The 288,358-nt window shown below is 33.8% G+C and overlaps 18 protein-coding genes, 3 long non-coding RNA genes and 2 pseudogenes across 48 annotated transcripts; 9 read left to right on the top strand and 14 right to left on the bottom strand.

Annotated features, from left to right (window-relative positions):
* Window positions 1-5,367: 5,367 nt before the first annotated feature.
* Window positions 5,368-11,025, bottom strand: LOC123895103 (tRNA dimethylallyltransferase 9). The gene is made up of 11 exons (XM_045945311.1): window positions 10,733-11,025; window positions 9,905-9,958; window positions 9,648-9,690; window positions 9,396-9,504; window positions 8,493-8,691; window positions 7,846-8,080; window positions 7,649-7,743; window positions 7,262-7,356; window positions 6,395-6,470; window positions 5,745-5,884; window positions 5,368-5,651 (listed from the first exon to the last, which is right to left on the bottom strand). Exons 1-11 carry the CDS (start codon window positions 10,973-10,975, stop codon window positions 5,588-5,590), a joined length of 1,353 nt encoding a protein of 450 aa, XP_045801267.1. The 5' UTR covers window positions 10,976-11,025; the 3' UTR covers window positions 5,368-5,587.
* Window positions 11,026-16,295: 5,270 nt separating this feature from the next.
* Window positions 16,296-16,934, bottom strand: LOC123896460 (uncharacterized N-acetyltransferase p20-like). Its single transcript, XM_045946841.1, has one exon. It carries the CDS (start codon window positions 16,932-16,934, stop codon window positions 16,296-16,298), a length of 639 nt encoding a protein of 212 aa, XP_045802797.1.
* A 12,857-nt stretch (window positions 16,935-29,791) lies between these two features.
* On the bottom strand, window positions 29,792-32,618 carry LOC123895102 (multiple organellar RNA editing factor 8, chloroplastic/mitochondrial). The gene is made up of 4 exons (XM_045945310.1): window positions 32,083-32,618; window positions 31,226-31,323; window positions 31,072-31,137; window positions 29,792-30,512 (listed from the first exon to the last, which is right to left on the bottom strand). The coding sequence occupies exons 1-4, from the start codon at window positions 32,466-32,468 to the stop codon at window positions 29,908-29,910; spliced, it is 1,155 nt and encodes a 384-aa protein (XP_045801266.1). The 5' UTR covers window positions 32,469-32,618; the 3' UTR covers window positions 29,792-29,907.
* Window positions 32,619-37,281: 4,663 nt separating this feature from the next.
* Window positions 37,282-44,862, bottom strand: LOC123895100 (ubiquitin carboxyl-terminal hydrolase 26-like). 5 transcript variants are annotated; one of them, XM_045945307.1, is made up of 13 exons: window positions 44,378-44,862; window positions 44,092-44,200; window positions 43,498-43,676; window positions 42,691-42,963; window positions 42,452-42,614; window positions 41,958-42,029; window positions 41,694-41,849; window positions 41,264-41,461; window positions 40,401-40,524; window positions 40,242-40,327; window positions 39,784-39,846; window positions 37,396-37,462; window positions 37,282-37,361 (listed from the first exon to the last, which is right to left on the bottom strand). In XM_045945307.1, exons 1-12 carry the CDS (start codon window positions 44,860-44,862, stop codon window positions 37,433-37,435), a joined length of 1,938 nt encoding a protein of 645 aa, XP_045801263.1. In that variant the 3' UTR covers window positions 37,282-37,361; window positions 37,396-37,432. The 5 variants fall into 5 exon arrangements, with proteins under 5 accessions (XP_045801263.1, XP_045801262.1, XP_045801259.1 ...); XM_045945306.1 differs by having other exon boundaries at window positions 37,282-37,462; XM_045945303.1 differs by lacking the exons at window positions 37,282-37,361; window positions 37,396-37,462 and having other exon boundaries at window positions 37,722-39,846.
* Window positions 44,863-45,649: 787 nt separating this feature from the next.
* LOC123895101 lies at window positions 45,650-49,302 on the bottom strand. Of its 2 annotated transcripts, none has more exons than XM_045945308.1 (5): window positions 49,230-49,302; window positions 49,071-49,134; window positions 46,452-46,555; window positions 46,190-46,373; window positions 45,650-45,840 (listed from the first exon to the last, which is right to left on the bottom strand). In XM_045945308.1, the coding sequence occupies exons 1-5, from the start codon at window positions 49,235-49,237 to the stop codon at window positions 45,760-45,762; spliced, it is 441 nt and encodes a 146-aa protein (XP_045801264.1). In that variant the 5' UTR covers window positions 49,238-49,302; the 3' UTR covers window positions 45,650-45,759. The 2 variants fall into 2 exon arrangements, with proteins under 2 accessions (XP_045801264.1, XP_045801265.1); XM_045945309.1 differs by lacking the exons at window positions 49,071-49,134; window positions 49,230-49,302 and adding exons at window positions 46,949-46,974; window positions 47,075-47,333.
* A 25,638-nt stretch (window positions 49,303-74,940) lies between these two features.
* On the bottom strand, window positions 74,941-75,828 carry LOC123896458 (dof zinc finger protein DOF2.1-like). The gene has a single exon (XM_045946840.1). The coding sequence runs from the start codon at window positions 75,745-75,747 to the stop codon at window positions 74,941-74,943; it is 807 nt and encodes a 268-aa protein (XP_045802796.1). The 5' UTR covers window positions 75,748-75,828.
* Window positions 75,829-79,743: 3,915 nt separating this feature from the next.
* On the bottom strand, window positions 79,744-81,783 carry LOC123895099. Its single transcript, XR_006804100.1, has 3 exons — window positions 81,537-81,783; window positions 80,061-81,445; window positions 79,744-79,945 (listed from the first exon to the last, which is right to left on the bottom strand). It is a non-coding gene; the product is annotated as an uncharacterized LOC123895099 (long non-coding RNA).
* Window positions 81,784-91,790: 10,007 nt separating this feature from the next.
* LOC123895098 (protein virilizer homolog) lies at window positions 91,791-96,688 on the bottom strand. Of its 4 annotated transcripts, none has more exons than XM_045945302.1 (6): window positions 96,424-96,672; window positions 95,460-95,542; window positions 94,077-95,239; window positions 93,182-93,943; window positions 93,006-93,077; window positions 91,791-92,376 (listed from the first exon to the last, which is right to left on the bottom strand). In XM_045945302.1, exons 3-6 carry the CDS (start codon window positions 95,157-95,159, stop codon window positions 92,356-92,358), a joined length of 1,938 nt encoding a protein of 645 aa, XP_045801258.1. In that variant the 5' UTR covers window positions 95,160-95,239; window positions 95,460-95,542; window positions 96,424-96,672; the 3' UTR covers window positions 91,791-92,355. The 4 variants fall into 4 exon arrangements, with proteins under 4 accessions (XP_045801258.1, XP_045801257.1, XP_045801256.1 ...); XM_045945301.1 differs by having other exon boundaries at window positions 91,934-92,376; window positions 96,589-96,688; XM_045945300.1 differs by lacking the exon at window positions 91,791-92,376 and adding an exon at window positions 92,491-92,707 and having other exon boundaries at window positions 96,589-96,679.
* Window positions 96,689-109,824: 13,136 nt separating this feature from the next.
* Window positions 109,825-119,907, top strand: LOC123895096 (ABC transporter C family member 3-like). Of its 5 annotated transcripts, none has more exons than XM_045945298.1 (13): window positions 109,825-110,107; window positions 110,890-112,232; window positions 112,393-112,476; window positions 112,942-114,749; window positions 115,211-115,297; window positions 115,400-116,050; window positions 116,775-116,939; window positions 117,376-117,670; window positions 117,756-117,970; window positions 118,659-118,964; window positions 119,051-119,114; window positions 119,277-119,516; window positions 119,610-119,907. In XM_045945298.1, the coding sequence occupies exons 4-13, from the start codon at window positions 112,980-112,982 to the stop codon at window positions 119,720-119,722; spliced, it is 3,906 nt and encodes a 1,301-aa protein (XP_045801254.1). In that variant the 5' UTR covers window positions 109,825-110,107; window positions 110,890-112,232; window positions 112,393-112,476; window positions 112,942-112,979; the 3' UTR covers window positions 119,723-119,907. The 5 variants fall into 5 exon arrangements, with proteins under 5 accessions (XP_045801254.1, XP_045801250.1, XP_045801252.1 ...); XM_045945294.1 differs by having other exon boundaries at window positions 110,816-112,232; XM_045945296.1 differs by having other exon boundaries at window positions 110,816-112,232; window positions 112,393-112,614.
* Window positions 119,908-120,044: 137 nt separating this feature from the next.
* On the top strand, window positions 120,045-127,932 carry LOC123895097 (annotated as a pseudogene).
* A 1,760-nt stretch (window positions 127,933-129,692) lies between these two features.
* On the top strand, window positions 129,693-135,014 carry LOC123895094 (putative disease resistance protein RGA1). Its single transcript, XM_045945291.1, has 2 exons — window positions 129,693-133,828; window positions 134,448-135,014. The coding sequence occupies exon 1, from the start codon at window positions 131,377-131,379 to the stop codon at window positions 133,816-133,818; it is 2,442 nt and encodes an 813-aa protein (XP_045801247.1). The 5' UTR covers window positions 129,693-131,376; the 3' UTR covers window positions 133,819-133,828; window positions 134,448-135,014.
* On the bottom strand, window positions 134,996-136,855 carry LOC123895095 (ABC transporter G family member 10). The gene has a single exon (XM_045945293.1). It carries the CDS (start codon window positions 136,853-136,855, stop codon window positions 134,996-134,998), a length of 1,860 nt encoding a protein of 619 aa, XP_045801249.1.
* Window positions 136,856-138,940: 2,085 nt separating this feature from the next.
* Window positions 138,941-142,955, bottom strand: LOC123895093 (protein DJ-1 homolog B-like). Its single transcript, XM_045945290.1, has 7 exons — window positions 142,444-142,955; window positions 141,181-141,330; window positions 140,906-141,088; window positions 140,179-140,259; window positions 139,838-140,038; window positions 139,613-139,753; window positions 138,941-139,327 (listed from the first exon to the last, which is right to left on the bottom strand). The coding sequence occupies exons 1-7, from the start codon at window positions 142,801-142,803 to the stop codon at window positions 139,121-139,123; spliced, it is 1,323 nt and encodes a 440-aa protein (XP_045801246.1). The 5' UTR covers window positions 142,804-142,955; the 3' UTR covers window positions 138,941-139,120.
* Window positions 142,956-145,072: 2,117 nt separating this feature from the next.
* Window positions 145,073-148,128, bottom strand: LOC123895092 (nucleolar GTP-binding protein 1-like). Its single transcript, XM_045945289.1, has 3 exons — window positions 148,029-148,128; window positions 145,904-147,947; window positions 145,073-145,362 (listed from the first exon to the last, which is right to left on the bottom strand). Exon 2 carries the CDS (start codon window positions 147,928-147,930, stop codon window positions 145,909-145,911), a length of 2,022 nt encoding a protein of 673 aa, XP_045801245.1. The 5' UTR covers window positions 147,931-147,947; window positions 148,029-148,128; the 3' UTR covers window positions 145,073-145,362; window positions 145,904-145,908.
* A 15,195-nt stretch (window positions 148,129-163,323) lies between these two features.
* LOC123895089 lies at window positions 163,324-174,462 on the top strand (annotated as a pseudogene).
* A 2,987-nt stretch (window positions 174,463-177,449) lies between these two features.
* LOC123895090 (vacuolar protein sorting-associated protein 32 homolog 2) lies at window positions 177,450-182,318 on the top strand. 7 transcript variants are annotated; one of them, XM_045945287.1, is made up of 8 exons: window positions 177,450-177,591; window positions 178,324-178,453; window positions 178,689-178,788; window positions 178,952-179,037; window positions 181,015-181,106; window positions 181,247-181,361; window positions 181,543-181,738; window positions 181,997-182,318. In XM_045945287.1, the coding sequence occupies exons 2-7, from the start codon at window positions 178,382-178,384 to the stop codon at window positions 181,732-181,734; spliced, it is 657 nt and encodes a 218-aa protein (XP_045801243.1). In that variant the 5' UTR covers window positions 177,450-177,591; window positions 178,324-178,381; the 3' UTR covers window positions 181,735-181,738; window positions 181,997-182,318. The 7 variants fall into 7 exon arrangements, with proteins under 7 accessions (XP_045801243.1, XP_045801244.1, XP_045801238.1 ...); XM_045945288.1 differs by having other exon boundaries at window positions 177,572-177,591; window positions 178,329-178,453; XM_045945282.1 differs by lacking the exon at window positions 177,450-177,591 and adding an exon at window positions 177,983-178,186.
* A 2,327-nt stretch (window positions 182,319-184,645) lies between these two features.
* LOC123895088 lies at window positions 184,646-190,130 on the top strand. 7 transcript variants are annotated; one of them, XR_006804096.1, is made up of 11 exons: window positions 184,646-184,856; window positions 186,075-186,135; window positions 186,283-186,363; window positions 187,047-187,096; window positions 187,202-187,276; window positions 187,801-187,971; window positions 188,187-188,290; window positions 188,500-188,572; window positions 188,761-188,877; window positions 189,565-189,638; window positions 189,940-190,130. It is a non-coding gene; the product is annotated as an uncharacterized LOC123895088 (long non-coding RNA). The 7 variants fall into 7 exon arrangements; XR_006804094.1 differs by adding exons at window positions 184,922-185,035; window positions 186,648-186,965 and having other exon boundaries at window positions 187,911-188,572; XR_006804095.1 differs by having other exon boundaries at window positions 184,649-184,856; window positions 187,801-188,290.
* A 2,365-nt stretch (window positions 190,131-192,495) lies between these two features.
* Window positions 192,496-194,870, bottom strand: LOC123895087 (vacuolar protein sorting-associated protein 32 homolog 2-like). Its single transcript, XM_045945280.1, has 6 exons — window positions 194,744-194,870; window positions 194,020-194,105; window positions 193,648-193,745; window positions 193,322-193,433; window positions 192,979-193,174; window positions 192,496-192,777 (listed from the first exon to the last, which is right to left on the bottom strand). The coding sequence occupies exons 1-5, from the start codon at window positions 194,868-194,870 to the stop codon at window positions 192,983-192,985; spliced, it is 615 nt and encodes a 204-aa protein (XP_045801236.1). The 3' UTR covers window positions 192,496-192,777; window positions 192,979-192,982.
* A 10,468-nt stretch (window positions 194,871-205,338) lies between these two features.
* On the bottom strand, window positions 205,339-207,664 carry LOC123895084. Its single transcript, XR_006804092.1, has 3 exons — window positions 207,188-207,664; window positions 207,058-207,093; window positions 205,339-206,620 (listed from the first exon to the last, which is right to left on the bottom strand). It is a non-coding gene; the product is annotated as an uncharacterized LOC123895084 (long non-coding RNA).
* Window positions 207,665-212,285: 4,621 nt separating this feature from the next.
* LOC123895083 (increased DNA methylation 1) lies at window positions 212,286-222,600 on the top strand. Of its 4 annotated transcripts, none has more exons than XM_045945277.1 (9): window positions 212,286-213,008; window positions 213,794-216,606; window positions 217,331-217,454; window positions 218,983-219,065; window positions 220,187-220,428; window positions 220,605-220,691; window positions 221,105-221,204; window positions 221,646-221,835; window positions 221,980-222,600. In XM_045945277.1, exons 2-9 carry the CDS (start codon window positions 213,946-213,948, stop codon window positions 222,534-222,536), a joined length of 4,044 nt encoding a protein of 1,347 aa, XP_045801233.1. In that variant the 5' UTR covers window positions 212,286-213,008; window positions 213,794-213,945; the 3' UTR covers window positions 222,537-222,600. The 4 variants fall into 4 exon arrangements, with proteins under 4 accessions (XP_045801233.1, XP_045801235.1, XP_045801234.1 ...); XM_045945279.1 differs by having other exon boundaries at window positions 212,337-213,008; window positions 222,004-222,600; XM_045945278.1 differs by having other exon boundaries at window positions 212,340-213,008; window positions 213,794-216,621; window positions 222,004-222,600.
* A 1,989-nt stretch (window positions 222,601-224,589) lies between these two features.
* On the top strand, window positions 224,590-232,710 carry LOC123895082 (probable beta-1,3-galactosyltransferase 14). Its single transcript, XM_045945275.1, has 7 exons — window positions 224,590-225,162; window positions 225,726-225,878; window positions 225,958-226,040; window positions 226,141-226,240; window positions 227,973-228,086; window positions 228,343-228,485; window positions 232,345-232,710. Exons 1-7 carry the CDS (start codon window positions 224,831-224,833, stop codon window positions 232,428-232,430), a joined length of 1,011 nt encoding a protein of 336 aa, XP_045801231.1. The 5' UTR covers window positions 224,590-224,830; the 3' UTR covers window positions 232,431-232,710.
* A 14,616-nt stretch (window positions 232,711-247,326) lies between these two features.
* Window positions 247,327-252,845, bottom strand: LOC123896457. The gene is made up of 2 exons (XM_045946839.1): window positions 251,889-252,845; window positions 247,327-247,413 (listed from the first exon to the last, which is right to left on the bottom strand). The coding sequence occupies exons 1-2, from the start codon at window positions 252,843-252,845 to the stop codon at window positions 247,327-247,329; spliced, it is 1,044 nt and encodes a 347-aa protein (XP_045802795.1).
* A 24,143-nt stretch (window positions 252,846-276,988) lies between these two features.
* On the top strand, window positions 276,989-281,136 carry LOC123895081 (TPR repeat-containing thioredoxin TTL1-like). Its single transcript, XM_045945274.1, has 7 exons — window positions 276,989-278,364; window positions 278,614-278,809; window positions 278,928-279,121; window positions 279,237-279,570; window positions 279,661-279,865; window positions 279,955-280,061; window positions 280,300-281,136. Exons 1-7 carry the CDS (start codon window positions 277,451-277,453, stop codon window positions 280,450-280,452), a joined length of 2,103 nt encoding a protein of 700 aa, XP_045801230.1. The 5' UTR covers window positions 276,989-277,450; the 3' UTR covers window positions 280,453-281,136.
* The last annotated feature ends 7,222 nt before the right edge of the window (window positions 281,137-288,358 follow it).

Raw genomic sequence — 288,358 nt, 5'->3', positions numbered from 1 at the left:
ACCTAACGAGATACCTTTAACATAGGGCAAAGCTGGAAAGATTTAAGAGAACAATGGCATGAGGTCCAATCATAAAAAGCTTGAATATTTGACCTTTATATATTAGTATATCCCACATCCGCTTTCAACAAGACATCACCATCAACTACAAGATTATTCCTTTGTATTTTTTTTTTTTGGCATTAACCCTCTAGTTTTTAGCGGAAAGAGACTCGATAATCCAGAGTTGGTCACGAGGTTAGAAAAGTCTGGCCTAGAATTGTTTTCACCAGAAATCAAACTCGAGTTCTCCCAAACAATTCGTCCTAGAAAGAGCTCATTAGTCACTTGAGCCCAAAGGCGTAAACAGGTTGTGTGTATTGTGCACAACTTAAGTGACTTGTGCATGAATTCCTTGTATCTTTTTGTCATGCTAACGAGTGTGCCTTAGAACACCTCCAATGGTGCAACCATCACAAAGGTATTTTGTGGATCCCGTCAGAGCCACATCACTTTGACGCAACTCATACATTTTTTACTCCAATGATACAACTTAGAAGAACTTATATTGGGTCTCATATATTTGTTCTACTCCAATGGTGCAACTTTGAAGAACTTATTAAGTATTCCTTGTGCATGATTTTTTTTTTTTTACTTCTTCTTTTATTAATTAATGAAAAAGATATCAATTAGATATTGAATAATAGTTTTAAACCTGTGTTTAATGACAACCTATGATATTGTCACGTAAGACAGGCTGCATACAATACATTTTACACTGCCTTATATCTGAGATTAAGAGTAATTTATAAATAACATTTACATTAATCTATTCAACGAAGATGCCTTTAAAAAATGACAAGATTGTGAAAACTACAAAAAAAAATTCCAGAGAAATCAATACCGCAAAAATCTGAATTCGAGATCAGAACGTTATCACGTCAAGTAGGGGGGTCGAAACTCGAAACTTATTTTCAAGTAAAATTTTTGGTTGTGGGGGGCAACCATCTTTTCTTCATAAAGACCACTATACATGCATCTGTCACTTGCATTGCATATCTCCTTTTTCACATACGTCAACCTATGGATAATGAATTAAATAAAGGAGGCTACTTTTTCATCTCAACATTAGTTTAGAAAACATTTAAAAAAAAAAAACTCTAATTTTATGTTTGGAGTGTGTTGGGTTTCTAGTATAAGTGATTAAATCTCACATCTATTATAAACAGGGTCCTCCCCATACATTTAAAGGCCCCGGGCAAATTAGAGAAAGAGGCCCTTAATTAAAAGATAAAATATTTTTAAAAAAATTAATATGTTTTTTAATTAAAATTTTATTTTTTAAAAAATTGTTATATTCAAATTAATAATAACAAAATACACTTTCAAGCTGATATCACTAAAAATTGAAACTTAAGATGTGAGTATCTGAATTCTAGAATCATTAACAAATTCACGTAAACTGTCGCACCATTTCACTTCTTGTGAAACAATATCATAGCAAAAGTACTTGACCAAATACTTAGTGTGTTGGGCATGAAAAAAATATTGAGACCCTCAAATTTTTGAGGCTTTGGACTATGGGCTTGGTTGCCCTGTCTCTAGACCGACCCTGGTTATAAATGGTAAGAATGCTGGGTTTATAAGAGATGTGACATATTAACCTAATGCCTTAAGATTTTGAGTGGAGATGTGACGTCTCCCTCTCTTATAGTCGTAGAGCATTTAACTTGTTTGTCTCAAGTTTCCCCAGACTCCCCAACATCATGTTTCTATTGGAGGGATTTTTAGAGATCATTTTGGTATCATGAAATGTGGTTTTAATAGGTCTTACATTGATATTTAGTGATCCTTATTTGCTACAAAGGAGAAAAATTGGGGTTTTATTTAGTTAGAGTGTAATTCTAAACTTGTTGTAGATGCTTTTACTTATATTCTTATTCTTCCTTGAGGGTTTCACAATTGTTTGGCTAATTGTCTTTAACATTTGTTCTCACAATTTATGGAGGACAGTCATTGTGTAGATAAGTTACCTAATTATAGATTGTCTCACGTTGACGATCATTGGTGGATTCATGTTTCCTAGTTCTATCTCTGATGATTTATTCATAAATAAAATGTTTTTATCTTATTATAAATTTGCTTGATATTTCCTTGGATTTTGTACCATATTTTCTCTGTTTCTATTATTCAATAATATTTTTTGAGAGGTGCTGAAAATCATTGCATATAATGTCTTTACAACTTGCTAGCCTATATCACACCAAAAAAAAATACACAATTTATGTTGTTTACAAGTAAGCACATTAAACAAAGGTAACTATTGAGGTATTTGTGATTTTTTTTTAATGTTTATTTAATGGGTTTAGGATAACTTTTCAATTCATTACTACTCTTTATAATATTTTCAAAATAAAAATATATAAATAAAAAACATTATTCATAAGTATTTTCATCTCACACCATTAAAAAAAAATACTCTCCCAAAAGTGATAGATTCACCCTTCTTCCCCTTCACTCCAAATGCCTCCCACCCTTTCTCTCATAATCCCCCAAACAAAGCCTTAAGGCCTAGCCAAACAAATAGCATGTTAGTTAGAGTCATTTCTTGCGTGGCCATGTGATTTTCTTCTTTGTTTTTCTTTTTGGAAATATATATAGTTGTTGTCATGTGCTTATATAACCCAAACAATTTCATTCATGTTATGTAAATTGATGCAAATTTCATGTGGGTTAGAGGATAATATATGTCTTTACTTTTTTCCTTTACTCTATCTAATTAATATGAGGTCTAGCGTGGAAAGGACAATTTATGAATAGGTTTGGTCGGCTTAAACATTTATTCATGTTTAATGAGAGAAAAAAACAAACCAAAACTAGCCTAATCCAATGAGATTAAAGGTACATTTGTCACTTATACAAAACATAATATATATGAAGAGGAATCCAAAAAGAGATATAAGACATATAACTGATATAAGTGTGTATATAAAGAGGTTACCCTTGCTATGCTACCTTATAAGATACTTCACAAACAAACACACAACATATAGCATTTTAGTCATTTGAAATTTTATTGTCAATTGAGTTTGTAAACTTATGGCTACTACAATGATGTCTAGAGCATTGATTCTCTTTTTAATTATTGTTCCATTATTTGTGAGTTCAGAGGCTAGAGATTTTCCTAAGTTCTCATCCATGATGAGTACTAAAAAGGTTAGCAGTGAACTACTTTTACAATACATGATCAAAAATATTGTAAATAGTAGTGAGTATATCCACAAGAGGTCAATGCTTGGTAAACAACTGGAGAGAATGGCACCTGCTGGACCAGATGCTCAGCATCACTAGTGTTAATCACGATTACTGGTCTTCTCCTCCCGTGTTGCTCAAAACAGACAAAATATACTACCGAATTTCGGTAGGGTATTTATCGAGAAAAAAAAAAGAAGAAAAAGAAACTATCATAAGCTAGTTTCCAATTAAGGTTGAGAGGATTATGAGCAACATGGAGAAAAGAAGATTGGTCATCATTAATCAGTATTGACTGAGTGGAGAAAACTTTGATTGAAGTGATTAATCTTTACGGTTTTTTCTTTATTCTGCGTGTTTTTCCATGTAAAATAAACCTTGTGAGCATAAACAAAAAGTTATTTTTGTGTGAGCACACACAAAAAGTTACTTCAATAACAAAGTTTTGCCTATTTTATCTGAATATTTACCTTTTTTTAATGTATCTCAATATTTACTTTAATCTGTTTTTTGGGATGCAAACTCGTGTCATTTCAGAATAAATAAGGTCTTCGATATAAGATTGAATGAAATCAAAGACTAGTAGACTATCGTAAAATTTTGACCCTTAAGCTTGATTAAGAGCAACAAAATTTGTCTCTTTATGAAATTAATCATATACTTTAATCCTATACTAAGATGTGCCAATCTCCTTAAAAAAATTATTCCTTAACATGTGTCATATGTGTACATGTTAACATTCTCCTTATAAATATACATACATTAACGTACCACTTCACAGTGGTTTCCTAAATTCATTTTTATTTATCTCATCACGGTAAGCATTTAATGTCCATCAAATTAGTAATTGAAGTATCGTCAAATTATTCTTAAAAGAAACAAGACAGACATCCTTTACTTAAATGTATGATTAAATTAAATAACCATTATGATGTTATCATATTCAAAAGAAAATAAATTGATCTAAAGTATATCAATAGAGGACTAAAATGTACATTTACTCTTTTGCTAAACTTATCGCCATGTCAAAGCCTTAGAGCATCCACAATAGAGCTTTTGTTGTGCATAGCCGCCACCGCACAGCAAATGTATGTTGCCACGAAACAGTACACAAAAACTCTTAGCAGTACTGTGGTCAGACTCAGGGATACAATCATCCTAACAACGGTTTTTGACCATCATTCCTTAAAAAATGCATCCGCCTATTGTGCATAGCCGCCACCGCACAGCAAGCTTACACCTTCTGCTTCATGCAAACCAGCTCACCATTATGGTCTCCTTCACAGCAAGCAACCCCCTGCACGCTAGAAACACAATTGTGCCTCTTCTCGCTCTCACCATAGCAATGACCTCCCTACCACACATTGTCGCGAGATTATGTGGTTACGCCTCAATGTCGTACCTCTATGAGGTCCTTCCTCCCTCTAGCAAATGCCACCCCTCATGGCCCCTTTATTAGTGACCAATCACAGCAAAGCCAATTTCTGTTTCTTTTCACACCCTACAATGCGCAGCTTTTGGACGTTTCGGCCTCTTAAAACCTTAAACCTCTACATCCATCTCAAACCCCTCTTTCTCATTTCCCTACTTTGTTTCTACATTTACAAAACCATGTTCATGGAATTGGTTATATCCGGTGCCCATTCATCCCCTGCATCATGTTCCTACCAATTTATGTGTAAGCTAGAGACCTGTTGCTCTGTCTACCTAACATTTACTCTTTTTTCGCTACAGTGGTTGGAAGAGACTAGAGACTGTGGTAAGGAGCAGGTAATGTACAGGGACAACCAGGCAGTCGACAAAGGGATGAGGAAGAGCACCGCTGCAGAGTTGCAGCAACAGGACAGTAGTGCCGCAACAGGTTTGTGTATAAAGGCCACAAAATAACTAAACATTGAGCAACACAATGTAAACATGAAGTTAAAGCAACAAACATAAAAAAATAAAAAAATAAAAATGCTATTTCGTCACTTTCATAAGCAGTCCATGCTACAAAAAAGGGGAAGCAAGAATATACAGATATGGTGGGAAGGTAAAGCAAAAATGGATAAATATAAAAATTCAATTCTTAATACCTAATTGAGTCCAATTTGCTTTAGAATTCAATCAACATAATGAAAACAGCAAGGAACCTGGTTTGCGTAAAAGAAGGGAAAATAAATTAACTTACAAATTCAGTTGTCATTACATTGTTCTATCAATCAATAATATGCTACATAAAGTCAAGAAAACCATGTTAACAAGCAAGGACAACAAAAACAAAACTTTCTATGTAACCTGTAAAGTTAACTATGCTCCTCTATGATTCCAAATATACGACCAGTTCAAGGGAATGTAACATAAAATCTCCATCCCTTCACTTTTGGGTCTTCTTTATCCATTCCAAAATAGGATAACAATCTTCCCCGTTCACAAAATGCCTTCATAAAGAAACAACTGTTAATATTTGCAGCAAGGAATATAATCAACACTGCATGTTCATAAATATATACCAAATACTAAAATCAAAGTACCTATTTCTGGTGCGGTAAGCCTTTAGTTTTGCAGCTATTCGGGAATTTGAAATATCTCTTGGCATTCTAAGGTGTTCAGGCACAAATAGTCTTCCATTCCGATCATGGTATGCGTCATGAATGAAGTTCAGAATAGTTTCCTAGAAATAGTAGTTCATCATAAATCAGCATTGAGTCAAAAAAAATTATAAAATCAGCATAAGCTTTAAAAAAAATTAAGGATTGGGTAAATAACAGCAAATGTCTTCCTCCAAATACATACAAGCACGTGCACATAGACATACACATACATGCATAAGATAACCACTACTTCGGTTTAATAAAAGGACTTCAATACAATTGTCAACAAAAATAAAGGACTTCAATAAAGCATCTTAAAGCTCTTTAAAATAGATACTATGACATCCACAATGCAGCAAAAATCCTTTAAAATAGTTCTAAAAAATTCTTATAAATAAAAAGCTAGGTAGAATTGTTAGTATCTAGGGATGTAGGATACAATTTTATTTCCATTTCATTATTATTTCTAAAATTGGGTGAGAGGCCATGACAGTTGTTTGCATTATAGTAGTACCAGTATACATAAGAAATTACATGAACTCATATACACACGTAGTAACAGCTAGTGGCAAAAGATTCAATCGTTATACCAGAGGTTTAGAAGCATCAAGCCAATGGTATATACGCTCATTGCGAAACCAAGTCAACTGCCGTTTCGCAAAATTCCTGTAAAAACCGAATCAAGTAAGAGCATCGCCGGCTAATTTAGTTTCTTCAACAAAAAAAAAAGTAAGAGCATCGCCAAATAACCCAATCAGCTAAATATCTGTTCAGTTCAGAACCAGCAAAACACGGAAGCCTCTAACATCCTGATGCATAGTTGGGAGATAGCACTTCAGAGTTCAGAGGCTGTAGTTTTTTTCTTTACAAATAAGTTTAACATCCTAGCATGTATTTTCTAATGAGTTGTATTAATTGAACATCAAAAACAGACATTGTATGTGACATTATAAAAACTATAGTGACATTATCTCTCTCTTACTTTTTATCTTCTACAACTTACATGCATTTTAAAAATACGCATAAAACCAAACGACACCATGTCTGACATCAAAATTTTGATGTCAAAATATAATTTCTCTTTTCTAATTACAACGATGGTAAGAATCCAATGTAACTAAGTTGAGAAAGTTGCAGAAAATTATGCATTCCCTACAAACACTATAGTGAAGCACAAGCGGTCATCCTTGACCTAAAATATATTAAGGTTGACCATGAAAAGCTTTTTTAAGTAACAGCACGTGCAGAATACACGGTATTTAAAACAGGACAAACAAATAAATATATGTAAGAGAAATAACTAACCAACTTGCCAAAGAAATGTTGTCAGAATACTAGGATAGCGTTTTTCTAATGTTCATGAATCATAATTATCTTTTATCGCATAGCATACTTTTTGTACATAATTTAGCTAATGTCAAGGGTACTTTTATCTTATGTAAAACAAAATGTATTACCGTGATGCTTTTTGAAATTCAGACAAAAATCTGTAAAACTGTCCAGCTGAACTCTGACCCCCTTGTTCTCTGCATCCTAGTAAGTACTCTGTGGCCTGAAATTGGTGAATCACAAGCAAAATGTATGTCAGGCCATTCCTACTATTTATTTATATTGAAAATACAATCATTAAATAAGGTATATGTACATCATATAGGCCAACAACAATATTAGATGGATAACATTATTATCCGAATTACAATATTGACCCAAATTTCAGTATGTGGACGGTGGTACAGTGTGCAGAACTTTCAACCATATCTATTTCCTTATTTTAGTTTCGCAGATAGCAATAGTGAAATTTGAATGTAAATGTATAAATAGAACATATAAGTGTGGAACAGTACTTGTCTGTAACCAATTGCTTTTGTTGCAGAGTTGGTGTTTGGATGAAGACCGGTATCAAGAAGCCACTGAGCCTCAAATAAAAGGCTATCTTCTCCTGCAGTCAAAGAGAACAAAGAGATATATTGTGATTAGGTAATCACAAAATGTAGATATATAAAATAAAAAACAATGTACAGAAATAGATTCATATGCGAACCTAATAGCATATCTTCACAACGATAATCAATTGATTTATAGAGGTCAAGTCTGTCGCTAGAAAGGAAAAAACACATGAACTCGTAGTCTAACTTTACTGAATCGGCGGTTTCTTTGATTGCATCATTATAAGTATTCGTATCAGCTGAATCAGAACTATCAGCAATTCTACAATCACCCTGTTTCCTGAAAGAATCATACGGTACCCGAAAAGCTGAAGGAGGTGATCCACTAGACTGCCATTTCAAAAGATATAGGTGAATTGATAATAGATCTCAAATAACTTCATAATCAAAGAAACCATACGTTCCACATATACATCATTACATCCACACAAATAAAATACAGGTACAGACAGATAATTCACTAAGATGTAAGCAGTTGGTTACAACTAAGCACATCTGAAAGAGATAAGAGCACTTACGTTGAGAAAAATAAATAAATTTATGGCAATGTAATTGAGCTTGTTATCATATTTGCAGTATTGCACCCATGTATAACAAATGAAAGAGAGAAAGACAGGTAAGAAAGGATATTAAAAGGTGAACATTGAGAGTTTAATCCATTTTTTTTGTAAAGGTAAAAGGTTGGTAGCCAGCAAAGAATCTAGAGGTGCTTATGTGTAACTTTATAAAGTTGCAAGCTTGCCTTAATAATCTCTAGACTACGCCGTAATCGGTACCAATCATTCACTGCTATATGTTGGACCTTTGGATCACCTGCCTTTACCACCAACTGCACAGCAGCTTCCCAGTCGTCATTTCTCTGTAGTTCAGCTAACTCCATACAAACTTGAGATGTTATCTCGACAGAGGATTTAGGCACATCTGGCTTTCCATATATGAACCTTGTATTTTAAAGATCAAATAACAAAACTCATAGGTATACACCACATAAGCTGGTCTACAAGTACTTACATAAAAGAAACACAATAATGATGAAGAAGACAAAAAACAGTGATAATTCACTAAAACAGTGGATTTCCATACGGTAGCCTTTGGCTAAAGTTTGTTTATATTGTACAAAAGACAAACCAATAAGACCTCTAGCTTCATATCATACTGTTTACTCGACATTAATAAAGACTAGTGAATTATTACTTACAAAGTATATACACATCCATCAAGAACTTAAGTTATGCAACACTCAGAACCCAAATCTGCATTACTTTTTTCCTGTTAATATATATTAATGTAAAATCATGAAACTATATAAATATCTATTATCTGAGAGATTGCTAATGAAATGAATGACTTCATCAGCAGACTGGAAAAAAGAAAAGTGGATTCCATTTAATATTGATGCTCTCTTATTAAGACGTTACAGATACATGATACAACCCCTATGCCACAATTAAGAAACTCCATTGAAAGAATAAGTAGATAACAAAGTCAGAACAGGTAATTGACTATGCCACAATTAAGAAACTCCATTGAAAGAATAAGTAGATAACAAATTCAGAACAGGTAATTGACTATGCCACAGTTAAGAAACTCCATTGAAAGAATAAGTAGATAACAAAGTCAGAACAGGTAACTAAAAAAGGCATACCATCTTAAATACAGTCCAGTTCCCCCAACAACTATTGGAACACGGCCGTTGTCAAGAATAGATCTTGTCGCTTGCCTTGCATCCTCAAAAAACTGTCCAACAGAATAATCTGATAAATAATAATTAATTTCAAATTTCAATCGGGGAAAATAAAAGACCTCCAGAAATCCAATGACTGAGAAATGAATATGAGGATAATCGTATACGAATCTTCGCTTAACCAAATATAGCTTAGTCTAAAAGAAAACAGACCTTCAGATGGGTGACGTATATCAACCAGATGATGCGGCACTTCCTAACATGAAAAGCAAACAAAACAAAATTGAAAGAACTTCAAACTATAATTCAAAACCCATTTCTATGCTACAACTAAATAATATATCCAAAAGTTTACAACATACAATCCAAGTTGCAATTGTAAGGAACAAAGTCTATATGTTTCTAACAGACACAAATGTATAGCAAACAAATAAATAAATAAATAAATATCAATGCACAACTATACACACCTTTCTATCATTTAAGGAAGGCTTGGCAGATCCAATATCAAGACCCTTATACACCTGTAATAAAAGCCAAGGAACGAATCTTGAATAAAGAAAACATGAAAAACTTGTTCCATTCTAATGTATACTTCTTCTTTTTTTGGTAACATAACATTGTAATGTATATAATTCAAAGAGAAGTATCATTTCCATATCCATACTAATTTAATTTCACAACAAAAGAATAATCAATCACATATCATTCTCAACCAATTTCAACCATAAAAAAATAAATTTCCTAATGAAAATGAAAAATCTGTCATCATATAAACAAACTTCAGTATCTAGATGAATGTTAATGTTATCAATCACGGATACCGGTAAATAGCTATTTGTTCAAATTCCGCTACACTAAACTGTTGCTTCTATTTGGCAACACTATATTAAATCTCACAGATACGAGTAAATAGTTGTTTGTTCAAATTCCGCTACATTACACTGTTGCTGCTATTTGGCAACACTATATTAAATCTCATTCTCATATCGCAAATTCTCAGGCAGAGTTTGTCATCAATTTGGATCCCACCAGACTCGAAGGATTAGTCTGTGCATTGCGCGGATATATCTGGTTTACACAAAAAGGAACAATAGCTGTTTGTTATAATTCTACTACACTGTAGTGTTAATTTTCACCGAGAACGAACATTCGAGTTTTAAACCCTAAACCTAACAGAGTACCACTACCACCTGATACATAGCAAAGCAGCAACAATACAATAAAAAAGTAATGAATGCAAATAGAGTAATCAAAATGAATGTTAATTTTTCTATATTTGATTGCAACTGTTATACCTGAACAGAATCGGCGCTAACGATTTCACCATTGAGGCGTTTTGCGAGTTCCATTGCGAGACGACTCTTGCCGGAACCGGTAGGTCCAGAAATAACTATCACCTTCTCTTTCTTTTTCTCAGTTAGTGATGCGGTTACGAGAAACCGGCGCCGGAAACGGAAGGAGAACGGAGCTGCACGAAAAATTGGACGCTCCGGGAGGCGGAGGCACGTGCGGAGAGTGGACACTCCGTTGTTCATCATCTTCGGCGTTTTCAGGCCAAACTGCACAAAGCAAGTGTTTTAAAATTCAAAGTTTGATATATGAATATAGAAAAAAATAAATTTGTTAAATAAATAAAGTTTACATTTATTTTTGTTAAAAAGTAAATAAATTTGTCTTATAAAAAAAATAATAATAATAATTAATGTGCAAGAGGTAAGTAAGGTAAAAAAATTGGTATGTGCTCCCCGTGAGCTAAGCTTAGCTCAATTGATAGGGACATCGCACTATATGTGCCGAGTCTGGGTTTGAACCCAGGACACTCCAATTATTCATTTTAAGGTGAATTTTTTAGCCACCAGGCTATTTGACAAAAAAAAAAAATCGGTAGGTGGTAGGGTAAAATGTAATATAGATGTTTTTTTTCCTTGAATAATAAAGTTGACATTTGCATTTGAGATAAAGATCGTGTTTATGTCTCGGTTAAATATGTACGATTTAGTTCCATAACTGTAGCTCAAATGGTAGCTATCAGAGACTTTATTGGAGTGGCCGGAGTTCGAATCCCAGATTTCACATTTCTCCACATTTAAATGTGTGAGTATTGTCATTAGGCTACTTTACAAAAAAAATAAAAAATAAGTATGTACGATTTAGTATTTATACATTTATATAATGTTAAGATTGGTGAAGCGCTAAAAATATCCATAGGCGAGAAGATACTTGAATCAAATCATTATATTCTATACTATTATTTTATATTATTTCACACTTTATTACTAGTGTTATTTATAAAATTATTAATATTATATTTTTCTTGTAGTTTTTTTTCATAATATAGAGGGTCGTAGCCCAAAAGATGATATTACATACTAATTAATCTTGGAACACTAGTTCTCATAGCGTCAGCATGAAGTAAAAAACTAATATGAGTCGGACACGACTCATAAAACATCATAGTGGAACCTAAATCACGTCCTATATGAACAAGTGCATCCTCACACATGTTCACTTCTCGTTAGATATGGCAAACAATTTTGTCCCACTCAATTTGTAGAAGCCTCTTTATCTTCATATAAATGCTCTCGTTGTCATTCAACATATTAACCATCCTCAAGGAATCGACCTGTTGCTCCACACGTTAAAAACTCATCTGCCATGCATATGCAGACCTTCACACACTCCCCACAACTCTGCCACTAAGACATTACACTCCCCTAGTCCCAGGGCCCGCCCAAAGGCAGGGCAAGCAGGCCCATGGCCTAGGGCCTCCAAATTTTAGGGAAATTTTCTCATCCCACCCATTCACTTTCTCCCCTACCCCCCTAGCAATTCGAAAAACGTTTTCCGGATTTTTTATAATGTAAATTTTACACTAGAAAAACAGTTCGGAACGTATTTTCCGAATTTTTTTTGCACGCTAGGGGAGTAGGCAAGAAAGTGAGTGGGTGGTATGAGAAAATTTCAATTTTGGGGACTCAATATTATTTTTTTTGGGCCCAACATGTTAAAACTAATTAAGTATTTGTGGTGCGTTTTTATTTCAATGAGATTCCAATAGTGGTGCGGGTGTTTGTGTTATAAATAGATGAGGTTTCAACATATGACCATCACTACCACCATAAAAATTATGAATCAAACTATTTCAAAAATTATTTTCTTTTATAAAATAATAAATTTTTGTACAAATAAAATCACTTTATAACTGTGTCAAAAAAAAATTACTTTCTAACTCATAAAAGATATTCTTTTAAAAAAAAATTGCATTTTTTATTAGGGTTTCCATTGTTATTATTTGCCCTGGACCTCCAAAATTTCGGGACCCCGGCCCTACCTAGTCCACGAGCAAAACCACCAAGCCACTCACCAGTCACCACTTCCTCCACTATCAAGACCACCACAGCCATACCGGATTAGTCCCTTTCGCTCCATCCGTATTAAGCACAACCCCATTACTGGTAGTAGATTTCCAGCGCACATGAATAGTGTTTCGCAATACGGGATGCACGGCCTGTTCCACGCTAACAGCGGCAGTATAGTCACGCAAGAAAAATGTGATATGCTGGTTCGGATCACTTTGGCCAGATGAAATTATCAACATGTTCTTATTGATTATATATGTAAGTTTAAGAGTGCAACCTAATAGGTGGGTAAATTAGGTTTTATGATTTTTTTGGTTATTTTAGAGATGTTTTGGATTCCTTTTATTTTTCTTGAAAGTTATGATGAAGGTAATAAAAATATGCTGAAAAATAAAAGAGAGAAGGGAAAGAGAAAATCGACACAAGAGAATTATAGTGGTTCCCCTATTGGTACGTCCACTCCCTTCACAGCCCGCGAAGGAATTCATTATGTTAGAATCTTTGTTACAAGCAATCTTACCCCAAGACCCCCTAACAATCTTTCTAACATACACAAGATAGCACCCCACTATCTTTAACCACAAGAATCTTCACCAAACCCTATGGTGAAATTCTCATACAACACAAGATAGCACTCCACTATCTTAAACAACACTTGTTTCCACAACCTTGGAAAACAAGCAACAATACAAAGTTACAATGAAGAAAACTATGTATGGCTGTTATCAAATCAATATCACTTTAATAATGTATATATCTTAGTGCTCAGAAACTTTTATGGATGTGAAAATACAGACAAAGTTTCACAAGATATATGTTTAAAAGTTTATGAGAGAAAAGTGATATTGTTTTACTTATAACTTTTGAGAATGTGAAAGTTGTTGTCCACAATTGCAATGATCACAAATATATTTATAAAGGCTTTATAAAATGTCCATGAAGCAAGACAACTCTTCAAAAATATCTTATAATAAAAAGTTATGTTTAAAAATCACAATGGTTCACAAAAGGTGTATTCTGTCCAGGATATATTAAATCGGTTGTTACGGACAGGCGATTTAAAAAGTTCTGTTTTCAAAATTCAATCGGTTGTTATGGGATTACAAACAGCAACAGATCTTTTTAACTCGGTTAACGACCGGACAGATTTAAAAGGTCCTGACACTTATTTTTCAAAATCAGCTTTTTATAATTTTAAAGGCTTGCTTCATAAAGACTTTTATATTTAACTTAGAAACTTTATTTTTAATTAATTTATAAAATAATTTCTGAGCATTCTAAGTTATATAATTATTGAAAATGATAAATCAAAGATAAGGACCATACTTACAATTAATTTAAATTAAAAATTCTAAGACTTGGTCTTCATCTTGTTTCATCTTGTTAAGCCTCCATAACATTTCTTCTTTTGTGATGAGAGTTTGTTATCATCAAAACCCAGCCAAGTTCAAGAAGGAAATCTTCTTCACAATATATGCCATTGCCAAAGGAAATAGCAAGTTAGAGCCCAAAAATTATGCCAATTGTCGACAACAACTCCTGCTCTATTACCACTCATATTTTTATTGTAGTTTATATTAGGGATGTCAACAGGGCGGGAATGTGCGGAGGAAGCTTACCCGTTCTCCGTCCCAAAGTGTCTGCGGGGCAGGTTTTGCCTCCATCTCCGTTTCCACGGGGAATATTTGTCCCCATCTCCACAGATTCCACGGTACTCGCGGAGATCCACGGATATTGAATATTAACAAAAAAATTTACATTTTTTGTTTAAAATTATGACAATAGGATGACGTTATATTTCCTGTTTTATTTTTTAAAACAAATATTTTGTATCTTTCTTTTTTAAAAAATAAAAACAATACATAGGGCATTCATAACCGATAAAAAAATTGTAAAAGTATTTGGCTACTAATAATCATACAAAACCTAATAGTCAAAATATTCCATAATGTATAGCAAAGTATGCATAATCATACAAAAACTCATAACCAAAGTATCGCAAAACTATTGGAGAAAATAATGCATGTATACAGTTAAGTATATATGGGCGGATTCGGGGAATCCGCGGGGACGGATGCGTCTTCACTTATCCCCGCCCTGAAGTCCCCGCGGGGAATTTTTACCTCCATCCCCGTCCCCACGGGGAAAACGGGGCAATCCCCACGGGAATCCGCTCTGACGGATGCAAATTGACATCCCTAGTTTATATACTTGTTTTACTAGTATAAAAAAAAACTAATAACGTTGTCTCGTTAGCTTAGCTCATTTGGCAGGGACGTGGACATTGCATTATATATACATGGGACAGGGTTCGAATCCGGTCATCCCACTTATCCAGTGAAATTTCTAGCTACTAGATTACTTGAAGAAAAAAAACTATTAACGTTGAAAAAAATTAACTTGCAACATGGGTTCATAATAATATTTAAGATACAAACACTCGCAACGAATGTTGACTAATTGGAGTGTTAAACTGATAATACCGTTACTATCAACAAACAAGAGATAGCATAAGTCATTGAAACTGAAAATAACATGAAAATATATCAATGCTATTTGATAAGCTATAGTTGGAGTCTTGTAGAAATATCCTAATTGAGCATAGTACGTATAACCTTACCAGAAATTGAACTTGAGTTCTACGAAACAATTCGTCCTAAGAGAAATTTATTAACCATTTTAACTCAATGTCTTTGTTGAAGTATGTTGGATTTAGAGTTATGCAATTTTAATATTTGGTGAGAAGGTTAGAATTAATATGGCTGAAATCGGTCATACATATGATTTAAGATCACCTGCAATTGTAGTGCAATGCAGTTGCAAAGGCTACAACGTCAATAATATTGGGGTGGAAATCAATATGACTGGGATTTAGGAGTCTCACATTGAGTAGATAAAAATGCTTAATGTGATACTTGAGTCATGAGACTCTTTCACATATTGGATTAGTCTTTTGGAATGAACATTCCTCATGTGGTAAAGTCATAATATTTGGTGCTTTCATTGAGAGTCTAATAGGTGGAAGAGTCTCATGATTTAAATACCAATTGAGAATGTTTATCTACTTTAGATATATTTTATACCAAGAAAAATCAGCCTATCATGTTAAGATCGGATCATCTACTATTTATATTCGCACACCAAGCCCAATAGTGGGGGCGTGAGGGTGTGTGTTAAGAAGTCTCACATTAGATGTGAGTTGGTATATGCATGGGTTTAATAAGTAAGAGGCAATCTTCACCCTACAAGCCGGTTTTATTTACTCTTCTTTATAAACACATATTCAGGTCATCTCACAACCTATGTGAAACTTTTTACCATATCATACTAAACATAGTTTAGAGGTAAATTGTAATACAAAATATATTTCTAAATCATAGATTTAAATAAAAAAAACAAATATTAAAATCTAAAATCTTAACCATACCATCTTGCAACCGTCTTTACCCGCCCGACAGACTTATGATGTATTCGGATTGTGCGGGTTGCGGGTGGGGCATTATTTTTTTATCAGCCCTACCATATTATTCCATGGTATTGAACTTGGAATTTGCCTAAAAAATGAATCTATGCTGAAGATATCAGTAGAAAGAAGACTGAACATGATCATATCTCTGCTTTTTCCCTTCATGAAGCAATACTTCCTTAGAACTCCTTCCTTTTGGAAACCAGCTTTCTCCAACACTCTTTGAGAAGCAACATTTTCAACATCAACAAGAGCTTCAAGTCTTTTCAAGTGTGAGAATTCACTGAATGCAACCTTAACAACTTGTTTCACTGCACATGTTGTAATCCCTTTACCCCAATATTTAGAACCAAGAACATAACCAAGTTCTGCAGATTTTTTCCTACTTTTATCATAAGGTGAACTCGGGCAGATAGTAATATACCCAATAGCACGATCATTGAGGCATATTGCTTTGCACAATTGAAACTTTGGTGCTATGTTTTCAATGAAGTTGATGCCCTCATCTTTGCTGGTGTAACGTTTCCCGCCGAAATTGGCCACTTTTTCATCGGTTTCCCATACCATGAGATCATCAAGGTCTGAAAGATTAAGGGGTCGAAGTGTGATTTGGGCTAAATCAATGCCCTCATCTTCGGCAGATGTTTTCGAAGAAATACATGTTTCTCCCATCAAGCACTTGCGTTTATTTTCTGTGTTAATATTCACCTACTTATTTATATTGTTATGCGAAGAATGCTCTCAAAATTGTTGTTTTTCTTTCTCCCATCAATGCCTTCAGGCTTTGTCTAAAATGAAATAGCAAGACAAGTCTTGCATGGTGCACAACATTTCTTAACCATTTGATTTATAGGTGTACCAACTCTTATAGTAGGTCATCAACACTAAATCTTTTTCCCTTCTTCACTACCTCAATGTCTGCTTGCACACTTTATCCCTCAGATCTGTTGCGGAAGTCGTGGGAAGGAAATTATCGGTCTGGTTTCCCATACATCACCCACGGCGGCCGGAAAATAAGAGAGAAATTGGCGGTGGAGGTTTCAAAATCTCTCAGATCTGGATTTAATTTGAGTGGGTTGAGAGGAGGAAGAAAGAAATTAAGTGTTGATGATTTCACGGCCAAACAACGGTGGTGGGAGGCAGGCGGTCTGAGGCATAAAGGTAGCTTGCCGTCGTCAATGGTGAAAAGAGAAGAGAGAGAACTAATTTATTTTTTGATTTTTTATTTTCTAAAAATTTGATAACAATAAATTAATTATAAAGTACAGACTGTGCATTGTAGAGTATCTTTAATCTAATGGATGAAAGAAGTGTTGCATGGTGCAATACTTAGATGCCTTGTGCATCGTAGACACCGCCTATTATTCATGGTTGTAACAAATCATATAAATTCTAAATAAATCTTAAAATTCTAAACTAAAATATATATAGAATGATATAAAAACAAATCATATCTTTTAAATAACAAATTAATCATATAAATTCTAAATAAATCTTAAAATTCTAAACTAAAATATAAATATAGATCTTAAATTCTAAATATTATCATATTTTAAATATAAATCTAAAGTGAGGAAATCAATGGTTATGGTTGTAACAACCGCATTTGTTATAATATACCTATAATATCTCACTTTAATATCTATACATATATCTATTATATACTATATATAAATAGAATACATGAGTTTGATGTGCACTTTTCATAATATCAATAACACCCTTGATTTTTTTTTTGTGGACTTTTCATAATACCAACAATACCCTTGATTTTTTTAGTAGCAACAAAAAACATTTATTAACAAACTCACTGTAACATAAGACACATTTTTTTTTTAACAGCAAAAATCTTGTATTGGTCAGGCCATAACATAAGGCAAGTTTTTTGAGATAAGTTAGACACGGCGCGGAACGTGTCTGTCTGGCCCGCTAGTATATATAAAGAGGATACAAAATCTTTTTGCGTGGACTTTTCATAATACCAACAATACCCTTGACTTTTTTTAAGCAACACAAAACTTTTATTAACAAACTCATCATAACATAAGGCATGTCTTCTTTTTTTTTTTGCAAAAATCTTTTATTATCAAACTCACCATAATATAAGTTTTTTTACATAAGTTTACATAATAGACACAGACAGGCGTGGAACGCCCCCTATCTAACCACTATTATTAATTAATTAATTATAACAAATTACTCACTTTATACTCTAAAGGAAACTCGCTTATTTTGACAAATAAGTAGGGATGGCAACGGGCGCCCATGGGTGCGGGTTTGACACTTACCAAACTCACACCCATAATCATCACCCAAACCCAAAGGTTGTTCGGGTGGCAAAACAACACCCACGCACACACTCGGGTTTTTTCCATCCAAACCCGCAACACATTTAAAAATAATTTGCAAATTTAAGAAATTAAATTCCAACATAGACCTTGAATTAAATTACAACTAAAATTAAGGTCTTCCAAGGAAATTCAAACATAGACTTTCAAGAAATTACAACATAGACTTTCAAGAAATTAAATTACAACTAAAATTTAAGGTCTTCCAAGGAAATTGGGGGAGACTATGGGAGTAATTATGTAATTATAAAATATTTTGGGTGGGTGTATGGGTTTCGGGTGTGGGTTTGACTGATACCAAACTCACACTCATATTATCGGGTGTCACCCAAACTCAAACTCAAACTCAGTCAAATTGAGTTTCGCCCGTTGACTTGGGTTTGAGTTCGGGTGGGTATCTCGGATTTGAGTTTTTTTGTCATCCCTACAAATAAGGAATTGATTTGTTCTCATTAATTATTAGTTGTAAGTTGTAACCTACCATGACGACACAAGGTTGTCGTACAATCTCGGATTTTCCTAATATATATTCAATTGAGATACCGACAGATTATTTGGTTTTTGACTCAAGTGGTTTAACCAGTTGGTTTGGAAAAAATTTAAAATATTGAGTCAATGAATCTGAATATCTAATTCAAACCAATTAAATTTAGGGATGGCAATGGGTAGGATACTATAATACTCATTTCCATATTCGCAGATTGAAAAAATACTCGTACCTAGAGCTATAAAAAAGGGTCGGGCTATCAGACCGGCCCATTAGCCCTACATTTTTACACGGACCGAGCTTCACAAAAGGGGGTCGTGCCTTATTGGGCCAAACCTTATCGGGTCAGGCTTTTTCAAGGGCCGGCCCACGGACTTTTGGGCCGGCACCTTAAAGAATTAAAAAAATATTTTTAAAAAAAATCTATAATCTTTTTATTGTTATATTTTGGTCCTATTTTTATGCATAAATTCATATATAATCTTTTTTATTATTTTTGTCGTTTTATTGTTATTATTTGTGTTTTGTTCCTATCTATAATCTGTTTTATTCCTATTTTTAAGCATATCATCTTTTTATTGTATTTATCTTATATTCTTTCTATATTTTTTTTATTTTTTTTGTGAAATTACAATGAAAGATATAAAACTTGGAATATGGTTATTTTAAGCATATCATCTTTTTATTGTATTTATTTTATATTCTTTTTTTTACTTAAATTACAATGAAAGATATAAAACTTGGAATATTTTGTGTTTTTGTTTTCACCACCAGTTTAATCTGGTTCGGAGGTCAGTTCTGGCATCAAGTGGTTTCAGCCTCCTCCCGGTTGCAGTTACGGTGGATCGAACCGTGGTCCTCCCTACCAAGTTCAACGCCACAACTGAACCAACTAACGATTGGTATAAAACTTGGAATATGGTTAAACCTACTAAGGATAAATTAGTAACTTTGGTAGTAATTAATTTTATTATATTAAAAGTAGATATAAAATACCGAGATACGAGGTGGAAATCTATACCTATATATAAAGAGGATAAAAAAAATTGCTGTGAAGTTTTCATAATAGCAACAATATCTTATTAACAAACTCACCATGATATAAGACATTTTTTAGCTGTAAAAATCTTTTATTAACAAACTCACCATAACATAAGACAAAATAGAAAACGCGGATCACACAAAAACCTTATTGGATTAGAATGAGAATATTTGTTAGAGATTTGTTTGTTTGTTTGATGAGGATAAAGAGGAAGATATTGTTGTTTGGGAGATTATGTGAGAAAATATAGGTATACGAATTACCTTCTTGGAGATTTAGTTGAGAAGTATAATATAAATTTAGTAGAATTTTTTTTAAAAAAAAAAAAATACTATGAAAATTAGTGGGCCAGCCCATCGGGCCATGCAAGCTTTTGCTTATCGGGCCGGGCCATGAAGTTAACGGGCCGGACCCCTTTATATGACCAGGCCCCCCGGGCCAGGCCGGACCATCCCCATACCCACACGGGTAACAACTTTTGTCCCCATCCCCATACCCTATGGATACCTAAGTACTCGTACCCGTACCTGTTACCCGCATTTTTTACTAAAAATAAATTGATCAATTATAAAATATCATATCATTTTAACATAATTAAAAAATTTTAAAGATTTTAATATTGATCAATGAAAATTATAAACAAAATTATTACCCAACTTATGTTAAAGTTGATAAAGGGATGAGGAAGAGCACTGCTGCAGAGTTGCTGCAACAGGTTTGTGTAAAAAGGCCACAAAACTAAAAATTGAGCAAGACAATGTAAACATGTTAAAGCAACAAAGAAAAAACCGCTATTTCATCACTTTCATAAGCAATCCATTCTACAAAAGGGGGAAGCAAGAATATACAGATATGGTTTAGAATTCAATCAACATAATGAAGACAGCAAGGAACCTGATTTGCGTAAAAGGAGGGAAAGAAAGAAATTAAATTACAAATTCAATTGTCATTACATTGTTCTATCAATCAATAATATGCTACATAAAGTCGAGAAAACGATGTTAACAAGCAAGAACAACAAAAACAAAACTTTCTATGTAACCTGTAAAGTTAACTATGCTCCTTTATGATTCCAAATATACGAACAGTTCTAAGGGAATGTAACATAAAATCTCCATCCCTTCACTTTTGGGTAACAATCATTTGAAGGATTCTGATGCTTATGTGTGTTTTGTGGGGCTTTGGTGAAATTAGAGGGTTAGATACATAGTGTGCGCCGGCAAAGAATTTACCAAGTTGTTCATGATTGTGTTGGAAGTGCAGAAGATTACTATGATTATTACTTCTTGTTTTCCAAGTTGACGTTAGTCCTTGCCATCAATCCTACTAGATGGATAACTTGGGATCCTAAGTGTGTGTGTGTGATGAAGGTGTTAGAATTAAACTTAATATTAATCATAAAACATGCTCTCAATAACAAAGATTAAAACCATAATCTTACTTTAGTGCGGAAGCCAAATAAACATATGAGCATGTATCTTTAAACAGGATCTACGACATGTTGATTTATCAAGATTATAGTAATAGGAATACCTGGGTGATGAATCCATTAGACGAACTAACCGCAGAGTCTCTTGGTAGTAATCCTGAAACACAAAGAGAGACGGACGACGAGCATCCGTTGGCTTGTATGGTTCTTCCTCAACCGGTACCCTAATGCCTTGAGTTCTCTTCAGATGGGGAGAAGAGATTATTTGCTCATGTCCGGTATATTGGGGACCATAGCCTATATATAAGGTGATGACCAATTAGGGTTCCCATTATTCCGAAATGGGTCATCCTGACATCCACTCACATTGAGCCCATATCCAATTAATTAATTAATTCTAAATAGAAATCTAATTAGCCTTTTACTTTATTTGATCACTTAATCAATTAAGGCTCCTAATTGATAAATAGCTAATATAATTATATAAAGATATTTGCCCACATAATATTATTGGAATATTATAAAATATTCCAACAATCTCCCACTTGGGCTACATATCGTAATAATTATATCATTATTCCTTAGGCGCGCATCCGAATGCTATTCATCTTTAGATTTCAACCTTACAATCTGGTCCATCTCATACACCAATAATGGGACCACCGCGGCTGTCGTCACTGACGTATAACGTGACGGAACCCCGACGACCACCACATCAATGTACTTGACGACATAGATCTGATATGGATGAGTGGCATGGAAATTTCATGCAATGTGATCTCTAAATCATGCCTATTTCCAACTGGTCCAACTGAAAACTTTAGTGAGATCAAACTGAAGTTTGCAAATTCAATATTTGCACAAAAGATACAGAACCAGTTATAATAATAATAACCTCAAACTTTATTTCTGCAGAAAACCTTAACAAAACATGTATCTTTATCAATACCAAAGTTAGAACATAACAAATTAGAGACTCCCACTAATCCAAGACATCCTTAGTGACAAAAATAATATGAAAGACCTTAGGTGTCACGTCTTTGATTAGTGAGTCAGCTAGCATAAACTTTATCTTTATATAATCATTCAATAACAACATTGTCCGACTAATTTATGTCACAATATAACTTAATTTGTCTTTCAAAACCTTTTACTTTATGCAACCAAGTGACATAAATACCAATAGTCATTTCTTGAGTTAGAATGTCCATTAAATATAGACATTCTAAAAGGATCGGAGTCGAACATCCTAATGATCTCCAAATTATTCAATCTCCGATATGTGAGCACAAATTATTGTTCTCTATAACAATCCTTATGGTTGCCACATTTCAACAATTCAAATTTAGAATTGCTCAAGTATCTGCCAAATGATCTTATTATATACACTATTTCCGAATGCGTATAAGTAAGATCGTACATAAGTTTCTCAAAGCTGAAGCATATATGAAAATACTTTATTTTCTAAATTTCCAGATTTTTCTTTTGAACAATGATTGAGACTAGATAGTCTCCCTTTATAATTAAGGCAATTCCTTAGTTTATTGACTTTCATGTCGAATTTACTTTCAACTTTATTGATACAACTCTTTTGTGATAACCGAATGATACATTGAGAAATCTAAGTATCAAAATGCCTAATACAAAAGAGATGTGCCCAAGATCTTTTGTCACTAAACTTTTGTTAGTGATTTCTTGGTTTCACACAATATATCAATGTTGACTAAATAAAATAAATTCGACACATTAAATTTAGAATATAAACATACTCCCACTGAACCTGTATAATCCACAACTCTCCATAATATATATCTCAAAACCAAATGAGACAATCACCTTATGAGACTTTTGTGGTACCAATAATGAGACAACTTTCTTAACAAATAAATGGTTTTCTTTTGTTTGCACGTTATCTACTTTGTGCCTATTGACATAAAGTTTCATCTGATTGCACTTTATTGTGTTTCTTAATGTTGCCATTAAAAACACTATCTTGATATCCATATTATTTAGCTACAAAAAAAACTATAATAAGTAACAAGTGTCGTGACCGTCCTAATAGAGTTTTCAAAACAAAACGAACATGAATTCTCTTTTCAGTCAATACTTTATGACACTTGATGCGTTAATTCTTGAAGGTATTGAGTTTGATCTTCATGAATCAATCTCTTAACTTAATTGAGAGAAAGAACACTAATATCCTTATGAGAACCCAAAGTTACTATATAAATAAAGTAACTACATGAATTGATTTAGAACCAATCCTTCCTCACTCAATTTTGTTCTTTTACCATATCTCTCCCCCAAACTCAATATCTTCAAGAGACTTTGCAATTTTCGTCTCATAATGTTCATTAGCATGGGACCGAAGTTTATATTTCTCAAAATTTTCAACAATTCTAGATTGTCACAAGTCATAACTGAATTGACTATAATAATATTTGTATTTAAAAGACAAATTGAATCTCTCGATTTAAAATAATAATCAAGAATTTATAACAATAAAACAAAACTTAATTCAATTAATGATTCACCAAATTGTCTTTTAAATACAAATATAAGTTAGTAGCAACAATCTAACAAATAGTTGAAAAACCATCAATCTTCACCGACTTATTTCCTCGCCAGATTGATGTGTCTTTCAACATCATTGGAAATTTGTCAGTTTAGATCAAATTTATTATTCTTTATTTGCCTTTATCCTTTGAGGTATTTACATAATGAGCACTATTTTATTTTCTCTTGCTTCAACTGTTTCTTTATTGCACACTTTATGAAATGATTCTATTAAAAAATCATTTCTAACTTTAATAGTTATAAGACTAATTGTGCAAATAGAACACTATATGCTAAATTTTCGACAAGATAACTTGATTGTCAAAATTATATCGCTTTATCAAGATTAAATAGTTACCTAATGTGCTCTTGAGATTTTCTTTGCTTAATAATCCGAATGAAATATTATCTCTCCGACGAGAGCTTATTTTTCGCTTTATTGCTTTAGAAGCACTTTAATTTAAGCAAAGAAAACATGACAAAAAATTATGTCATCTTAAATAATACCTCAAATGTCTCTGAAATTCAAAACTTTATGATCATGAACTATGTCATTCGGAGTATACTCGCATTTTATACTTGAGTCTCACTTTAAAGTTACCGAATAGTGAGAGAATTTGAGTTTTTTCCATCTTGACATAAGTTTAGATCCAAGAACACAATGCTCTTCCTTTATTTCTAAGCGCTAGAATTTTAAGAATTATAATTCTAACATGATTTTGCAGATACATAAACTATATTAGTTTATAGAGAACTAAAAAATTACTCACCAAAATACCTAATGCACCATTGATGTCAAGCCCTTCAAAAATAACATCAATTGCTAGTGGTATTTCATGACAATGATCAAACACTGACGATCAATATTAAAAAATAATAAATCCTTATAATCGTCACATGTTTATCATTATAAGTGTGAATGCAATCCACTAAATACTTGTATGGATCTACACTAACACGACTTTATTAGGCACGTCAATTAATTAATATAGATACGTACACTTCTTTATTTGTAAATTACAAGACAAACAAGATACCAAGCGCACCATTAATCCCCAATCTTTGATTGTAAAAATTAACTGCAAGCAGTACTCTCAATGTAATGATCAAATGTTGGTAATAAGTCCTGTCAGATAATGTGCGCCTTTGACACCAACCATTACCCACATGGATAAACTTAATAATTACCACACATTTACCATCACAGGTATGTATATTATTCGGCCAAACTGCACATCTTCCTTTTGGCCGACTGTAACAGCTCGCATGAATAATCTCATACTAAATCTTTTATAATTTCAATTGAATATAGTCTACGCACCGAAGGTTGCTTTATGCAACTTTTTGTTTCGACAAATTCAATCAAAATTACTAGACAATTTAATAAATTGAATATATATGCATGTAATTATTCGGCCGAACTGTGTCTACCTTTTGGTAGACCAAAATAGTTTGCATGAATAATTTTATACATCCTTATGTGATTCTAACTGAATCAAATCTACGCAACAGAGGTTACTTTTGCAACTTGTTGTTTCAACCAAGACAGTCAAAATCACCTAACAATTTATTAAATCAAATGGGAAGAGTCTTAAATTTACAAGGCACTACTCACAAAATGTAGGCCATTTTCCTTATGATGTCACCTGGTAATCACAAGATTAAAAGACATCCCTTAATGTGAGGATAAACTCACAAGCAAAAATTAAATTAGCATGAAATATGTCCGAAGAGCATGATAAAAGAAAACTATTGTAGAAACTTAATAATAATTAACTCAAACATCATAATCATGCTACAAACCAAATATTTAATTTAAAATAAAATTAAATCTTTATATATACCAAAGAATATTCATGCTATAACTGATTCACATATACTCAATGATTCTTTAAATAAATAAATGAAATTCTATACTTGTATTTTCCAAAAACAGAAGGAACCCAAAACTTTATATTCTATAAATAAACAAATAATTATAGAATCTATATTTTTCCAAAATTTAAAGAATCAACCTTTAATTTCTACACATACCAAATTGTATCAAAATATTTTGAGAATCCTTATAATTGCTATTTAATGGCAATTAATCTTTTACAAAAAATATATACAATAACCAAATATATATATTTATCAAATCTTCATATACCTTATTTCTGAAAATAATCTTTTAAGTACAAAATTCATGAGAATCAAAACGTTAAACCAATTTATCTCGTAACCTCATATCTGAATCAATGAACAATTTCAGACCGTATGAAAGAGTAACTCTAACAATCCGAAGAGATGAAAACATTGTCCACAAAAAAGAAAAAAAAAATCTTTAAATACGATAGACAATCAAAAATCCATCTTTTAATTTTCAATTTTAAACTCAATGTTACTCTGGCCTTAATTTTCTTAATTTTCTTAATGGTCTTAATTATGTGACTCTCACAATTCAAGTTCACATACCAAGCAAAATGTCTTTTACCGGTTCAAATTCCATATTACCTCTGTAACTTATATACCGAATCAAATTCTTGATACATTCTTATCTTTGAAAGAACAATAATTTGAAATTAGACTAAATTAAAACTGAAGCTTTATTTGTTACCGACCTTATTCAATCTAATCATAAATTGACAGTAACACACAATAGTGCAAAATATGAATTTGAATCGGAATCGCAAAGTTAACACAAATTATGAATAAAGCAAATAACTTTAGCCAAATAATCTCGGTTGACCATCAATTTAAAAAATTAACCAAAAAACCATTCTTTGAAGAACTAACTTTCGTACTTATAAAAGCTAGCAAAGTCAAAATTCCTGTATATATACAAAATCAACTCTTTATTTACTAGACACATTGATTTCATATAACAACCGATAATTATTTACCTTCGCAATCTTTGTGAATTAATATATTATATCGCAAAATATATATCGATCCAGAGAGAAAAGAAATTGTTGAACGCTAAATAACCCCAATAAATTAAACATGAAGACCTGCTCTGATACCAATTGTTAGAATTAAACTTAATATTAATCATAAAACATGCTCTCAATAACAAAGATTAAAACCATAATCTTACTTTAGTGCGGAAGCCAAATAAACATATGAGCATGTATCTTTAAACAGGATCTACGACATGTTGATTTATCAAGATTATAGTAATAGGAATACCTGGGTGATGAATCCATTAGACGAACTAACCGCAGAGTCTCTTGGTAGTAATCCTGAAACACAAAGAGAGACGGACGACGAGCATCCGTTGGCTTGTATGGTTCTTCCTCAACCGGTACCCTAATGCCTTGAGTTCTCTTCAGATGGGGAGAAGAGATTATTTGCTCATGTCCGGTATATTGGGGACCATAGCCTATATATAAGGTGATGACCAATTAGGGTTCCCATTATTCCGAAATGGGCCATCCTGACATCCACTCACATTGAGCCCATATCCAATTAATTAATTAATTCTAAATAGAAATCTAATTAGCCTTTTACTTTATTTGATCACTTAATCAATTAAGGCTCCTAATTGATAAATAGCTAATATAATTATATAAAGATATTTGCCCACATAATATTATTGGAATATTATAAAATATTCCAACAGAAGGTTGTATTTTTTTTTAATGTGGGTGAGAGCTATTTAATTAAGTGTATTTGGTAGAATTGGGTTTGGTGCCATATTCTGACCAGGAGACGATTGTTGGATCATTGGTTTTAGTGAGTATTTGAGTAGTATGAATAATACTTTCATCGATCTTATGATGATTTACCATTGGTTGAACGAACCTTGCTAAAGAAATGGGATATGCGATAATTTTGTGCTATTTATGTTATCAAACTATTATCAACCTCATTTTGAAGGACTATTAACACTTTTCACTGTTATGCAATTGTAATTGCACATATCCAAGATATGACGAAGATGCATTGAGGGTGTTTCACCCTAGAGCCTAGTTTCTTTTTTTTGTTGTTTTCTTTTTCTTTGCCAATTACCCAAAAAAAGCAATACAGGAATCATATCACATAGTTTCAAATTAGTCGTTACAAGTTTATTGAAAGATTAAGTTGTCAGAAGTCATTCAAAATCAATGTTGTTTTTGCCTGTTTACAATGGAAAGGGGTAAAAAATAATAATAATAATAATAATTTAAATATTCACTGAAAATATACACAGTGTTAAACATTTTCTGGCAATTTAAAAAACGGCTTGACAATGCATGGTAATGATAGTCTTCAAAAAACAAAAATGTATGGTAATGGTATATATAGTTTTAACTCTTCCTTAACAAAGTATGTTCCCTTTATTAAGGAATGTACGTAGGTCCATTTCAGTTTTCTCTAATGAAAACAAATAAAAATTTAATCCCTGATTAAACAGTTTTATTCAGTGGTTTGCCATTTTATGAATTGACCATATGCTTATATAGAAATATCAAGGCTTAATTAGTTAAATGGTCAGGTTTCACAATGGTCCTTAAAGAGAAAAAAAGATTTGAATTGGTCCCTTAAAGATTCACCTTTTGTCATATAAGTCCTTTCCGTTAATTTTTTAATTCTAAATGTATTAGGTGGACCAACATTGTAGGTAGTCCACCATATACCTCAATACATTTTTTAATCTTAACCATTTGATTCTTTTGTCAAAAAAATAACCATTGGATTTTGTATGTCTACCACATCTAGCAATACACCATCAACAAATAATTCTTTCTTCCATTTCTTCATCTTCTTCCCTCCCCTCCTTGTTCATCTTCATCAACATTGAAACAAACTCAGAAAAAGAAAGAAGAAAAAAAATCTCAAAATTGCAAAATTCAGAACAAAAATAGATCCCAATGAGAGATATAAAACAAACCCAGAAAAATATTGAAATAAGCCCAGAAAAAGAAAAAGGAAAAAAAAATTCAGGTTTGTTTTAGAATGTCATTTATTTTGGATCGTTGCAAGTATTTTAACTAAGTATCATTTAACATGGTTTTCAATTATCTTTGAGTTCTTAGAATCTAGAAACTTTGTGTTCTTCATTTCTCAAAACTTACGAGGCATAAATTATTTGTTCAATTAGTATAACTCAATCTCCGGCACCACTACTTTCATTAAAACCACTCCCACAATCACCGTTCATGAACTCATTTTCGCAACCGCCGCCGGAACCAACGGATCTAAACGCACCGTCGAAAATAGTCTCAGTTCCGTCTCCGATGATGAGGCCGGCGTTCAAACCACTGGATCTTAGGACAACACAACGGTACAACCAAATCAACAACAACACAATGGGATTAGATTGTTGTTTGGTTTTTTTGGTCAAATTGTTTGTTCTGGGTGAGATTTTGGTCAGTTGTTTGTTCTGGTGAGAGAAAGAGAGAGAGGAAGATGAAGATATCTTCATTTTTTTTTTAAGTTAACGTTTTTTGTCTAAACACTAACAGAAGGACCTATGTGGCTAACAATTACATCAATAAAGGATCAATTTGAACCTTTTTTTCTGTAAGGGACCATTGTAAAACCTAAAATATCTTTAAGGGACCATTTAATCAATTAAGCCAAATATCAAATATGCTTTATAAAGAAATTTACAATATTGTGAATTTCACATTGGATAAATATTCAATTCACCAGAAAAAGTATGTTCTTTAGTTTATTTTCATAAAGAATTCGAACTAGAAAAACTTCTTCCAAGTACCACACTTATAAATAGAAAATAGAAAAAGATCAAGTCAGTCGCTTGTACAAAATGTCAAGGACCATTCATTACATATTCACCTAAACTATTTTGGCTTCTTTAGCTACTGATTATTTCCCCATCCTCCAACATTTGGAGGCACCCCTCCAATGTTCTGGTTTTGTTGCACACCACCCGGGTGGGCGTATCCACTATTAGGAGGGGCATATCCACTATTAGGAGGAGGGGCTCTATTCATGTTAGGATTGGGAGGGTAACCACCATTGTTATTAGGAGGATATCCGCCTGAATTTGGAGGACCATACGCACCTGGATTTTGTGGGCCATATCCACTTGGATTTGGTGGACCACGGTATCCGCTTGGATTTGGTGGACCGTATCCAGGTTGGTTGCTAGGAGGGGCAGGAGCATATCCAGGACCATTGTTAGGAGGGTACCCACCGCCATTATTGGGAGGGAACCCACCGCCATTGTTGGAAGGGAACCCACCGCCAGGAGTCTGTGCATTAGGAGGAGGAGGAGGAGGCCTAGTCTGCATATCTCTGTTCACCACATTTTCCCTTCTCCTATCAAAGTTTCTTGACCTGTCATTATTACGAGGTCTGTCATTGCGCCTGTTCCTTTCATTTGCACGGGCATTGTTCCTTACCCATTCTTCATGATACTTTGGATCATAAGGAACTGCTTCCCCATTTATAAAGGGCTCACCTGGTGAAAAGGAAACAAAAAAGTCCACCAACTATCAAACTTTGGGTGTTCTAAGAAATAAGATATGCTAAGGTAAGTGTTTACATTATGCGTATTGTACCACCTATAATAATATACTATAACAAAGATATATGACTCAAGTTAATCACGATATAAATCAATAGTCAATAGATTAATAAGCAAGCTAAAGGTTAATATCAGACGACTATTGGTAGAAATTAGAATGAATAGTTTTTGCTGAACAAACTTCAGCCCTTAATCTACACAAAGGTTAAAAAAACACATTCATATCCTCTATAACACTTCAACAGGTTGAACACTTATTAATTGAGTGAACAATTATGATTTCTTACAAGGTAATGCCTCAAGAATGCCCACAGCAAAGTCTTAAATATTTTTTAATGGAACATTAAATCTTTCTACGTTTATTTATACTTGATCCTAGGAGTCTTGTACGTGTTATTCCCTATACTCACACAGACACACAGTTGGAGGTATTCATACACCTTAGATTGAATGAATATAATTAAAAGCCATGAGACAGGACAACAGAATTTACCTCCATAATCCTTCTCCCTCACATTCAAATACGAATCAGGAAGAACCCATCGAACGCCGGCCAATTCTGCAATTTGAAAAACAATATTTAAATAGTTAATAGTATAAAAATGAAAAGTCAAAAGAATTTAGGAAGTTGGAACCATATACGATACCTTTAAGCTTGTAGGAAAGCTCTTCAGACACAAGAGCTCCAAATGCAAAGTAGTGTCTAGTTGAAACAGAATATATCTTCATCCTCGCTTCTTCTTCACTGTTAACAAACAAATACAAACCAACCACACTAAATGATCTAACAAAAAACACAAATAACCATTCACACGCATCCTATCCATTATTTGTTCTATACAACAAAACATAACATTATTACATAATCCTCTACATCATAATTTTTCGACCATCCATTCTCACTCTCACATATTAGTATATTATTTCAAAATTGATTTTTCTATACACCAAAACACAAGTTATCAAAGATATTACTAGAACCGTTTTCCAAAAACACTTTTTTATAATCTGCAACAAAGGGAGCAGAAAACCCCAAAGATGATTATTTTGAAAGAAAAAAGAGTGATTATTGAAAAAATACTATTACCAACCATTATTACATAATCTGCAACATATTTTTTCAACCATCCATTCTCACATACATTATTTATTCAAAACCATCTATTCATTCTTACAAAACAGCATTATTTTTCCGAAAAATGATTTTTTTTTTATACAGCAAAACACAACTTATCAAAGATAATATCACTGGTCCCGTTTACCAAAATCATTTTTTATAATCAGAAGCAAATAAAGCAGAAAACCCTAAAAATTAATTTTTTTAAAAAAAAATATTTTTTTTATAAAGTATACTCTAACAAACCAAGGCTGAATTATATTGGGATTAACACTATAAACCTAAAAATACATCAAATTGAACAAAACACACAAGAAAAATTAATGATTTCAGAATGATATATAAAAGTGAATAAAAATTGAGAAAAATTATAATCATGATAATAACCTTCCAATAACTTGCGCGAGTGTTTTGATGTAACCATTAATAATCTCATCTCTTGTAAGATCACCTTCAGGCTTCTCCATAACAACAAGCCAGTGTTCAAAATCGCATCCATCGAGCAAGATAGTTTCTTTAGGTGGACGATTAGACCAGTTAGGGTTAGGGTCGTTGAGAGAGGAAGTGGTAGCGCGAGTTGAGAGAGCGCGGTGGGAATTAGGGAGGAGGATGCGGCCGGAGGCGAGGGAAAGAGTGGAGAGAGGACGGAGACGGCGAAGGAAAGAGATGGCGGAGGAAGGGACGGTGGTGGTGGTGGTGGTGGTGGTGAGGGAGCGAGAGAAAAGGGAGGTTAGGGTTTTGGGAATGACGCGAGAGAAGATCTGGTTCGCCATCGTTTGAGTGGTTGAGATTGGGAATGAGATTTTAGGGTTTAGGGTTTTCAGTTATCTTATAAGGTGATGCTACTTATACTGTAGAGACTAGAGTAAAAAACGCAAGTACACAACAATATAAAATAGTGGAGTATCTTAAAAGTAAGACAAAATATTATGATGAAAAATATTTTAGAACTAAAATTTATTTTCACCTTGTATTGAAAAGTCTTATTTGGGCACAAAGCATATATATATATATATAGGCATATATAAATAAATAAAATATCTTCCTTCAAAAAAAAAAATATATATCTTGTAACCAAAAAAAAATATATATCAATCGATGTTGGTATGGTGATACAATGTGTTTTAAATTAATTTTATGAAGGATTTTTTTTACAATTTCATCGATGTTGATATTTTCTCATCACCAAATCATATTTCATGTCGTTTAAAACATATCACATCGTCAATTTATAGTTAAAAATTATAATAGGGGGACAAAAACTGTCGAATTTTAAAATAGGGGGGAAGGAGAGACCAAAATTGCAATTAAGCCTTATTTTTTTTATTATTGTGTGTGTGTGTGCGCTTAACACCTCAAATTTGTAGTTGTGCCTAAGTAATTGCAATTAAGCCTTATTTTTTTTATTATTGTGTGTGTGTGTGCGCTTAACACCTCAAATTTGTAGTTGTGCCTAAGTAAGTATTTCCCATTGAAACTATTATTATGAATTATTATTTTTTAAGACAACTATTATTATGAATGAAATGCATTAAGTTTGCTTGTTTAAAAAAAAAATTAAGAGACCGTTTGTTGCAATTTTTTTATATTTTAAATTGTATAAAAATTATCACTTTTAAAAATATTACTTATGTTTGTTAGAGTGTTTTTTTTTAATTGGAATTAAAAAATTATCACTTTTAAAAATATGACATATGTTTGTTACACTTTTTTAGGCAAAATGCATTTATAGATAATTTAAGATTTACATTGTAATCATATAGATCCTTTAAATCTTTTAAGTAATAAATAGGTCGTTAAATTTTACGTTTATTACAAATAAATTTTTAAGTTTCAATTCTGACATCAAGTAATTTCAGTCTCCCTCCCGATCGCAGTTGCGGGGGATCGAACCGTGATCCTCCCTATCAAGTTCAGTGTCAATCAACACCGAACCAACAAACAATTGATATTTCTTATTGATAATTGATTAGAGGAAAAAGAAACAGATAGTAAATTAAATGCAATTTGTATTAAATTTCATAGGAATAAGTAAAAGTAAATATTAAAAATGATAAAGTTAATTGTTTTTTCTTATGATTTAGGATAAAATATTTCGTCAAAAAAAAATTAGGATAAAATAAAAATATTTTTTTGCTTGAGACAAAAGGACCATTAATCTACATAATTCCCGGACACATTCAGAGTTTCTAGTAAAACTCACACACATTAAGACATACTATTATTCTATGAGGAAATAATATCATTTAGAATACTTGCACTAAAACACATAATTAATCATATGAACTCTAATCCCTCTACACTCCCTTTCTAAACTTCAAACTCCCTGTTACACTTTATGATCACTACTTTTAGTATATTTGCTTTTATTGATCAAACAATTGAAGCAGAACTCTTCTCCACATTCAACAATGCAGCTCAATTTTAATGCAATCACAAAAGAAAGTTGCCTCCAGCAGCACTAACAGAAGCAGAGCTCCATGATAGCTGAAATTAATTACTATAACAGTTTCATGTGGCACAATTTATTTGTAAACCTTTTTCTTTCATTTCTTGTTGCAGTATTTCTGCTCTTTCCCAATCCAAACAAAGACTTCAAGTAGAGAGACTGGATGAGCTTCTCATATTCATCGGCAGACCAAAATCCTTCATCTCAGTCAACAACTCCAAAGCCTCATCAAATGGTTCCAATTTGCAATATCCGCGGATTATAGTGTGATACATTACAGGGCTTAACTTTAAATGATTCTTTTTAGCTTCTTACAATCATTTTCAAAAAGAATCAAAGGCAAGAAAAACAAAGTTTCCTCATTCAGAGCACCCCACCACCACCGAGTCTAACACCTTTCAACCCCATTCAATTCATGGATAATGTGTTGCAGCATTGTTATGAACAGATTTCAGATCGACTTTGGGGAAGAAGATGGATCTGATCAATAAGCCATTGTATTTGATTTTGAAGTCAAAATTGATTTTTTCTTTGTTGGAATAAAAAAGGTGTTTATGAAATTCAGTTTTGAAGAGGTTCGGTTTCAAAAAGAGGAGGAATCTTGGGCAGGTTTCTAAATCTAGGAAAGATTGAGTATGAATTTTCTTTTGTTTTACTATGAATTTATTTTAATTTGTTATATTTAATTATTCTTTCTGTTTTAAATTAATGTTAAATAAAATAAATTTAAAGTGGAAATAAAAAAATTATTAAAATATTATAATCAATCTGCCACATCATCATAGTTAACAGAAAGATAACGTTTTGGACTAAATTGACTAACAGAACAAATAATGGAGGACTTTTTAATCATTTTAATACTTTCAAGGACTTGTTTGACAGCGGTTGACACTTTCAGGGACGGTTGAGTGGACGGTTGAGTGGAAGCCTTCCACTCAGCGGTTGACTTGTTTGACAGCGGTTGACACTTTTATTAATAAGTATATCATTCAATAATTTTTTACACATATTAAAAAAGTTAAAACGTGCTAACAAGTGTCATAATTGTTAAACTAATTAAAATGGTTTTGAGAAAATAAATCTCTACAGTTTTGATGATAATTAACACTGTGTATAAGAATAATTGAATACTCTGAAGTTTGATGCGTGTTTTGAGTATGTAGAAAAATAGACTATTTAATCTACTTTTGATAGAAAAATTTACATATACTGAACATAAAATTAAAGAGTTTGAAAGTTAACTCTAATGGTCGACAAACTATGATGGATAGTTTGGTTTTGACCATAGTCATCAAGAAGACAAATTCTAGTCAAAGACTCTTCAAGAATTTCTAAAACAAGATTCTAGTTCTAAAGTCAACTCTGATCAAGTCACTTCAAGAATTTCGAGACTAAGTTACGGTTCTGAAGACAACTCTATGGAGCAAGTTCTAGTGAAGACTAAACACTATGTATAAGAATAATGAATACTCTGAAGTCTGATGCGTATTTTAAGTGTGTAGAAAAAAAGAGTTTATACGGTACATTTGAATAATTCAAGTGTTCTGGTACTTGAAGTCGTAAATTAATAAATTAACAATTATTTTTATGAATTAAAAATACTATTAGTTGATTATTGTATTTTAGATATAATAATAGTACAAGAAAAAATACAATTTCATTGTTTATAATGATTACACTAATATTTTAACATTTTTTCAATAAAAAATTGAATATTGACTATTATGAAGAATAAAAATTCAAAAAATATCAAAATTTATATTTTTTACAATTTTGGTTAATGATATTTGGTTATTATAATGTTTTTAATGATAGAAAAATAATTTTTTTTGAAAAAATATTCATTTTATTTATTAATTTGATACCCCATGTACCGATACATTAGAAATTGTCTAATGTACCATAGAACTTGCCGTAGAAAAATAGACAAATTAATCTACTTCTGATAGAAAATTTTACATTAACTGAACATAAAATTAAAGAGGAGTGTCTGGAAACTGAGGAGTGTCTTTTTAAGAATGAGATTAGAAGTTGAACTCTTTTAGGTAGTGTAAGGTTTTGGTATTAACATCGGTGTTCCGCTTATATATGGCGCGTTTATTTTATAACTCCTATTTTACCGGTCTTTGTTCATCTTGTACAGAGACTTGATTTTATTAATAATATATTTGTCGTTCAAAAAAAAAGTCAAAGACTCTTCAAGACTTTCTAGAACAATATATTAGTTCTAAAGTCAACTCTGATCAAGTCATTTCAAGAATTTCGAGACTAAGTTCTTGTTCTGAAGACAACTCTGATGGAACAAGTACTAATGCAGACTAAATTCTGATCAAATGAAGATTATGAAGGACTTATAAGTTGCACACAAGATTCTGAACTTGACAAAAGTCAAGTAGTGCCCTTTTTATGAAGACTTTGCCTTAATTAACTGACAATATATATGTCTACATCTAAAAATGTCAAAGCAACATCAGAGAATGTATTTTCACATCGTAGTGGAATAATAAAAAAAGATATTACAAGAGGTAAACTAAAACTCGGGTACCTTACAGGTGGTAAAAACTTATTAACTTTTTTTAACTTTTTTTTTTATTTATTTATGTGTACATTTTACTCGTGATTAATATTAAATTGCACTTTATCCATATGTGTCTAATATTTACACATCTTCTCTCCAAAGCTGAATTATATTATCTCCTTACTAAAATATAAGTCGTTTTAACTATATTACACAAATTAAGAAATGTAATCATTATTGTCAAAAAAAAAAAAAAGAAATGTAATCATTATTGTATGGAAAAGAGAAATTATGACTTAATTTACAAAATTGCCCTTCATTAATAGTATGAAAAAGATAAATTGAAGAAGTAAAATAAGAGAGAGTGATAAATAATTAAAAGTATAATAAAAAAAATAGCATTAAATACTTTATTGATATTGTATAATGACTTTTAGTATAATTTTTTTCTCAAAATGACGTATATTTTGATACGGAGGGAGTATTTATAGTAAATGCTATTATTACTTTGTACCCTCATACTCTTCTTTTTTTTTGTTACACTCCTGTATGTTTTCTAACCAATGAAAATAAAAAAATTAAAACTATTTTACGATAAAAAATTAATTTATAGTTTTGATTTAAATACTTAACGCAAATGCTATAATTTTATTGGTTAAAAGGCACATCAAATAACTACCCATTCAAGTGAAGTTTATTACAAAAAGCCAAGAAAAATATTTACTACTAGTCTCTCGATGTAGGTCCCTCCTATAGTTTCAAATTAGCTTTCAAGATAGAGTTGCCCACAACCTAAACATCTGCATGCATAAAATCAGATTTTTTTTACATTTTAGAGTGGGTCTTAAAGGTAAGGTTACTAAATTTGTAATTTTAAGCCCATCAACAAAGAGTTATTTTTCATTAGATTTTATAAATAACAAACATGTTCATTTCGAGAAAAAAGACCCATATTTTTTGAAAGGAAAAAAGACCCATATTATCAATATATTAAAATTCGTTTTAGATTTTACTCCCTCCGTCCCAAAATGTAAGAGAAAAAAATAAAAATCACACTTATTAAGAAAAAGTAAAATATAATAATTGAATGTAAGCTTTTTAGTAAAAAGGTTACTTGAAAAGGTATAAACAATTTTGATTGGTTATTGATTATGGAAAAGGTAAGAGAGAGAGAGTGAACTTTTCTTGGAAATGTAAAAGTTTGTGTTTTTCTCTTATCCTGAATTTGCGGTCCCTTCTCTCACTGATCACATATACTTGAAAGAGGTTGGACATATCGTCCTACTTAAGCGTTTTATGATTTCACCCTCAAGCAGGGGGACAAAGTATACATTGGATGCTTCATAAGATTCGAAGCAACTTAAGGGCAAATCGGTCTACAACATTGAGAGCTCTGTATTATATGAATACTTTTTTCACATCAGAAAGTCAGTCAACTACTATTGTGGATTACATTGCTGCTATGTTAGAATGCACCAGAACAAGCTTAAACATTTATGCAGCTCCAACCGGATATGTGATTGGAGATTTAACTTTTGTGTACAAAAATGAAATTGTCGACTGCAGAAGAGTTGAGAAACCAATACCAACTGGTGTGATCACTGATCTGAGGACGGAAGCTGATTATATTCTTTTGGTTGAAAAGGATTGTATACTAGCTAGACTATCTGATGATGATTTCCACATTTCTCATAAGTGCATCATTATTAGTTCTCATGGTCGGCCGAGTATGGCAGTAAGGGGTCTAGTAAGAAGCTTGAAGTTACGATTTCAACTACCTATTTTCGCGCTAGTGGATTTTGATCCTGCCGGGATAGATATCATGGTCAGTTTTGAGTACGGTTCCAAAAATAGTGCATTCTATAATTCAAACTTGATCACCAAGGGTATAAAGTGGCTTGGAGTCAAACAAGGTGATATACAATTATTGCCGGATGGATGCATGTTAGATATGACCGAAAAAAATCTTAAAGCTGCTAAGGAAATGCTTCGACAGCCTCAGATTCGAGAGAATTCTGAGTGGGTGAAAAGTTTGATGTGGATGATAAAAAATAAAAAGAAGACAAGGATAGATGCAAACCGAACCGCGAGCACCCCTACTTTCAATCCAATCACTAAATCTCTATTCGCCAAACTCATTCATCATCTCACTAATCCTCGAAGGTAGGTAAGTATTCGCCAAATAGGAAATATTATCTGCAGTAAGTGCATCTATCCTTGTCTTCTTTTTATTTTTTATCATCCACATCAAACTTTTCACCCACTCAGAATTCTCTCGAATCTGAGGCTGTCGAAGCATTTCCTTAGCAGCTTTAAGATTTTTTTCGGTCATCTCTAACATGCATCCATCCGGCAATAATTGTATATCACCTTGTTTGACTCCAAGCCACTTTATACCCTTGGTGATCAAGTTTGAATTATAGAGTGCACTATTTTTGGAACCGTACTCAAAACTGACCATGATATCTATCCCGGCAGGATCAAAATCCATTAGCGCGAAAATAGGTAGTTGAAATCGTAACTTCAAGCTTCTTACTAGACCCCTTACTGCCATACTCGGCCGACCATGAGAACTAATAATGATGCACTTATGAGAAATGTGGAAATCATCATCAGATAGTCTAGCTAGTATACAATCCTTTTCAACCAAAAGAATATAATCAGCTTCCGTCCTCAGATCAGTGATCACACCAGTTGGTATTGGTTTCTCAACTCTTCTGCAGTCGACAATTTCATTTTTGTACACAAAAGTTAAATCTCCAATCACATATCCGGTTGGAACTGCATAAATGTTTAAGCTTGTTCTGGTGCATTCTAACATAGCAGCAATGTAATCCACAATAGTAGTTGACTGACTTTCTGATGTGAAAAAAGTATTCATATAATACAGAGCTCTCAATGTTGTAGACCGATTTGCCCTTAAGTTGCTTCGAATCTTATGAAGCATCCAATGTATCAGTGACTTTGTCCCCCTGCTTGAGGGTGAAATCATAAAACGCTTAAGTAGGACGATATGTCCAACCTCTTTCAAGTATATGTGATCAGTGAGAGAAGGGACCGCAAATTCAGGATATTGAGATATGTGGCCTTCAACGAAGAATTGATCAATGCTTTCTAATACCTCGCGAGGAGAAAGGTCTTGTACATTAAAATGGTTAGGGGGTTTCTGCATTGAGGTACGACCCTGCAACAAAAGCAAATACAATCAATGTAAAAAAGTAACTCTTTTTTTTTTTGGTCAGGTAGCCTAGTGGCTTGAAATTCCACCTTTAAAGATGGATAAGTGGAGTGTCCAGGGTTCGAACCCTGGCTCCTGCATATAAAATGCTGATGTCCCAACCAATTGAGCTAAGCTCATGGGGACTGTAAAAAAGTAACTCTATTTTCATATTTCTATAAGGTAACAGAATGCTAGACAATAAGATCAAATATACGGCTTCCAAGAAGGGGAAGAAAAGCAAGAAAAATAACACTCAGTCAAGAAAAAGAGTTGCATAGCAGTTTGATACACACGCTAATATCTTTAAAATATTGAACGAGAAAATTAAATTCTATTTTATGCATTCCTACAAAATTCACCTGAGATGAAACATTTGAAGTCAAAAGTGTTCCACGATACCCTTCCTCGGTATACTGCGTATCCTTTTTCTCATTAACCAGCTCATCTGCAAAAGATAAAATATGTCAATTTCTATACATAAGAAGAAAAGGATAAAGTAAAAGTATCAAAAAGCTTACCATCGGAGTCCCGCACAATAATCTGATCTCCAGCAAATATGTTAAGGTCCACAAGTGTAGTATATTCATCACTGTTATCAATTGTTATACCACCCTTTTCTAGTATCTGGTTTTCTTTGACAACCTGAGAACAATTACCAGATGTGGAAACAAAAAGTTGGACATTACAAAGCACTAAATCGATTGCAGCAATACACTAATACGTGGGAGCTTTTAAAGACAACAAAATTTACATAACCACTTCTATTTTCAGTTTATCAAGCAATCGCCCCTAATTTATGTCTACTACGAGTCATTTTTAGGTTAATAATGATATGATGCTTTCACACAAACACACAATACAGAGGAGGATTTGGGCAGCAGTGCAGGTAAGCCTTGAACAACACGGTGAACAAGAGGAAGACAAAAGACAGGAAAGCAAGCAATCCGATATGGACAATGCATAATAAGGTCTTGTAATTTTGCTTAATAAACGGTTTTAGAATGTGATCCAACTGAGACTACATATAAAGGTGGTCCACCCTACAATCTTCCCTTTTACTATATGATGACATGAAACTCTCATGAGGCATTGATCCCATGTTTAAGAGGCTTGTAGATTTAGCAATTAGGGGCTCAAATATTGTATATACAATGCCCTATCAATATAAGCTCCACTTAGCACAATATATATACAAGAAAAAGATAACTAAAATTTTGACAAAATTCATTGGATGTTGGATAGAATGAAGCAGTGTATATATATCACACTTTAGCATTTTAGTATGCCTGAATGTTGAGAAAGTCCTGCCCATTTTTAGCCACCCAACATTTAAACTACAAAATAATTTCAATACACAACAAAGTCAACAAACTTGGCTTACCCCAAAGTAGTCCCATATCAACATTTTTAGGGTGTATAATGATGTTGAAGCAGACACTTCTAGATTAGTAGAACTGTTAAATTCAGCCTTACTAGAGTGTTCCCTTCGACCCTTTCCACGGACAAAAATTACACATATATCCTCATTGCAATAGTGGAATTTATGGCTTTCCTTTTCTCCAATGCAACTTTCACAAACCTACATGTGTCAGAGGGGCAAAAATTGTAGTTCAACTGAAATAAAATTAAATATAACATCCAATAAGAGTGGAACAAATTTGCCAGTAAATTTATTTCAAGACTATACAAAGATTTAGAATAGATTAAAAAATTAACTGAGATAAGTTAGTGTTATGGAATTTATGTGGGAGAACATAAGGGAGTGGATAACCGTGTAGATTCAGAAGAGTGTTGGTAGAGTTTTAGATTACCTCAGGACAAGTCTTGATCAAAACTTGACAATTCCCAAATTCATTATTCATGTTATCCATATTCTCAAACTCTGCAGATACTCCTTGGATTTCAGTATCCCATTCTTTGCAGAAACATTTCCAGTCTTCCTCAGTTATAAGTGTTAAACCACATGCCTAAAATCCACAAAGGGAAACAGAAGGAAAACTGAGAGACAGGGAGAAAAAACATGTTTATAGTTAACAATGATATGCAAAATGAGAGAGGGAAAATCCCCAACTTACAGAAGACTCTCTTAGAGTTAAAACACCAAAGCTGAGAATCAGTTCAGGAGGCCTTTCAATAAGTCGTGCGTGCTGAGAAGACCAAGTATAGAAATTGCTACGGATTAAATTTGATGTCTTGTCATATGTGAAGACCAAGTATAGAAAAATAACATGGTGATTTGTTGTAAATAGTAAATATTATATTATAAGAAATAATATTTTATTTTTATTAGTAATTAGTATTCGCCCCATTAGCCTATATAAACACATTAGTGGTTTTATATTATTCAGAACTTGAAATTTAATATTATTAAGTTTTCACATGATTGAAGAGTTAAGAATATCTGCAACTAAAATCCTTATCACATTTAACCTGAAAAGTGCAAACCTGAAAAGTAAATTCAAATTTAACCAAATACTACTAGTACACTAAACTGGTACAAACAGAACTCATTTATACCACATAACAATATGCAAAATGTGACTAGAGCAAAAATGAAGAAACAATGTACCTTTTCACAGAGCAGTGAATTAATCGCCACATTTAATGTTTCAGGTGTATCAGAATTCTTGACATCAGGGTTGATGTAATTTCTCCATTTCGAAATCCAAGATGTAGGAACTAAGAAATAACTGGAATTTAGATTAAGCTTCACACATTTCCACATGAACAGACTACATGAAAACAGAATTTAATTTAGAATCTGTCTACATCAGCTCTAAATCAATAGCAGTTTACAAACAAACGAACCTCATTGACAGCTTCTTCTGAAACATATCAAAAAAATTTCTACAGCATACTAAGCATTCTTTGGAGTCTGAAGGAAAAGTGACCACATCGTTTTTCACAGAATTGGCATCTTTGTATATGGAGTGCCAAAAATCCTTAGGAACAAGCACCCGCTTAGGAACAGTTGCGTGCTCAGGCAAAAGTTGTCGATGTGAACAAGTAATATCAGAGGTAGGATTAGAATTAGCTTCAGATGGAGCATCGGGAATTTCTCCTATAGACCATTGAAGCAACCTACAAAAGTAAACTCGGCTCAAAAGGATTTCATATAGTTGCTTTTGAACTCTACCCTAAGAACGTGGCGAAGTTTGGTTTTGGATTAGGTCTAAAACACTCTTGCAAACAAAACTAACTTGTAAGGATTGGAGGATGCCCGCCACTTATAATATTTAGGTCGTGTCACTATTCAATGTGTGGCTCTCTCCCTAGTTATAAATTTTATATGGGTGGTTATTTAGTTGGTTATTATCAGTTCGTTTAGTCGTTTAGTTGGTTACTAGTATAAGTTTTGTCTTGTATTAGAGATCCGGTTGACCATCCATATGTATTTCCCCTCTCTTTTATTATTAGTCTACTGTACTAAAAAAATTAACTCTTTTCAAGCACTTCTGGTGCTTGAATTAATAATCCATATATATCATACTGGCCCCATAAAGCTTAATAAAAACAATTTCCAAAACAAAATAGCAAACGGAACACTTATCTCCATCACCCATTATTCCTTTCTATAAGAACAAAAATGACAGCAGAAAAGATTTGCAATCATACCATGATCTAGACACATAGTACTTTCCATCTTCATTTTTTCCATCAAGAATATCCCATGCAAGTTGCTTAAATGATTCTCTTCGATCCCGGTAAGTGTCAGCTGACATGACATTCTGAGCCCCTTCCTTCAGACAGTCCAAACAGCAGTCTTCATGAGAAAGTTTTGGCCCCCCACCATACTGAATTTTATGAAGCATAAAGGAAAAATAATTGTTAGACATGAATAAAACAATGGCAAAATAGGAGATATACATGAATAAAACATGACTAAATCAAAGGCGTAAAAATCTCTCAATAGAAGCTCAAGACTCAAGACTCTATCTATTGTCATCGCACATGATCACTATGAAAAAAGGTCATTTATGTTGTTGGTATTATCCATCACAATTCTAAGAGAATAGAATAAAAAATGAGAAATCATTTTCCAATCTATCTCTTCTCAAGCACATTTACCAATTATGAAAAATCTCAATCAACAAGGAGCTCCAAGATCAAAAGAATGACATTTAGAGTCACGCATTGAATGAGATAAGGCAAGCCGGATTAGTACCGAACCAAAATTCTAAGAGAATCATAACAACTAAATACGTTTACCTTTTCGAGTAATGTTTCCCAGGCTTTAGAAGACAGACGCTTCATTGAGGTAACCTTTGACACTAGGACTTTACCATGAGAACAAGTGATAGCTGTGTTGTCAATAGCACTGCATTAACATTAAAAAGTAAGTATCCCATAAATTAAGTGAAATAACCCTGCCGTAGTAAATGGTACAAAGAAATGTGCCTCAAGCTAAGGCTAGGAAAGAATTTAGCCGCACAATAAATAAAAATTAATAAATTGTTTATGTGTTCACAGCCAACAATACATAAAGCATATGCACCTTGGAGTAACATTTTTAGCCCATTGGCGAAGCCAGTCACAAGAGATCCAAAAAAATGGTTGACTAAGTGATTGAACAGATGCTTCAGATAAAACAGATCGTACTTCTTCCGTCCTTTCATTGATGAGACTCGATTCTTTCTCTTTCCTCTGATTGTACTTCTTTTGATATGTCGCATTTGAAGTTTGAATCTCTTCAAAATAATGCGAAGGAACACAAATATTGTCATCTCTTTCAATATGATTAGTATCCTTCACACGGTACATCATTAGATATACATCCTCAGATGAAAATGTCTTCGTAAGTGAAGACTGTGAATCTTTAGTAACAATTTTGTCATTAAATCTCCACCATTGCCCCGTGTTCTCATCCTTGATGTGAGCAACGTAATGACCATGATCAACTGCATTTCCATAGTGTTGCACAAAAGATGACAACTCGTATAACAATTCAGGCTGAGATGGCTCAGACAATATGCGGCGCATACTAAGTTCAGCGGGAAATGAAAATGTAGAAGATACTTTCTTCGCTTTTATTGTCTGTCGGTCAGAGAAAACAGAAAAAGGAAATAAATCCATCAGAAAATGGTGATACAGAAAATCAAAATATACATAGAATGAAGATTAACCAGAGAGAGAAAAAGCATGTAGCTAATAACATAGTTTCTATCTTCAGAAAACTCATGTCTGATCACTACCCAAAGAAAGAGATGAAAATTTTGTCTGAGAAATTAGCAGCGATAATACACCATACAGGTTCGCCAGGTAAGATAATGGTCCTTCTGAATTAACCATTAAAAGTTGTTTCTATTTCATCTTATAAAAAGTTAAAGCAAAGCTCATACAAGCAAGCTTGAGCATTTAGACCAATATGTATGATTTGAACAATGACACGGGATCACTAATTAGTCGAATGAGCCCATCCCTCTGGCCTATCATTTATTGGTCGATCCGCACTCTGGAAAAATTCTTTTTAAAATTTGATTTGAGGCTTTTGCATGGATAGAAAAATTTACAAAAAGAAAATATATATGCCCACACAGTAAGTTTTTAGGACTATATGGTGCACATGCACAAAGAGGAAATAAAATTTTCTATGCCCAAAATATAGACTGGCGTATGCTCTGAAAATTCTTGCATGTTTATTGCTCTGTTGTACCAAAAAAAAAAAATCAAACCAAAAAATGAAGTAAACAATGAAAAACACAAGGAATTAAGTTGTGTAATGCTTACAACAATACAATGGTAATAAAACTTGAACTTTTTACAATACCTTTTGACAGAAGACATAGCGCTTAAGCTCAAAAATAAGCACATGAGGCAATTCTCGCAGCACGGTCACTTAGGTAGTGTTGTCACTCGGAGCACGATTCTTCTTCTGAATTACTCCCTTTCAATATGCATATATGGATTATTTGTAGGAGGGGGATATGGTGAATTTGGATCATAATGTTCAAAGTCCAGCTGCATACACAGATTACAAAATTTCATCAAATTCAAAAATCATGTTTGCTTTGTTTCTTAGTAAGGAAAAGGAAAACACTATCCTAAGAAGAGAACCTATGGCTATGTTTGAATCCCGTACCCAAGTTAACACTCACTTATAGACAAAAAATGAATGGAACTGTCATACTAATGGATTGACATGTATCCAGTTGAGAACTGAATCCAGACCGATTGTAAGAAAATATCATGAAGAAGAGATAAGTTTATGCTACCCATTACATAATAATAATAATAATAATAATAATAATAATAATAATAATAAAAAATTAATAATACATATTATGTTGGGAAATACATATCAGCTTACCGTATCTACTCCATATTCCTTACAAAATTGCGGTGCAAAGTCAAGAATAATCGATTTTTCAGTAATATCTTTGTTCAAGAATCTCTGAACCAAATTTTGTAGTTGTTCATTGCCATCAGTATTCACTGAATTAGCAATGACTTCCAGAGATAGCCAATGTGAATGGGCAGCAAACGGAATTAACCTGCCAATGAATGAGTAGGAATGTGAAAAAAGCAGTTAATTCCTAAGGGACTAACACACACACACAGGTATACAATACCATTTCAAATATTCTATGACGTGCTTCTTTTGACAAGCCTCCTTTTCTGCCTTTTGACGAGCCTCCTCTTCTGCCTTTTGACGAGCTTTTCTTGCTAATCGTTTCTACGATGGAATAGAAGATATAATTAATTAATATAACAATTAGTTCTATACACAACAACAAGTAATTTGTTTGTTGTCAAAAACATATTGGTTTCTAGATGCCCAAAGACAACCCAAGACCACCACAAATTTAACATTCCAATCATACGAAGTGATACGCACGGAGGTTTTCCTCAATCCACTCCCAAAGGTTCCCTTGGAAAATACAAGGGAACCAAATTTGTCAAATCAAAGTATATGTATTTAAGTGTAAATTTTTAACCTTGCATGCACAAACCAAGATCATAATAATTTCAAGGTTATTTTTGTCAACCAGACCATGTCCAATCATATATATCATAGAAGAGATTAGTATTTAGTATCATTGATCTGAGTAAGTTAAATTAAACACACCTTAATACGAACCTGAAACCTCTTGTCTGCAAAATAACGGGAAAAAAAAAACGAAATTAGATGCAAGATAAAGATTATGAAAACAACGAGAGAGAGAGAGAGAGAGAGAGAGAGAGAGAGAGAGACTTGATTTCTGGGCGCGGCTACTCTTTCCTCCAGCCATGGCCTAAAATCGCCCTTCTCTCCAAGGAGCGGAGCACTTAGGGTTTCGTTTTCTGAATTTCTGATTGAGTTTACCAAACTCAAACTGTCGGGCTCGGGCCTACTCCGTGTTTATTCCCAAGCCCAAGGATCCTCGCTTTGTAGAAAATTTTCCCTTAGACCCCAACAATTATACCTCCACCCCTACATTTTTTGTGAACTAACTATTTTGTCCTCATTTTAAATTAAAATTCTAATTAGGTTTAAATTTAATTTTGATCCTCCTATTTTTAAAATATTTAATTTATATACATCGACGACACTGTAATATTTTTTTACACATAACGGGCAAAATTAGACAGCTCCGTTAACAAAATATGAGATATTGGTGAGTGATTTGGTAAGCTTTGGGTGTCGGCCTCTTCAAGTAGAGGAGATACCTGCAAAAAGGTTAGCACTCTAACGCTCAAGCTAGTATTTGTTTGAGAAATAGTGTGTGTACCTTGAGAACTAGGGTTCAAAAGCATATATATATATAATGGCGGTGCTAGGACCCTAGCTCAGGGAGTACATACATTTATGTTTTTTTCTTTTGATAATGACATATATGTAGATGGGGGCTCAAGCCCTCACCAAAAATAATATTGGTAATACCGAAGGCTGACGAGGGCGGAGAGTGAACGCCGGTGCACAAGGCATGACAATGAGCGGCTCCTGACAGCTTCTACGCAATAGCACGAATTCACATCAGAATGAGATGGATCCTGACGCTGTGCAGGTATGTGACTGCATGGTTGAAGGAAGACTTATAAGGATTAATAGGTATTACCTATACCAACAAGATGGATCTTATTTCCGGGAGCCCAACAAATAAGAACTTCATAGTTAAGTGTGCTTGACTTGGAGTAGTATTTGGATGAGTGACCTTTTGAGAAGTTTCTTATAATGCATGTGAGTGAGGACAATCGTGGGTCATCCTAAAAGCAGTCTAGGATGTTACAAAATTTCTTTCTTATTATAATTATATTTTATTTATGCCCCATGACTAGTACACAAACTACTAATCACTCATTAAAAAATTAACTTTTAAATAATATAGTATGTGTAATTTGTATATTTATATGTTTACATTGATATATTTTTATATATACTGAACGTTACGTTAAATAACATGTACTACTCCGTTCTTTATTATAAAAGACAAATGTACTACCTCCATTGTTCAATCTATGCAAGACCAATTTAGGCCCATCACTAAAGGCACCCCTTGAATTACCTTCTGTCCCACCTTGGTCACACCTCCCTATGGAACGGTAATGAAAACTGGCCCATCAAAACAGAACTATCAACTCTGCTAACCACACACACTCCCCTTGACAACCTGTTGTGGCAAAGATGATGTCGTGTCCCCTCCTTCACCTACCTCCTGGGCCACTAGAACATCTTTTCCCCAACCTTGTTATCCTTTTTTTTCCCCCTCTTGATTCAAAGTATTCAACACATTTCCACTCTTTTCTTGTACCCTTTGGTCCACTAGCATACCTTATAGAAAACTAAGAATTAAAATGACATACAATACAACTGCAAAATATGTCACGATAATACCAAGTAGATACAATACAACTTTATGTACTACAATGAACTTGTTTAACAACCATGATTAGTGTGAATAGACGCTTCCATCATAGAGTATTGGAGAGCAATCCTTTGCATTGTTATCTTGATCCCTTTTTATATGCTTTTGTTCTTTTTTTTGAATTGAATATAAAACATTATATTTGATTAAATGCATAATCAAATATAACGTAATTTGATTGGATGCATGTATAAAAAAATTAACATTGTCGGTGCATAATCATCAATCTCAATAATTATAAGAGTGACAATATTATTACGTATTAGTGAAAATATTGGCTTAAAAGTAACATAATTAATTTTGCATTTAATAATCATATTTTTCGACTGGGAATTAATGCACAACCTTTGCAAAGGAGGGGGACAACAATCTTCGCACATAAAGTGTGCAAAACAAGAGACGGATAATCCTGTGACAAAAATCATGAAGATAAGAGTGTTATTAAAAGGTAATGAAAAATTAAGGTAAATAATTTTTTTGAAAGGATGAAGAAAAGGGCTTTACCAGCACATACGTTAATTACAACAAATATTGGAAAATAAAGATGATCATAGCATAAATTGACTTAAAAAAATTTGTAATATTTTTGTATCAATGAATTATGTGTTTTAGCACTTATATAGATCCAAGAAATCCTATAGAAAATTAAGTCACCGTAAAAAGTCTTTAGGGCCTGTTTGGTGCGTAGGTTAGGGAAACAAGATAGGTTAAAGTTTTCCAATCTTGTTTTAATCCGTTGTTTGGTGCACCAATAGAAAAAGATAAATTTAACTTACCATTAAATCTATCCAATTACTCTTTGTTATGTTAATCCTTATTTCATGATCATATTTTTTTTTTATGTTTTTTTATTTTATTTTAGTGTTATTTATGCATGTATCAATTTTAATTTTATCGATATATCTTATCATGTCAATATCAAATGTGCATCAAACACAGGATATGATAAACTAATGATATTATTTTTCTTATCATGTGTATACCAAACACATGACATGATATGTGCTAATCATGTCACTATCATATCATATTATTATTCAGCTTCTTATCATATCTTGTCTCTATCTATCCGGCGCACCAAACGGGCCCTTAAAGTATATCTGTCCCTTTGGATCACTCAATTCGATCTAATTTCATTCCAATATTTTGTTTATTTTTGTTAATCCAATATTTCGTCATACTTTCGTAAATGTTCAAACAATTGAAATTTTACTAGCTCTCGCTATCCTAAAATTTTGATCTTTTTAGAATTATGTATATGGATTAAAAAATAATAAAAATTGATAAGTTAAATTATTTTTACCTTTATTTTATTAAGAAAAAGAAAATTTATTTGATCAATGTTTTAGTTTTTTTAAAGATATAAATAATAAAACATCATTATTTATGTATTGGTTTTATAAAATAACTAAAATTTTGAGACAAAACTAAAAAATTAAAATGACGAAAGATTTGGAACTGAAGAAGTAATATCATCTTAAAGTGATGATTGTTTTCCTAAAGAAATAATAAAATTGAGAGTCTGTTCTAAATAAAAAATATAAAAAATTGAGAGTCCACACCATGAGTGTATCAATCATGTCAATTAAATAAGGAAATACAGATGATCATAACATATGTTTGAACTTTTTAGCCATATTTTTATCCTCTAAAATGCTAGCTAGTGTTTGAGCACGCTAGTATGGTGAAAATATTTTGAAATTTGTGTAATTTATATTTTTAAAATATAAATAATGCTCCGTTAAATGTAAAAAGTTTCTCTTTTTTGTTTTCTTAACCGGTATTACAGTTCTATGTTGCTTGCTACACAAGTCAGCTTCTTGAGTGATTGTGTACCCGTTGCTTGCTACACAAGTCATCTCCTCAAGTGATTGTGTACCTTAGCTTAGTGTATAGCTTATGTAGAATAGCATAGCATATAGTTTGTTAGAAGATTGTTAGTAGTTTGTTAGAGTTTGTTAGAACTATCTTCACCTATATAAAGGTGCTTGTAACTACTTTTGCTTAATCAATGAATAAAATTACTTTTGAAGCTTTCAACATGCTTCTTCTTCTTCTTCAATCTTTCTCTGCCATTTTCGTTATCTTCAATAACTTCAAGATGGTATCAGAGCTCTTCTGAGCTCTGCTGCGCATCACTTTGCTTCCAAATGGCTCGTGGTGGTCATAACAACACTGCCGGTGGTTCAACCACCGTGCTCGTCCAAGATCCGTCGAACAATCCCGGCGACGTTTACTATGTTCATCCTTCCGATGGTCCTACTACTGTGGTGGTGAAACCTGTTCTTAATCATTCGAATTATCAGGCCTGGGCGCGATCCATGAAGCGCGCTCTTGGAGGTAAGAATAAGCTTGATTTTGTTGATGGAACAATTGAAGTTCCTGGTGAATTTGAACCTAATTTCAAGGCTTGGAATAGATGCAATATGTTGATTCATTCATGGATCATGAACTCTGTTGATGAATCAATTGCGCAAAGTATTGTTTTTCTTGATAACGCTATTGATGTTTGGAATGAACTTAAGGAACGTTTTTCACAAGGCGATTACATTAGGATTTCAGAATTGCAATGTGAAATCTATAGCATGAAACAAGATTCACGCTCTGTTTCTGAATTTTTTACTGCTCTCAAGTCTCTATGGGAAGAACTTGAATCGTATTTTCCTACTCCTGTTTGCTCTTGTCCAATGCGTTATATCTGCAATACTGGTGTACGCAATGCTAAGCATCAACATGAGGTTACTCGATCCATTCGTTTTTTAACTGGTTTGAATGACAATTTCGATTCAGTGCGCGCTCAAATCTTGTTGATGCATCCCTTACCTGCGATCAATCGCATCTTTTCTATGGTTATTCAACAAGAGAGGCATTATAATTCAATTCATTGTGATGAATCCAAAGTGCTTGTGAATGCTAGTGACAGCAGAAAGCCACAAGGCCGTGGGCGTGGTTATTCCGCTGGCGCTAGTTCATCTGGTTCAGGCAATAGGTCGAACAGTTACGGTGCAAAGAACAAAGAGTGTTCCTTCTGTGGTAAAACCAATCACATTGTTGAGAATTGTTATAGAAAACATGGATTTCCCCCTCATTTTGGAAAATCTAATGCTTCAGCCAACAATGCTTCTCAAGAAGAAAGGGAAGATGTTGGTGACAATCAAGGTGCTCGTATTAGTGATTTTGGTTTCACAAGGGAACAATGCTCACAGTTATTGCATCTCCTTCAAAGCTCACAATCTGGTAATCAAGGCTCCTCTTCTAATGCTGGTAATCAAGGATCTTCCTCCACTCAAGTCAATATTGCTAGTGGACATGTTACTTCAGGTGCAAGTAACTTAGTATGTACTTTGCACAGTTCTAGTCCTGGTAGATGGATTGTAGACTCAGGTGCAAGTGATCACATTTGTTCTTCCTTAGATTACTTCAGCTCATACAACTCCATCCAACCAGTTACAATTAAATTGCCTAATGGACAAGTTTCCATTGCAAATTATTCTGGTTCAGTGAAACTTTCATCCATTTTCACTATTTCACATGTTTTGTTTGTTCCTGAGTTCAACTTGAATTTGATCTCAGTCCCTAAACTTTGCCTTGATGACCATTTTATTGTGACTTTTGATAATAATGAATGTTTGATACAGGAAAAGAAGAACTTGAAGATGACTGGTTTGGCTAAGCTCAATGGAGGATTGTATTACTTTAATCAAGACCATGTTCAGCCTAAGTCCACAACCATTGCTTCTTCTCAACTCACTACTTCTCATGTTATCCCTAAAGAAGCCTTATGGCATTTTAGATTGGGACATTTGTCCAACAGTAGATTGATAGAAATGCATAAACAGTTTCCTTTTGTTAATGTTGATGATCATGCTGTATGTGATATTTGCCATTATGCAAAACACAGAAAATCTAAATTCTCTCTTAGTTCAAATAAAGCTAAACATTGCTATGAACTTTTCCATTTTGATATATGGGGTCCCTTTTCTATTCCCTCTGTCCATGGACATAAGTACTTTATTACTGCACTTGATGACCATAGTAGATTTACTTGGATCATTCTTTGTAAAGCTAAATCTGAAGTTACTACTCTTGTCCAACAATTCTTAACAATGATAGAAAATCAGTACAATTGCCATGTTAAAATTGTTAGAACAGATAATGGACCTGAATTCCTTATGCCAAACTTTTATGCTTCTAAGGGTATTGAACATCAAACTTCATGTGTTGAAACACCTCAGCAAAATGGGCGTGTTGAGAGAAAGCACCAGCACATTTTGAATGTGGGAAGGGCTTTACTCTTTCAATCTAAACTGCCTAAACAATATTGGTCTTATGCAGTTTTGCAGGCCACTTACATCATAAATAGAGTCTCTACTCCTTTGTTACACAATAAATCTCCTTATTTCATTAGATTTAATCATGATCCTGATCTAAATGAATTGAAATTTTTTGGTTCATTATGTTTTGCTTCCACCCTTTCAAATCATAGAACCAAATTTGATAGTAGAGCTAGAAAAGCAGTTTACTTGGGACACAAGTCAGGTGTCAAAGGAGCAGTTTTGCTTGATCTTCATACCAAATCCATTTTTATTTCAAGAAATGTAACATATCATGAACACATTTTACCTTATCAGAACCATACTCCACCTTTCCAATGGACTTATCATTCTATTCATTCCTCCACTGATGACATTCCTGCATCAGATACCATTGACAATACTATCACTCCTTCTACTCCTGTTTTTGATGATGACTTTCTTGTTACCACCCAAAGCCATCCATCTAACTCTGATATACACACCACACCAAATATTCCTGATTCTCCTTCTTCTCCATCTCCTCCACCTCTCCCTATCATTAGGAAATCTACAAGATTGAGATCTCAACCTGGTCACTTGAATGATTATGTATGCAATCTCTCTGATGCTCATTCCAAATCGTCATCTCAAGGTATGCTTTATCCTATTTCAGACTTTCATTCTTGTGCTAACCTCTCTACTTCCCATACCAAATTTGTTTTGTCTGTTAATAATGACATTGAACCTAGTACTTACAAACAAGCTAGTTTGCAAGATTGTTGGGTTCAAGCAATGAATGCAGAACTTCATGCCTTACAACAGAACAAAACCTGGATCATTGTTGATGCACCACCCAATGTAAAGCCTATAGGAAGCAAATGGGTTTATAAGGTGAAGCATAAGGCAGATGGATCCATAGAGAGGTACAAAGCACGTCTTGTAGCTAAAGGATACACACAGGTTGAAGGTATTGACTTCTTTGAGACATTTTCACCTGTTGCTAAGATCACCACTGTGAGGACTTTGATAGCTTTAGCTGCCATTCAGTCTTGGCACTTGCATCAGCTGGATGTAAATAATGCATTCTTGCATGGAGAGTTGCAAGAAGAAGTTTACATGTCCATTCCTCAAGGTGTTACTACTTCAAGGCCAAATCAAGTTTGTAAGTTGCTGAAATCCCTATATGGTCTAAAACAGGCCAGCAGGAAGTGGTATGAGAAACTTACTGGTGTTTTACTAGCTCAAGGTTATGTGCAGTCTAGTTCAGATCATTCATTATTTACACTTTCCAAAGATTCTAGTTTCACTGCTCTTTTGGTTTATGTGGATGATATCATTTTGGCTGGTGATTCACTTGATGAATTCACCCACATAAAACAGTTATTGGATGATCTAATCAAAATTAAGGACCTTGGCCAGTTGAAGTATTTCCTTGGCATTGAAGTAGCACATTCCAATCAAGGTATCACTCTTTGTCAACGAAAGTATTGCCTTGATTTGCTACAAGACACTGGCTTGCTTGGAGCTAAGCCTACAAAGACACCACTTGATCCTTCTGTCAAGCTGCATCAAGATACATCTCCACCATATGCAGATATTGCTAGTTATAGAAGATTGGTTGGGAAATTGCTGTATCTGACTACAACAAGGCCAGACATTGCTTTTGTCACTCAGCAACTTAGCCAATTTCTGACTTCACCTACACAAGTTCACTATGATACAGCTTGCAGAGTGATTAAATACCTCAAAGGCTCACCTGGTCGAGGATTGTTCTTTAGCAGGTCTTCAAAATTGCAATTGCTTGGCTTTACTGATGCCGACTGGGCCGGTTGCCTTGACACACGACGTTCCACCTCAGGTTATTGTTTCTTTCTTGGCTCCTCCTTGATTTCATGGCGTGCCAAGAAGCAACACACTATTGCTCGCAGCTCCTCAGAAGCAGAATATCGTGCCTTGTCCTTTGCTGCTTGTGAGCTTCAATGGCTTGCTTACTTGCTCAAGGATTTAAGAGTGTCCTGTGTCAAGCCTCCTGTGCTGTATTGTGACAACCAGAGTGCACTTCACATTGCAGCCAATCCGGTCTTTCATGAGCGCACCAAACATCTTGAGATTGACTGTCACTTTGTTAGAGAAAAATTGCAGCAGGATGTTTTCAAATTGCTTCCAATTCACACCAAATCTCAACTTGCAGATTTCTTTACCAAGCCTCTTCCGCCCAAATCGTTTCATTCCTTCATTTCCAAGCTCAACATGATTGACATTTACCATGTTTAGTTTGAGGGAGGGTATTACAGTTCTATGTTGCTTGCTACACAAGTCAGCTTCTTGAGTGATTGTGTACCCGTTGCTTGCTACACAAGTCATCTCCTCAAGTGATTGTGTACCTTAGCTTAGTGTACAGCTTATGTAGAATAGCATAGCATATAGTTTGTTAGAAGATTGTTAGTAGTTTGTTAGAGTTTGTTAGAACTATCTTCACCTATATAAAGGTGCTTGTAACTACTTTTGCTTAATCAATGAATAAAATTAGTTTTGAAGCTTTCAACATGCTTCTTCTTCTTCAATCTTTCTCTGCCATTTTCGTTATCTTCAATAACTTCAAGAACCGGTGTTCTAAAAAAATTAGTTAGTAATTAGATGATCCTTTTTCTTTAATACCTCATATTATAAAAAAATTCAATTGATGTTTACTTCAACTAAAATATCTCTTAGGTATGCTGATGTGTTGTGCCGCTTTAGTTCATTCAAGATAAATCTTTATTATTTATTTTTAAATCTTTTATACGTTTTCGAGATAGATAAAGAAAAATTTCGATTTTTTTTACAAGAAAAAATATATTCTTTTTTGACAATGATTGTTTTTTTATTACAAAGAACAAACAGTGACAAAGTTAGTTTGAAAAAAAAAATAAACAAATTTGGTGATAACACTTTTATGCGTAATTAAACTATCATATCATCAAATTAGTTTATACTCCATCCGTTCCAAAATAAGTGTCACAATTGATCATTTTGTACTATTCATTTAATCTACTTCGACCGTATTTTTTTACTAATATATAAATGTAAATATTAACATTTAAGATGTTGTTTGATTTGGCTCGATGAATATTTTTAAGGTATATAATTTTTATAATTTTTAAAGATAGATAATTAAATATATTAACGATCAAAGTGATGCTTTGGCTAACGTAAACTGATCAACTCTGACACTTATTTTGGGACGGAGGAAGTAATTATTAAATGCGAGAATATCATGATTTATCCATATGGTCATTCAATTTAATTTTTTTTTTGTTACCATGATGTATATATGAAAATTTCACCGCCGATAATTAATCTCCATTGGATAATCTGAAAGGCACATGTAGTTGAGTTTCATGTCCCAATTGAATATTTTTTATGCACGAGTAAAAAATCGAATCTCTAACCACATATTGATAGGAGCCAAAACTCTTATTACTTATATTAATTCATTGTTGATACATGAGATAATTCAATTAAATTTTCATTGACAAACAAAATAATATCAAATTAAATAGAATACAAGAGATAATCAAACCTAAACACAATTAGGGTCTGTTTGGTGCGCCGGATATAATAAAGACAAGATATGATAAGAAAATGAATAAAGATATAATCAAATAAGGACATGATAAATATTATATTGTCATGTGTTTGGTGTACACTTACATGATAAAGAAAAAGATAGCATTATTTTTTCCTATCACGTGTTTGATGCACTATTCATATTGACATGATAAGATATATATTATATGTGTTGTTAAAAAAAGGTTAAATATGTTTTTAGTCCCTATAAATATACCAAATTTTACTTTTAATCCCTCTATAAAATTTTCAATCACCACTTTTAATCTCAATTTTTAATTCAACTCATCTGTAGCCTCTGTATTTTTTTTAATGAAATTGTGCAAAATTGTGTAAAATATTATGAAAACCTCTCCCAAAAAAATTGAAATTTTTTAACAAAACATGAATTAAATATGAATTTTAAACCACAAAAAATATATAATTTATTTTGATTCCTGTTTTCTTAAAAAATTCTAATTTTTTTTAGGGACAGATTATTATAATTTTGTAAATTTTTCTGCAAAATTTTACTCAAAAATATGAATTTTACATGTGAGTTTAGAGGGAGAGACCAAAAGTGAAGATGAAAAATTGTATAGGGACTAAAAAGTCGAAGAAAAATTTTAGAGGGACTAAAACTAAAATATGGTATATTTATAGGGACTGAACATATTTAACCCTTAAAAAAAGCATATATTTAATTTACTTTTTTTTTATTGATTAATTGACATTAATTAAAAATACTCATAATTAACTAATTTCATATAATTGTGGAGAGATAAGAATGAATAGTGTGTTGGATAATTATGTTATCAGGTTGGTAATCCAGTTTAAAACAAGGATTAAAATAACAAAGAGTCAATGAGATAGGATTAACAATATATTTAATTTATCATATCATGTTGGTGCACCAAACAAAATATTTAAATAGGATACAATAATTTTATCATATCCCGCCTTTTTATCCTGCGCACCAAACGAACCTTAAAGAACAAAAACATAATTAACAAAAAGATGCGTAAAGATTAAATAACCTACTTTAAACCACTAAATCACTATTTACCTCTTGCAAACAAACAAAATCACTATGCTCTTAGTCTTAGCATAAAGTTGACTCAATCAATAGATAAAATGTCGTAGGCAAAAACCTTTCCCAAGATGTGTTTAAATTGTTTAACAACTTCAATTACTCTATATAGTGTCGGCACAATAACAATTGAAGCTAAGAACAACTTCAATTACTTTAGTATGAACACACACCGACAGATCAATTGGAAAGAAGAAAGGGTACAACTGACAAAACCGAAAAATTTGTATGGATGCACAATGAGTAACAGCATAAAACCACAACTCCCAAATATAAGCTGAATCATTTATGGCTAGTAGTGCATGTATGGATCACTTTGATCGTGACACTCTCACCGTGATACCAAACATAATTTTACTTCGTTACGGTTTTGATAAATCTAAATTCTTGTTTTTGCTTCCATCTTCATTTGATGGTCACTAAAATAAATTAGACTTTGCCCCATCTACTTCCCTCAATTTATTCCCATTTGAGAAAATTTGACATATAGAGAATATGACCTATTGATAATAGACTTACGTGATCGACACTTCGACCAGCGGATGTTATGGTATATGGATGGGTAGTGTTAGAACATTTGTTGGGGGTCCGCTCCAAATTCTTGAACAAAAGAAGTTGATGAAGAACATGACGAACATTGCACATAAATTCCAAAGCGTGTGTATTACACTAAGCTTTAGGTTCGATTCGCCCCCACCAGTTTATGTAAACCGAATGCAAATGGGTTAACCGGCGAATCCCCTTCAGGATACTTTGGAAACCTTGACATGGATTGCATACACACATCAAGCATATCGATCAATGATAGTTTACAGAATAAAGTTCTTTCGATTCCTCTCGTGCACTAGAGAAATGAAGAAATGATTTAGATAATTTAGGCAGAAATTCTGATTCAAGAAACTCATGATTTTCTCATTATTATTATTATTATGCCTCCTAAGTGTCTCTATTTATAGAGAAACTTATGCCAAATGGTGGAGGGACACAACCCTTGAAAGGTTTTCAAAATTCAAACTTGAATTTCAAATTAATCATTGCAACCTTTCAAATATATTTTGGAAATTCTCCAACAATCCCCCACCATTTTCAAAATATATCTAAATCCATTATTCCGGAAATCTCATGGTTTCAGATAAAGGTATCTCACGATTTGAACCATTACTTAGTAAGTTAAGTTTCCACTCATCCCCGAATAGATTGGTAGACAAGCTTTGAACCAACTATTCATCAGAACAAGTGTGCATAACTCACACATGAAATCTCGGTACCATTGATCGAATTATAAATATGACACATTTGTTAAGGCGTTGTGTCTCATATCCTTTTCATGAGAATTTAAGAGTCAAGCCCTTGAACTCTATGAAGCGGCCCCACTTCATTCTCATATAGGTAGACTATATCATAAATGCACCCATAATTATGCATTCAAGCAAATATATGCTTTTTTTTTGGTATCACAAGCAAATATATGCTATATGTCTATTAAGAGGAAAACCTCATCCTACCACTTTGTTCTTATGGTCCAAGTACTTTTACTCCTTGGGATGTAATAATTATTGTCAAGTACTTCAATCACTCTAATAGTGTACTTTCACCATTGAACTCAAGACTTGATTTTATTCAAGTGTGAGTTGAGTTTCCACCATTGGTGATCAATTAGATATGGGCTTGTACCACATCCCAAATGATGTCTTCAATGACTTAACCATCATATCCGAAAACATCATGTCCTTGTCAATTCCTTCGTCAAAGAATTGCAAGATTTTTCAACTTTATAATTTTGAATATTCAATCAACCACATAGCTATGCATTTTACAAACTTTGAATATTCCTTATACATTTTTGATAGTTTTAACCCACTATCACAAAGCCATGACACTTTTGTCATTTGATTATATTGTGTCATATGCACAATCTTTATGTCATTCTCCCTTTGCTATTACATATATAATAATCATTTCAATTTGAAATTTCAATTCCACTTGAATGTATCCAACAAGATACCATACATTCAATGCATTATAGATGTGTAGCACAAACAAAAATGATCATAAAGATTTGCCATGACCAACTTTTATTTAATAAGATGAGTCACATATGTAAGTCATATACCTCACATGAACTTAAAATAATACTTTAGAATTCATTTCAATTTTATCGTAAGAACCTTTTCATATTAGTTATACATAACTAATACATGTATCATAAATTCTAAATCTCAAAAGCAAGTTTCATGTATCATATGTTCTATGGTAAATTCAAATAATCATCATATTAGAAAAACAAACAATGATTTGAAATCATTAACATTTCCAATAGCATAATTTTCTCCATAAACAATTACCAACTTACAATAATTCAAAACATACTCAAATCATTTTTAATATCAATAAGCAAGAAATCAACAATAACTTTCATATTATCATGCACATATAATATGAGATCATGACAATTCTAAATTTAAAAACTTCTTGCACAAAATACTAATATCACACAAAAATATGCATTTTCATATTCATGACAAGTCATATACACTACTTTTATATACAAATAAGATATCATAAAAACTTATCTCATAATCAAACTTATTCATACTTGTCAGAGTTCACATACTTGAATAGTTTCAATATCATGCATATCAAATATTGAGACAATTTAAGTGTGTACCTTTCACCATATTCATATGTATATGTGTGTTCATTTATTCTTCAATGATACAAACCAACACCAAAATTGATGTAATAACCTTTTATGAACCAATGTGATTTTTCTTCATATCGACCACACACTGCTTTCTTGCATAAAGTAACGATTCTCTCCCTCATCATAATCGTCATTTGAAAACAATTTTTTAACACAAAAGTCATATCAAATTTGATTAGAAATAATACTAGTAAAAACTGTAATATATTCATATTGAAAGAAACTTCCATTCGCACATACATTTTATTGTCTGATGTGATATATCACAATGCATTATTACATACATGCAAATTGTTTCCAAGACATAAAACTAAATTTCGAAATTCAAAATATTAATGTCAGTTTAATTTGTAAATAACCACCTTTTTGTATCCTGTACATATCTTTTAAAAACAAATTCAAAATATATGTACCATTAGATACTTAAAACATGAAACGCATAACCACTGTATCAACAAGGCCATTACGTATAAATAGCAGCACTTTAACCAGTATCCAAAACACATGAATTTATGTATCTCAAAATTCATAACTATATTTTTGATATCAAATTGCATGGATTTTTAATCTATATCAATTAAAAGAAGCGATATTGGTACTTATCTCTTGAAGCCGATACCAATTGCATAATCATCTTCAAAATTTGCAGTCACTGAATCATCACAAATAAATTATAAATCGAACCTAAAGATTGTTAGAACATTTGTTGGGGGTCCGCTGCAAATTCTTGAACAAAAGAAGTTGATGAAGAACATGACGAACATTGCACATAAATTCCAAAGCGTGTGTATTACACTAAGCTTTAGGTTCGATTCGCCCCCACCAGTTTATGTAAACCGAATGCAAATGGGTTAACCGGCGAATCCCCTTCAGGATACTTTGGAAACCTTGACATGGATTGCATACACACATCAAGCATATCGATCAATGATAGTTTACAGAATAAAGTTCTTTCGATTCCTCTCGTGCACTAGAGAAATGAAGAAATGATTTAGATAATTTAGGCCCAAATTCTGATTCAAGAAACTCATGATTTTCTCATTATTATTATTATTATTATGCCTCCTAAGTGTCTCTATTTATAGAGAAACTTATGCCAAATGGTGGAGGGACACAACCCTTGAAAGGTTTTCAAAATTCAAATTTGAATTTCAAATTAATCATTGCAACCTTTCAAATATATTTTGGAAATTCTCCAACAGGTAGGAGGGAAACTGACGCAGTCGGAAGCTGATGAAGGAAAAGCAAGCGCTAATCCTAATAGATAAGTTTCCTGGAGTCCACCAGGAAGAGAATAGCAAGTGCTAAACTCTTGAATTAAAACTGGAATCCACCAGAGTGTAAATTTGGAATCCACCAAATAGAGAGAAAACTCTGAAATATTATTATTGAAAAGTGATCTGGCTCATGGCTACAATAGGTGTTTATATAGTAAACTAAACCTAAAAAAAAAGAAGCATATCTGTTTTAAAATAAAACATAATATATATTTTTTTTTTGTTCTAACTTAAATCTAAATCTAAAAGATATTATTATTTTTTTATTCTAACTTAAATATAAACCTAAAAGATATATTTTTATTATAATTCTAACTTAAATCTAATAATTTTGAAAAACAAATAATAAAATAAAATAAACTCTTGAATCGCTCCTGCATCAGACTCCTCCTCTTATGAAGAACTCGACCTCGAGTTCTATTGTAATTAATAAAGAGATGCCTCTGTCCGGAACTCGTGAACATGAATGCCAGGGTCGAATACAAAACTTTGTGTAGAACTTCCTGATGTCCGCATAGATGGACCATAAATAAGTGCTTCTGATGTCTTCACATTCTCCTCCACCTCTAAAGAACTCGACCCCGAGTTCTCATCTTGATAAAAGGTCTCGTCTTCTTCATACTCATGATTGTCAACAATGTTGAAACTATCAAATATATTCATGGAATTCGGGATAGCTACCATATATTTATATCTCCTGCGTTTATCAGCATTTGCTTTCTTCTTTTGCCGAGTAGCCTCTAACTTAGCTCTGACAGCTTCTTAAACAATGTCATCAAGCTTCTTTTCTCTCCAACTAAGGGTGTATGCCTTTTCATGAGGTTCTGTAAGTAACTTAACAAAACTTACCCTTTGTTTTTTTTTCAATTTCATCTCCACCTTCATCAACATCCTCTTTCTCTGAATCATCTTGCTGATCGATCTCTTTCTTCTCATCTTTAGATTTGTCAACTACAACCAAAGTATCTTTATTAGCTAATACTTTAACTTCTTTTGGTTTGGAGTGATCAGCATGATTATTGAGCTTATCTGGAAGAGATGGTTGATATTCATCTAGGGTTTCGATAGACAAAGAAACTACATCAATTCTAGATGCATAAGCTTCTATTGAGAGAGCACATTCCACCTTGGAGTTGACGGTACACTGTTGCACATCGTTAGAGCTGCTAATCTCTTTATTTCCGAAGTTAGGACTGCTGGTTGTTGCACTCTGTTCCTTGTCATTAGAGTAATTTTGGGACGAATAACTTCTAAAAGATGGGAAATTTTGATGGGATTGCTCCATCAATTCTGCCTCCAAAGCTAGATTGTATACTTCATCTATGGTCCATGCAATCAATAACCCCATCTTCTCATTCAAGGATCTCCTTAAGCCAATAATATATCGAGCAACCTTCTGGTCCTCTAGTAGTCTTAGTTCATTACGATCAGCATAACGGAGAAAATCAGTTGTGTATTCCGTCACAGTTCGCCTGCCCTGAACTCATTTAATATACATCTTATATAAAATTTGTTCATAATCTACAAGTAAAAATCTTTCAAACATCAATTGTTTCATCCAGTAGATCAACTCAATGGTTAACAAGACTAATTTCATGAATCATGAAAACTTTTGACATATAATTAAATACTCACATGCATAACAGAAATACAACCAGTACGAATAAAGCAGTGAAAGATACTATATAGGTAGTTCTAATAGGACAAACCACATGGATGCTGGCAGAGAAAGATACTATATAAGTCATAGAGTAACTTCAGTTATCATTAATTAATATTTGTATCTATATGTTGAGAGACATTATAAAAAAAAAAGGGTCTTGTTAACATTCTCCAAAAAAAAATGTATATGTTGAGAGACTTTATAACTAAATAAGACCGTTTTGGCAGAAAAAGAAAAGGATATTGATCTTTTAATAAATGTGCGCATATGGTTGCTTTCACTAATTGTAGTTAAACTGGTATGGTGGCATGGCATGCTTCATTTTTCTTTTTCTCTTTTTACATAATTGTTTCAAAATTAATTAACATTAATTATTTAAAGAACACTACAAGAAAATTCGCCTTTAGCTACGAAACTAATTGTAGCTAATTCGTAGCTAATTGGTAGCAAAACAGAGTTAGCTACAGATTTGTTGGGAATTAGTTGCCATGACGATCGTAGCATGGATTGGGCGGCAAATTGTCTACCCAAAATATTGCTAGCTAATCTGCAACTAAGATAAAGTAAATCCAAGTTAATCCCCAACCAATGCGCAGTTATATAGTGTTCTAAAGTTTATGTTTCCTAACAAAATTGCTAGGAATTGTCGCAACAAATTTGCAATAAATCTCTAGCTAAAATTTCCTAGCAATTTCACAGCCATATCCAAGCTTTTTCATTTTTTTAATAATTAAAAAAAACCTTTCTAATCAAAACTGATTGGGTTAAAATATAATCAACTATTCACATAAAACACATTTTGAAGGTTTCTTAATTGTTGAAGATTAAACATTGGTGAATAAAATAAGAACACAACTAGAGAACAATTTCATAGTATCAATATTACTCATTATTGAACAAACTTAACCAAAAGCAAACATTAAAGATGTACAATATTCAATTGGATTTAGTGATCATCCAACAAAATATCAACACAGTGTATTAACATCTAAAACCCGTTTAAAAGTATCAAGTCTAGCACAATCACAAGTTTTCATAACAATTCTCCAAACCAACCAACCCCTTTGAAAGATTCACCAACTCCACCATCTTCAAATCAACCATTGCCACATGTTTCCCCATAAGCATTGATCAACTAAGAAGTAATAAGTATAAGTCAGAACTAACCTCATCTTAATTAAGTCATTATCCTAATAATCTTAATTACCAAAGACATGAATTGCTCATAAAAAATATAACTACCCTTCATATAAAAATAACTTTTATCCTAATAATCTTCTGTAATTAAGATATTATCCAGAGACATAGATTGATCATCATAATCTGAAACTGATAATCTATTAGAAAGGGAGATTGACCCAAAATACCTATTATCTTGCTAAGTTTGAACTCTGTCCCTAATCTTGCATTGCACACACTCCTAAACTCCTCACTTTCTTATCATGTTATTGCAATAAAACACACACACAAAGACAAGTTAGTAATTTAAAGTAACTACGTGAGTTAGCTACAGATTTGTTTGGAATTAGTTGCCATGACGATCGTAGCATGGATTGGGCGGCAAATTATCTACCCAAAATATTCCTAGCTAATCTGCAACTAAGATAAAGTAAATCCAAGTTAATTCCCAACCAATGCGCAGTTATATAGTGTTCTAAAGTTTATGTTTCCTAACAAAATTGCTAGGAATTGTCGCAACAAATTTGCAATAAATCTCTAGCTAAAATTTCCTAGCAATTTCACAGCCATATCCAAGCTTTTTCATTTTTTTAATAATTAAAAAAAACCTTTCTAATCAAAACTGATTGGGTTAAAATATAATCAACTATTCACATAAAACACATTTTGAAGGTTTCTTAATTGTTGAAGATTAAACATTGGTGAATAAAATAAGAACACAACTAAAACAATTTCATAGTATCAATATTACTCATTATTGAACAAACTTAACCAAAAGCAAACATTAAAGATGTACAATATTCAATTGGATTTAGTGATCATCCAACAAAATATCAACACAGTGTATTAACATCTAAAACCCGTTTAAAAGTATCAAGTCTAGCACAATCACAAGTTTTCATAACAATTCTCCAAACCAACCAACCCCTTTGAAAGCTTCACCAACTCCACCATCTTCAAATCAACCATTGCCACATGTTTCCCCATAAGCATTGATCAACTAAGAAGTAATAAGTATAAGTCAGAACTAACCTCATCTTAATTAAGTCATTATCCTAATAATCTTAATTACCAAAGACATGAATTGCTCATAAAAAATATAACTACCCTTCATATAAAAATAACTTTTATCCTAATAATCTTCTGTAATTAAGATATTATCCAGAGACATAGATTGATCATCATAATCTGAAACTGATAATCTATTAGAAAGGGAGATTGACCCAAATTACCTATAATCTTGCTAAGTTTGAACTCTGTCCCTATTCTTGCATTGCACACACTCCTAAACTCCTCACTTTCTTATCATGTTATTGCAACAAAACACACACACAAAGACAAGTTAGTAATTTAAAGTAACTACGTGAGTTAGCTACAGATTTGTTTGGAATTAGTTGCCATGACGATCGTAGCATGGATTGGGCGGCAAATTATCTACCCAAAATATTCCTAGCTAATCTGCAACTAAGATAAAGTAAATCCAAGTTAATTCCCAACCAATGCGCAGTTATATAGTGTTCTAAAGTTTATGTTTCCTAACAAAATTGCTAGGAATTGTCGCAACAAATTTGCAATAAATCTCTAGCTAAAATTTCCTAGCAATTTCACAGCCATATCCAAGCTTTTTCATTTTTTTAATAATTAAAAAAAACCTTTCTAATCAAAACTGATTGGGTTAAAATATAATCAACTATTCACATAAAACACATTTTGAAGGTTTCTTAATTGTTGAAGATTAAACATTGGTGAATAAAATAAGAACACAACTAGAGAACAATTTCATAGTATCAATATTACTCATTATTGAACAAACTTAACCAAAAGCAAACATTAAAGATGTACAATATTCAATTGGATTTAGTGATCATCCAACAAAATATCAACACAGTGTATTAACATCTAAAACCCGTTTAAAAGTATCAAGTCTAGCACAATCACAAGTTTTCATAACAATTCTCCAAACCAACCAACCCCTTTGAAAGCTTCACCAACTCCACCATCTTCAAATCAACCATTGCCACATGTTTCCCCATAAGCATTGATCAACTAAGAAGTAATAAGTATAAGTCAGAACTAACCTCATCTTAATTAAGTCATTATCCTAATAATCTTAATTACCAAAGACATGAATTGCTCATAAAAAATATAACTACCCTTCATATAAAAATAACTTTTATCCTAATAATCTTCTGTAATTAAGATATTATCCAGAGACATAGATTGATCATCATAATCTGAAACTGATAATCTATTAGAAAGGGAGATTGACCCAAATTACCTATAATCTTGCTAAGTTTGAACTCTGTCCCTAATCTTGCATTGCACACACTCCTAAACTCCTCACTTTCTTATCATGTTATTGCAACAAAACACACACACAAAGACAAGTTAGTAATTTAAAGTAACTACGTGAGTTAGCTACAGATTTGTTTGGAATTAGTTGCCATGACGATCGTAGCATGGATTGGGCGGCAAATTATCTACCCAAAATATTCCTAGCTAATCTGCAACTAAGATAAAGTAAATCCAAGTTAATTCCCAACCAATGCGCAGTTATATAGTGTTCTAAAGTTTATGTTTCCTAACAAAATTGCTAGGAATTGTCGCAACAAATTTGCAATAAATCTCTAGCTAAAATTTCCTAGCAATTTCACAGCCATATCCAAGCTTTTTCATTTTTTTAATAATTAAAAAAAACCTTTCTAATCAAAACTGATTGGGTTAAAATATAATCAACTATTCACATAAAACACATTTTGAAGGTTTCTTAATTGTTGAAGATTAAACATTGGTGAATAAAATAAGAACACAACTAGAGAACAATTTCAAAGTATCAATATTACTCATTATTGAACAAACTTAACCAAAAGCAAACATTAAAGATGTACAATATTCAATTGGATTTAGTGATCATCCAACAAAAAATCAACACAGTGTATTAACATCTAAAACCCGTTTAAAAGTATCAAGTCTAGCACAATCACAAGTTTTCATAACAATTCTCCAAACCAACCAACCCCTTTGAAAGCTTCACCAACTCCACCATCTTCAAATCAACCATTGCCACATGTTTCCCCATAAGCATTGATCAACTAAGAAGTAATAAGTATAAGTCAAAACTAACCTCATCTTAATTAAGTCATTATCCTAATAATCTTAATTACCAAAGACATGAATTGCTCATAAAAAATATAACTACCCTTCATATAAAAATAACTTTTATCCTAATAATCTTCTGTAATTAAGATATTATCCAGAGACATAGATTGATCATCATAATCTGAAACTGATAATCTATTAGAAATGGAGATTGACCCAAATTACCTATAATCTTGCTAAGTTTGAACTCTGTCCCTAATCTTGCATTGCACACACTCCTAAACTCCTCACTTTCTTATCATGTTACTGCAACAAAACACACACACAAAGACAAGTTAGTAATTTAAAGTAACTACGTGAGTTTTGAATCACTTGTAATGCATATATGTAACTTATAACTTTGTAGTCTTCTGAAGCAAATAATTATAAGCAGTTCCTTATCTATAAAATTTATACATAATTGACACAATCAATGAACCATAAAAAAGGAATATAACCTCTGGTGCCCATATCTCCTCATATTTGGATGCTACAAGGACCGAGCTTATGCCAACAAGCTGAAACAAAACAAAAATCAGTCTTGATATTAAATCCTGACAAATCCTCAGAATTTATCATTCATAATCTTTAAGGTTAAATTAAGATAAAAAAAATTATTGCCTTGTGTTGTGCAATGTGTTCTATCATTCACAATCTTAAGGTTAAATTAAAAATAAGCACCAAAACATTCATCTAATTAACAAATCATGTCCTTGAGATAAAAATTAATATTCAATGTAATATATATTAGGAAGTTCATTGGATTCATCAACTTCCACTGATACAGATGTTCCAACAGAAACAACTTCGCCGCGAATAATTGCCTGCTTATAAAGAAGGCATCCGGAACAGGTCTTCCCTTCAGGACCCCCTTCCCACCTAATTTCTCCGTCATCAGAAAATGCTTTAGTTTCTTTGGAAACTGCACGCGGCTTTTGTGTTCCCTCCAACGGTACCATCTCCGTCTCCTCTTTATCTTCATCTTCATTCTCTTCCTGTTCTTGTTTGTCACACTAGTCCCTGTGGATACGATATTACGAAAATACTTGCTTTTGTACTTTCATCACGAACATATAATGAAAATGCGCGACATTTCAGCTCAACTTAAGAAACTTGAGGTTGATATGTCTGAGTCCTTCCTGGTGCACTACATTCTGAACTCTCTTCCAACTGAGTATGGGCCTTTTAAAATTTCATATAATACACATAAAGACAAATGGTCAATCAATGAATTGATGACCATGTGTGTTCAAGAAGAAGAAAGGCTTGTGATGGAACAGGGTGAGAGTGCAATGCTGACAACCACTCGCGGGAAGAACAAAGCTATCAAAACTGACAAGGCTCAAGCGAATCAAAAGGGTAAATTCAAAATACCACCTCAAGCTGATATTAAGAAGGAGGACAAGTGTTTTTTCTGTAAAAAGGGAGGACACATGAAGAAACAATGCCCTAGATTTAAGGAATGGCTTGAAAAGAAAGGTAATTTATTTTCATTTGTTTGTTATGAATCTAATATGACTGATGTTAATATTAACACTTGGTGGATTGATTCTGGATCTACAATACATATAACCAATTCCTTACAGGGTATGCAAAGCCTAAGGAAGCCAATGGGAAGTGAGCAGACTGTCCTATCAGGAAGCAGGATGGGCTCACATGTGGAAGCTATTGGAACTTGCATTTTAATTTTGAATAATGGTTTTATTTTGAAATTAGAAAGAACCTTTTATGTACCAAGTTTCTCACGAAACTTGATTTCAGTTTCAAGACTTGTACCTTTTGGATATTCCTTTAATTTTAAGGACACGTCATTTGAATTATTTTATAATTCGGAATGTGTTGGGAATGGTATATTGTCTGATGGTCTTTATCGTATTAATTTACAAAATGAATCCATTTATAGTTCAATGCATGTTCAAACTGGCATTAAGCGGTGTAATATTAACGAAAATTCTTCTATATTATGGCATCGGAGATTAGGACATATCTCCATAGAGAGAATTAAAAGGCTAGTAAAAGATGGGGTACTTAATACTCTAGATTTTACTGACTTTAAAACTTGTGTTGACTGCATTAAGGGAAAGCAGACTAACATTTCTAAGAAAGGTGCCAATAGAAGTTCAAGCATATTAGAAATAATTCATACAGACATATGTTGTCCAGATATGGATGCATATGGTCAGAAATATTTTATCACCTTCATAGATGATTATTCACGATATATGAATATTTATTTGCTTCATAATAAAAACGAAGCATTGGATGCCTTTAAAGCCTTTAAGGCTGAAGTTGAGAACCAATGTGGAAAGCAAATAAAAGTTGTGAGATCTGATCGGGGTGGTGAATATTATGGTAGATACACTGAAAATGGACAAGCACCTGGTCCATTTGCTAAGTTTCTTCAAGAACAAGGGATTGTTGCCCAATATACCATGCCCGGTTCTCCGAACCAAAATGGTGTTGCAGAAAGAAGAAATCGAACTTTATTGGACATGGTGCGGAGTATGCTTAGCAACTCTAATCTTCCTAAATCCTTGTGGAATGAAGCACTAAAGACGGCTGTGTATATTCTCAACCGGGTTCCTTCCAAGGCTGTCCCAAAGACACCTTTTGAATTATTTAACGGCTGGAAACCGAGTTTGCGACATATGCGCGTTTGGGGATGTCCGTCTGAGGTGAGGATTTATAACCCACAAGAGAAGAAACTTGACCCGAGGACCATTAGTGGGTATTTCATTGGATATGCCGAAAGGTCTAAAGGCTATAGATTTTATTGTCCATCTCACACAACTAGGATTGTGGAGTCAAGAAATGCAAAGTTTCTTGAAGATCACTTGACTAGTGGGAGTGATCACATCAGGAACATAGTTTCTGTGCAAGATCATATAGACTCTCAACCTTCAGTTTCAGGTGATAGATTGGTTGTTGTTCACAATACCCCTCAAGTTCAAATGGATGTTGATCAACCACCAATCATTGAGATTCCACAAAATAATGATGTTCCAGTAGATCAAATTGATCATCAAATGCCTGAAAATAATGAACAATTAGTTGAACAACATGATCCACAAGAAAATGTTGGTCCAACATTAAGAAGGTCTACTAGGACAAAGAAATCAGCTATTCCTAGTGATTATATTGCGTATCTACAAGAATCTGACTATAATGTTGGAGCTGAAAATGATCCTGAAAACTTTTCACAAGCCATGAGTTGCAAAGAGTCAAATTTGTGGTATGATGCCATGAAAGATGAAATGAATTCCATGAAAAACAACAATGTTTGGGATCTTGTAGAGTTACCTAATGGGATGAAGGCCATTGGTTGTAAATGGGTATTTAAAACCAAAAGGGATTCATTAGGTAACATTGAGAGATACAAAGCTAGACTCGTTGCTAAGGGATTTACTCAGAAGGAGGGAATTGATTACACAGAGACTTTTTCTCCTGTATCAAAGAAAGATTCTCTCCGTGTCATCTTGGCATTAGTTGCACATTTTGACCTTGAGTTGCACCAAATGGATGTGAAAACAGCCTTTCTTAATGGTGATTTAGAGGAGGAGGTTTATATGAAACAACCTGAAGGTTTCTTCTCTAATGATGGTGAGCACTTGGTTTGCAAGCTTAAGAAATCCATATATGGTTTGAAACAAGCATCCCGTCAATGGTATCTTAAATTTCATGGGATAATTTCTTCATTTGGATTTGTTGAAAATCCTATGGATCAATGCATATACCAGAAGGTTAGTGGGAGTAAAACTTGTTTTCTTATTTTGTATGTGGATGATATTTTACTTGCTTCTAATGACAATGGTTTGCTACATGAGGTGAAACAGTTCCTCTCTAAAAATTTTGATATGAAGGATATGGGTGAGGCATCTTATGTTATTGGCATCAAGATCCATAGAGATAGACCTCGAGGAGTTCTAGGTCTATCACAAGAAACCTATATCAACAAAGTTTTAGAGAGATTTCGGATGCAAAACTGTTCACCTAGTGTTGCTCCCATTGTGAAGGGTGATAAGTTTAATTTGAACCAATGCCCTAAGAATGATTTTGAGCGGGAACAAATGAAGAACATTCCTTATGCTTATGTTGTTGGAAGTCTAATGTATGCTCAAGTATGCACAAGACCCGACATTGCATTTGCTGTTGGAATCTTAGAAAGATATCAGAGTAATCCAGGTATGGACCACTGGAAAGCTGCAAAGAAGGTTTTGAGATACCTTCAAGGAACAAAAGACAACATGCTTATGTATAGGCAGACGGACAATCTAGATGTGATCGGCTATTCATTCCGACCTTGCAGGTTGTGTTGATTCTCGAAAATCAACATCAGGATACATTTTTATGATGGCCGGTGGAGCTATTTCATGGAGAAGTGCTAAACAAACTTTGATTGCTACTTCTACTATGGAGGCTGAGTTTGTCTCCTGTTTTGAGGCAACTTCTCACGGTGTATGGCTTAAGAGTTTTATTTCTAGGCTTAGAATCATGGATTCTATCTCTAGACCTTTGAAAATTTTCTGCAATAATTCAGCTGCTGTTTTTATGGCTAAGAACAACAAAAGTGGAAGTCGAAGTAAATACATCGACATTAAGTACTTAGCCATTAGAGAAAGAGTTAAAGATAAAGTAGTGGTCATTGAGCACATTAGCACTGATTTAATGATCGCTGATCCCTTGACTAAGGGCATGCCACCACTAAAATTCAAGGATCATGTAGAAAATATGGGACTCGGTTCCTCTTTATGATTGTATACATTCAGTTTATAAATAAATAAAAAAAACTCTTATGTTGTGATGTTTTCTCATATTCATGCGCACTATAGTTTTTGAGAAAATATATTTCATTTGGACCAAGAATAAATATATAATTTATTCATTAAGTTTGATTACCACATTAAGTATATACTTGAGAAACTAAACATGTTGTAATACATAGATAAAAATACTCGCTTTTAGAGGAACTATCGCTATGATTCATGTGTTTATTTCTTAAGGAAGATATATGATGACTCAATTTAGGTCAACAATTAAAATCCTATGGACCAAGTGGGAGAATGTAAGAAAATATAACGGTTTTCACATTATTATTAGTAAAAACCCATTAAGTGGTCCATTGGTTTTTTATGAGTCATGATAAGGAAGGTCTCAATTTTTAATGGTCATTATCAATTTTTAATGGTCATTATTTGGGTGGTAATGACTCATGATTTCTTGATGGTAGAATCAAGCATATAAAGTGGCCTTTGGTCCCTAAGCTCTCTCAATTCACTATTCAGAAAATATACACCATCTATATTGTTGAGAGTAAGAGCTTGGAAGACTAAAAGAGCAATTCACTCACAACTCTATTGTAACAATGGCTGGAGGTAATTGCTAATCTCTATTTTTCCGCATTTGGTTTATTGATCTTGTTCTTTATTTGTTATCAGGAACATAGGATCAATTGTATTAATCTATCATATGGTTCATGAATTTCCTCGTGTAATATGTCCTACATCATTCATTTATCGTACAAGTCAAATGTAATTTGTGAACATTAATTAAAAAAATTGTATATCTATGTGAATCAAAGGAGAAATGGTGGAGACTAGTAGTTGTAATTTGAATGTCCTATCGGTTATTTCATGCATATGAGTTGAAATATTAATTCATAGGGTTATTAGATGTGAACAGCATTAATTAGCATGATATTGCTCATTGCTGACTCTTATATTTGTCATAAGCTTGTGATGGTTATTTAAATTTCATCTTCAATATAACAACTACTTATGTGGACAACTCATTAGTGGATGCATGCTTTTAACTAATGGAACTCATTCAATGATTTGCAAAATTGAGATTTTGTCTAAGGAAGAACTCATCAAACTAATTAAAAAGAAATATGGTTGGTATAGTGGTTTAAAGGAACCACTTAATTAGTTGTACTAGTATATGTTGAATATGGTTGCAGTCATTGTTGTGCCATTTATAAAAAATTAAGAAATGATATATATCTAAGACTGAAAGAAAGAAAAGAAAAAAAAAGGTAAATGGCATTGATAATTATCTTATAATGTAAATAAACAAGTTTCTTTAATTTTCTGCTTTTTTTTTAAGTTTTTTTTTGTCAAGTAGCTTAATGGCTTGAAATTTCACATTTAAGATGAATAAGTGGGATGACCGGGGTTCGAACTCCGATCCCCTGCATACTAATGCAAATGTCCACCAGTTGAGCTATAAAATAGTACATCTGTTAATTTGAATAATAATATGGGAAACTTCCGCACTATATATGTAGAATTTGGATTGTCTAGATCAAATGATATAAAAAATGTAAATATTCATTTTTATTTTATAATTATACTAAGCTCTAACACCAAAACGTTGGTCTAAGAGCAATCATACAATAATTTTTGACATCACTTATTTAACGAAAATCTTAAGATACTGTGTCGAACATATTGCTCAACAGTTATATGCAACTTCTTATTACACACCAAAATATTCAAAAAAAATCACACATACAAAAAAAAAATCATTTATGTATGGCTCTTAATTATGATTTAGTCATAATCAATAAAACCTACCATAAAACCCATGTTAGGGAATGGATCCTCTTCATATAATGTGAATTTTCTTGACATTGTTACAAGGTGATATGGAAAATTAGTTTCAATCACTCTCTTTCAAAATATTAAGCAATCATATCTATTTCTTTCTAAAACAAATATAATCACCATATATCTTTCTTATTGTAAGCTAAAAAGAATTCATTCATCAACATAAAAATAAAACTACAACTTAAGCATAAGCATAAGTTATGCTCAAGAATAGGACCACAAAAGTTATTACATCAAATCTTAGGATCTGTAAATTGGAAAGAAACAAAGCCTAAGCTAATAGATCAAATAACCTCAACTTAAACATTATATTTGCTACTATAATGTGTTTATAAGTATATAGTACTCCCTCTGGTCCTTTTTATAAGGAACACTTAGGGCAAAAAATTTGGTCCTTTTTATAAGAAACTTTGACCAATTTTCAAATATTTTAAATGTTCAATTTCACTTATGCCCTTATTTATTATGAGAGAGAATTTAAAAATAAGTAAGTTAGTTGAATAAAGAGTAATTAAATAAGGGTATACATGGAATAAATTAAAATTTATAAGAGTATTAAATGAAAATAACTATGTTAAATGTGCTTCATTGGTCTGTGTGATTTTTTCAAAGTGTTCCTTATAATAAGGACCGGAGGGAGTATGTTACTATATATTCTCTCAAAGACTCTATTTGTTTAGAATTTCAAATTATTTTGTAGTAATAAAAACCATATTCTATACACAACTACATATAATGAGTATGTAAACAAAACAAATATGCAACAACATGAAGAGAATCGGCCAACGTATGTTTGGTCCAGTTGGTCCAGTCGGCCAACAAAACCTTTCAGTTGGATGTTCTGAAGAATCTCCATAGAATGAAACTCATTACAATACATTTGATTATTCTCAACCTCACTAAAATTTGTTATTGTGGATGGTAATTGTTCTTGATTAAGATTCAAACATCCTTTGAGACCAATTTCTATTTCAGACAAATTGAAACTACTTGTACCAACTTCAACATTTGATAGCCTTGAATTTTCTAAAGAAGGATCAAAAGGTCTTTTATCCATTTGATCAGAATTGTTCTGAGAATCAGGCTTTTTATTGAGGAAATTTGCATAAACTAATGCAAGATCAATATTTGGTCTATCAGTATTCACCAATGAGGAGCAAGAAGAAGATGAAATAATATTATTAGTCCTCAAAATAGGATCATAAGAATGATGACCAATTGTATCAGAATTTTTGAAAGTGAGAGAATCAAAGGATTGTTGTCTTAATAAGGTTTTGTTGTTACCTCTTCTGTTTTTTCTGCAGCCACCACCAACAGGAACATTTCTGAGGGATCCACCTTTTGTCCAATACCTTCTGCATCCTTTGCAAAAGTATCTTGGTTGAGTTAAACTGTAGTTATTGTAGTAGCAGAATTTTGTGTTGGATGAACCACATCTTGGACAATTTGGTGATATCTCATTAGCTTTCCACTCACTCTCCATGTCTGCATCTGTGTGACAAAAAATGTTATCTCCCTCTATCTCTCTGTATTTAATTTTGTGTGTGTGTGTGTGAGAGAGAGAGGAGGTTATGTTAAGAGAAAGTGACAGTGCTGCATAGTTAGAGTTATATATGTGGTACAAGAAGTGATATCAACACTTACTCTTTTTAATACTCTATATCTGCATAGTACGACACTTCAGATTAAAGGTATATCTGGTGCTCAATGTAAATACAAATAGTTATATTTAATTATTTTAATTTTCAAATTAACTATTTATGTGATGTGTAAATGTCGTGGCAAGTGTAAGTGTGTCATATCATAGCTCTCTAAAATTGGTTGAAATTTATCTACACCATATAAATTTAGGGGTTAATAGGTGATTTTTTTTACTAATGGTTAATAGGTGTTTACTCCTTACAATATGGGCGAATTTTGATTTATCTCCTGTAATATTAGCGAATTTTGATTTACCCGCCTCATTATGTCACGTCACCATTTATCTGAAATCTTAAGTCAACATATTTCATGAGGGGGGTAAAAATTATGTCCTTCACATTACATATGGGTAATCAAAAAAATGTATATTATCGGTGGTAAATCAAAATTCGCCCACATTACAGGGAGGTAAACACCTATTAACCCTAAATTTATTGGACATACTAATAACGAAGAGTGTTGGAAAGAGAGGATCAAATAAAGTGTAGATATCACTACTCATATTAGGTTTAACTTATCCTAATAAAACTGAGTTGTAAGGTGAGAAATGTCACTCTTTAGACATATTTATCAATAACGTGTGTTTTAACCCCATGTGTTCTATACTTATGAGCTGCATATGGATCTCAGAATCATAGCTTACTGGGCCAAAACATCCATATCCAAAGAGAGGCTCGTTAGATCAAGAAATGATAAACTATAAAGAGAAACATTTAGAAAAGAAAATAAAAAAGAGGACAAATCCATTCTAGGAAAAACAGTATATTCAATCTTATGTCCATCACAATTGAGCTTGCAACATGGATACTTTCATGGGTAATTTGAATCATCGGTAATATCATACAAAAAATTTATATTTTACCCAATTAATTTTACAAAATTAGTTTATAACATGAAAAATTTCAGCTGACTAAAAATTCTAATCATACTCTATGTGAGGACCTAGAATTTTTCCAAATAACACTAACTTGTTATTGGTGAAGTTTGAGTTCCCAAAGCACATTGAGTGTTGGGGTTAATTAGCTATTAGTGTAATGGTGCACATGAGATGAGATAATGGATTATATGATCTTGGAAATGTATATGTATTCATGCACATGAGCATCCATGAGGTAAATAAGCCAGGTAGTGTGCCACTAAACCATAGGGTGTCGGTGTTTAGTACACATGGCATGATGATATTGGTGGATATGAGGGTGATTGGGGAAGCAAAGCTATCGAAAGCATAATTTTCAGGTTCCTTTCAACAGCAAACAGTGTTTCGATATCAACACATTCCTTCAAATGTGTAGCATCCCAACCCCACATCGCAGTCACTTACCATCTTCATGTATTGTATTAATTCCTCACTCACTCTCTACAAAATTATCGACTTTTATTTTTGGCTTAATTAATAAAATGGTCCCTTAAAAATATTTTTGGTTTCAGATTGGTCCCTTAAAGAAAAAAAGGTCCAAATAGGTCCCTTAAAGAAAAAAAAAGTCTGAATAGGTCCCTTAAAGACATCTCCGTTAATCAGTTTGGTCCCTAAAAAGATGTCTAAATAGGACCAAACTGATTAACGAATATGTCTTTAAGGGACCTATTCGGACCTTCTTTTCTTTAAGGGACCTATTTAGACCTTTTTTTCTTTAAGGGACCAATATGAAACCAAAAATGTCTTTAAGGGACCATTTTATTAATTAAGCCTTTATTTTTTGTTCCCATAAAGTGTTTAATCCTTGTTAAATTACATGTAGTAATTTCTTCTAAAAAAAAAAAAAAGAAGTTACATGTTTTTTGGATTAATTCTTTTGCAGATGTATTTAAAATTAATACATGTTTATTTAAAATAAAACAATATGTAAATATTGTCCTATGAGTTTAACTCAGTTGATTGGATATTACATTATATATGTAGGGGGCCGAGGTTCGAATATCGGCTATCTCACTTATCCAACTTACGGGTAGGATTTCTAGTCACTGGACTATTTATCCAAAACAAACATGCAAATGTCACCATTCTTTTTTGTTCATACTAATAATTGTTTAGAGATCCTTATGTAGCCTTATATTTTTGTTTAGATAGACGAAATAACAATAACTATTAGAAACTCACATATAAGTGGAGGAGTCGGCCTCGAACTCCAGTCACAACATCTACCTATAAATTTCGATATTTTTTTCATTTGAATTAGGATTTATGTGGACAGCTTATTAGTAGTATTTAGTACTTAAATAGTGGTCGAATTAATGAATATGGTCACGTTGTAATCCTTAATATTGTGAAGAATTGCGGTCGAATATGGTCGATGCAGTCTCAATGACAATCACATTCAAATTTCGAGTGTTGACAACTTTAAAAGACCAATATGTCACACTTGTGAATATTTACTTTAGGCACTTATGATATTTAGAGGTAAATTTGAATAAACATTTTTTTTTATTTAAGAAAGATGATGAAGAAGATTCATGAAAAATGATAAAGATGATGAAGGTGTTCTTCATTTTAAATCTTGTTTATTGCTACCAGCCAAGATCACGACCACCAACCGTTGTTATGTGAATTTTAGTATAAGAAGTAGATCTTATTGATGGATAATATTCGCAAGTGAACGAATTACCACGTAGTAATAAAAATTTCGATCCACAGGGATTGTGTGATTAAACTAGTCTAATAGTGTTCATAAACATTATGCAAGAAATACACATAAATTGGGGGTATGTTGAGTGATGAATTGTTAGAAAATGCGCTTTGATATAATGTAAAAGCGAGGTAGAATCATCGGAATCACCTAGTCTATAGCTAAACCACATGCAATCTACTATATCATAGGAACACTAGTGCAGAAAGGAGATACAACCACTGGCCAAACTGACTTTCTACTACTGGCCGCGGCCAGTAGTAAATGCAGTCGACGATGTAAGTACAACTTTCCACGTCGGGTATTTTTATACCCGTTGTGGTATGTGTAGTTTCTTCTGTAATTATTATTTAATATTATGGGGATTCCACGTCGGTTTTTACAAATACCCGTAGTGGTATGTATGAGATTCCACTACGGGTATTTACAATATCAGTAGTGGTATGTATGGTTTCCAGTTTTTTTTTTTAAGAATTGGGGATTCCACTACGGGTATTTACAAATACCCGTAGTGGTATGTATGAGATTCCACTACGGGTATTTATGCATACCCGTAGTGGTATGTATGGTTTCCAGTTTTTTTTTTTTTAAGAATTGGGGATTCCACTACGGGTATTTACAAATACCCGTAGTGGTATGTATGAGATTCCACTACGGGTATTTACGCATACCCGTAGTGGTATGTATGGTTTCCAGTTTTTTTTTTTTTAAGAATTGAGGATTCCACTACGGGTATTTACACATACCCGTAGTGGTATGTATGGTTTCCTTTTTTTTTTTTAGAATTGAGGATTCCACTACGGGTCATTACTCTTACCCGTAGTGGTATGTGTAGTTTTCACTACTGATTGTTATAAATATCAGTAGTGATATGTTAGTTTTATTTTATTTTTTTTTTCGTTTTTTTGTAGCATCCTGTGCCTGCATATTAGTAGTGGTGTGTAGTTTTGTAACATGACCAAATTTCATCACAGACCCCAAAGAATGAGCCATTGCTGCTAGTGCTAAAGCTATATGTTAAAAATCAGTTAGGAAGTGCAAAGCTATATCTTCTATACATCACAACCTCATGGAGGCAACTGATGCATATATATATAACTATGATAATCCATCCATGATTTAAACTAATATAAACTAAGGTTATAATTAGGAAGTGCAAAGTCCAGCAGCTGCAACTGCACCATAATATTACTAGAAAATAGAAGGTACAAATATTATGCATTAATTTGCCTAGTCCAAAGTTAAACCAGTTCCATTTACAATGAAGCATGGCAAGCTTTTCATTATAATTTTCCACTAAACATGTCTTCTCAGATGAAGCATAACAAGCATTTCATCACCATCCTCAATTCCCAGCTGCATGAAATATATATAATTTGGATCAGAAAACCAAGAATTCTGACAATGAGACAGAATATACTAGCTAATATTTAAATTACATAATAATGAACAAATGTTGAGAAACAAAAACCTCGTGTGGAGTCTGCTCAGCTTGGACGAGACGTGATAAGTGCAAAAATCCTATTGAATCCTATTGGCAGAGACGTGATAAGCCAGAAATTTTGTTCAATTGGCAGAGAGTTTCTGGCTTAAGCCAGAGAAAGCCAAAAATCCTATTGAATTGGCAGAGAGTTTCTGGCTTAAGCCAGATAAAGCTACAAGTCCTGTTGAATTGACAGTGAGTTTTTGGCTCCAGCCAGAGAAAGCCAGAAGAGCTGGAGGTGACTCAGAGGACACGTGTTAGCAAACCCAGCTTTAGCACAGTTTTAGCACAATTTAAAATATTTTAGCACAGTTTTAGCAGTAGCACAACAATGTAAGCATGAACTAAGGCCTGGAGTTAATATTCAAACATAGTGAAAGACTAGCAATAAAATAATGAGGAACCTGTTTGCTCTATACCTTTCAATTTTGATTTTGAGAAACCATCTTTCACTGAACAAGATATCAAGGATCTAATTTGGAGAGAAACTGTTAAGGTTTATAAGGGTTTTGCAATGTTATAAAATTTTCAAAATCTGGTATGAAAACTGCAACATTGTCCTAGAGGCACTAGCAGAAAAATAGAATTTTATGATTATTTTTAAATAACAAAACTAAAGAATTTGCATGTGTAACAAACATGACCTAAAGTAAAAACTGAAGAGTGAGTGTTACTCTTATATTTACCATACTACATAAACCTTTCAATACATTATCTATATTATGCAGCCATTCCCTTATTCATTAGTATGAAGCACGGACACAGACACGAAAACTGACACGTCGACACCAATAATAATCTGAGAAAATGACACAATTTAATATAATTATAAGTGTCGGTGTGTGTCGGTGTCCGACACCAACGCGTGTCCGACACCGGGACACACCTAATCTGAGGAGTGTCTTTGCTTCAGATCATTACACTCATTTTCATTGCTATGCAGCATCTGTTATCTTCATGCAACCCTATCTGATATGGATTTTTGGGATACCTCTATTTTTCGCAATCTACTATTGATAACACAAATTCAGAATGAGTTTCTCTATATTCAGTAATGGAATGCTGAGGTAATGTTAAACTTCTTACCCTTCTATTTCTACAGTGCAAAATTGAACAAAAACCAAACGGGGTTGGTTAATTATGAATACAATTGAATTCAAAAAGTTCAAATTGCAAACAAGTTGATATATTTATCCTATAAATAACCTACAGCAGTTGACACAAACGCAATAATGGAAGAGGCATAAAGAATTGAATTTGAATGAAAATAAAAGACAAAAAGTGTGAAAAAAAGCACCTTGAGGAACTAAACACCATCCCAACTCTTTCTATCCAAACAAATCGAGCAGAAGCAACCCAACTCCACTGGTAACCTAATAAACCAAATTGAAGATAAAAATTTAAAATATGAATTGAATTTAGGTTATAAAAAAATGAAGAATAGAGAGAAAAAGGGATTGTTACCGCAGATTGAAGCTTGTCACCGCAGATTGAAGCAAATTTGGAGAATGATAAAGGGGTCGCCGTCTAGGGTTTGGAGAATGATTGAAGAAATTGGGACGATGGCGCTTTAGGGACGATGGCGATTTGGGAAGAAATTGGGAAGAAATTTGGGAACGATGAAGAATGAGAATGAAGAATGAAGAAATTAGGGACGAACGGCGCTGTGTGTGTTCTCGAGGGAAGAAATTGGGAACGATATGAAGAATGAAGAAATTGGGAATGATATGAACAAATTAATTAATTAATGAACACTAATAGGGATTCCACTACGGGTGAAATCCAAATCGGTAGTGAAATCCAATTAAAAGATATTTTAATATAATTACAACATTGCCACCGTGTCTACTTTTCACTACGGATTTAAGAAAGCCAGTAGTGAAATCCCGTGTCTCTGAACTTTTCACTACCGGTATTAAAATATCAGTAGTGGAATCCTTTGGTCAAATGTATTTCACTACTGGTATGTGAATACCAGTAGTGGTATCTCTAAACCAAAAGTCATTTTTCTACTATCTACTCAAGTGTTCACAACTAGATCGACAAATTAGTGAATCGCAATCTCTTGTCAAAATCCACTCTATTCGTTGTCGATACTCCCCCGATCTCTCGGGCGGAAGCTACCTACAACGAATGATATGAAAGCGCGTCAATCGTTCGCTACACTCTATGTCTCAATCTCTCGACCGGAAACACTCGAGTGCTCAATGCAATTCAGTTCAGAAATTAAATCAATACTCTCGCACGTGACTTAACTCGAAATCATTACAACACTAATGAAGGATTATAAAGCATTAAGAATCGAATTGCATTAAATCAACACTATGAACAGAGTAGATTCTTACATATAGCAGATTACAAATAATTCATCTACATCCTAGACTATCCTAGATCCTACCTCCAAAAGAAGCTTAGCTCCTCATGTTGCTTCGTTCGCGTCCTCGCTTCAACTTCATGGCTTGAGAATCCATGCTATTGAGGTGCTCGGAGCTATCCTTTGAAGTCCTTGATCTGGATCTTGATGCTTCCAAAATCAGAGAATAGATGAATATTGCAGAATTTTCCAACCCACTAACAGAATTATGCAGAAACCTTATATAATGAACGCAACCACGCCGCGCGTGGTCAGGTATCACGCCGCGCGTGATCAAGTCAGAGAGCAATCCAGTTCCTGAACAAAGCTTCACGCCGCGCGTGGTCAGGTATCACGCCGCGCGTGATCAGAGTGAAAACTTGGCTTCCTGTGATCTCCATCACGCGGCGCGTGATGGGCTACGCCCCCAGCGTAGTGAAAATCAGCAATTTACTGCAATTTTTCCTGTTTTCTTGCAAAACAAGTAATCAAGCTTATGATTAGATTTCTCTTATATTTATTGCTAAAAACCTACTAAAATGTATCTAATGTTGCTAAAATAGGCATGGATTAGAGAGTGTGACGATCCGTCATCACAACCCCAAACTTAAACCTTTTCTTGTCCTCAAGGAAACAACTTTTACCTCAAGCTTTTGTGTCAAGACCTTGGCATTTTCCTTAAATTCACTCGAATCATACATACGTGAGAATCACCTGATGATCAATGATCCACCTGCAAACAATGCTCAATTGCACAATCGTTCCCGCAAGACATTTTCAAGTAGTTCACACTTTTCGACCAAGGCTCTATGATCCCATCACACTACTCACATACACTCTTCAGTTTTGGTAATTCACTCAAATCAACACATCAATGCAAGTCAACAATAATTTTGCAAGTAGTCTAAGAATTCATTCGGTTCACTTTGTGCACACACATTAGAGGTCTTTTAGGGTTATAACGTGGCTTGGCTAGGGTGGATGGTGACATTTTGGATAAGTAGTAGAAAAACTTGGAGTTAGATCCCCCTAAGGTCAAAAAAAATTTCATAAACCAAAACCTTATTCTTTTGAAACATAGTGGACTAGAGAACTTTTTTATATCATCAAACAAAGTTTTGCAATTCTTTTGAATTCAAGGCTATCACTTCTTTTTGTACTTCTTTTTGTACTTCTTTTCTATTTTTTGTTTATCTTTCTTTTCTTTTCTTCCACATAAAGCCTTGTAACTTTTGAAACTTTTGAAATTTTTTTCTCAATTTTCAAATCAAACTTTTGTAAGTTCTCTAGTACCCTCGCAACCCCAAACTTAAACATTTCCTTGTCCTCAAGGAAACAACTTTTACCTCAAGCTTTTGTGTCAAGACCTTGGCATTTTCCTTAAATTCACTCGAATCATACATACGTGAGAATCACCTGATGATCAATGATCCACCTGCAAACAATGCTCAATTGCACAATCGTTCCCGCAAGACATTTTCAAGTAGTTCACACTTTTCGACCAAGGCTCTATGATCCCATCACACTACTCACATACACTCTTCAGTTTTGGTAATTCACTCAAATCAACACATCAATGCAAGTCAACAATAATTTTGCAAGTAGTCTAAGAATTCATTCGGTTCACTTTGTGCACACACATTAGAGGTCTTTTAGGGTTATAACGTGGCTTGGCTAGGGTGGATGGTGACATTTTGGATAAGTAGTAGAAAAACTTGGAGTTAGATCCCCCTAAGGTCAAAAAAAATTTCATAAACCAAAACCTTATTCTTTTGAAACATAGTGGACTAGAGAACTTTTTTATATCATCAAACAAAGTTTTGCAATTCTTTTGAATTCAAGGCTATCACTTCTTTTTGTACTTCTTTTTGTACTTCTTTTCTATTTTTTGTTTATCTTTCTTTTCTTTTCTTCCACATAAAGCCTTGTAACTTTTGAAACTTTTGAAATTTTTTTCTCAATTTTCAAATCAAACTTTTGTAAGTTCTCTAGTACCCTCGCAACCCCAAACTTAAACATTTCCTTGTCCTCAAGGAAACAACTTTTACCTCAAGCTTTTGTGTCAAGACCTTGGCATTTTCCTTAAATTCACTCGAATCATACATACGTGAGAATCACCTGATGATCAATGATCCACCTGCAAACAATGCTCAATTGCACAATCGTTCCCGCAAGACATTTTCAAGTAGTTCACACTTTTCGACCAAGGCTCTATGATCCCATCACACTACTCACATACACTCTTCAGTTTTGGTAATTCACTCAAATCAACACATCAATGCAAGTCAACAATAATTTTGCAAGTAGTCTAAGAATTCATTCGGTTCACTTTGTGCACACACATTAGAGGTCTTTTAGGGTTATAACGTGGCTTGGCTAGGGTGGATGGTGACATTTTGGATAAGTAGTAGAAAAACTTGGAGTTAGATCCCCCTAAGGTCAAAAAAAATTTCATAAACCAAAACCTTATTCTTTTGAAACATAGTGGACTAGAGAACTTTTTTATATCATCAAACAAAGTTTTGCAATTCTTTTGAATTCAAGGCTATCACTTCTTTTTGTACTTCTTTTTGTACTTCTTTTCTATTTTTTGTTTATCTTTCTTTTCTTTTCTTCCACATAAAGCCTTGTAACTTTTGAAACTTTTGAAATTTTTTTCTCAATTTTCAAATCAAACTTTTGTAAGTTCTCTAGTACCCTCGCAACCCCAAACTTAAACATTTCCTTGTCCTCAAGGAAACAACTTTTACCTCAAGCTTTTGTGTCAAGACCTTGGCATTTTCCTTAAATTCACTCGAATCATACATACGTGAGAATCACCTGATGATCAATGATCCACCTGCAAACAATGCTCAATTGCACAATCGTTCCCGCAAGACATTTTCAAGTAGTTCACACTTTTCGACCAAGGCTCTATGATCCCATCACACTACTCACATACACTCTTCAGTTTTGGTAATTCACTCAAATCAACACATCAATGCAAGTCAACAATAATTTTGCAAGTAGTCTAAGAATTCATTCGGTTCACTTTGTGCACACACATTAGAGGTCTTTTAGGGTTATAACGTGGCTTGGCTAGGGTGGATGGTGACATTTTGGATAAGTAGTAGAAAAACTTGGAGTTAGATCCCCCTAAGGTCAAAAAAAATTTCATAAACCAAAACCTTATTCTTTTGAAACATAGTGGACTAGAGAACTTTTTTATATCATCAAACAAAGTTTTGCAATTCTTTTGAATTCAAGGCTATCACTTCTTTTTGTACTTCTTTTCTATTTTTTGTTTATCTTTCTTTTCTTTTCTTCCACATAAAGCCTTGTAACTTTTGAAACTTTTGAAATTTTTTTCTCAATTTTCAAATCAAACTTTTGTAAGTTCTCTAGTACCCTCACCCCAAACTTAATTTGTTGCTAATTCCAAAGAGCAACCCCAAACTTAGTGGTGAGCAATGCGCATCAACCACTAATTAGGTGCCTAACCTCCAAGAAAGTCATTCCTTTTTTCATCAAAAATTTCTAAAGGTTTTGCAAGAATAACATTTTCTTTTTCAGCTCAAATTGGGTAAGCAAAGGATATATATATGTAAGGGTGGATAGAAAGGCTCAAAGGTACCAAGGAACATGCCTCGTGTGTGCTACAACAGTACCAATCAAATAAAAAGACGACAAGCAAAATCGAGAGACAATACATGAGTGGATATCACACATAGAAGAAAAAGGAGTGTTTGGCTCAATACCTCTCGGTTGGGTCGAATCAAAGAACCGGTCAAAAAGTGTGCGTTCCCTTCCTTTGCCTCTTGATCACATGAGTGCAACAAGCTATTGCACTGCAGGTTTCACAAATTACATACGGAGAAAATCAAGCAATTGATACTCAAGTAAATAGAAAGAAAATGCCAAGATATCGAAACAAATTCCAAAGGTAAAAGAAATTCCACAATCAAACATAAAAAGATTCAAATTCAGAGTTAATTGTACAATCATCCAAGCAATATTCAAAGGAACATCAAACAATTATTCATAAAGTAGCATAAGAGTGAAAGGGAAGAAAGGACCGTAAACTCATGGGTTGCCTCCCATGAAGCGCTTCTTTCTCGTCATTAGCTTGACGCTTCATCATCACAAGTTAGGGAGGATACTTCAACTTTGATTCAACCCGACTCCTCTTGTTCTCTTCATTCAAAGGAGCAACATTAATATCAAATAGTAATGATTTCACACTTCCCGAATCACTCTTGAGACCTTCCCATTTGGCCTTCAAATTGGTTCTTTCCTTCTTACTAGACCGTGATAGAGATTTCTTAGAGCCTTTCTTCACCGAAGCTTTCAATGTTGAAGTGGAAGACTTTTGAGGATTGACAACCGGATTGGACTCTTCTTCTTTGGCCACCTTGTGCAAACAATAGATAGGAACCACACCATCCAAGTCCCATCCTAGGTCGTCATTCACTTTCTCCGCCTCTTTTAACAAGTCATTCTCTTCTAGTGGAGTGAGCAAATCACTTATGATCATGGGTTTCCTAGAGTCGCCACCCAAAAACACATACTTCCATTTAGGAGGAAGTTCTTTTAATTCCGGTGGCTTTTTTATCGCCTTTGGCTCTTTCTCCTCTTCTAGGGGGTTATCCAAGTTTTGAAGAAAAATTTCAATCTCATGATCCCACTCTTCTTCTTTCCCATCTTTTACGACTTCCTCTAGCACTTCCACTTTGAAACATTCGGATACCACTCCACAAAATTCAAGGTCTTGGTTCTTGACCTTCTTCATCCTAGGATAAGGCATTCTAGCATATGGTGAAGGAACTTGAAACTTGGGGTCCTTCACAATAGGTTTCTTGCCTTTCTTGGCACTAGACGCATTCTCCACTCTCTTTTCAACTTCACCCTCATAAGCTTTTTCTTCCTTATTTTTTTCTTCTTTCTTATTTTCTTTTCTACTTTCAACTACACCATCCCTCATCTTTTCAACTATATCATTTTTACTCTCATCCTTCTTAGGATTCTCCACTACTTTTTGTGATGAAACCTCTCTACTCCTCAAATTAATGGAACTACAACTCTCATTACGAGGATCCGTGGTGTTTTCACAAAAACCACTTTGAGTTTGTAGAGAAGAGACTTGCCTTGCTAATTGACTCATTAGGTTTTCGAGATTTTTGATGGAGGCTTCATGACGTTCGCTTGACACTTCTTGGTTTGCCCTCATCACCTCAAAATTTCCTTGAGTCATCTTCATGGCTAAGATAAGAGTATCTTCAAAAGATTCAAGGTGATCTTCAAAATGTTGATCTTGAGGAAATGCTTGATTCGGATTAGCTCCATAAGAACAATTCATGTGATTCTTCACTCCAAGATTGAAGGTGTTGAAATGAGGATTATTTTGAGAGGTTGCTTGCACCATACATTGAGCTTCTAGTTGTTTGGTAATGATTTGTAGAAACACATTATTGAACTTGCAACTAGTTAAGAGTGCCTCTTGATTGTATGATTCAAACATGTCTTCCTTCCGCTTTACGATTTGCTCGTGCTGTTTTCTCAATCTCAGAATCGAATTCCAGCTCAATTGGACCTGTTCTCCGCATGCACAAGAAAACAAACAAGTAGAACGCTCTCGACAGAAAAATGTAAAAACAGAAAAATCAAAGAAAACACAGAAAATATAAACACTATTGCCTTGTCGAATCGATCACAACCCCCGGCAACGGCGCCAAAAACTTGATGGATAATATTCGCAAGTGAACGAATTACCACGTAGTAATAAAAATATCGATCCACAGGGATTGTGTGATTAAACTAGTCTAATAGTGTTCATAAACATTATGCAAGAAATACACATAAATTGGGGGTATGTTGAGTGATGAATTGTTAGAAAATGCGCTTTGATATAATGGAAAAGCGAGGTAGAATCATCGGAATCACCTAGTCTATAGCTAAACCACATGCAATATACTATATAATAGGAATCTACTCAAGTGTTCACAACTAGATCGACAAATTAGTGAATCGCAATCTCTTGTCAAAATCCACTCTATTCGTTGTCGATACTCCCCCGATCTCTCTGGCGGAAGCTACCTACAACGAATGATATGAAAGCGCGTCAATCGTTCGCTACACTCTATGTCTCAATCTCTCGACCGGAAACACTCGAGTGCTCAATGCAATTCAGTTCAGAAATTAAATCAATACTCTCGCACGTGACTTAACTCGAAATCATTACAACACTAATGAAGGATTATAAAGCATTAAGAATCGAATTGCATTAAATCAACACTATGAACAGAGTAGATTCTTACATATAGCAGATTACAAATAATTCATCTACATCCTAGACTATCCTAGATCCTACCTCCAAAAGAAGCTTAGCTCCTCATGTTGCTTCGTTCGCGTCCTCGCTTCAACTTCATGGCTTGAGAATCCATGCTATTGAGGTGCTCGGAGCTATCCTTTGAAGTCCTTGATCTGGATCTTGATGCTTCCAAAATCAGAGAATAGATGAATATTGCAGAATTTTCCAACCCACTAACAGAATTATGCAGAAACCTTATATAATGAACGCAACCACGCCGCGCCAGATCTATCACGCCGCGCGTGGTTGCAAATCCATCAACTACGCCGCGCGTGGTCAGGTATCACGCCGCGCGTGATCAAGTCAGAGAGCAATCCAGTTCCTGAACAAGGCTTCACGCCGCGCGTGGTCAGGTATCACGCCGCGCGTGATCAGAGTGAAAACTTGGCTTCCTGTGATCTCCATCACGCGGCGCGTGATGGGCTACGCCCCCAGCGTAGTGAAAATCAGCAATTTCCTGCAATTTTTCCTGTTTTCTTGCAAAACAAGTAATCAAGCTTATGATTAGATTTCTCTTATATTTATTGCTAAAAACCTACTAAAATGTATCTAATGTTGCTAAAATAGGCATGGATTAAAGAGTGTGACGATCCGTCATCACTTATGATATTATGATAATACTTGTGGTAATTAATTAACATTGATACTAGAGTTCTCTAAACACAAGCTGGTCTCTTGAGCAAGAAAGAAGCACATGGAAACTAAGAAAGCATGCATTTCTTGAAGAAGGAATGTCTCTAATTTCATATGAATGAATACGATGATATACGGAACTTTTCGTTGACTCTTATTTCTTGGATCATGGGCTTTCTCGGATCATGTAACACTATAGGATTTGATTTTCATTGATATTCGTAAAATAATAATATAATTTATATAAATAAATAAATTAAATCATTTAGTAATTGTTTTAATTAACTACTATATACTCCCTCCGGTCCTTTTTATAAGGAACAATTTGGAAAAAAAATTTGGTCCTTTTTATAAGAAACAATCATTAAATTTATTCTTACAATTCCATTTTTACCCTTATTAAATTGTATTCATTCCAAAGTTATGCATTAATTAGAGTGATATATTCCCTAAGGATAAATTAATACACCAAGGTTAGTTTTGGAATAGATTGTAAAATTTTAGAATTTTTATTAAGAAAGATAAGGTTTCTTGGTATGTGTATTTTTTTCAAATTGTTCCTTATAATAAGGACCGGAGGGAGTATAATCCTAAAACTCCTCGACGTTTCCCCATAATATACAACTTGTTAACTGTAATACAAAAATATGCAACCATGCATTTTGTTGATTGGAGGGTGTTTACGTTAGAGACTAGTTCTATAGTATAGATTATGTAATAACAAATTTAAAGCCACAATTCAACTCGAATAATCTTTATTTTAGCAGAACTAAAAACAATAATTCCCTCCTATTTTGATTTTTTGATGGATTCTCTGTATTTAACCTTTTTTTAAACAATAATTCTCTTCATTTAACTTTTTTTTTTTTTATAAGCTTAGAGTATTTAAGATGCTCTTCATTTAACTTATTCTTAACGAATGTGGATTTTTTTTCACACTTGAATATTTTCAATGCAATTTTTTACTAAAAAAATAAATTATTCATTCAAATTGGTAAATTACATTAAATACAAAGCAAATTTATAAGTCGCTATAGTATAGATTATAAAACATCCAAGTTAGTAGCATAATACAACAAAATACCTACAAAAGTGACAAAATTAGAATTGTAGCATTGATGGCCATTAAATAATAATAATAATAATAATAATAATAATAATAATAATAATAATAATAATAATAATAATAATAATAATAATCATTGGTTTGATGCATTTAGTCTTATGAGAATATGAAATAAAATACTCATGTGTAATAGCAAATTCCTTATTATTCATAAATAAGATATTCATTCAAATTGGTAGATTATATCGAATTTGCTTTTTGTTACAATTTATCGAACAATTTGATGGCATTCTTCACAAGCAAATTATGGTCATGTATGTTGTAGTGAGATTAATGTGACTCTGTGTGTAGAAGGATTACAAAAGACAAGAGTTCAGGATCGCACCACTTTTTTAATGACCATGTCTTACACTTGACAAAACAATATAGGAACGTGCATGTGAGTGTGGTGGATGATGATTGAAGAAAAATAGGGAATTGAGTTTGGGAACGCGGGGAAAGGACTTTTCAGAAGTAGATGATCATTGTAAGTTGCTACATTGTAGGTCAAACTATTGAAATTTTGTTAAATAACAGAAGGTCAAAAAAAAAATTATATTAAAAAAATGTATATAAAAAATAAAAAATAGTCCTTTCCTTCAAAACCAATGATCTTCATTCATTCAAACTTGTGAAGCACATCAATCAAAATCGTTACACATTCAAGTTTGTTAAAAACTAAAAAGAATGAGTCTGCAAACAAGTTCGCAAGATCTGAGTTAATAGCTAGAATGGTCTAATGACAAAGCCTATAATTTATATGACGAAATTCAAATATCTAGAATAGTCATGCATCCACATCTGCAATATTGAAGAAGCTAGAGTTATTAAATCTACATTAAATTTGGATCAAAGCATATTTGCAAATCTAAAAAAACATCAAGTCGAAAAATCAAAACAAATACTATGTCAAGACCGGATATCAAAACAAGTGTTTTGCCAAGACAAAATATCAAAACAAGCAACTCCGAACTACGACGCGAGTAAAACTACACGAACAAATAAATCACGAAGAAAAAAACTAAAATAAAACTTAAAAAGATGTGGAAATCACTTATTTAAATAAAAAGTAATAAAAACAATCAAAATGGATAATTACATATGAAACTTGATCCTAAATCACCTTTCTCAAAAGGATGAACAAGAAAAGAAACAAGAATTAGGGTTTTCTTAAAAGAGTGGCAGCTGTGAGTTAACTAGCTTTAATATCCAACAAATTTCCCAACATATAATAATATGGAAATAGCATCTCAAAATAAGCTAAAAGCTAATGAGAAAAGCTTTTTACCAAACATATCTCATTTTATCAAACAAGCTTATAAGATAATATAATAAGCTATAAGCTAGCTTATTTTGTTTACCAAACAGACACTATATTTGGTTTCCTTAACTAGTGTTCCGGAGTATTAGTTAGCATTTTCCGTATTTAAAACAAGTGAAAGAAAATTACTAGGTACAACGTCAGGTAAAACTATGTAAAGAATGTTACATTTTGACATTTCAAAGAGCAATTGTTATGTACAGTACTAAATACAAGCAGCATAATAACGGCACCATTCATTCAACATCTAGACCAGTTACTTGGATCTAAACATCCATCCCCATTCTTATCTCCACCAGAAATCACTTCATCCATAATCATCGCCGTCCAAAATGGGAATCAATTTTGGAACAAATTAAACAATATCAAAAAGTACATATTAACACAAAATTTTGGTGGCTGGTGCATGGTGGCTAATGCACAAACATCACCACCGCTCATGGTGATTAATGAATGAAAGGACATTTACAGATATGAACTATGCAAAAAGCTTTGTTTCTGAGGTTCTATTTGGTCATTATGCTTCTACATCTGGCTCATCTTTTCCTGCACAAAACCAAGATATAACTTCAGTCCATGTTTCAGATCAGCAGAATCAAAAAAATTAATCCGTATTATTATTATTACTATTACTATTATTTGTAAAAAGAATTTATATAAAATCAAAGAGTAGCCAGATCATTTTATTCATTAGGATAGTGGTACAAAGTGAGGAAGTTAGAAAAACTAAGAAATTGAAAATGGAAGGCATTTTCGTTTGAGAAAACATTGCATTTATTTTCTGTTTTCCCAATGACCTTATTTACATCAAATAGTCGATGTTTTCCCAATGACCTTATTTACATCAAATAGTCGATTTTTGTATATAACATTGTTCCTGTAGACAGGCAACAAATGAAAAAAATGAGACATTTTATAATTAGAAGTGAAAAATAGAAGAAAAAAGGCAGCACATAAAAGATTTACAGGCTCTTGAAGCATAAATCATATCATAACCAACAGATAGGTATATGCTTACTTTAACTGTGACCAAACACATGCACAACTACACTAATAAAAGACATTATCAAAATAAGAGAAACTGGACGTCGATCATTAAAATTTAAAATACTTCCTTGACTCCTTGTCTAACAAGCGAACATAAGATCCGTGAAATAAATATCAAGAAAAATAACCTGAAGCATCTGCATTAATTTTGGATGGTGCTCCAACAGCTGACAAAGTTTTTCGCGGTCACTCAACAAAGACTGCCATGTCAGAATAGTACAATTATAAGATTAAAAAGAGGTCTAATGAAACTTATCTATCTAGCAAATCCCACCTTAAAAAGTGCATGGCAAGTGGAAAATACCTGAATGGCCTCCGGAGACGAAAAATATTCGTGTAATTTTATTCCAACATCTGAATGTTCCTGCGGTTGAGCATCACCCGTTTGTTGACTGTTTTGAACTTGCTGCTGTTGCTGCTCATGTGAAAACTGATGTTGCTGGGTTTGATAGTATGTCTGCATTGAAGAAACCTGAGACTGTTGCAGCATCTGTAACTCATGCACTTGAACATTGCTCTTTATGGCCATGCCTTGCTCTAACTGCTGTAAAGCTTGAACAGGGGGCCTAGGGAGCTGAGGTGGTTGTGGAGGTCGTGAAAGCTGGGGAGGCTGCAGTGGCTGCAACTGAGTAACTGAATGCATTGACTGAAAAGAAGCTTGAGGGACAGAGATGCTCTGCAAGAAGCTTGGCTGGTTGTCATTCTGTTGCTGATTTGGGGCGTTACCATAGACAGTCATTGGCCTATTGTACCCCATGGACATCATCGAGGGTGGGTAGGATGACAATCTGGATCCTGAAGGAGCAATGGATGCCTGAGAAAGTTCATTATTCCCAATACTTGCCTGATTATATGGAGCAGGTTGGGAGACAGAAGTTTTGACAGATGGTAAATTATATGGACTAGATGCATAAGGAGGTGGTGTAGGAGGAAGTGGAGGAGCAAATCTATTAGGTCCACTAGGGGAAGATACAGAATTCCTCGAATATTTGGAATCTGGCATGGGAAGAGAAGATGCAAATGACGTTGAACCATTGTTGAATGGAGATGAATAATCTGACGGTCCCTGCAAAGAAAAATTACAAGAGTAGTCAGTGCTGAATTTAGAAAGACAAAAACAGGATAAAAATTATTTAAAGACTGAAGCGGTAACCAGAAAGGAGGAAATAACTAAAGAGCAATAAAGCAAAGTTACTCACTTGGAATGTAACTGGACGGCGTGCACCTGCCGGAGAATTAACAAATGAGGACGACTGGCCATGCACTGAATCAGTACCATGTGATATTACAGGTGAGACTGTTGGTGGAGGTGGCATGGGTGGTAAGGGAGGTTGGTTCGGAAAAAATCGAGGGTCATACAGTCCTTGAGAACCTGTAGCAATACTACCATGTTGTGGACTGTTCTTTAAATAGAAATTCTGAGAAGCAATCCTTGAATCAATTGGTAATTGCATAGATGTTGCAGATGGATTATTGTAAACAGACACCGGATACGAATTATTTGCTGTTGCAGAATCATTTCCACCAGAAATCTTAACAATCCTTGTGTCATCACTCTGCTCACCATACTTCCTGTCCGAAGAAACACTTGATTCACGAGTCAATGGCATATCAGGTCGTGAACCAGAAACCTTTGAAGAAAATTCACTCTGAGCATTTTCATCAATGTTTGATCCTAATGGAGTACCCATATGAGAAAATTGACTACTATCAACAGCATCACTTTCTGTCTCTTCAACAATTGAGTGGGGAGAGCTTTGCTCAACAATAACTGGGGCAGGCTGCTGTAAATTATCATCTGGTTGAAGGAATGGCAACTTATCATCAGAGTCAGACTCCTCTTCATCAAAAACTATATCAATTCCTTGAAGATCGTCATCAAGATCTGTTTTTAATTGTTTAGATTTGTTTGACTTCTCTACATCTGTAGCTTTCACAGGAGAAGCATTTTTTAGATGTCCCACAGCTTCTCCCACTACTGTTGCTGAAGGGTTCTGGCGCTCCCTTTGTCTCGCCATAAATTCATCCACATGGATTGATGGGGGTCGCCCACCAGTAGATCCTGTTCGTGGCACTGCTATTACATTAGTAACCCCATCAATGTTTCTCTCCCTTGCCACATAGTCATCCACGTGCATAGATGGTGGTCTGCTGGTATTCGGCTTGCGCTGTCGGAAGGAATCCCTCCGTGTAGGACCAGAGGAAACAGACTGTGCTACGCCACGTGAAAAAGCAGAGACATCAGCTTGAAAACTTTCTCCTCTACCTCGTCTCACTGTCATGGTGATCAATATCAGCTTGAACTACATACAATATCAGCTTGAAAACTTTCTCCTCTATTCTCAGTGTCATGGTGATCAACCTGCAATAAGAAATATATCAACCACTCAAATCACAGGTTAACTAATAATCTCTATAACACCGACACTTAAGATTGAATGTGTGTCTGATGTTTGACATGTGTCGATGTCAACTTGTCAGTGTGTCTCGTGTTTGTGTTTATGTCAGTGCTTCATAGCTAACAGCAACAAGAAAATATCACAGACAGGATAATAAAAAGACGAGAAACAACAAAAACACACCATTGTGTGATCGAGATCCGAAACAATCATGAGCCGTGCAGAAGATTGTAGTCGATCCATGATGTTCAATCCCTAACTTGATCCTGTGATTAAAAATTCAAGACACCAAGAAAAAAAATGAAATATTAATTTATCATTTTATATACGGTATCCCTCTCTTCCTGAACAGAAATTAAAACAACGAATAAATCATCATTTGATCCTAATAAAGCATATAAAAATAAAAATAATAATAACTAACCTCTAAAGTATATGAGATCTATCTATTTAATCCCTAAAGTATACGAAAATCGATCATATTTGTCTCTAACATCTTAATGGCAGTGACTAAAGTGACGAATTTCATATACTTTAGGGAATACTTATTACATTTATATACTTTAGCTACCAAATTGGAGAGAGCAATGCTTTAGAGATTAAATTGAAATTTTTTTTTTGTTTTCACTACCAGTATCTGGTCCATGGACCACCTAATTTGATCTGGGGGGTCAGTTCTGGCATCAAGTGGTTCTAGCCCCCTCCCGATCGCAGTTGCAGGGGATCGAACTGTGGTCCTCCCTACCAAGTCCAACGCCAATCACTACTACACTAACGATTGGTAATTGAAAAGGTTTATTGACAAACAAATAACTAGGTGTACTTGTGTTATGTTCATGAATTCAATTTAACACAGATTCATATGATGATGATGATTAAAATTAGTTATATGCAGTGAGAATTATGTACCTCATAGTTTCACCCTAACATTCTTTAAGTAGTAAAAATGATTTTTGTTTTCAAATAAAAAAAATCACCATCAACAAGTGAAATGGAAATTTACGTGGTTTGATTATGTTGATTTGGATGAAAACACAATAGAACACATGATTTGAAGAAAAAATAAAGAAATGAATAGTTGGAAAGTGTAAGCAACAAAACTGGGCAAAGCGAGATGAAAGGGAATTGAGATGATGATTGTGAATACCTGTAAGATAGTGATAGAAACGGTGCTGATGAAGTGGAAGCAATGTTAGAACGAAAGAAGAAGAAGAAGAAGAAGAAGAAGAAGAAGAAGAAGAAGAAGAAGAAGAAGAAGAAGGGTATGAATGAGTGAGTGATGAAAAAGATGCGAAGCGAATTAGAATAATACCTGAATGAACTGAATGAATGAATTCGATCCTAATTGCCGCTTCTTCTCTGTTTCTGTGTCTCTGATGGAAGCTTTGCCCACTGTGCAAAATTATTTACACAAAACAAAATTAAAACAAAAAATTTAGATTTATATTTGATATTTTTCACAAGATTTTGAAAATAATAAGGAATCTTTTTAGAATTTAATATATATACTTGTGCCAAAAAAATTAATTTACATACACCGTTGTGTCGGTGTAAAGTTATTTTACATGTGCATCCAAACCAACAATATATTAACACATTATGTAATGTATTTTAAAATACATGATGTGTCACATTTATCAAATGATATGGCAATAAATTATTGGATGCATCATGCATGTGTAAAATCACTTTACACTATGTATCAGAGTCGGATTAAGAACTGCAATGTAGACATTTGACTTAGGTCCACACTAGTGTTAGGGTGAGTTGCAAACAATTATATTAAATCACAATACGTATAAGAAATACACATAGTGACACCACAAGGGGCTTAGAAATACACAGTGTTACTATTAGGGTGAGTGTTGAACATGTAATTGTGTTGTTGGAGTTTGTTTGAAGTCATACATTGCTTAAATTCTCGACTGTTGAGTGTATAAATATTGATGGCAACCTCACGCCATAAGCTAGCTTTTGGGATTGAGATCCAATATTTTTTTTTGTCAGGTAGTCTAGTTGTTAGAAATTACACTCTTAAGATGAATTAATGTGGTGTCCGGGATACGAACCTCGATGTCTACATATAAAATAAGATGTCTCTATCAACTGAGCTAAACTCACCGGACAAATCCAAGCATATTTAACAAATATTAAGATGAATGTCTATTAAGATGAATGTCTTTGTCGAGTAAGGATCCTCTCCATTTCCAAAAGAAATGAAAACTACAGTTACTAAAGTTTTGATATATAAATATTAAAATAATGTCCATAATTTTTGAAAAAAATGTACATTTATATCATTGTTTTATTTCAAAACTACTTCCTCCGGTCTCAAATATAAGCAACAAAACAAAAAAATTGAAAGTATTAAATATAAGCAAAAGTGTATTACAATTATTATATTTTATGACATTATTCCAATTTGAACCAATAAATACAATGGTTTACACTTTCCAAGGTATTTTTTCTCCTCAACCAATGCATTTACTTACTTTCTTAAAGGGTGTGCTTTTTTGAAAATTTGCTTATATATGAGACTAGAGGGAGTATAATAATAGACAACACACCGTTTCTTTTAGGAAATGAAGATGATCCATAGTGTCTTTGTCAAAAAGAATATCCTTCACACACATGGGTCGGCAAGGCATCAGATAATGAAATGAGGGGCCAGCGTTCCATTTGAATTACCACCAAGTGTTGGATTGGGTTTCATCAATTATCACGGTGGAGTATAAAAATTGCAAACATATTTCTTTTATTAGTAATTTTGTAGGTTAAATTAACCAATAAAATATATATTCAAGAAATAAATAACTATCTAAAAATTATGTTTCATCATTAAAATGACTAATAAAAAAATATTTATAAATATATTTATAATTTTGATATATTTATAGACCGATATGAAAGTGAGTTGCACTTTTAAATTCAAAATGGTATTTTATCCCATAACAAAAGTACAACCCTCTTGCATCTTTCCTTTAGCATTTCAGTTAAAGAGAATAAGGGAAAATTGGATGAATATCAGTTAACATATTTCATGGTATTTAGACAATAAATAACAGGTGTTCTGGGTCGAGCTCAGATGCTCGAGCCAATGACAGTGTCGAGCAGGCAACGTCTCGAACTAGCTACCATGAAGAGCCCGCGAGACGTGCTCGACTCTCCAACGGTCTGATACTATCACGTATCGTAACGGCCGTAAACCGGAATGATGAGCATTTACTGCACATCAAGGCCTCCAAGCCGTTTTCCGGCAGCCACTTGATGGCCATTAATGCCATCAAGGGTCTTGGCCCAGCGCTGGGGGCTATATATATGTGACTTCACTTCATTTGCAAGGTACGCATTATTTTAGCCAAGAAAACCTTCACAAACACAAACTGACTTGAGCGTCGGAGTGCCTGCAGGTACACAACCCCCCTCCGCTTCAACAGGGGTCTCAACGCTCTCAACCACCGCAAACGCCGGCGAAGTCGCATCATTTTGGTCAACACGATCAGTGGCGCCGTCTGTGGGGAAATAGTTTCCCTGTTTAACCAAACCAAAAACTAAAAAACTTCCTCCAAAACACCTCTTTCACGACCAATGGCTGGCGTTAACAACCACCAAATCCCGGAGCACGTGGCGGAGAACCATGGAACACCGATGGACTACGCACCGTACCACCCATTGGATGGCCAATTTGCCTCCGTAACGGAAGATGGCCAAGAGGGGCAAGACGCACATTACGAGCCCTACAACCCAGAAGAACCGCAGATCCCTGTGGCTACCCCGCCACAGGCGACTCCGGCAGTGGCTATCCCTCCGGGCGTCCCCATGCAGGAAATGATGGCTGCGCTGGTCAATGCAATCAACCGTCAGTCGGACTTATTACTGCAGCAGAACCAGCGATACGAGCAGCAAAATCAAAGGCTCGAGCAGCAAAGCCGTCGCATCGACGCAATTGCTGAATCGAGGGTCACGGCGCATGCTCGCCCAGCTCGCCGTTCACCCACACTTGTGAGGAGCAGAACCTACTCCAGGTCACGCTCACCACCTCGCCGAAGAAGCGAGAGGAGGTCGAGCCCAAGGAGAAACGAGGCAATATCTCGAAACTCCACCCCGCCGAGGAGACATTCCCCTAGAAGGGACAACCCTCCTCGCCACCAAAGGAGCCGATCCCCGGAAGAAAGGGACAGCCACCAAGGCCCCCTCTCCCGCAGGATACGAGAACTCCCCCTACCGGTCGGACTCGAGAAACCACCGGCAATGGATACCTACGATGGCTCGACAGATCCGGACGAGCACATCGAAAATCTTGAAGCTCTCCTCGAGTACAGAAATGTACGAGGCTCTATCAAGTGTAAGCTCTTTCCCACGACCCTGAGGAAAGGCGCTATGGCTTGGTACAAGAGCTTGGCGCCAGGATCCGTAGATTCCTGGTCGGATCTATGCGCCCGCTTCCGGGCTCACTTCACTTCCTCGAGGCGTCATCCAAAGACTGAAGCAACCCTCGAAGCCATTATTCAAGGCGAGAACGAGCCTCTAAGGTCCTACCTTGAACGGTTCAACAAAGCAGCCGTAGAAGTAAAGGTCGATGAGAGCATGAAGCTGTATCTCCTCGATAGGGGACTACATCGGGACAGCGACTTTGCTAAAGCTGTCGGTATCGAAGAGCCGAAGACGCTGGATGCATTCTTCGAAAAGGCGAAGAAGTACATCGCCTACGAGGAGAAACAGAGGGCCATAGATCTAAGGAGGCCTAAAAGTCAAGAAAAAACCAGGAACCACGAGAAAGATGAAGCTGGAACCTCGCGAAGAGGTAACGAAAAGCAAAAGGAGGAAAGGATTAAAGATTCCAAACCTCCTCGAGGAAAATTCACAACATACACTCCACTGAATGCGTCAAGAGATCGCATTTTCGCCGAAGTCTCCGCTGCGGACTTCAAAAAGGCTGGGATACACTTCCCAAGACAGCAGCCCATGAAGGCAAATACTGATAGGACGAAATTTTGTCGCTATCATAAAAGCCATGGACACGTTACTGAGGACTGTGTCCACCTAAAAGACGCCATCGAGATTCTGATACAAAAGGGTTATGCCCGAAGATACGTTCAGAACGACGAACAAGGACAACAACAACAACAACGACGGGAGCCTCAAGAGGTCGCAATGGCCATCGATGTTCCCGAGCAGGAAAACAGAGGCATCGTCCCTCAGGCACTTGCCATCTCAGCACCTGAAATTCCACTCCCATCCCCGGGGTCGGACGAGGAAGCGCTCATGAGGCATTTCAACGCCCACCTGAATGGCTCATGGGAAAACTTCCCAAAAGCACTGGTGATAACAGGGGGAGGGCTAAACAAAATCACCCTCGGATCGGTAAAAAGAAAGTTCGAGGAGCTGGAAAACGTTTGCTCAGTGACCCCCATCACCGTCTCCAAACCTGAGGGAGACTCCGACCCGCTGGCCTTCTACAAATCAGAAGTTCCTGGGGGCTCGCCAAACTATCAGATACCACTGTTGGTGAGGGCTCGCATGGCGAACTTCGACGTCCACCGCATCCTCGTAGATCAGGGGAGCTCGTGTGACGTAATGTACTCGGGGCTTTTCAAAACTTTACAGCTATCGGAGAAAAACTTGGTTCCTTATGTAGGACCCGACCTTCAAGGGTTCAACGGGTCGACTACCAAGCCTTGGGGATATGTGGACCTCATCGTCACCTTCGGCGAGGAAAAGGCTATGAAATCCGTGAGGACACAATTCATGGTCGTCGACTGTCCTTCGCTGTACAACTGCATCATCGGCAGAACTACCTTAGCAGAGCTGTTTGCTGTGTCGTCCACCGTTCACTTGAAGCTGAAATACTACACACCGGACGGCCAGGTCGCCACCATCAACGGCGACATAGCTGCTGCGAGGAGATGCTTCGAGGCTGCGGCAAAAAATCTGAGCACCGTGGCAACCCCCAAGAAAACTGAAAAGAAAAATCCGGGGGTAAACACTATTGGAGGTTCCGTCGACATCGATGCTCGACTCACAAAAAAGGAGCATCAGGAAGAGAAGCAGAAGGACCTCACCGAGGCTGAAAAGAAAATCTACCGCCCAATTCCGGACGGAGATTTCGAGCTGGTACCCTTGGGCGAAGACCCCCTCAAAGGGATCAAGATTGGAACTGGGCTCCCCGACTTGGTCAAAAAGCAACTGATCGCCTGCCTTAAGGACAATGTTGAACTGTTCGCCTGGAGCGCTGCAGAGATGCCTGGTATCGACCCTGAGGTCGCTTGTCACCAGTTGACTTTAGATCCTAGGGCTAGTGCCGTTGTTCAGCGGCGTAGGAAGCAGTCTCCCGAAAAAGCGGAGGCTGCTGAAAAAGCTGTAAAAGACCTCCTCGAGGCAAATTTCATTTCGGAAGCTAGGTATACCACCTGGCTATCCAATGTTGTACTTGTTAAGAAATCGAATGGAAAATGGCGCATGTGTGTTGATTATACCGATCTTAATAGGGCTTGCCCTAAAGACGCTTACCCTTTACCTAACATAGACAAGTTAGTAGATAATTCATCAGGATTTAAAATACTATCGTTTATGGACGCGTACTCGGGTTATAATCAAATAAAAATGGCTGAAATCGATAAAAAGAAAACAACATTTATGACCGAATCAGGTAATTATTATTACAACGTAATGCCTTTCGGGCTTAAAAACGCAGGCGCCACATACCAAAGGATGATGAACAAAGTCTTCAATAATGAAATCGGTGACATGCTCGAAGTATACATGGATGATATGATCGTCAAATCCGAAGAGGAAGTCGATCATACAACCCATCTGAAAAAAGTGTTCGACCAAGCGAGAAAGTATAATATGAGATTCAATCCTGAAAAATGCACGTTCGGCGTAAAAGCTGGGAAATTCCTCGGGTTTTACTTAACCGAAAGAGGAATCGAAGCTAACCCCGATAAATGCAGGGCATTCTTTGAATTTCCTACACCGGACTCAAAGAAATCAATCCAATCATTAAATGGGATGCTCACAGCCTTATCTCGTTTTGTCGCAAAATCTGCTCAACACGCGCTACCTTTATTCAAATTACTTCGAAAAGAATCCGCATTCGAATGGACAAAGGAATGCGAGGATGCGCTACAACACTTAAAACGAGCACTATCCGAACCTCCAGTCCTAACGCGACCCAACGAAGGGGAAACCCTATACCTTTACCTCGCCGTAACATCGGAGGCCATCAGCGCCGTTCTCATAAGAGAAACCGAGCAAGGGCAAAAACCCGTCTACTTCGTGAGTAAGGCTCTGCAAGGACCAGAACTCCGATACTTACAGATTGAAAAAACGGCCTTAGCAGTAGTCATGGCCGCGAGGAAGCTAAGACACTATTTCTTAGCTCACTCCATCGTTGTCCGAACCGACCAACCGATTAAGCAACTCCTTGCGAGGCCGGATATGACAGGACGAATGCTAAAATGGTCGCTAGAGTTGTCCGAATTCGAAATCTTTTTCGAAAGCAGAAAGGCTTTAAAAGCCCAAGTGCTAGCAGACTTCATAGCCGAAATGACCACGCCATCTACCCCAGATAAAAACAAATGGACCATCTTCGTAGATGGATCCTCGAATCCACAAGGGAGTGGTGCAGGTATCATACTCGAAAGCGGCGAAGGAGTGCTCATAGAAGTTTCACTCGAACTCGCCTTTCCAACCACAAACAACCAAGCCGAGTACGAAGCCTTCTTGGCAGGGTTAAGGTTGGCTCAGGATATGGAAGCCGAGGAAATTAAGATATCCACGGACTCACAACTCGTCGCATCACAAATAACCGGGGAATACCAAACAAAAGACGAGCGACTCACGGAATACTTAAACTTAATCAAAGAAAAATTAACCAAATTCAAACAAACCGAGGTCAAGCACGTTCCTCGCGAACATAACGCAAGAGCAGATATCTTATCAAAGCTTGCAAGCACTAAGAAAAAGAAAGGCGGAAATCAATCGCTTATTCAGGAAACGCTATCCAAACCGAGCATAGTAAAACCCACCGAGGTATTCCTGATATGCGAAATCAACGCTGACAGCTGGATGACACCCGTGTTCGAATTTTTGAACACAGGAAACCTACCACTCGACAAGAAGGAGGCAGCCAAGGTTAAAAGAAGAGCCTGCGCGTACGTAATCCTAAATGGAAAAATGTATCGCCGAGGATTTTCCATCCCTCTACTGAGGTGCGTCGAGGAAAGCGAGGTCGCCTCGATCCTCAGCGAAATCCACGAAGGAATAAACGGTCAACACATCGGTGGACGCTCCTTAGCCAGAAAGGCCTTGCGAGCAGGATTCTATTGGCCTACCATGCAAACAGACGCAAAAGAGCATGTCAAAAAATGCGACAAATGCCAACGTCACGGGGATATGCACTTAGCCCCTCCTAACGAGCTAAAAACGCTATCGTCCCCGTGGCCGTTTTCTTGGTGGGGGATGGACCTCTTAGGACCGTTTCCAACGGCAGCAGGACAAAATAAATACTTAATAGTAGCTGTCGACTACTTCACGAAATGGATCGAAGCCGAACCTCTCGCCCACATCACAACATTCAACGTGTTGCGATTCTTCAAACGTAATATACTTGCGAGATTTGTGATCCCTCAAGTCGTCGTTACAGATAACGGGACTCAATTCACGGACAAGAAAGTGCGAGAGTTTATGGCAAAGATAGGTACAACCCAACACTTCACCTCTGTCGAACACCCTCAAACGAACGGCCAAGCCGAAGCTGCAAACAGGGTTATATTACGAGGACTCAAAAGGAGGTTGGATGAAGCAAAGGGAAAATGGACAGAAGAACTGCACGATGTACTCTGGTCCTACCGAACCACTCCACATTGTACAACGGGAGAAACGCCTTTCCGACTGACGTACGGAACAGAGGCCGTAATTCCAGTAGAAACCGGAGCATCCTCCTTCCGAACGGAAGTACCCCTTGAAGGGGAAGACAACCATGAAATGCTCAGAGAGGAGCTCGACCTCTTGGAGGAACTCCGAGACGGCGCAGCCCTCCGAGAAGCTACTTTGAAACAAAAAATAGCAAAACGACATGATAAAAAGGTAATCAAGCGAGAATTCGATGTTGGGACACTAGTACTCCGACGTAACCAAAAGGATTCCCGCGAGGGTAAACTCGCGGCAAATTGGGAAGGACCTTATCGTGTCCGAGCCAAAACCGAAAACGGCGCTTATTATTTGGAAGATCTTTACGGAAAAGAAATTCCTCGACCTTGGAATGCCGAAAAGCTCAAACAATACTACAGTTGAGGGAAGCTCAAAGCCATCCCTCGACGAAGGCTGTGTCTTCGCCCATGAGAAGCACGCCTATACAACGGAGGAGTGCTTAGGTACGGGCATGAATCTTAAAATATAAAACAAAGTCGAGACATTTTGAACTCGATGATGTTGGCGAGGATAGTTCTAGACCACGGAACACCATCGCCGTAGTACACGCCCGGTAGAACCCCAGCTCGCGATGGGATGTTCACACCCCGAGGAGGAAAGCTTAACAACAGCCCCTCTCCTCGTTGTTAGTTTGGATAAACATCTCCAAACACTTAGAATGGTTCCCCACACCTTCTAAGCCCGGCATCAAATGGTACCAGCTACCACAACGATGACCACCGTCCAAGCACACACTAGCGCGAAGAAACAAGTAGTTCGGCGTATAGAATGTTTGGAAAATTATTAAGTTAAAAACCTCAAAACCAGTCGAGCGCAAACAAAAGGACGTCAAGTATCCGGGTCGTCGCAATAAAAAGACAATCAAAGCATAAGCTTAAAGCGTCGAGCATGTAAACGATCGATTCGGCATTTAGAGGAAATTAAAAACATCGCCATACAAAACCTAAATCTAGATATGAGATAAAGGTGAAAGGGCAGGTGAACAAATAGAAGTACTGAAATTATAAAGACCACAAAGGGTCATAATTGTCGGTTACATCAAAAGGGCAAGCGCCCGAACAAAATAAAGAAAGAAAAACATAAGTTACATTTCATCATCAGGAGGGGTGACAATAGCTCCATCACGAACCTCCTTCTCCTCGTCTAGCCCCTCCTCAGTCATACCGGGGTTAAGAATCCTAAGCTGGGCCACCGCATTGTTGAAGCTAAAAGAAGCAGCAGCAACCATGTTGGACTCGAGCTCCTGGATCTTTGCAATCAAAGCAGCACGAGAGGAGGAGGCATACACCCCTTCAGGATCGAGCTCCTTCTCCTCATCCTCGACAATCCCGGTGACTTGGAGCCTCTCCAACTTCCCTTCCAGCTCGCCTATCAAAACCTTCTGCTCATCAGCCTTCTGCACAGCACTATCCCTCTCCTCCGACACCGTCTTGAGCCTATCCTCCGCTTCCTTGAGGTTGGCCGAGAGGGTCTTGCGCTCCTCCCTGAACACCTCGCAGGAGGCCTCGGATTCTGCCAGCCTCCGCTGCAACAGAGGCAATTCCTTGCGAGCTTCATCCCTCTCCTCCAAGTACTTGCACTCTCGACCATTCAAAAAAGTCGCCACCTCGACTAATTTGAGCAGAGCCATGGATTGGGCAGCTATTTCAGTACGGAGAGCCTCAGGACCCATATCCGAGAGGATGGCCTCGTCCGCTGGATTAATCTTCACTTTGGTCTCTCCAGTCAGCAGTTCGCCATGAGCGTAGATTGGAGGAAGGACGAAATCCTCTGCAGGAACACCAGCAGATAACCTGTGGGGACCAGGGCGGGGAGGGTCATCCTGGCCAGAAAGATCCACTACCTCACGCTCCTGACGAGAAGAGGTTTCCTCCTCCAGTCGTATCCTCTTCGAGCGGTCCATATTTGAGGCTGTGGGAGATTGAGGGGCAGAAGAAGTTGTAGCAGCACTGCTCGCCTCCCTCTTGTTCTTAGCAGCACGAGCTTTGCGGAGAGCAGCGGATCCACTGGTCATTGTACCTACACAAATCAAAGCAACAGTTAGCAAAACGCAGGCGAGCAAATAAAAGAAGCGAAAACAGTTGGTAAAAAATAAATAAAAGAAAGCTACGAGCATACTCCAAAAAGCAGTCAATTTTTCCGAAGTGTCGCAAGCGAGCAACTCCTTCGTAGCGATCACCTTCGGGCAGGTTAACCTTCGACCATCTACCCCGAACAAAGGCTCGCCCCCAGGGTCACTCAGAAGGTAAGGAGGCAAGCCCTCCACGAACTCCAACAATTTCTTGTAGTCAGCTCTCTCCTCAGCTGACAACGCTCCCAGCGTAAAAACAAACTCCTTGGTCGACATGGAGTAATGATCCCTACGCCAATAGAACGGGAATCTGGCGAAATCTTCCTCTATAGGAAGCCCCTGTTCATCGAGCACTTCTTGCCCTAGCTCGTCAATTCGGTTCCCCCTACGAACGAAGTTATTCCAGCCTTTCGTCGTTATAGGCCTGACTCCATAGAAAACGGACTTGAACCCCCGCACCGACTCGTCGAACATATCAAAGAGGCGTTTCCGTTGCCTCAAAGAAACCCATCCATGCTTGGTGTCCGGTAGCGGGGCTCCTTTCGCGAGTTTTCCTTTCGCCTGTTCCCCCCGAGGACAACTCCGTTGAAGGCCAAAATGATAAAAGAATAAAGGCAAGGTGGGGCCCAAACCTAAATACTCAGCAGTCTTTTCGAAAGCCTTGATAAAGGCCAACGAGTTCGGATGAAGCTGAGAAGGGGCTAAGCGAAGATGACGAAAGATGGACACCTCCAAATCTGTGAAGGGCAACCGAATTCCCAGATGCTTAAAAGCAATCTCGTACATGGGAATCGTCCCCCAAGCCCAATTGTCGCAGATCCTGTGACGAGTAGTGGGAATCCGCACCTCGAAATCTTCGGTAGGAGGAGTCTGTATATCCGTGCACATCGTCTCCGGGATGTCACTCTCGCAATTCTGATAAACCGACTCCGTCTCTCGAGGTTCATCCGCCACCCATAAGAGGTCGGCTCGGATACGAATTAATGAGGACGACTGTTGATCTATAAACGCGAATTGACTTTGAGATCCCTCAGCCATCTAAAAGAAAACCTGAAAAAGCAGAGGAAGGAAAAATGAATTCGACATTCAAATCCACCCTTCCACCGCCAAATCAAGTGAAAGGGCGAGGATCTCAACAAAAGACTACGCGAAAACTGAAAGGGATAAAATAATCTCTCCGAGCGCTAAGTTCATAAAATAACCGAGCGCGAAACGCATGTGATGCTCGACACTGTTCTAAGCCAAAACCCAACCGTCAGTTGGTGAAAACAGCGATTTCTCGCCTGAAAACCGCGAAAAACCCCTATTTTGGGGGGAAAAGGGTGCTAATCACCATCTACAACCTTCAAAAAGACTACCCAAGCTACATGAAAAATACACTACAACCTCCTACCGCGCGAACTATCTACACAATCACAGTAAAATCCAAAGCCAAATCTTCAAAGATTAACAAGGATAAAACACTTACTTGGTGATTAATGGAAAGGAGAAGAAGACGCTTGAAGTGTAGCAGCAAAGAAAGTAGGAAATCGCCGGAAGGTATGGAAGCAAAGAAGTTGGTAGGAGAGGTAGGAAACTGAAAAGTTTCAAATGAAAAAACCTCCCTCCTATATATAGGCCAACGCGTCCGTAAAGGAAAATCCGCGCCACTTCCATCTGAACCACAGAATCGATCCAACGATCCGAATCAGTCGCGATCAAGTGGCCCAGATTCAATCTTAGGAGAAACAAAAAGGCGCGAAAATCCAACGGTTCACGACGACCTCGAGATTCAAATCTCAGTTAATAGCCACTCGAGTGCTATTTAAATAGTCTTTACACGTGGCGAGAGGAAACGAAGCGACTCGTCCTTTCAAGTCACATCCGTCTGCTCGCGCAAATCTCGCGAAATCCAAGACACCACATCCCGAGAAAATCGCCACCAAAAAAGGAAATGCAAGATCCTCGGAATCCATTCTCCGTATTTCTTTGCTAAAGATACGGGGAAGGCCGCAGCAACCGATTAAGAACACCATGTTCCTTGACAAGCTCGCAAAATCGAAAGGATGCTCGAATAAAAAATCGAGCGAAAATCCGCTCGGAATCGTTCGCAAAATCCACGACATTATTAAATTGAGAGCATATATAAAGCATGAATGCAAATAAAATGTGCTCGAAATATTTAAAGTAAAAACGGTCTTTATTAATAGGAAACCAATACAACGGAAAGAAAATTACAAAGGACCCGAGCATCTAATCCTCATGCTCGGAATCCGAATCAATCTTCAACACCTCCGCTGGCTTCCTCTTGGATTCCACCGTCATCTGGGACTCCCCTTCGTCAGAGGAAGGGAGGATAGGGTAGAAATCCTCAGACTTAAAAGTCTTCAGAAACTCCGCATAATCCTCATCTGTGTCATCAGAACCAGATGAGTTTGAGGAATCTGAAGAAAGAATGACAGTCTCCACCTTAGCCTCTTTTGCCTTCTTAGAACGAGTAACCCTAGACGTGGACACCTCCACCTTCTTCCCTCTCTGGGACTTGAAACTCTCGACGGCCATCTTCTTGGTATTCTTCCTATCCATCGTCAAAATTGGAAAGCACAGTGTGAGAAGCAAAGAAGGAAGAAGTGGCTATTTATAGGAAACTTGCCGCCCCAGAGGGCCCATCATCGTGTTTAACGGCCCATAAACATAAAGGCGGCTACCATTCCTAGGGTTGACCCCTTGGAAAGAGCGCTTTTCCTTTCCAAAGCTTGACTTTGACCAAAGGAAATAACAGAACCTTAAGGGAATGGAACACGACAGGCCACTTCGGAATAACTATGTTCGACAAACGAAAGATCTAAAATAACACAAGATGAATCGTTCAAGCTTCAAGTCATTATCCTCATCAGAAGAGCATAATAACTTGGGGGGCTCCTGTTCTGGGTCGAGCTCAGATGCTCGAGCCAATGACAGTTTCGAGCAGGCAACGTCCCGAACTAGCTACCATGAAGAGCCCGCGAGACGTGCTCGACTCTCCAACGGTCTGATACTCTCACGTATCGTAACGGCCGTAAACCGGAATGATGAGCATTTACTGCACATCAAGGCCTCCAAGCCGTTTTCCGGCAGCCACTTGATGGCCATTAATGCCATCAAGGGTCTTGGCCCAGCGCTGGGGGCTATATATATGTGACTCCACTTCATTTGCAAGGTACGCATTATTTTAGCCAAGAAAACCTTCACAAACACAAACTGACTTGAGCGTCGGAGTGCCTGCAGGTACACAACCCCGCTCCGCTTCAACAGGGGTCTCAACGCTCTCAACCACCGCAAACGCCGGCGAAGTCGCATCATTCTGGTCAACACGATCAACAGGTATGCATAAATCTAGTATCATATCATAATATTGCTTTTTTAAATATCTATATAAAGGTTTATATGATGAAATATAATTAGAATATATTCCAATGTAAAAGCTTCCGGTAAGTTGTTGAGGGTGTTACCGTGCTTCGCACGCAGTGGCGAGTATACCGCCGGGCATGCCTGGCACGTGCCTGGGCTGCCCTTCTTATATATATATATATATATATATATTTTTTTTTTAAATGAAAACAAAAACAGAAAAAGGAAGAGTTAGAATTTGCTTTCTCTTTCTCGATCCCTCTCTCTCAAAATCGCTGTTCCTCTCTCACCCACCGCCACCGGCCGCCGCTCTCAATCCCTCTCTCACTGCTCTCAATCTCTCTCCCTCACCTCGCCGTAACGCCGTTCAATCTTCCGCCGCAGCCGCACCACTGCTCAGCTCACCGCGCCGCACCACACCGCACCGCACTCACTCTTTCTCTTCGTCTCGTTTCAGGTAAGCAAACTAACATACTGCAATTAATTTTTAACAACCTAACCTTCTCAATCTAGAATCTTTGTTTGATGATTTGGTGTTGTTTTGAATTTTAAATTTATTAAGCTGTTTTGATTGTTAAGTGATTATATAAATAAGCTGTTTTGGTTATATAAATAAGTAGTTTTGGTTGGTTCTGCAATAGTGTTTTTGTTCTAAAATAGTGAGAATGAAGGGTTTTTGTTCTAAAAACTATTTGATTTCATGATGCCTCTTGTTGTAAACTAACTTGGTGATTTTCTACTTTGTGATATTATTGTCATCGTAACTGCAACTAAAACTTTGTTTAATTGTGGACATTTGTGTTGTGTTCACTTTGATGGATCAAAATCACCTTTGTTGATGAAGCACTTTCTTTTATAAGCTGATGACAAACCTTGTATTCTTGATCTCAGTTTGATCTTATACACAATATTAAATAAGAATAAGATAGTCTTGTGATATTTGTATTCAGTTTGAAATGTAGTCTCGTTGATCAGATATCAGTTTTTTTCTCACAGTTGTTTGTTATGGATTTCTTTCATTAGGGGAAATTACATTATATTATGTTGATTTCATAATTGACCAAGCCTTACAATAGGCATACTACAAGTGTATATTGTGAAGAATATTTTCTTTTGCATAAAAAGAGAAGTACTAATGTAATTTAAATATGTTTTTGAATTGCAGAAACAACTTTGTCTTTTAAATATTATTGTATCTAGAAATTTGGTTGATAAAATTCCCTCCAAAATTTTGCCTAGGCTCTCTAATATTACTGGAATCGCCACTGTTCGCACGGGTTGACATAAATCTATAATTAATAAACTTATATAAAGATAAGCAGGGTTAAAATAGGCTAACCCAAATATTTTCCTGCGTGAGGTAGATAGAGCTGTTAAAATAGGCTAACCCATTTGAAACTTAAAATATTAGTCAAATTTTTTTAAAATAAAAAAACTAAATTAAGTACCATATAGTAGGGATGACAATGGGTAGGGTACTATAGTACTCATCCCCATACCCGCAGTTTTAAAAAATACTCGTACTCATTCTCATACCCGCGCGGATAACAACTTTTGTACCCGTGTTCATACCCTATAGGTACCTAAATCCCCATACCCGTACCCGTTACCCGCGTTAGATAACTTAAAGTGATTAAAAAGACATTGAAAACATTGTATTTTCCCAAGTGGGACACAAGTAGCCCGTTATCAGTTTACTTATGGAAATTAAGACGACAAGACCAAACACTTATAGGAAAAATCAAATTACTTTGCTACATATTTTGAACCCAATTCATGAAGACAAGACCAACAACAAGTTCAATTTCTCACAAAATGTCTTATCAATCCAACTAAAACTTTTTAATCCAACTAAAACTTTTTCCTATATAGTTAACAATATACTCATATGCCTCTTTCTCATCGGCAACAGATCTGGAAACACTCTTCCTCTCCTTGCATATCTTTGCCCAAAAAATCAACTTATCACAATGCATAGTCCATCTTAAATTCAAAATACTTTATAAGAAGACTTACTTGCAAGACATTATTTGAAGATCTATTTTTTAAAAACTAAATAGTCTTTTCCTTTTATTTACTTTTTTCATCAATTTGACTTATCAATAAAGTAGAAGGGTAATACTCTAACAATAAATGCAACAATTCTTTTATAAGCATTTGGCATATAAACATATACATATAACTATTAATAGAAGTCCAAAAATTCCTACTATAGACTTGTGTTTAGTTTAAAGACTATTCATGTAAATAATTGAACCAAACTCAATAAATAGTGCTGCTACTACATAATCCATTTATAAAATTTAACTGTCATAAAGGGTTTATAGCATAATTCACTTCTTTCTAAAAAAGAAAAAAGAAACATTGTAACATAAAATCAAGGCTTCCAAACATGATGCATGTTGCTCAGGGACTAATAATAATGGATATAATAACTACAGGACACCTCCTGCAGTCAATACACATCCTTACACGCTCATGTGGCCGTTAAATTAATAAAAATGGTTACTCCACCGCAACTGGTTCAACCCATTTTCACACGTAGGATATATGCTTCACTTCACCTGCTGGTTGTGTCATAGGTATGTATGGGACTTAGTTTTTTTTTTAGACCAAATAAAAAAGAGTAAAAGAAATTAATTCCATAATCTTGTACTACAAACTCAAACTATTATTTATTTTTTGAACCATTTTATATGTCCAAATTATTTACATTGTTTATCATTATTTAATATTTTTCAGCGGTTGAACACCCAAGGTGGATTCTCCTATATGGATTTTTCCATACTTAATGCTAGGATTTGAACTTCTGACCACTTGCTAAAGGTATCCATGTCACTTACCACCCTAAACAATACACTCTAATCATGTATTGTGCTTACTAAACAACCTTTCATGGTATGAGCATGATGGTTCTAAGGAGCTTATCACAATTTTGGATTTGGCTACTAAAATAGTTACTCTGTATGTGTTTATTTAAATTGTGTATAGAAACTGAGTTTCCCATGTTTCTTGAGAATTTTGTGCTTGGTCTATGCTTTTGTGGATTCATGTTGCCTTGTTACTGACTTTGTAATCTATGGAAAGTATGTTTTTTGCCAAACATATTGTTTTGAATAGGGGGTTGGGTAGCTCAACTAGTTTAAAATAGAGGTTAAAGGATTTGAAGGAGTTAAAACTTAAAAGACTCGGGTTCAAAATCTGGCCAAAGAAAACAATACGAACAACTAATATGAAAACTATTTCCTATCCAAAAAAATTTAGTTTCTGATAAAGGTTCCTCTATTACAGGTCTCTTTCTCTGTTATGTTGGATTTTCTGTTAGCAATATGACTAAACTTGGCCCTCTTGAAGAGTCGCTTTTGAATGGTGAAGCTAGTGTAAACAAGGATTCTGATGCCAAAAACACACTAAAAACCTGTTATTCAAATGCTGGATTTTTCAGCATTCTTACTTTCTCATGGATGGGTCCACTAATAACTTTAGGAAGTAAAAAGACTTTAGACCATGAAGACCTCCCACTGCTTTCTACCAATGACAGTGCCTATGGAACTTTTTCTACTTTTAAGAAAAAGCTTGAGTTGGAGTGTGGTAATGTTAGGAATTTGACCACTATTAACCTCACCAAGGTGTTGTTCTTCTCAAATTGGCAAGGGATTCTTCTATCTGGCTTTTTTGCATTCTTGTTCGTATGTGCTTCTTATGTTGGACCCTACCTTATAGACAATTTTGTTCAATACCTCAATGATGAAAACAAGGTAAAAAATGAAGGCTATATTTTGGCTATGACGTTTGTTGCGGCAAATCTTATCGACTCTCTTTGTCAGAAGCACTTTGTGTTTAAGATCCAACAGGTTGGTGTTAGGGTGCAATCAATGTTGGTGTCAATGATCTATGCTAAAGGTTTGACTCTTTCGTGTCAATCGAAAGCGGAACACAGTGGTGGGGAAATCATCAACTTATTGACGGTTGATGCTGAAAGGATAGGTGACTTTTGTTGGTACATGCATGATATATGGGTGGCTGTACTGCAAGTTTCTTTGGCTTTGTTTATTCTTCATAGAAGTGTAGGGGTTGCTTCAGTAGCTGCTTTTGCCGCCACCGTAGTTGTGATGTTGCTAAACCTTCCTGTGGCATCATTGCAAGAGAGGTTCCAAGGTAAGTTAATGGAATTCAAAGATAAAAGAATGAAGGCGACATCTGAGATTCTAATGAACATGAGGATTCTTAAACTTCAAACATGGGAGATGAAATTCTTATCAAAGATTATTCAGATTAGGAAGTTAGAGGAGATTTGGCTAAAGAAATTTCTTGTTGGTTCAGCAATTGTTAAATTTATCTTCTCTAACGCCCCAACGTTTGTTGCTGTGGTTACTTTTGGTACTTGTGTTCTTATAGGCATTCCACTTGAATCAGGAAAGATCTTATCTGCACTTGCAACATTCAGAATTCTTCAAAATCCTATTTTTTGTCTTCCCGACACAATTTCAGTGATTGTAGAAACCAAGGTTTCTCTAGATAGGATTGTCGCGTTTCTTCGTCTAGATGATTTGCAGACCGATGTAGTGGAGAAGCTTCCACGCAGTAGTTCTGATGTAGCAATTGAGATAGAAGACGGAAATTTCACCTGGGATTTATCTTCTGTCAATACAACGTTGAAAAACATAAATATTAGAGTTTTTCATGGAATGAGGGTTGCCGTTTGTGGTACTGTTGGATCAGGAAAGTCTAGTTTACTTACTTGTATAATAGGGGAAATGCCAAAGCTATCTGGAACCTTGAAGGTGTGTGGAACAAAGGCTTATGTTGCTCAATCGCCATGGATACAGAGTGGAATGATAGAAGAAAATATACTCTTTGGCAGAGAGATGGATAGGGAAAAGTATGAGAGGGTGCTAGAAGCATGTTCATTGAAGAAAGACTTAGAGGTTTTACCATTTGGTGATCAGACCATTATTGGAGAGAAGGGAATCAATTTGAGTGGTGGACAGAAGCAAAGAGTACAAATAGCTCGTGCTCTTTACCAAGATGCTGATATATATCTGCTCGACGATCCCTTTAGTGCTGTTGATGCGCATACAGGATCCCATCTCTTTAAGGTACTATTTTCTAAACTCTATGGTTTTCAGTACAATCTGTTGTTGTCTTTTTCATGATAAAGTAATTTGAGAATGGTAAATTTCATGGAATTTTATGTTTCTGATCTCGATACCAAATCAGTAGTATATTTTACTCATAAGCGGGCAGGTAGTATATCTTGTAAAGTGGACCGTGATATTTAAACCCAAGTTGTACGCTGTAAACCCTAAGTTTCAATAAAAGAAAGGTGTTGCAGCTGCTTCTGCAGTTGGAACAAAGGCACAATTGACTGAACTCGGCGAGTTTGTTTTTGTTTTCCGTTTTTTATTTTTAACCAGGGTTTTTGTTCTAACAGATACAGTTATAACATCATTAAATTAAATCAAGGATTTGGATTTTTCTTATTTCTGTGATATATGATATACTTCAATCTTCAAACATAATTTCACTAGTTTGATATATGATATACTTCAATCTTCAGGAGTGTTTGCTTGACCTTTTGAAAACAAAAACTGTGATATACATAACACATCAAGTAGAGTTCTTGCCTGATGCTGATCTGATACTGGTGAGTGATTTATATATTTCAACATGATCGTGAATTCAAAGTTTCAAACACTATAGGCTACTGTTTTATTAGTACGTTTCTCTTTCTTACAATTCATATTAGGTCATGAAAGATGGAAGGATAACTCAATCAGGAAAATACAATGACATACTTACGTCGGGAACAGATTTTATGGAACTTGTAGGTGCACATAGAGCAGCATTGTCTTCAGTGAAGTCCTTAGAGAGAAGGAATACATTTAAAGAATTGAGTATTACCGGGGAAGGCACAGGTTTATTAAGTGATTTTGAACTTGAGCAAGAAGTGGAAAACATAGATGAACGAAACGGCAAGTTAGATGACACAGTTGAGCCGAAAGGCCAACTTTTTCAAGATGAAGAACGGGAAAAGGGTATAATTGGACTTAAAGTGTTCTGGACATACATCACAATAGCTTATGGAGGAGCTCTAGTACCTTTTATATTTCTTTCACAGATACTCACTATGGTTTTACTGATTGCAAGCAATTATTGGATGGCATTGGCAACTCCTGTTTCAGCAACTGCTGAACCTGTAATTGGAAGCCTTACTCTTATGGTTGTCTATGTTTCTTTAGCAATTGGAAGTTCCTTTGCCACCCTTGCAAGAACAGTTCTTGCAGTGATATCTGGATACAAGACTGCCACCTTGCTCTTCAATCAAATGCATTTCAGCTTTATTCGAGCACCAATGTCTTTTTTTGATTCCACACCAAGTGGAAGAATTCTTAATAGAGTATGTCATAACGTGTTGATGATTCTTCACTGTTTTTTTTAGGCTTAGTTGCAGTTTTAGTCCCCTATTTTCACTATTTTGCGGAATTGGTCCTCCTATTTTAAAATTTGACAGTTTTAGTCCCTCATTCAAATATCTGCTTTAAAATATGGTGATACAACTAGTTTTAAATTAAATTTATAAATGAATTTTTTAACAATTTCATTGATGTTGGTATTTGCTTATCGTCAGATCATATACCACGCCGTTTAAAATATATCACATCATCAATTTTTAGACAAAATATGTGATGGATGGACTAAAACTATCAAATTTTAAAATAGGGGGACCAATTTGTAAAATGGTGAAAATAGGGGGACCAAAACTGCAATTAAGCCTTTTTTTAAAAGACAAGTGTTTACCTCATCATGGTAGAAACATATTTACTTCAATAATTGCATGACGTAGTTACTGACCCCGACTGTGTGATTTAAATCAATTGTCATGATTGTTTTGGTGAACGTTTAATCTGAGTTGTCTGATCTCAAATAAATGATCGCTATTTATTACTGTGTGAAACTGCATAGTATTATTATTGCATGCGAACTAGATCCCATAATGGCTTAGTACAGCTCTTTTGACAGTTCAATTTCTCTAAAATAATTTAATTTTTTTTTCCCAAATTAGCATATTGAATGTAATTGTTTGTCGATGTCTAAGTTTTAATTTTACTCTTTTGTTGCAGGCTTCAACAGACCAAAGTGCAATAGATATGAGCATTTCAAGTCTAGCATGGGGATTTACCTACCTTGTGGTTCAGCTCTTTGGATATGTTGCTGTGATGTCTCAAGCTGCATGGCAGGTGATTATAGTATTGATTCCTGTCATGGCAGCTAGCATATGGTACCAGGTACGCTCCCCATGTCATATTAAGTGTCATTTAAGGTTCAACGAGTGTGTTAAATTTTATGATAAAATTAGCTTCATTTACAAATGTACCTTTGTTAACATAGTAGTTTGTGGGAAAAGTAAGACACGTTTTATTGTTAATCATAAGTGACAAATAATGAGACGAGTAAATGTTCCAAACGTGATACTTAATATGAAACGTCTAACATATCATTCCACAACATATTTAAGTTAAAGTCATGTTATCAAATGTGTTTGACCTTTTTTTTTTGGATAATGAAATTTGTTTGACTTTAAATGTATGAAGTTACTCTCATTGATCAAATAATTAAATGCATTTACTTAAATCAAAAATATGAATTTGTCTGCTATTATTGTGCAAAAAAGGTGTTGCATATTCTAACTTTCTAAGTAACAGAGGTCTTCTTTATATGCAGCGATACTACTCTGCATCAGCACGCGAATTGGCACGATTAACTGGTATATGCCAAGCTCCAGTTATACAACATTTTTCTGAAACAATTTGTGGATCAACAACCATAAGAAGTTTTGAGCAAGAATCAAGATTTAATGAAATGAATATGCAATTGATAGACAAATATTCGCAACCTAAACTATACAGTGGTAGTGCAAAGGAATGGCTGAGTTTCAGATTGGATCTTTTATCCATTACAGTATTTGCGTCCTGCTTGGTTTTCTTGGTATCTTTTCCAAGTTCAATAACTAATGCTAGTGAGTATTTCAATGTTAATTTACATACATTAAATAGTCATACTGGCTCATCGTGACATTAGGCATAAAATTCATTTCTTACCAGGTATTGCGGGATTGGCTGTGACATATGGGATTAACCTAAGTGATACACAATCCGATTTAATTCGGTTTTTTTGCCAATTGGAGAACAAAATTATATCTGTAGAAAGAATACTTCAGTACACTTCCATCCCAAGTGAAGCACCTCTTGTAATAAAAGACAACCTACCAGATCATTCTTGGCCGTCATTCGGAGAGGTTCACATTCAGGATTTACAGGTACTACAGCGATCAATAACTATTTAAGTCTATCAAGACCTACTGTTGGATTGAAAGTTACCATCATATAGATTATATATGTAAACTTTTGCACTAATTTAAAATTATTTAATGCCATCAAAATATGTCAAGATTAACGTCATATACACTTGTAAATTACATGAAAATGAATCATTAGGTTATAAACTTTTACATTTTATGAGATTTGACACAAGTGATTAATATGTAATATAGTGATTTGACACAACTTTAACATTCTTCTAAAACATTGTTAATGGGGTATTAGTCCTACACTAATACCACCAATGTTACATTTGGTTTATATGTTTACTAACAATGGCCTGTTTAATGTCAAAAAAAAAAAAAAACAATGGCCTGTGTAGACTGCCTTATTTGAGCTTATCTAATGACATAAGCACTGGTGAGAGTGTTTGGGAGAGCTTATGGAAACAACTTATAACATTTCATAAGTTATTTTCTGCTTATTTTCATAAGCTCTCTAGGATAACTTTTGAAAACAATTTTACCTTTTGTTATTGAAATAACTTATACATAAGCACTTAAATGATAAATGCTTATGCTATAAGAGGACTTGAGCGTCTATCGTAGTATTTTAGATTGTATCTATCTTTTTTTTTTTTTGACAAAAGATTGTATCTATCTTTAAACAAGGCATTGTGTGATACAGGTTCGATATGCTCCTCACTTGCCTCTTGTTTTACGCGGACTAACATGCACTTTTACCGCTGGAGCAAAAACTGGCATTGTTGGAAGAACTGGAAGTGGAAAATCAACACTAGTGCAAACACTTTTCAGACTTATTGAACCTGTTGCAGGACAAATATTGATAGATAATATCAACATTTCATTGATTGGAATCCATGATTTAAGGTCAAGATTAAGCATAATTCCTCAGGATCCAACAATGTTTCAAGGGACAGTAAGAAGCAACCTTGACCCGCTCGAAGAGTACACAGATGAACAGATTTGGGAGGTAAATTGGTTTTGTTTGACAATAAGAAATAACCGATCTCTTTAGTGCAAGTTATACAAATTTATATATTTTATGAAATATTTTAGGCTCTAGATATGTGCCAACTTGGAGATGAAGTGAGGAAGAAAGAAGGAAAGCTCGACTCCACAGGTTTGACTACACTTCTTAACTTACTAATTATTTTTCTTTATGGTTGTGAATATAACTTAAGTGTCACTTAATATGGAACAGAGGATGTTTATAGCCAGTTTTAGAAGTCAATCCAATTTTATGAAATGTATTACTTAACATCACCAATTGTGAATTTTGCAGTTACTGAGAATGGAGAAAATTGGAGCATGGGTCAAAGGCAATTGGTATGCCTCGGCCGTGTTCTACTTAAGAAAAGCAAGATCTTGGTGCTTGATGAAGCGACTGCATCAGTTGATACAGCTACAGATAATATAATTCAGCAGACAGTTAATCAACATTTCACTGATTGCACAGTTATTACCATTGCTCATAGAATAACTTCAATCCTCGATAGTGACATGGTTCTGTTTCTCAGCGAAGGCAAGAACCTGGTTTTTTCGCTGCTTCTTTATTACATAATTTTTTACTCATAAACAAATGTGAACATGATTTTTCTTCATATTGATCATATAGGGCTTATTGAAGAATATGATTCACCAAAGAAGCTGCTAAAGGACAAATCTTCATCCCTTGCTCAACTAGTTGCAGAATACACAAGGAGGTCAAACACTGGTTTTGGAAGTTGAGACCTCAAACTTAATAGAAATTAAAGTAGAAAAGAAGTTATAACTTGTAATAAGGGTATAAAATTTAAGAATATTGTAGTTTATATTTGTAACATGGAAGTATTACTGAAGCTTATATGTAATATAATATGTAAAATCAAACATTTGAATTTTTCTCAATTTGTAAAGTTAGTTTGAATTTAAAAGAAAGGTAGTAAAGAATTTACTATGTTTGGTATAGCTGGTTTACATGTAAAAGGAAGGTCTAATAAAGTTAAATTAAATATAGCACTATACAAGTTGTTCGGTGGAGATGTGATGCTGTGAGAAAAGTCCTGCTTGAAATTAACATCATCAACATCTTTCCCAAAGACCCCACTTATGCGTCACACTACTTAATTGTGATCACAGAATAGAATTCCACATACCCCACTTATATGTCTCACTCAATTAATTGTGATCACAGATCAGAACTCTTACTTTTGAGTAAAGTCAACAAGTCAACCATTACTCTCCAACTGGTTTCTTTATTTAGGTAAGCTCTAACTCTTCTCTCATTACTATTACACCGCAACTGGTTCAACCCATTTTCACACGTAGGATATATTCATCACTATTATTTATTTATTCCATAATCTTGTACTACAAACTCAAACTATTATTTATTTTTTGACCCATTATATATGTCTGAATTATTTACATCCTTTATCATTGATTAATATTTTTCAGCGGTTGAAGTTGAACACACAAGGTGGATTCTCCTATCTGGATTTTTCCATACATAAAAGCTAGGATTCGAACTTCTAACCACTTGCTAAAGGTATCCATGTCACTTACCACTCTAAGCAATACACACTTCTAATTAGCTTCAATAGTTGTGTGTCTAACCTTGTATTGTGCTTACTAAACAACCTTTCATGGTATGAGCATGATGGTTCAAAGGAGCTTATCACAATTTAGGATTTGGCTACTAAAATAGTTACTATGCATGTGTTTATTTAAATTGTGTATAGAAACTGAGTTTCCCATGTTTCTTGAGAATTTTGTGCTTGGTCTATGCTTTTGTGTATTCATATTGCCTTGTTACTGACTTTGTAATCTATGGAAAGTATATTTTTTGCCAAACATGTTGTTTCGGATAGGGGGTTGGGTAGCTCAACTAGTTTTAAACTAGGGGTTAAAGGATTTGAACGAGTTAAAAGACTCGGGTTTAAAATCTGGTCAAAGAAAACAATATGAAAACTATTTCCTATCCAAAAAAATTTAGTTTCTGATAAAGGTTCCTCTATTACAGGTCTCTTTCTCTGTTATGTTGGATTTTCTGTTAGCAATATGACTAAACTTGGCCCTCTTGAAGAGTCGCTTTTGAATGGTGAAGCTAGTGTAAACAAGGATTCTGATGCCAAAAACACACTAAAAACCTGTTATTCAAATGCTGGATTTTTCAGCATTCTTACTTTCTCATGGATGGGTCCACTAATAACTTTAGGAAGTAAAAAGACTTTAGACCATGAAGACCTCCCACTGCTTTCTACCAATGACAGTGCCTATGGAACTTTTTCTACTTTTAAGAAAAAGCTTGAGTTGGAGTGTGGTAATGTTAGGAATTTGACCACTATTAACCTCACCAAGGTGTTGTTCTTCTCAAATTGGCAAGGGATTCTTCTATCTGGCTTTTTTGCATTCTTGTTCGTATGTGCTTCTTATGTTGGACCCTACCTTATAGACAATTTTGTTCAATACCTCAATGATGAAAACAAGGTAAAAAATGAAGGCTATATTTTGGCTATGACGTTTGTTGCGGCAAATCTTATCGACTCTCTTTGTCAGAAGCACTTTGTGTTTAAGATCCAACAGGTTGGTGTTAGGGTGCAATCAATGTTGGTGTCAATGATCTATGCTAAAGGTTTGACTCTTTCGTGTCAATCAAAAGCGGAACACAGTGGTGGGGAAATCATCAACTTATTGACGGTTGATGCTGAAAGGATAGGTGACTTTTGTTGGTACATGCATGATATATGGGTGGCTGTACTGCAAGTTTCTTTGGCTTTGTTTATTCTTCATAGAAGTGTAGGGGTTGCTTCAGTAGCTGCTTTTGCCGCCACCGTAGTTGTGATGTTGCTAAACCTTCCTGTGGCATCATTGCAAGAGAGGTTCCAAGGTAAGTTAATGGAATTCAAAGATAAAAGAATGAAGGCGACATCTGAGATTCTAATGAACATGAGGATTCTTAAACTTCAAACATGGGAGATGAAATTCTTATCAAAGATTATTCAGATTAGGAAGTTAGAGGAGATTTGGCTAAAGAAATTTCTTGTTGGTTCAGCAATTGTTAAATTTATCTTCTCTAACGCCCCAACGTTTGTTGCTGTGGTTACTTTTGGTACTTGTGTTCTTATAGGCATTCCACTTGAATCAGGAAAGATCTTATCTGCACTTGCAACATTCAGAATTCTTCAAAATCCTATTTTTTGTCTTCCCGACACAATTTCAGTGATTGTAGAAACCAAGGTTTCTCTAGATAGGATTGTCGCGTTTCTTCGTCTAGATGATTTGCAGACCGATGTAGTGGAGAAGCTTCCACGCAGTAGTTCTGATGTAGCAATTGAGATAGAAGACGGAAATTTCACCTGGGATTTATCTTCTGTCAATACAACGTTGAAAAACATAAATATTAGAGTTTTTCATGGAATGAGGGTTGCCGTTTGTGGTACTGTTGGATCAGGAAAGTCTAGTTTACTTACTTGTATAATAGGGGAAATGCCAAAGCTATCTGGAACCTTGAAGGTGTGTGGAACAAAGGCTTATGTTGCTCAATCGCCATGGATACAGAGTGGAATGATAGAAGAAAATATACTCTTTGGCAGAGAAATGGATAGGGAAAAGTATGAGAGGGTGCTAGAAGCATGTTCATTGAAGAAAGACTTAGAGGTTTTACCATTTGGTGATCAGACCATTATTGGAGAGAAGGGAATCAATTTGAGTGGTGGACAGAAGCAAAGAGTTCAAATAGCTCGTGCTCTTTACCAAGATGCTGATATATATCTGCTCGACGATCCCTTTAGTGCTGTTGATGCGCATACAGGATCCCATCTATTTAAGGTACTATTTTTAAACTCTATGGTTTTCAGTACAATCTGTTGTTGTCTTTTTCATGATAAAGTAATTTGAGAATGGTAAATTTCGTGGAATTTTATGTTTCTGATCTCGATACCAAATCAGTAGTATATTTTACTCATAAGTGGGCAGGTAGTATATCTTGTAAAGTGGACTGTGATATTTAAACCCAAGTTGTACGCTGTAAACCCTAAGTTTCAATAAAAGAAAGGTGTTACAGCTGCTTCTGCAGTTGGAACAAAGGCACAATTGACTGAACTCGGCGAGTTTGTTTTTGTTTTCCGTTTTTTATTTTTAACCAGGGTTTTTGTTCTAACAGATACAGTTATAACATCATTAAATTAAATCAAGGATTTGGATTTTTCTTATTTCTGTGATATATGATATACTTCAATCTTCAAACATAATTTCACTAGTTTGATATATGATATACTTCAATCTTCAGGAGTGTTTGCTTGACCTTTTGAAAACAAAAACTGTGATATACATAACACATCAAGTAGAGTTCTTGCCTGATGCTGATCTGATACTGGTGAGTGATTTATATATTTCAACATGCTCATGAATTAAAAGTTTCAAACACTATAGGCTACTGTTTTATTAGTACGTTTCTCTTTCTTACAATTCATATTAGGTCATGAAAGATGGAAGGATAACTCAATCAGGAAAATACAATGACATACTTACGTCGGGAACAGATTTATGGAACTTGTAGGCGCACATAGAGCAGCATTGTCTTCAGTGAAGTCCTTAGAGAGAAGGAATACATTTAAAGAATCAAGTATTACCGGGGAAGACACAGGTTTATTAAGTGATTTTGAACTTGAGCAAGAAGTGGAAAACATAGATGAACGAAACGGGAAGTTAGATGAGACAGTTGAGCCGAAAGGCCAACTTGTTCAAGATGAAGAACGGGAAAAGGGTATAATTGGACTTAAAGTGTTCTGGACATACATCACAATAGCTTATGGAGGAGCTCCTGTACCTTTTATATTTCTTTCACAGATACTCACTGTGGTTTTACTGATTGCAAGCAATTATTGGATGGCATTGGCAACTCCTGTTTCAGCAACTGCAGAACCTGATATTGGAAGCCTTACTCTTATGGTTGTCTATGTTTCTTTAGCAATTGGAAGTTCCTTTGCCACCCTTGCAAGAACACTTCTTGCAGTGATATCTGGATACAAGACTGCCACCTTGCTCTTCAATCAAATGCATTTCAGCTTTATTCGAGCACCAATGTCTTTTTTTGATTCCACACCAAGTGGAAGAATTCTTAATAGAGTATGTCATAACATGTTGATGATTCTTCACGGTTTTTTTAGGCTTAATTGCAGTTTTAGTCCCCTATTTTCACTATTTTACGGAATTGGTCCTCCTATTTTAAAATTTGACAGTTTTAGTCCATCATTCAAATATTTGGTCTAAAATATGGTGATAAAACATGTTTTAAATTAAATTTATAAATGAATTTTTTAACAATTTCATCGATATTGGTATTTGCTTATCGTCAGATCATATACCACGCCGTTTAAAATATATCACATCATCAATTTTTAGACAAAATATGTGATGGATGGACTAAAACTATTAAATTTTAAAATAGGGGGACCAATTTGAAAAATGGTGAAAATAGGGGGACCAAAACTGCAATTAAGCCTTTTTTTAAAAGACAAGTGTTTACCTCATCATGGTAGAAACATATTTACTTCAATAATTGCATGACGTAGTTACTGACCTCGACTGTGTGATTTAAATCAATTGTCATGATTGTTTAAAATTGATTTGGTGAACGTTTAATCTGAGTTGTCTAATCTCAAATAAATGATCGCTATTTATTATTGTGTGAAACTGCATAGTATTATTATTGCATGCGAACTAGATCCCATAATGGCTTAGTACAACACTTTTGACAGTTCAATTTCTCTACAATAATTTAATTTTTTTTTCTTTTCAAATTAGCATATTGAATGTAATTGTTTGTCGATGTCTAAGTTTTAATTTTACTCTTTTGTTGCAGGCTTCAACAGACCAAAGTGCAATAGATATGAGCATTTCAAGTCTAGCATGGGGATTTACCTACCTTGTGGTTCAGCTCTTTGGATATGTTGCTGTGATGTCTCAAGCTGCATGGCAGGTGATTATAGTATTGATTCCTGTCATGGCAGCTAGCATATGGTACCAGGTACTCTCCCCATGTCATATTAAGTGTCGTTTAAGGTTACGTGCACTTCTCAATAAGATCAACGAGTGTGTTAAATTTTATGATAAAATTAGCTTCATTTACAAAAGTACCTTTGTTAACATAGTAGTTTGTGGGAAAAGTAAGACACGTTTTATTGGTAATCATAACTGACAAATAATGAGACGAGTAAATGTTCCAAACGTGATACTTAATACGAAACGTCTAACATATCATTCCACAACATTCAAGTTAAAGTCATGTTATCAAATGTGTTTGACTTTTTTTTTTTAATTTTTGATAATGAAATGTGTTTGACTTTAAATGTATGAAGTTACTCTCATTGATCAAATAGTTAAATGCACTTACTTAAATGAAAAATATGCATTTGTCTGCTATTATTGTGCAGAAAAGGTGTTATCTATTCTAATTTGCTAAGTAACAAAGGTCTTCTTTATATGCAGCGATACTACTCTGCATCAGCACGCGAATTGGCACGATTAACTGGTATATGCCAAGCTCCAGTTATACAACATTTTTCTGAAACAATTTCTGGATCAACAACCATAAGAAGTTTTGAGCAAGAATCAAGATTTAATGAAATGAATATGCAATTGATAGACAAATATTCGCAACCTAAATTATACAGTGGTAGTGCAAAGGAATGGCTGAGTTTCAGATTGGATCTTTTATCCATTACAGTATTTGCGTCCTGCTTGGTTTTCTTGGTATCTTTTCCAAGTTCAATAACTTATGCTAGTGAGTATTTCAATGTTAATTTACATACATTAACTAGTCAAACTCTCTCATTGTGACATTAGGCATAAAATTCATTTCTTACCAGGTATTGCGGGATTGGCTGTGACATATGGGATTAACCTAAGTGATACACAATCCGATTTAATTCGGGTTTTTTGCCAATTGGAGAACAAAATTATATCTGTAGAAAGAATACTTCAGTACACATCCATCCCAAGTGAAGCACCTCTTGTAATAAAAGACAACCGACCAGATCATTCTTGGCCGTCATTCGGAGAGGTTCATATTCAGGATTTACAGGTACTACAGCGTTCGATAACAATTTAAGTCTATCAAGACCTACTGTTGGATTGGAAGTTACCATCATATAGATTATATATGTAAACTTTTGCACTAATTTAAAATTATTTAATGCCATCAAAATATGTCAAGATTAATGTCATATACACTTGTAAATTACATGAAAATGAATCATTAGGTTATAAACTTTTACATTTTATGAGATTTGACACAAGTGATTAATATGTAATATAGTGATTTGACACAACTTTAACATTCTTCTAAAACATTGTTAATGGGGTATTAGTCCCCCACTAATACACCAATGTTACATTTGGTTTATGTGTTTACTAATAATGGCCTGTTTAATGTCACAAAAAAAAATCGCGTGTGTAGACTGCCTTTTTTGAGCTTATCTAATGATATATTAGCACTGGTGAGAGACTGTTTGGGAGAGCTTATGGAAACAACTTATAACATTTCATAAGTTATTTTTACCTTTTTTTCATAAGCTCTCTAGGATAGCTTATGAAAACAATTTTACCTTTTGTTATTGAAATAGCTTATACATAAGCACTTAAATGATAAACGCTTATGCTATTAGAGGACTTGAGCGTCTATCGTTGTATTTTAGATTGTATCTATCTTTAAATAAGGAATTGTGCGATACAGGTTCAATATGCTCCTCACTTGCCTCTTGTTTTACGCGGACTAACATGCACTTTTACCGCTGGAGCAAAAACTGGCATTGTCGGAAGAACTGGAAGTGGAAAATCAACACTAGTGCAAACACTTTTCAGACTTATTGAACCTGTTGCAGGACAAATATTGATAGATAATATCAACATTTCATTGATTGGAATCCATGATTTAAGGTTAAGATTAAGCATAATTCCTCAGGATCCAACAATGTTTCAAGGGACAGTAAGAAGCAACCTTGACCCGCTCGAAGAGTACACAGATGAACAGATTTGGGAGGTAAATTGGTTTTGTTTGACAATAAGAAATAACTGATCTCTTTAGTGCAAGTTATACAAATTTATATATTTGATGAAATATTTTAGGCTCTAGATATGTGCCAACTTGGAGATGAAGTGAGGAAGAAAGAAGGAAAGCTCGACCCCACAGGTTTGAGTACACTTCTTAACTTACTAATTATTTTTATTTATGGTTGTGAATATAACTTATATGTCACTTAATATGGGACGTAAGAAGTTTATAGCGAGTGTTAGAAGTCAATCCAATTTTTTGCAATGTATTAAATAACATCATGAATCACGAGTTTTGCAGTTACTGAGAATGGAGAAAATTGGAGCATGGGTCAAAGGCAGTTGGTATGCCTCGGCCGTGTTCTACTTAAGAAAAGCAAGATCTTGGTGCTCGATGAAGCAACTGCATCAGTTGATACAGCTACAGATAATATAATTCAGCAGACAGTTAATCAACATTTCCCTGATTGCACAGTTATTACCATTGCTCATAGAATAACTTCAATCCTCGATAGTGACATGGTTTTGTTTCTCAGCGAAGGCAAGGACCTGGTTTTTTCACTTCTTTATTTCATCATTTTTTACTCATAAACAAATGTGGACATGATTTTTCTTCATTTTGGTCATATAGGGCTTATTGAAGAATATGATTCATCAAAGAATCTGCTTAAGGATAAATCTTCATCTCTTGCTCAACTAGTTGCAGGATACACAAGGAGGTCAAACACTGGTTTTGGAAGTTAAGATCTGAAACTGTACAGAAAATAAGGGTATACAATTTAAGAATAATATTGTTTGTATGTGCTTTTAAGTATTACTGAAGCTTATGTGTAATAGAAGAAAGTAAACATTTGAGGAAAACATAAAAAGTCATACTTCAAATTATCATGTTTTGTTTTTCTTAATAAGTGTGACTTTTATATTATTATTTTGTTTATAATTTGGGACGGAGTGATAACGGAGAAACTTGATAATTAGATAAAAATAAAGAGAATGGATAGAAATAGAAAGAAATGAAGGTAATCACAATTCTAATCCAAGAATAGTGATTAACCAAGTGAAGATCGCCACAAGAAACGTGGTTTCCTGATAAGATCGATAGGTGGTTCAATCCAGAACCAAAAAGAAGCCAAGCTTCCAAAAACACACAAAGTGTAAAACTTAACAAAATTCATATATCTAACAAGAGTTACATGTCTCCTTTATATAGGAATGACTTATGATGATGTAATAAACAAAAAGTAATTCCTAAGAAAATAAAAGGATTTCAGCCACTAATTATAATCATAGTGGGACTGAATTATTACAAGGAAAATGCAAAATAAAGAAGAGATAGTGGGGTTCTTGAAAAGGAAGAATAATGGCAACTCCTTATTTCCTCTTCTATTATGCTTTAGTGCACCACTATCACATGTTTAATGTGTAGCTCTTTATTTTATCATGTCCTCCATTGCTAATCCATTTTACACCATTAAAGAAGCCGAACTAGATCTCGAGTCCAACATACAAATTGTAGATAATTCCATAAGCTTTCCAACGAGTCAAAGATCATGTCAATTGGACAAGTACAACTTCAGATATAATAAAAACAAGACATGCATATCTAAACCAACGAAAATGATATTTTCAAGCAAAATTAATTGGTTCTTTTTATTCCATGACTGAAATAATTCTTCTTGTTAAGGGATATAATCTTAGGATCACATCATTCCCTCCCTCTTCAAGAGAATTCGACCTCGAATTTGTTGCTCTATATCCTCCAGGGTCAAAAATAAATCTAAAGAATTCATCACATGTAACTTTCACTCTTGAGAAGTTTTCATTTCTATTGGAAAGATGTGTTTTCCTTTTCTTCCATTGTGATTCATGGACATTATTATCTTTCCAAGACTCATAATTTCTTTCCACTAGTTGAGAAAACACTTCTTCATTCGCTTGGTTGTCTTCTTGACATAAAGAAAAAATGTTAGGCAATTGAATAATATTAGAAGAATTCCAACATTTGACCACACAAACCAACTTAGAAGAAGATACTAACGTAGTTGTAGGCCATGACTTCCTAACATATTTCTCTTGACTTTCCTCTTTTTTTTCATTCTTTTCTTTTTCTTCTTTCTCTTTTTCTTTTCTTTCTTGCTCATTTTTTTCTCTCATTTTCTTTTGATCTTCTCTCACTTCACTAGGCTTCAATGGTACAAGAACAACCTTTTGGCCATGATGCACAAAAGAATATTTGTTGGAATACCCTTCATGGTTAACCTTTCTATCAAATTGTCAAGGTCTTCCTAACAACAAATGACTAACCTCCATAGGTACTATGTAACAGCCCCCGGGCCCCATCATGGCGATCCCGGTGCTTTACCTCACGACCTTCTCCACCCCCTCTCTAGTGGAGTTTTTGCCTTCCGTGGGAATCGAACCATGTACCCTGGGGTTCAAGTACATGTTCAATCCATTCCCACTAACATGTACTTGAACCCCAGGGTACATGGTTCGATTCCCACGGAAGGCAAAAACTCCACTAGAGAGGGGGGTGGAGAAGGTCGTGAGGTAAAGCACCGGGATCGCCATGATGGGGCCCGGGGGCTGTTACATACTACATCACACAACACAACATCCTCGTACTTCCCAATTTTAAAACAAACCTCAACTTGTCTATTAACAATCATTTCAACACTTTCATTATGCCATTGAATTTTATATGGCTTAGGGTGATGTTTTGTTTCCAAATTAAGCTTTGTCACTAAACGAGTACTAGCAACATTAGTACAACTTCCACCATCAATAATTAAAGAACATACCTTTCCTTGAACTAAACATCTTGTGTGAAAAAGGTTTTCTCTTTGAGTGGTGTCCTCCTCTTTGACTAAGTTCCCCAACATTCTCCTCACCATGAGTAACTCTCCACTAGGTATTTCTTCATCCATTTCTTTTTAATTTTTTTTTTGTAAACATCTAAAAGAGAAAATTAAAATGAAGAATTGTAATGTTAACAATGGAGAATGAAGATACTTTTGAAATTGAAAGAAATACTGGTCCAAACGAAACCTTGCTCTGAATACCAAATGATAACGGAGAAACTTGATAATTAGATAAAAATAAAGAGAATGGATGGAAATAGAAAGAAATGAAGGTAATCACAATTCTAATCCAAGAATCACTTGGTCTTGGTATTTATCTTGATAATTGATTATGAATTTATACCCTTTTTGGTAATTTACACATTAAAAGCAATTTTGATTTGATATTAGCCAAACAACATCAAATATTGAGAATCACTTTTAAATAATGTATCCAAACATAAATCAATTTTATTCAACTCACTTTTAACTCATATCAATTCTATCAAACTCAATTCTGTCAAAATCAATTTTTTTTTTTCAACGCTGAACCAAACATATACTAAGACGAATTTGACTGAAACATTGAAAATTGGTACATTAATTAATTGTTTACTTCACTTCACACTGTATCTTAGTTTCTGCAAAAGTCAAAGTCATTATTCTGTTGCATTTTCCTTTCTGAGTTTTTTGAACTTTCTTTCCATTGCAACAATGGCTGAACAAATCCCATACAGTGTCATTGTAAGCATCATAAACAAATTAGCTTCTTCAACTTTCCATGAATTTGCACGAATTTACGGTGTCAAAAATGACCTACAAAATCTCAACAAAACCCTAGAATCCATCAAAATTGTGCTTTCAGATGCTGAACATAAACAAGTTCATGATCCTACAATCCATCACTGGATCACAAGATTCAAACAAGTACTTCATGATGCTGATGATTTCCTTGATTATCTAACAATTCGAGATTCAAGAATCAAACTCAATAATAAGGTACAAAACTTGTTTTCAATTGAGAATAATCGACTTGCTTTTCGTGTTAAATTGGTTCGTGAGATTGATAATATTAGGAAGAAATTCAATGATGTTGCTGAGGATATGTCTAGGTTGAAATTGAATCATAATTTGGTAGTAATTGTTAAAGAAAATGAGGGTTCTTGGAGAGAAACTAGTTCATTTGTTTTGGAATCGGGGATAGTTGGTAGAGAAGAAAATAAAAATGAGATTATTGAGTTGTTGAAAGGAGAAAATAGTAGTGTTTCTTTTATTGCTGTTGTTGGTATGGGTGGTTTGGGAAAGACGGCACTTGCTCAATTGGTTTACAATGATGGTGAGGTGGAGAAGGTTTTTGATAAACGGATTTGGGTTTGTGTTTCTCAAGAGTTTGAAGTAAAATCGATTTTGAGTAAAATGTTGAAATCGTTGAAGAATGATCAAGTTGGTGATTTGGAATTGGATATTTTACAAAGGAAGATTCGAGAGGAGTTGAACGGGTAAAGGTATATGCTTGTGCTTGATGATTTGTGGAATGAAAATCAGTTAAAGTGGGATGAGTTAAGAACTTATTTGATGTGTGGTGGTCAAGGTAGTAAGATACTAGTGACAACTCGTAGTACGTTGGTCTCGCAAATAATGGGTGTGAAAAATCCGTATGTTTTGAAAGGTTTGAACAAAGAGCAATCATGGGATTTGCTAAAGAAGTTGACATTTGGTGAAGTGTTCAATGATGTGAGCCCGAATCTTGAATCCATTGGTGAAAGAATTGCAGAAAAGTGCGGCGGAGTTCCCCTAGCAATCAGAACAGTGGGAGGCTTCTTGCGAACTATAAATGAAAAAGAAGATCAATGGTTAAGTGTTTTAAACGGTGATGTTTGGAGGTTGTGTGAAGAAAGACAGAGTATTATGCCGGTGCTAAAATTGAGTTATCAAAACTTGCCATTGGGGTTAAGACAATGTTTTGCCTATTGTTGTTTATACCCTAAAGATTGGGAAATTCAGAAGAATGAATTGATTCAATTATGGATGGCTCAAGGCTACCTTGAAAGTTCAATTGAAACGCAATCCATGGAAGATGTGGGAAATCAATACGTAAGGATTTTGTTGATGAGGTCATTCTTTCAAGACGCAACAGTGAGCAAACACAATGAGATAATTTCCTTCAAAATGCATGATTTGATGCATGATCTTGCAAACTCAGTAGCCGGAAATGATTGTTGCTTGCATGCCGAGGGGAAAGGATTTATTGGAAGACCCATGCACGTTTCATTTCTATCGAGTTCCGCTTGTTCACTGGATTTTTCAGATGCAACTAAGATACGTACCATTCTTTGGGCCAAAACGAAAGTGGGAAGTATTTCTGATGCCAAACCTTCTATCACCAAGAACTTGAAGTATCTGCGGGCTTTTGATTTGTCATATTCTTCTATAACCAAACTGCCACAGTCGATTGATACATGCGGGCACTTAAGATATCTGGACTTGTCTAATTGCAAAGAACTAATTAGTTTGCCCAAGTCTATTGGCAATCTTGTTAGTTTGCAATCTTTGAAATTGAATGGGTGTCGGCAACTTGTATTTTCTACCGAAGTTATCACGAAGTTGATTAATCTGAGACACCTTGAAATTGAAGGTTGTAAAGCCTTTGCAGACAAGATGCCTCTTGGATTAGGACAGTTGACTTCATTGCAGTCCTTGTCAAGTTTTGTAGTGGGGGATGATGACACGGGGAACTGCGGCAAACTAAATGAATTGAAGGAGCTAAATAACCTAAAGGGTCATATGAGAATCAGTAATCTGGATTCAGTAAAAGACGTTGCATTAGAGTCGCAAGAAGCAAATCTGAAAACAAAGAAGTATATCCAAGTACTGGATCTGAATTGGGGGAAAAGCCGATATGATTGGATAGAAGAAGCACAAAACAGTGAGATCAACTTGCAGTTATTGGATAACCTCTGTCCTAATCAGAATTTGAGAAAATTGAGAGTGAGTGGGTATCCAGGAGTGAGGTTTTCAAGTTGGCTTCCTTCCCTAACTAATATTGTTCAAATCAACTTTTACCGTCTTTCCAATTGTCAGCATCTCCAACCATTGGAAGGACTTCCACGACTGAAGAAGCTTCACATTAGTGAAACAAATGAACTAAAGTACATGCATTATGATATCTCTAATGTGTTCTTCCCGTCTTTGGAGAAACTCATTCTCTTCGGCTGCAAGAATCTGAGGGGATGGAAAAAGTTGGGAAATGATGTTGACATCGACAACCATCATTCACTCCCTCCTTTTCCTTGTCTTTCATATTTGGAAATTTGGGATTGTCCAAAACTGACTTGCATGCCTACTTATCCTTACCTTACTGAGCTGAGGTTAATTTCTTGTAACGCGATGCCACTGATTGAAACATGTTCGGTTCAGCTTCAGTCTTCCTCCTTCAACCCTCTTTTTGGCCTCAAGCATTTGTATCTCACAGAAATAGACCTAGAAGCAATGCCAGAGCAGTGGATGAAAAATCTCAAATCTCTTGAGCGTCTCTCTCTTTCTGGATTTCCTGTTAGTGTGCCTATGATACGACACTTGCAACATATTTCTTCTGAACTTCAGGAACTGAGAATTTGTCAAGTCGACAAGCTTGATCTATGGAGAGATGAGGGCAGCGCTAGCTTTGAATGCCAAGTCCCTTATGGCCTCAGATCTCTGCAGAAAATATCCATAGAATTTTGTGACAACTTGAAGGCCTTTCCAGAGCAAATTTTTTACCTCCAATCACTTAAGCATATTAAGATTCTTCATTGCGATGATTTAGAGTCACTGCCTGAAGGCTTGCGTTCCCTTACAAATTTACAGACACTTCATATTATTCACTGTCACCGCCTACGCAACAGATGTCAAATTAAAATTGGAGAAGATTGGCCAAATATTGCTCACATCCCAGACATAATTGTTGGTTGATTCTTTTAAGGTAATAAAGACCAAAACTACACTGTGTTTCTCCAATTTTAACTTTAGGACACATTTAAACAATAGCAGGAAAAGTTCAGTTTTTTTATTAAGAATGTATTGTCTGATAAAATGTGAAGATTCCCTCGTGTTTCTGCAAAACTCCTTATTGCATCAATCCTTTTTTAAAAGTGAAAATTGAAGAACTGTCAAAATCTGTGCAAATTATGAATTTGTCGTGTGTCAATGATTCAGGTATTCACGGTTTGTTGTTAGATAATAGATTATTGGGCTTATGTGTTGTCCCTTTAGGTATTCTAGTCCTTTTAAGTTTTGCTATATATTACCTTTGTAATACTTATTTTCATAAGTAATGCTAATGGTATCCACTTTGAAATCTTTGTCCCTTTGTCTTCCCTATTTTGTATCTCAATTGTTAACAGTTGTATCCTTGCTTTTGATTAAGTTTCCCATGTCCTCAAGTGCAAATTGTCAGCTAGAACAATAGAAAGTTGCCCATTATCTTCAAACTTCAATTTGTATTTTCCTTAAGTTTGATTGTTCTAAAGCCCAATACTCCTTGGGTTTAATATGAGTTAAAAAAATAATAGTTAAATTATGTTATCTCTGTGTTTTTGCAGATGATTAAGAATGCTGCAAATTGAAGACAAGATAAATTATGCAGAATTGGACTGCTATAAGACTGGTCAATTTTCAACAATGCAAGAGCATTGTTGTCAATCACTGCAGAAAATAGAGGTTCGTTCAAATTCCGCTAAGTTACAATGCTATAGCTGCTATATCAAAATACTTTGTACTAGTATAAGAGGAAAAGATACTTACCACTGCATAATCTATTTACAGTTTCTCCCATCCTTGTTTTCAAGTTAATAATAGTATACTAAATATGTATCATAAATTTTTACACTTCACTCAATTGTCTTGTAACAAAAGGCACAAGAGCATTATATGTTAGTAGTTATACAAGATGAAGCCATGAAGGAAACTATGGCAGTAGTCAAGATGAAGACGTATAAGAACAATATTGATATCTTTTATGTATAAATCAATAATGATAGTATTTTCTTTCCGTGTAAACAAGAATTATGCATTATCATAGATGAAAAAATTAAATGAAAATAAGTGGAAAAACTGTGTAGTATTTGATACTGTTGTAAGTAAATCTGATTTATTTTCTACTTTTGTAACATCTAGACCAAAGAATTATAAAGTTAAGCACTCTATACCCTATTATGAAGCTTAACATTAAAGCCAAATTGATCCACTTGTGTGACTCTTTGAGACCCTGTTGTTTTAAGAACTCAGCTCCATATAATATGCATTCACCATTGTTGTTAACCTCTATGCATCTCCTTTTCCCTTGCTCGCCTCCATACTCATTTATCATAAGGCACTCAAATGGATACTTGAATAGACTTATGTAGTGCATAAAAATCCAGTAACTAGGTATTTTTTCCTTCGATATGAAATACCCTGAGAACAGAAAGAATGACCCCATTAGACCGGCAATCACCGAGCTTCCAAGGATGAAATTCGGCACTAGGGCGCTGAAACAAGCCACGAGAGAATTCGACATTAATAGGACCAACCAAACCACTAAGGAGAAGTAAAGGAAACCATCAATGTCTTTCCGTAATCCTACTAGCCAATAAACTGGAGTAGTATATAGAAGACCAACCAGTAGAAGAAAAGGAAGAAACACAAGTGTATTTGCTAAAACATATGAAGAAACTCTATAAGCTCCTCTTGAGGTCTCTCTCATAAAAGTTCTTCTCTCCTCTAAGAAAATAGGTAACCCTTCTGTTGTTGATGATAACAAAAAGGTAAGGCTGAAAGCGAAGAAGCCGCTTCGCGTTTGTAATGCTATTTTACTTTGTTTGTTGCCAACATTCAAGAATATGGTCCCCAATACAAATCCAGCTACTAAGGCCTGTATGACCCTTGTAACAAAGAGTTGCTTGGTTCTGAATATGTTGCTGCAAAATCTTTGTCCTAGGATTAAAATCTCTTCCATTGGAGAATTTGAGTACGAAATAGCCTTTTCTTTGACAATCATAGAGCACTGCATCATCATATTGTGATCTTGGTGATTTTTGTCATTGAGAAGAAATTGATTGTTCCCAGATTCTGAAGTATGTATAACCAAGGTTTGCATGGCTTCAAGAGCGAATTCTAGGACATTGACATGGTTGGGAATGCGGTGACCGGATAAATTGAGCCTTGCCTCGAGTAGATTCAATGAACCATTATGCATGACAAATCCATCAGATAGCAAAATGAGGCTATCAAGTAGCTCTAAGATTCGGAAACCGGGTTGGTGGATAGTTAAAACAACCGTCTTACCTTGATTAAATGCCATTAATCTAAGCAATGAGATTACTTTAAGAGCTGATGCTGAATCCAAGCCTGAAGTTGGTTCATCAATCAAAATAATTGCAGGGTCATGAACCAAGTCAACACCAATAGAAACTCTACGCTTTTCCCCGCCCGATATACCATGGTCTGATCCATTGCCAATTCTTGAATCTGCAATAGTATCCAACCCAAGCTCCTTCATCAACTCTGCAACTCTCATAGCAGCTGCTTTTCGTCCCCCGGGAAGCCTCAACAAAGCACTATACATGAGCGTCTCTCTAACCGTAAGTGATGGAAACAAAGCATCTTCTTGTGTGACGTAGCCGGATTCTCTTCTGAATCTATTTACATCCATAGGCATGTGATTGACAAGTACTTGTCCCAAAACTTTACATGAGGGTATTCTCCCAGCAAGAATTTCAAGCAGTGTTGTTTTTCCAGCTCCACTAGGACCAGCAATAGCAGTAACCTCCCCTGGCCTTGCCTCACAATTTACATCCTTCAAAATGAACTTTGAACCTCTCTGAGGATTCAAACCGAAACAAAGAGTTCTAAGTTCATCAAGTTGGCTGCTTAATCTGTAGGATAAGTTTTTGGTTTCTAATCTGTATGAAGTTTTTCTGTTGCATGAGATGGGATTGAAAGATGATCCCATTGTTGTGTTTGTGTGCATGCTAAGTGAGAGAAGAAAAGCATGTATTGCCAAAGTTATGTGAAGAATAATACACAAAGCAAGAGAGGGAGATGAGCTAACACACCAAACTGTGAGCTAGTTATAAGCTAAGAAACCAACCTAGATTATTATGTAATATGCAATAAATGGACATTGACATTTTGTATGAGATTTGACTTCATCTACTTCTATATTTTCTATTGAAGTGTGGTACTTGAAAAGTGTTTGGTTAGTTTAAATTTTTTGTTCCACAAAAAATAGTAGATAGCTTATAAGCTAGATTAATACGAATTAGCTTATAGTAAATAGTTTATAAGCTGCTAACTGAATAAATTTGTAATGTTTATTAAAATTAGCAGTTCAACCAACTTATAGTATAAAATGACATAAATCACATATGTTTAATTAATATTTAATTTTTTCATGTAAGGTGACATAAGAAAAATTAAGAGGAAAAAAAATGATAAGCTATCAGCTCGTGAAATAAAAAAGTTACAAATAGGTATTTTTTTTATATAAACTTATAAGTTATAAGCTTAAAATTTAGAGCTTAAGAAAATCAAAGGAAAAGAAGAACATAAAAATGCATACATGTAGGAAGCTTTTCTGGTGAGCTGAATATTGACTGTGCTATGTTGGTGTTTGGTTGCCCCACTATCTTCCCAATGCATCATAGGCTGAGACAGCTCAAAGTTTGGTTGGTGGAAGATAAAAAGTATGAAATAATATTCAAATATAGTTTTACAAGTTAACTATGATCCTTTTTAAATGTGATTAAGAAATATCTGTTCACAATATTGTAAGTTTATTAATATAACGGATTGATATTTGTACATAAAGTCGAAAATAAATAAATGGGTAAACCACTGAAGAAATTTGTTTAATCAGTGACCCAAATTTTTGGTTTGTTTTGATGAGCATCAATGACAAAAATGAATGGACCTACAATCCGTACCAATTAGTTAAGAGTTCAAACTTAAAACGTTACCAAACAACTTCAATGAATGTTTTCTAAAATCGATTGTGTTATTTGAATATTAAAATAGTAACATCGTATATGATGTTATATGTATTTATATATTTATTTCTATCTTTTTTAAAAAAAAAATTATCTTTTATACTTTACATGCATTTCCAAAAGAGACACAAAAAACACTAGACTATTTGACAGCAATTTTTTGATGTTCAAACATAATTTTCTTTTTTGAATTGCTAGAAAAAAATAGAACAATGAATAATTAAAAAAATTAACAAAAGGGCTAAATCTCATGAATAATTAAATTATTCTCTTTTTTAAGAAAAATAATTAAATTTTCTCTATTATACGTAAATATTGCCTATTTCTCAAATCAAATTTTATCGAATTTGAAGTGACCCATCAACTTTTCATATTCATAAGATTATGTACGGATATAATTGAAAGAGAGAGCTCATTACCAAGACCCTAATCAACATGAGAGAGAAGAGAAAGGTTCTGTTAGAGTTTCCGGACACTAAGAATGGACGTCGTTTTCCTTATCGAGAAACACCATTCAACCGAAAAGTCTATCACAACCTTGGTGGACCTTAAGGTAGAAGCAAGCTCAACTGGTCCTTAGAAGAAACATCCTATGAGTGCCCTGAAATGCAATATTATTTCCAAATTTACCCCTTCCATATTTTAAAATCCTAACGGAATTTGTCCGGCAGCTTGAATTTGGGCAACAACGGAAGTACATGAAGTGCATCCAAATTGTGGGCATAGAAGGGAAGGAAACATGCTGGAAATGGATAGCAAAATGATTGTTAAATGTTGATGGGTTGCATGACATGAGGATGATTCAGAGTATGGTGCCATCCTTGCACAATGCAGAGCTATAACTGCCCATCACCCCAACTCAATTGCCTCTAATTCAAACATCTATATTTTCATATGGTAATCCTATGATGACATCCTTATGTACAGTGTACATTTCTTGGAGAGTGATATGAAATAACAGATTTGTTTTTCTAAATAAATTATGAAAGAATATAAAAATGTAAATTTTTTAAAAACAGAAGAAAGAGTATGATATTTTTGTCATTATAATTATAAATAAAAACCTGTGAGCTGAAAACAAATTAAAAATAAGCCAAAATTTACCTTATCTTACAAGCACTACACTCGTGGCAAAATTCAAGGTGACTCTCTTTCTCGTTTTATACAACTCATTTAAATACTTGATTATTCATACACAAATGTCTGATACATTAGCAGAAAGTATTACTCATTTAAATACATTATATTTATGGGCTTGTGAACACTGTTGTCTTTGCAAGTTCTAGAGCTAAATTGCGTCCAAACAGCTTCTCCACAATAACTAATGCAAACTCGATGGAGGTTCCGGGGCCTCTGCTGGTAATAAGGTTACCATCAACGACAACCCTGTTTTCTACTTCACTCTGATCTGATAACTTGCTGCACATGGCAGGAAAAGCAGTAGCCTTTTTACCCTGTATCGAAAAAAATAGGAACGTGTCTCAAATTAACATCACAATGCAAAATGAAGTTATAAACAATGAAGCACTTGATAGCAGCATAAAAGAGTCCAAAGAAATGAGAAGAGAAGTTCAGGCCTATTAAGTGCTTGTAGCAACATAAAACACAATTAGAATGAAGAGTTTAAAGAGGAGTTAGTATCATAAGGTGCGTGCTTTTCTGGATTCTGTTGTATATGATTGTCATTTTACTGAAAGTTTTCATTATACTAATCATAGTTTGACCTAGAAAATAGATACCTTTAGCAAGCCATGGGGCTCCAAAACTAAAGCCGGGGATGCACAAATTGCTCCATAATATCTGTTTGATTCTCTTTGCTTTTTCAACAAATTCACCAAGGTTTCCGAGTTTGCAAAAGCTTGGGCACCACCAAGTCCACCCTGTAGACAAATAGGAATATGTTTACACAAACTAAATAATACACACAGAATAATTACTACAAAGAAAGTAAGAAGTCCCCTTACAGGCAACACAATCAGGTCATATGAATGTTTAGCCGCTTCATCAAGGAGTATGTCCGCCTCCAGTTTAACTTTACGTGATGCCTCGATCTCTAGTTTGTCCTCAACAGAAACAACCACAACATTTGCCTTTGCTCGTCGCAGAATATCAATGATAATCACAGCTTCCATTTCTTCTGTGCCATTAGCAATTGGTACAAGAATCTGAAAAAAGTTGTGATTATCAAAGAAATTTAAACTATACTCTCACAATTAAAAGAGTCACAATATCCTGCCTACTTTCTCAAATATTCTTGTCAATATAAAGAAAATTTACTGAGATAATGTTCAGGCCCAAACCCCACCTTGGGTGGATTGTCAAATGTCCATTGCACTGGGTTTAGCTCTAAAAAGGTATGTTCATCGCCATGATTAGAGCGCATAACCTGAATATTGAATTACAAGAGAATCCAGTGAGAAATGGAGAGTAGTAAATATCATAAAAGGAATCTAATATCGTCAAGCATAAAAAATGTCTTCATAGCACTTGTTTTGTATGTCAAGATTCAGCAGCAAAAAATAAGCTTGACCACTCAATTGTAAGAAGTATGAATTAAAATAAAATTTCTTATTTTCATTTGGTTCCAAAAAGAATCAAAAAAGGTGAGGGATGACATAATTAGTAAGGGTGTAAAGCAGAGGAGGACACCCCACACCTCCTTAAAAACAAGTAAAATCTAAATTATTAGGCTTCAACTATGAAGCATGAACATGCATTGCAATAAACTTGAAGCTTTTTCAGCAGTGTCAATAACCCTGGTTCCCCCTCCCCCTTTTCTATGAGCACAAGTTTTCATGTTGAAATTGGTATGGAAGAGCAAAGTACATCTAGCTTCATTCATGTATAATGATGCCGGTTTGATAGAGATTATAACAAAATAAATATATTTTTCCTCAAAAGTTATCTTACTAAGCTAGCAACTGAAAACAATATCACCAAAACAAGTTAATTTAAAAAAACACACAATCCAAATTTCTTTGCTCCTAAAAAACAAGCAAAATTATCACAAATGAAGAGTCCTTACTCCTTACCAGTGGAACTGCAACTTCATCAGCTTTCTCCTTTCCAAATAATTGCTCAACTATAGCAACAGCAAACTCCATGGTGGTACCAGGTGCACGACTGGTCACAACTTTGCCATCCAGCTGCACCCTTGACTCAACAGAAGTGGTGTAAGATGCCAATTTTTCCATGAATGAAGGATGACAAGTTGCCTGCCCAACAACCATAGAGTCACACAACAATCACCACCAGCTACACAAAAGTACATTGCGTAACGAGAATAAATATAAGATACTAATTATACCTTCAATCCATTTAGCAAACCCCATGGCCCAAGTACCACTGCAGGAGCAGCACACACCGCAGCATAAAGCTTTCCATCCTCAACATGCTTCTTTACCAACCCTTCCAACGTTGCAGAGTCTCTAAGATTGTCCACACCCGGAACCCCACCCTACACACAAGTTCCCCCAAAAATAAATAAAAAATTAAAAAAGTATAATTAACAAAAAACAGAGTCTATGAAACACTTACAAGACACTCACATATAAACATTATAAGAAAATGGTATCAATTGAATCTAAAACTGCATGCATCAATGTCATAGCTGTCTGTCATTCGACACTAACTAACACGTGTTGGATGATAGGACCCATGATCATAAAAGCCCAATTTGAGAGGGAAGTGATGAGCTGGCAGGTTAGTTAGAGAGAGTGAGAGAAAATACACGTGAGAGGGAGTATATAAGGTGTGTGAGAGGGGAAGAGAGGACTTCATTCAGTATCTTTTCAGTTAGGAACCGAAAGGTTTTGGGCAGAGAGAGAACTATCTCTTCTCTGAAGAGCTTAGCTCTGAGATTATTGGGATTTAATCTAGGTAATATTTTCCTTTTAATCATTAATAATACTTTTCTATTTTCTCTAAAATTTGGTTCCTAACATTGGACAAGGACCAGCACTAGTCGGACACTAGAGACACATTCGTCGCCTTCAATCAAAAGTGTCGGTGCTACTTAACTACTTAACTATGAACTCTTTATAACTAATAACTGTACAACAGTAAATAGTGAAAAGCAAAAAAAAATTGTTTTGGAACATGTTTTCTTTCTTTTCTTTTATTTTTATTCTTGTAAGACTTGGTATCCAGGCCAAGGACCAGCTAATCCGAGGGATACCAATCCACCACGGTCAAATCGTGGGGATCATTTAAAGCTGTCCGGTCCAACACATGAAGTGGCACCAGAATGATTCGAACATCAACCCATGTGAGTTTGAAACATGTTTTCTTAATGTAGTAAGTGAACAAAATGACATATTTTAGTAATTAATAAAAAAAGAAAATAAAAATTTCACATAACCTTGACCACTCAATCACATTCACAAAACCTAAACCACTCAAATATTTCAAGGATGAGTGATAACTAATACAAAATCAAATCATGAATTCATAAAACATGCTTAATGTAATAATTAACAAAATAAACGCGATTATAACAACAATCCCTACACAATTAAAAGTACAACGATGCGATATCAATAATAGAGATTAGAGAGAGAAATATACATACAGGGAGAGCGATAAGGTCGAAAGCAGTATTAGCAACGTCGGAAACAGAAGCATCAGCAATGATCTTAACGCCGTGGAGAGCTTGCACGGAGAGATTATTAGCGGCGGATGCGACAGTAACATCAGCTCCGGATCTACGGATAACGTCGATGGTGATAATAGCTTCCATAGGTTCGGTGCCATCAGCGATCGGAATCAAGACTTTACGAGCATTTGAAGCCATGGCAGTGACGGTGGAAGAAGAAGAAGAAGAGTGTGAAGGAGAGAAGAAAAAACGGTTATGGTTGATTTTTAGTTTGGGAGTGAAGTTTGTAGAAGAAACAAGTGTGTGAGGGAAGAATCTTATGTGACGCAACGCCATTTGTGTTTTTTATTTTTTTTTCTTTCTCGCTGTGTTGGAATTGAAAATGTGTGCGTAAGTTTTGCACGTGTGTCTTCACGTGCTCCACCTCCACGGTTCCACCACCATCTATCACCTCATGAGATTAAGATAAACTTTCTATTTTATAAAATATTTTTGCTTGTAAAGTTACAATCTGTTGTAAGAAAGTTAAATTTAATTTCTAAATTTTAATATTAAATTAATCTGTTGTAAAAAAAAAAACTATAATTGAGTGCATATATGTTTAATGGTGATATGTCTGAATAGTTGTATATTTGTTTTTTTGGCAAATGCTAAATAGTGCTTTCGGGGCACTCTTTAAGCCCTTAAATAGTAAGTTTTTTATAGAATTTTTATCGAAATGTGTAAAGTCAACGCATTGAAAATTGTAGTCTTTAACTTTTTGAATAAAAAGTTTCTTTAAATGGAATGCTTAAAGAGTGTTCCGGGGCACTGTTAGCAAGATTTTTTTTTAGTATTAAGTGTGCAAAATAATGCGGTATTTTAGTATGAATAGTTGTTTTTTTGTCTTTAGTATATCTCTTTGGCTATAAAAGGAGAAGAATTATAACATCTTCGACAAAAGATGTTTTTTAAGTTAAAAATGTTCTAAATTTTTGTTTGTGTCTGAAAGCTTAAGTTATTATGCTCATATCATAAGTCAAACTTTTATTAGGACTATTGGAAGTAGAGGGTGAGGCTACGAAAGTGGTGCACGGTGAAGTGTGGTTGGAGATTGGTGTTGCAGAATGTCTAACCATCTATGTCAACAACAATTGGTTAGTGTTGAACTATAATTTGGATAGAGTCAAGTAGAATAAGATATAAAAATAAAATGGAAATTAGGATCTATATATACATTTTTTAAAAACATTTTCTATTTTTATTTTTTTTGACGGAGTTTGCTTCAAGTTTATGAGAGATTTTGAAGTGAGTCATTGTGATAAATATAAGATAAAACATTGGTAGTGATGATATATAATAAGAAATCATGAAAATAGTTTTGACATTTTTTTTTGTTTTAAAAAATGCATGACAATTCATCCACTTTAACAAGTAAAAAAGTTGTAGGATCATCAAAGTTCTAACGGTAAATGATGGATTGATTGGTAATCACTTATTTACATCGCGCCACTTTCAAGGGGTCAGCTTCAAAGTTAAAACCTGCAAGGTATCTCTACTTTGCACAGTGATATAGTTATGCTCCAGAATGTGGTGAGTAGCGGTGCTCGCGGTTCGGTTTGGATCGGTTTTGAGACAAAAACTCATCCGATCCAAAAATAAATTCATTTGCGGTTTTGGTTCGATTTTGGATGACAAATAAAAAAAATCCGATCCAATCCGATCCAATATTATGCGGTTTAATTTGGATCAGTTTTTGGATATCCAAATTATAAATTGTAATTTTTTTTAATAAATATAAATATTATAAAAAACGCTACAAAATAATAGTTTGACATTTTTGACAAAATAAATTTTGAGTTTGATGTAAAATATAACATAAAATATATTAAAAATCAATATTTTGGAATGACAATTACCAATTATATTTGAAACATATAAAAAGTAAAAAAAAATATTAAATTAAACTAACATATAGTATTATCAAAATTTAAAATAGATTAAATTAAACTAACATATAGTATTAACAAAATTTAAAATGAAAAAAAAAGGTTAATGCAATATATATATTTATACTAATAAAAAGATAAATAAATATTAAAATATATTTATGCGGTTTGGTTTGGATCGGTTTTAAGAAATCAATCCGAAATCCGATCCGATCCAGCGGTTTTCACAAAAGAACATCCAAACACATCCAAAAAACTTCAGTTTTTTGTGGTTTTTGGTTTTTTTGGATCGGTTTTCGGTTTTTATTTGGATTGGTTTGAATTTGAACATCCCTAGTGGTGAGCGCTTCATAAAGTTTTAGGATACGATACCTCGGACACTTAAATTTTGCATGGAAGTAGTAGTAAACTGCAGTGCTGTGTTGTGAATCCTTTGTTTCACACAACAGAACCAAGTATATCAAGTGGAATGTTTGACAGAAGCTCTACACATATTGAACTATATCCTAAAGATTCTACCTTAGCTGGCATGATATTAGAAATAAGCATGTATAGGACAACATAGCTTATTTTTGTTTTCCCACCCGTGGAAAACCACAAGACTCGAGGGATTAGTCTCTGCAGTTACGCGCAAAGGATACAAATGGTAACAACATTTGAGGGGAAACAAACCACAGTTGGAAACAAACAACAAACTTCCAATAACAACCACAGTTGCAAAATGTGAAACAAAGCTCAGTATTTTAGAGTACATAAACAACACAAAATTGAAATAACAGCTCCCATAATTCATAAAGTACATCCAAAATTGATCTAAATAAACATTTATTAATAATAATAATAATATAAAAGGCACGAGTGTATAATAAAAACTTCTCTGCAGCAAGCACCATGTGTTTAACTCCAGGAAAACATAAATAATATGATAGAACAAAATTCTTGACAACCACAAAGCCATCTTCATTGCCTGCAAAGAAAATAATTATTTTAGTCACCCCAGTTATGAAAAACAATTGTCTAAGAACATAACATATTATCTAAGCCATGATTCAAGAGTGGAAACTCAGTCACATAGGGCAGACAAATTTGGAGTTCAGTAGAAATATCATGAGCCAAATGCAGTAGAAATATCATGAAAAGAATGTCAATATGTAGAAATTGAACTTGTAGCACCAAAATATGTCAATCAACCCCCACTGAATAAAATAAAAAACATGCTCAGATATAAGAAATCCATGTAACTTTAATCCATCATAACAGTGAGAAATGGATAGAGATATATCATTACAAAGTTTGGAAGAAATCGAGAAAATATTCAACATAACAAAATAGTTTCAAATGCAAACAATATTTTAAATACCCTATAATATCCATGGTTTAGATGGGAAATGAAATTATCAGGCAAACATTAATGAAAATGTATCTTTTTAAGTTCAAGAAAACTAATGAAATTTTTGGTGACATGCTATATGATAAGTAATCCAAATTGCATAGAAAAATGTCATTACCTAAATTAACGCCTGTCTGTCTTTCCTTTGGGGCGCTTTCCAGTATACAAGTGCTTTGGTTTAAGAGTAGGTATGACTCTATCAGCTTCTCCACGCTTGGCATTCTTGTTTCTCTTCTTGACAGATTTCTTTGCAAGTTTAATTGCCTTGATCTTTTGAGCAGAATCCCTGAGGCCTTCTCCTGGCACAACTTCATGAGGTGGACGGGAGACCGACCTTGAACGTGACCGTGATCTACTGAGACGCTGCTTCTTGCTAGGTGTGTCATCATCAATATCCATCCCATCATCTCTTCCTTCTGGTGATCTCTCCCTTTTCCGACCTGTCCTCGATGCAGATCTGCTTCGCATTCTGTTAATAGCCAGAGAAGGATCAAGCCCACGCGATGACAGCTCTCTTCCCATTCTTTCAGTTGTGAACTGCCTGTCCTTGTCAAATTTCCTTGGAACAATTGGTCGGCTCTCAGCAGTACTCTTTTTAATCCGATGTTGGTTGATAAGCACACTTTTCTTCCTCCTAATTTTAATTAAAGCCTCTTGCTGTTCTGGTGTCAATTCAGTTCCATCCATCTCAAAATCATCCTCTTCATCTTCTGCTTGCCTTAACCCTTCTTCTCTTTCCAACTCTTCAACCCTTTGTAGAATATCAGGATCAATGAAATCATACACATTGTGACCATCCAAAATTTCAGGCAGTATATCTTCTTTCCATTCATCATCGGCCAAAATATAGTGCTTTCTCAAGTTCATGGAGTATACACCAGCACCACCATTTTCTTCCTCCAAATCCTTCTCAGTCTTTCTCTTCTCCTCAGCAGCTGCTTGCTTAGCTTTAGCTTCCAAAACTGCCGGTGGAATACACACAGGCCTTTCCTTCTGGTCACGTGGCTTGGGAACTGCAACATGAAACCTGTTCAAACAGTCATTGATTTTCTTCGACTTCATCTTTATCTCAACCCTCTGATTCAGCAACCTCTCACATGCTGCATTTTTCACCGCAATCACACCTTCTTCAGTCAATGCACTCATGGTCAACAACACATCAGCGTCCGTCCCCTCACCTCCTTGACCAATTGCAGTCTTCAAGGCATCAGCTTTCATCTCATTCACCAACTTCATATCATCCTCAGACAATCCATCCAACGGCTGCAAGTCAGTCTTGTTGCATACAACAATAAGAGGCTTGTTCAAAAACAAAGACTTAATGCTCTGAAACAAAGCCGCCTGCTGAGCAATAGTATAACCACAAGACCCCGATATATCCAAGAAGAACAATATTGCCGCTCTCAAATGAGCAAGAGCAGTAATACTGCACATCTCAATAATATTCCTATCCTCAAACGGCCTATCCAAAATCCCCGGCGTATCAATCACTTGATACCTCAAATACTTATAATCAGTATGACCCACAAACAAAGACTTAGTGGTAAAAGCATAGGGCTGCACATCAACATCAGCTCTAGTAATCTTATTAATAAAAGAACTCTTACCAACATTAGGATACCCACAAATCAAAATAGTCCTCGTATTCGGATCAATGGAAGGAAGCCTAGCCATATGCTGCCTAACCTGTTCCAAATAAGCCAAACTAGGCCCAATCCTCTTAAGCACAGTACACATCCTCCCAAGCGCCGCAACCTTCAAACACTTACACCGATACAACGAATCACCATACTTCAACAACTTAACATAATCTTTAGCAATCTTACCAATAAGATTCCTAGCAGTATTAATCTGACCAAGTGCAAGCTTATAATGATCCTTATTATACAAAACATGAAGTAAATCACCATAAAAAGGATGAATATCGCCGAGACGAGGAAATTCATCGATAATAGTAGACAACTTTTCATGAAAATTTGTCTGAGTATACTTCACTTTTCGCATATAAAATGATCTGAGACGAGAAATTGCATAACCTTTGTGGACAACGGTAGGTGTTTGACGTTGTGTCCGAGAGAGAATAATGTCGATGAAATCTTTGCCATTTGGTACAACAGTTATCTTCTTGAAATTATATTGCACCATTTTTGCTATGTATCAACCTATCGAAGAATGAAAATTCTAGGTTAAAATTGAAATTGAAATAAACAAAAGAAAGAATAACGAAGAGAAGAGTAACTTACAGTTTCCGGCGTCGGAGAAATTTGATGGCGATTTCCGGGAAAGAGGCAGCGCGGCTGCACTCTGTGGTATGGAGCAGAGAGTTTCTGAGGTTTGGTTGATTTAGGGTTTTAAAGGGTTTAGATTTTTTAGGTTAAAAAAAAAAGTATATTTTTGGATTGATGGGTCGAAGTGATTGGGCTTGGACTATAGTCCGATCTGTTTCTTTTGGGAACGGGTTCTCTCTTAGGGAAATTTTTTTTTCTACCCCACGTATTTTAAAATATTTTAATTCTACCCTTATTTTACTATATTATTTTTTTATTTTATCATTTTTTTTACTTTTGTACACCCCTTCAAATACACTGTTCCGGTAAACTTTTCTACCTTTCCGGTTTATTAAATTTACAGGAACACTTTTCAAAGGTGTTCTGATATGTATAATTTTTTTTTATCGGAACACTTGAATAAAGTATTCAGGTGTGTAAAAAAAAATTAATTTTTTTTAGTTAGCAGAACACTTATGGAAAAGTAAAAGTGTTCCGGTTTGTTAAAAGTGTTCCAGTGGTAAGATTTTTCCAAACTCTGCATTTCATTTGTTTGCTGCTATATGTTTCACCTGCTTTCTCTTATTCTTTTTCATATGTTTAGCTTTTGTTCTAGCAAGGTCTTTCATCTTTGGAATGATTCTTATCCTCTTCTTCTCTTTAAATTTTCCAACTCATGGCTTTGCTCCACTGATTGTTCACCGATTATGGTATTTTTTTGTTGGCTAAGATCGATCCAATTGTGTTTCACTATCCTCTGTGTGAATCAACAATATTATGTTGTTGTTTTTTGCCGCTGCTTCCTTCCGATCTCCTTGATCGATTTTCGTTCTGTGTTTCAGTTTCCTCCGTGTGTGAACCCGCATTATCCTGATGTTTTTGCACTATCAAAACATATATTTCTGTAGAGTTTTTTACTACCTGAAGATATTTTTCGGTATAGGAGGATATTAGAGATTCTGATTAATCTAAGGATGGAAAACAACTATCTTATATCAAATAATATAAGTTGAATTTTTGTTTTGGTTAAATAAGATATCAACTATACTATTTTTTTTTGTTTTAGTCACTCTTAAGTTTTTTTTATTAGGTTATTATAATTTTAAAAATTATTGTTTTTAATGTTTGAGGTCATACGTGACTTTTTTATATATACCAATTAATGACATGACAGTGTGTTATATTTTCGAATCATAATGATGTATATTACTTTGAAACTTCAAGTTTTTTTTTTTTTTTGAATTGTAATGTTAATTTGATGTTGTAATATTATTTTAGATAAACAATTTTTGTCGGTATTGAGATGTTATTTTGGAACTTCAAGTTTTTTTTTTTGTTTTATATATTTATAAGGCTTAATTACTTAAATGGTCCCTTAAAGACATTTTAGGTTTCATAATGGTCCCTTAAAGAAAAAAAGGATCGGATTGGTCCCTTAAAGATATTTTCGTTAATCATTTTGGTCCTTTCCGTTAGTTTTTAACACCAAATGTATTAGGTGGACCAACATTGTATGTGGTCCACCATAGATCTCACTAAATGTTTTAATTTAAGTCGTTTGATCTTATTTAAGTCGTTTGATCTTATCAACTAATTTTATTTTCTATTCCTTCATCATCTTCCCTAACTTCTTTTCCAGATTCATCATCATCTTCATTACACCTTCAAACAAAACTCATAAACTCCAAAATAAAATCCAGAAAAGAAAAAAAAAATTAACCCAAAAAATTTAAAAATCTCAATAAAAAGGATTCCTTGAAAATATTCATCAACATCATCATAAATTACAACAACATCTTCATAAAATCACCAACAAACTCACACTCTCACCAAAATAACCAACACATAACACAACAAAGAAATAGAATAAATAGGAAAAGTAGAAAAAGGAAAAAAACGCAGGAACAAGCATTTCATCTCTCTTTGCAAATCATCGTCAACCACCACTGCACACCACCAGCTGCTCCCCCTCCGCTACCTCCATCTCTATCGACAGCCGCACGCAACCTCCACTCCATCGTCGTTCTCTCTCTCTCATGGTTTCATTGTGATATGTTCTGTGATCCACTAGATCTGATATGTTCTTGGATTGAAGCTTTTCTTTTTCTAGTGGGTTTTGAGATTTGAGATTTGAACTTTATTTTTGTGATATTTTTGTTTACAGATCATAATGGATTTATTGTTTGATTTGGATTTGATCTAGTTTGATTTGGATTTGATCTAGTTTTTTTTTTTTTTCTGGATTTTTTCTGGATCTTCTTTCTTTTCTGGATTTCTGGACATGTATTTGTTTAATTTTTGTGGTTTTGGATTTTAATTATTTGGGTTGAAGTGTCTATTTTGAGTTTGTTTAAAGATTTCGAATTTATTTTGTTGAAGTTTATGTAAATATTCATGAAGATGAAGAACAAATGAAGGAGAAGATGAAGAAGGAAAACAAAATTAAATGTTGGTGGTACACCATTAGTAACAGTGGACCCGTGGAAAACTAACGTTTTTTTGAAAAAATTAACGGAAAGGACCAAAATAATTAACAGAAAAATCTTTAAGGGACCAATTTGAACATTTTTTTCTTTAAGTGACCATTATGAAACCTAAAATGTCTTTAAGGGACCATTTAAGTAATTAAGCCAAATTGTTTACTTTTCTAGAGAAACCAAACACCTGAATAACATGAATGACGGGATAACGGAGAGCAAGAGATCTGATCTGAGCGGCATAACACAAATTGAAACAAAGATTGTGTTGACTTACGAGATAGATTTAATCCTGAGAAAGAATAAAAACGAACACAGTGTGGTATTTCATGATCACGTGAGCGCTTTTAGGGAACAAACAGGAGTCATTGGATTAATTAAAATTGACGCATAAGATTTGGTGTCAACATAAAGTTTGACACCTATGTCAACGGATCATATCTCATATATATATATATATATATATATATATATATATATATATATATATATATTGAGACAGACTTAAAACTTTATGTATTTATATGTTTCTAATCAACTATTATTGAAGTATTATTCATAGTCATATATTAATGTCTAGTTATATTGCTTTGTTGGTTAGATACTTGCCACCCATTTCTAGTCTTCTAGATTCATGCTACGTCAAATATGCCCAATATATTGTTGGATTTTTTATTTTTATTTTACCAAAGATATTCTCCTCATCACTGAGATATATATTGCATCCATGTTGGTTGGTAGTATTTAGAAATTAATCACGGAAATGGTTGCTCTCCTCTCCTTATCACTGTGACTGCATGTCAATTAAACCCAAAGATTTATTACATGCTCTGGTTTTAGAAATGAGCGTCCTACCTAGTGTATCAGCAACCATATTCGCTTACCGTTTAATGAATTTTACCTCAAAGTCAGAATGCAAAGATTAAAGTGTGTAGCCTTCAAATGACGAATTGCATTCACTACATTTTGTGAATCGATTTCAAAAATAACATTTCTAAAATCTTTATGACTCAGCTCCTTCATATTGCTTCTAGCATTGCTATTGCTTCCCCTTCATTTGTTGAACATCTATCTAAGAGGTTCCTCCCAATTTTTCTTACATCATTGTGAAAGCCCGCATCAACATTGTATTTGTATTTTCCTTGACTCGGTGGCAAAAATTTACGTGACTTAAATTTAAACAAAATACATTTCAATTTTAACTTATAAGTTTCATTTTTATAGAGAGACTCTATTCATTTTTTTTTGTTGACAAAGGCTCTCTTCTGATTTCTATTTCTTTTTTATAAGTTTCATATATTTTTTTTTCTCTATATTTACACTCTTTAAGTCTTTTTTTAATTTCGTGTGTTGTGAATTAGAGACTGTGTTTAAAAAGATTAATTCTTCAAATCAGGTAAAACTAGAGGACAAAATTCTTTAAAATTAAATAATCTCTCATTAAAGTAGCTAGGAAGATATCCTTTATCATATTTAAGTGTTATGGTATAAGTTTATGTATATTTTATTTTTACATTTAAATAAGTACATATAAGACATAACATATATACATAAGTACCTACATAAAAGGAGCTAGGAAGACATCCTTTATCATATCGGTACATCAATTAATGTATATTTAGTTTTTATTTTTTTGACTTATTTATTTATTTCTGAAATTTCAGGTACGTAACATAGGTCCAATAATTAAATCATCACATGATATTGAGCTGGGTTTTTTTCATCCGCAAAAATGCAGCTAAAAATATTAGGTTAGGTATGTCGAACTAAAACTGAGCCATCCTTTAATTTAGAAGCATATGCATAGTAATTACATAAGCACAGTCTCTGGCTTGTGGTATGTTTGTTATTAATAACTAGACGGCTACCCGTGCGTTGCACGGGTTTGGCGGAGCATCATTTATTTACCAATTATGGATGTCATGAGCTAAGAAAGCTAGTCATAAGCACATGGGAATCAATTAGGGAGAGCATCATTTATATATCAATCATGGATGTTATGAGCTAAGGAAATTAGACAAAAGTTCAATTCCTAATTTTTTTGTTGATACTATCAATTCCTAAATTGTACTATCACATTCCACTCATTTGTTAAAGCATATGAACGTTAGGATGCTCTGAATATTTGATTGGAGGCTAATTGGGGAGTGACATAATAAAACGAATCAATCAAAGAGCATAATTGTTACATCCAAAAGAGTAAACACACTTACAAACCAAATCATAAATATTAAGTTTGATGTAAAATATAACATATAATATATTGAAAATTAATATTTTGGAATGACAATTACCAATTATATTCGAAACATATAAAAAGTAAAAAAAATAGATTAAATTGAACTAACATATAGTATTATCAAAATTTAAAATAGATTAAATTAAACTAACATATAGTATTAACAAAATTTAAAATGAAAAAAAAAGGTTAATGCAATATATATATTTATACTAATAAAAAGATAAATAAATATTAAAATATATGTATGCGGTTTGGTTCGGTTTGGATCGGTTTTAAGAAATCAATCCGAAATTCAATCCGATCCAGTGGTTTTCACAAAAGAACATCCAAACACACCAAAAAAAATTCGGTTTTTTGCGGTTTTCGGTTTTTTTGGATCGGTTTTTGGTTTTTATTTGGATTGGTTTGGATTTGAGCACCCCTACTGCAGGCAACGTAGATGAAAGCTGGCTCACATGAAAGTTGGCTGCCTGTCTAAATACAAAAAACAAAAGATGAACTTATTTATCAAGCATTTACTTAGACCTGCAAGTCTCTGTATCAAAACCGGCATAATGGAACTTATTTATGAATTTTTTTTTAACAAACAAGAATGATATGTATATAATGACCTAATAATCTCCTCAATATAAGGCGTATCAAAAAGACCGACTTATTTATGAATATTGTTATGTGGATGTTGATTAATGAGTGAATAATACTATTTTGGTTTTTCGTTTATGGAAAATGTTAAGAAATTAGAGAACTAGAGTAAGAAAATAAAAATGAAATTTTTTTATTGAAAAAATTATCCTTTAAATTTTTAACAATTTGACTATTTAGGTTCTAAAACTCTTTTTTTTAATAATTATATTTAGCTTATTAAATGGTGTTCTAAGGACACTAATTTTAGGTTATCATTTAATACAAAGTTTTTACCGCAGTTAAAAATGTCATTTTATTATAAATCTTTTCAATCACATACTGACCAAAGAGGTGCGCGCATATGAAAGTAGATAGGTGACAACAAATAATTAAATATATTATAATCTTTTATATTATAAGCTTGTATACACAAGTAAATTCTAAACCCTAATTTGTTTTTCCTGTTTTCCCTCCATTTTATCTTGCAATTTTTATTAAAAAATAATACAATTTTGTCTTGATTAGGATTTGAACCCGCAACCCTTTGGTGCAAGGCAATATTTTCAACCACTATGCCAAGTATACCAATTGTGATTAACATTATGTGCAATAATTGATAAGCCCCATCAATTTTAAAAGTATACCATATCAAAATTATTGTTGACTATATTATTCATCACAAAATATTTTTATGTCTTTCCTGATCAATGATTTTTTTCTACCGGATCATAAATTTAGAAAATAATTATCATGTGAGATTTGGAAAGTTATTATCACATGTAATTTGGAAAGTTATTATCAAACTTAATTCTGCTAAATCAATTTTTTTTTTAATACAACCAAACACAACCATAGTCATGTCACTAATCACATTCATTATTTTGATTTTAACATTGCAGATTTAATATTAACCGATGATCAATTGATACAATATGCACTAGCAGACCAATTGTGATTTAAATTATGTACACAAAGTGTTAAGCTCCATCAACTTTCATAGGAAATATTTCACACGACAATTAAGCACCATCAATTTTCATTGCACAATTTAAACAATTAAAAATCGATAATCTCTTATATTATAAGCTTGCTAACATAAGCTAACCCTAAACCTAATTTTTTCCCCTCTCATTTTCTCTTTCTTTTTATTGCAGCTTTATATTAAAAAAATACAGATTTGTCATCGAACCTGCATCCCTTACTTACAATAAAACCTTTCAACCGCTAAAACATGTGCTTCAATTATGAAAGAATTTAGGAATCCTAATATGTTAACTCTGTTTTCAATAAATTTGAACGACGAAATTAATCACAATTTTTATTTATTTATGGATGTCTACTTAAGTTTATGTTCTTGATCATTTTTTAATTTTTAACCTTTAATTATCATCAATTTTTTAACCTTTAGTTATCAGCAATTTTTTTTAATAAGTAAACAAAACGATGGGGTCCAAAATTATTTAAAAAATATATAAAATATAAAATAAGCACATAAAACAAATATAGAATAATTAGTCCATGAAATTTCCTATACTACTCTTATTGAAAATGCTCTTAGAATTTTTGTATTTTATTTTTTATCGTTACATATTACACCTAATTAGACCCATGCACCGCATGGGTCAAAGTTCTAGTTGTTTTATATTTAAGATGCATCTATATTAGGTTTAAAAAATGTCAGGTATATTTTTGTCTTAATTATAAACGAATATTTATTTCCTTAATTTATTAATTATTGATTATTAATGTTTTTATTTAATTTCAAATACTAAATATATCAATTATTTAATGAATATAAAAGAATATTCTTTTTGAAACAAAAATATAAAAGGAAAATATTTATATATAATTAAGGTACAGGATATTTATTTGAGCTAGTTATTTTAACGCAGGAGGATATGTTCTTTCTAGATATTACTATCTTTTGATTTATTGACTTTTTTTAAAATTTTTTTACAAAATCTTTTGATGTATTGATTAATTTACCCATTCGGGGTGGATATATTAAAAATTTAATTTATAAGCACCGTTGGTATAAAGTTATTTTGTGAGCACTTTGGTACACATTTTATGTGGATGTGTATCGGTACACTGCTGAGGTGGTTAACAAGTGGCAAACATTTAAAGCAGATTTTGTTTCCTTATTAAGTTTTTTATATTAAAATACTACTTTCTTTTTTTAACAAAATAAACACTACTTTTTGATATTTGTAAATTAGTCTTTCGCACAAATATAATCTTCAATTATATTCCACAATAAATCAAACCTACATCAAATCTTTTAACTTATAATTTTTTTTTAATTAGGTAGCCTAGTGGCTAGAAATTCAACTTATGATTTTAACATTTGTTTTAACAAGATTCAACTATTTTAATATTTTTATAATATCCTATAAAATAATATGATTTTAGTATTTTAACAACATTCTTTTTCTTCTACAAAAAAAAAAATTTAAAAATAAACTTTAGTTTTTCAAATATATAACATTAATTAGTTTTATTGAAAAAAATAAGAGTAATTGACAAATAGTATAATGTACAAATCGTACCCTTAAAATACCAAACTGACAGTTAAATAGTAACGCTAAATCTGACATCAATGAATTATAATATTTTAACCCACTTGGGGTTGGTCGAGTGGTGTTGGTTTGGGCCCTTGGAGTATGCTCCTCTCAAGGTCTCAGGTTCGATTCCCACTGGTGCCAATTTCGTTGGGCTAAGTTCATACAGAGCAAAAAAAACTTTAGCTTTAAATGAGGCCCCCGCAAGTGGGCGGTGGGATTGGTCCCCTTGGATTAGTTGGTCCTAAGGCCGGATACCAACTCAAAGAGACTAATGAGATCAAATATTCTCAATCACTTTGTTAAACTTGACCAAATTGAAATGAAAAACACTTATGAAATCAAATTTCGATAATCAAACAGTTCAACATCAAATAGTTAGATTTTGACTATGAAACCTAGCCAAGGGGTGGATGCAAGTGCATCCTATTGAGGGCTTGAGCCCCCACCAAAACAAATCATTTCCTTTTAATATTAGTAGTATTATTTTTTTAAACCCCCATTACTAGGTTTATTATTCACTAACAATTAATTTATTTTCGGTGTAAAAAAAAACAATTAATTTATCTTATTACTTTTTAATATTTCACTACTCCAACTTTTCAATTTTTACACACTTTCTCTCTGTTTTATTTTTACAATACACATTTTCTCTCTTAAATGTACTGTTCGTCTCTTTTAATTTATGGAAGCCTCAATTTCTTTGTCTATTTCTCTTGTTTTTACTTATTTTGAATTATGGTTTAGTAAGAGAGAGTGACTTATTTTATAATGTTGATAGTGAAAATATCATCAAATATTGTGTAGAGAAATATTGTGTTTAGTTTTAATTTTATGTAGAGTTTTTTTTTTTGTCAATATAATTGTGTATTTTATAAAAAATTATAATTATTTTTTTAGTCAAAACATATACTCTATTTTTAAACCTCCACTGGCGAAAATTTCTGGATCCACCACTGAACCTAGCTCAGATGAAATGACTATTAAGTCTCAACTAATTATGTCGATTGTGACTAAGGAAATCAAAATTTATAGATTAAATCCTTCAACTTGAAACATATATAGTTCATATGCAAACCTAACTAATTATGGTTACTTTCATTAAGAAATTCAATTTTTTTCAATCAAGTGGTTCAATCAAGCATAATTTTATGAATTTAAATTTCGACAATCAAGCATTTCAATACCACCAGGTTAGACATGATTAAGAAACCTAGTTCATATGAAAATATAACATTTATTTTATGAAAATGAAAAAACAAATTTAGTAATTTTTCAGAAACAAGAAATTTATTTAATCATGTATAATATTGTGAATCTCTAAAAATTAATAATATTACATTATTCGTAAAAAAAATTACACTAAAATATACAAACATGTTAAAAATTATAGGGTTTTTTTTTGTAGGAAAAATGAATGTAATTTTATAAACGGTAAATAAATTATCCTACGTTAAACTTTATAAACTAGTAATATTATATTAATATTAATAATAATAATAACAATAACAATAATAATAAGTTTAAGTAAAAAAAAATAACAATAATAATAAGTTGTGAAAACATACGCTTCTTTTATAAAAAAACTTTTTTTTTTGGTTGGGATGTTAAAAATACTAAAATCATATTAGTATTATAATAATATTTTGAATCTTCTTTAAAAATATGTTTGCTTAAAAAAAAGTTTAAAATTTTGAAAAATTTGATGGAGGCTTGATTTTGTGGAACATGATTGATGATTATATTTATGTGAAAAATATATTTGCAAATATTAAAAAGTAGTGATTAATATATATATAAAAAAAAACTTAATAAAGAAACAAAATCTGCATTAAATGCTTGCCACTTATTAACCACATCAGCAATGTACCGGTACACGTCCACATAATATGTGTACCGAAGAATTCACCATTTATATTTCATCATTATGTCATTCCATGGGACCATAATCCTTTCTTCATATATCCATTGTGATAATGTTGGATTTGGAAAGGAGAATCAAGAAAAAACCCAAATGAATGGTTGGTGGGATGGTGGATGGTTGGTTGTTACTCCGAGAATCAAGCAAGGCAGGCCAAAACATCTATGCAATAAATGATGCACTATATGGTCCCTTGAATTGATCAAGATCAAGCATTTGTTAAAGTTTTGGAGAACAAAGCCACCAGGTTTGATCTAGTAGTGAGGAATCTGAATTCGATCTTTCGTTCCATTGTAAAAAAATAATTCCGGAGAACACAAAATTTGGTGGTTTTGTTTTTTCTTAATATTAGTTGAAATGCTAACAAGTGTCTTAATTTGTTAAAAAGTTTATTATTTTTTTATTTTTATAATTATGCAATCAACACATTAAAATTTTAAAAATTAAATTTTGGGTTATGTTAAATAGACTTCAAAACACTATTTAAGAAAATAAAAAAGATTGAAAATATTAACTTTTATATTTTAAAAAGATTGATTACGCAATTTCAAAATGACCTTACCATCAGAGGCGTCTCGCATACATGTGCGGGGTGCGCGACGGTACCGGGCCTCAAAATTTTAAGGGCCCCAACTCAAAATTTTGAGTTCATATAATATTACTTATATATTATTTATACCTATAAAATATCAGATGTATATTAATAGATTAATTTTTAGGCCCTAAAATAATAGTTATATATTGTTAATGTTCATAAAATATCATATGAGTATCAATAGATTAGTTATTTATACTCGTAAATATAGTTATAGTACATTTTAATCTTTGCATAAAATTTAATCTTAGATTAGGATGTTCCTTTTTGACGTTATATACAAAGATAATTATTTTGTATTTCTTGTTCCATTTAATTTAATGCAATTGATTTAATATTGATAATTTAATTGTTTACAAGAATGATTTTGTTTTTTATATTATATGCAATTTAAATCGACAATTTTTTTTTTAAAATTATATTTTTATTAAGGAGCCACTTTTATATTTTGCACAGAGCCTCCTAAAACTCAGAGACGTCACTGCTTACCATATTCAGTTTTCTTAACTAATGCCGGCCCTTAGTCAATTTGATATTTTAACTTCTATCTGAAATAATAATAATTAATTGTTGAGCAAAATTTATTACTTATATTTTTATTCAAATTGACATTTTAGCTTATATAATCACAAAAAAATTGTTAGGCAAATTTTATTTTGGTATTTTAACATCATCTATAAAGAGAATGACAATTCATTATTTTTAATCTAATCAGCATTTTAACCTCCATTCACAAAGACAGTGGATTGTTAAGCAATTTTTAATTTTTTTTACATAATTATCATTTTAGTTTTTAGCCATAAAGATAGGAGATAGTTAAGCAAAATTCATTTCTTTCTAGCTCAACGATATTTTTTTTTGTCAAATAGTCAAGTGGCTAACATTCGACCATGAAAGTGAATAAATAAAGTGTTTGAAATGTGAACTTCATTTCTTACCTATAAAATGTGATGTTCCTCATAACTAAACCAATCTCACGAGGACGGTGATATCTTAGCTTTTATCCGTATACAAATAAATGATTAGATAAAATTAATTTTTAGCCTAATTGACATTTTATGTTACCTCTCCGGAGATAACGCCAGAATTTGAGAATGCATTTTTTCTTATTATTATTTGAAAGAGTCGTGATAAGGAGTGTTTAGGTACTTGTTAAGAAATCTTATATAATAAATAAATAAATTTGTGTTGATTTTTTTTTTTTACTTTAATGAATTGATTACACAAATTTCAATACACTATTACTCTATCCAGTACTTTTATAAGAAATTAGAAATGTGTTTCTCAAATTGTTTACGAATTCAAACTAGAAAAACACATTCCAAATTTTTATTCAAATACAAAAATAGAATTTGGGTAGTATATTAAATGTACTGAGTTCGATCTTTCGTTCCATTGTAAAAAAAAGTTATGGAGAACACAAAATTTGGTGATTTTGTTTTTTCTTAATATTAGTTGAAATGCTAACAAGTGTCATAATTTTTTTAAAAGTTTATTATTATTATTATTTTTTAAAAGTTTATTTTTATTATTATTTTTTAGAATTATGCAATCAACACATTAAAATTTTAAAAATTAAATTTTGGGTCATGTCAAGTAGTCTTCGAAACACTATTTAAAAAAATAAAAAAGATTGGAAATACTAACTTTTATATTTTAAAAAGATTGATTACGCAATTTCAAAATGACCTTACCATATTCAGTTTTCTTAACTAATGTCGGCCCTTAGTCAATTTGATATTTTAACTTCTATCTGTAATAATAATAATAATTAATTGTTGAGCAAAATTTATTACTACTATTTTTATTCAAATTGACATTTTAGCTTATATAATCACAAAAAAATTGTTAGGCAAATTTTATATCGGTATTTTAACATCATCTATAAAGAGAATGACAATTCATTATTTTTAATCTAATCAGCATTTTAACCTCCATCCACAAAGACAATGGATTGTTAAACAAATATAATTTTTTTTACATAATTATCATTTTAGTTTTTACCCCTAAAGATAGAAGATAGCTAAGCAAAATTGATTTCTTTTTAACTCAATGACATCTTAGTCTTTTTTTTTTTAAAAAAAAAATAGTTAAGTGGCTAACATTCGACCGTGAAAGTGAATAAATAAAGTGTTTGAAATTTGAACTTCATTTCGTACATATAAAATGCGATGTTCGTCATAACTAAATCAATCTCACGAGGACGGTGATATCTTAGCTTCTATCCATTTATGAAAAAAATGATTAGACAAAATTAATTTTTTAGCCTAATTAACATTTTTATATGTTACCTCTCTAGAGATAACCCTAGAAGTTGAGAATGCATTTTTTCTTATTAATATTTGAAAGAGTCGTGATAAGGATTGTTTAGGTACTTGTTAAGAAATATTATATAATAAATAAATAAATTTGTGTTGATTTTATTTTTTTTACTTTAATGAATTGATTACACAAATTTCAATACAATATTACTCTATCCGGTACTTTTATAAGAAATTAGAAATGTGTTTTTCAAATTGTTTACGAATTCAAACTAGAAAAACTTCGATAAATACGTTCCAATTTAAAAATGGAAATTTGTGGGGGAAAAGAGAGTCATAGGGGAGTGTGTTGGGGGGGGGGATTTTTCCTTACAAACCGAGGAACAATTTTAGGGCTATATCTTTCAACCATATGTTGTTGGGCTCTTCTAAGGCTAATTGGGCCAGAGAACGGGCCACTTTGTTCCCTTCTCTACCAATATGACTCACCGTATACCTCTCCAATTGCTGGTGGATGCTTTCAAAGTAACATTAACATATACGTGAAAATAAATCATATACTAATATATCATTTATTTTTTCTGATACTTCATATATTTTATTTTTTTAATTTATAATAAAATCAATGAAGATTGAACATATAATCTCATGTATACTAGTTTGAAAAAAGAAGTTAACGGTAAATTTATGTTCAGTTCTATAATTTTTTTTTCTTCCTTATTTTCAGTCCCCACAATATTTTTTTTGTCAATAGTCGATTAATGTGTTATCTCTTCATCCTAAAATATAAGCAAATATTTGTTAATAAAAGTGAATATAATTAGTCTAAATTTATAATCAAAGTTTCTTTGACTCATTTTAAATCTCAAAAAACAAAAATTCAAAACATATTTAAAATATCTTAGACGTCTCCCAACAAACATTAACAAAACAATAATTAATATGAAATTTTAAACACCAAAAGCAAAATAAATTGAATTTTGAAATAAAAATTTGAACTATTTTTTTCAAAGATGTAGTATCCACTACCATGATACATAGTTGATAGTATTTTTAAAAATTTTGAAATACTTTTTTTTTCCTTCGATAATTTTCAATTTATTTTTATAAAAATTAAAATTGTTGACAAAAAATATTGAGAATTTTTTTTATAAAGCTAATCAAATATATTAAAAATCAATGCTACTTCATTTAGCACGAGATTTACCAAAATGAGCTAAAGAATCCACAAAATACAAAAAGAGGAACCACCGGCTATCACAAAGTAGTCAAAGAATCAAAATTATGTCACAGCCTCAAAACATAAACGAGAGGTAGACCTCCAGACCGAGTAATCGAAATAAAAAACAACACAATAAGACTTGAGCCACCAAAAAGCTTGGAGTTTAACTTTTTCCAAAAGAGAAAGAAGTTCCGAATTATTGTGGAAAAGCCTCGAATCACGGTCCTTCTAAATAGTAACAAGAGTTGAAATCCAAATCCAAATTATATTAAAAGCCAATCGAGACTTTTTAGAGAAACCGCCAAGACTTCCAAACTGAAGGAAAATGCTCCAATAAGGAGCCTTGTAGAGTCGTTGAGATTCATAACCAACCCGATATCAAAAGCCAAAGTTGACCATAAAAAGCACAGGAAAAAAATAAATGATATTGATCTTATACCAATCCGCAAGTAGCCGAACAAAAAGAATCATTATAAACCAATATATGTCTCCTAAACAAATTCATCTTTGTTGCTAATCTATTCAGGAACAAGCGCCAAATAAAGATATTAACATTCAACGGATTTTGTTTATGCCACTGAACATGATTGCAACGTTCATCTATTGTTGCATCCGAACTAGTAAAGTGTTCATAAGCACTTTTGACCATGTATACGAGGGAATGATGAAACTTCCATCTCCACTCGCCAGTCACACCAGCCTGCAAAACCACAAGTGAAAATTGATCCGCACACTCTCCAACCAAGCCCTCCTCCCATGCAAAGAGTCTCCTTCTCCACTTCCACGCCTCACCATTAGCCCCCCAACCCAAAGAGAATTATAATGTTTTTTTTTGTTGTAAAAAGTATCCTCAGAGACATCCCATCGAGGTAAACGAGATTCATTTAAAAATTATAATATTTTTGTAAAATGTAGAAAATTGAAACTATTAATTTTTACTGGGATTGGATTGTTGTTTTTTTTGTTTTATAGAGATTAAAAATATATTTATTACACACCAATATTTATTACACTGACATTAAAAATTACCGTTTCTAAGATAAAAAAATACGATTTAAAACTTAAAATCAAAATCCTACCAACTTCGATTTTAAAATAAAAAAACTATTTTTGGGAGTTTGATAATATAAATGGATAAAAAGAGCCATTAATCCTAAAAATTAGCATTATCATTATCATGAAAATGAGATTTTGTGACAAATCGACAATTATTCAATTATTCAGTATTTTGAGACAATATGAGAAACCTTTGGCCCAAGAAAACAAAAATGTTAAAAAACAAGAATGAAATTGCACGTGCCATACGTGCTGTCCCACCACGCAGCCACCTGTGTTTTACTCTGTTGTTGTTGCTGCGTTTGTGCTCGGTCTCTCTTTCTCTCTTCTCTCTCACTCTCTGCGTCATTGCTTTTTTCCCTTTTTCTCCATTAAAACTTTTTATTCTTCAATACAATTATACTTTTTCTTCTTACAAGTTTTCAGTTTTCTCATTCATCAAAAACACCCATTTTACCAACCAAAACCGCTCCAATTTTCATTCCCCAAAAACAAAAACTCTTTTCATCTGTGTTGAGTTTTTGCCTCCTTTTTAATGGCTCTTACTCTTCACAATCACAAAACCCTTTCTTTCACTCTATACTGTTATACTTTTTCTTTTCTTCTTCTTCTTTTTCTGTTTCTTCCTTTTGCTTTTGCTTCTGCTTCTGATAACTCACAATCACACCATGATTTTTCTATCATGGATTCTCAATTCGACTCGTTTTACAGCGATTATACACCTTCATCACCTCCACCACCGCCACCGGAGCCACACCCACCTTCTCTTTTATGTGAACAAGATCTCAAAGGAATTGGGTTTCTGAACACTACATGTGATGTCAATTCCAGTTTAATCTTCGACGGTGATGTTTATATAGCAGGAAATGGAAGCCTTAATATACTTCCTGGTGTTAATTTGAGTTGCCCCATTTTGGGTTGTGTAATCAAGATTAACATGAGTAATGAATTTACTTTGCAAAAGGGTTCTGTTATTATTGCTGGTACAGTTGTTGTTTGGGCTAAAAATTCAAGCTTTTTTGATGGGTCGGTGGTTAATGTTACTGGGTTGGCCGGTTCACCACCGGCTCAGACAAGTGGCACTCCTTCAGGAACTCAGGGTGCTGGTGGAGGATATGGTGGAAGAGGTGCCACGTGTGTCTCTGATAATACTAAGCTTCCTGATGATGTTTGGGGTGGTGATGCTTATTCTTGGTCTACACTTGATAAGCCTTGGAGTTATGGGAGTAAGGGAGGGACTACTAGTAAAAATGAGAGCTATGGTGGTGAAGGTGGTGGAAGAATATGGCTTATAGGGGCTGATAATTTACATGTTTCTGCAGATGTTTTGGCAAATGGAGGTGAGGGTGGAATTAAGGGTGGAGGTGGTTCTGGTGGCAGCATTTATCTTAAAGCTCATAGAATGTAAACCTCTTCCTTTTCCTTTTAATCTTATTGTTGCATTTGTGAATTCAGTTCTATGATATGTATGTTCATTGATTGTGTATTATCTAGGGTTGATTATATTTATTGGAAGTGATTAGTGAGTATGTTGTATAGTGTGTTTGGTGCCGTATGCAGAATTTTACTGTTTTTTGTTTCTCCATTCTTGTTTATGGCGCGAAATGTTTAACGAGTGTCTGCATAGCGGTAGCAGCGGAGACGGATATATTTGAGGGGTCAAATACAGTATCTAATTATATTTAATGATTTCACTAAAGTTGCATAAAAGTTTCTGCGGTAAATTCGTTAGTAATGTTAGCCTTTTCCCTTATAAGTAATCCATTTATTAATATCATTTGGTCTAGCATCACAAGTGTATATGCCTCCCACCTTCTAGGAAGGGTTGAAGAGAACGGCTAATCATGTGATAGGGCTAGGTGAGAATAAGGTGATATACCAAGCTCAAAAAATACTATTACGCTGACAGAAACAACTCCCTAGTAATGTTAGTTTTTGACTTGATGTATTGAGTTCGACTCTTACCTATTACATATTTACGCAAAATCATAGACAAAATGGAGTAATGGACGTAGAAGGAATAGATCCCATTACCCCGAGAGTGTAAAGTATTATACCATGCCACTGAACTACCACAACCATTTTGCAAACACACAAAACTTATATTACATATGTATTCCAGAAGAAGAAAATTTTGGGGTTGCCATGGCTCCTGCCGTTCTTAACTAAGATCCGCCCCTGAAGTGGTTGTACTTGCATAAAATATTAAAATCAAGTAGTATCCAATGTGCAAATAGACTACGTACTGTTGAACTTCCGTTATCCTCTATTTCTTTGTAATTCAGATTGCTTGAGCTAATAAATTAGGCCGCGACACAACTAATCATGTCCTGTGCTAAGTGCAGGACCGGAACTGGCACAATTAGTGCTGCTGGAGGTGGTGGGTTTGCTGGCGGCGGAGGAGGAAGAATTTCTATCGACGCTTCAGTAGGCATGACAATACGGATTTCTTCATTCATGGTGCGATACTGTCATTATTATTGTTTAAATTATTCAATGTTTTTGTCTTCTATTTCACTTCCAATTTAATTTAAAAGAAAAATATTTCATCTAAAAGCTGACTAATTATTATAGAAAATAAGTACATACATGCTATAAAACAGCTTGTTCTGTTGCTTGCAGGAGGAGTGAGTTTGGGATGTGCTGGCAACGCAGGTGCTGCAGGGACATATTATGACGCTGTACCCCGTAGTCTTACCATTTGCAATCATAACCTGTCTACACAAACTGATACACTTCTGTTAGAGTTTCCTAAGGTGCCTCTTTGGACAAATATTTATGTCCAGAATCAGGCCAAGGCATTATTTCCTTTATATTGGAGCCGTGTTCAGGTGATTGAAAAATTGAGCTTATTGCACTTGTTGAAATGGAATAATGTATTAGCTGTTGTAAAAAGAAGTTTTTGAAGAGAAGAGAAAAGTGAGAAGTGTAATATATAAGTGTAACCCGTGCAAGGCAAAAGTCAACTCTTTTTTATAACATTCAGCTGCGAACAATTAGATATTACTGGCAGTGCCGGAGCTTGAATAAATTTTTTGAACCCTGTAGTTTTTTGAGCAATAATTTTAGTCCAAAAAACAATAGAGATATGCGAAAAAGAAACTGTATGGAAGGGGGATCGAACCTAGGTGAAGGTAGATATATAAGGCCAGCTTAGCCACCGAGCTAACCTAAACATTTTGTATTATGTCGCAAATATATTATATATAACCTATCTTTCATTCTATATTTAAATACATCAAGAAAATAATTGGGGGAACCATGGCTCCCCTGTGTCATTGAGAAATTAATTATTGGAATTTTAAGCTACTGGATTTGGAGGACTACATATCCGCCTTTTTATTAGTTGATTATTATTTTTTTTCTGTCAGGAAATATATCTTGAAATAATTATCATTAATTGATAGACAATAATATAGACGAATCAACTTAGATTTTTTTTTACTATTAGAACTTTTAGAGGAAGTTTAGGTTACTTCGTTTGGAGCGTTATAAATTATGGCTTTTAATGTCTTCTTTCGAATTATAATAATTGAGTTTGAAGTATTGCAGAAATTTATTTTTAATTAACTCGCAGGTCGGCGGACTAATTCGATTGACCTATGGATCTGCTTTAAGCTTTGGGCTTGCTCATTTCAGTTCATCAGAGTTTGAGTTGATGGCCGAAGAGCTTCTGATGAGTGACTCTGTGATCAAAGTAAGCAGAACTACACGGCAATATATTTCATGGAATAATAGTACTTATTTACTTGGATTATGTTGCTTTTACTTTATTTTTTCTTTCCATATTCTGTCAGAAGAAATCATCTCCTATAAGCCGAAACAATCTAAATTTCTCATATCACCTAATCGAGAGAGAGACATTAACATTATTTCATGGTTTAATATTTATATGGCTTGGTTATTTTAAGAAGAAAAAAAAATATTCCCTTCCATGTTCTTTTACCATTCCTTTTTTTTTTTTTTAAGTAGATATTTGGAGCTCTTCGTATGACTGTCAAGATTCACCTGATGTTGAATTCCAAGATACTTATAGATGCTAATAATGATTCAATTGTTGCAACATCCTTACTCGAAGCTAGTAACTTAGTAGTTCTCAAGGTAGTTATCCTATCCGTTAAATTCTTCTTATTTAAAGCAGAACCTTAAATTTTATTACTTACACTATAGCACATTTAACCATATGTGGTGGTGACCAGGATTCATCTATTATTCATTCTAATGCAAATTTGGGAGTACACGGACAAGGTTATTTGAACTTGTCTGGACCTGGAAATTTGATTGAAGCACAACATCTGATTTTGTCACTATTTTATAGCATCAGCGTAAGTCAAAGACTGAAATTCTCATGTCGCCGTTTCTTTATAATATATAATTGACTATTGAAGACTGTTCACTTTCTCCATGTTAACGTAATATTTATGCACACCTGATATGATACACGAGACTGTCACAAGAGTCACTTTGATGAAAGTTCTTGTAGAAAAGCTTTGATAATATTAAAAGTTCCATTTGTTGGGATATTTGGTATCATTAATTTAGGTTGGCAGCTGAGGACCTATGTGCTTCTAAACAATGTTAAAGGCTTGATAATGTTAGGTAGTGTCAAACTAGGTAGGTTGAAGATTTGAGATGAGATATTTTTAATTCATATTCAAAATTGGCATTACGAATATAGGTCAAATGTGAGCTATAGAAAATTTTAAGCAATAGTTAGGGTTTAGTGATATAACAAATTTGCTGTGATCAGTGGCAAATCTTCTTTAGGACAGGGAGGTGCCACGACACGCCCAATTTTTATTTTTTATTTTTATTTTTAATCTATATATTACATGTTTTCCCCACAAATGTCAATTGTATCTAGTGGCGCAGTGGCAAGAGTCTGCTTTGTGAGTAGATGGTTTAGCGATCGATCCAGATAGTTGCCATTTTTTGTTTCCAATTTGTTTATTATTGAAAAAATGCAAGAAGGTTCGAACTGCACACGTGAGGTAAAAGGAAGCGATTATACCACTACACCAAGATGCGAAGTTTTTTTTTTTTTTATGACGCGAAGATGCGAATTTATTCTGTACATTAACTGTTAACTAATACACATTAAAAAATATGGCCCCTTCAAAAATATCAGGCAAGCTTTGCCACAGCGGGTTTTGAAGCTTTGCATCTATATCTTCTTTAATGGTGGACATGTTAGTTGTAATTTGGCTAAGGGTGACTTTTGGTTTTATAGGAATGATATCGTTATCATTTCGATAATCTTAGATATTCATGTCACACTTGCCACTCTTTATGGCAGATGTCAAATAAATATTCATGGTCTTGACTTTCAGGATTAGAAGATCTTAGGTTATACCATTACCAGAGTGTTTATGTTTCGAGGGGCAAACCATTTTGGGTTTATGTTCCCTCTATGACTAGCCTTATTAGGAGTTGAGGGGCGTTTTGTAAAGTGTTGGGCTTAGAGGATTTAGCTTGTGACCCTTTTTTCTGTAGTGCATGGTGTATATTTTGTGCTTTACCACTGACGTTACTGTACAAAATCATATTTCTCTTTTATAATAGAATGTTTATGTTTTTAAAACAATCTGTTAGAATTAATTTATAAATATATGGAAGTAAGGTTGCCAAACATGCTCACATAAAGAATCAGCATAATTAACTTATATATTGTCTTGTTTCTTGTATATTTATGCAGCTTGGGATTTTAAAATTGATTTCTCGACCTTTAAGCTTTCTAACTATATTTTATTATTTTTGTACTAACTAAATAATTGTAATCTTTGAAATGTAAAGGTTGGACCTGGATCTGTTTTAAGAGGTCCTTTGGAGGCTGCTGTTGATGATAATATGTAAGTTTTGTAGAGCTTAAACAGAAAGCTCTAGCGTGCAGTTTTTTTTAGGGGGTCTAATACCTTGTTTTCATTCTTTGTGTAAAATCGCAGGACAATGCCACAACTCTACTGTGAACATGAAAATTGCCCTGTTGAATTGCTTCATCCTCCTGAAGATTGTAATGTGAATTCTTCACTGGCTTTCACTCTTCAGGTTTTTCATTAGCCCCACTTGTATATTTAATTTTTGTACCGGTCAGATCTCTTTCTATTAAGGATAGTAATTGTCATGAGTTGCTGCTGCGGATATGTCGGGTTGAAGATGTTAGTGTTGAAGGCACCATAACTGGCTCCGTTGTGCACTTTCACTGGGTTAGAAGTGTAGAAGTTGGATATTCTGGAGCGATCAGTGCATCTGGGCTGGGTATATTGTCATTGTCCTCTAAATACAACCTCCATACTGAACTTTGTGCATCACTTGAGGGGTTTTGTTCAATTTCAACGCTTTAATGATGCTATATTAAATTGTTATTTGGACTGCTTGCAGGTTGTACTGGAGGGTTGGGTAAAGGAAGGTATTTTGAAAATGGTATTGGTGGTGGAGGTGGGCATGGAGGATATGGTGGAGATGGATATTACGATGGCAATTTCATTGATGGTGGTACCTCTTATGGGAATGCTGATTTACCATGTGAACTAGGTAGTGGCAGTGGAAATTATAGCATAGCCGGTGCAACTGCAGGTGGCGGCATTATTGGTAAGATATGAATTAAAATTTGGTTGTAGCAGAACAAAGTATTGTTTAGGCAAAAAAGTGATTTTATATAATTATCATCTTGACCTTGACAGTGATGGGTTCATTGGAGCATTCATTGTCAAGTTTGACTTTGAATGGTTCACTGAGTTCTGATGGAGAATCCTTTGGAGAAGGCATAAGAAGGCAGGATGGTAGGACGTCAAGCATTGGCCCTGGTGGAGGCTCTGGTGGAACTGTTCTTGTGTTTGTTCAGACATTGGCGCTTGGTGAGTCTTCCGTGATATCAACAGTTGGAGGACAAGGGAGTCCGAGTGGCGGCGGAGGTGGAGGTGGTGGAAGGGTTCACTTTCATTGGTCTAATATTCCAGTCGGAGATGAATACATCACTTTAGCGAGTGTTAAGGGAAGCATTATTACAGGGTTGGTATACAAAAATATATGCTTTAGTCTACTGCTTTTGTTTTATGCATCTGTAGGTGAAGAATTGTTCGATTGACCCAATTAATGTTACTCTTTCTATATAAATTGATGTCTACTTGAATATGTTATTTTAAGGTTTTTTATGGGTCAGAGGGGGAGGGGTTGGTTGGAACTTTGTAATCATATAATTATATACTTGTGTGCACTTTTGCTTAAATTTAATTTCATGGTCTGTGATTTTAGTTTTGTAAACTAAAGTTATGCTTTGGTTTTATTTTTGGGTCATCTAGCCGATCACTTTTATTAAAAAATAAAATCCAACGTGAGTACTTTTTTACAAGAACTTGACGGTTTATAACTTACACATCTTATTCAGAAGGTTCTGACCATACTGTTCAACTCTTTTTTGGGTTACTTTTAGCTAATGTATGCGTTTGATTCTACATGCATGCATAAGTGCATAAATTTTATCTATATAGACCAATTTGGTTGATATTTTATTTCTTATTTCAGAGGCGGTTATGGTGGAGGTCAGGGTCTTCCTGGAAAAAATGGATCTATCAGTGGAAAAGCGTGTCCTAAAGGGCTTTATGGTATCTTCTGTGAGGTAGATGAACCATAATCCTTTACCATTCTCAGTAATTATTTGTATAGCTGGAATTGGGTTTAGAAAATTAGGTGAATGGACATCACAAACTTCAGTTCTTTGTGACCTTTTGCTGTCGGTCATTTTTTTTTTACCAATGATGTGAGATAATGAGATTACTTGTATTTATAGTTGAGATGAAATTTTGAAGATAAAGTTCTTAGTTACTTAGACTGACTTGCATTTTAACTGCATGGTACAGGAATGCCCTGTTGGTACATACAAAAATGTCAGTGGGTCTGATCGAGCCCTTTGTCATAATTGCCCGCCTCATGAGCTTCCGCATCGTGCTATATATATTCCCGTTCGAGGTAATTTTAACAATGAAGTTTGCTTCCATCACACCTGAAAGGAAGTATTAAGACATTTATTTTCGTGTACCCGTGTATTTAGATGGTTTCATGAGGCTGAGCAGTCTCATTGTTAATCTTAATTTTAGCATGATAAAATTTATTGCATAATTTGTAACTGATTAGATTTCCTATTTCCTTTTCGAAAGGTGGTGTGGCAGAGACTCCTTGTCCATACAAGTGCACATCTGACAGATATCACATGCCAAACTGTTATACAGCTTTTGAAGAGTTGGTATACACTTTTGGTGGGCCATGGTTTTTTGGTCTTATTCTCTTGGGCCTCCTTGTTGTGCTTGCTCTAGTTCTCAGTGTTGCACGAATGAAATATGTAGCTGTGGATGATTTACCAGCCCTAGCAACTCCTGCTCGAAATGACACTCGACTGAATCACTCTTTCCCCTTTCTGGAATCACTGAATGAGGTCCATAACCAACTTCTTCCATGTGAATTTCATTGATACTCGCCGTGATAGGGACTCAGTTCAACATTACAGTTGGTTTTAACTTTGTATTCCTGTGGTCTTTCAGATTATTGAAACAAGTAGAAGCGAGGAATCTACAGGTCATGTGCATAGGTTATATTTCCAGGGGCCAAATACATTCAGTGAACCTTGGCACCTCCCTCATTGTCCTCCAGAGCAAGTAAAAGATATTGTGTATGTATTCATACCATATAGTGGATGTGTATTGTGCTAGATGTTTTAGTTCATGCAATGCAAAATTGATCTTTTAACTATTACATATATCACTTCATGTTGCAGATATGAAGATGCCTTCAATAGGTTTGTGGATGAGATTAATAGTTTAGCTACTTATGAATGGTGGGAAGGGTCTATATATAGTATCCTTTGTGTCGCTGCATATCCCCTTGCTTGGTCATGGCTGCAAAGGTGTCGGAGACAGAAGTTGCAGAAACTTCGTGAATTTGTTCGATCAGAGTACGATCATGCTTGCTTACGCTCTTGCCGTTCAAAAGCCCTTTATGAAGGCTTGAAGGTACTTCAGACTAAATTTTATGGATTTGTTCCCTCACCCTAATTGAGGATCTTAACTTACTAAATATCCTGTTGACGTTAATTGGGGCATCGGACGCCTGGTTTCTCATATAGACTTTTTTAAATGGCTGGTTTAACGTTGAACCTTTTTTTTCTTTTCCCTTTCTTCATTCTCTCTCTCTGCCACATTAAATGATTATAGCTTGTTTAGTATAGTTAGTTACTTTATCTATCATGTCACAGGTATCTGCATCATCTGATCTGATGCTGGCATATATGGACTTCTATCTTGGTGGAGATGAGAAAAGACCTGATCTGGCTCCTCGCCTTCATCAAAGATTTCCCATGTCTATAATTTTTGGGGGAGATGGAAGTTACACAAGTCCTTTCTCTATTCACAGTGATAACATTCTAACCAGCCTCATGAGTCAGGTTTGCTTCTACTCAAAATTTAGTTTTTATGTTAAATGTTGACAAATACTCCTGGTTGTTTATTTTGCTCATTGATTATTTTTGTCTGCTTCTTAGTCCGTTCCATCAACTATATGGTATCGATTAGTGGCTGGTCTTAATGCTCAATTACGCTTAGTTCACCGTGGACATCTAAAAGCAACTTTCGCACCTATTATTAGCTGGCTTGATGTATTTGCAAATCCTAAATTGGCTACATATGGGGTGCGTGTTGATCTTGCATGGTGTCAGCCCACAGCTTCTGGATATTGCCAATTTGGACTTGTGGTACAAGCTACTGCGAATGAAAACATGTCATCCTCAGGAGAAAGTTATGACGATTCAAGAGTAACCGAAAAACAGTCTGGGTAATGCTAACTTCTCATTTGTGTTGAAGTTTATGGTTGATAATAACAGATATAAAGACTAAGCACTCACTAACCATTATTTACAATTATGTTAATACATGACTTAAGTGCTAAATAAATAAGGAAATTGGTAAACAAATCGTGATAACTAAGAGATGTGAAAAATAATTTTAAGAGATAATCTAAGATAAGAAACTAATCTTACAAGATACTCATAATATCAAGATATTGGTACTACTATATGATATTCTGATATATTCTATTAATAACAATCTATTTTGTTAATTTTTTTTACAGATTTAAAATTAATAACTTCGTATTACATTGCTGTGTGCAGTTTGCTTAGAAGTCACGGAAATCCAATGCATCGCTTGACAAACAATGAACACCTGGTGATGCCTAGAAGGATGTCTGGTGGAACATTGAATGGCAAGATCCTAAGAATACTTAAAGAGAAGAAAACTATATATTTTCCGCTTGCTTTAATTATGTATAATACAAAACCTATTGGACATCAGGTATGACAATGTTTCCCTTGTTAACTTCACTACGTATGAGTCTTTACAAAATTTGGTGTCTCATTGATAATTTTTTCCAATGCTCTGTCGTATCATTGCAGGATCTAGTCGGCCTGGTTATTTCTATATTACTCCTGGGTGATTTTATCTTAGTGTTGCTTACCTTACTTCAGATGTACTCGCTGTCGCTGGTGAATTTCTTCTTAGTTTTATTTATCCTCCCTCTTGGTGTTTTATTTCCATTTCCATCTGGAATCAGTGCTTTGTTTAGCCAAGGACCTAGGAGATCAGCCGGCCTTGCTCGTCTATATGCTTTGTGGAATCTGACCTCCCTAGTCAATGTTGTAAGTTGTTCTAAACTCGAACTTGCTTCTAACTAGTCAATGTTTTCATTAATATTTCAAATTTATCTCTCAAGTGATGTCAAATAAGCTTCAAGTCCAAGCATTTGTTGTAACATTAACAGGGAAATTGGTTTCTTGCAACAGGTAGTTGCCTTCATTTGTGGATTTATTCATTACAAAGTTTATTCACATGACAAGCGTTCCAACGTTCAGTCCTGGAGTTTTAGTATGTAAGTATCAAATGATTGTATCAGATACTGAAAATCAATATCTATTTGCTGCGACCGTTTAATAGCCGTCTCTAAACCTTTGTGACATGTTTCGGCTAATACAGGGATGAAAGTGAATGGTGGATGCTACCTACTGGTCTATTCGTCTGCAAACTAATTCAAGCGCGTCTTATTGATTTTCATGTGGCTAACCAGGAAATACAAGATCCTTCATTGTATAGCAGTGACCCCGATGTTTTCTGGAATTCTTGATAGTTTTTTCACCTGACTCTGCATTTTCCTTTCCCTGTAAAGTGGGTAGAGCTTAACTATAGGTAGGAGCCCTACATTGGGATGTACAAATTGTGCAATGATAGGAAAGGTTCATAAAATTGTATGTGATGTGTGAAATGGGTTGATTACATGATTTTTGATTGATGATTACCCCATTACTATAGTTTTACTTTTTGATATATACAAGAATTTTCAGGGTTTATGTCCCTTCTGTAATAATGGTGGCCGGATATCTCAATGCATATACTGCTAAAATTTATTGGTCTTTCTATTGTCTTGTGCACCTATTTATTTAAAGGGTTACCCTAACCGACTAACAAGTGCACCTATTTATTTATAGGGTTACCCTAACCGACTAACAAGTGCCCTGTGGGCACTAGTTAAAGAAACTAAAAGTAGTAGTTTTGCATAGGAAACCACCGTTTTTTAAAAAGTTCACGGTTTTTTGAGGATACTCTTTAAAAAAAAAAATCTTTTTTTGAATGGATATTTAATAATACGCCAAGCATACGACCTGGACTCAGATTCAATTAGATTGATGGTGGATGCTTTCAAAGTAACATTAACATATACATGAAAATAAATCATATACTAATATATCATTTATTTTTTCTGATACTTCATATATTTTATTTTTTTAATTTATAATAAAATCAATGAAGATTGAACATATAATCTCATGTATACTAGTTTGAAAAAAAGAAGTTAACGGTAAATTTAAGTTCAGTTCTATAAAATTTATTTTTTTTCTTATTTTCAGTCCCCACAATATTTTTTTTTATCAATAGTCGATTAATGTGTTATCTCTCCATCCTAAAATATAAGCAAAAATTTTTCAATAAAAATGAATATAATTAGTCTAAATTTATAATCAAAGTTTCTTTGACTCATTTTAAATTCTTAAAAAAAAAAAATCAAAACATATTTAAAATATCTTAGACGTCTCCCAACAAAAATTAACAAAACAATAATTAATATGAAATTTTAAACACGAAAAGCAAAATAAATTGAATTTTGAAATAAAAATTTGAACTATTTTTGTCAAAGATGCAGTATCCACTACCATGATACATAGTTGATCGTATTTTAAAAATTTGGAAATACTTTTTTTTTCCTTCGATAAATTTTCAATTTATTTTTATAAAAATTAAAATTGTTGACAAAAATTGTTGAGATTTTTTTTTTTTTGATGAAGCTAATCAAATATATTAAAAATCAATGCTACCTCATTTAGCACGAGGTTTACCAAAAGGAGCTAAAGAATCCACAAAATACAAAAAGAGGAACTACCGGCTATCACAAAGTAGTCAAAGAATCAAAATTATGTTACAGCCTCAAAACATAATCGAGGGCTAGACCTCCAGACCGAGTAATCGAAATAAAAAACAACATAATAAGACCCGAGCCACCAAAAAGCTTGGAGTTTAACATTTTCCAAAAGAGAAAGAAGTTGTTCCGAATTATTGTGGAAAAGCCTCGAATTACGGTCCTTCTAAATAGTAAAAAGAGTTGAAATCCAAATCCAAATTATATTAAAAGCCAATCGAGACTTTCTGGAGAAACCACCAAGACTTCCAAACTGAAGGAAATGCTCAAATAAGGAGCCTTGTAGAGTCGTTGAGATTCCTAACCAACCCGATACCAAAAGCTAAAGTTGACCATAAAAAGGACAAGAAAAAAACAAATGATCTTGATCTTATACCAATCCACAGGCAGCCGAACAAAAAGAATCATTATAAACCAATATATGTCTCCTAAACAAATTCATCTTTGTTGCTAATCTATTCGGGAACAAGCGCCAAATAAAGAAATTAACATTCAGCGGATTTTGTTTATGCCACTTAACATGATTGCAACGTTCATCTATTGTTGCATCCGAACTAGTAAAGTGTTCATAAGCACTTTTGACCATGTATATGAGAGAATGATGAAACTTCCATCTCCACTCGTCAGTCACACCAACCTGCAAAACCATAAATGAAAATTGATCCGCACACTCCCTAACCAAGCCCTCCTCCCATGCAAAGAGTCTCCTTCTCCACTTCCACGCCTCACCATTAGCCCCCAACCCAAAGAGAATTATAATGTTTTTTTTTTTTTTTGATAAAAAGTATCCTCAAAGACATCTCATCGAAGTAAATGAGATCCATTTAAAAATTATAATGTTTTTGTAAAATGTAGAAAATTGAAACTATTAAATTTTATTGGGATTGGATTGTTGTTTTTTTGTTTTATAGAGATTAAAAATATATTTATTACACACCAATATTTATTATACTGACATTAAAAATTACTCTTTCTAAGATAAAAAATACGATTTAAAACTTAAAAACCAAAATACTACCAACTTCGATTTTAATATAAAGAAATTATTTTTGGGAGTTTGATAATATAAAAGGATAAAAAGAGCCATTAATCCTAAAAATTAGCATTATCATTATCATGAAAATGAGATTTTGTGACAAATTGACAATTATTCAGTATTTTGAGACAATATGAGAAACCTTTGGCCCTTAGTCAAAAAAAATGAGAAACCTTTGGCCCAAGAAAACAAAAATGTTAAAGAAACAAGAATGAAATTGCACGTGCCATACGTGCTGTCCCACCACGCATATGAACCATGAGATCTATCTTATGCTCAACATAGTGCCACATCGTTAACTTTTTCCCAAAAACTGAGACAACGAAAGCCACATGTTGCTTCTTCGCCTCCACTTTCACGCCACCGGCCACCGCTCATCACTAGCTCTAACCACCGCCGTCTCGGTTGACTATAACCGTCGTCTTGACCCGACCATTTGAATTTTTTATTTACGGTGGTTGTAGGCTATGACTGCTAAATATGGAATACAATCAGCTTGTTAAAAGGGGTTTATTTGTTTGTGGCTTGTTAAAACAGAGCATATATGGGTCGGTGATGGTGGAGACACAGGGAGGTAGGTCGGTAAATGTAGTGTGATTTTGGTGGGTGGTGGTGGTAAGGTTCTCTCATGGTAGCTGGCTTGGACGGAGCTGAAGGAAGGAGAAAACGATTTTGTGTATTCCTATTGTTTTCTTAATTTTTAATTAGTTTTAATAATAAATGTTAAAAGCATATGGCACAATGCAAAGCATCAGATTGATCTTACGGTACATAAAAGTTGAAAGTTAGGATAACTTTGCTAGCACAAAGTTAGAGAATATGAATCCCTCAGTCTCTCTTTCTCTTTGCCTCTTCTCTTCTCTCTCACTCTCTCTCTCTCTCTCACGAAAATCTTCATCGCTCTCTCTCAACAACTCCAACTTCATCGCTTTATCTCCATCAATCTCTCTAACTCCAAATCGATCTCTCTCTCCCTCTCTCTGAAGATTGTTTTCTGACTCGATTTTACTCTCTCCAAACTTGATCTATCTCTGGTAAATTCTACTCTCCCTTTTCCGATTTATCTCATTTTTGTGTGTTGTCAATTTCTCTGGGTTGATTTTGCATTTTGTGATTTCATCGGTTTTTGATTTTAAGCAATTATAATGATCAATTTGTATTTTCAGTGTTGTAAATGCATAATTTCATATGGTTTTTGCATTTTGCTTTCAGGCATATGTTTATTGTATGTTTTGGATGAGATTATAATTATCAATTTGTATATAAGTTCTGTACATACAATCTATATATCTATAAGAAGCCAATGTGCCCTGAAAAAACCTAAAATACCCATATCTAAAAATTTGACACCACATCAAAAAACCTAAAATGCCCCTAACTAACAAAAATCAGAAAACAAAGTCTCTCCTAAATTTGTGTCGACACATATTAGCATTTTCTTTTCTTTTTTCGGTAGAATAAAACATATACAGTATTAGGCAATGAAAAATTTATCCGCGTAAATTTATGCGCGTATCAAAGAAAAAAAAAATCACAATAATAATGAATCGGTTGGTCTGAAGTGTGTAGGGCAAGCGTTCCTTCCATTCTTACGGATTGATTCATTTTCTCTTTGTTTTTATTGCTACGGTCTGTCAGATCTCTCTCTCTTTCCCTCTCAAAACCCTAATTTATCGATCAGAGACTTGTTCACTTCACCTTTCTTTTTTCTTTTTTTTCAATTTCAGAACTTCGATCTTGATTAATTCTTTTGCTGTTCCGATCAGATCAGGTCAACAATTCTCGAATCGGTGTTTCAACATCTTCTTCTATTAATCGGCAACCATGTTTACCCGAATTTTTGGTAAACCTAAACAAGAAACAAGTGCTCTAGCAACTATAGACAAGTTAAATGAGGTAACATCGATTTCTCAATTCTGCGTAGTTCGTTAACTTATCTCTTCAATCGGAGAACAATTTTATTTGTATTTTTTTTTTCCTATGCATGGTTCTGTAATTTAATTTGTATAATTTTGATTGTGTAATGATGTATCTGTGTAAAAGTTTTATTGGTCGTTTCTAGCAGTAGTTTATTGTTTGGTGGAGAATTTTCTCATTTTGAATGTTTTTGTTTGTTTGTTGGATGATGTAGACACTTGAAATGCTAGAGAAGAAGGAGAAAGTGCTACTTAAAAAGGCTTCAGCAGAAGTTGAAAAAGCCAAAGAATTCACTAGGGCAAAGAATAAAAGGGGTATGTTATATGTGACAATATTCATGGATGCATGTTATAGATTAGAGAATACTATCGTTGCATACGGGTCAATAAACTAATCCCATTATTTCTGAAGCTGGTTCACGGATCAATGGTTTGTTGATATGTTGTGACATTGTTTTTGAATTTTTACCTCATGCAGCGGCGATACAATGTTTGAAGAGGAAGAGGCTATATGAACAGCAAGTAGAGCAGCTTGGAAACTTCCAATTGCGTATCCATGACCAGGTGTGTGTGAATACAACTCTGTATGTAGTAGTCACGGTCACGGCTATTATTTTCAAAACCAATGAAAGGCTTAGGCTATGTTTTGATATCTAATGGAGAATGAAACTGTTAGGAACCCGTGATTTGAATCCCAAATAAATAACAATTCTATTTAGAAATAGGATAGAATAGAAAACAATCTCTCCCCTCCAAGTGGTTTCCCCTTCACAGTAGAGTTGAATCAGTTGATACAATATTCACAAACTTTACAATATTCAATAATATCCCCAAAACTGTAACCATTCCTTTATTTATAAGCGAATGACTCAGCCAGACAAACTAACTGCAAAACTGAACTAACTACCAAACAGCGCAATACAACGACCAATTAAATGCCCAACCCCCCTTTACTATTTTAACTACTATAATTTTTATTATTCTATATCCTAACATAAATGAAATAGAATAAGATAGAATCAAGTGGAATGCTATAAAATATGTTACCATTCCATACCATTGTTTGAATATTGTAATGATAGAATGGAGAAAAGGCTTGTTTTATGCCATTCTCCCCTATTTGACGGCAAGTAAATGTGGGGTAGTAGATGAAATGGGTTGGAGTTCATTCCTTCAATGTGTTTTTGTTCCATCTCATCTTATTTTAAACGATCCAGAGCACTTCATTGTTTTAAGTAGGTGGTCAATATTAGAAGTGACTTCATTGTTTTATTAATATTGACTATTTATGGTTAATGATGTGGTTTACTTTTCTCACTTTCATACAAATTGGCCCTCATACTTGACACGGTCGTGTGCACGGCGTATTTCTATTTGTAATTGTATTAAATATCTGAGTAAAATTCAACATCAATCATCAACTACATGAATCAAACAATCCCATAATGTCCCATTGTAAATCATGTCTGATGATAAATCACCAAACTTCTATAAATATTTTCCACTGTGGTTCTCTTTGGTTTCTCTGTCTCTAGTTTTTGGACTGTCCTGCATTTGATTTTTGCATCTCTTAATAGGAGACTTTACTATCTTCTCTACAGTGGGTGCTTCTCCAACGTTTTTTTAATGCTTTCATTCTTAATCTCATCTTGTCTTGACTGAGCTTTAATTCACTGTAATGTTCTTAACTCTGTAACAACTAGCTTACATTTGTGTAAGCTCTTTATATCCCAATGTACATTATCACACAACATTGTACGTCTTATAGTCGAGCAGTAAAATTTTCTGTTCAGGTTGAGTGGGATTTTTCTATCACAAATTACACCAGAAATATTCCTCTTTTTATTATCTAGAAATACATGCCCGCATAGTTAAATTGATTGAGCAAATCACTAAGTATTAAAATAGAAATTTTATGATTTTGCTGTTCCGTATGAGTTGGATATCTCAAATGTGTGAGAAGAAAGAAAAAAAAATGTCACAGGAGAGAAATAAGTTAAAAATCCCCTTGCAACTAAATGTTAACTCAGATGCTATGAATTATATTATATTTGCATGATTTTCTAACATGCACTAGTTTTATGTTTGAATAAATAGAAGTAGAAGGAAAAAGTGAAACTTATCATTTACTGCTTTATAGTAAATAAATACCTATCTGTCTCGTATTAGAAAAATTAAAAGAAATACCTAGTTTTGGTTATAATTGGGAACCAAGTAACCATTGTCTAGTGCCGTCAAAAAGAAAGAAAAAAAACATTGTAAAAAATTCTAGAAAACGTTATAAAAGACAGCCGGGTTCAATCATTTGAATCATGATCGATTCACACAGGTTGACTGGTTCGTGAGTCATGATCAGTTCACCCATTATTTTACCTGTTCTTTATGATTGATTGGACCAGTTAGAGTACTAGTTACAAGTATTCCCAGTCTAATCGGCTGGTCAAGTTTAGTTCCTACCTTTATATTTTACAGCTCCTGGGGCAATATGATTTTTTTTTTGTAAGTATTATTTTAATCTTATGCTTGTACTATGTGTTATAGATGATAATGTTGGAAGGAGCCAAGGCGACTACAGAAACGGTTGACGCTTTGAGAACTGGAGCATCTGCTATGAAAGCTATGCAAAAAGCAACGTAATGTTTTACCTCTTTTATGCGCATTTTATATGCAATTCTATGTTTTACCTCTTTTATGCTTGTTTTAAAACCTGAGAAGTACCATATATTGTTATATGGAAAATCCTCTTAACGGTTGAGTTGCAATATTTTTTCAGTAATATTGATGATGTTGACAAAACCATGGATGAGATCAATGAACAAACAGAGAATATGAAACAGATTCAGGAAGCATTGTCAGCTCCAATCGGTGCAGCTGCCGACTTTGATGAGGTCATCTTCTCAACTCTTAATTTTGTTTTTACTCTATACTGAAGAGAAATTTTCATTTTTAGATTGAATCGATATTTTTTATTATTTCAGATTGAATCGCTATTGAACATTGACATATTTACTATATGATATGATGATACTATATGCCCAGGCAACATACTGAATTTGTTTTCTATTTCAGGATGAATTGGAAGCAGAACTTGAAGAGCTAGAGGGTGCTGAATTGGAAGAACAACTTCTTCAGCCTGCAACTACAGCTCCAGCAGCAGCAGTGCATACCCCAGCTGGGCGGCAACCTACCCGCCCTGTGTCTGTGCAACGCACAGCTGAAGAAGATGAATTGGCGGCTTTGCAGGCTGAGATGGCACTTTGAGCAGGTTCCATTTCTAATCCACCACACTATTATTTACTCGATGTGTGTCTCAATGTGTTTTCGTTGGATTAGTATTTCAATTAATGTAGCAGTTGAATGGTTTGTGTATGCACCAATTTCATGTTTGATATCACCCTTTGCACAACTGAGTTCGTTATATTACCGCAGTTTGAATTGAATTGCTTGTCCGAAAAAAGTTGGGCTATCTTATTTATGCAGTTAACAATTTTGCCAGTGTTTGATTAAAACTAGAATTTTGCAGGCATTGGATGTGCATAATATGTGACCTCTATAAAGATTTGGAACCAGTGACATGCAGAATTCTGCCCAACCTTTATTATTTGTGCAATTATTGAACAAACATGATGTATATATAGATGATAAAAATTGAACAACCCTTTGAAAACTTCTTTCATGCTTTTTCATAAAGTTGAAAACCGTGTTTTACAATTGTGCTGTTATGAAATATACGATGCATTTGGTTATTTGAAACCTTGTCATCTATAAACATTATTTGTCACATTGATCAATGTATATCTCTTAAGCCATAATGGAGAATAACAAATGAAAAATGTTAGTTTTGATTTTGAGCAATGACATTAAGATAAAGCATGAGTATCTGTTTTTTCTGATTCTCTTCATGCTATCGGATTGAACCTGGTAATGTGTTTGTTGCTGTGCAAACGGATTGGGTGTTTTGAGTTGAAATTGGATAAGTAATTTTTTTGAGGATTTACTGGCTAAATTGAGAGCCAAGCCAAGTGTGATCAAGGGTGTAAAGAGGTTGGAGTTAGGATTTGACTTGTTATTTAGGTCTGACATTTTTTCAAGTCTAACTTGATTGGCGAGCTTACTCAAAAACATACCTCGTATTAACGTTTTCAATTTAGTTTTTTTTTTAAGCAAAAAAAAAAAAAGAGTTTTAAAGGTATATATATAGATGACTAATCTCCATCAGAGAATTTGTGGGCACACAAGGTGAGTTATCCTCTCCCAATCGATTTATCCATATGAATGAGTCAGGTATCAAACCACTAACCACATGCTTAAGGAGACCTAGATCCTTATCACTTTGATCAATTTATTGTTGGTCGAGCTATATGATACTTTTATCAACTCATCTAAGTGTTCTCTTATTTTTTTTTTTTTGGCACAAAAGTACTCTTATGTTTAATTAAACTTATCTTGAAAAGTTTTTTATTTACAAATATAAAAAAATACTAAAATATTTATTTCCAAATCAATTTAAATAAAAATCATAAAGAAAATTGAATAAAGTCAATTTTATTAAATATATTTTAGATACATTTTTGAAAATAAATTAAATCAAATTTATGAATTTTTTTAACGGCAAAAAATTAATATATTAAATTAAAACAACTCAGAGTTTGCACAAAACATACACAACACCAAGAATGAAAGATACACAAAACATCAAGTCGTAGCCATGAGAACTACTACAAATACTCAAGAGAAAGAACTAAAATAAAAAAACAAAGATTTGGATTACTCTACAAACCAAAATATGGATAGAATTTCTTTTACCACCCTGCCGATTTTCTCACACATTACAAAATTATCAAAATACTTTTATGTGCTACTTAAGTAACGAAAATTATAAAAATGAGAAATTTGAGGAAAAAAAAACACCATTCTAACATAAAAATTTCAATATTTTACACGTCTGCGGCTTAAATAGCAGAAGGAGGAAATAAAAAGGGCGTGTGACAAGGTGTCAACGTGGCAAAATAAATTCTCAAAATATGAATACGCAAAACAAGATACAAGATCATAGATCATGACCAAAGATTTAAAATTGAATCATATTAAAAAAAAATACTAATTAAATTTACCCAAATGCGTTTAGATGTAACATTATAAGGACCGTTTGAATTTGACTTATTTTTGAGCTTATGAAAATAGTTTATTCAATTAAACTTTTATGTTAATTCATAAGTTTTGACTAATAAAAATTGTGTCTTTATAAGATGTTTTTTCATAAACTACCTTGAAAAACTTATAATAATATATTAAAATATATTTATTTGCATAAGATAAGCTCAAATCCATAGATGTTTAAGTCTGCATAAGATGTTTTATTTATTTATTTATTAGGTCTCTTATAATTTAACTAAGGATCCAAGATCTGACATTATAAGTCTCTTTTGATTTAACTAAGGATTCAAAATCATATCCAGACTTAAACACGTAACAACATTAAAAAAAAATCTTAGAAAGAGTTTGGTGCTCATTTTAATCCCACAAACCTCAACGAATTCATTTTCAAACTTGCACTTTGAAATACTCTATTTACCCAAAAAAAAAAATTTAGGCAGAATACCCAACGAAAAAACTTAACTAATTAATTTCATGTAACCTATTCATTTTTACCATTTCATTTGTAATTAACTTGGTAAATTATGTGTGTCAAAAAAAAAACTTGGCTAATTATGTCTTGTAAAAAATTATTTAAGTAAAAGAATTACAAATACATAGGAGGTAAAAGCAACTCTAGGACGAGAATTCTCTACATTTGAATCATTTACGGTAAGGTAGAGAATTCATTTCCTTGTAGTATGTGGTGGATGAGACATGTGTTTGAAAATCTTTACAACTGCACAAATTGAACTCAGCTTTAAGGAAAGTTTTGACAAGTGTCAAGCTCACAGGCACTCATAACAAATCCTTGCTGGATAAAATGCCAAAAACTTTACTTCTTCTGGGCAATATTTTGAATTGTTTTTCCCTCCTATTCTGTTCTGTGATTTTGGGCCAAATACATTGAGTCCAACACAATATGGCCCAGCAAAGCCCAGTCCTTGAAAGAAGAAAAGTTTCAGCCAAACAAAAAAAACAAAGAAGCAGAAGAACTGTCCCTTTCACGGCATATTTGCAAGCTAGAATACAAAAACTTCAATTAGGTTGGAATCAATTTCAAATTCTCCCTCTCTTCAATATCATAACTCACTTTCTTTCTCATGGATTTCAATTCTTCTCTCATCAGCTCTCTCATCCTCTCTGATATCTTCACCACCACCAACACCTTCGCTGCCGTCATTTTCTTTCTCATTGATTTCATTAAGTTCTCTTCTCATGAAGCAGAGAACACGACTGCAACGAAGGTATGCACTTCAGATCCATTTTTCGTTTTTTGATTTACAGATTCATATTTATTTTTGAATTCCAGATCTATTCTATTTTTGTTCTTCAATTTACGTTGATGATGCTTCTTCATTCCTCACATCGTGTTTTTTTTTCTTCTTCTTCATGTACAATCAGAGATTGTTGCTTGAGAAAAAAGGTATGTCATAGGGTCTGTTTGGTTCGGGGGTTTTGGAGGGGAGGTGAGGGGAGGGGAGGTAATATTTTAATTTTTTTGTGTTTGGTTCAATTTTTAGAAGGGGATAAGAGGGGAGGGGAGGTAAGCAGAATCCCTCCTAAACTCAATTTTTGCTTCCCCCCAAATCGGGGGGATTTGGAGGTGAGGGGAGGGAAGCTTTTTCAAAGTTTATTAAACTGACAAAATTATCCTCAATATATTTTAAAATTCCAATATTATCCTTATTACCATTTTTATTATTAGGTCTTTGTTGTCTGTATTACCTATACTCCTTGTGTGCCACTATTTACTCATCATTGCCGCTGCTTGCTCATCATCATTGCCGCTGCTTGCTTGTACCCGATGTATGTTTTTTCTAACTATTGAACATTGATACTGTGTTCTCTATTCTTCTACTGCTGCTTGTTGAACATCACGTTTTCAATTTTGCTTACTTCTGGAACACCGTTTTTTCAATTTTTTATTCTTGCTGGAACATCATCACGATTATATATATTCATATCATCATATGCCTTATGTCTGGAACATCACGTTTTCACTCTTCATGTGTGTTGTTTGTATATTGATCTTATTATATATGTTTATACGTGTGTATTGATCTTATTATATATGTTTATACGTATGTTTACAATACGAGTGTTATAATATTTTAAGGGTAAAAAAGTAAATTGCTTTTAAAATACCTCCCCTCCCTTGTGAACCAAACATATATTTAATTAAAATACCTCACCTCCCCTCCTCTCCCCTCTTTTGAACCAAACACATATGTAATTAAAAAATTTCCCTCCCCTCCCCTTCCCTCCCCTCCCCTCTATAAAAATACCTCACCTCCCCTCCCCCTATTTTGAACCAAACAGACCCGTATTATATGAATTTGGGGGAGCTGTTCTCTCCCCGTAATTTTCTATTTTTGTTCTTGCCTTGGATTTCATGATTTTTTATTACGTTTTTTTTTTTTGCTTTGAATTTCATGACTAATTAAATGTGCCCTTTCATTAAGGTATGTAAATACATGGGGTTTCTGCAATTTTCACGGCTGGAGAAGTATCCAAATGAAGCAGGTATGTTTTTTAATTTTCTAAATTATTGTTTAAATATTTTGCTATAATAATTGTTTTTCTAATTCCTTTGATTCAATGTTTACTTTAATTGGTGTTCATAATTCCATTTATTTATTTTTATGTTTGTGTGATTTTTTGGATGATCAGATTTATGATTGAATAAAAATGGACCAAAGTGTTTCAGAATTCAATTACCAGATATTGTTGTTCATGAATTTGAGGAAAAAGGTATGTTTTCTTCTTTGAAATGCCTATTTTTCTTCAATACTGTTTCTTATATCCGATTTTATGATCCTTTTTCTATTTCTTTGAAAATATTGTTGCTTAGTTGTCATATTTATTGGGATTTGTTTCTATCGTTTAGTTAATAATCCCTACTTTTTAGGAGTTAGTGGCGTTTAGATGGTTTTTTTTCTCCGATGATTGATTTGTTTTTGTTAAATTTCAGATTTTTTTTTAGATTTGTATCAATTTTAATTAGTTTTATTTGTTATTTGTAAACTTTAATCGAGGAGAAAACCAAACTGATATAACCTAGTCCGTTTATTGCATTTGCTTGAGGCCAAACAAAAAAATCTCCTTGCTTCAGAAGCAGCTTGACCCTTCCCTTTCATTTGTCTCTCTCAAGCCAAATATTGCAGGACTGATGCTGCTGCTATTGTTTTTCTGCTTTGTTGGAATCAATTTCAAAATTCAATTTCTCCCACTCTTTTTCAATATCTAAACTCACTTTCTTACTCATCTCTCTCTCCATTTTTTGTTGATTCTTCGAACTTCTTCTCTCTCCATGAATCAACCTTCTTGGATGGCACAAGCCACAATCTCCAAAGGTTTCAAATTGCTTCTCCATATGTTATTTTATGATTTAATTTAATCACATGTTTAATTTTTTGTCTATGTTTGCAAATTAGGTTTTCTTCTCCATCGAATCCTCCAACCTGTTTCAAGATCCATCCAGCAGGTAATTTCAGTTTGGTTCTTTAGAGATCCAAAATATTTTCACTTTCTTGCTTTTATCCACCTGTCTGTATGAAATCAACTGTAATAATCTATTTGCTCTTTGCAGGCCAAAAGATTTGTAGACTATTTGGCTACTTTGGTCCTCTAAATGAAGTTTTCATGCTTGTGATTATTATATTAGGTAAGCTTATTTACTGTCTTAAAACACAACTTATATATAGCTTCTATGTGTTGTTTTAATTTAAAGTTTTAATTTTCCAGTTTGATGTGTTACATGTGAAGTTGTATAGTGTTATATAGAAATTGATTGATATTTCTAATTTCAAACATGAGTTTGAATCTGCTTGAATGGTGGTTTATAATATTTGAATGGATTGTCTACTTTAACACCATGCTTTGGGATAGATTAGATGTGTTGAAGCTATAGTCTCATTTTGAATCAGCTCTTTAAGTTTACAATTACTACCATATTCATTTATCTTTTTCCCAAGATACAATTCCTTTAATTTTTAGTCATATCATGTTTCTGTATTTCAAAATTTGGATTTAATTGTATAAGCATTGAACTGAAACTTGCAAAGTTTCAGACTCATTGTGCCTAATTTAATGTTTCCTAATAGTGTGTTTCTATTTTGAGTAAGTGGTTTTATGTGTTGTGTATCATGGTTTGTTTTAGTTTGTGACTTTTGGTTCCTTGGTTTGCAGGTAGTTATTTACAAGTGAAATCATTTGAGTGAGTTGTGTTTTAAAGGTAGTGTTAGAAGAAATGAGAGATTGCATGACATCTTATATGATTAAATTTGAATATGGTTCAGATTTTGAATTAACATGATTCCCATGCGATGCACTTCCAGCGGACAAATTCAGTCAGTTACTGTGAGTAATCTTCTCCACTTTATTAAGCTTTTTATTTTGATCATAAAATTATTGAAGAATCAAGGACTTAGAGCTACAATTCTCCTTGGAGAGGCATATGCATCATTTTCAAGTATATAGAGTTAGCACATACAAAAAATATGTACGAATGAAAGATATATAAGCGTTCTCTTTCTCTCTTTATGTTCACATTGTGTCCTGTTTGTGCGTGAAAGTTGATGTTGTCAAGCCTCTTTATTGTTGGAAACATTGATCTTTTAGTCATAAGGAGGGGTTATTACTTAAAGGATGCATTTCCATGTTATACTAGCACTACCAGGTAATTATTTCAGTTACTTTTTACACACACTTTAAGTCTTTAAAACATCAGTTTTGAAACAAAGTAGAAAAGTACACTTATTTTTCTTCAAAGTTGAGACACCCTCTTCATTGAGTTGTTTGTAATTTTGATGCTATTGTGTTTTTATATTCACATGTAATTTTTTTTATATTCATAGTTTTAATAGGCATCTATTTTACTTCACTCAGGAGACACTCTCATTGGTGGAAATTTGCTCGAGGTCCGATCCTAATTTTGAGGGATTGCATGCATCTCAAAGAAGTAAGGTTATAGACTTAGGCTTATAATACATTTATGGTTCCCAATTTATTGAGTTAACCTCTGCCTCTGAAATGCTTCAAATTCATGAGGCAGATGGGAGTTCTAATATAAAGATGTTTGTTTCCCTGCTATATTTTGAGGAAAATGAAAATGATTGAATTTAATAGATTTTATTTTACCCTTTGTAGAGATTAGTGAACACGGATGCTGTGATGGAGCTCCTGCCTTGGAAAGATAGACTTAAGAGTCTATGGACGGTTCACATACTAATCAAAGCTTTAGGAAACATGTCCAGTTAAACATAGGTGAGAATCAAGAAGAATTTTATCTTTTGATTACTATTGCTTTTAATGTGTAGCCAAAAATCAATAAGAAACCTAGCAGCATCAGTAATGGGTAGTTTGAACATTGACATTAGTAGCATACGAATACATGGGATGGGATAGCGAAGAAGCATGATGACTGACCTATATATTCATGTGTTTATTATATATTCATGACCTATATATTCAGAACACAGTGTCACGTCACTTTCATCTCTGTATTCCTTTTTTTCTTTTCCTTCACACATTGCTTTCCTTCTTTTCTTTCTCCACCCCATTTTGGTGAAAAACCAAAAGCTACTTTGCAATCCTATTCTACAATGCTTTGACCAATGCTTTCAAAATCTAAATTTCAAAAACCCCTCCAAAATCATTCTCTAAAATTTGCTACATTTCATTTTTCTCTTAAATTTTTTGTTTGTGGTCCTTTTGTCACACTCTAAGTGGATCACTTTTAGTTTCGTATTTTTATTTTTATTTACATAGAAGGAATTATTGTCATTCTTTGAATTTCTTACTATAGCGAGTTAGTGAGGTGCATAACTTGATTGTATTTGAAAACTCCTCATTAGACGTTGAAGTTAATATCACATAACTTGATTCGTATGCTACAGCCACTTCAAATCTGGTTTTGTGCACACTTAACTGATTTTGTTTTATACCTGGCAGAGAATTCCATGGAGATCGAACCTTAAATGAGAAACAAGTTGAGATTCTTAATGACATCACTATCATTTTCAGAGGTAACCCTTATTTCTTTCTATTTTCCGTTACGTCATTATTTATAAAAAATAATGTAACTACTTTGTTGTCAATGATTTGCATTCTCCAAACTTCATGTATAGTATTATAAAAGAATAAGCCACCGGGCTCTCAATGCAAAACATGCCTAATAATCGGTATAGTGCGGTAGGGCATTCAACTCAATATCATTTTGTTTTGGTTGTTTAACCATGTTTTAATTTCGAGTTTGTGCCTGAACTAACATAAGTGGTACGATGTTTTGGCATCTAGAATTATTTTGATGATTGCCTTTTTCTACAGTTTTTGACCAAATATTACAGAGCATGTCATACGGAAAAGATTAGAAAGGAAGGAGCAAGATGATTAGCTAAAGCTTGAGTGCAACTAAGATAGATACAATTTGTAATAAATATAATACCCTTAAATGTTGAATAGAATCACTGTCTAACATTGTTTTTCCAATATAATTATGCTTATTCAATAGCTTTAAAGCATTGCTTTATAGTTTAGCTTTTTTTTCAAATGCATTGATTTGGTGAATTAGTCTTCAATTAGATTTATTTTGGTTTTTTGTTTTTTATTTTTCCTTTTTGTTGATAGTTTCATTGCATTTTCTACGTTGCTCTATAGTTTTTCAATCACATTAATTATTAACATTCATATTCATGATGAAGCTAATCGTATTAGTATAAAACAAAATACGTTTAAAACGTTCTCTTTATTAATCAATTCTTATAAGACGAGAGGTTATAGTATATACTATTGATATTATTTTTTTTGTTCGATCTGATGTGAGCGAGGAAGAATATATATTGGAAAGTTAATGCAAGGATGAGGAAATAGACAAATGAAAAAGTAACTGGAAGTGAGGATGAGAGCAAAGTAATTGAAAGGATTAGTTTTCTTTGGATGTAGCTAAGTCGCTTCCAATTTTGAAACTAGAGGAATTCACTATATCATAAATTAAACTTGCACATTTAATATAATTTGTTTATGATCCATTAAGTTTAGGCATATACATGATACTTCATACTTGATTTGGTGGTAGTGTTGTGGCTACTCGACATAAGTGTGCTCTCCTTTAATGTGTCCTTTGTTATAAGGATCAGGTGTATTTATTCCATACTTTTAAATTATAACCTGCATTGGCTTAGAATGACACAAGTCATTAGATTGCTCTAATTTATTCTATTTTGTGAGGTTTTGACTTTGATTCATGGCAGATAACCTGACACAAGTCAACTATGAAATATCGTCAGACAAAAAGTGAATTATGTAACCTTAGTTGTAGTAATAACTTCATTATATTTCTTAACAAGTACATTGAAGAATATTTGAAGAAGTACATTTCCATTTCTATTATCTAAGAAGTATGCTTAATTTCTGCACAAAATATTTGACAACTATTACCTCTCATACCACATCCTCACCAAAAGAACATATTAATATGTGAGAAAAACATAGAAGTACTGATGTTTTTCTTTTCTTTTTTGTAGTGTAGTGTAGGATTACAAGTATATTATCTTTTAATAGATATAAATATAACTTATAAGTCTACAAACATAAAAACAACAAGAAAATGAGGTAAGTGAAACATAGTTTTGTCTTAATTTTAAATTTCTTTTTCTTTCTGAAATTAATGGATTAGTTATATATCCAGTTATATGTAAAAGTTAGCATATTTCTATTTTGGAAAAATTTCTTTGGTACAGTGTAAACATTCACTTTGAAAAGGACCAAAGAGTAGTAGGCAATAGGCAGTATCCTTGATTTGAAATGAAGAAAACAAAACGAAATACCATTGATAGTTAAAAATTTTGTCACTATTGTTCAATTCTTACAATACGCTACCTTTTGGCACTCCCCGTGCAATGTCAATATTATAGAGGGATTGAATTTTAAGTTATCTCATTTTATGGAAACAATTTTATATAGAATAAATTGTAGGTTTTAAAAGTGAAAATTTGTTGACATAAAACACGGGGAGTGTCCCATATGGATGCTGAATTAAAGGAATTTCAAGTTATCCCAATCTATGGAAACAATTTTATATAGAAATTGTAGGTTTTAAAAGTGAAAATTTATTGACACAAAACACGGGGAGTGTCCCATATGGATGCTGAAGGGAAGAAATTTCAAGTTATCCCAATCTATGGAAACAATTTTGTATAGAAGAAATTGTAGATTTTAAAAGTGAAAATATATTGACACGAAACATGGGGAGTATCTCATATGGATGCTGAAGGGAAGAAATTTCAAGTTATCCCAAGATATGGAAACAATTTTGTATAGAAGAAATTGTAGGTTTTAAAAGTAAAAGTTTATTGACACAAAACACGGGGAGTGTCCCATATGGATGTTGAAGAAATGAATTTCAAGTTATCTCAATCTATGAAAACAAATTTGTATAGAATAAATTGTAGGTTTTTAAAGTGAAAGTTTATTGACACAAAACACGGAGAGTGTCCCATATAGATGCTGAAGTGAATGAATTTCAAGTTATCTCAATCTATGGAAACAATTTTGTATAGAAAAAATTTTAGGTTTTAAAAGTGACAGTTTATTGACACAAAACACGGGGAGTGTCCCATATGGATGCTGAAAGGAATGAATTTCAAGTTATCTCAATCTATGGAAACAACTTTGTATAGAAGAAATTGTAGGGTTTAAAAATGGAAGATGTTTGTTTGTTGATTTATGTTTTAAGTATAACAACAATTATATTATTATGTCTTTTTTATAAAAAAACACAATTGTCTAAGTGATGTATTTAATCGTCCTCGCCCGTGCGTTGCACGGGTTCCTAACTAGTTTGAAACAAACAACACTTTTGATGGTGTCCATCTATTTGTGAGGATAAAGAAAACCACAAATTTCACCCAACAATATCATGCGGATCCATTGCCATAAATACATGACAAGAACAACACAAGTGTAGTGAAGTTTGCAACTTCTCAAAAAAACAAATATCTAATCTAATAGGGTGACATCAAAAAGCAAAAGAAATTTTCACTTTTTATAAACTCTATGTACATTCTCTGTTCAATAATTTTCACAAAGATAAGCAACGGTGAGAGGAAGCAGAATTCTCCCCATGCCACTGCCAACTGGTTATGAGTTATAACCCATCATCAATGCCTGCAATAATAAGTGCTTAAAATAAGATACGCATAGTTTTTCTGGCAAGCAGTTTAGGCAATTCATTTCAAAATATTATCATACAACAGAACTCAAGTGTGCAAACATTGATATCAAACATGATTTCACAAACCAATCAGACTAAAACGTATTAATGCATAGATAGGATAAATCAATAGTGCCATAGCCGAGAAAAGGGACCTGCTCAAAGTGCCATCTCAGCTTGCAAAGCTGCCAATTCATCTTCTTCAGGAGTGGATTTCGCAGGCACTGGACGAGTAGGTTGCCTCCCAGCTGGAACATGCACCGAGGCTGCTGGAGCTGTAGTTACAGGCTGAAGAAGCTCTTCTTCCAACTCAGCACCCTCAAGCTCTTCAAGTTCTGCCTCCAATTCATCCTGAATGGCAAACAAATTCAGAACACTGGCCGAATATAATCATATATCACAAGATATATATATATATAGATGCTCAATAACAAATCAATCAAAAGATAAAATTTCATTAGCAAAGTGCAAATAAATAGTATTATTATTTGATATGACCTCATCAAAATCAGCTGCACCAAATGGAGTTGACAATGCTTCCTGAATCTGTTTCATGTTCTCAGTTTGTTCATTGATCTCATCCATGGTCTTGTCAACATCATTAATGTTCCTGAAAAAGATAATATTGTAACCCAATATGTCACAATCATTAACCTTAAGATAAGCAAGAGTGATAAACAGAAAAGTTACATACATGACCGACATTTTTCATATCAGAAAAATGATAGTGATCTTTTTCAGGTTTTAAAGCAAGCATATAGTAACATGCGAATAAAATATAGAACAAAATCACAATTTTTTTAAACATAAATAGTGCTATATACGTTGCTTTTTGCATAGCCTTCATTGTAGATGCCCCAAATCTCAATGCTTCTAGTTCTACGGTTTCTGTGGTTGCCTTGGCACCTTCCAACATTATCATCTGTAACACAATCACCAACATAAGATATAAAAGTCACTCAAAAACTGAATTATGATGCACTCATAGCTATCACAACCAGACTGAATCATGTTTGCAAGAAAATTGCATAAAAGCCATCAGGAGAGAATTGTCAAATGCCTGTGTTTGGCCAGAAAACTATAGAGTGTATGTGTTGTGTCTATATCTATGTACGTAAATATATAAAACCGTGAAACAGTGGTTGAACTTAAAAGACTTGAGAACCTTTCATTTTATAAAGAAGTTGCATTCGCACCTGGTCATGAATACGCAACTGTTGGTTTCCAAGCTGTTCTACTTGCTGTTCATATAGCCTCTTCCTCTTCAAACATTGTATTGCCGCTGAGATAGAAATTCAAAAAGAAAATTTTACAAGAGATTAACATTAAATTGTGTTTCATAGTATGCACCGTCACCCTGAACCTAACTAACTATGTCAGTTAACCAGCAGATATATCACATTTAAATCCAAATCTCTTGATTTTGACCCAAGTATACATTCATATTCTCCGCATATATATAATTAATCTTATCCGTCAATTTTAATTAATCCAATGGCTCCTGTTTGTTCCCTAAAAGCGCTCACGTGATGTGATGATAACTGCTGACTTTTCATCATCTGTCTTCATCGACGTTTCTTTTTCTTTTTTGATTAAATCTCGACATTTCTAAAGTAAATAAAACGCTGGAATTTTTGTTTTTGTTTACACCCCATAAAACTAAAAGACCCACTAATCACAATCTAAAAAAGAAACTCGACCTTGCTTCAAAATTTTAGAAGCGGAGATCGTTATAAGGACAAGTTGTTACTTTGTAACCCAAAATAAAAGATAGTTCAAACACAGATACACAAATCGTGTTGTTAATGGTAATTAGACTTGTCATAGATTGGGTGTTTTTAAAGAATTATCAGTGAATTATCAGGGGATTCAAGAATTATCACAGTAAAAATTGTTTACTTTTCTAGAGAAACCAAACACCTGAATAACATGAATGAGGGGATAACGGAGAGCAAGAGATCTGATCTGAGCGGCATAACACAAATTGAAACAAAGATTGTGTTGACTTACGAGAAAGAATAAAAACGAACACAGTGTGGTATTTCATGATCACGTGAGCGCTTTTAGGGAACAAACAGGAGTCATTGGATTAATTAAAATTGACGCATAAGATTTGGTGTCAACATAAAGTTTGACACCTGTGTCAACGGATCCTATCTCATATATATATATATATTGAGACAGACTTAAAACTTTATGTATTTATATGTTTCTAATCAACTATTATTGAAGTATTATTCATAGTCATATATTAATGTCTAGTTGTATTGCTTTGTTGGTTAGATACTTGCCACCCATTTCTAGTCTTCTAGATTCATGCTACGTCAAATATGCCCAATATATTGTTGGATTTTTTATTTTTATTTTACCAAAGATATTCTCCTCATCACTGAGATATATATTGCATCCATGTTGGTTGGTAGTATTTAGAAATTAATCACGGATTGCTCTCCTCTCCTTATCACTGTGACTGCATGTCAATTAAACCCAAAGATTTATTACATGCTCTGGTTTTAGAAATGAGCGTCCTACCTAGTGTATCAGCAACCATACTCGCTTACTGTTTAATGAATTTTACCTCAAAGTCAGAATGCAAAGATTAAAGTGTGTAGCCTTCAAATGACGAATTGCATTCACTACATTTTGTGAATCGATTTCAAAAATAACATTTCTAAAACCTTTATGACTCAGCTCCTTCATATTGCTTCTAGCATTGCTATTGCTTCCCCTTCATTTGTTGAACATCTATCTAAGAGGTTCCTCCCAATTTTTCTTACATCATTGTGAAAGCCCGCATCAACATTGTATTTGTATTTTCCTTGACTCGGTGGCAAAAATTTACGTGACTTAAATTTAAACAAAGTACATTTTAATTTTAACTTATAAGTTCCATTTTTATAGAAAGACTCTATTCATTTTTTTTTTGTTGACAAAGGCTCTCTTCTGATTTCTATTTCTTTTTTATAAGTTTCATATTTTTTTTTTCTCTATATTTACACTCTTTAAGTCATTTTTTAATTTCGTGTGTTGTGAATTAGACACTGTGTTTAAAAAGATTAATTCTTCAAATCAGGTAAAACTAGAGGACAAAATTCTTTAAAATTAAATAATCTCTCATTAAAGTTGCTAGGAAGATATCCTTTATCATATTTAAGTGTTATGGTATAAGTTTATGTATATTTTATTTTTACATTTAAATAAGTACATATAAGACATAACATATATACATAAGTACCTACATAAAAGGAGCTAGGAAGACATCCTTTATCATATCGGTACATCAATTAATGTATATTTAGTTTTTATTTTCTTGACTTATTTATTTATTTCTGAAATTTCAGGTACGTAACATAGGTCCAATAATTAAATCATCACATGATATTGAGCTGGGTTTTTTTCATCCGCAAAAATGCAGCTAAAAATATTAGGTTAGGTATGTCGAACTAAAACTGAGCCATCCTTTAATTTAGAAGCATATGCATAGTAATTACATAAGCACAGTCTCTGGCTTGTGGTAGGTTTGTTATTAATAACTAGACGGCTACCCGTGCGTTGCACGGGTTTGGCGGAGCATCATTTATTTACCAATTATGGATGTCATGAGCCAAGAAAGCTAGTCATAAGCACATGGAAATCAATTAGGGAGAGCATCATTTATATATCAATCATGGATGTTATGAGCTAAGGAAATTAGACAAAAGTTCAATTCCTAATTTTTTTGTTGATACTATCAATTCCTAAATTTTACTATCACATTCCACTCATTTGTTAAAGCATATGAAGGTTAGGATGCTCTGAATATTTGATTGGAGGATAATTGGGGAGTGACATAATAAAACGAATCAATCAAAGAGCATAATTGTTACATCCAAAAGAGTAAACACACTTACAAACCAAATCATAAATATTAAGTTTGATGTAAAATATAACATATAATATATTGAAAATTAATATTTTGGAATGACAATTACCAATTATATTCGAAACATATAAAAAGTAAAAAAAATAGATTAAATTGAACTAACATATAGTATTATCAAAATTTAAAATAGATTAAATTAAACTAACATATAGTATTAACAAAATTTAAAATGAAAAAAAAGGTTAATGCAATATATATATTTATACTAATAAAAAGATAAATAAATATTAAAATATATGTATGCGGTTTGGTTCGGTTTGGATCGGTTTTAAGAAATCAATCCGAAATTCAATCCGATCTAGCGGTTTTCACAAAAGAACATCCAAACACACCAAAAAAAATTCGGTTTTTTGCGGTTTTCGGTTTTTTTGGATCGGTTTTTGGTTTTTATTTGGATTGGTTTGGATTTGAGCACCCCTACTGCAGGCAACGTAGATGAAAGCTGGCTCACATGAAAGTTGGCTGCCTGTCTAAATACAAAAAACAAAAGATGAACTTATTTATCAAGCATTTACTTAGACCTGCAAGTCTCTGTATCAAAACCGGCATAATGGAACTTATTTATGAATTTTTTTTTTAACAAACAAGAATGATATGTATATAATGACCTAATAATCTCCTCAATATAAGGCGTATCAAAAAGACCGACTTATTTATGAATATTGTTATGTGGGTGTTGATTAATGAGTGAATAATACTATTTTGGTTTTTCGTTTATGGAAAATGTTAAGAAATTAGAGAACTAGAGTAAGAAAATAAAAATGAAATTTTTTTATTGAAAAAATTATCCTTTAAATTTTTAACAATTTGACTATTTAGGTTCTAAAACTCTTTTTTTTAATAATTATATTTAGCTTATTAAATGGGGTTCTAAGGACACTAATTTTAGGTTATCATTTAATACAAAGTTTTTACCGCAGTTAAAAATGTCATTTTATTAGAAATCTTTTCAATCACATACTGACCAAAGAGGTGCGCGCATATGAAAGTAGATAGGTGACAACAAATAATTAAATATATTATAATCTTTTATATTATAAGCTTGTATACACAAGTAAATTCTAAACCCTAATTTGTTTTCCTGTTTTCCCTCCATTTTATCTTGCAATTTTTATTAAAAAATAATACAATTTTGTCTTGACTAAGATTTGAACCTGCAACCCTTTGGTACAAGGCAATATTTTCAACCACTATGCCAAGTATACCAATTGTGATTAACATTATGTGCAATAATTGATAAGCCCCATCAATTTTAAAAGTATACCATATCAAAATTATTGTTGACTATATTATTCATCACAAAATATTTTTATGTCTTTCCTGATCAATGATTTTTTTCTACCGGATCATAAATTTAGAAAATAATTATCATGTGAGATTTGGAAAGTTATTATCACATGTAATTTGGAAAGTTATTATCAAACTTAATTCTGCTAAATCAATTTTTTTTTTTAATACAACCAAACACAACCATAGTCATGTCACTAATCACATTCATTATTTTGATTTTAACATTGCAGATTTAATATTAACCGATGATCAATTGATACAATATGCACTAGCAGACCAATTGTGATTTAAATTATGTCCACAAAGTGTTAAGCTCCATCAACTTTCATAGGAAATATTTCACACGAAAATTAAGCACCATCAATTTTCATTGCACAATTTAAACAATTAAAAATCGATAATCTCTTATATTATAAGCTTGCTAACATAAGCTAACCCTAAACCTAATTTTTTCCCCTCTTATTTTCTCTTTCTTTTTATTGCAGCTTTATATTAAAAAAATACAGATTTGTCATCGAACCTGCATCCCTTACTTACAATAAAACCTTTCAACCGCTAAAACATGTGAAGGTGTGAAAACACAAGAAGGGGGGGGTTGAATTGTGTTTTAGCTAAGTTAAAACTTTTTCAAGTTCTTAACTCAACTACGTTAGCAGCGGATAAATAACACAAATAATGACAAGAGAGAGAGAGAGAAATCACACAAGCAGTTTATACTGGTTCCTCTCACAAAACGAGAGTAGTCCAGTCCCCTTGCACTTCCAAGGGAGTTCACTATAATCACACAAGATTACACCTGCTCAAGCACACAAGCAAGAGACTTCTCAACAATGCTCAAGCACACAATTTTTTCCCCTAAACCTAATTTTTTCCCCTCTCATTTTCTCTTTCTTTTTATTGCAGCTTTATATTAAAAAAATACAGATTTGTCATCGAACCTGCATCCCTTACTTACAATAAAACCTTTCAACCGCTAAAACATGTGCTTCAATTATGAAAGAATTTAGGAATCCTAATATGTTAACTCTGTTTTCAATAAATTTGAACGACGAAATTAATCACAATTTTTATTTATTTATGGATGTCTACTTAAGTTTATGTTCTTGATCATGTTTTTAATTTTTAACCTTTAATTATCATCAATTTTTTAACCTTTAGTTATCAGCAATTTTTTTTAATAAGTAAACAAAACGATGGGGGTCCAAAATTATTTAAAAAATATATAAAATATAAAATAAGCACATAAAACAAATATAGAATAATTAGTCCATGAAATTTCCTATACTACTCTTATTGAAAATGCTCTTAGAATTTTTGTATTTTATTTTTTATCGTTACATATTACACCTAATTAGACCCATGCACCGCATGGGTCAAAGTTCTAGTTGTTTTATATTTAAGATGCATCTATATTAGGTTTAAAAAATGTCAGGTATATTTTTGTCTTAATTATAAACGAATATTTATTTCCTTAATTTATTAATTATTGATTATTAATGTTTTTATTTAATTTCAAATACTAAATATATCAATTATTTAATGAATATAAAAGAATATTCTTTTTGAAACAAAAATATAAAAGGAAAATATTTATATATAATTAAGGTACAGGATATTTATTTGAGCTAGTTATTTTAACGCAGGAGGATATGTTCTTTCTAGATATTACTATCTTTTGATTTATTGACTTTTTTTAAAATTTTTTTACAAAATCTTTTGATGTATTGATTAATTTACCCATTCGGGGTGGATATATTAAAAATTTAATTTATAAGCACCGTTGGTATAAAGTTATTTGGTGAGCACTTTGGTACACATTTTATGTGGATGTGTATCGGTACACTGCTGAGGTGGTTAACAAGTGGCAAACATTTAAAGCAGATTTTGTTTCCTTATTAAGTTTTTTATATTAAAATACTACTTTCTTTTTTTAACAAAATAAACACTACTTTTTGATATTTGTAAATTAGTCTTTCGCACAAATATAATCTTCAATTATATTCCACAATAAATCAAACCTACATCAAATCTTTTAACTTATAATTTTTTTTTTAATTAGGTAGCCTAGTGGCTAGAAATTCAACTTATGATTTTAACATTTGTTTTAACAAGATTCAACTATTTTAATATTTTTATAATATCCTATAAAATAATATGATTTTAGTATTTTAACAACATTCTTCTTCTTCTACCAAAAAAAAAATTTAAAAACAAACTTTAGTTTTTCAAATATATAACATTAATTAGTTTTATTGAAAAAAAATAAGAGTAATTGACAAATAGTATAATGTACAAATCGTACCCTTAAAATACCAAACTGACAGTTAAATAGTAACGCTAAATCTGACATCAATGAATTATAATATTTTAACCCACTTGGGGTTGGTCGAGTGGTGTTGGTTTGGGCCCTTGGAGTATGCTTCTCTCAAGGTCTCAGGTTCGATTCCCACTGGTGCCAATTTCGTTGGGCTAAGTCCATACAGAGCAAAAAAAACTTTGGCTTTAAATGGGGCCCCCGCAAGTGGGCGGTGGGATTGGTCCCCTTGGATTAGTTGGTCCTAAGGCCGGATATCAACTCAAAGAGACTAATGAGATCAAATATTCTCAATCACTTTGTTAAACTTGACCAAATTGAAATGAAAAACACTTATGAAATCAAATTTCGATAATCAAACAGTTCAACATCAAATAGTTAGATTTTGACTATGAAACCTAGCCAAGGGGTGGATGCAAGTGCATCCTATTGAGGGCTTGAGCCCCCACCAAAACAAATCATTTCCTTTTAATATTAGTAGTATTATTTTTTTAAACCCCCATTACTAGGTTTATTATTCACTAACAATTAATTTATTTTCGGTGTAAAAAAAACAATTAATTTATCTTATTACTTTTTAATATTTCACTACTCCAACTTTTCAATTTTTACACACTTTCTCTCTGTTTTATTTTTACAATACACATTTTCTCTCTTAAATGTACTGTTCGTCTCTTTTAATTTATGGAAGCCTCAATTTCTTTGTCTATTTCTCTTGTTTTTACTTATTTTGAATTATGGTTTAGTAAGAGAGAGTGACTTATTTTATAATGTTGATAGTGAAAATATCATCAAATATTGTGTAGAGAAATATTGTGTTTAGTTTTAATTTTATGTAGAGTTTTTTTTTTGTCAATATAATTGTGTATTTTATAAAAAATTATAATTATTTTTTTAGTCAAAACATATACTCTATTTTTAAACCTCCACTGGCGAAAATTTCTGGATCCACCACTGAACCTAGCTCAGATGAAATGACTATTAAGTCTCAACTAATTATGTCGATTGTGACTAAGGAAATCAAAATTTATAGATTAAATCCTTCAACTTGAAACATATATAGTTCATATGCAAACCTAACTAATTATGGTTACTTTCATTAAGAAATTCAATTTTTTTCAATCAAGTGGTTCAATCAAGCATAATTTTATGAATTTAAATTTCGACAATCAAGCATTTCAATACCACCAGGTTAGACATGATTAAGAAACCTAGTTCATATGAAAATATAACATTTATTTTATGAAAATGAAAAAACAAATTTAGTAATTTTTCAGAAACAAGAAATTTATTTAATCATGTATAATATTGTGAATCTCTAAAAATTAATAATATTACATTATTCGTAAAAAAAATTACACTAAAATATACAAACATGTTAAAAATTATAGGGTTTTTTTTTGTAGGAAAAATGAATGTAACTTTATAAACGGTAAATAAATTATCCTACGTTAAACTTTATAAACTAGTAATATTATATTAATATTAATAATAATAATAACAATAACAATAATAATAAGTTTAAGTAAAAAAAAAAACAATAATAATAAGTTGTGAAAACATACGCTTCTTTTATAAAAAAACTTTTTTTTTTGGTTGGGATGTTAAAAATACTAAAATCATATTAGTATTATAATAATATTTTGAATCTTCTTTAAAAATATGTTTGCTTAAAAAAAAGTTTAAAATTTTGAAAAATTTGATGGAGGCTTGATTTTGTGGAACATGATTGATGATTATATTTATGTGAAAAATATAGGCTTAATTACTTAAATGGTCCCTTAAAGACATTTTAGGTTTCATAATGGTCCCTTAAAGAAAAAAAGGATCGGATTGGTCCCTTAAAGATATTTCCGTTAATCATTTTGGTCCTTTCCGTTAGTTTTTAACACCAAATGTATTAGGTGGACCAACATTGTATGTGGTCCACCATAGATCTCACTAAATGTTTTAATTTAAGTCGTTTGATCTTATTGAAAAAAAATAGCCATTAGATTGTGAATGACCACTCTATCTAATAGTATAGCATTATCAACTAATTTTATTTTCTATTCCTTCATCATCTTCCCTAACTTCTTTTCCAGATTCATCATCATCTTCATTACACCTTCAAACAAAACTCATAAACTCCAAAATAAAATCCAGAAAAGAAAAAAAAAATTAACCCAAAAAATTTAAAAATCTCAATAAAAAGGATTCCTTGAAAATATTCATCAACATCATCATAAATTACAACAACATCTTCATAAAATCACCAACAAACTCACACTCTCACCAAAATAACCAACACATAACACAACAAAGAAATAGAATAAATAGGAAAAGTAGAAAAAGGAAAAAAAACGCAGGAACAAGCATTTCATCTCTCTTTGCAAATCATCGTCAACCACCACTGCACACCACCAGCCGCTCCCCCTCCGCTACCTCCATCTCTGTCGACAGCCGCACGCAACCTCCACTCCATCGTCGTTCTCTCTCTCTCTCTCATGGTTTCATTGTGATATGTTCTGTGATCCACTAGATCTGATATGTTCTTGGATTGAAGCTTTTCTTTTTCTAGTGGGTTTTGAGATTTGAGATTTGAACTTTATTTTTGTGATATTTTTGTTTACAGATCATAATGGATTTATTGTTTGATTTGGATTTGATCTAGTTTGATTTGGATTTGATCTAGTTTTTTTTTTTTTTTCTGGATTTTTTCCGGATCTTCTTTCTTTTCTGGATTTCTGGACATGTATTTGTTTAATTTTTGTGGTTTTGGATTTTAATTCTCTGGGTTGAAGTGTCTATTTTGAGTTTGTTTAAAGATTTCGAATTTATTTTGTTGAAGTTTATGTAAATATTCATGAAGATGAAGAACAAATGAAGGAGAAGATGAAGAAGGAAAACAAAATTAAATGTTGGTGGTACACCATTAGTAACAGTGGACCCGTGGAAAACTAACGTTTTTTTGAAAAAATTAACGGAAAGGACCAAAATAATTAACAGAAAAATCTTTAAGGGACCAATTTGAACATTTTTTTCTTTAAGGGACCATTATGAAACATAAAATGTCTTTAAGGGACCATTTAAGTAATTAAGCCTATTTATAATTGTAATGTATTATAATGTTATTTTGGATACACAACTTTTATTGGTATTGTAATGTTATTTTGGAACTTCAAGTTTTTTTTTATGTTTAAAATTGTCTAGTACTGAAATGTTATGTTGTAAACTGCACCAACCAAGCTAATCCAAGCCGCATTGGTTTTGTTTGATTTGGATGACTTTTTAAAACCCAACAAAGTCGCATGCATTTTTTTCTCGCGATTATGATAACTTTTATGCTCAAAACTGAAACAAACCGCATTACGAACACCCCAACATAAAATGATTTACCATCACCATTGCCTCGGTAGTAGATCTTTATTGACTTGTTGGAGATATGACTTGGCCGTCGCAACTCCAAGTGTCAATTTGGTTTCTTACATTTAAAAAGTGTCAATTTGGTCCCTTGTGTTTTCACTATTTGCATTAGTTAGTTATTTCCGTCAATTTTTCCACTAACACCGTTTGAACTATACACGTGTACAAATGTCCACGTGTTTGTCCACATCTGTAAATTGTCTGCCTCATGTGACAAAATTAACGAAAATGACTAATTAATGCAAACGAGAGAAACATAAGGGACCAAGTTGGTACTTTTTAAACGTTTTAAACCAAATTGAAACCTAAAATAAACGTAAGGGATCAAATGTGTAGTTAAGTAATTTGGAAACTATATGAATTTGGAAATATATAAGAAAAAATATAGTTCAAATCTTGGTGTCACACTCTAAACCCAATATTCAAAATATTTTAATTAAAAAATGTTTTTTCAAAACTACGCGGCGGATAAAAATAATCTTTAAGACTAGAAGTCCAAAAAATGAAGTATGAAAATATTGGTTCCATGTATTAAATTATCCTGTAAACATCACTAACGTAGTAAATTAGTAAACATCACTTATATAAAAAATCTTTTCTAAAAAAACAATCCGATGCCTCAATGAAACCGCAACGCAAATGTATTTTCCGCAACGCAACACGCAACGGGAAAAGTAGTTTAAAAAAAACAAAGAATCTCAAATCAATCTTAGAAAAGATAAAAGAAAACAACTTTTCAGATAATCTTACTGTAAAATTTTAGAAAATTTACCTCTATCAAGATATGTTACTTTTCCCTTCATTCATGTTGGTTTCTGCTTTGTAATCTAAATAAACATTTGAAGATTTGAAGGAAAGAAGAAGATGAAATATTGTGTGCATTTTCTGAGTTGTTGTATGTATGGAAGTTTGGTTTCTAGGTTTGGTCAAGTTTGTTGTCTGGGTTTGGTTAAGAAGAAGATGAAACACGTTAAACAGAAGAAGAAACACGTTTTTTCGGTTGTTGTTTGAAGCATTGTGTGAGAGTGTGAGACAAAGTCTACCACTAGTTTCTAGAATTTTTGTTATTATTATGATCATAATAACTTATTTATCTTATTGGGTAGTAGTGAGGGGAACCGAAAAATTAATGGGAAAAAATGTGAGTGTAGAAAATATTAGTAGTGGCACTAGTGGTGGTGTTTTTTTTCCATTTCTTTTTAATTTATTAATTAATTAATAGATTTAATTTTTATATACATATTCATATTAGCTTATTTTTGTATTTACTATTAAGATAAATAAGATTAATTTTGATACAGTGTAAAAAATTGAGTTATAATTTATAAATGACTATGATTAATTTATTTTATAAAACTGAATTAAAATTTTAACCGTCTGATTTTAAATTAAAAATCGAAATCTATTATACTGTTAAACTATGAGAAAATTTAAGCACCGAATCTCAATCCATACTAACGACGTAATCCTATGCATCTTTCTCACTCATTATATAATTTCAATTGTTTAATTTCAATTCACCTCTCATTTTATCTTCAACGAGGTAATGAAAAATATTTTTGAAATTACAACAAGAAAGACACATTTTTATAACCATTTAAAGCTCATAAAATCATTATGCCAATATTTCAGATATTAAAATAATGTGCAGACACAATCTCCAATTTTACTAATGACAGAACGAAAAAATACACAAATATTATGATTAAAGACACAAAAATATATTGACCCTCGTTCTAACCTTAGCTAATATTACGGGTCATATATCGTTCAGTAAGGCCAACTGTTCAGGGGAAGTGAATTAAAATAAATAAACGAGGTTGTATATGGTTAACACCACAGGCCACGTGTTATGTGAAAGACTCATAGTCCGAAATGGATTAAACTCGTCACTAGCTAACCCAATCCTAATATTACGAGTTTCAAGAGCAAAATCTGGATGTTTGGCATCAAAGTCTTTCCATGCTTGGCCATCGGCTGGATGCCTTAATCTACCTTCCCTTGAACGTCTTCCTGCATGCCACCTCAATGTGTCAGCTGTCTTTGAATACATAAACAGTCTTTTCAATCTTGGAATCAAAGGAAAATGTCTTAGAACTTTGGCGGGAACCTTATGCACTTTTTTAGATTCTTCAAGATGATAACCAACTTCAGGATATTCGATCCACCTTGATGCTCCACAAAATTCACATTGTTCATCTTTTTCATGCTGTTTCCAAAACAACATGCAATTGTTGGGGCATGCATCAATCTTCTTATAGTCTAAGTCTAAGTCTTTTTATCATAGATTTTGTTTTATTGAAAGAGACAGGGATGTTCAAATTTGGCATAGCCTCCTTTAATAACTCCAAGAGAGCAGTGAATGATGCTTTGCTCCACCCATAGAGACATTTCAGCAAATACATTCGAATAGTGAATGATAAGGTGGAAATTTTTTTACAACCAGGATACAACTCTTGATTTGCATCATCAACTAGTTTATAAAATTTATTTGCATTCATTTATCCCATCATGTATCCCATCTTCTTCAGCGACATCTTTAAAAGTCTCAAATAGTAAGCCATCAATATCATCGGATGATACTTCATCATCAGTATCACTATCAATATCCATAAGACTTCCATCGTCGCCATGGTGAATCCATTCGTTGTATCCCTTTACAAATCCTCTGCCACGTAAATGATCAAACATTACATCTCTTTTTTCCCAACTATCATTGCAACATGTAGCACAAGGGCACAAAATCTCATCTCCTTCAACAATTCATTTGGTGAATGCAATATCTAAAAAGTAGTTAACACCATCCTTAAAACCTTGACTGTGTGGAGGCAACTCCACCCAATCCTTCTTTATCATGTCTGGTTTACTAAAGAAAAATTAATTTTTCTATAAGCTTTTAAGAACTAAAAACCTAATATCTTAATCATAAAAAATTAAAATAAACATAAGGTTGTATCAGTATAGTATATCAACACAAACTAGAACTTGTACAACACCAAATTTACATACAACAACAAAAGTCTCATCTTAGCCAAAATAAGACACAACAAGAGCAGAAAAAACACCACATGAAACCAGAACTGATAAGCAACTTAAGTCATTCAACATAAACCACCTCATGTTTTTCCTAATAGTCAAAATAATTGAGGATATATAATTTCTCTGTTTTACCTATCCTTTTCCACTTCATTGGTTATAAAAAAGAATTCTAACTTCATTTTTATTTTGTATAGAGAAGCTGAAGCAAAATAATATCAAAATATAAGACAAATAAGGGAAGTAGGTAAAGCACAAAAAACTAACCCTTGAAGATAGAAGAGTCGCAACTTGCAAGACCGTCTACGACGGATTCCATGAAAAAAAAAAAATGAAAAAATACTAACTTGAACCAAATAATAAAGATAACATAACAATGGATGTTAATTTCACTCACAAATTGAGCCAAATGATGAATGTTGTTGCAGATCTAGAAGTTCCAGATTCAAGTTCAACACAAAACGGAGTAGACACAATAGAAGAAGATTGTGGAATTTAAGGTGAGCTAACGTTATAGTGCAGATTTCTCCAATGGTTCCAGCCACTGTCACAATGGATGGAGATGGTTCATCTCATCACAAGGGTTTTTAGAACCTTCAAGAGATTTGAGGCTTTTGTTTTAAGAAAGAAGTAATAACTTTTAAAGACTGAAGTATTATTTTTTCCAATATTATAGATTTTTTTGTTTTATTTTTGTGAATAAACGTTGTTCAAAAAGCCACTATCACAATGGATGGAGATGGTTCATCTCATCACAAGGGTTCTTAGAACCTTCAAGAGATTTTGAGATTTTGTTTTAAGAAAGAAGTAATAACTTTTAAAGACCAGAGTGTTATTTTTTCCAATATTATAGATTTTTTTGTTTTATTTTTGTAAAGAAACGTTGTTCAAAAAATGATATTTGTGAAGAAACGGCAAAGCTAATGATATACACTACAAACATATTTACTCACTTAAATTTTTTGTCCAATAAAAAAAAATCCCAAAATTGTTTAAAAAAATTGTTCAAATAATACTCCCTCCAGTCACTATTATACGCAAAAAAAACTACTTTTTAGGTTCATTGAAAAAGTAATGTATGTAGTATATATTATTGTCTAGATACATTACGTTTTCAATGAACCTAATAAGTGTTTTTTTTGCTTATAATAGTGACCGGAGGGAGTATTGCTCTAGTTTTTTAAAGAATTATTTAATTTGTATCTTTATTATTAAAAATCTTACACTTTGAATTGTAAAAAAAAAAAACTTTTAGACTTCTTTGGAGGGAACACTAGCGCCAAAAATTTGTCAAACAAAAATAATACCGCCAAAATTTTTAGTAATGTGCACCAAAAAAATTTGAATGTTGAATTTTAAGAGGAACATTTGATAAATGTTGCATTTTGTAATAAATATTGCGTCCATTCAAAAATGACCCCTAAAACATCTTAGGGGACAATTATCAATTATTGCCAAATGAACATCGCTGTTACATGTTAAAATTGTTCCCTATTACATTTTAGGCAACAATTATACCATGTTGCGAAAACGTTGGAGGTAACCAGTTAAGTGTTGCCTATCTTACTTTCAGGCAACATTTTACACATGTTGTATTTAAATGTGTTGCCAGAAACAACAAATGTTGTAGTGGTGATTGTTGATCATTGGAGTTTAACTGTGTGTCTAATGATGTTAATTGCTACATTAATGATGTTGTCTGTGTTGTTGAGTATAAACGTGAACATACATTCATCCATGTGTCTAATGATGCCGAAGTCCTAATGATGCCATTAATGATGTTTAATGATGCCGAAAATGTAATGATGATGCTATTGATACCGCGTGCATTTAGCGAGTCTAGGCACATTGCATATATTCTTAATTAATGATGGTGTGTGCTCATCGAATGATTGAAGTTGTACTTGTTAAATCCATTGTGTGTGTTTCCTTTGAATGACGAATCTTGATTTGTGTGTTGATGCCGAATCGTCCAAAAATGATTCTTATTTTAATTTTTTTTACGATGTTGACTTTAATATTTCTTGTGATCGAGTTACTCACCCCTTCTGGTTTGACCCTATGATGTGTAATCGTAGGTTTTTCAGGTAAATGGTGGTGCTTAGTCGAGAGTCCATAAATGACATTAGTAGCTGTCTTCCTTTTTTGTTTTCAATAAACGAGTCGCTCTGTTAAGAAGTCCTAATTGGGGGAAAACTCTATTTACTTCCAGTTTGTAAACATTTCAAAGGATTATGTTTTAGTTTTCTTAAACCTAGCTTGTTATGAGACGGTAAAGTTCCCAATCGTTGTATAAGTTTAAATTTCGTAAATTATTTTGAATTAACAGATTGTTATGAGTGTGTAACGCTTAATTAATAAATAAATTAAGGAGACTTTTACAATTAAAATAAAGGGGTATATTGAGTGTTACAACACTCGTGTGGTGCATGGGTATAAAAACTACTGTATAATTATACAACAACATCAAATTGAGCAAAAAAAATTATATTACTCAAATTCCCAAAACCCACATAAAACCACCCAAAATAGAGATTCACAAAGTTTGAAATTGAGAGTAGAATCGCTCTACTCTCATTTCCATGATAATCTCGTGATGAATTTAATTCCCTCATATCTTTATTGAAGAAAATCCTAGCTTCCTTGAGTTCTCCTTATCTTCCCCTCTACTTCCTTCTCTTGTTCTTCTCTCTCTCTTTTCTTCTACTTGGCCTTTTTTCTCTTTACCTCCTCCAAATTTGTGACAAATGATTTCTCAGGTAAATGGTGGTGCTTAGTCGAGAGTCCATAAATGACATTAGTAGCTGTCTTCTTTTTCTGTTTTCAATAAATAAGTCGCTCTGTTAGGAAGTCCTAATTGGGGGAAAACTCTATTTACTTTCAGTTTGTAAACATTTCAAAGGATTATGTTTTAGTTTTCTTAAACCTAGCTTGTTTATGAGGATGTGAAGTTCTCAATCGTTGTATAAGTTTAAATTCCGTAAATTATTTTGAATTAACAGGTTGTTATGAGTGTGTAATGCTTAATTACTAAATAAATTAAGGAGACTTTACAATTAAAATAAAGGGGTATATTGGGTGTTACAGCACCCGTGCGGTGCACAGGTATAAACACTACTGTATAATCATACAACAACATCAAATTGAGCAAAAAAAATTATATTACTCAAATCCCCAAAACCCACATAAAAGCACCCAAAATAGAGATTCAGAAAGTTTGAGATTGAGAGTAGAATCGCTATACTCTCATTTCCATGATAATCTCGTGATGAATTTAATTCCCTCATATCCTGATTGAAAAAAATCCCAGCTTCCTTGAGCTCTCCTTCTCTTCCCCTCTACTTCCTTCTCTTGTTCTTCCCTCTCTTTATTTCTTCTTCTACTTGACCTTTATTCTCTTTACCTCATCCAAGTTTGTGACAAAATGATTTCTCTCTCTTAACTTCCCCTTTTATATCTAGGTTACTACTATACACTCAAATACCAAAATACCCCTTCACCTAGTGAGCTATTCTATGTCTCTCACACACAAAGTTTCAACTTTCAACTCCCTTAAAATCCGCTAATACTCTAAATTCTAGTATTTAACTTCACCACTTCTATAATCCTATTAATTAACTAAAAATACATAAAACTCGTAAATACTCAATTACGAAAGTTAAGCGCCACATAATTAATAAATAAATAATAACAAATAAACAACTTCATAATAAAAAAAATGGGATGTTACAATTAACAACCACAACTAAACTCTCATGGATACGAGAATTTGTTTTACCGATGCTTTTGTAGATAAATCACCATTGAATTTAAATATGAAGACAACTATTTTTCTTCCATTACATTTTAGAAAGAAAAAAAAAACTATGAGAAGAGGACACAAATGAGACATGAAGAAAACAACAAGTATCGGTGAATCAACAATATGAATTTGATGCAAGGTTTCACTTTTAAGTGGTGACACACGTCTATATAAATAGAAGAAAGATGATAAGAAAAAAAAAGGAAAAAGAAGTGTGTTGATAAAAAGGATAAGCATGAAAAGACCAAAAGATAAACACTAAATATGATAATTTTTATTTGAAATTGGCACGGGCGAAAATTGAAAGTGGTCAAATTTTGTATAAGCTTCGTATAAGCCAATGTATAAGCTAATACGGAGTGCTTATCAAAACATGGCATAAGCAGCTTGTGAAATTGTGATATACACTTTATATTAATTTACCCGAACATTAATATACTAATGACTTTATGTTAATAGATAAACTCACATAAGCTTCAAATACATCAATCCAAATGGGGTTTAAGAGTTAAAACTCAACCTAAAAGAAATAACACACATAGCAGCATGCCCGTTGTCATTTTTTTTATATTAACTCTTTGATTTTTAAAGGAATAAAGCCTAATAATTCAAAATTCGGCCGCAAATTAAAATAAATAAAATTTGACAACAAATTATTATTCATATTAAAAATAAAATTCGAGTTCTCCTGAACGATTAAGGGTTGGTAAGGACAATAAGTTAGCCTATAGCTTATTGAACTAGTTTATAAGTTTGTTAGATGTGTTTGATAACAAGCTTCTCTAATTAGCTTAGAACATAATTTAAAAAGTTATTTCAAGTAGCGTTCGAGCTTATAACTTATAATTTTTTACCTTTTATTTCGTTTTTACCCTTATTATATTAGTTTTAATAATTTTGATTGTTTTTCAAAAAATTAAACTACCCACGTTATTTCTTTTAGGAGTAGTAACCACACTTGTTTGATTTTTTTTTTCAACGGAATCCTTTTTGTTGAATGCATATTAATATTTATTGTTTTTCTTTTTACACATTTACCATTTTAAATAAAAATATAATTTTCAGGCAACTCGTTCTTTTGCTAGTCCTCAGGTCTTTGATCATTGTCCATCTTATGTTGAAACTACTATTATGAATGAAATTCACTAAGTTTGTTTTTGTCAAAAAATAAATAAATAAATAAAACGATATAATTCTCCATTAAAATATAAAAATTTGATAATAAAGTTAAACAATTATAGTTCAACAAATCTCAATTAAATTCATATATCATTTTTACAATTTGAAACTTTAATTTTAATAAATTAAATATTTAAAATAAATTATAGTTAAAATGCTTATACATATAATTTTTAAAAATAAAATTATATATATATATATATATATATATATATATATATATATATATATATATATATATATATATATATATATATATATATATATATATATATATATATATATACTTTTATGTCATTTTGTATTTATCAGTCACTTGAAAAACTAATTTCACTAAACACTTCAATTTAAATCAACTAGTTTTTCATCTATTAACTTGTGGTAACTTTTCAACTATCAGCTTTAACTAACTTATAACTTAACTTTACCAAACAGACCTAATTTTATTATCTAATTAATTTTAGATAAGCGACTATGCTGTCATCATCTTCTTTTTTTATAAAAAAGAAAAACTATATTTTTCGGACACAATAAGATAACTACTCCTCCTCTCTCTTAACATTACTACAACTCCACATAAACACAAATTAGAAGTAATTAACAAGTAACATTAACGCATGAATTGAATTAATCTTGATATAATTAAGCCGAAAAAAACATGATCTCTCTTCACACCTGAGAGAAAATGAAAGAAGTATGAACACAAAGAAAGTACTTTAACCTTAAGCGGTGGGACCCACTTACCATTTCCATAGAGAGACAACAAACACAATCTCAATGAGTGTATGTATGAATAGTTGCTTCATCTAAAAGGGTAGTCACATGGGAGAGTTTAGGATATGCTTCTAGAGAGAGAAACTCAAAAAAGGGTTTTTTTTAGAGAGAGAAACAAAACAGATAGTGTTTTCATTTTCTTCTTTTTCTTTTTTGTCTTTGGGATTTGTTGAAGTTTGTTATAGCATTGTTCATGCTACTGAAGAAATGAATCAAGAAAAGTTTGCAATTTGTTTGTTTTAGGCTCAGATTTTGAAAAGATTGTGAATTTTTTTCATGAACCCTAATTTTGTGGATTGGGTGAATCTGAGCTAAGAAGTGTTTCTATGGATTGATTTGGGAATTTGTTTTGTTGGGAATCTGAGTTGGGTAGAGTGGGTTTCGATCTGTGAATAAAGTGAGGATTTTGCTTTGGATTTTCTGTGTTTCAATGCTGGATTTTGGGTCGGTTCTTGAGAAACTGGTATGTGTTACTGTTCTACCATGTTCTTTTTGATTATTTATTTATTTATTTTATTTAATTTGAAGTTTTGGTGTTTGTATTTAATGTTTTTCAATTTATCTTTAATGTTCTTAATATGTTATGTGATTTTTTATGGTTATTGATAAATGAATGCATGAAGATTTATCAATGTTGCTTTGGTAATTTTTTGCAGAAAATGTTGCTTTTGAATTTAGTCATTATTGTTGATAGGAAGCAAAATGTAAAGTGAATTAATGGAGATAACTGCTATAACTAGAGGCTGTTAATGGTAAACTGGTAATGTAGAAATCGAAAGTTTCATATATAAATGGAAAACAGAAATGAAAAATGGGAAAGTAAGATAATAAAAATTCCAAGAGAGAATCACAATGTAGCATTTATAGTAGTTTATTTGATAGTAATGTGGAAGAAGAGTATGCAAAGTAGCACTTATCCTAGATTCGTAGACTACATTGAGATAAATGCGACTCTTTCTATGTTCAAAAGCATTGTTGCTTGTAAAATGATATATGTCTGATTCCGTACCCCTAGATTAATTTTGGAAACATGTACATTGTGGGCAATTTATGATTATATTGCTTTGCGTGGTCTTTTAGTTCAATGTATGCATGAATCATAATTGTTCTATAAACCCAAAGTTATCATATCCTGAAATAAAAAAATCCCTTATTTAGGTGTTTAAATGCATAAATCGCAAAATTAGGAAACTATAATCTCATGTAGATTCTCAAGCCCTTACCGCGTGATTTTATTTGTGTTTGCAGAAATGAAGTTCGACAACAAGGGAATGATGGATGAAGAAACGCGTTACTTCCGAAATTTATTTACAGTATGCAAGAGCTAGCCATTTATAATGGTGGCAACATGTAGACGAGTAACAGAAGTTGTGAAGTGAACTGCACTAGTCAGCAACAAAATGGAACATTTATGTGATGATAACTTTGAAGGATCTAATGAAGAACGACAGATTTTTACAGAGGTCTTTTTTGGTGATGATACTTTTCAGTCTAGTCAGAGGCGTGTTGTTTCTGGAGCCATCAACCTTGAACATGAATCCACTAAAAACACATTTAAATCAGTTGGCTCTAGTAATGAGAACTCAGTCATATTTCGTCCCTCGTCTTCGAGATTTACACATCCTGAGGAGGACATTAATCTGATTCAGCATTCTAATGAAATTGCTCTTGGGTGTTTGCCAGAGGGTTTAACTTGTGAAGACCAGAATGATGAGAACGTAAATGTCAAACGTATGAAGTTTTCTCTGCATGAACTTCCTTGTAGTAGATCTAATTCAGAAGATGTTTTGGGTTCATCTGGAATTCAAAAAGTAGTAATTTCCAACCTGCCTTGCGCTGCTACAAACTGTGATATTGACCCAATTGCATTTCGTACGGTTGAATCATCTAAACACGGTGTGATATCTAGTTGCTGTCTATTGAAGCATAACTTGGTACATAATAAATATGCTTCTAATAATGATGTAGATGTTACAAATTGTAAATCTAAAACAGAAGATGGGAACATTGTAAAAGAGATTTCTGTAACTAAGGTAGTTGCTTCTCCTGTATCCCAGGAGAGCTCGGCAAACAGGCTAGTTGTAACGAGTCCATCAATCACTGTTGTGAAGAAGTCTGAGTCTCCTTTAAAAACTGAGGAAATGGCGGAAGAATTTCAATCTTCTAATATGGTTATCTCAAAATCTTTGTCAAAGCCAGGCAAAGAGGATCCCCGTTCCTTACTGCAGTTTCATGTTGTGCAGTTGCTTACGATGTTAGGATGGTCTATTGGTAAGCATCTACGGCCTTGTAGGCGGTGGATGGAGTCAGTCTACACGACACCAACTGGAAAAACTATTCGGGAATTTACAAAAGTTTGGAGGTTATGTGGCCAACAGTTGTCTGTTGAAAAATACAATATACCATATGGAGGCCGTAAGGAATGGACTAATATTAGCGATTTCTGGTCTGATCTTTCGAGTGCACTGACAAATGTTGAAAAATCAAAAACCCAGCCAGAAACCGCTGCTATGTTGGCTTATCAATGGTGGCTTTTGGATCCTTTTGTAGTAGTTGTATATTTTGATAGAAAGATTGGTGCTCTGAAAAGGGGAGAGGTAATAATACAAGCATCTTGTAGTTTAGTTTCTAAAAAGGGTAAAATGGCATATGCTCCAGTTGATTTAGCATGGAAGGATAGTTCTCGTGCTCATTCTGGTCAAAAGGACGCCCAATCCATTTTCTGCGACACTTCAAAAGCCACCAGAACCACAGAAACATCTGCTTTTGTGATAAACAATCATGTCTGTAAGCAGAAATCTGATGGTAATCAAGAAGATGTGTATGTCGGAGAACATAAACCAAACATCATAGAAAATCGTTGTAGTGAATTGTCAGTGGGCAAAAGTAGTATGGATCTAGTCTCACCTGCTTGTGCATTGGGTAGCACTGTTACTCAATCCAGTGCTTCCTCTTTCAATGTTCTTACAAGCTCTGAAAATTTGGACTTGGAATCTAAAGTGAATGCTGTTCATCATGCTAAACTTAGAAATTCCAAAAGCTTTGATAAGCACACATCAGAAAATCAGTCTGAATGCACTGAGGAAGAGGGGAGGAAGATCTCAATGGCTTCTGTATTTGGGAAAGATAGTACATGGTCCTCCTATGATGGTATTCTTAAAAAGAAAATGCGGAGGAAGTGCAAAAGGATATCTCAAATCAAACCGAGTATGTTATACCATAGTGACATACTGGGATCAACTATTACTGACCAGGCACAGTCCCTGAATGGTGATGCATGTGGCACTCAGGCTGGGTTGGAACAAGTTCAGGATTATGTAGTTGACAGTGTGGGAAAAAAAAGGAACCACGAGCAGTTGACGGGTAGTGCAAACAAGCGACATATTAAGAAAACAAACTACTCTATTACTGAAAAAAATAAGTCCAAAAGATGCCATATTGAAGATGACGATCTATTAGTGTCAGCAATACTCAAGAATAAGGATTTCAACCCAAAGAAAGTCCGATGTAATTCTAGAGCTAAACCTGGCAAATCAAGTGGTTTGAGAAAGCTTAAAAGCAATAAAGGCCGTTGCAGGTTGCTACCAAGGAACCCTTGTAATGGAGGGAAGCACAATAAGGATGGGAAGATGTATTATCTCGGGGAAAGGACTCTCTTGTCCTGGTTGATCGAGAACGGGGTCATATCTTTAAAGAATGTTATTCAATACCGAAATCCAAAAGATAATTCTGTCACTAAGGAAGGTAAGATCACCAAAGATGGCATTGTTTGTAAGTGTTGTGGTAAGGTGCTTACATTGTCAGAGTTCAAGACTCATGCTGGGTTTATGCTGAGTCGCCCTTGCTTGAATCTTTTCATGAAGTCTGGTGAGCCCTTTACACTTCGCCTCCTTCAAGCTTGGTCAGCTGAATACAAAGCCAAGAAAAGTCAAAATCAAGCTGTGAATGTTGTTGATAATGACAGAAATGATGACTCGTGCGGGTTGTGTGGTGAGGGAGGTGAGCTGATATGTTGTGATAACTGTCCGTCTACTTATCACCTGGCTTGTTTGTCCGCTCAGGTCTGTTGTTCTCAGGTTTATCTTTTTACTTTTGTTCTATCTTTTTCTTCTTTTCATCCCTTGTCATTGCTTATAAAGTGTTTATTTATTTATTTTGGGAATTCAAACCTGCCATTGAGTGCTTGTTATAACATCCTCCTGTACCATTCTCACATAATAAGAAAATCCTGTAGTTCTTCCCCTTCCTGCGTGAAACCCTGCTGATAATTTAGTTTTTCTGCTTTGTAATTGGGAGTATTTATTTTGACTTTGCTGATTGCTAGAAAATATTGTTGCAATTAAAATTTTCTATCATAGGCCTATATCTCATTTAAGAACACAGATGAATCATGATCAAGGGTGAAGTTTCTCCATGCAATGTAACTATATTTTACTCTGCTTTTTACAAGCCAATACAAATGAACTGTCAAACTTTATGTTATGTTTGGCCGTGATTTAAGTGAGTATATTCTCTCTTAATATAAATTTGATGGCATGAATGAGTTACTTTTTTGAACTGCAAACTTAATTTATTAATAATGAACCAAAACCAAGTTACTATGTGTTACCAACATATTCACATGTCTATCTACGTCGATCTAATATGCTTACTTCTTTTTATTCTATGCATTTAAATATCATCAATTAAGTCTTTCATTGTTCATATTCTTATGGATGTGACTATTGTTGGGCTTCTCTTACCCTGCCTCAGAAGAATGATACAAGTTTTGTTTCTGTACATCAGGAGATCCCTGATGGCAACTGGTACTGCATAAACTGCACTTGTCGGATTTGTGGTAATTTGGTCATTGATAAAGAGGCTTCAGATACACATGATTCATTACAATGTTCACAATGTGAACATAAATGTAAGTTTGACCTACACCTTCATTTTTTGCATAATAGATCGTATGGTTTAAACTTTAAATATCTTTATAGAGCCTGTAGATTGATATCAAGCTTAGTTGTACCATAGAAATTTGTCTTTTGTGTTTGATCGTATTTATGGTGTGTTTGGTTGTGAGAAGAAAGTGTGAAGAGAGAAAGAGATGAGAAATATAGTAGATGTGATGGATTGTTTGGTATAAGAGAAATAAAAGAAAGTGAGAAGTATTATTGTTTATGAATGGTCAAAACTACCCATGAAAAATAATTAACTTCTTTTTTTGGTGATAAAAAAATAAAATAACTTCTGCAAATATAAAATTCACCAATAGTTTAGGTTATTCTTTTTCTTTCTTTTTTTGGTTACAAGGTTAGGTTAATTTAATTCAACTAAACTAATTAAATTTATTGGTAAAGTTAATTAGTTTATTAATTAAATTAATTAGCTTCAGATACTCAGATTCTCATCTCATTTAATTGCAACTAATTTAGGTATTTCTTTGAATAAATTGATAGACCCACATGTTGGTTGGGTTTATAAAGTGAGATATTTGGACCGCTGTTGGGATATTTAATGAATCGAAACAATGTCTTTGTTCTTTGATATACCATTTTCATCGAGCTGTGCTGTGGCTGTCTAGCTGTTCTTGCATCACCGTGTCTTCTTTGCTGCTTCTCTCTCTCTCTCGTCCCCGTCCTCCCCCCCCCCCCCCCCCCTCCTGCTGTTCTCCCATCATTGTCTTCCAGGATCCTCTTCCAATTTTCTTCTCTTCCGGCATTCCAATTTTCCCCTAAACCACAAAGAGATGATACATGATTCTACTTCGCCGCACGTGCTATATTTAGTTATATTTTTTATTTTAATATTTTCAATTAATTTTCACATTGTCAATTAGAACTAGCCACGTGTAAGTAGAAGGTCATGTCACCTAAGTTTGGTTAAAATGTGAGGGGGTGGGTGGGGGTGGGGGGGTAAATAAATAAAAAGGGGATAAACTTGAGGGGTCAAAATCGCTTATTTTAAACTACGGGGCCAAAACTGCACAATTGTAAAACTTGGGGTGGTGGGGTCAAAAGCGCAATTAAGCCTATACCTTATTACTCCCTCCGTCCCAAAATAAGTGACTTGGTTTGACCATGTGCACTAATCACATAATCTACTTTGGCCATTTTTTTTACTAGTATATAAATTCAAATGTTAGTATATAAGATGTTTGATTTGACTCCAAGAATATTTTCAAAATATCAAATTTTTATAATTTTTAATAATATATGATTAAAAATATTAATGATCAAAATTGTGGATTAGCATACGTGAAGTGGTCAATGTGTCATTTTTTTTGGTTAGATGTGTCATTTATTTTGGGATAGAGGGAAAATAATAAATGATCGCTTAATTTGATTATGGATAATAATCTTTTTGGCCTGAAAGTTCGTGCACTCTTTAGCCTTTCTGATGCTTCGATAATGATACCATTTGATGATGCGTGGCTTGTAAATTGTAATGAATAGATCACGAGAAATGCCTAGGAGAAGGAGATAAACAAGAAGGAGCAGTTTCAGACACTTGGTTTTGTAGTCAGAGTTGTCAGGAGGTACTATACACAATTTCTCGAATTTCAACACTTCCATTTGAAATCAGTTTCTCGAATTTAAAAATTGATGGCATATTGTCAGGAAGAACTATATTTGATACAATATTGTCTGTGACATATTGCATGATAGTGTAGGTTTTGTTATGAGTTAGTCATTTTACTATATATAAGTTGAAGATTGTATTCAATGCCTTTTGAAGGTTATGTTTGGTTTATGTTTTAAACTACTTGTAAGTTTCTGGCATGTTAAATGTTGATCTTCTGATTAAATTTCTTTAAATGTTGATCTTCTGATTAAATTTCTTTATTGGGGCAAATATAGTTCCAAAATGTTGCAGTTATTTCTTGAATCTTCTCATTATTTTTAAGGATTGTAGTTATTTCTTGACATGTTGTGAATTGATTATCCCAAAAGCTTAGGCTCTTAGGTACAACAACCCTCACATGATCTCTTTCTACTTTGTGCTGAAACTCACCTTTTTTTCCAAGTAGAATGGGGGGCTGGCAAGGATCAAATTGTCAATTACTTTGCCATAGAAGCTCTAATACCATGTTGAAGGTTGATGTTAGGCGAAGGATAATAAATGGTTTTATATAAGGATGGAAGAGTATTATTTTTCTCTATCTTTTGGCGTAGTTACTTTTGTTACATACCACTGGTGTTTATGATTGTCTTAAAATATTTGTTTATGTATTCACACCTTTAAGAGGTATTCTCTTGATAGGAACTTAGGGAATTATGGGGTGCCCAAGTCCCACATTAGTAATATGGGATGCTCGGTGGAGTATTTAAGTGGCCTGGTTCTTCCCTCTCGATAGCTAGCTTTCAAGGGAGGGTTCCCAAATCCTTGGATACTTCTAAGTATGATGGACATCATTATTCCCTTTGTTCCACTTCTTTATTAGAATAATAATATTAGCAAACAGCATGTATTTCTTATTTCACTGTAATGCTTGTTAGGAGTTACAAATTTACAGTTTGGGAAAGAGAATAGAAAACAGCAGATGACTTATATTATAATATTGATATGAGAATGCGTTGAAATATCCTAACCTAAAATATTGTGTTATTAGCCCAACATTATAGCATGTTCAAGGACTTGATTTTCTGGTACATGCAGGTATACTCCAGTCTCCAATCTCAGGTGGGGCTAGTTAATCAAAATGCTGATGGCTTCTCATGGACGCTTCTTAGATGCATACACGATGACCAAAAGGTTCATTCTGCTCAGTGGTTTGCCCTAAAGGCAGTATGCAATACAAAATTAGCTGTTGCCCTTACCATCATGGAGGAGTGTTTCGTGTCAATGTTAGATCTAAGAACAGGCATCCACATGATACCCCAAGTTTTATACAATTGGGGGTTAGTGGTTCTTCCCTTTCCACCTCTTCTATATGCTGCATCATTTAAATGTGTCTAAATATAATACCCCACCTCTTGTGCTCTATTTCAAAGCCTCGTCTTTAGGATTTTTTTTTTCTTTCTTTCTCTCGTGTTCAACTTGATTTTAAAGGCTTTTACTTCCATGTGATTTTCAGGTCTGATTTTGCTCGTCTGAATTTTCAAGGGTTTTACACCGTGGTGCTGGAGAAACAGGATGTGTTAATATCTGTAGCATCTATCAGGTGAAAACATAACACACTTATGACATGTGCTATTTATGATAGGATTCAATGTACTTAAATTCTTTTCTCTGACATTTATGTGAAAGGGCTATATTTCAGCCACTTTTTAATTATGTAAAGACAATAATCTAAATGCTTTTTCAATTATGCTAAAGCTTACCCTTCCAGTGGATTCACGAATGAATTGGGTTATAGTCACAATTTTTTATATTCGAAATAGCATCTGTGCTTTATTGCATTGTTCTTTTTTTTTTGGTCTTACATGAAGTGGTAATCCACTGAAATTAAACTCACATATAATTGTGAGATCCTGGGTTCGAACCCGGGTCACGACGTCCGACCTAACAATTTCGACATTTTTGCCAGTTATGGGACTTATTGCATTGTTCTTAAAGCCTTTTACTTCTTTGCAGAGTGCATGGGACTTCAGTGGCAGAGATGCCTCTAATTGCAACTTGCAGTCGGTATCGCCGCCAAGGAATGTGCCGACGCCTTGTGAACTCAATCGAAGAGGTAAATTTGGTCATAATTTGATGTTTATCCGACATTTGTATTCAAACGAAACAGATATAAAATATTGTTTCAGTTTCACCCTAGTTGGATTAACAATCCCATGTTCATCAGAATAATTTTTCTTTGAAATTTGATATAGATTGCACTTGGTGACTTTCTTTTTATATAAGAGAAATTATAGCAAATGTTTACTTTCTGTCACCGGACAAAATCGTGTGGGTCCCATTAAACATGGAATAGGCACACATGATTTAGTGAAACCCACATAAGTTTCCCTTAATGATAACAAAAATGTGTTGAAAAGAGCGTGTTAGTAGCTAGTATTTCTCTAATTATTGCTTCGTTTATAACAGTTATGAGTTCGGAATGTTCCCTCATTTACTTCTTTTGGCTTTCTCTTGTGGCCTTTCACGTTTCTAAATCTATTTATTTCATTGTCAGATGTTAATGTCCGTCAAGGTAGAAAAGCTTGTGGTATCAGCCATTCCCGAATTGGTGGAGACATGGACCAAGGGCTTTGGTTTTGTACCTGTAGGTGACATTGACAAGCAGAGATTAAAAAAAATCAACTTAATGGTTTTTCCTGGAACAGTGTTACTTGAAAAATCCTTGTATGGCAAGAAAAATGAAGGTATTTTTTCTTTGTGTATTTGGTTAGTGTTATAAGATATTAGTTTTGTTTCACCGGCAACAATTTTTTACACTATCACCACTCACAAATCATTCTTTATTATAAACTAGTAAATAGAAATCATTGTTTTGTCTGCTGAAACAGAGCTGTGTGATCAATCAACTTTAGAAACAGATATCTGTTCCAAAGGAATGGCCATAGCCGAATCATTGCTGCAAGATGCTGGGAATGTAACTGCCATTGAAGTTGGTGCTAAGTCAGAGTATGAACCTATGGACTGCAAAAATCAACCAGACAATACGGCTGATAGTGAAACCAACAGAGATGATAATACTCAAGCTGTTGAAATTGCATTAGGAGGCAAAGAATCAACAGAGACAAGTAGGTCTTTCAGTGAAGGGAAAATCACCCCTGGTGAAGGACACAATGTGCAGGAATTGAGAACATGCAACATGCAAATTGAGAACCGTTGTCCCAACAAAGATGGTACTGAATCAGGTGTAAGACTTATTGAGGAGAAGAATATCGAAATAGGTGAAGTTGAGGAAAATGCTTTGCACGGACATGTTTCAAACGCGTCGTGCAAAGCTTTTCCGGGCAACAATTTTGAGGCAGTTTCTAATTTTGATTGCTCAGTGATGTATGATGAAACAGCTATTTTTGGAACATTAGCAAACTCTGCAAAATCAATGGAAAGTTGAAATCAAGTTAGAGAATATAGTGGGAAAACTAACCATTAATTATGAAAACATAAATTGGATTCAAGGCAATTGGTCTTTTTTTGTGTGGCTTTCAATAGTGCCTAAGTTCAAAAAAGAAAAAGAAAAAATAGAACTGCACTGGAAGTAAATGGTTGATATAGTTAGGCCTAGCATTAACTAGAAGTAATAAAATCTGATCTAACTGCATTGATGGATGACTTTTCTTAACATGAAATTAGGTATTTGATTAGGTAAAAATTAGGTACAATTAAAAAGGAGAGGGACTAAAGTCTCATCTCTCAAAATTGGGAAAATTGGGTTCAAGTGGTTAATGTGTTCTTATTCTCTTGAGAATCAGATGGTTAAAACCAAGCAACAAATGTTAATACAAACAAGTAAAACCTGATCAAGAATTGCTCTCATCAGGAATCGAACTCGGGTTCTTCCGAACGATTCATCTTAGATTGACCTCATTGATCACTTGAACTCAATGTCTTGGTTAATCATATGTAAATTTTGTTTGAACACTAAGAGCACGAGTTTGATAATTTTTTTTGTACAAAAGAACATGTAGACCTATCGGGCTATCACAAATCAGTAAAAAGGCTAAAATTTTATTTATTTTTTAAGCATAGGTCATCTTAAAAAATGTAAAGCTTTTGTAATTAAAAGAGAAAAACCTATTATTTTATTTTTTTAAAAAAAATGCATTGAGTAAAAATAGCAAAATATAGACATATTTTATGATTTTTTTTTCCTTCAAAAGAAACTCATAATTTCATTAAAAATAAGATTATCAATGCAAAGAAACATAAAATAAAATTCTAAAGTCTCGTTAAAAAAAAAAAGAATTATAAAGCTCATACTCAAATAGACCTATTAACTTGGTTTAATGGTGATCGACGCTGAACTTGGTAGGGAGGACAGCGGTTTGATCCTCCGCAACTGCGATCAGGAGGGGGCTGAAACCACTTGATGCCAGAACTGACCCCCGAACCAGATTCAATTGGGGGTGAAAGCAAAAAAAAATAGACCTATTAAGTGGATCTCACTCCTTATTTCATCATATAAATAGTAAATAAATAATAAAAAATACTAAGACAAAAGAAATACTAATATTTCTCAAACAATATTAATCAAAATAAAATCTGAAAAAACCTACCTAATTGAAAAATAAAGCCTATAAAAAAATAATACCAATAGACCGGTGTTTAAAATTATCAAAATATTTATTGTTAAAAAAATTATCAAAAAATTTAATGACTGCAATAATACTCTTTAAAAGTAAAAATAAAAATAAAATCATATTCTCCTATTATTTACGGCTTAAAAAAATGATATGATTGATGTCAATTTAATACGAGTTCTATTTTTATTATCTATTACTTTAATAAAATCAGTATCAATTAAATCACTATTTCAATCGTAAAAATGAGGATGACCATTAACTTACATTTTCAAACAATAGCGTATATCGTCGATACAATTTTAAATAATTTTTTAGTACTAGTCCCCGATAGACCACTCCTATAAGTAGTCATTCACATGATGCATTTGGCATAAAATTTTTGTTTTTGGTTTTTACTACTTGTATATTGTTCATTGAACCGCTTAATCTGGTTCGGGATCCGTTCTAACATCAAGCGGTTCCAGCACTTTCTGATTGCAGTTGTAGTGGATCGAGTTGTAGTGGATCGAACTGTAGTCCTCCCTACCAAGCCAGCGCCAACCACCACTGAACCAACTAAAGATTAATTTTTGAGTATGAGTTTTATTTTTTTTTTGACAAGTTTTGAGTAAGAGTTTTATTACCTACTACTATTATGATATGATCTTATCCAACTAGAGTTATTACTCTCTGCAATTGTGTATTGAAAAAATAATCAAAATATTGAACTCAAGTGGTTAATAAGCTTTCTTTATAATTTTCCTTCAAAAAAAAAAAGCTTTCTTTATAACTTTATAACGAACCACAGAGATGAACATTTTAATTTCTAGTGAGAACAATTTTAATTCCGAATTTATTTACCCTATGGTCGGTTACTAAATTATCGGACATTTTGTAGCTGTTGATGCCATTACTGTCATTTAGCAGATACATTCTTACACCATACGCAACTTCGTCACTTTCTTTTAGTTCCACTGTCTTTCTCCTTCATCTCTCTCTCTCTCTCTCTCTCTCTCTCTCTCTCTCTCTCTCTCTCTCTCTCTCTCTCCCAATGCTACAATGACATGATCCAATTCTCAATCCATCAACAACCGGAGCTTCATCAAGTTCCGGTCTAAAACCAACAATGCCTTCTCTCCCTCACAGATCATTCTTCAACTCACGTCAAACAATTTCATCTCGCAGATCCTCAATCCTCATCCTCGCTTTCCTCTTTTTCGCATTCATCGTTTTTCTCAAACCGTTTCGTGATAATCGCTGCGTTAACACAAACCCTAGATCGGTTCGCGTCACATGGGATCGTAGCACGCCAACCACCACCGCTGGTAGAAATGTCGTTGCTGATGATAGACATAAGGTTATGGCTTTTGTGGGTATTCAGACTGGATTTCGATCCGTTGGTCGGCGTCAATCTTTGAGGAAGACTTGGTTTCCTTCAGATCCTAATGGACTTCAACGGTAGTTTTCTTCTTGTTATCCAATTCAATTTTCTTCTTTCGGTTAATTAAGAAAAATTAATGATTTACAACATGTTTTAGTCTTATAGTCTATAACTCTATCAAATTGTTATTGTTATTGTTATTGATGTTTTGCTTTTAGGATAATGTGATGTGATTGTTTATACTGTAGCATTGGGGTTTTTTGATTGGAAATGTCATGTTTGATTAGGGCCTGTTTGGATAAACAGCTTATCATGATTGGGTTCATACACCAAGTGCTCAAACAGTAGAACTGCACTGTGTCTTATGTTGGTGGGATTTGATTGATTTTGGGTTTGAAAATGCAAAACAACAACCAAAGTTTTTTTTTCTCATTATATCACAATTCATATGATAATGTTTAATGACAGGTTAAATCCATATGTTTTTGAATGGCTTGACATGTGATTTTATTTGGTCTCCTTCTGAATCTAACTATTGGACTATTGTCTATTTGATATAATTTTGTTACTGATGCAATTTGGGAGTCTGAAAATTATGTAATTTAATTAGGCTCATCTTGAGTTATTTCTATGCTTGCAGCTTGGAAGAAGCCACTGGCTTGGCTTTTAGGTTTGTTATTGGTAGAACGAGTGATAAATTGAAGATGTCTGCACTTAAGAGGGAAATGGCCGAATATGATGATTTCATTCATTTGGATATTGAAGAGGAGTACAGTAAGCTCCCATACAAAACGTGTGTTCTCAGAATTAGTAAACTGTTGTGCTTTATGTCTGTTATGTGTTGCTAAGCTGAATATGGTTATTTATTACAGGTTAGCTTTCTTTAAAGCTGCTTATGCTCTTTTCGATGCCGAATTTTATGTCAAAGCTGATGATGACATATATTTAAGACCAGGTGCAATATCTTTCAGGGTTTAACCTAGTAGTTTTAATGTGGTTATTACCTTTTCTTAAAAGAGCCCAATAATTAAGATTTTTTCAATCTTTATTATCAGATCGTCTTTCATTACTAATTGCAAAAGAGAGATCTCATTCACAGACATACATAGGATGCATGAAAAAGGGCCCTGTTTTCACTGATCCGAAACTCAAATGGTTAGTTCTATCTAGATCGAGCATATTTCACGTCCGATGCTTTAATTATGTCCTTTCCTGTTTTAATTTCCCGAACTTTTTAATTTTTACCATTTCATTTTATGATGGGTATGAAATATTCAATTTTTAATTGTTTCTATCATCGCATGTGATAAATGTTGTGTTATGCCTTAAAATCTCTTTGGAAGACTGGAAATTGGTTTGGCTACCGCCTCGTCTGCGAGGCAGATGCCCGTGTGTAAGTCTGAGCTGCGAGGTGGATGCACTGGGATTTGTGTTCTATTTAAGCTATTTTCTTCCATTTTGTGAAAAAAAAGCTTAATTTCTTGAGAGATAACTTAGAGAGACAAAGTGTGGGAATTCTTTGGGTTTCAAACCTATGCTATTGAGTGCACTTTGGGGGTTAATCTAAGGTTGGGAAACACATCACAAACACTTTGGATCGTGAGATTTATGTTCATCTTTGTTGTTGAGAGATCGGGAGAAATGGGTTGAAATAATCAGTGAAAGTCTGACCGATTCAAGGGAGGACAGGCATGGCCTCTTCGTCAACTGCCGTAGAACACATAAAGATTAGTTAAGTTTTATTGTCGCTTGAGGCGTAAAGGCATTAACAAAATTATAAAAATGCCTTTGTTTTTATGCATCACATCACATGCATTCATTTTTTGGTTTTACTTTAATTAATTTATAATAAAAATAAATGGTAGAACTTTTGTTGGAGTAGACAAGTAGTTAAACAATGTCTGGTCTAAATAATAATGCTAATATGGCTGGTTTATTTCTTTTAATATCATGAATAAAAAATTATGGTTGACGTTTTTCATTCATATTTGGTTTTGTTTCTATTTATTTTTTTACAATTTTGTTTTTGATTTTAGGATTAGTTTTTTCATTAATTTTTTGAGTTGATGACAATTTTAAGATTAGTCTTTTTTTTTTTTTGATAATCTTTAGGATTAGTCATTGATGTAGCCACCCTAGCCACCTCCTGATTTAGATTTTGTGGTTTTATAATTATTTTTTGCTAAAACAAAGAGTTTAATAGTGATGTACTGTTGTTATAAATTAATTTTTCTAAAATAATTCGGCCCCCACCCCTTTTATTTCTGGATCCGTCCTTGGAAATAAGGGTTTGTTCTTTGTGAACTCTTGAAGCTAATTTCTTGTAACCCATTTGTATCTCTTGTAAACATTCATTGATAGTGGATCGGATAGATGCTCTCTCCCCCATACATAGCCGAACTGGGTAAACAATTCGTGTGTGTGTTGTTTCTCTTTACTTTTACTTGTTGTTTGGCTTGGTTGGATTTGTTTACACTTGGTTGTTAGAATTATTATTGCTTAAGCAGGTTAGTTTTTGTCTCCATTTAATTATTATTGCTAGAATTTTTTGATAATAAATTTTACAAGAAGATGAAATTTTAATTAACTGCGTCAGCCTCAAAGGGAAGGAAAGTCATTGCTCACTCTCATTCTTTTGCCATCTATTTTTTTTTTTCTTTTCTTTTGATTTCTTCCTTTACCCTCCAAATATCTTAACATACACTAGGGATCAAATCACGGAACATCCAATATTTGTGAGCCTAAATTGTTATCTGCCTCCTTATTTTGAGGTTATGCAATATGCTATCTAGCCTCCCTATATCAACAATTAAAGGTTTTAAGTTTTCATTTTACAACCAGCATATTGGCAAGGCTTTTGGAGTAATTTTACCAGTAAATCTTGCAGGTATGAGCCACTATCTAATTTGCTTGGAAAGGAGTATTTCCTTCATGCTTATGGTCCTATATATGCTCTTTCTGCTGATGTTGTACAAAGCTTGGTCGCTCTTAAGAATAACAGGCAAGCTTTTCTTTGTCCTCAGCTTTATTGCTTTGTTCACTTGACCTTCAGCAGACGGTAGTAATTTCACCAATAACTACCACCCCTTTTTGGAGTATATTGGTTTTACTGATATTCAGTGAAAGTGAAGTTTGCATCCTTATAATTGTGGATGTAAAGTTTGCATCCTTTTGCAGCCTTGTTCAGTTCAGTCCCTGCTCTTCCATATTCTTATAATTGTAAATGTAAAGTTTGCATCCTTTTTTTTTAAAAACAGTTTTCGGATGTTCAGCAATGAGGATGTTACCATTGGAGCTTGGATGCTTGCAATGAATGTCAACCATGAGAATATTCATGAACTTTGTTCTCCAGAGTGTACATCGACATCAATAGCTGTTTGGGATATTCCAAAGTGTTCAGGTTTGTATTTCTGTTGTACATAATGTTAAATAAAATACTCCCTCCGGTCTCAAATATATGCAAATATAACTTTGAATAGATTTAATGCCATTTACCCTAAAATACCCTTCAAGGCATGATAAAACTTTGCGAGGTTTTGCTACGCCTACGCGAGATTGCTCATCCCACAAGGTATGATGATGTGGTAGAAACTACGGCTCCTTCTTCCCTGGCCACCCCTCCTTGTCCCCACCAGTCACCACCTCCAACTCTAAGTTTCTTTATTCATTAACTAGTCAATGATAAAATGCAGATTCAGAAACTAATGTACCAAAGAATGAAATATCCAGCATCATATCTACGGGAAAAAAGATGCACTAAACCTTCAATTGTGTGCCTTTTGTTGTATTTGTCAGAAGTGACAAATTCAACAATACAAATATAAACAGTTGCAACACTGCAGTAAAGATATGGAAATCAGGTTGCAAAATAATGTAATACTAATCAGAAACTTCAAATAGAAGAAACTAGAAACCCAGATGGGTAATATTGTAACAATTAACGAGTTTTTATCAAAATTGAATTCTTTTTTGTTAATGCAGTGACTGCTAGTTTCAATAGAAATATAAACTCATTAATCATTAACCCAGGGATTCATAAAAAAAAAGTTAGATGCTGCTGAAATGCACTTTCAGAGAGCTGAAAAAGAAATTCAAACATTCTCTGAAAATGAAATTCAAAATATATCTATATCCTCCAGGATTCATCAAATAACAAAATTTAGTTAGATATCCATAAAATGATAATTTTAAGTCTTAACCTATACACAACAATGCACAAACTTTTACATGGCACCAATAAAGGCCCAGTAGATGCCGGAGTCTTAGATGTATTATCTCAAACATCCATCCTACCGTCTATTTTTTTTCTTGAAAACTCGGTATCCGGCCCTAGGACGGTCTAATCCGAGGGGACCAATCCCACCGCCCACTTTTGGGGGGGCCCATTTAAAGCCAAAGTTTTTTTTTTTTTGCTCTGTATTGAGAAATAATGGGCCTCTTTTTCATTTTGATGATCCTTACTATATTGAGAAATAACAATTCCGATTGTTAAATCATTTTGTTTTCCTTTGTGCTCATGATATGACTTCTTTTCTTTCAATTCCAGTTGTTTACTGGTGCACCTTCTCTGCATCTCGTAAACTGATTTGCCTATGTAATTCTCCAGTTCTATTACATTGAACAACGTCAATTGTTTCTCCATCCTCTCTGTTAGCTTTGAACTTCAATTTTGCTATCGCGGTGAATTTCTGCATGTTTTGTGTGTTTCATTTTGTACATGATTTTGGTTTTCTACCTTGAGGACTTCAATCTCCCCTCCACCACACACTGTTTCTATTTATGTGCGACAGAGTGTTTGAACTTTGAAGGATTGTGAGAAAAAAGCAATGAAAGAGAACCGAGCCACTGAAGAATGAACTTGACTTGGTGATGCTTGGAGATTGGATTCATCTGGTAGAAAAACAGAGTCATGTGTGGATAAGAGCTTGAACCGCTGAAATGCACTTTTTGTTTTTGGTCAGAGCTGAAATGCACTTTAAGGGGGCTGAAAATGAAATTCAAACTCAAGAGTTAGATGATGAACATTTCAAGTTTGAAGAAATTAGAATCATCACTCCATACATTGATAATCTTCACCTGTACGTCTATGCCCAACCACTTCGCACGAAGCCTCACACAACAGTGATGCAGATTCCAGCTCAACATTTGTTGAGGCATCTTACCTTTTTTCGAATAATTGTCCTTAATTTCTATACTTTAAACGTGTCAGTGAAGCCTGTCTATTCCACCCTCTGCAGCGGCATGAGTTGTTTGTTGTAGTATTTTTTATCTCAAAACATTCATCCTGTCCTCTATTTCATTTTGATGTTCCTTACTAATAACAATTCTGCTTGTTAATTTTTTTTTTGTTTTCTTTCGTAGTCATGATATGACTTGTTTCAATTTCAATATTTTACCGGTGTACCTCATGGCATCTCGTAAACCGATTTGCCTATGTAATTCTCCAGTTCTATTTTATTGTACAACTTCAATTGTTTCTCCGTCTCCCTCTTAGCTTTGAACTCTATTTTGCTCACGGTGAATATCAGCATCTTTGTGCTTTTCATTTCGCACATGATTTTGGTTTTCTACCTTGAGGACTTCAAACTTCCCTCCACAACACACGATTTCTTGATTTAGTTGCAACTGTGTGGAAGAAGGATTGTGACATAAAAGCAACCAAAGCGAACAGAGCCACCGAAGAATGAACTCAACTCAGCAATGCTGGAGATTGGAGTCATTAGGTAGAAAAACAAAAGTCACGTGTGGATAAAGAGCTCGAACTGCTGAAAGTCTTTAGGTAGACATCTATAAATCCAGCATGCAAACAAGCCTAATCGTTCCATTCTTAGTAGATACAAGCGTTAGATTAATTATCATTATATGAAGCATCTATCCTACACTCCGTTTCACTTAGATGTCCTTTTTTCATTATGAGAAATAGCAATACCTCCTACAGTCCTACTTGTTGAATCTTTTTGTTCTTCACATTTATTATATGAATTTTTCCACTAAGGTTTATGCTAGTGATCCTTCTTGTTGTAAACTCATTCGTCACATACTTCTCTTGATCTATTACTTTGAACTAGCAGTGGCCAAAATAAGTTCTGAACCGACCCACCGAACTGAACTGAAAATAACTGAACCATGTAGAAGTTCGTGAACCGAACCAAAATTTAAAGCACAGTCTCGAACTGAACCGAACTGCTAAGAACTATTTACTGAGCTGTGAGAACCAAACTAGAAAGAAAAAAAAAAGACAAACTCAAAATCAGTAAATCACGGTTTAGTTCTCTTCTCAAGCAATTCACAAGCATCTGATGATTGCTTGTTCAGCAAAAAGTCTTCACAAACTACCATCATCAAGCTTTAGAACTATATATATCTATGAATCCACTGTAAGTTCAGTACCAGAAATGGAAAACGAAAAATAGAAATGGTTCGGTTGTAATTAAGTATACCACGTGCAGCTTCTACCTTTCGTTTTATGTTTTGATTTGTCGGCGAAAGCATTAGCTATAAGAGGTGAAAACTGAAATAGTGGATCTTTCATTCCTATGCATCCAAATAGATCTGTTATGACAGTTCGATTCCTTTGCTTCCAGAAATAATGTGGATCTTTCCAACTTTCTACTGTTTCGGTTTCTCAGTTTTCCACCGTCAATATTGGTTCAATTTTTCAGTTTTGGTTCGGTTCGATTCGGAAGTACTGAACCGGTTCACTGAACTGTTATGACAGTTCGGTTTGTGACAAACTATTGACAGTTCGGTTCGGTTCAGTTTTCTCTGTGAATCGAACCATTAATAGTCCTATTTTGAACAACTTCAATTGCTTTTCCATCTCCCTCTTGGTTACTTCGTTTTCAACCTTATGGAAGTTTATTTCAGCATGTTCACACTTTTCATTTGAACCTGGCTTTATTTCCCCTACTTGGCGAGATCTTTCCACCATCTCACACAATTAATAGAAAAATGTCCAAGTAGCCCCACTATGCCACATTATAAAGGTAAGGTAACTCATGCACAGTTTGCTCTAATTGTGACATTTTTAAGCAAAATCGTTAGAGAGGATAGCGTTCTTTGATCGCATGCTTGCCACGTCAGGTTATTGATGCATAAGATTTCATGATGATATCATAGATGTGTTTAATATTTGATCATAAGTAGGAATTCATTTGTTTAGGTGTTATTTTTTAATTATTATGTATGATTAGATTATTTAATCACCATTAAAAATATCACATAGTTTCTGAAATGATATGGATGCTGTTTACCTACAGGCCTCTGTAATCCAGAAAAGAGAATGCTGGAACTTCATAAAATGGATAGCTGCATTCAGAGTCCCACAATGGAATCTGATGAATAGTATTTGTATGTTGAGGAACTCCTTGTGTATACAATATACATTGATATTTCTCTTTCTAGTTGATATAACTTCATGTGATCAGAAGACACTTTGATGTGCTTTTTTTTCTTCCACTTTTTTCTGTGTTTCCTTTTCTTTTTTGATGTGATTTTCTTCACTTACCCTTATTTAGGCCGGCTTTATGTAAAGCATGAGAAAATAGATAGACTTAGGGATGATGATATTATATGACCATACTTGTATTCCGATTTTAATGTCATTCTTTTTTAGATTTTATTAAGTATTGGTAACTCATGTCATTCTTTTGGAGAAAATGGATCATTAGCATTTGATTTGAACTAAACCTAAACTTAAAATATAAGATCAACTAGATCTCTTGTTATATGGTGAAATAAGATTGTATTTGTATAGAAGAAAGCAGAGATAAATACTATAATTAGAGCAAGAAGGCATCCCCCAAAAGGAAAAAAAAAAAAAAAAGAAAAAAAAAAGGATAAACTTAGAGAACCAAAATCATAAACTCAATAAGGTTGTCAAATTTTTAGCATGTAAAAAGTGGAAACACTTCGAACCTGAAAAGAAAACTCTTCAGTAATTAAGATTAATGAAAACATCATTCATAAAAATTGAAACACTTTGTGCAAGATTATTTTTTTGGTAGAATTTTTGGGCAAGATTTTATTCCATGGGTGGATCCATTTATTTGTACAATTATCTTCTGTAAAACTTTCAGTAGGTATATAACATGTTTATGATAGAAAAACCCATATTTCTATCCTAAATTTCTTTCATCAATATTTTTAGAGAATGTTAATATGCGCTTTAAAAAAGTAAATATTGAATTTAGTATTTTATCTTTTTAAGCATTAAACTTTTTACATTATTAAATCAAATATTTTTATAATAAAAGACACGTATTAACAAGAACATTTTTCTTAATAATAGTGTATATCCAATCCAATCCTGCCACTGCCAGGCTGCCATAAATTATATGTCGCATCACCATATTTGAAAGTCAATTTTACAGTAGAATAAAATGTCAGAAGTTTATTAAAGAAGGAAAAACCAAAATAGCAAAATTATAAAGAAACACCACATTATTTATTGAGTTGTAAAAAATATCAATGTTTATTTTTGTATGAAAAAACAAGAGATTATCATACTCATTAAAGTCAGATCCAATTATTAATATTTTTATACCAACAGACAACAGTGAACATTTTGTTGTTGTTTCTAAAAGGAAAAAAATAATAATTTAAACTTTCAACTATTATTTTGAAATTTGTCAACATTGGTTCAAGTGGATTTTGCCTTGAATTTATCAACAATGGACAAGTTGGATTTGTGAATCAAACATATAAAAAATTCGATTGAAAAAAGAGAATTCACTTTAAATTTATTCTTGCAAAAAGTATAGTGCAAAATAAACACTGAAAATAGGAGAATACTCTGAATTATTTTTAATCCATATTTACTTTAGTTGATTCTCAATCCCTTCTCTCCATTCTGAAGCAACCCAATTTATTTTATCATATGATAAAATTTGCAGTGAATATTGAAAGTATATGCTATTCCATTATTTCCTATCCCAAGTTACATCAGAGGTCACTTTTTTAAAAAAATAATAATTCTATATAAACAAAATTTGATTCCAAATTTTTGTTCATATTAAAATAAAGTTAAGCAACCAACACCTTTCTTTTTCATCCAATAAATTTGCATTAATAATTTTGTTTAATAAACTAGCCTAATTGTCAAATATTCCCCCATCAATCAACACAAAAATCCCAGTAATAATTTATGTTTAGTTTAAATTGGAGCTAACAGAAAAGTTGATGGGAACTTCTTTTCTAATTATTCGATTTGTCAATGGCATTTGGCCCTAAAAGTGTGAAAAGGTTAGCAAATACTAAGAATTGTCAAAGACAAAGTGACAAATAACATTTATGAATTAATATTATTGGACGAAAAATTGGTTGTGCCTAATAAAAGACACAGGTCCCGTGAGTATAACTCAATTGGTAGGGATATTATATTCTATATGTAAGGACCAGTGTTCGAATCCGGGATCACACATTTATTTACCTTAAGAGGTCAATTTCTAGCAATTAGACTATTTGATCAAATAAATAAAAATAAAAATAGAAAAAACACCAAAGTTGACACAAATAATTAGACTGCCAGTTCACATAAACTGCATTTTGAACTTTAGTCTAAAATTTTGTAATCGATAGATTATATGTAAATTTTTTTAGGTGGTTTCTTGTGACCATGAGTCTCCCATAATTTTTTAAAAATAAAAAATAGAAGAAAAATGAATTGGACCCCATTATATGTTAGTTTGTGCCATGGTGGAGAGACCTAAACTTGAAAATTAATTTTTCATAGTCTTTTTCACAATGGAAAGTTAGTGTCACCTTTCTTCCAAGTCAAGCTTCTTAACATCATTTTTTAATGCTTTTTTTGAATAAATTAATAATTATTTTAATCTTAAAAGCATCTAATTTGGGTATCATTCAATGTCATCAAATGAAGTGTTGTGGGCATGTTTTCAGAGTAGTTCCTAAGAATCGTAATCAGTAGTGGCAATATGGGCCTCTAATGATGGACCCATTATTGGCCCATCAAAAGTTAATCATATTGAGCCAATTTCCTATTTTTGGAAAACTTTCCAACGAATCAAGGTATGGAGGGACCAGGGTAGGATAAGTAGTTTAACTGGTTAAACTAATTGAGCTAAGAGTTAAGTAGCAGGATGTCCAGAGTTCAAGTCCGGACAAATGAGAAAAAAAACTAACATAACATTGTAATACTAACAACTAATATTGCTTATAAAAAAGAAAAAAAGTATAGAGGGACCCAACCCATGTGGCTCATAAAACTCAATTTCTTATTTTACTTTTTATGTTTTAATAGGTAAAAAACTAAAAACACATAATGAACATGTCTCAGTGTATTACTTTGTGTGGTCAACATAATTGAAAGGTAATTGAAATTGAAGGGACATGATATACACTGAACAATCTCTAGTTAGCGGTACACTTGAGATGATAATTGTTTTGATTAAAAGAATAATAATATTCACACAATTGTTTAGATTTAATGAGCTATGCTATTTATCGCGAAGAAAATCCCACGAAATTTTCACGAAGGAACAAAACGCTTGGTTGACTAACCGTTTGACTGTTTCTTTTCCATTCTGATTTTTAGCACTCCAATTGCAAACATCTTCTTCCAACTTTTTCCCCTATTAAGCTTAAAGCACCACTTCCACCCCCAAGTCTATGAATTTCATCATCAGCAAAGGAATAAATGGCATGGATGTGTAACATCACATGCTTTTGGGAGCTTAATTTAAGATGTTTATTGCTTTCAGCCAACAGAAACACAAATATGACAAATTTATTGTATTTAATTCTGATTCCAAAGTGAAATAATAAGATTAAGCCATTAAGAAGAGTTGTATATCCCCTTCATTTCACCATATAGCACAAGATTCTTAAAAGTCACTTCGAATTTGAGTGAAGACCCAAATCTGGAAATTGTATGCCATGGAAGCATGGAAATGGAACTATGGAAACTGAAGCGGTGTTGAAGAAGAAATAAGAAATAAATAAATAATTGAAAAAATTGGAGAAAGAAACAAAACGCGTGGAGGTAAGTTGTCCACTTGTCTTGCCACATGGTTCGTGATGTTCTCGCGAAACGTTTTTCGCTACATTGAGCATTTCCCTTTTTATTAAATAACAGCTCGTGTAGCTATTGATTTCAAGATCAAAATATATCGGTACATGCATGTTAAATTGACACATGTATGAAAACATAAAAATCACGGTAGAAATCCGCGGTGGGAGAGAAGCTACTACTAGTAGGGTCGAAAAAACGCACGCCTACCTCAAATCTACCGTGAAAACAAACATGCAGATTATAAACCCTAGAAAACCAAATAACACCGTATTTTTCACCAAAACATCATTTTCTCTGATTTTTTTTTCATAATTTTTTTTCTCAAAATAATTTTATTCGAGACGTATACATTATATATGAAATGTCGTTGGGTACCTCAGAAGTCCATGCCACATTGTAGAAGTCTAGTCCATTCTTGTACATCCAACTCGTTGGCCATTTCTCATATTTATTAATAGGAAAATGCTAAACAGTGCCCCGGGCACTGGTTAAGAGTATAAATAAGAAAATTTTATCTCGTAAATTGTGCATTTAATATTTTAATAATCTAAAAAGGTATTTTCTCTCATCATTAACTTTTTTATTTGTTTATTTTTTTAGCATGTTTAACTAGTGTCCCGAGAACACTGTTTAGCATGATCCTTATTAATATTCTCAATTTTTGTAAACAAGCACAAACACATAAAGAGGAAGAATGAAAGTGATGTTATTAGTGTGTCCAAAATAAAGCTACCAATGGAACAATGTGAATTAATAGTACAATACAGCAACACCTTTGTCCCATTCTAAAAAAGAATTTGTAAATACCTTTGAAAACTTTAAACTTAATTAGGAGGAATAAATAAAATAAAAAGGGAGAGAGGACAAAGATATCATAATTAGTATGTTAATCATTACAGTCATTAGTGTTAATTCAAATAATTAATAATGTGGTTTGAGTGCGCTCATATGGTTTTTGATTGAGATGGCTCTGCAACAACTGCCTAAACTTTGAATAAATGGGATTTATTACAAAGAAGGAACATTCATCATTATGACATATGTTAGGTTTGAAAATAAGGAGGAACTCAAGTTCAATAATTCCATACATTATGCTGAATGCTTGAAAATATCCATAATATTTCTTTTTTGTATTTTATTTTAATGAATTGTATATATGTTTTTGTGAACTTATTAACTTAATCAAGTTAGTACGGATATCATATTATATAGTATTCTCTCTGTCTCAAAATATAAATAAAAGTTGGTCAACTAAAATGAATGTATATGGTCAATTTTTTTTTACCAAATACATCAAGTTTCTTTGACTTATTTTTACTTATATTTTGAGACAACGGAGTAGTTAGAAGTCGAAGTTCAAACACCGAACATTTCATTTATTTAATTTAAGATGGAATTTTCGGGTTACTAACCTACTTCACCATAAAAATAAAAAATCATATTGCATGTCCCTACAGTGCAGAGGCACCTGAGGTTGGAACTTCATTGGTGGTGTTGGATTGGAGGACTCTAAATTTTGTCACGTCTATTTTCTAAGTTGATATTAATTGGCCGGTGATAAGATATATTATTTTATTGCTTTTCTAAAAAAAGATATGCTATTTTATTTTTACCAATGAAGTATTTTATTTGTATCAAATAAAAATATTCAATTATTCATACAAAAATAATAAAATGATTCAATTTTGTTTTTGGATATTGGAATGCTAGGTTTTAAGTGTGACTGATTAAGTTTCACATCAACTACGAATGTGAATAAGGTTGTATTTAAGAGAGATGATTCATTAATCTAATACTTAAAGTTTTGGATGAATATGAGACGTTTTTCTCTCTTGCGGTCATGAAACATTTGGTCCTATATTTCTTCAGAATTTCCCTGAACTTTCAAACATAAAAATCATATTTTATTGTTTTAATCAAACCAATATCATAAGTAATTATTTCAATTGAAAAAATAAAGACTAACATTGTACTACATTATCACAAAAAAAAAACCTGTACTTCAAAATTTCATTTGTTATATTTACCTTTATCTTTCATAAACATTGTACTTCAATTTTCCGTCAAAAAAAAAAAAATAGTACTTCAATTTCATTTGTTAATATAGTTACCATTATCTTTCATAAAAATGTTTCTCAAAATTTTGTCTGCTCATTAATGAGAAAAATTATGCAGAATGTGATAAATGGAAAAACCAAGTACAAAGTCGTCACTTTGTCAAAATACAAAAAGTACAAATCGTCATCTTTGTTACTTGGCAATGTAAGTAATTGTCGGCATCCTAAGTTACTCTCCATCTGATCATAATAAATGTCACAATTTCAAATGAAAAAAATACATCCTAGAAAGTTTAGAACAAAATGTAGTTTTTACTTTTAATATGGTGTTCATTATTTTATTTTAACTATATCTATTCTTTTTAATGTAAAAGTAGTATATGGATGGAGGTACACCACCAACAAACTAGAACCCCTCAAAGTCATCACTATCACAAGAAGAAGAAAACCTCTCAAAAAGAAAGAGGTCAAGATCAGCCACAGGTAGAACAAAGTAACAAGAGGGCCTCTTGACGTACGAGACCCGAGACGACATCCCAACAAACTCTATCGGTTCTAGTATAAAGTAGTGTGGATACCCCACTCGTAAAAGGAATATAGGGAGCTACGTTTTTACCTAGATAACACTTTCAAGATAAAAGTTTCACCATATCAACTAAACACTCAACAAAAAATTATCCCTTCTGAAAACAAAACATCATTTTGAGATTTCCTGACAACCCACACAATAATATGCCAAAGTAATAACCACTATATAATCTATCTTTTCTACCTATGCTCATGCCCAATAAATCTATAAAAAAACCTTAAAACACTAAGAGACACCAACTTCACACCTAACTACCGAATAATATCATACTGTTTAATTCAATGTATTGTTAATTACTATATGTCATCAAATATCCAATATAAAAACTATATTATCTAATTAACGTTATATGATATCATTTTTTTTAAGGAATGATATCAATTGTTGATCATTAATAATATTAATTGAATTTTTTCCAAAAGCTTTTTGAGAAAACTTATCCTTCCTCCGATTGTATTTATAATTTTTTTAATAAATATATTCTAGTCAGTTTTGAGGCATTGACTCACTTTTTCAACATGCAAAAAGTATTAACTTCCATGACAAGAAACTCATAAAATCAACTTGTCATATAAAACTAAAATATAATAACGGTGTTGGTTGAAATATGGGTTTGGATCCTCTCATCCACTTATTTCTTTTCCACTCTTTCCTTCACTTAGTTGTCTCTATCCCTCTCTTTCATTTTCTCACTCATTTTCTTTTTTATTATTCCATTCGGTCCTTTTTATAAAGAGCACTTTAAAAAAATCACATAGATCAAGAAAACGCATTGTAAATAATTATTTTCATTTAATACTCTTATAAATTTAAACTTATTTCATGTATACCCTTATTTAATTACTCTTAATTCAATTAATTTACTTATTTTTAATATTCTCTCTCGTAATAAACTAGTTTAAAGACCCGTGCATTCGTACGAGTCTATTGATTTTTATTCAATATTTGAGGTTGTCACTATATTAATGTAGAAAATTTATTTTAAATTTAATATTTAAAAATTTGTTATATAATACTGTTAAAATATAAGTGGAATTTTTATGTTAATTATTTCTTGTAAACTTGTTTATTTATTTTTTTTATGTTTTAGTGACAAATAATGGCCCCATATATATTTTTAATGAAAAATTAAAAATTTTATTTGGAATATTTAGGATAATTTAGTAAGTTTATTACTAATTAACTTTATGATATTATTTAAATTTGTGTATAAAAAAAATATAACTTATAACATGTTTGGTAATGTGGGTAGCTCACATACATCCCAATAAATGATTTTGCCATCCTAATAATACAAACACACAACTTAAATAGTAAATAAGAAGCTAAAAAAAGATGGTAAAATCACAAATGATGTCATCAAAGTATAGTAATAATAATCACAAATGAAATGACATCATAAGATTCAAACAAATAGCCATTGGGGAAAGAATCTTCAGAGCTTAGCTCAGACCACTTTGAATGTACAACAAATTTTCTTTTTTCAAATGTGTGCTTGGTGGAATAATTCTAGTCACAAAAAAACATTTTTATTATTTATTTTCCTTCCTTATGGTCTCTTTGCTGTATTTATCAGTACTATGATAATTTCTCTCCATTCCTAATGGTCATCACGTGCCATTGCAGTTCATCAATTCCCTCCATTAATTTTCTAATAATCAAAAAAAGGAAATATTTTAAAATTTTGATGTAATTCAAATACACTTATTTCCAGAAGAATGCTAATTAAGGTTTCTTCTTAGATCATGTATTTTTTAAATGCATAAAAGTTGTATAAACTAAAAAATATATATTTTAAAATTAAAATTAGGATTTGTCAAGAAATAAAAACAAGACAGAGAGATACAAGATAAACAGATACAACATCAATTAAATTGTCAGCATTTTATTGTTGTAATGATTAATATATATCGGAAGAGTGATGAATCAAAGTCAATCTTTATATCATTTTACTCCTTAATTCATTCATCTGGTCACTAAATCAATCTTATATATTTACATATATGTATATATTGATTTTTTTTGCCATATATCTTTAATTTTTTTTTACTACAATGTCCTACTTTTATATTTAATTCTTGCAATGTCCTACTTTAGCGAAAAGTTGGCGCACCTCTGCACAAATTGCAGTGTGTGCCACATGCAACGGCACGCCACATTCAGGTGGACATGGCAGTGTCGTGACATATAGTCAGAGCCAATTTTTCACTAAAATAAGATATTGCAAGAATTAAATATAAAAGTAAGATAGTGTGGCAAATTTATTTTTTTAGGAATATATGGCAAAAAAAAATCTTATGTACTTATAGTTTAATATTGAAATGACCTATTTAAATACAAACAAAAATGAGAAGAGTGAAAAAATTGAACATAGGAGAAATATTTATTATAGAGAAAAGAGAGAGAGAAGAAATGGCCTATCACAAATTCATATAAGATGATCAATGATAGCTGTGCCCTGACACACTTTCCTCATTGATATGCAACTTTTCACTCAATTGTACTATTTAATATACCCTCTTATTTTAACCACAAACTAATAATATAGTGCATAGCATCTTTATGATAACAATAACAGCAATATGGATCCAAAGTTTAGTAAACAAAAAAATAAAATAAAAATTAGTTGAGAATCAATACAAACTGAACATAGAATGGGACAGAACAATAGAGACCTTCCTTGAACAAAATTAATTGGTTCATAGTTTCATTGTATTGTTTGGTAGTCTAAGAATCCAATGTAAAATGGTCATGAAATCAGCATTTATCAAGTGTAATTGTCATGTTGCTATGACACAAAATCCAAATAACTTTTGAACATCTTGTTTCACTTCATTTCATTGCAATACCTAGAGTGTTTTTGGGAGTTTCTTTAGGAATTAATAACATATATCTAAAACAAGTCACACAAAGTTCTTTTAGCTCAGCTCATTAATAAATTAGAAACTTTATGAGACTTTCACATGAATGTAGGGAGTTCATATAAAAGATCCATATTAAATTTGAAAGAGATCATTCAAAGAACTGAAAATCGCATTAAACCAAATATTATTAAATATTTTTAGATTTTTTTTTTGTAATAAAAGGGACCTAAATTCAATAAAAAGAAAATTACAAGGTGATTAAACGGGAAAGATACACCCCTACAATTTTCAGCAAGAATCTGAATCAACTCTGAAAGAGGATCGGATGTTAAATTATTAAAAACTAAAAACTATTTGGATCGGATGTTAAATTTATTTCGCCGTTACCTTCTTTGAAAAGATTCAGATCACTATTAAATTACTGTTAATTAGTTATTTATTTTTTAAATTATTTTTTGAACATGTTATTTTTTAAATTATTATTAATATGATATATTGTATTACTCTATTATTTGTTGGTTTTAATTTCTTTTGATAATACTTATTAGTTTAAGTTATTTATTTTTTATCATTTCATATGTTTTAAACATAATCAATAGTCATTCTTATTTTGTAATGTTAATTTTGTGTGTGTATATATATATTGTTCTGGTAAAAAACAAAGGGGTTTGTATTATTGATCAAATGGTGTGATTACACTCAGTTCAATCCCAACAACCCTGGGAGTTTAATAAGTCAGAATTCGATCCTTTTACAAGTGAGAATATGGAACTATTTATAGAGCTTCTAGTCTTCTTCTCCAAGCAAGGGTTCCTAAAAATCCGGTCCTTAGCATCTTCTTCGGTGGTATGGCGTGAAAATAGGGATGAGAACCTTGGTCTCCAAGCTATGGCAGTTGCGAGAAGTTTATTTCTTTCTTCTCAAGGTAGCGGTTGATACAAGGAAGGAGAAGATTTTTTCCAGTAACACAGAGTCCACCCTTTTTGGCGTTGCTCTAGAGATGCAGGTCACGCCCTAGCTCTAATCGCCTATTGGGTATTTTAGGGTTTACTTGATTTGGGCTTATCCTCCTTTTTACTTTAATTGGGCTTACCGGATATTCACTTAAGCCCATTGCCCAGTCCACAGCCCCCCAAGCACGAGGTCCAAAGGAATGAAGTGCTTGAGTAGGATTCGAATTTTCCCTCTAAAACCTGTAGCGCGGGAAGAATTTCATCACGTTCCTCCCACTTTCTGGCACACGTTCTTGTGCTCCTAAACCATATCTATCAACCGCTTCTCCACTCGCCGATACCACGATGGGATATTTTCTCTATAAAATGGAGCATTTGATAGAATTAACTCATCACATTCTCACCTGCTCTCTTAAAAGTTTTCCTTCTGCAGTATGTCTCCTAAAAGCCTTCCCTATGAATGTGGACAATCCCCTGCTTCCCCCGTCATCAAGCGGCTCCGCCGTATGTTGACCCTGAGTACGGAGGACTTAATGGATGATTTTGGTGAATTCTCGGAATTTGTCAAAGAGCTGAACGATTATTGCTGGAGGCTGACCAAGGAGGAGAAGCGTTTTCTTGACAGTGTGCTGCGTCTAGAGAAAGAGTTGAAGGATAGTGCATCCTTTGTGATTGCTGTGGAGAATGTCAAAGAATGCCATGCCGAAGTTACCGAAGCTGTCGACAGCCAGATAAAGATCACGAAAGAGACCATGGGTGTGCAGGAGGAAATCCTAGGGATATGCTTCAACGAGGAGCGTAGAGTGGATGATCGTTTGGCGCTGCTGAACAAGGAGATGAAGCCGCTCGTGAAGAGGAAGAGGGCTCTCCAGGGCGAGATTAGGGACGATGTTGCTAAGCTGATTTCAAGGCGCCATTCTTTGATGGACCTTTTAGACAAGCAGAACGAGCTGAGGGAGGATCTGAAGCCCATTGACGAGAATATGGTGAAGGCGAAGAGGGTGAAACGGGCATTGGAGGAAATGCACCGTATCGCCGTTGCCGATGCTGGTGAATTGGGGAGTTCTACCATGCCATGAAGTCTTTTGTTTGCTCATCTTTCCGTTTTGTGCTTTTCTTTCTAGTATTTGTAATTTGCTTCCGGATTCTGGGATCTTTGTTATTTTTATTCTGTTTCTTTGCTTCCGTTGTATTTCTTTTGTACGAACTTGAATGCTTAAGCAATTTCCTTTACTTATGTGTTGCTCTTCTGTCCTTTCTAGTACCGCCTTCCTCTAAAATCTCCATTAACTTAAACGGGTCAAACATTGACTCCTTGGAAAGATAAAAAAATAACGGTTCTCAAGATAGTCAAACCAAAGTAGTTGCGACTGTCCAAGCATTAATTACGACCGTTAATAACGATGTTAGGGTTGGGCAAGATTGGCTATAAATATCAACTGTTATTCTCATATTTCATCAACTTGTTTTGAATCTTTATTATGGAAAATAACAATGCGAAAAAACCTGTTGCCAGAAGTACTCCGCCTCAGCGGAGGAAGAAAAGAGTTGAGGTTTCAACCTCTAACTCCACTCGCTCCCGAAGGTCTAAGGATGTCAAAAAGGTGGAGGTTATCGTTCTTTCTTCGGATACCTCCGATTCTGGTAGTGGTGATGAGGATTACGTTTCGTTTCTGGAGACCTACGTTCCTCCTGAGCTTCGTGCTTCCTCGTCCAGTGAAGAAGAGGCGTCCCGGGTCACCGTGGAATCCAAGATGACTTTCCCTGAGCCTGTGCCAAAGGATTCGGAGTCTGATTGATAGGATTTTAGGATTTCTCCATGTATTCTTGGTTTTTCCTCGTTGTACTTTCCATTTTCTGCTAATAATAAAGATTTTCTTTCTTGCTTTGAGTAGAATGCATTACTTTATGTCTTGTCTTTGCTTTATTTTATGTCTTGCCTCTCCTTGATTTTTGGCTTTTTCCCTGGCGTTGTTTTGGATATCTTTGTCGCGTCCCCAAGGCGAATCAAACCTTTTTGGCGAGATAATTTGTCCTGGCGTGGCCCTTCCTTTAAGGCGTTATAGTTAGTCACCTCGCCTATAGGCGTTGTAATTAGATATCTGACGATAAATCTTCTATGATTTACTCTTGGGATGTGCGCTTTGACACGTACGCGATCTGACGACCCGTATGACACTACTCGTTCGAACCTTATAACTTCGAATCGACGTTAGGACTAAGGTTTATAAATAGGGAGTTTTGCTCTTTTCCTTCCTTTCATTCCTTTTGCCACTTCTAACCTAGTTCTTACCCACTTGTCTTTCTTTTCGCAACTTCGGTATAGCTTCATTTCTTCCTCTTCAACCTTTGGTAGGGCTTCTCAATCGTTTTTAAAGACGTCCGTTTCTCTCGGCTTTGAAGTGTTACCCGTAAGGTATTTTATTTCGTACCTTTATTCTTTTTCTTGATTTAGTTTCGCTCAAAGGAGAAAAAACCCTAATTCATAGGTTTAGAGAATGGTTATCCTGCGGGAGTTAGATGAGAATGAGGGGAGAATCTCGGCCTCTTCTCCTGGCTACTTCGAGTGGGCGCGACAAGTTCGCGCCCATTATACTAGGGCAAACGGCGTTCTTAATAGCCGGGGATTTTATTCGGAGTTGTGGGGTTTTGATGTTGGAAGTAGTAGCGATAGTGATAGTGATAGCAATAGTAGTAGCGGTAGTGATAGTGATTGTGTCATAATTTCCCCTTCCTCTTTCACAGGAAAGCGGAAAAACCCTTGCCGAGATTTGGTGGTTGCTGGCTATACTCCCGTCACCATGGAGGTTCCTTCAAAATATACTAGTGCGGAGATGGTGATGAGCTTTAGGAAAGCCGTCAGGCTTACAGAGTCCAAACATGAGGAGTCTATCATTACTGAGCCTGTCCGAGAAGATGAGTTTGTCTTTTTTAAGAACGGGACCCCGCCGGATTACTTTTATCTCTATACTGGCGTGATCCAACCTCTGAACCTCTGGCTTCCTTTTACTTCTTTCGAAGCGGAGATGTTGCGGGTTCTTAATGTCGCCCCCACTCAACTTCATCCTAACAGCTGGGCCTTCGTAAAAGCCTTCGAGGTGATGTGCCTAGGTTTTGAACTGGTACCCTCGATTGGTGTTTTCTTCTGTTTCTACCATATCAAAAACCTAAAACCCCAGACTATGGTTTCTCTTAGTAGTCAACCCAATCATCGCCTCATGAGTCTGTATGCCTCCAACTTCAAAGGCTTCAAGGATTCCTTCTTTAGGGTTCGCAGTAGCGACCAACTTCCTGATCTAATGTATGATGAGATAGGAGATCCCTTGTTCCCTTTTTACTGGACTGACAACCCTAGGCTTATAAAGGGAACCATCTTTGAAACTTTGAGTGACTTCGAGCAGGATATTGTCCACTTTCTTGATTCTTTTGCTCTTATGGACACTGCTGATATCCTTAGATGTGAGGGTAATAGCGAAGCTTTGACAGAGTATTTACGTAAGTGATGAACTTGGCATGTATGCATATTTCTTTTCATTTTAATGTTGATCTCGCCTTATTACTAACCTGTGTTTTTCTGATTCCTTTATTTTTCAGAAAGAATGAGGACCATTTCTAATGAAGAAAGACTGGCGTTCTTGGCGAAAGCTCGTCAACAAAAAGCCAATCCTGCTGCTGGCGTTGCCGATCCTCTGAAGCAGCTGCAAGTGGAGGAGGCTGGAGTTAAAGAGGGACGGAGCAAGAGAAAGCATGACGGGCGCATCCCTGTTGAGATTCCAGGAAAGGCTGCTGCTAAAGAGGGTGTCGTCCCGTCACCTAAAAAACAAAAAACTGAGAGGACTATCCAACCAGCTGGAGATGCCGTCAAAGGCAAAGGCGCGGCTTCCAGTTCTTCTCAGCCCCCCGCCGATGGCGATGCTCCTCTTACCTGGAGCTCTTTTGATCCTTTTGATTTCATTGAAAGGGGAGTGACTATGGTTGGTGATATGACTCGCTTCACCAATACTCCTACCGCAGATCTCAGGAAGAAGGCTTTGGAATACGAGGTGAAGGGCACTCTTCTCAACTACTTGCTGACAAATCGCCAAGAACAAGAGGTCCAAGAGGCGAAGCAGAAGGTGAAGATCGTTGATGATAACCTTGCTGATATTGAGAAGAGGTATGCTGAGACCAAGACCAAGCTGGAGGAGGACATCAAGAAGCTGAAGGAAAGCCAGGAGGGCGAAGCAGAGAGGTTGAGGAAAGAGTACGAGGACAAGCTGGCGAAGGTGAAGGAAAGTTATGCCGCCTCCGAGACCAAGCTTAAAGAAAACGCTGCTGCTCAGGATGAGATGATTGTAAAGCTTTCCAAAGAGAAAGATGCAGCGGTGTTTTCTGTGGGTACCCTGGGCGATGAGAAGGAGAGGTTGGAAACTGACGTGAGGGAGCTTCAACTGTATGCTGCCAACCAATACGAGGAAGGCTTCGCCTATGCCCTTGAGCAGGTTAAACTTCTTTTCCCAGACCTCGACGCCAAGCGCCTAGCTGAAGCTGATGCGATGAACCAGATTGTTGATGGAAAGCTTGTTCCCTATGTACCTCCTAGTGAATGATATGACTTTGTTTGTAATGATTTTTTGTTCTCGCCCTTCTGTGGCTTTTTGTAACTATTTTGTATGCCCTTTTGTGGCTTTGAACGATTTGCCCCTTGGCTGGGTCCTTTATAAATTCCTTTATTCGCCTGATTTCTTCTCTTCATAACTTTATGAATTATTTTTGCATTACGTTGTGATGTAACGCCTTCTGTTGTTCTCGTCTAGGAAACTTTGTCCTTGCACCTGTGACATCTTCAACTTTCTATAATAATTGTAAATTGGTACAAATAACTTTATACCTGTTGACTTTTTGGCGTTATAATGAATTGCCCGCTTTGGTTGTGTACAAACTTCTTCTGGCGGTGTTGATAATCTCGCCCTTTTCTTTGCCGTATCTTTTTCTGACGTACCCCACTCGTAAGACTTACAGGTAACGCCAAGGCCTTTCAACCTTGTTTAATTTTGCTTTTTCTGACGTACCCAACTCGTAAGACTTACAGGTAACGCCAAGGCTTTTCAACCTTGTTTAATTTTGCTTTTTCTGACGTACCCAACTCGTAAGACTTACAGGTAACGCCAAGGCTTTTCAACCTTGTTTAATTTTGCTTTTTCTGACGTACCCAACTCGTAAGACTTACAGGTAACGCCAAGGCTTTTCAACCTTGTTTAATTTTGCTTTTTCTGACGTAGCCAACTCGTAAGACTTACAGGTAACGCCAAGGCTTTTCAACCTTGTTTAATTTTGCTTTTTCTGACGTACCCAACTCGTAAGACTTACAGGTAACGCCAAGGCTTTTCAACCTTGTTTAATTTTGCTTTTTCTGACGTACCCAACTCGTAAGACTTACAGGTAACGCCAAGGCTTTTCAACCTTGTTTAATTTTGCTTTTTCTGACGTACCCAACTCGTAGGTGACGCCAAGGCACTGTAACCCTTGTTTAATAATTTTTTTTTTTTTCTGACGTACCCCACTCGTAGGTGACGCCAAGGCACTGTAACCCTTGTTTAATAATTTTTTTTTTTTCTGACGTACCCCACTCGTAGGTGACGCCAAGGCACTGTAACCCTTGTATAATAAAAAAATTTTTTCTGACGTACCCCACTCGTAGGTGACGCCAAGGCACTGTAACCCTTGTTTAATAATTTTTTTTTTTTTTTTTTTTTGACGTACCCCACTCGTAGGTGACGCCAAGGCACTGTAACCCTTGTTTTTGGTTTAGCGCTCCAATCTGAGTTGATCTTTAAATAAAGATTCAGAGCTCAAGTTTGAGATAACCATTTTTGTTGGTTCAGAACCCGTAACTTAATCAGGTTGACCTTTATTGACGCAAATATTTTGGGATATGCAGGAAGATATAAACTACTAGAATTTTGAAATTCAATGAGCCTCGATAAAAACCCCCGTTGAAACAGGGGAAAAGAGTGTCTCATTGTTTTTTATTCATTTATGAAAATGGTTCTTATACATCATTTAAAAATATTGCTAAAAGAAGAGAATGGTTTTACTTATTCTTCCACCGATAAAGTGATGCTCCGGGATTAGCTATAGTAGAACTTTAGGTTTGCTACGTTCCATGTCCTTGGGAGGACTTTTCCTTCCATGGTCTCTAGGCGATAAGCTCCTCCTTCGAAAGCTTCTTGTACCCGAAAGGGGCCTTCCCAGTTTGCTGCGAACTTTCCTCCTTTATCTTTTCCCATAGGTCTTTTCAGCACCAGGTCGCCTTCTTGAAAACTCCTTTGTTTGACTCTCGTATTATAACGCCTAGCGGCTCTTTGCTTTATGGCGAATTCCCTGAAATGCGCTCTTTCTCTTCTTTCCTCGATCATGTCTAGGTTCTCTTCCAGAGCTCTGTTGTTCTCTTCCTGCGTCGTGGTTTCTCTGCGCCAACTAGGAGGATTTATTTCCACCGGGATCATCGCGTCCGAACCATAGACCATTGTAAATGGCGCTTCTCCTGTCGAGGATTGGGGAGTGGTGTGATACGACCAGAGGATGGGTGAGATGTGGGCTACCCAAGCTTCGCCTTTACTATCTAGCCTTCTTTTTAAGGCTCTTAGTATCACCTTATTTGCTGACTCTGCTTGTCCGTTAGCTTGTGGATGCTCCACTGATATAAAGGTGTTTTTTATTCCTTTGCTTTGACAGAATTCAACGACCTTTTCGCTGGCGAACTGTGTACCGTTGTCGGATACGATGTATTTGGGCAATCCAAATCTGCAGATGATTTTCTTCCAATAAAAGATTTTTACCTGTTCCGCCGAGATGCTGGATACCGGCTCTGCTTCAATCCATTTTGTAAAGTAGTCTACGGCGACGATGATCCATCGCGCTTGTTTATAGCCAACCGGAAATGGACCAACGATATCTACACCCCACATGAAAAAGGGCCAAGGGGATAACACTGACTTCAGTGGCTCCCCCGGAACGTGATGCAGGTTGGCGTGTCTTTGACATTTGTCACAGTTTCTTACATACATGGCGGTATCATCATGTATATCTGGCCAATAAAATCCTGCTCTCAATATCTTTCCTGCTAATGCTCTTGAACCGATATGACTACCACATGATCCTTCGTGGACTTCATTCATGATGCGCTTGGCTTCTTCAGTACTGACGCATAAAAGGAGGGGGGACGCGAATCCCCTCTTATATAGCTTATCTCCTACCATTGAATACCATGCCGCCATTTTCCTCAGTTTGAAAGCCTTTTCCCTTTCTTTCGGTAGCTCATCCTTTTGGAGGTACCGGATAATGGGCGATCTCCAGTCTTCTTCTTCTATTACCATCATTACCTCTTCCCCGTTGATGCTGGGAGTTTTTATGGTTTCTTGGATAACGGTTCTATGACTTCCTGGTTTTTTGGTGCTCGCCAGCTTTGACAATAGATCTGCTCTCATGTTTTGTTCGCGGGGAACGTAAACTAATTCGAAGGAATCGAAATGCTTAGCTAGGTTTTGCACCTTCTCCACGTATTTGATTAACTGCGGCTCCTTCGTTTGAAACTTCCCTGATACTTGGTTGGTTACCAGTTGGGAATCACTCATGGCCTTTAGCTCTTTTACCTCCATATCGCTTGCCAACTTCATTCCTGCTATCAAAGCCTCGTATTCCGCTTGGTTGTTGCTAGCTTTGAAGGCGAAACGTAGTGATTGTTCTATCATCACGCCATCCGGTCCTTCCAGTACTATTCCGGCTCCACTTCCTCGCACATTGGAGGCCCCGTCAACTGAGAGTGTCCAAAACGCCGTTTTCTCTGTTGTTGGCGGAGTAGACATCTCCAATACAAAATCAGCTAGTCTTTGTGACTTAATGGCCCCTCTAGGTGAGAAGGTGATGTCAAATTCCGATAATTCCACGGACCACGCCACCATCCTTCCTGCCAAGTCTGGCTTTCGGAGGACGTTCTTGATAGGGTAATCTGTTTTAACAACTACCTGGTGGCTTTGAAAATACTGCCTTAACTTTCTGGCTGTGACAACTACCGCGAGAGATAACCTCTCTATTCTTTGATACCTAGTTTCTGCTCCCCTTAAGGTTCTACTTACAAAATATATAGGTTTTTCTTCGCCCTCTATTTCTTGAACTAGAGCTGAACTCAAAGCTCTATCCGAGACTGCGAGATATAGGTAAAGGGTGTTACCTGGTAATGGGCGTGTCAAGATGGGCGGTGATGCCAGGAACTCTTTTAGTTGTTTGAAGGCTTCTTCGCATTCTGGCGTCCAGGAAAATCTCTCATTTTTCCTAAGAGATGCGAAGAAGTGGAAACCCTTTTCGCCCGCACATGATAGGAATCTGGATAGTGCGGCTATTCTGCCTGTCAAGGTCTGTACCTCTTTCACGGATGTAGGGCTCCTCATGTCTATGATGGCTTGGCATTTTTCGGGGTTAGCCTCTATTCCTCTGCTGGTGAGCATAAACCCTAAGAATTTTCCGGCTTGTACCCCAAAGGAACACTTTGCTGGGTTTAGTCTCATGTTGTACTTTCTTACTGATCCCATGATGTCCAACAGATCATCATCATGGCGACTTCCCTCGGAAGTTTTTACTACCATGTCGTCGATATATACCTCTAAATTCTTCCCTATTTGCTCAGCAAAAACCCTGTCCATCAACCTTTGGTATGTTGCTCCCGCATTCTTCAGTCCAAAAGGCATGACGTTGTAAAAATAGTTGCAGGTATTCGACATAAAGGCTGTATGGCGGGCGTCGGAGGGGTTCATCTTTATTTGATTGTATCCGGAGTAGGCGTCCATAAAACTCAACATCTTACACCCCGAGGCGCCATCAATTAACCTGTCTATGTTAGGTAGGGGATATGGGTCTTTGGGACACGCCTTGTTTAAGTCTGTGAAGTCCACGCACATTCTCCACTTCCCGTTGGCCTTTTTCACCATGATGACATTTGCCAACCATGAGGGATATTTTATTTCTTCGATGAATCCTGCTTCCTTTAGTTTCTCTACTTCCTCTGCTATAGCGACTCGCCTTTCTTCTCCCACCTTCCTTTTTCTTTGGGAAACTGGTTTTGTGCTGGGTGATATTGAGAGTTTATGTGTTATCACCCCTTCGTCAATCCCTGGCATATCTGAAGGTTTCCATGCGAATAGGTCAGCGTTATCCTTCAAGATTTTGATGATTCGTCTCCTCTCCTCGCTGGGCAACGCTGTTCCCAAGCTAGTTGTCTGGTGAGGGTAATCGCCAATTTGAACCTGCTCTAGGTCTTCTATAGGGCTTACCCTTCGATCTTGGAATTCCTCCCTTGGATCCATATCTGCGCTCTCTATCATGTTTATGCCGCCTGGAATTGCGGCTTGTCTTCTCTCGAATTTCCCGCTTGCGCCGGAAGTTCGGTGTCGTATTTTTAAGCTGGACTCGTAGCACTTCTTGGCGAGAATCTGATCGCCCCGTACTGTTCCTACTCCCCCATTCTCGAGGGGGTATTTTATTGCTAGGTATAAAGTGGACATGGCCGCCCCTAATGCGTTAAAGGCGGGCCTTCCTATAATAATATTATAGGAGGTAAAAGGAGTTTTAACTACCAGATATCGAACCTTGATAGTTTTGGCGTTGCTGCCTTCTCCAAACGTGGTAAGAAGAGAGGCGTAACCCATTACGTCCACTTGTTCGCCAGAGAACCCAACCAGGGTTCCGGAGTATGGTTGCAATTGCTCTTCTGCTAATTGCATGGCCTTGAAAGCTTCCCAGTACATGATGTCCGCTGAACTTCCCGAATCTATCAGTACTCTTTTTACATCACAGTTCAAAATTTGGACTTGTATCACTAAAGGATCATCGTCATGGGGTGCTACCTCCAAACCATCCTTTGCCGTGAATGCCAAGTCTGGTACGTCTAATGGCTGAGGCTGACTTACGAGGTATATCTCCGAGATGGCTCGGCGTACATACCTTTTTCTTGCTGAGCTTGATTCGCCCCCACCTGAGAATCCTCCCGCTATTGTATTCACGGAGATTCTCCCCTTGGGAGGCTCTCTGCTTGGCCCAGGAGGGTCTCGTGGCTCCTGCCGGGGGACTTTTGGCACGACAACCCGCCCTTGGGCGGCGTCGTCAATAAATTTGCGAAGGTGTCCGCTTTTGATTAGTTCTTCGATTAAATCTCTTAAGCGGAAGCATTTCTCCGTGGAGTGACCTCTACACCTGTGATATGCGCACCAGGCGTTATCGTCCAGCCCCATGGGAATGTTACTGGTTCTCCTTGGGGGGAGGTTTGCCAAACCAGTGGCCAGAATCTCATTTAAAACGTAAACCTTTGAGGCGTTTAATGGCGTGAGGTCTTCATTGGCGGGATGATTCCTGAATTCTCTTCTGGGCGGTTGGCGGTAGGGCTTCCCATGATGCCTCTGCCATGGATCCCCTTGGTGGCCTCCCGATTTTGGTCGTGGGTGTTCGGGCGCTCTAGTGGCACGGCCCACGTATTCCTTCTCCTTAACATCTCTTTGCCTTTTCTCGGCGTTACTTTCTTCGCCCTTTATATAACACTCCGCCCTCTTGTTCACCTCTTGCATTGACGAGGCTGGCTTTTGGGCTAAGGACTCGTTGAAATGTCCCGCTCTTAGCCCATTGTGGAAGGCTGCCACGAACATCTCCTGATTTGGATTTGAGACTTTGATGGTGGCTTCGCTAAATCTGGCGAGGAAGTTACGTAATGACTCGCCATGGTTTTGGCGGATGGAGAAAAGACTGGTTGATGTGACTTTCACGTGTTTCGATCCAGCGAACTGGTGAATGAATTTTTTATGAAAGTCAGCATAACTCTCGATTGAGTTTCTTGGAAGGTTCATGTACCAACGCAGGGCGACATCCTTGAAAGTGCCGGCCAGTAATTTACATTTCAGATGCTCCGGAGCGTTGATTATGGCAGTTTGTGTCCCAATTGCCATCAAGTGCTCCCTTGGATCCGTCTTTCCGTCGAAGGTAGGAAGGTGAGGAACCTTGATTGTTTCCACTACTTGGGCATCCCACAAGTGTTGTGCTAAGGGTTGTACGTCCATGACGCCCTCTCCCTCCTCCTCCTCCAAAATCAATTTCGCTCTTTCTTTTTCATTAGTTCTTTCGGCTTCGATGGCCGCAATTTGAGTTTGTAAGCGCCGAATCTCTACGACGGCGGCTTGCAGGGTGTTAACGTTAGAGTTGTCGTGGTTTTCGTGTTCTCCAGCCATGTGAAGATGTTTGATTTTTCGTCTAGTTGCTGTGATAGGCTGGGATCAAATGATTTTACCGCAGCCCCACGGTGGGCGCCAAAATGTTCTGGTAAAAAACAAAGGGGTTTGTATTATTGATCAAATGGTGTGATTACACTCAGTTCAATCCCAACAACCCTGGGAGTTTAATAAGTCAGAATTCGATCCTTTTACAAGTGAGAATATGGAACTATTTATAGAGCTTCTAGTCTTCTTCTCCAAGCAAGGGTTCCTAAAAATCCGGTCCTTAGCATCTTCTTCGGTGGTATGGCGTGAAAATAGGGATGAGAACCTTGGTCTCCAAGCTATGGCAGTTGCGAGAAGTTTATTTCTTTCTTCTCAAGGTAGCGGTTGATACAAGGAAGGAGAAGATTTTTTCCAGTAACACAGAGTCCACCCTTTTTGGCGTTGCTCTAGAGATGCAGGTCACGCCCTAGCTCTAATCGCCTATTGGGTATTTTAGGGTTTACTTGATTTGGGCTTATCCTCCTTTTTACTTTAATTGGGCTTACCGGATATTCACTTAAGCCCATTGCCCAGTCCATATATATATATTTCAGGGGTTTCAGTAGGTGAGATTAGTTGAAGAGATTGGGGTGTATCTCGGTTTGGCGATGATCCACCTCTTTTTGTTTGGGAGGAAGAATTGTTGGAAAGTTGTTGTGCTCTTTTGCATAATGTTGTTTTGCAGAGTAACATATCTAACAAGTGGCTATGGAGAATCGTACTCATTTAGATTTTTTCTCAGTTAGAGGAGCCTACTTGACCTTGACCGAGAGAGAGGAGGACGAAGTTTTTGCTTAAAGTCGTTCCTCTTAAAGTTTCTGCTTTTGTTTGGCGACTTTTGGCTAATAGGATTCTGACAAGAGACAACCCTTTTAAACGGGGGAAATTATGACTATTGATGCTCAAAATTGTGTTTTTGGTTGTGATTCAACTGAATCTTTATCACATCTATTTTTTATGTGATTAGGCTTATAAGATATGGACCGGTGTGTTGAATTGGTTAGATGTGGAAAGTGCTCTTCATTTTAATATGCTCTCACATGCTCATTATTTTGTCAGTTTACAAGTTCGCTTTCTAAAGAGTAAAAATTGCTCTTCATGTTATTTGATTGACTACATTTTGGTTCTGGAAAGCTCACAACGACTATTTGTTTGATAATAAAGAGTTTGCGGGTGAATCAGTGATTGACAGTATAAAAATTCATGTTTGGTGATGGTTCAAGACGAATTATGCTTTTAATTTATGGTATATTTTGAATTGTTTTGGGCTGAGAGATATATAATGTTTCGGTTGTGTCTACAGCAGAACAAATGAGAGATTATTCATTTATTAAGGTCCAAGAGAGAATAAAGGAAAGGTGTGCCATTTGTATTTAACTCGCTTCCTTTGATGAAGAATGCAAGACATGTAACCCTAAAGATAGGTATGCCTATATTAATTGAACTATGGCAATCCAACAATGTTCCTAACACCCATGATGATATTGTTTTGACTCACACCCATGATTATTTTGTCCCACAAATGTCAATCAATTACATAATCCGCACTACTAATATAATTTGAGACATTTTAAACAAAAATGAAATAAAATACTTCTAATCATTAATATAATTTTTATTTTTTTCGATACAATATTACATACTCCCTTCGTCCCAAAATATAAGCAAAAGTTGATCAACAAAAGCGAATGTATTTACTCCAAATTTTTAACCAAATACATCAAGTTTTTTGACTCATTTTTGCTTATATTTTGGGACGGAGAGAGTACATCAATTTTTTGATATATCTAAAAAAAATTATAATTTTCTTGCATTAAGGAATATAGGAGTATTTTCACAAAACAAAATGAGACTAAATTTGTAGTTTATTTGAAAGACAACATTTTAAATTCCACCACTATATCTCACAAGTTACCAACTCACATGACATTTTATCCTCTTGGGAATATTTACAAACTATAAATACTAAAAGAATTTAATGTCATCGGTGGTTTAGTTTCAAAACTTCATGAGTGGTTCTCATTAGTCCTACCTCTGCTCAAAAGAATATATGCCTCTTATATACTTGCTTCTATTTTTTTACTTATTTTTCTAGCTTTGAAGTTGATGAAGTATAGAGTAAACTAAGGGATATAAGCTAAGTAATGTGATCAAGATTGAATTTGTGTTGGTTTGTCATGATATCAAGGAAGAAGAAGATAGAAGAATCAAACATGTGTTTTGAAGGATAAGGATAGAGGAGAAGGATAAGGAAATGGTGCCCCCTTTGAACAAATACAAAAGGTTTAGAAAAGGATTTTACACTGCCAAATTCCACCTAAAGTTTTTATCATCATTTTCTCTTCCATTATCACATGGCCTATCACATGTCATTCTAGCTCCATGACAAAAATCATCTTCTTATCCATTATAATTGTTGAGAATGAGACTTGAACAAGAGAATAAGTTCCTATAGATTGATGTGATAGTATCACATATCTCTTGGAAAATGAATTTAACCCCACTTACTGCATTACATTAATACAGTAACTGCTACCAATCGTCCGATCAAATATTAATGGTTAAAATTAATTCAACAATTTTACGAGAGACCATTAACTAAGCATATTAGCTCTAAAGTAACAAATATTATTAACTGTCTAACATCAACAATGAATTGATTCAATTGATAACGTTTTTGAACCTCTTAAACAGATGATCAGAAGCTCAATTCAAGATCATACGACATAAAACAGATTAACTTATTCATCTAAATATTCATATTAAATATATCATTATTTTGGTTTTTTTAAGAGAAAAACTTTAGAATACTCTTAATAGTATTTCTAGAGAGAGCTAGCCTAGTAGCATTAATGAATTTGTGTGACCACAAAGCAATGTTACAAAATTTAGTGAATCCCTCCATGGGCTGATTGAAGCAAACACACTGACTTATTATTACACCTTGCATAGAATATGCATTGCATTGTGTGTGTGAAGAATAAAAGCTAGAAAAGGAATGATAAAAATATAAGCACCTCTTGACTTATGCACATTTGGGGACAAAGAATTTGAACAGCAAAGACATGAAGAAATTTCAGCACCTCTTCCTTTGTCCAAAGCCCAAAATATCCTTAATTTCTTTCTTTCTCTCTCTCATGTGATGGACTAGCTGGATCTGACACCCATGATTGTTGGGTCATCTGCAGTGTTTAATCCTTAAAAGACTGTACCTTACAATACAAACTCAGGTCTCTAACTTCTAGACATTCTAAATTTGCAACTCTACCAATTCATTTCTATCACGTGCATGTGTAACGGTTGTTGAAAAATACATAAAGATAATTTATTTATTTTTTGAATAAAATGAAAATATAATAGAAGATTATTACATATTTTCATTTAACATTTTCAAAAAGAACACAAATTTTGTAGAGTAATACACATCAAAGAGGAGGCATGCTCATAAATCAATATTATATATGCAGAGATGTGGAGTTTGGTCCTTACAATGCGTATGATAATAGATCAAGTTATTTTTGAAACAGATTCTTTTTTAGTGGCAACATCACGGTCCTCACACGCACCACATCTATTTCTTATCTTAAATTTCTCTTCGAAGAGGTTCTTAATCTTCTCAACCTCCCTTATTGGTCTGCTTCAATTCGTCATTGCTTTTGGGAGGCTCATCGTTGTGTTGACATGTTAGCCAAGCAAGGTCATAAGACACCCTTCATTCCTGTCTTAGTTAATATAGACTATAATTTTCTTAATGCCCTCCTTTTAATGGATTGTAAGGATTATTTCATTCTCGATTAATTATTCACTTGTAGGACTCTTTTATATATATAAAAATCAATATTTGATTACACAAAATACTGTGACATTTTTTCATCAATCTTTTTTTTTTTTTGACAATTAGATTTTACTGTATATATAGTTTTTCAAAGGTGCATAAGTGAATGTATCGGGGTTCAAACTCTGATCCTACATATAACATACAATATTTCTACTAACCAAACTAGCTATTCTCACGTGACATTTTATATTTTATTTAATCACATCTATTTATTAATTTTGTATTGTATACAATTTTTATTTAGAAAGTAACGTACACAAATTAAAATAATATAAATTCTAATTTAATATTTATATATATTATATAATATTAAAAAAAAATTATATTCTTTTTTTTATATACAAAATTTATTTTTATATTCATTAATACAGTAATATTTAATCTATAATATATATCAATAAATTAAATACATCAATTTTGTTTTGAAGTAATATAATATGTTTATGATTATAATTACTAAAAGGGTCTTGAGTTAAGGATAACTACTAGTCTAGTTTTTTTTTTTTTTAATGTAACTGCTAGTCTAGTTGTCTAATAGTCACGTACGTATCTGTATTTTCTCCGGTCACCATTATAAGCAAAAAATCATTTTTTAGGTTCATTGAAAAAGTAATTAATGTATATGGTTTATATTATTGACTCGATACATTATTTTTGAATCAATCTAAAAAATGATTTTTTGCTTATAATAAATTATAGACTATAATGTTAAGGTTAGCATATGATATGTGAGACTCGTTGTTTGATAACCATTATGGCCATTTAAACACATTCATTATCACCTACTCATTGTCGGTTCTAGGGATCTTATGTGCTGCAAAGTTAAACCTATGAAACCAAATTGAAAAATATAATGATAACTAGTGTTTATGGATATTATGTGTATTTAATATTTTTAAAATAAAAAGATTTTTATTTAGGGAAGTAGAGTTGGAGGATGTTGGATGATCGAAAGGGTTTATGGTTTAAGATATTAGTAGTCAAATAAGGTGTGGACCGTGGAGGATGGTAGGGTAAAGAGAGGGGGCGAAATTCTTTTTTGTGGTGGAAGGATATGTGTGTGATGTTGTCGGCGCGACAAATGTTAGTGAGGGGGTTGATTTGAGCGTATAGGTCGAAAGATGGGAGATGGTGAAAATATTTTGTTTTGAAAAGATAGGTGGTCAGGGATACTCCATCTGTACCAAAATATAAGTCGTTTTGCCTATATTACGCAGATTAAGAAATATAATTGGTTTACAAAATTATCCTTCATTAATGGTATGAGAAAGATAAATTGAAGAATTGATAGAGAGTAATAAATAATTAAGGGTATAATAGGAAAAATAACATTGTGTGCATGATAGGATAGATATATGATATGATAGGCCAAGTCTAACATGAACAAGTGGTTCATGTGGTGCACCATGCACAAGTTTGGGATAACGTTATAACGAATACGAATTTTACAAAATCGACCGTTGAATTGAAAGATTATATCATATAGATAATCCATGAAAACTTTTAGAAAAATTGAAAATGATTTGATATGTTATTGAGACCCATCAAAATTAACGGTATTTAATAAAACTCATAAACCGTTAATTTTGATGGATCTCAATAACATATCAAATGATTTTCAATTTATCTAAAAAATTCTATGGATGATCTATGTGATATAGTATTTCAATCCAACGGTCGATTTTTTAAAATTCGTATTCGTAATAATGTTATCCGAGACTTGTGCATGGTGCACCACATGAACCACTTGTTAATGTTAGAAAAAGCCGATATGATAAGGAGAGAGATAAGAATATGATAGGATAGTGCTAGGATGGACACTTATCATATCTCATGTTTGATACACACATGATAACAAAGAAGATAACATTATTTTACTATATTATATAGTTTTAAAAATAAATTAAACTTTCAAATTTTTAATTGACATTAAAAAAAATAATGAGTAAATTTCATAGAAATATGATTTTACAAAATTACAAAAATAGTTTATTATAATCAACGTTACCCAAAACACACCAAAATAAGGATTGACACAGGAACAAAAGTAGAGAAGCAAAGAATGACAGAACAACAAAATATTGACACACGATCGGTGGTAAAACAATAATGTTATGTGAACACAAATTTTAAACACAAAGTTGATAAATATACTATTTTACAATTTTTTAATCTACTTCGATATGCGTGTATAGACTCAATTTATCTATTATGTTAAATACGTGTTTGAAAAACTGTGTTGAAATAACACTGCTCTAATTAGAAGGAAGAAAGCAAACACAATAAAAATTACACAAATATTTTAATCATGTTACCAACACAAATAATAACAACAAGGAAATCATTACTGGATATAAAATTTAGACAAAATTATACTACAGGTCTTTTATCTTATTTTTTTGTAACACTTTGGTCCTTTATATTTTTTCTGTAACATTTTGATCCTTTATCTTTTATTTGTAACACTTTAGTCCTTTATTTTTGTTATCTGTAACACTTTAGTCCCTTTTTTTGTAACAGTTTGGTCCTTTATCTTTTTTTATTTGTAACACTTTGATCCTTTATTTTTTATAAATAAATAAGATAAGGACCAAAGTGTTACAAAAAAAAAAGATAAAGGACCAAATTGTTACAAAAAAAAAAGATAAAGGACCAAAATGTTACCAAAAAATAAGATAAAGGACTTGTAGTGTAATTTTGCCTAAAATTTATGTGCCCGAAGATCAAAGACACGTAGAGAGGGACATGGGAGGGAGAGGGGGACATATATATATATATATATATATATAGAGAGAGAGAGAGAGAGGTGGTTTTGGAGAAGACAGTGAATTGCAGAGGCGTAATGTTGGAAGCTGTCGTAAATGGAACGCGTGTTTTGCTATCATGTTGTTAACCCACCAAAAATTAAGGATTAGAATACAAAGAATGAATAGGATAGGATTATAAACATGTTTAATTTATCCTTTCCTGTTGGTGCACCAAACAACGAATTTAATTAGGATAAGATAGTTTTATCATATACTCTCCTTATCATGTGCATCAAGCGAGCCTTAAATATTTCTTTGGTATTGTAGGGACTTATAATGTAGTACAATTTTTTTTCTTAAAGTTACTTTAATTTGGTACGGAGGGAGTATGTAGTTTTTCCTTTTGTATTAAAAAAATAATCTTCTTTTTCCCTTACATCCTATTCAAATTTTTTTTAACAGCGAATATATTATTAATCAGGTATCTGCACAAGACGAACAAAGACTGATAAAAAAGTAACTACATAACAGGACGCCGTATATATGCGGAACGCCAAAAATAAACACCAAAACAAACACATCCTATTCAATTAAATAAATGAAAATAAATTTAATTGTTATCCTTATTTCTTTTACTTCGTATTACACCGAACAATTAAAAATTCTTGTCATTTTCTATTGTCTTTCTTTCTTTCTACTTTTCTTTCTTTTTACTTTTTTATATGCCAAACAAGATATTAAGGATAAAATTATGAATAATGTTAATTAATGCTCCGGATATTCATTAAAAAATAAAAATAAGTATAACTTTAGCATTAAAAATATCATTTTTTATATATATTTTAAAAAAATTTGACTACAAATTAAAATTCTAAAATAATTTTATTGTATTTAATTTTTTTTAACTAGTACTCTAAAACAATACTACTAGCAATTAACATTTTTCTAAAATTGTTAGTTTTAAAACCATCCCATGCATTTCTTTTCCTTCTAATTTTTCTTTTCCTACTAATTTTTCTTTTTTCCTTCTAATTCGATATGAGAATTTCAGATCATGTCACAATAATGGGGTGCAGTTTCTGAACCAATTCCAAATATCTCTGATCTGTATCAAATGCTAAAACAAAATATAAATAACTAAAATTAGTCAATGAAATTTTAATTATTAATTTATTACGAAAATGTATTGTTTTATTTTTTTATATACACGCGCTCCATCCGATCTCAAATTAAAACAACGTAGTAAACATTAACAATTAAAATGGCGTTAAGAACCACACAAATCAATGCGAGTCTTAGCATGCTTTATTCTTACTGACACGCGTTTTGAAAATCTTTTTAAATAGTCAACCATTTCAAAACCTTAATCATGAAGTTCTTCTTATGATACGTGTTGGGTTATGAGGGGACAACCGTTGAGCTTAGAGTAACTATACAAGTGAGTTGACACTTGAACACCACATTTTTATCCAAAACTTTAAGGCATTAATTATGAGTCATTTCATTTATAAAATGTTCAACTTCCTCTTTTTTAATAATATATGAGACTTTTTAACTGATCATCTCACACTTTCCACATCAATATTTCTCTCAAGTGTGAATCGTTTAATTCATTTAATTATGATCTCCTTCAAATGGAAGTTTTTTTAGCTACATACACTTGTAACGCTTTTGTTGTGTTTGACGGGATTTGTTGCCTAACAACATTTGTTAGAAAAATTTTTAATATAAGGAGTCAGTCAAACTCTTCGTCGAACCATCACGACTCTAATTTTTTAAAGAAAGTGAAAAATCAAATTTTTACGATTCATTAACTAAGTGCTTCTTCGATTCTACGACAATAAAATCACATTAAAATCTAACTCAAATTTTTTCAAATAATTTATTAAATAAAAAAATTATTATCCACTTAAGTTTAATTAGTGTAGTAGCAAAAGCAAAACCAAACAATTTCATTCAAATATGTATCAAATCAAATGCTTAAACAAAGCTGTTTAAGCCATGTCGCCATCTCGCCTTCTGTAACAGTAACACACATACCATTATAAATTTTTCTATTTTTTTATTATCAGTATTCGATCTACTGGACCGTCTAGACTAATTTGGTTTGAAGGTCAGTTCTGACATCAAGTGATTATAGTCTCCTTTCAATTGCAGTTGCGGAGATCGAACTGTGGTCCTTCATACGATCATTATAAATTCTATTTAAATTTCAGTAATTTAGTAAAAAAAACAAATTAAATTTCAGTAAATTAATTAATGCCATAATTTTTGAACAGTGACATGGTTACAAAAAGTCAAGCAGATTACCCTGGAATATAGGCTTCATACTTTCACTGATTAATACAACAGCTAGCAATTAAGTTGATTAATAAGTACTTTTTTTTTACACATTGATTAATAAGTACTAACAAGTAGTATTTTATTTTATTTTTATTATATAACTGTACTAACTAGTATTATTCATACAAGGCTTTGACTCTTGAGTGAATCTCATGAATATTGAATTATAACCATTATTTTCACCTGAATACAAATTTAATCCTTTTATTGTCATTTTGTCCAGATATAGGATATGCTATTCATTGTTTCCACCTTTCCCGTGATAATAATAATAATAATAATAATAATAATAATAATAATAATAATAATAATAAATAAAATAATTAATAGCATCAATATATAAGATGATACAAGTTTTCATTTTATGTATTTAACTCTTTGGTCTAAGAAGAATGAGTTCTAACTCTTAATAATTGAGAGTTGTTTAGTTGGACTTTAAATTAATTCGGTGAAATATTATAATTAAGTTATGTGAGTGGCTAAGTTCCACATCAATTATGAATGAGAATATTATTGAATTTATAAAAAAAAAAAATTAGAATAGAGATATGATGTCTCTCTCTTATGATCCTGAAACATTAGCCTCATTATTTCTCCCGAACTACATTGTTAAAACTCTTCTCTCAATCATGCATGCAACCCTATCTATCTTGGAACATTAGTCTTCCCTATTGTACACCCCGTTAATATTTATATAAAAATAAAAATACAAGCAATATAATATAATTATAATTATTTATATATAATACACTACTAATTGCCAATCACTGTTCGGCTTGATAAAGCACTTCTACCTAACTAACTCAACTGCCAGGATAAGAATAAGATCATTATCGAAACATTACAACAAAACCAATAATCAAAGGGGGGCTAGCTTTATAATTAAAAGGAGGGGTTAGGAGGAACAATTTGACAAAACAATCTTTAAGATTTTTTGGAATTTATATGTTGTCCATTAGTGCTTTTGCTTATTGCATGAATTTCAGTTTAAGGAACCTTTAATTTGTGGGCTCGAATAAAATTGACTAATTCTTATAGTGGTGCCAATATTTTCACAAATAAATTGTTCCAAATAGTGGCCAATGTCCCCTATTATATATAAATACATATAATTTTGACCCCACGTAGTACGTACGAACCACACTATACCACCAAATATTGTAACTTGAAGATGGTCAACCTATATAGTGGATGTATCTTGGTGTAGCCTTGTTATATGTTTTCTATAAATTATCTATAAATTAATTATTATATATAACTAAGATTAAAAGAGAAGAAACTTTGTACCAAAAAAGAGAGAGAAGAAACTAAATTAAACACTTGTTAATCATCTAGCACTTTGGCTATGAATATATAATTGAGATGAAGAACTTATTTTAAGTTAATACATATAAAGTTTTTTTTTCTTCATAGTTTGTAGTTTTGTTGAGGATTGATGATCTGTAATTAAATTATTATTTTTAGTATAATTAAATTAATTTATAACATCCATTTTTAGAATTGGGTATTTGGCCGACTTGTAAGGTGAAGATTGCATCTTACTTATAAAGTCGGGCTTGGTACGTGGATATAAATGATGTGTGACCCGATAGCGGGTAACTCAATGAATTTTGGTGAGACTTTGATATCATCTTAAAATTGGGTATTCGACTTAACTCAATCATACAAAAAACCGACTTGTAAAATAAGATTGATCTATTACTTATAAACTTTGGTCAATGGCAACTCGCATTCAATTCAACGTGGGATTAAATAATTAGATGATACTCCCTCCGTACCACAATATATGTCACTTTGAAGAAAAAATTTGTACCACAATATATGTCGCTTTATATTACCAATGAAGCATTTAATGTTATTTTTCCTATTATACCCTTAACTACTTATTACTCTCTTTTCTTTCAATTCTCCAATTTATTTTTTTCATACCATAAATGAAGGATAATTTTGTAAATCAATTCATAATCTCTCTTTTCTATACAACATTAATTATCTTTCTTAATATGTGTAAAAGTACCAAAACGACATATATTGTGGTACATAGGGAGTATATAGATAAGGAAAAAAAATTCATGGGAAGAGTGTTCAACTTAGAGTTAATACCGTGGCCAAAAATTGCCTGCCCTTTATATTTGTTTAATAAACCAACAAATTATGGGAGTTGTTTATTTTGGGTGAAAGCAAGGAAGTATAATCACATTATAATATGATATTACAATACCCCACGTAGATGCTTTATTGATGTTAGGGCTAGTACATTGAATTTTCGCTACAATTTTAATACTATCATCATATAATATATGATACACCATTTTTGTTGTGTGCTACTTAAGAAAGATTATTTTTTTTCTTTCCACTTTTGAGATCATCGTTTGTATTTGGAAAATGTGGAGACTCTTCACGATATATAAATACTCTCCGTTTAATTAACAATTAGTAAAACACATTATTGTTGAGTATTATAAAAAAGGAACTTATTATTGTAGAGTTTCAACCATTAACCATTTTAGGTGGAAAAATTAAAGTTGATATCAAACGATAAGGGGAGCGGGCGGGTTGGGCCGTTGGGGCAACCCCCTGCGGGAGGTGAGCTGTCGTGTATCATTTTCTAGAGAATATCCGGTGCCTAACATGCAAACGGATTAATGAAGTATTTGTTAATTTGCGACAGTTTATGCGGCTGTTTTGAGAACCGTTACAAAAAGGGCTTGCAACACATAAGTCCTTGACGGTTGATGAATCGTCGCAATATGAGTTTTGCGGTAGTTTTAAAATCACATAAGATTCTCAAAAACATTGGAATTAAAGTACATTTTCTTGGTAGTGGTATAATATTGTATATTCTTGTAGATATTTTGATTCTCATCATCCAACAAATATTTTAAGATGTGCTACGATGCAAGGATCATCCCGACAATGCGGCGTCTAAAAAGACATTGAGTGTGTTTGTTAAGTTCAATAAACTAACTTATAGTAAGCTATCGTATAACTTATTGGAGTAGTTTATAAGCTTGTTTGTTAAAAATTAATGTGTTTAGTAACAAATTTATCTAGCTTATAGTATTTTTTTATATGCTATAGCTGATAACTTTTTACGAATAAGTCAAAACATATAATCAAGTTGTGTTCAACAACAAACTAAAATATATTTTCTCTATAAATCGTATAACAATTAACAACTTAAAACAAGTATAAAAGTTGCAATGATTTCAAATAATTTATTAATAATATAAGTATATGTATACAAAATAATGTTGTTAAATAAAAAATGCAAGACACAAAATTAGTCTCGGGAAAACTTTCTCAAAAACATGTCATTTGTGTTGTGAATTCTTTGATAATCACACCAATAATCTTGATGTGTGGAGCAAATCGAATAAGCAATCAAAACGTGGAAATAGTAATAATAATCACGAACAAAAGATAAGTAATAAAACTGTAAAGAACACGAAGCAATTGTTTACCCAGTTCAGTCAAAACCGACCTACTCTGGGGGAGAGAGCCACCCTCCGTTCCACTATCAATGAAAAGCTTGATTACAACGAGATTCAATACAAAAGAGTTGCAAGAATTAGACTTCAACCCTAATTCTACCCTTTTCCCAAATCTCTTCCCGTGACCAAGAGATTTCAATGATAAGTGATTACAAGATGAAAGAATCAACACCCAAAACCTAGAGATGAACCAAGAGTAACCCTCTTAACCCTAGCCGCCGTTTTGGTGAAAGAAACCCTCAAAACTTGTTTAGAAAAAACAGAAAACGTGACCCTTTAAATACCCTGCAGCGATTTTCGCCCGAGGCACCAGTTTTTTCGCCTGGGGCGAAAATTTTCGCCTGAGGCACCAGTGTTTTCGCCTGGGGCGAAAAGAAAACAGAGAGCTCCCTTTTTCCTGCTTCAAATTTCGCCCGGGGCACAGGTTTTTCGCCCGGGGCGAAAAACAGCAGATTAGTGTTTTTTCCACGTTTTCAAGGCAATTCCCAACAATTTGTTTTTAACTAACACATCAATCTATTTATAATTTTTGTAGACCTATATAGTTCATCACTCTTAATGATTTTCAAGATTATGAAAATATTGGAGTACCAAGTAAACATATACACTATAAAAGGGATCATAAAAATGGTCAACCCATCACATGAATATATCAATAAAATGATTAAAAAAAACAAAAGCATCAACAAAATCACAGGGAACACTATTTTCTTCACGGTTACTAATGACGTCATTTTACACCTGCACTAATGCAATAGAAAATTGAATTAAAAATTTAAAATAAATAAGAAATTCATTCAAAATGATTTCTTTGAAATTGTTAATTTATATGTGGCTCAATGCATCTAAAGTAGAACAATAATAAAATTTTAAAAATATAGTAGAATTCTTTTTTGATAAATTAAGAACATCTAGATATCAAAATATAGATAGATATCTCAAAGAATATTAACGCTCACTGTGGGGTCGAACATAGTGGTTGAGAAGAGGGACAAATAAACATGAATTTCAATAATCTACTAAGGTATGTATCTATGTGATGCACATGATAAATCATGTAGGAGTAATACAATTTTATTAATTTATTCCAAAAATTGTACTAATATGAAATTTAAAATTAAAAATAATAGAAAAGCTTATAATTTTCACAATTTACAACAAATATATGGAAACAATAATTTTGAAAATATGACTTTTAAGTGAATTACCACATGCAAGATATTACCTTTAAGTTAATTATCAGAAGGAGGATAATAATGCCAATATTTAGTTCACATAAGAACGTGGACAATTGGACATAAACATAGCAGGTTGATGATGAAATTTTTATAGATGAGGATTATGAATTCATCTCATACATTCATTTATTTATTGACCATAAATTGTGTGCATGTTATAGTCCATTTATTCTATGTGATTTAGGAGAAAAAATGGAGACAATTATGATGAGGCACGGTCGGATCATGAATGGAAAAAAAATCTTCATAAATTATTTGTGACATTGATTGTGCATAAAATAAAATAAACGTGGGTACTAGTTTTATTTATTTTTTGGTTTATAAGTTATAACCTTTGGTTTCTAGGGGAAAGAGACCCTAGTAGTCCAGAGTTCGGCAGTGAGGTAAGTAAAGTCAGACAAAGAAATTGTTCCACCCAGGAATCGAACCCGGATTCTCCCGAAATCCGTTCTTTTTGTTGAAGCTCATTAACCACTTGAGCTCAATGACTTGGTTAACGTGATTACTAGTCTTAATGAATGTTTTGGCCTGAAGTTTTTGTGGTGGAATTATGATTTAAAGTTTTAATTAAATATTTTTTTTATTAAGTAATTTACCTTTAGTAAACCAAATTCTTTTTTTTTTTAAACAGATTTAAAAGTAATGGATTTTGTTTTCATGTCACAGATTTAAAAGTTATTCGTTGAATGAATTGTTATAAGATCAATTTTTTATTGTTTAGGAATCAAATTTGGTATTCATAATTTACACCATTTATTTGTGTCAATTTTTTTTTACACCATTTATTTGTGTCAATTTACATCGAACTGTTTGTTTAAGCATGGAATACGGAGATTTTGAGGTTATACAGTTGAGGGGATTTAACATTATTCTTTTAAGAAAATGGTGTCGGAGGATATTGGTGGATAGAGGAGACTTGTGATTTAGGGTGTCATCAACTCGTTATGGGGGTAGTGAGGGTTAGTCCGAAGGTCTTCTTGGTGGAGAGAGATTGTGAAAATATGTGATGACATAGGAGGTCTAGGGGGCAGGTGGTTCAGAGTGTGTGTGTCGAAGACGGTGGGCGATGGGGTTTGGTACATTTTTTTGGACTGATCCATGGTTAGGTGGGATCCCCTTGTGTGTGAGATTTAGGCGATTATTTGATTTAGCAGAGAGTAAGTCGAGTACAGTAGCCGAAATGTCTTCTTTAGGGTGGGATGTCGGAGGGGAAGTATGGGTGTGGCGTCGAGACAGCTGTGGGCGTGGGAGGAGGAGAGATATTGTTGGTGGAGTGTCGGACTTTACTTCACAATGTCATTTTGCAGGACCATTCCTATAGGTGGCAGTGACATCTAGCATCTTGTTAGAGGTTATTCAGTTTGTGGTGTTTATCACTTGTTGACTTCACAAGAGTATGTTACTTTGGACGTAGTCGAAGACCTACTTTGGCACAAAAAAAGATCCCCCTGAAGGTTTCTATTTTTGCGTCGAGACTCTTGCGAGACAGGTTGCCAACAAAAGTAAATTTGGTAACCCAAAGCATTATCACTTCAGACTCTCATTATTGTGTATCCGGATGTGGCGGTGTTGAATCAGCTTAGCAATTATTTCTCTCATGCAGTTTCTTTGGTTCTCTTTGGACGCTAGTTCGATCGTGGATTGACGTTACGTCGGTGGACCCCCAAAACCTATCATAGCATTTTCTCCAGTTCATTAATTCATTAGGTGGTCTGTAAGCGCGTCGTTACTTTATGCAACTCATTTGACTCTTATATGTTTGAGTTGTGTGGAAAGAAAGAAATCAAATATTTTTAAAAAACTCAGAGAAGTTCATATCTCAACTACTGGACAAAGTCAAACTCTATTATTTTTTGTGGATGAAGGCAAAAACATTACTCTAGCATCAAACTTCAATAATTGTTGGTCGAGCCTGTTTGCATGTTCGGGCATCGACTAATTTGTTATCTTTGTAATTTTATTGATTAACGCTCTTTGTAAACTTTCGTAATCTCTTTCAAAATGTCTTGTGCCGAGGAGACTACCATATAAAACAAAAAAAAATGTTGAGACTTGTGGGAAATAATATGCATTATTAGCCAAATAAGCCATGATTTTATGAGAATTTTATCTCTTACTCTTTCGATTATACTTTCACCCTTACAAACCACTCAATATCTCCAATTTTATCCTTTTTTACCATTTAACTTTTTGCACTTTATTTTTTCACCTTTTTGACCACGCATGAGTTCGCTCCTACATCTAACATAAAACATATACTAGAATTTTTGGTATAAGACAATTTTTTTGGATTCAATTATATACTTTCGAAAAATTCTTTAACTTCAGCTTTAGATGAATGAGATTTTTATTTATTTATTTATTTATTTTAATAAAAAGAGTATTATATTAGTGGACTAAGTCCATAAGCAAACAGCTTTAGATGATCTTATGGTTGTTTTTTTCCTATTTTTTTTTTTTTTTGTGAGTTCTAAGAATTTGAGATTCTTTCTTTAGCCGTAGCTAAATAATTTTTCCCTATACATTTCGCCTATTTCGGAAAACTAATTGTGTCAAAGTTTTATACCGTGGAAGACCTACTAACCTCTCCTACTTAAAAACGCCTTAATTTGAAGGTGATTCATTTGAAGATGAAGTGAAAATTTACATGCTAGTTAGACTCATTGCATACTAAATGATAGACTGTAAGAATCTCTTACATATTAAGATTAATACTTATCCTAGCTAATTAGTGGATGACTAATTTTTTGGCTTTGGCCAACTTACCATGATCTATGTTAAGCTATTTCGTTAACCAATTTAACATGGGGTCTTTCTTGATCCTATAAATAAATTTCATTAATTTTGTCTTTTGTTATTAAATTTTAATAAATACTATTTTATTTTTTAAATTATTTCTTCTACTTGTGTATTTATATGACAACTAGTTTTTTTTTTTTTTACGAAAATATATGACAACTAGCTATTATTACTATTACTCGTCCTTAATGTCAAAGTATAAAGGGTACGATAGCCATAAATAACGAGTTGGGATCTTCTCCATTTTCTATTGTTTCTATTTCTTCCATTACCAAAGTTTTTAAATGTTTTTAGGTGTATAAATAATATTTGGACCCACTTAATGTCACACTTTTACATTTATATTTCCAAAACTATATAATAATAGAAGAAATGGAAATAATTGGAAATGGAGAGGATCCTAACTCATAAATAACACACTTGGACACTATCAATAAAAGCTTTGTTTGACTCAAAGAGAGGTTAGTATTTCTTGTTTGTGTGAGAAAGCGAAAAAACTAGAGACTTTAGGAATCTTGAAAGAACACAACAGTACATGGTGAGACAGATTGAGAAAATCAATTATCTAAAATAATACAAATCCAATTAATTGACACACATATCAAATGTTTAATGCTTTATTTATTTTATTTTATGTCCTGTATAAATAAATCATAGTGGAGGGACGAAACTGAAAATGAGAAATGTGATGTGTTTGTGTGCAGTATATTGTACGTTTAGTTTAGGGATCCAGATTGGGTGCAATTATCATCTTACAGAACTGCATGCATTAAAAACATTTGATTAAGAATAAACGGTTCAAATTTAAATGTCAGATTTTAACAATTAAAACTAGTTTTAAATTTGAGCGGTCTGCACAAAAACAGCTTCATAAAACAACACAAAAGTGCAGCCGCCCCATTTCTCAAAAAACCCTAATTTCTCTTCTTCATCCACTAAAAGAGGGGTGGTTTTAGGGTTAATTTTTTATCCAAAACCACCCATCCAAATTGTTTTTTTTCCTTTCTTTGTTATTCAAATGAGTGATTTTCACATCTATTTAATTTTTTTTCGTGATTTTCTGTTTGTGGTCGTCTTGTGCGGCGTTGTGTTTGTAATCGTCTTGTGCGGCGTTGAGTTTATCATCGTTTTGTGCGGCGTTTGTTGGTTTTTCGTTTTGGTACCGTGTTTCGTTGATTCAAATTGACATATTCTCCTCAACTCATTACAGATCTATGAAGACTTGAACATCAACGTTGCAGATCCGGGAGTATAAAGATTTCGGTTACATTTATTTTGTCATATTTGTAGGCACTTTCATGATGTCGTTGTATGCTATTAACCTAGGTGTTGCAAGATTGTTTGTAAATTTACCTTTTTCAGTTTTTAGCAATCGAATTTGTAATGATCTATGTATGTTTCAATTTGAATGAATGAATATTTACTTTTAATAAAAAAAATAATTGAGGTCTAATTTTGATCATATGCTTTGATGCATTGACTTATCTTAATCGACTGCACTCAATTCATTTCCCTAGTTTGGGTGTAGAATAGTATAGTTGACTTCACTTTGAGAGTGTGGTCCTTTCATTTTAGACTTGGTATATATATAGTCAACAATTGACTAAATTAAGAGAAATAAATTACATCGTTCATTTAATGGAAACCTATTTAAAGTTAGAGTTTTACTCTGTATTAACTGACATAACATGTGAAATTTCAATGAGAGAATTCAAACTTGAGGCTTTTAAAATAATACATTTTAAGATCTCAAATCTTCATCAACTAATCAACTTATGTGGATTAGTGTGGTCTCTTAGGGGTCTCAATTTTAAAATAAGAATGTACTATGATAAAAAAAAAATTGTGATATTGAATGGGAATTTTTGGAGGATTGTTATGTTAATGCTACATTATACATTGGATGCACCCTCAATGGAATGGAGAGAAGAATTAAGGAACAATGATGAATCTTGGTGAAGGGGTGTGACCCTATGAGAGTGTGATTGAGAATTGGATACTTGGTTTATTCTTTAGATGGTTTTTGCTACTACTAATATTAGGGTTGATTTAGATGTTAGTGGGGGTCCCATAATTGGTTCTTTGTTTGCAACGTGGTGTGGGGCCTTGTATGTTTAGGATGGAGGGTATTGGGATTTGGATGAGTGAGTCCTTCTTTCTCTCATTCTGGACATTGGTATTACTATTTGGTAATGGCATTGCAATGACATTGGCAGCATGTTATTAATTGCTAGCTAGTAGGCTCTTAATTTTTAGTAACATCAAACACCAAGGCATGCACATTGTAAATTTGTCAAATTTTCATTTTCTAAATTTGCTCATACTTGCTCCTAATTACTAGATGTGTTTAATTATTACAGTAATACATTTTTTAAAGGGTTTTGCTAACGAGTGTCATCGGGACACTCTTTAAGCATTCCATTTAAAGGAACTTTTTATTCAAAAAGTTAAACACTATAATTTTCAATGCGTTGACTTTACGCATTCCGATAAAAATTCTATAAAAAACTTACTATTTAAGGGCTTAAAGAGTGCCCCGGAGGCCGGAGGCACTATTTAGCATTTGCCTTTTTTAAAATATATTATTTACTTCGTTCTGAATCATAAATGGTTTTACATTACTCAAGACTAATAATTTGGAATGAAAGTAGTATTATTATTTTTATTTCTCTATATAAGACACTTTTGTAAAATTTTGTTGTCCATTTTAATAAGACTTTATTTAAAGTTCAAGACGTTTTAATTAAAATTTTAGGAAGGGGTAAAAAGTTTTAAGTTGTGACCTAAGCATCTAAGTAGAAATTTGTCTCGTAGTTTATCCAAAAAATCATGATACTTTGTAGAGCTGTTGTGATGTCATAGACCCTAATTGCTGGGATCTTGATCCTTCTATGTCTTTTTTCTCAAGTTTTGAGTTGAGTGCAATTATAAGTCATTGAATTTGATTCAATAGTTGGCTCACAAAAAATGTCTTAGCATTAATTATACTCAATCATAAATTTTTATTTTTTTACGAACAATCATAAATTAATTAAAAGACTTGGATTGCAAAAAAAAAAAAAAAAACAAACTGAAAAGGATCAAAATCCAGTGGTTTCCTACCAAAAGATGTTACAAGCCATGAAGTATCCATCATTGCCCAGACATGATTAATTTTTATCAAATAACTTCGTAATGAAAGTTTAGTAATAAAAAAACACAAAAAAAAATGACCACTTTAGCTAAGATGCTTGACATTTTAGCTGTAAATTTGACAAATTAATTCAAATAATCAAATTACTATACCATCTTATGGAACAAAAATATATTCCGTAAATTTAACTCAGTTGATAGAAAAGTTATATTTTTGTATATACAATCGAAATTTAAGTTGTGACCTAAGCATAGTCTATCCAAAAACCATGATACTTTGTGGAGCTGTTGTGATGTCATAGACCCTAATTGCATGGATCATGATCATCTTATGTCTTTCTTCACAAGTTTTATCTTGAGTGTAATTCTTAGTTATTTAATTTGATTCAATAGTTGACTGACAAAATATGATTTAGCATGACTCTAATTGAATTCTTAGTCTATCCAAAAATCACGATCTTTGTGGAGAAGTTGTGATGTCGACCCTAATTGCAGGGATCATGATCATCTTATGTCTTTCTTCTCAAGTTTTATCTTGAGTGCAATTCTTAGTTATCGAATTTGATTCAATAGTTGACTGACAAAATATGATTTAGCATGATTCTAATTGAATTCTTAGTCTAGCCAAAAACCATGATACTTTGTGGAGCTGTTGTGATGTCATAGACCCTAATTGCAGGGATCATGATCATCTTATGTGTTTCTTCTGAAGTTTTATCTTGCGTGCAATTCTTAGTTATTGAATTTGATTCAATAGTTGACTGACAAAATATGATTTTAGCATGATTCTCGATCATAGATTAATTGAAAGACTAAGATTGCACAAAATAAAAAATAAAATAAGAGACAACAAATTTGGGAGGCTCCAAATCCTAATTGCACTAGTTTCCTACCAAAAGATGTTACTCCCGTTTAGGATTGCTTTCCAGCAGAGGAAAACTTATCGTTGTTGAGCTTGCCATTAAAGAGTGAGATGCTCATTCATTGTTGATCAATAATAATAAAATTTCAACGAAGATATACATTATTGTTTAGAAGTATAACTTAACGATAATTCTTATTTCCACGATTGAGATACTCAGATACAGACTTAATTATTATCCGTTTGATTAAAATAACGAAAAATAAAAACATATATCATACTAAATTAACATCAAACATCAATTATGTCAATATTTTAATTATAAAAACAAGAAAAGTTATAAAAAATTTCTGATAATTTTAAACACCGATATTCAATAAACATGCACCCATGAAATCCCAACTATGAATCACTCTATTCATGATACTCCCATTCAGAATATATTTAGCAACCTAAGGTGGATTAAAAAGTGTAACCACGCGGAGGTATTAAATGCATTATTTGGCGTTTAATTAGGATTTTAGAGACATTAATTGCTTCCTTTGAACTCATGGATTAATACATTGATTAGTACTAATCGCCATTGTTTTATTTTTGTCAAAAGATTCTTGTGTGACCGTATAACTTTCCTTTTCACCGCATATACATTAACTTGTTGACAAGCATGGTATTTAATTGCCTCAAAGTAAAAAGCATGTTTATTTAATTTGGACCATTTTTTAACACCATAATGTCAAAAATGAAACAAATATTTTTTGCCTTGACAATTTTTTTTCTTATTTTATTTTGTATTTTTCTTTTTTGGTTTGGAAAAATTTAAAAATTACTATGTTTTTTGTGATTTACGAGAAATTAGAAGCAATGAACCTTCACTATGTGTATTTTGATGAGTTAGGAAATTAATGAGTAGAGTATCTTTTTAAGGTGAAATACAATAAATGAGGTTTAATTGTGGGGCACAAGAAAGAAAAAGAAAAACCATTAAAGAAAAAATAAAAGAAAGAAAAAATAAAAGAAAATGGAAGAGCTTATCTACTTTGTTAGTGTAATTAAGAAGAAAAAGGACAAGTGGATAGGGAAATGAAGAAATGACAGAGAATGAGAAAATTGGCTTTGGCCACAAGGATGAGTAGAGAATGTGGATGACACTTGTTCAACAGAAAAAACAATATAAAAAACACCAAATTATTTTAGAGATTGAATAGAAAATAGAAAATTCTACAGAAAAAAGAATATAGTACTATTCACATTGCAAGAAAAAACAAAACAAATTATTAAAAAATAAAAATCATGATAAATCAAGGAATATATTTATTTTATGGTAAATGTACTAAAAAGTGTTATTGAGATTTTGAAAAGAGGATATTTAATACCTTAAAATTTTATAAATTGATTTTACATTGAGTTTAATAGATATCATACTGTTTTCGTGAGCTTAACTGAATTAGTATGGACATCACATTATACGTAGGAGTTATGGTTTGAATTATGAACACTTTATTTATTTACCTTAAAAATTAAATTGTAGTACTAAGATACTTGACAAAAAAATTATGTTAGTGTAAATTAATTTTACACCGACATCCAATAAAAAAATTTCTCCAGATGTAGTGTATATACCTTTCTCGGCTTTTTGGCTAAGATCAAGAGTAGATGTAGTGCATTGAAGTGATTTGACGGAATAGGTAGTTTAAGTAATTTATGTATCATTTTTATGTATCATCTTTTATTTCCTATTTCTTTTCTTTAATAAATGCCGTTATTAGCATGACTCTTATTTTATGTATCATTTGTGTAAATAACTTATACACGGTCGATCAATCATAATCGTCAAATTACTAATGACATGTTTAGTAAACAAATTTTTCACGTTGACAAATCACATTAAATCAGAAGCTACGTATCACAGACTCTTGCAAACGTGCGTTCAATAACATACCCGACCGCGTATCCAAACACATTGTAAAAACGTCTAACTTTATCGTAATCACTTTAAAAGTCATAAACATAATTTATCGTGATGCGTTGACTGTGTAAAACTTTTTACGGTGACGTCAAATGAAAAATTAAATATTAAAAGAAAAAGGAAAATTAACAAATGCAATTAGTGTGAATAACTTTTACCCATTCGATCAATCATAATCGTCAAATTACTAATAGCATGTTTGGTAAACAAAATCTTTACCATGACAAATCACGTAAGCTACATATTCCAGACTGTTGCAAACGTGCGTTATTTATTTTAGCCCATGTACCAAACAAAAGACTCTTGCAAACGTGCGTTCAATACCAGACACGACCGCGTATCCAACCACACTATAAAAACGTCTAATTTTAACGTAATCACTTCAAAAGTCATAAAAATAATTTATTGTGACGCTTTGATTGTGTAAAACTTTTTACGGTGACGTCAAATGAAAAATTAAATATTTAAAAAAGGAAAATTAATTAAAAAAAAAAGTATGAAAAAGTGAAGAAAAAGAGAGATAGCAAACGTGCATTCAGTACCAGACACGACCGCGTATCCAAACACACTATAAAAACGTCTAACATTAACGTAATCGCTTCAAAAGTCATAAACATAATTTATCGTGATGCGTTGACCGTGTAAAACTTTTTACGGTGACGTCAAATGAAAAATTAAATATTTAAAGAAAAAGGAAAATTAATTAGAAAAAAAAAATTGAAAAAGTGAAGAGAAAGAGAGATAGAAGGAAGTGAAATTTTTGTCTCGTGAAGCAGCAGGTGAAGAAGGAAAGGAAAGAAAATAAAAGCTCACTCTTTTTCTCCATTTTTCTTCTTCCTTCTTCTTTCTCTCTCTACTCTCTCTCTCTAAAAACAAAGCTTCTTCTCTCTCTCTCTCTCCCAACAACACTCACATTCATTCTTTACTTCTTCCTTTTATATATCACGAGATCCCCATCCCTTTCTCTCTTTCCTCTCTCTCTCTCTCTCTCTCTACACTTTCCTTCTTCTTCTTCTTCTTCATGTCTTCTTCAACAAACCCATTTTTCACTACTCACTATACACATTGCTAACACTCAAAGAGTGTGTTTTTAGAGAGAGAGAGCAAAAGGGTAACCATAGTTTCAACAAAAGATTGAATCTTACAACAACCCATTAATTAAGAAGAAGAAAAAAATGTCACATTCACCAGAAAAACCCGACTCAGAAAAACCCGAACCGGAGTTAGAATCTTTTTCCGATCGGTTTCGTGAAACGGTGAGTTTAGAAGTAAATAAACCGGATTTCAGAGAACTCGATCTGGGTTCACCGGTTTCACCATTGAGGACACGTGGAGGACCGTCGGTGAGTAGTAGTTCGGGTTCTTCTGGATCTTTCTCTGGTCGAAATGGGTCAAATTCAAACCCGGTTTCTAAAAGATCCGATTCAGCACCGAATAATAATAACAGTAACTCCGGTGAACTTTCCGGTTCTAGTGAGAACAGTCCAACGGCAGAGAGATCTGGTGGGAATGTAAGAGGTTCTAAACCGGGTCATTCAAGATCCAATTCAGGATCCGGTTTGACTTCGTTGACGCATTCGGGTCAAACTGTGAACTCTCCACCGTTGAATGTTCTTCCCACCGGAAACATTTGTCCTTCCGGTAGGATCTTGAAGACCGGTATGATGGTACCTAATCGGAGTTCAAGAAGTGATGTTCTTGGTTCTGGAACTGGAAACTATGGTCATGGTAGCATAATGCGCGGTGGAGGTGGTGGTGCCGGAGTAGTTTCTGGTAAAGGAGAGAGTAACAGTTTGAGAAGTAGCATTGGGGGTGATTTAGGAAAAAGAGGGGTGCAGGGTGTGGATCCAGAAGAGCTTAAGAAAGCAGGAAATGAGCATTACAAAAAAGGTCATTTTTCAGATGCATTGAGTTTTTATGACCGTGCAATTTCGTTGTCTCCAACGAGTGCTTCTTATCGAAGCAACCGTGCCGCGGCCCTGACTGGTTTAGGGAGGTTAGCTGAAGCTGTCAAGGAATGTCAGGAGGCTGTTAGATTGGATCCTAGTTATTCTAGAGCTCATCATCGTTTGGCTTCTCTTTACATCAGGTGAGTGAGTAATCTTTGATTGTTAAGTGCATTTGTTGGATCTAGTTTAATATGTTATGTGTTTTGTTTTGTTGTTGAATTTATAGTTTTGGTTTGATTTAATGTTTTAAATTTGAATCTGTTATTTGTTTTTTGGATGGCATTGTAATGATTCATGATCACGTGGTAGTTTAATTGGATTTGGATTTTGATTCGGATTGATCCTTTTATGGAATTGTGTTGATGATAGAAATGATGATTGTGTGACAGGTTAGGACAAGTTGAAAATGCTAGGAAGCATCTTTGTCATCCTGGATTGACGCCAGATCCGGCGGAGATGCAAAAGTTGAAAATGGTGGAAAAGCATATTAATAAATGTGCAGATGTTAGGAGGGTAGGAGATTGGAAAAGTGTTCTGAGGGAACTTGGTGCTACTGTTGCTGCTGGAGCCTATTCTTCTCCGCAGGTATTGTTGTCGTTTTTTGTTTTGTTGTTGTTTTGTGATGATATCTTATTTGATTATGTTATATGGAAATTGTGTATGAAACGAAATGTCTGAACTTTGTTGGAAATTGAATGTACAGCTCTTTATGTGTAGAGCAGAAGCCCTATTGAAACTCCATCAAATTGATGATGCAGAATCAGTTTTGTCACATGTTCCGAAATCGGAGCCTCGTACTAATAGTAATAATACATCTTCTCAAGTAAGATTTTTCGGGATGCTTTCTGAAGCTTATTCCTACTTTGTCAGAGCTCAAATTGAGATGGCATTGGGAAGGTGAGTTTAGAGACATTATGAGTATTAGTATTACTAACGTTCCTTGGAATTAATCCTAAGGTGGTGGCAATGGTTTCGATTGGAGTGTGAAAAATCGATGATTTATGTATTGCAGGTTTGAGAATGCAGTCACGGCTGCTGAGAAGGCGAGTCAGATTGATTCGCGAAATCTTGAAGTTGCTGTTTTGCTTAACAATGTAAGGATGGTGGCAAGAGCTCGAGTTCGTGGCAATGATCTTTTTAAATCGGAACGGTTCACTGAAGCTTGCTCGGCATACGGGGAAGGTTTGAGATTGGACCCTTCAAATTCTGTTCTATATTGCAATAGAGCAGCGTGTTGGTTTAAGCTTGGTCAATGGGAAAAATCAATTGAAGACTCTAATCAAGCATTAAGTATTCAACCAAGTTATACAAAAGCTCTTCTTCGAAGAGCGACATCATACAGCAAGGTAAATTGACTTGTCGATCTTTATGAAACTGCATTGCTGTGACTTGTGAATGAAGTTTTATGATATCATCATCTCGTTTTTCAAATGCAGCTAGAAAGGTGGGAAGAAGCGGTTAAAGATTATGAGGTCTTGCGGAAAAACCTTCCAAATGACAATGCGGTTGCTGAAGCTCTTTTTCATGCGCAAGTTGCGCTTAAGAAATCTCGTGGAGAAGAAGTATCTAATTTAAAGTTCGGCGGTGAAGTGGAAGTAGTATCAGGTCTTGAGCAGTTTAGAACTGCAATATCTTTACCTGGTAACTAAAGCGTTTAAAGAGTCTTGTTCAACTCATTTTAGTCGGCTGTTAGTTTTCAATTCTCATGATATTGTTTCTTCATTTTGCAGTTGTTTCTGTTGTCCATTTTGAAGTTGCATCAAATTCGCAATGCAAGCAAATATCTCCATTTGTGGATACACTATGTAGTCGATATCCATCTATTAACTTCCTCAAGGTATGGTTTTTTCGTTACTACCTGTTATTTACTCAGTGGCTATAGCATAGCAGAATTTTAACAAATCGCTATTGTTCTGTGATACACGATTTAGTACAGTGTTGTAAGATAGTGGACATAGTCCTGCTATATTCCGCAATTGACAATACCTTGTTTACTTTATTTTGACTATCTAAACAAATGATTGATGATTGATATGGAACTTGCCTAATGCATGCATTTATTATCTTTGATCAAGGTGGACATTCAAGAAAACCCGACAGTTGCAACTGCTGAGAACGTTAGAATCGTGCCAACTTTCAAGATATACAAAAACGGAAGCCGTGTGAAGGAAATCATATGCCCTAGTCGTGACATGTTGGAACACTCCGTGAGGCATTACAGCATTTAGAATTCAATTCACCATTTGTAATACTTCTCTCTTCTCATCTATCTACATTTTTCCTTCTCATGGTCCCCAAAATCCTCTGCTAGTCCCTACAGTTCTTCCAGTCTTTCGATCCCACCATTAAACAATCACCGCCCGATACCTGTGACATAGTAAAAAAAAAACCAGACAATAATCTCATTAGCATCATCGAATGCCGTTGGAACCATAGAGGTAGTAGTAAAGTTCCTTTTGGAGTTTTCATTTTATTCATTCATTCCTCATTGCTCTTTGGTTCCATATATATGTTCCAATGTTTCTTCCCAACTCCCTTGATCAATTTTCTTGTATCCCCAGTTTCTTTCTTTCAAGGTAAAAAAAAGTGTTATGTTGTACAATTATTTTCATTATGAGATTTTAAATTGCTTTTTAAGATAGAAAAATATAGAGAGATATATAGTGACAAAAAGGGAGTGGTGGAAGGTGTTGTGCTAGTTAATATTAGAGAGGGGATCTGTAATTCTGTACATGTATATATGTGATGATATATACACTAGACAATGGAAGCCTTTGAGGGAAGATAGGTTAAGTGGTGGGTGGGGTACCCTAGCAAAAGAAGGATGAAAATGTTATATCATTGTTTCTTCTATTTTTCTTTTATTTTTCTTTCTTTACCCCTTTCTGTCTTGGCCATTTAATCAATAAAAATTCAGTTCCTATTTTTTAATTTTATTTTCTTTTACGTATTGTATGAAACTGAAACCATATAGGGCATGTTTGAATGCAATATAATAGTGCGGATCTGGATCCTCTCCGGCTCATCGTTTCCTGCTATCCGTGTTGTCCAGCTCATCCTCTTCTGTTATCTGTGCTGCCATTATCTCAACTGTCCATTCATGTTCTCTCCCTCTCTCTCTCTCTCTAAAACTTTTACTTTACTATGAGTCATTGAATGAAGAGCAGCACGGATGGCAGAACAAAATGGGCACTAGAGGATCCCATTTCATAATAGTACACTATGATTTTATCGAATTCACTGTGATACCAAACATTCGTAATAATAATAATAATAATATATGAATGTAGAAATAATTGATGGAGTGTTGAGAAGGATTTGTCATCTGTACATTGGTCAGAGGTTTTTTGAGAAAGAGATGACTAGGTCTTGCTTGGGATTGGAAATAAGTTGGTTATAGCATTTAAGTTGATGGCATTTTTATGGTTATGTTTGACATCTAAAAGCAAGGTACATGTGTTTTTAAATGGAGGTTGGTTGTGTTTAATATTGAAGGAGAGAGGCATGGTAGTGGTTGATACAATTCATAACTCCATCTTTTTGCACTGTCCTTTTTTATATAAAATATAAATAATAATTGGATTGGGCAATGGACCACTAAATCATGTACTTATAATTACTCACCATAAGAATAACATATACTTACAATAATTAATTAACTAGTAGATGTTTTCTCCATTTTTCAAATGAAATTGAAAATTTATTATCAAGGTTTTGGGTGTATAAGCCTAGATATTATGTTACTGATTTTAGATGCGTTTCTAAACATTTCAATTTATTTATTGAATGAAAATATAGTTCTAATGTTATTTGTTTTACAAATTTAGTTTTTCATTGCGAAAATATAAATACTTGACTAGGAGTATAAATTATCTTAACATCTTTAAGGGTAAATATTTTTTTTGGACAGATATAAGGGTAAATATTAATTATATCTCAAGTTTTTAGATTACCACCCAATTACTTATACTTCAAAAAGAAAAAGTCAAAATGATTAAAGATGAAATGAAAGTAGTAATAGAATTTTATTTGTTTAGAATTTGAGTTTGAATTAAGACCAAAATAGTATTTTGTCAGATTTTATTTATCTATCGGTTGAACTTTAAGTTACTAGAATTTTTTTCTTTAAAATGGTTAAGATTTACTTGAGAGCGCTTGTTTAGAAGAATGCGAGTCTCTTTTAGTTTAAACAAAGTTCTAAGTTCGATAACTGACTTGGACATGCAACAATGTTAAAACTCCTAGTGGGAGTTTACTGACTATTTAGATATCACAAAGCTTGAGAGATTAGTCTTTGTATTTGCGCATTGAGAATATCTAATTAGTAAAAACTTGTTTAGTAAGCTAAGAAAATGCTTAAAAAAATTAGTAAAAATTGTGAGACAAGATGAGGGGGTTGTGAGCATTTAATTAGTTGTTATCTTTCAAATGAGGGCACCAAAAGGTGGTGATGGTCGGTGTTTGATGTGCCGTTATTTGCTGTTCTGTATATGAACTGTGTGTGTGTGTTTCTAAGACACCTCACCAGGCAAATTACCTTCATTTGTGGGACCTTTATATAGCTAATTTCCATTCTTTGTGGACCTTTAGAATGGTCTTGACCACATGAGTTTTAATTGTAGCTCTTATTATGTGACCAATGATCAGAATTAACTTGTTCTAAAGATATTATGCTTTTCACCTACCTTAGGCTCCATTTTCAAGGTTGAATTTTTGTGTTAAGGTAGTAGTAGCAAATAGGACTATAACAAGGACTTGCCAAATATGTTAGTATAATAATTTTAAAATTCATGGTTTGGTGACATTGTTTAATTCATAGGAAGCATAAAGTCAACTAAGATTGACTACCTTCGTATTCTACAAAGCTTGAGTTTAAAGTATACTGCAATGTAATTAGTTGATAAATACTCTCTTTGATCTTTGTTATTAGAAATAAAAATATTATTTTTGGTCTCTTTTATAAAAAAAAATTAATATTATTTTTGTCAAGTAATTTTGAACCATTTTTAAATGTATTAAATATTATTTCATCCGTTTCTAATTATAAATTTCCTTGCATTGTCCCTAAATATAAATCAATATACTACTTGCATATTTATTATTAATTTTTTACATATACCACTTAGTACTATTAATTTATCTTAGATTATGAAAAGTTAAAGGTAAACACATTAATATACTAGAACATTGGTTTTGTAACATCCGAAACTGCTTTCAGGATAATCGACTGACCCCACAAACCAACACGAGTCTTTTCAGCGTGCTTTGTCCTCACTCGCACATTTTCCGGGAAAACTTCTCAGAAGGTCACCCATCCAAAGACTACTCCAAGTTAAGCACGCTTAACTGTGGAGTTCTTATCGATTGAGCTACCGAAAAGAAGATGCATCTTGTTGGTATAGGTAGTACCCATGAATCCTTATAAGCCTTCCTTCCACCATGCAATCTGAAACCTGCACAGCCTCAGGATCCCTCTCATTCCGATGTGATTCGTTTTTGCCTAGAAGCTGTCAGGAGCCGCTAATTATCATGCCTCATGCACCGACAACCACTCTCCGCCCTCGTCAGACCCGGGCGTTACAGGTTTCATAAAAAATATACAAATTTTAGTAAAATTTATGTTCAGATAGACACATTAAATCACTAATCACTTTTCTTAATATAAATTAAAAAATTAAAGTGTTATATAAGTAAATTTTATTTGTGTCTTTATTTATTATAGAGAAAAAAAATATTAAAATTACTAGTTGGTAGAATACAAATAATTAGCATAAGGTTATTCATGGAAATTAGAAGAATATTAAATGAAATTAGCTAGTATTTTTAAGATGTTTCATTTGTCCTCGATGAATTAGAGTTTTCTTTCTTATAAAAAAAAAAATCAAAAAATAGTCTTATAAGTACTCTTTAGACTTTGTCGCTTTCGTCGACCCTAGTATCGCCTCTGTTGACCCTAAATTTTGCACTCAATATGAATTTTTTTAAAGTTGATTAAATGAAATCATATGTCTTTGATGTATTAGAGTTGTGTTTCTTAGAAAGAAAAGTTTGAGAGTAGTCTTATAAGTCCTCTTTAATCTTTGTCATGTCGTTGACCTAAATTGTAAACTCTGATATCAGAATTTTAAAAGTTTATTATATAAATACTCTTTGATTCTTGTCGCTTTTGTTGACTATGACGAGTTATCAAAATTCAACTCATCTAAATTTATAAATTATAATAATTATTACATATTAAAAAAAGCAAGAAAAAATATCGAGAAAGTGAAATGAGAAAATTTACCACTTTGAAAGGTGAGTGAGAGAAGTGTTTGATGTTTGAGGAGAGTGAGTGTTTCAATATTTCAATGTCGTGGAATCTTTGATTAACTCAACTCAAGTTATGAAGCATGTATGTGTCGGCGTGTTGAATCCAACCGTTAAAACCAACAAGCTTTGATGTATCACGTGGGCCACACGTGTGCTGTAAAGTAAAAATTATAAAAGGACACAGCAAACAGAAAGTGACTTGCCTTGCCTGTGGCTTATGTCTTGTGCCCCAACACATAAAAATGGAAATACCTTATAAACTAAAATATTAATAAAGCCATAAAGTCTATTAATAGCTATTTTCATTATATAAAATAATTTACTGTACAGTACGTACGTTGTACGACAAAATAATTAAAGGAGCTTATGAAGCTCAAACAAGAAATGTAGCTGTTGTGGCTCAAAATTTAGTTTGAATCCCATGCTATAGATTTTAAGAAGAAAGAGAATGATGAGATGAGATGAGATGAGATGAGATGAGATGAGGAGAGAGGAATTGGATTATCGGATCCCATGAAAGTCTGTAATTCTGAACTATCCGATTAAGATTTAAATTATCTGGATATTTGAAATACAATTATGAGATGACATTTGAATTATTCAATCAAGATCCGACTGCCTAAAAGGTGTTGATTGGATAACTGCATCATATTTCGACTGCACAGAATCCAGGTCCGAAGAAAGAGAATGATGAGGAGAGATGAATCGGATTACTCGGATCGTATGCAATCAGCAATTCTGAACTATTTGATTAAGATTTAGACTATCTAGAATAAAATTATGAGATGACATTTGGACCGTCCGATCAATATTCGACTGCTTGAAACGTGCTGCTGCATAATTGCATCATATTTCGACCGCACATAATCCAGGTCCGAGGAGAGAATGTCGTTTAGTTTAGTTTTTTTTTCTTTCTAATTTCTTTTTTTAGTTTAAACATTATTAAAAATAATTATAAGAATAATTATACATGAATGAAAGATAAATGAGCGACAAATTGCGTTACTAATCATTTTTTAATAGTAAAACTAATTCTCTTGAAAACAATATTATCATGGCTATGATGTTTTAAAAGTTATTTTCTTTTGTACATGTTTTCTTCTTCTTTTGATTTCGTATGCGAAGTGATAATTGTTATTAGAAATTTACACACATAACTGCGAAATCTAATATTCAATTTAGTGAAACTTAAAAATATTCAGCTTAATAAGATAAGTACTTATCAGTTGGGTCAATTCTTACATACTATTTTCTTCTCTTTCTTTAAACTAATGATCGCGTGCAATGTACTATCGCATGGAGGGTTTATATCATGCTACTATTATGTATGTCATAGATGATGTTAATTTATCATAGTTGGTTGGACCTTTGTCCTATAAATTTTTCATTGTGACATAACATTTGTTACATACAAAGGGTTGTCTATCATATCATTTATATGTGTACTTGAAGTGAATGATTCACATTGACGCCCATTTCTATTTTCATGCTTTACTCCCCTTCCCCTTCAATAAAATTGTTGTACTATTTATGGACCTAATAATCTAGCATCATTTATAGCTTTGAATAACTACTTTCTACAAAACAAAGAAAAAAAAGAAGCTTTGAACACGTACTATTACATGCTCTATTCATATACTGATTAGTATGACTGGTCAAAAAATCTAAACCGAACGGTTAAATTGAACGCCAGCTCTTTCTCATGTATGTGAGTTTTTAATAGCTATTGTCATTTCGTCTATTTACTTTTTTATTTCTTTCTCTTTTTTCCATTTGGATCGTTTTTTATTCCTCGCTACTAATTTCAGCTAACAATAACAATTCAACTCAAAACTAGATTGGTTAAAAAGAGTACACTTCAATTTTTCTTACAGATAGATTTGTTTCAAAACCACATAGGCTCTGTTTGGTAAAAATAAATTATAAGCTAGCTGATAGCTGATAAGCTAGCTTATAGCTTAAAAGCTAGCTTATAGCTGATAGCTTATGGCTGATAGCTTATAGCTGAAAAGCTAGTAGAATAAAATTAAAGTGTTTGACAAATTTAGCCGTTGTAAGTACAAAATGACATAAAAATATATGGTTAGTGGGTAGTTTTTTTTTTTGTAAATGTTAGTGGGTAGTTATTATAATTTTTTTTAAAAAAAAAAATAAAATTAATGAGGGTAAATATGGAATAAAATGAAAAAGCTATAAGCTATAAGCTCATACGCTACTTGAAATAGCATCTCAAAAAACACTATAAGCTAGTTAGAGAAGCTCGTTACCAAACACTTCACATTTTTTTCAAACAAGCTTATAAGCTAGTTCAATAAGCTATAAGCTAGCTTATTGGACTTACCAAACAGTGCCATAACCGGTGCGCTAAACCTTTACACTAGTTTAATTAGATTCGGAACAAACTATTGACAGATCAGTTTAACTGTCTTTCTGAAGCAAACCATAAACGATCCTATTGATTAAACAAGTGTGAAAAACTAGTGCTTAGACTTTCAACTCTCAACTAGATCTGGGGTGAATCTAAGAATGTGACTATTAAAAGCTTGTTTTATGATTTACTCAGATAAGGTTCCACAATTGAGAGACATTGTAAACAAGAGATCCAACATTTTCACACTTAGTTGTTTAAAATTGACTTTAAGCTCCACGTACATTGAACAAAACAAATTGCACAGTGCCAAAACTTGTGAAAAATGGATTCCCTAAGTTTGACCCTTTGCCAGCAAAATTGTATATCATATGGCCCTCAATGTTTAATGTTTGATTTCTATGGACTAGAACAATTGTAAACAGTTAAGTGCTTATTTGGTGTCAATATCATGACAGACATGTAATTGCTGCTGCACACCGTCCATGCAAGATGGATCGGGATTAGGTGACTTTAAACCGGGAAAGGCATGTGTCTCTAGCTTAATTTCGTCCGTTTGATTAATCACGTGGACCAAACGATGTCAAGTGTCCTGCTTCTTTTTTTTTTTACAAAAAAACTTCGTTAGAACAAATTTGAAAGAAAAAAGAAAAAGGCTTGAACTTGAACTCATTCGCAAAGCCTCCTTCCATCACTGCCGCACCGATGATGTCCATCGCCATCGTCTTTCCTCTAAGTCGCCCATTGATTGACATCTGCTTTGTCGAAGCCACACAACCAAAGTTGCAGATCCTTCGCCGACAACTGCACCATCACAGGTAGAGAAGGGTTGACAGCGGTGGTAGAGAAATGTTTCAGAGAAGATGAACATTGTTTTTTTGTTAGAGAGAAGATGAACAGTGTTCCGGCTACATAGTTTTTTCTTGGCAACAAAATAAATAAAAAGGATAAATGTCAGATATTATAATTTAGTTCACTTGATTAATCCAATGGACACAATTGACTCAAAGTCAGCGTGCCTTTCCCGCATCACAGTTATGTAATCCCAATCCCATGCAAGATACGTAGCGTCACAGTTAAGAGTAAAATCCAAACTACATACATATTAAACAATAATTCCAGCATGGCATAACCAATTCAATCAATTCAAAATAAAATGAAAAAGTATATAAATATGCCAATTATCGATTTGACATGGAAATAGACACTTAAGGCCTCAACGAGTTGTTTCACATGATCCTACGAGGAAAGAGACATAACTTTGATTAGAACATTTTTGTCCAACTCTCCACAAAACATAATCATCTTTTACTGATTGGACAGAAACGTCTTGTTTTGAGATAGTTTTCTTTACTTCACAACCAAACAACAAGCATGGATTCACAGGGGTAATGGATTTGACTTCTCTGAGGAAAGTGATAATGTTAAAATTGATAGGTGATAAAATTCCACGGCTG

This window comes from Trifolium pratense, linkage group LG7 (assembly GCF_020283565.1).
Source record: "Trifolium pratense cultivar HEN17-A07 linkage group LG7, ARS_RC_1.1, whole genome shotgun sequence".
NCBI lineage: Eukaryota > Viridiplantae > Streptophyta > Magnoliopsida > Fabales > Fabaceae > Trifolium > Trifolium pratense.
Note: the sequence above shows the minus strand (reverse complement) of the source record. Positions and strands in the feature narration are given on the sequence as shown.

Bases quoted from the DNA above. Each gene is read 5' to 3' on its own strand.
- LOC123895103 (XM_045945311.1), bottom strand. From the start codon at position 10,975: ATGATGAACAACGGAGTGTCCACTCTCCGCACGTGCCTCCGCCTCCCG. The intron at 9,959-10,732 runs GTATAACAGTTG...CTTTTATTACAG, and splicing joins TTAGCGCCGATTCTGTTCAG to GTGTATAAGGGTCTTGATAT. The intron at 9,691-9,904 runs GTGTGTATAGTT...TTTTCATGTTAG, and splicing joins CTTCCTTAAATGATAGAAAG to GAAGTGCCGCATCATCTGGT.
- LOC123896460 (XM_045946841.1), bottom strand. From the start codon at position 16,934: ATGGGAGAAACATGTATTTCTTCGAAAACATCTGCCGAAGATGAGGGC.
- LOC123895102 (XM_045945310.1), bottom strand. From the start codon at position 32,468: ATGGCGAACCAGATCTTCTCTCGCGTCATTCCCAAAACCCTAACCTCC. The intron at 31,324-32,082 runs GTTATTATCATG...GTTTGTTAACAG, and splicing joins CTCGCGCAAGTTATTGGAAG to TGAAGAAGAAGCGAGGATGA. The intron at 31,138-31,225 runs GTATCGTATATG...TTCAAATTGCAG, and splicing joins GCTTTCCTACAAGCTTAAAG to AATTGGCCGGCGTTCGATGG.
- LOC123895100 (XM_045945303.1), bottom strand. From the start codon at position 44,862: ATGCGCCGCATATTGTCTGAGCCATCTCAGCCTGAATTGTTATACGAG. The intron at 41,462-41,693 runs GTAATCTAAAAC...TGACACATGTAG, and splicing joins TGATCAAGACTTGTCCTGAG to GTTTGTGAAAGTTGCATTGG. The intron at 40,525-41,263 runs GTAAGCCAAGTT...AATTGTTCTCAG, and splicing joins TGATATGGGACTACTTTGGG to GTTGTCAAAGAAAACCAGAT.
- LOC123895101 (XM_045945308.1), bottom strand. The intron at 46,556-49,070 runs GTTGTGCATTAA...ATTCCATCGTAG, and splicing joins TGTCCCCCTCCTTTGCAAAG to AAACGATTAGCAAGAAAAGC. The intron at 46,374-46,451 runs GTATTGTATACC...ATTCATTGGCAG, and splicing joins GTCATAGAATATTTGAAATG to GTTAATTCCGTTTGCTGCCC.
- LOC123896458 (XM_045946840.1), bottom strand. From the start codon at position 75,747: ATGGAGAGTGAGTGGAAAGCTAATGAGATATCACCAAATTGTCCAAGA.
- LOC123895098 (XM_045945300.1), bottom strand. From the start codon at position 95,159: ATGACAGTGAGACGAGGTAGAGGAGAAAGTTTTCAAGCTGATGTCTCT. The intron at 93,078-93,181 runs GTATTTTCCACT...CTGACATGGCAG, and splicing joins CGTCTCCGGAGGCCATTCAG to TCTTTGTTGAGTGACCGCGA. The intron at 92,708-93,005 runs GTTATTTTTCTT...GCCTGTCTACAG, and splicing joins AATTAATGCAGATGCTTCAG to GAACAATGTTATATACAAAA.
- LOC123895096 (XM_045945298.1), top strand. From the start codon at position 112,980: ATGACTAAACTTGGCCCTCTTGAAGAGTCGCTTTTGAATGGTGAAGCT. The intron at 116,051-116,774 runs GTATGTCATAAC...CTTTTGTTGCAG, and splicing joins GTGGAAGAATTCTTAATAGA to GCTTCAACAGACCAAAGTGC. The intron at 117,971-118,658 runs GTACTACAGCGA...TGTGTGATACAG, and splicing joins TTCACATTCAGGATTTACAG to GTTCGATATGCTCCTCACTT.
- LOC123895094 (XM_045945291.1), top strand. From the start codon at position 131,377: ATGCTTGTGCTTGATGATTTGTGGAATGAAAATCAGTTAAAGTGGGAT.
- LOC123895095 (XM_045945293.1), bottom strand. From the start codon at position 136,855: ATGCACACAAACACAACAATGGGATCATCTTTCAATCCCATCTCATGC.
- LOC123895093 (XM_045945290.1), bottom strand. From the start codon at position 142,803: ATGGCGTTGCGTCACATAAGATTCTTCCCTCACACACTTGTTTCTTCT. The intron at 140,260-140,905 runs GTAAGGAGTAAG...TTCAATATTCAG, and splicing joins ATGAAGTTGCAGTTCCACTG to GTTATGCGCTCTAATCATGG. The intron at 139,328-139,612 runs GTATCTATTTTC...TTTTCGATACAG, and splicing joins AGCCCCATGGCTTGCTAAAG to GGTAAAAAGGCTACTGCTTT.
- LOC123895092 (XM_045945289.1), bottom strand. From the start codon at position 147,930: ATGGTGCAATATAATTTCAAGAAGATAACTGTTGTACCAAATGGCAAA.
- LOC123895090 (XM_045945287.1), top strand. From the start codon at position 178,382: ATGTTTACCCGAATTTTTGGTAAACCTAAACAAGAAACAAGTGCTCTA. The intron at 179,038-181,014 runs GTGTGTGTGAAT...TATGTGTTATAG, and splicing joins AATTGCGTATCCATGACCAG to ATGATAATGTTGGAAGGAGC. The intron at 181,362-181,542 runs GTCATCTTCTCA...TTTCTATTTCAG, and splicing joins CAGCTGCCGACTTTGATGAG to GATGAATTGGAAGCAGAACT.
- LOC123895087 (XM_045945280.1), bottom strand. From the start codon at position 194,870: ATGAAATACCACACTGTGTTCGTTTTTATTCTTTCTCGTAAGTCAACA. The intron at 194,106-194,743 runs GTGTTTGGTTTC...TTTCTATCTCAG, and splicing joins CCCTCATTCATGTTATTCAG to CGGCAATACAATGTTTGAAG. The intron at 193,746-194,019 runs GTGCGAATGCAA...ATTGTGTTACAG, and splicing joins AGTTGCGTATTCATGACCAG to ATGATAATGTTGGAAGGTGC.
- LOC123895083 (XM_045945276.1), top strand. From the start codon at position 213,946: ATGGAACATTTATGTGATGATAACTTTGAAGGATCTAATGAAGAACGA. The intron at 219,066-220,186 runs GTACTATACACA...TGGTACATGCAG, and splicing joins GTAGTCAGAGTTGTCAGGAG to GTATACTCCAGTCTCCAATC. The intron at 221,205-221,645 runs GTAAATTTGGTC...TTTCATTGTCAG, and splicing joins TTGTGAACTCAATCGAAGAG to ATGTTAATGTCCGTCAAGGT.
- LOC123895082 (XM_045945275.1), top strand. From the start codon at position 224,831: ATGCCTTCTCTCCCTCACAGATCATTCTTCAACTCACGTCAAACAATT. The intron at 225,879-225,957 runs GTGTGTTCTCAG...TATTTATTACAG, and splicing joins AGTAAGCTCCCATACAAAAC to GTTAGCTTTCTTTAAAGCTG. The intron at 228,087-228,342 runs GCAAGCTTTTCT...TTTTAAAAACAG, and splicing joins GTCGCTCTTAAGAATAACAG to TTTTCGGATGTTCAGCAATG.
- LOC123896457 (XM_045946839.1), bottom strand. From the start codon at position 252,845: ATGGGGCTGGACGATAACGCCTGGTGCGCATATCACAGGTGTAGAGGT. The intron at 247,414-251,888 runs GTAAGCCCTATA...CAATTATTATAG, and splicing joins AGGAATTCCAAGATCGAAGG to AAAGTTGAAGATGTCACAGG.
- LOC123895081 (XM_045945274.1), top strand. From the start codon at position 277,451: ATGTCACATTCACCAGAAAAACCCGACTCAGAAAAACCCGAACCGGAG. The intron at 278,810-278,927 runs GTATTGTTGTCG...TTGAATGTACAG, and splicing joins GAGCCTATTCTTCTCCGCAG to CTCTTTATGTGTAGAGCAGA. The intron at 279,571-279,660 runs GTAAATTGACTT...TTTCAAATGCAG, and splicing joins GAGCGACATCATACAGCAAG to CTAGAAAGGTGGGAAGAAGC.